General features: G+C 40.7%; 29 protein-coding genes across 38 annotated transcripts; 10 read left to right on the top strand and 19 right to left on the bottom strand.

Moving 5' to 3' along the window:
* Positions 1 to 40932: 40932 nt before the first annotated feature.
* Positions 40933 to 43384, bottom strand: LOC108135194 (prolyl endopeptidase). The gene has a single exon (XM_017255816.2). The coding sequence runs from the start codon at positions 43334 to 43336 to the stop codon at positions 41045 to 41047; it is 2292 nt and encodes a 763-aa protein (XP_017111305.1). The 5' UTR covers positions 43337 to 43384; the 3' UTR covers positions 40933 to 41044.
* A 22234-nt stretch (positions 43385 to 65618) lies between these two features.
* On the top strand, positions 65619 to 67926 carry LOC108135191 (P protein). The gene has a single exon (XM_017255812.2). It carries the CDS (start codon positions 65633 to 65635, stop codon positions 67757 to 67759), a length of 2127 nt encoding a protein of 708 aa, XP_017111301.1. The 5' UTR covers positions 65619 to 65632; the 3' UTR covers positions 67760 to 67926.
* Positions 67927 to 70438: 2512 nt separating this feature from the next.
* LOC108135285 (protein tiptop) lies at positions 70439 to 77833 on the top strand. The gene is given in 5 exon segments (XM_017255966.2): positions 70439 to 71270; positions 72418 to 72620; positions 72623 to 72839; positions 72841 to 74921; positions 75455 to 77833. Coding segments are annotated over 5 exon segments (3114 nt in total). The 5' UTR covers positions 70439 to 71214; the 3' UTR covers positions 76012 to 77833.
* An 11211-nt stretch (positions 77834 to 89044) lies between these two features.
* LOC108135199 (RNA polymerase-associated protein RTF1 homolog) lies at positions 89045 to 91126 on the bottom strand. Of its 2 annotated transcripts, XM_041708872.1 has the most exons (4): positions 91081 to 91107; positions 90174 to 91023; positions 89251 to 89836; positions 89045 to 89199 (listed from the first exon to the last, which is right to left on the bottom strand). In XM_041708872.1, the coding sequence occupies exons 2-4, from the start codon at positions 90999 to 91001 to the stop codon at positions 89144 to 89146; spliced, it is 1470 nt and encodes a 489-aa protein (XP_041564806.1). In that variant the 5' UTR covers positions 91002 to 91023; positions 91081 to 91107; the 3' UTR covers positions 89045 to 89143. The 2 variants fall into 2 exon arrangements, with proteins under 2 accessions (XP_041564806.1, XP_017111310.1); XM_017255821.2 differs by having other exon boundaries at positions 90174 to 91126.
* A 1068-nt stretch (positions 91127 to 92194) lies between these two features.
* LOC121467403 lies at positions 92195 to 92919 on the bottom strand. 2 transcript variants are annotated; one of them, XM_041708829.1, is made up of 2 exons: positions 92660 to 92919; positions 92195 to 92580 (listed from the first exon to the last, which is right to left on the bottom strand). In XM_041708829.1, the coding sequence occupies exons 1-2, from the start codon at positions 92893 to 92895 to the stop codon at positions 92508 to 92510; spliced, it is 309 nt and encodes a 102-aa protein (XP_041564763.1). In that variant the 5' UTR covers positions 92896 to 92919; the 3' UTR covers positions 92195 to 92507. The 2 variants fall into 2 exon arrangements, with proteins under 2 accessions (XP_041564763.1, XP_041564764.1); XM_041708830.1 differs by having other exon boundaries at positions 92664 to 92919.
* A 2747-nt stretch (positions 92920 to 95666) lies between these two features.
* LOC108135209 lies at positions 95667 to 97266 on the top strand. The gene is made up of 3 exons (XM_017255833.2): positions 95667 to 96638; positions 96697 to 96858; positions 96910 to 97266. The coding sequence occupies exons 1-3, from the start codon at positions 95694 to 95696 to the stop codon at positions 97015 to 97017; spliced, it is 1215 nt and encodes a 404-aa protein (XP_017111322.1). The 5' UTR covers positions 95667 to 95693; the 3' UTR covers positions 97018 to 97266.
* Positions 97267 to 97698: 432 nt separating this feature from the next.
* Positions 97699 to 101925, bottom strand: LOC108135185 (zinc finger CCCH domain-containing protein 18). Of its 3 annotated transcripts, none has more exons than XR_005977484.1 (8): positions 101827 to 101925; positions 101575 to 101736; positions 101405 to 101506; positions 101285 to 101330; positions 101135 to 101226; positions 100012 to 101082; positions 98253 to 98415; positions 97699 to 98167 (listed from the first exon to the last, which is right to left on the bottom strand). XR_005977484.1 is itself a non-coding variant. In XM_017255806.2 (7 exons), the coding sequence occupies exons 2-7, from the start codon at positions 101726 to 101728 to the stop codon at positions 98679 to 98681; spliced, it is 2505 nt and encodes an 834-aa protein (XP_017111295.2). In that variant the 5' UTR covers positions 101729 to 101736; positions 101827 to 101925; the 3' UTR covers positions 98605 to 98678. The 3 variants fall into 3 exon arrangements, 1 of the variants encoding a protein (XP_017111295.2); XR_005977485.1 differs by having other exon boundaries at positions 97699 to 98163; XM_017255806.2 differs by lacking the exons at positions 97699 to 98167; positions 98253 to 98415 and adding an exon at positions 98605 to 99718.
* Positions 101926 to 106661: 4736 nt separating this feature from the next.
* LOC108135218 lies at positions 106662 to 107095 on the bottom strand. The gene is made up of 2 exons (XM_017255841.2): positions 106976 to 107095; positions 106662 to 106925 (listed from the first exon to the last, which is right to left on the bottom strand). Exon 2 carries the CDS (start codon positions 106915 to 106917, stop codon positions 106780 to 106782), a length of 138 nt encoding a protein of 45 aa, XP_017111330.1. The 5' UTR covers positions 106918 to 106925; positions 106976 to 107095; the 3' UTR covers positions 106662 to 106779.
* Positions 107096 to 116791: 9696 nt separating this feature from the next.
* Positions 116792 to 117571, bottom strand: LOC108135212. The gene is made up of 2 exons (XM_017255837.2): positions 117463 to 117571; positions 116792 to 117411 (listed from the first exon to the last, which is right to left on the bottom strand). Exon 2 carries the CDS (start codon positions 117407 to 117409, stop codon positions 116927 to 116929), a length of 483 nt encoding a protein of 160 aa, XP_017111326.1. The 5' UTR covers positions 117410 to 117411; positions 117463 to 117571; the 3' UTR covers positions 116792 to 116926.
* An 11677-nt stretch (positions 117572 to 129248) lies between these two features.
* On the top strand, positions 129249 to 130549 carry LOC108135202 (mitochondrial import inner membrane translocase subunit TIM50-A). Its single transcript, XM_017255826.1, has one exon. It carries the CDS (start codon positions 129292 to 129294, stop codon positions 130318 to 130320), a length of 1029 nt encoding a protein of 342 aa, XP_017111315.1. The 5' UTR covers positions 129249 to 129291; the 3' UTR covers positions 130321 to 130549.
* Positions 130550 to 146270: 15721 nt separating this feature from the next.
* Positions 146271 to 146982, bottom strand: LOC108135214. The gene is made up of 3 exons (XM_017255839.2): positions 146810 to 146982; positions 146499 to 146753; positions 146271 to 146439 (listed from the first exon to the last, which is right to left on the bottom strand). The coding sequence occupies exons 1-2, from the start codon at positions 146885 to 146887 to the stop codon at positions 146502 to 146504; spliced, it is 330 nt and encodes a 109-aa protein (XP_017111328.1). The 5' UTR covers positions 146888 to 146982; the 3' UTR covers positions 146271 to 146439; positions 146499 to 146501.
* Positions 146983 to 147602: 620 nt separating this feature from the next.
* Positions 147603 to 148296, bottom strand: LOC108135210. The gene is made up of 3 exons (XM_017255835.2): positions 148117 to 148296; positions 147877 to 148058; positions 147603 to 147812 (listed from the first exon to the last, which is right to left on the bottom strand). Exons 1-3 carry the CDS (start codon positions 148165 to 148167, stop codon positions 147692 to 147694), a joined length of 354 nt encoding a protein of 117 aa, XP_017111324.1. The 5' UTR covers positions 148168 to 148296; the 3' UTR covers positions 147603 to 147691.
* A 1051-nt stretch (positions 148297 to 149347) lies between these two features.
* Positions 149348 to 149793, bottom strand: LOC108135213 (dynein light chain roadblock-type 2). The gene has a single exon (XM_017255838.2). It carries the CDS (start codon positions 149716 to 149718, stop codon positions 149425 to 149427), a length of 294 nt encoding a protein of 97 aa, XP_017111327.1. The 5' UTR covers positions 149719 to 149793; the 3' UTR covers positions 149348 to 149424.
* Positions 149794 to 150593: 800 nt separating this feature from the next.
* LOC108135192 (phospholipase A1) lies at positions 150594 to 152358 on the bottom strand. Its single transcript, XM_017255813.2, has 2 exons — positions 151896 to 152358; positions 150594 to 151831 (listed from the first exon to the last, which is right to left on the bottom strand). Exons 1-2 carry the CDS (start codon positions 152074 to 152076, stop codon positions 150693 to 150695), a joined length of 1320 nt encoding a protein of 439 aa, XP_017111302.1. The 5' UTR covers positions 152077 to 152358; the 3' UTR covers positions 150594 to 150692.
* A 2145-nt stretch (positions 152359 to 154503) lies between these two features.
* On the top strand, positions 154504 to 157067 carry LOC108135292 (lysophospholipid acyltransferase 7). The gene is made up of 6 exons (XM_017255977.2): positions 154504 to 154818; positions 154881 to 155001; positions 155069 to 155261; positions 155438 to 155589; positions 155646 to 156022; positions 156306 to 157067. The coding sequence occupies exons 1-6, from the start codon at positions 154607 to 154609 to the stop codon at positions 156718 to 156720; spliced, it is 1470 nt and encodes a 489-aa protein (XP_017111466.1). The 5' UTR covers positions 154504 to 154606; the 3' UTR covers positions 156721 to 157067.
* A 43-nt stretch (positions 157068 to 157110) lies between these two features.
* LOC108135254 (RING finger and CHY zinc finger domain-containing protein 1) lies at positions 157111 to 167162 on the bottom strand. The gene is made up of 6 exons (XM_017255922.2): positions 167024 to 167162; positions 164636 to 165629; positions 160845 to 161006; positions 159475 to 159633; positions 158803 to 159081; positions 157111 to 157783 (listed from the first exon to the last, which is right to left on the bottom strand). The coding sequence occupies exons 2-6, from the start codon at positions 165281 to 165283 to the stop codon at positions 157664 to 157666; spliced, it is 1368 nt and encodes a 455-aa protein (XP_017111411.1). The 5' UTR covers positions 165284 to 165629; positions 167024 to 167162; the 3' UTR covers positions 157111 to 157663.
* A 1410-nt stretch (positions 167163 to 168572) lies between these two features.
* Positions 168573 to 169969, bottom strand: LOC108135255 (MTRF1L release factor glutamine methyltransferase). Its single transcript, XM_017255923.2, has 3 exons — positions 169654 to 169969; positions 169069 to 169589; positions 168573 to 169010 (listed from the first exon to the last, which is right to left on the bottom strand). Exons 1-3 carry the CDS (start codon positions 169864 to 169866, stop codon positions 168770 to 168772), a joined length of 975 nt encoding a protein of 324 aa, XP_017111412.1. The 5' UTR covers positions 169867 to 169969; the 3' UTR covers positions 168573 to 168769.
* A 1731-nt stretch (positions 169970 to 171700) lies between these two features.
* On the bottom strand, positions 171701 to 178407 carry LOC108135262 (UDP-N-acetylhexosamine pyrophosphorylase). 2 transcript variants are annotated; one of them, XM_017255932.2, is made up of 3 exons: positions 178223 to 178407; positions 175207 to 175593; positions 171701 to 173127 (listed from the first exon to the last, which is right to left on the bottom strand). In XM_017255932.2, exons 2-3 carry the CDS (start codon positions 175541 to 175543, stop codon positions 172013 to 172015), a joined length of 1452 nt encoding a protein of 483 aa, XP_017111421.1. In that variant the 5' UTR covers positions 175544 to 175593; positions 178223 to 178407; the 3' UTR covers positions 171701 to 172012. The 2 variants fall into 2 exon arrangements, with proteins under 2 accessions (XP_017111421.1, XP_017111420.1); XM_017255931.2 differs by lacking the exon at positions 178223 to 178407 and adding an exon at positions 175808 to 175932.
* Positions 178408 to 183289: 4882 nt separating this feature from the next.
* On the bottom strand, positions 183290 to 185882 carry LOC108135283 (transmembrane protein 115). 2 transcript variants are annotated; one of them, XR_001773894.2, is made up of 4 exons: positions 185130 to 185882; positions 184369 to 184725; positions 183565 to 184148; positions 183290 to 183507 (listed from the first exon to the last, which is right to left on the bottom strand). XR_001773894.2 is itself a non-coding variant. In XM_017255965.2 (3 exons), the coding sequence occupies exons 1-3, from the start codon at positions 185651 to 185653 to the stop codon at positions 183656 to 183658; spliced, it is 1374 nt and encodes a 457-aa protein (XP_017111454.1). In that variant the 5' UTR covers positions 185654 to 185882; the 3' UTR covers positions 183290 to 183655. The 2 variants fall into 2 exon arrangements, 1 of the variants encoding a protein (XP_017111454.1); XM_017255965.2 differs by having other exon boundaries at positions 183290 to 184148.
* Positions 185883 to 186337: 455 nt separating this feature from the next.
* On the bottom strand, positions 186338 to 189992 carry LOC108135279 (protein transport protein Sec61 subunit alpha). Its single transcript, XM_017255960.2, has 4 exons — positions 189831 to 189992; positions 189539 to 189606; positions 187152 to 188243; positions 186338 to 187070 (listed from the first exon to the last, which is right to left on the bottom strand). Exons 1-4 carry the CDS (start codon positions 189835 to 189837, stop codon positions 186807 to 186809), a joined length of 1431 nt encoding a protein of 476 aa, XP_017111449.1. The 5' UTR covers positions 189838 to 189992; the 3' UTR covers positions 186338 to 186806.
* Positions 189993 to 191566: 1574 nt separating this feature from the next.
* LOC108135278 (daxx-like protein) lies at positions 191567 to 197931 on the top strand. Its single transcript, XM_017255959.2, has 4 exons — positions 191567 to 191813; positions 192876 to 196299; positions 196367 to 196547; positions 196874 to 197931. Exons 1-4 carry the CDS (start codon positions 191763 to 191765, stop codon positions 197469 to 197471), a joined length of 4254 nt encoding a protein of 1417 aa, XP_017111448.2. The 5' UTR covers positions 191567 to 191762; the 3' UTR covers positions 197472 to 197931.
* Positions 197932 to 198096: 165 nt separating this feature from the next.
* Positions 198097 to 199405, bottom strand: LOC108135299 (kynurenine formamidase). 2 transcript variants are annotated; one of them, XM_017255984.2, is made up of 2 exons: positions 199078 to 199405; positions 198097 to 199026 (listed from the first exon to the last, which is right to left on the bottom strand). In XM_017255984.2, the coding sequence occupies exons 1-2, from the start codon at positions 199202 to 199204 to the stop codon at positions 198251 to 198253; spliced, it is 903 nt and encodes a 300-aa protein (XP_017111473.1). In that variant the 5' UTR covers positions 199205 to 199405; the 3' UTR covers positions 198097 to 198250. The 2 variants fall into 2 exon arrangements, with proteins under 2 accessions (XP_017111473.1, XP_041564767.1); XM_041708833.1 differs by having other exon boundaries at positions 199074 to 199185.
* Positions 199406 to 200090: 685 nt separating this feature from the next.
* Positions 200091 to 201185, top strand: LOC108135297 (coatomer subunit epsilon). The gene has a single exon (XM_017255982.1). The coding sequence runs from the start codon at positions 200183 to 200185 to the stop codon at positions 201101 to 201103; it is 921 nt and encodes a 306-aa protein (XP_017111471.1). The 5' UTR covers positions 200091 to 200182; the 3' UTR covers positions 201104 to 201185.
* LOC108135298 (PHD finger-like domain-containing protein 5A) lies at positions 201126 to 201978 on the bottom strand. The gene is made up of 4 exons (XM_017255983.1): positions 201846 to 201978; positions 201566 to 201756; positions 201415 to 201500; positions 201126 to 201211 (listed from the first exon to the last, which is right to left on the bottom strand). Exons 1-4 carry the CDS (start codon positions 201895 to 201897, stop codon positions 201205 to 201207), a joined length of 336 nt encoding a protein of 111 aa, XP_017111472.1. The 5' UTR covers positions 201898 to 201978; the 3' UTR covers positions 201126 to 201204.
* Positions 201979 to 202252: 274 nt separating this feature from the next.
* On the top strand, positions 202253 to 209257 carry LOC108135256 (coiled-coil domain-containing protein 102A). 2 transcript variants are annotated; one of them, XM_017255924.2, is made up of 9 exons: positions 202253 to 202533; positions 202598 to 202668; positions 202731 to 202770; positions 202848 to 203368; positions 203428 to 203631; positions 203688 to 204024; positions 207116 to 207282; positions 207427 to 208051; positions 208273 to 209257. In XM_017255924.2, the coding sequence occupies exons 1-9, from the start codon at positions 202417 to 202419 to the stop codon at positions 208279 to 208281; spliced, it is 2091 nt and encodes a 696-aa protein (XP_017111413.1). In that variant the 5' UTR covers positions 202253 to 202416; the 3' UTR covers positions 208282 to 209257. The 2 variants fall into 2 exon arrangements, with proteins under 2 accessions (XP_017111413.1, XP_017111414.1); XM_017255925.2 differs by lacking the exon at positions 207427 to 208051.
* LOC108135258 (glutaryl-CoA dehydrogenase, mitochondrial) lies at positions 204146 to 205805 on the bottom strand. The gene is made up of 2 exons (XM_017255926.2): positions 205242 to 205805; positions 204146 to 205029 (listed from the first exon to the last, which is right to left on the bottom strand). The coding sequence occupies exons 1-2, from the start codon at positions 205705 to 205707 to the stop codon at positions 204236 to 204238; spliced, it is 1260 nt and encodes a 419-aa protein (XP_017111415.1). The 5' UTR covers positions 205708 to 205805; the 3' UTR covers positions 204146 to 204235.
* Positions 209258 to 209318: 61 nt separating the features above from the next.
* On the top strand, positions 209319 to 211436 carry LOC108135200 (carbohydrate sulfotransferase 1). Its single transcript, XM_017255823.2, has 3 exons — positions 209319 to 210001; positions 210378 to 210554; positions 210948 to 211436. Exons 1-3 carry the CDS (start codon positions 209412 to 209414, stop codon positions 211276 to 211278), a joined length of 1098 nt encoding a protein of 365 aa, XP_017111312.1. The 5' UTR covers positions 209319 to 209411; the 3' UTR covers positions 211279 to 211436.
* An 848-nt stretch (positions 211437 to 212284) lies between these two features.
* Positions 212285 to 247584, top strand: LOC108135248 (carbohydrate sulfotransferase 4). The gene is made up of 4 exons (XM_017255913.2): positions 212285 to 213484; positions 245952 to 246134; positions 246194 to 246395; positions 246463 to 247584. Exons 1-4 carry the CDS (start codon positions 212535 to 212537, stop codon positions 246592 to 246594), a joined length of 1467 nt encoding a protein of 488 aa, XP_017111402.1. The 5' UTR covers positions 212285 to 212534; the 3' UTR covers positions 246595 to 247584.
* Positions 247585 to 249706: 2122 nt separating this feature from the next.
* LOC108135289 (developmental protein eyes absent) lies at positions 249707 to 274636 on the bottom strand. Of its 2 annotated transcripts, none has more exons than XM_017255973.2 (5): positions 274114 to 274636; positions 256889 to 256935; positions 251858 to 253606; positions 250568 to 250812; positions 249707 to 250498 (listed from the first exon to the last, which is right to left on the bottom strand). In XM_017255973.2, exons 1-5 carry the CDS (start codon positions 274165 to 274167, stop codon positions 250317 to 250319), a joined length of 2277 nt encoding a protein of 758 aa, XP_017111462.1. In that variant the 5' UTR covers positions 274168 to 274636; the 3' UTR covers positions 249707 to 250316. The 2 variants fall into 2 exon arrangements, with proteins under 2 accessions (XP_017111462.1, XP_017111461.1); XM_017255972.2 differs by lacking the exon at positions 274114 to 274636 and adding an exon at positions 260271 to 260564.
* Between the last annotated feature and the right edge of the window lie 8341 nt (positions 274637 to 282977).

The following is a 282977-nucleotide window of genomic DNA, read 5'->3' as shown; positions in this document are numbered from 1 at the left end:
ATTATGTGAAATGTGCTGCAGCTGATTTTGTATCTGCATCTGAATCTGGATCTGATGGTGGTGATGATGATTCTGTCGCTGCCAGCCAGCATGAAGAACAACCGCGAAGACGACAACTACACGGAGCAAATTGAATTATTTTATTTTGATTCACTAAAAACGGATATATAATTACCCATTCCCAAAATTCAACATAAAATCGGAAACATAATTTCCAAATTATATACACCAATAATATAACGTAATATTTTTTTAGCACTATCAAACAAAAACACCTTTTGACGATGGTAAACATGGGACGATCGCAGATTATAAAACCAAAACTTTTATTATCAAAGTTTGTAACGAAACATATTTATAATTCCTCCCAAACATATACAAAAAGTCCTTAAATATTTTCATTGTTTTTTTTTTTTTATTTTTAAAGATGTTTACTGATGAAGCGTGTTTCCAGAAAAGACATTCGACATTTATTTCACTACAGAACAAAAATAAATATAAACGTCGATATGTGTTTTGTTTGACAGTTCTTCTAAAATTAAAAAATCTTTTGTTTTCTGTAATTTCTACTTTCATTCAAATTTCTCTTGACACAATCGACTTCAGATAAGTCTTAATATATTGTTTACCGAGTATATATAGATAGTAGCGACCATGGAGGGCTGTGTTAAGCACACACACATTTAAAGTTGATTGATTTATTTTAAAATACATTTCCTAATATTATTTTCCTTGTTTTTTTTCGTAGTGCATAAGGATTAGGGTACGCGAAAGGGACCTTGATGGGGACTTGGCACATGGCTGGTGACAATCTCGCATCGCGGAGGGCGTCTGAAACTGATGAGGTTAACAACGAAGGCGCTGGCTGATGATGAGCCGTATTATGTTACACTGTGCCGGAGCTCCAGAGCTGAGGAGCTTGTCATAAATGTCGCACGCCGCGTTTACTGATAGTTGTGATTATGTGCCACAGGCCCCATCTTCGCCCGCACCCATTTTAAGCCCCCAGAAGTCCCTCAAAATATTATGTTTGTGTAATTCGTTGCGCTCGGCGACTGTGCAAATTTGCATGCTCACGAAGGCGTCATCGAAAATGCATCATTAGCGTCTGGGAATTGGCCAAACAAGTCTATTTGTCGCCTCTCGCAGGGAGACTCGAATCACGTTGCGATATGCAAAAGAGTTTGTCAGCACCCACGACTCCCGACGAGGCCAAATGCTAAATAGTGAAGGAGTTTGGAGCAGGGAGCAGGGAGCAGGGATTTGCCAGCAGGAAACACTTGTTGCCAGCGTGTGGCTCTGATCACTGTGTTCAAAAGGCCCTGAACAACGTTTTGTAAGCAATCCAAATGCAAATTCAAAATCGTGGCACTTTGTTTTAAAAAAAAATAAGGCGTCATGTCGTCTGCCACTAGGTTATGGTGTTAGTAACAGTAAGCTATTCACTTGGTGGCAAAATGTTTAACTATATATATATATAATTGAATAGAAAATAAATATTTACCAGCTTTGTTTCCTACTGCCTTAGTTTGTGAAACAATTAAGCTGCATTTCTTTCCAAGTGAGACAACCTCCAGTGTCTTTTTATTAGCCCGAAGTGCAACATATTTGCGCAAAATGAAAGTCTAAAACGGTTCCGCAAGAAAGACCCCAGACTGCTTCTCTGGAGAATCTTTGTGGCAATTTCAACAGGCCCCAATTTGTCAGCCAGTTGACAAAAGACGCTTTGTGTTGCTGCCTTTTTGGCCGCGAAGTCGAGCGACTTGCCACTTGTCAGCGGCGAGGCTGAGTGAAAAAACATTTCCGGATGAGTAACCCATCAGTCAGCGGAGCGCTGGATGGATGGGGAGCTGTTGACACCACTTTGGGGGCCACGGGGCTCATGATGAGGAGATGCAAAAGTTGCCAAGTGATTTAGCAGTGCAACAAGTGAGCAGTAAATTCAACGGAGGGACAAGGGACAAGTGGCGGAGCTGGACCTGGGGAGGCGTGACAGGATGGGATGGCAATTCGGCGCGTGATTGAAAACTGATGGTGTTCGCCTGGCGTTTACATTCGAAATGCATTGGCATTAAATAAGCAGAAATTGCGCATTTCTCACGCGAGAAGCATCGAGTCTAGCAGGCTTCAACGCTACGGATACAGATACAGATGCAAATTTAAATACAGATACAGACTGCATCTGCCTGTCGTCGGGCATCTCCATCTCCATTCAGAGTGCGAACGCGAATCCCCGCCATCTCGCGTCACCCACTTAATTTGCCTGCAGCTCCTACGGCCGGATGCGCAAATGGCAATGAGATTCAGATGGAACGACAGATACAGATACAGATACAGATACAGATACAGATACAGATACAGATACGGGTACGGGTACGGCGGAGATCTGGGCCGCCTTCTTCCTAGTCGCATTCAGTTGACGCCCTGACAAAATGTATCTGTTTGCAATTAAATGTCAACGGCTGAAAAACGCTGACAATCTGCCAAATTCCATAGCACATTGCAGCGAAATGTTATCTAACAGATCTGACTAGATGCCACTGATATGCATCCAGTGCGTTTCAACACCCTGCGACAGCTGAAAGCCAATGCAATGTCATTTCCACATCTGCGAATATGGGATGTGGCCCGATCTGAAGGAAATTCACTGATTTTTATATCAAGTATGTCTCACTTAATGCTCACCTTCCTCAACAAGTAAAAGCAAAGGGAATCTTTAATAATTTGACATATGTTTCTACATTTCTTAAGTCACAACTAAAGCTGAAGTCATTATTGCCCAGTACTAATACACAACAAATTACTTTCAATTTTTTGTTTAAGCAGATATATTGAAAATCAAGTGAAATGGTAAATATTTAGCCAAACAGTTTATAAATTGAAATTCCAAAAGTACATAAGTAGAGTTTACATATGGTAAGAGAAACAGAGAAACAACAAAAACAAAGGAAAAACTCTGTATTTTCGGGGGCTAGAAATAAGAACATTTTTTTAAATGAGTTTACTTAGTTCTTCTGAGGATAAGTAGTTCAATGAAATAAAACAAAACTTTTTTAAGAAATTTAATATTTTCGACTCATGAAATCTATCTCAGATTCTTATGAAAGGCTTTGTCAGCCAAAAGGTCAACTTTTAATTGAAATAACCAAATAAATTCTCAATTATATTTAACTATAAGCATTAGGAAGCTACTATTAAGGAAGAACAAATTTAAGCACAATTGGTGGATACACTTAATTGCAAACAATATGAGCTTCCAATTCCCTCTCTTTTGGAATCTGGTTTCTCCCAAATGATAACTAAATTTTGCTGATGCTCCCCAGCTTAAGCGTGACTAAGAACTACCTGTAGTTGGTTCAGCTGGACGCATTGATCGGGCTGCTTACTTATTGCAATTCAAACAATTACCATAAATGACGATAAATGGCTGGACTTAAATCAGAGAGCCATGGGAAGCCGAAGGCGAAGGCGAAACTTAAATCGGATTGGCCGGTGGACGAAAACGCGCAGGCGCAACCCCGTTGGTGAAAAAAGCTGACTGCCAGTCGCGGCGGATTTGCGAGACTTTTGTGCGGCGTGTCAAACGTCAAGAGCCGGGACCGGAGATTCGAGTGGGACCGGCGACTTTCCCAGCCAGTCGTGGCAGTGGAACTGGCACCCATTTGCCATGAAATATAACCTCAATCAACATTCGCTCATTACCCGGGGAACGAGGCTTTGCTGCGGCGTCGGTGCAGTCACAGCCAGGATGACATTTTATTTATGAATACCAAATTGTAAATTATTAACATGTTTCACGCAAGTTATGGCCTGAGTCATGAGTGTCCAACAGCGGAGCTCGCAGAAACTCGCGATGGATCGCCGACTAGTCTCCGAGCCCTGGACATTGGACACCTAGACACCTGGCCAGGTGAGGAGGGGGCGTGGCAGGAGGAGGGGACAAGTCTGCGGAGGCAGCCTTTTGCTCAATGCTAACTTTTAACGCTTGCTAAATGAAAAGTTAATGGCGAGCCTGAACATACAAATGAGGTTATTAGCGCTTGATTATGGTCTTCATTTGAAAATGCCTGTGGCACGAAGAGTTTAGCAGGCAACTGTTGGGCACAGGAAATGAAAAATATTAACAAGATATTTATGAAGTTATTTGGCACTTAGGGGTAACAGGGGGAGAGAAGGTAGTTTTGTAGTTTTTAATTTTAATTTTATTTTGTTATATCAAATTATAAACGTATGAGTTTTTAATGTTTGGTTTTAAAAGTGACAAAGTGACTTAAGCAAACATAAGTGTTTTTTTTTTAATTTCTTTCAATTTGTTTAAAGTTAAAGAGCTTAGCTGACTTTTTCCTCGAAACCAATTATTCGTATATTGCTATTTGTATTTTTGAGCTTTTTAAAGTAAACTGAGTTCTCTTTTTAGAATCCCTTTCCACATTTTCAATCAGAATGCAGTTAAGGAACAAAAAAAGTATATTCTTTCGAAAGTAAAACAGAAGACGAGATTATCTTAACCTATTTAATGATTATTTTTAACGACGATCATAATTTAACACTCCAATCAGTTTTGAGCGATCTTTTGATATCTGAAAGTACAAAACCATGCACCTTTAAAAATATTTCGAATGAAATGTTAACAAGATATCTGACCAAAGTCATTTGCCGGAGAAACATTTTAATAATTTACCGAGGAGAAATCCAGGCAGAGGTGACGAATGAAAGCAGTCGATGCCGTGGACAGGAGTAAAAGTTTCCCAGTGAAAATTGGCCAAAAACTGATTGCGAACTTGGCCACCATCCCATCCTCGAGCTCCAGCTGCTGCCTTTCCTGACTGGCGACGTCGTCAATTTATCTTTCTCATATTTTTCAGCAGATAAACACGAAAAGTAGACGGACTGCAAACAAATCATGCGACTGACTGCATAAATCACACAACACATTTGACACTTTTGGGATGCCATTGCCACTGTCTCCCCCTTAGCCCCTCGAGCCCCAATACTTCCCCTCCATCCGACCCATCCCAGTATTACCATGTCAACTGACCAACTGAACAGGCCATCGAGGATCCCGGCGACGGTGGACAAACTTTCTGCAGTTAAACAAACGCAACCATCGCCATTGATGGCTATTGAATTGGACAAAGCGGGGGAACGGCTGGATAAGTCGTGTTGACCGAGGTCAACGCTGATTGTGAGTGAAAATCGGCGGATGTCTTTATGCTCTGCACGGACTGAAGTTGTCCGGTGCTCGTGATGGAGGTTGTCACCGCACGAGTTTGGAATTGGCCACTACTAAGCAGTTGCTCACAAAGATAAGTCTAACATGGGACTTTGCGAACGACAGCTGTCGCAATGGCTCTCTATAATATAAACTTTCAGTAAAGTAATATCTAAGTAATTAGTATTTTTACTAGTGGTAACGCGTAATTTAAAATTAGGATCATTTAGGACACCAAAGACTAGTATGCCAGTTTAACCATATTAAAATACATTATTCTGTTAAAACCCTGGGCTCCTTTAAGGGTGACTCTAAATTCGATCAGTAATGGGCACACCATTAACTGATTGGCTTCTTTTTCTTTTTGAGAAATTTCAACTGCTTAATGAGGGCAAAGAGTTAGGGAGTCTGGCGTGGTGGCGATGGATGGCGATGGCAAAGTTAGTCGCGAATCGCGCGGCTTCACATGCCACCCATAAAGAGACCGGGCTCTCCGCTCACCGCTCACCGATTCCGATTCCACATCCACTTCTTCGCCCGACACCAAGTTGATTACACTGATGGCGTTGCCGTGTAGCTGTCAGCATTGCTGCTGATGATGACGATGATGAGAGCACCAGGATGCCGTAGTTGCTGTTGCTGTTGCCGCTGCTGATGCTGCTGATGTTGCTGATGTTGCTGATGTTGCTGATGTGCCCGGTGTTGCTGCTGCAGATGTTGCTGTTGTTCCTGTTCCTGCTGTTGCTGGCGTATCTGTTTGTTGTCAAAGCACCTTCATTGGCGGCGCTGTTCGGTTCATTTCGGTTCGGCTCAACCTCAACCGTGGCCAGAGGTTGCCCCAACCGCCGACCGACTGTGGCTGTGTAATAAATCTGTCAGTAGGTGATTTTTATGGCCGCGCTCGACACTCGCCGCTGCTCGCTGCTCGCTGCTGTTTATAATCAAATAATAAATGCGCTTCAAGCTAAGCCAGTTCGAGGTCCCCTCCCCGAGTCCCCAAGTCTCTGATCCCCAGACAGGAACAGGGTCTCTGGGCTGAGCAGAGCAGAGTTGAGCTGAACTGAACGGAGCTCAGCTGCGTGGGCGTTGGATTTATTGCGGTTATCCGAGTACGGGCGAATTGTTTATCATAGTGCAGACGCATATTTTAGAGAGTATTTAGGTGAACAATAAACATTCCGATTAGGCAGAAGATGCCGTCAATGATCTAACATAAAACCGAAGCTAAGTAAAAGTAAAAAAACACATGAAAGCTGTTAACTTATTCAATATCTATCTTTGTAACCTTGCAAATTCTATTAGAAGGTAGAAGTCATTGCAACTGATTTTAATCAGTGCTGCTTGATTAAAAAAAAGGGCCAATAATTGCTAATAGTTCTAGGAAAACTTTTAACAAAAAGTTTCGAACAAGAAAATGTATAATAGCTTTTATATTAAAAAAACACCTATTTTGAAAATGAGAATAAAGGTATATTAAGAAAATACAAAGTTCATTTCATAAGATTAAAAAGGAACATGATTTCTTATTTTTAACGTATATATAAACATTTAATAAAAGAATACTTATAGTGCTGTATATTTCGAGCTTCACATAAATCTTGGCATTTCCTATTGCCAGTAATTTCTGTCAGTTTCCAATACCCAATAACCTTTATTTATAAATTTAAATCTAAAATTTCCCTATCGGACTAACCAATTAAATATGTTAAAATTTATCCTTTTTAAACCCTTGCAGAGGGTATAATAACTTCACTCAGAAGTTTCTATGGGTGTAACGAAGTTAGAGTTTATTGAGTAAAGTATTTTATTGTCTAGATTTAAAATAAAACAAGAAAGAAAGCAAACTTCGGCAAGCCGAAGTTCATATACCCTTGCAGCTATTGCAAGAATTTAACATTTTTGAAAACATTAAAATTATGATTTACTGCGTATATGTTTAAAAACATTGAAGCTATGACGATTTGCAGCTTAATTATTTGATTGTTCTTTTATATATTTTTATTATTTCTATGGGAGCTATATGATTTAGACGTCCGATTTTGATAAAATCTAAACCATAATTCTGAAATATTTAACCATTGCTATATGTCGAAGAACTGAACAAAAAATTAAAAAACAAAAAAGTTATAATTTTTTTCATTTATTTTTCCGATTGTTCCTATGGGAGCTATATGCTATAGTCGTCCGATTTTGATATAATTTAAACCGTAAATCGGAAATATTTTACCATTACTAAATGTCGAAGGGCTAAACAAAAAATTAAAAAACAGAAAAGTTATAATTTTTTTCATTTATTTTTCCGATTGTTCCTATGGGAGCTATATGCTATAATCGTCCGATTTTGATGAAATTTAAAACGTAAATCAGAAATATTTAACCATTACTAATCGTCGAAGAACTAAACAAAAAATTAAAAAACAGCAAAGTTATAATTTTTTTCATTTATTTTTCCGATTGTTCCTATGGGAGCTATATGCTATAATCGTCCGATCCGGCTCGTTCCGACTTATATACTACCTGCAATAGAAAGACAACTTTTGGGAAAGTTTCATGCAGATAGCTTTAAAACTGAGAGACTAGTTTGCATATAAACGGACGGACAGACGGACAGACGGACAGACTGACAGACGGACAGACGGACAGACGGACATGGCTAGATCGACTCTACTAGTGATGCTGATCAAGAATATATATACTTTATAGGGTCGGAGACGTCTCCTTCACTGCGTTGCAAACTTCTGACTGAAATTATAATACCCTCTGCAAGGGTATAAAAATACCAGAACTTACTCTGTTAAATCCATTTGTTTTCCCTTCCAAGTTCACTGATAACACCTCAAAGGTCAATTTAACTTTCTCACCCCAGTGTCCAAAACGATTGCAAAAGGCAATACTCAACTAGTTTCCCAAACACCTTTTAAACTATTTCTTCGACATGGTATTCGGAATCAAAAGACACCTTTTACAAAACCCCATCATCCTTATCCTGATTGTCCGATTCAGCAGCATTTCCATAATTAAAGTCCTTGCTGCGGAAGGCAGCTCTGCGCGGCGCATCTATATTCATATATTGATAAAGTTGTAAAAGTTGAAAGTTGCGCAAAACAATAAAAATAAATTCTAATGAAGATGGCCGGCCAGCATGGCGCATCAGAGGACTTTCGACTGCCGACTGAGGCTTTCGGGTTGGGCGCCATTTGTGCCAGCAATTTTCTCTCCTTACATAAGCAGCGCCAGATGGGACAGGATGGGATGTGGCAGTGGCGGTGGCGGTGGCGTTGAGGTGCTGGGAGGCAGATGACTTCTTTTGCTGCACTTCCGTAATTTTGCCGGGCGAAAGCGAGAAAAACAATCGAATAAACTGTCGGAGCATCAAAATTCAAACGTCAAAACGAACGGCAAAAGTAGAGGAACCCCAGAACCCCAGAACCCAAGCCCCAGAAGTCAAACCCCACTGACAGCTATCCAGTGAAGCGTCAAAGTTCCTAATGCACACAACAAATTTCTTATATAAGGCGGAGAGGAGATAGAACTGAAAATGAAGAGGAGACGAAGACGAAGACTGAGATGGAGACGGTACAGCTGGCCACTGACGAGTACGATGGCGACAAGTGCGACGGGGCGAACGGAGCGAACAGGACGAAAAGGACCGACGCGACGCATCAGGCAGAAATGTCGTGGACAAAATGACGTTGTCACGAAAATTGCAGAATATAAAATTCCTAGTTCCGGCGACGCCAACGACGTCCAACAACAACGCTCAAAAGTGAACCCAAACCACATGGAACATCCTGCCTGGCCTCGCTTCGATTTTGTGTCCAAGGACAAGGCAGAGCAAAATACACTATAAAAATATATAAAATATAAGCGAAAATGTACACTAAAGAAAATGCGTATTGAAAACGTTCTCGTACTTAGACCTGTAAGTTTGGAAAAGGTTTAATTACAAAACATACAAATAACTCAAGAAAGTTAGTACTAATTTTATCATTGTTTAAAGGCATTTCCCTTTTTGGTTTTAAGAATATACAATATTATAAAATTGTATTACATAAAAGGGGCACCCTTATCCTCAGTGCACTGCTGGGCTTGGAAGAGGTAGGGAAAAGTAAGAAACTTTTCAAAAATTATTGAAATGTCACGTAGCAACTTCTCAAATTGCAAAAATCCTGACGCTGTCGTTCAATGCGCTCTGCGGATTGATAGAGCGAGTCGTGAACCAAGGAGAACTCGCAGGCAGGACATCTTGGCAGGACGGAGGTGGGAGGTGGGAGGCGTACTGCACTTGTCGCCTGCAGTTGGGGCGGAAGCGAAAGAGAAAGAGTGTGAGAGAGAGAGAGAGAGAGAGAGAACGAGTGTGTGGTGGGGCAGGGGCTGGTGCAGTCACGGCTCGTCCGCTGACACTAAGACGCCAGCCCAGCGCAATCCCCGAGCTAGTCAGCCCCAAGCCAGCAGCAAATCCAATACACAGGACCACTGGCTGCCCCCAGGTCCGATCCACATACCACCCAGAACCACCCAGAACCACCCAGAACCACCCAGAACCACCCAGAACCACCCACAAAACCATGCCCACTCCGACTCCCGACCGCAATTCAACGTGCGAACGACAGTTTGACCCAAGACGGGGTTCTCTGCTTTTCTTTTTACTTTTTGGGTGGCAGAACATTATCGGGATGTCAGGAGCGGAGTGCAGGTTTTGATCCGACTTTGCTTCCGGGCCTAACTTGGAGAACTCCATAATATTAATATATTGATAGGCTAATTTAACTAAGGCATAAGATATATTAATGGAAATGGGCAGAAATCTGTCTGGCCAAATACTTTAAATATTTTTCACGTTTATTTTCCTCTAACGCGGCTTTTAGGTTTTTGAAGTATTTACATTTTTAAAAATTTTTCAATAAATTTTTTTGGGAATCTATTTTAATACCTGAAAAATTTCTTTAAATGTAAGGCATATTTAACTTAAATAAAAATAATTTAAAAAAAATTGAGCTGTTTTTCTATTTCATATTTTTTTATAATTAAATTAATATATAATTTAGTTATTAAATATAAAATTGTGAGTTCAATAGTCAGATATTTATTTTTATGATTCTATTTTTGTATCATTTATTCTGTATACATATATAGAATTATGTCAAATTAAAGCCGAATACTTTTTATTTACTTTACAAGGCATTTTTAAGTTTGAAACACTATGGATTGCAACCCACATAGTGAAAGCATTCAAAGATATGCATCTAATAAATTGTTGAATGCTTTTTTCATTATAAGCTTAAAAACTTGAGGCTATGACGTTTTTAAGGAGTCTATGGTTGTATCGAAATCAGTTACCTTCAAGGTAGAGATATTTTACAATGTTCAGATATCGGGGCCCCTGCTTGGCCGACTTTCTTTCTGGCCTTCAGCTGCGGCTCTGGCAATCCTCTAGTGCTGGCCATTACCACCACGCAGAGTCGAACTTGGCAACAAGAACAACAACACTCCGGGGGGAGGAGAAGGCGGGGTGCCAGGAAGGAGAGGACGGGCCAACGTCTTCGACGTCCTCGTCAATCGTCAAATGTCGCCGACGACGCTGTCAAATGCAAGCGAAATCGAGGGCAATCCGGGGATAGGAATACAGTGTGGTGGATGGAGGGGGTGGAGCGGGGCAGCTGGGGAAATCCTTGCCCTAGCCATGTTGTCGCAGGCACTAGGAAACTAGCCCCTCCCACCCCCCTCGATCATCTTAAGAAATCTGCGAGCAGCACAGAAAGTTTTCATGACTTTTCTTTTATTGCACATTTCAACAAAACGATTGATGGCTTCCATGACACAAATGGGAAGAGTTCGGAGGCTCCTCGTTCTGTACAATATTCACAAGACTTTACTCCGGGCTATATGCTGCTGCGCTTGGGTTCTGGTGGCTTCCAGACGATGCTGTAATATGATGGCTCAAGGATTAGTCTGACGTGGCGCGTTGTCTTCGCCATTTTTCCGCTCTTTCCGTTCGACATTTTGTTTCATGTTGAGCTGTACCATTCACGCTGAGATGAAGTTCGTTCCTGGGACTAAACCTCCTTTCTTTCATTTTTCGAACTTCGTGAACAAATTGCTCATCAAGGCGGCGTTTAGTGGAACAGCGTATGCAGTTCTTCGAAGCAGTTAGAGTTTCCATTGCTCGAGATACTCTTTCCATTAATGAGCCACAAAACAAAGTCCAGCATTTAGATGAAACTTTCTCAACAGGACGTCTTTATCACATAGCTGTCTTAGATTCCACTTTATATTAAATTAAATCGCAGTAAACGATTTAGTCGATAAAATACCAACATTATTTGCAAATAAAAAGGAACAAGCGGGTAAACAAGCATTCTTGCGGGTCTTAAAATACATTTGCTTTAATAAGACGCAGTGAGCGTATCACTTAGTCTGTTTATACCTTAACTTCTGGACCAACCCTTTTGGCAGGGTCATCTTGAGGATTTCCCCTCAGTTGGCAGTCTTCTCCCTTCTGACATTTCTTATTTTGCACTGCCCTTTGCCTGGGCGTGCCACGTCTCCTGATGACAGGCAAAAACAGTTTTGACTGATGCGCTATTTGTTGTGCGTCCGATTTCTCGAGTCGAAGCTATAGACGGGAATGGAGATGGCGGGCGTTATTCACGTCCAACTTTGAAAAGTTTCTGGCGACTAGGTTGAGGTTTGAACTCTGCTTCCGAGGAGCGACAAGACGCCAGCGCATTTCTTTACAGCTGCAGACACTCATCTTTCGAACTATGTATATTTCATTAGATGTCTTTGTATTGATTGATGGAGATATGAAGTGCTGCTGAAGTGCAGGGAACGGCGCTGAACCGCTATTTAGATGGCGAAAAATTGGAAAAATGTTGTTGGGTTGGCCGAAAAATGGCTTCTTCTGGACATTCCTTTCAGCACGAGGCAACGACTTCATCAGTTGGCAAGAAAGTAATCCAAAATTGTACATTAAACAGCAAATAAGCCCGAACACATCCAGTGCAGCTAGAGAGACAAACATTGTCCATTTCAAAGAAAATTTGCTTAGAAGTTGTCAGTGAAACATGCAAAATCCTTTTTGTAGGAAGCCAGCGGAGGCAAAAAACGGAGACGGACTGAAGGCTAAGACGAGATCCAAGGAGTTTTGTCGCCAAAATGCAATAAAGACTCGACTGAGTTCATTGTTGTTGTCGCTTCCCGTCATTGTCAGAGCCAAATCCACCCAGTCACCCAGCCACCCACCTACTCCCCCACTGACTGACTGACAGACTGACTGACGAAATGACCAGCAACTCTCTACCCCAGATGCAGTCTTGCAATGCCAGCAGAACACTCAAAAAAAAAACGAATTTCACTAATAAAATATTTTTAATATTAAAGATATAATATCTTATTATTCTTAGGACCAGCTTAATATTTACGTAAAATTAGAAATATAAAAACTACAAACTTCATTTAAAACAATGCAAATAGGCTTATCCGATTAGAAAACAATGACTTCTTGACATTTAAACCAATTTTGGAAGTTGCTCTCGCAAAGCGTATTTAAGGACTAGCATAAGTACAAGGTGAAAAGCCTTCAGGAGGTAATATTATTATTCCTAAACCCTAGAAAATATATTGTAAGGTTTTCCCCCAGTGTGTGTTATGCAACATAGGGGGACGGGCGAGAGAGAGAGAGACAGGACCAAGACAGGCCAAGAGACAGAGACAGACACACATCTGTCGGCTGACGCTTCCTGCCATATATACTTAAGGATTAGAAATTTACTGAAATGCTTTTCTTTCTGCTTATACGGGACAGAGAAGGAGCGAAAAGTTGGAGCACACACACTCGTAAAATGCAACGACTGCAAAAGAAAAGTCAATGCGCAGTCGAAGAGAAACTTGTCAGTTGCCGTCAATCAGCAGGCGGACAAGCGGACGGACAAGCTGCCACCCGAGTAGAAATAACCTTGGGACAGTGAGGCAACATTAGGTGCCGAGTGGGTGGTGTGGGAGTGGATGGCTGGATGGTTGGAGGGTTGGAAGGTTTGGAGGGTGGTGGCTGCCTCGGCCATTGCAACTTTTGCTCGTCAGCAACAAAAATTGATGTGCTGCAGATGAAACGCCAAAAAAGTTCGCCCTCAGCTAGGGAGCGCAATGGAATGGCAATGGGCGGCTAAGAAAGAATACCAGAAGCCGGAGCCAAAGATTAAAAAAGAAGGAAAACGGAAAATGTGCACGGCAAAAGAAAAACACTGGAGAGCCCAGCTCAGGGGGAGGGGGGTGGGGGGGACTGGGGCCAGGGATCACGGTGCAGACAAAGACGAGCGAAACGAGGTCGTCCCCCGAAGGGTTGGCCAAAATATTTTACTGATTGTGTGCAAACTTCGATACAAAGTTGATGCTGACGACGGCGACGGCGACGACGACGTTGACATTCTCCGACAATATTTGGTGATTGCACAAGATGCAAAGTGTCAACTGATGGCTCCGAAGAGAGCAAAACGGAGCAGGAGCCGGGAAAAGTGTAAAGCAGTTCATAGTTGAGCACTAGTGGAAGGACCGAGGACAAAGTGCAGTGGCCATTGATGGAAAGGGTCACTTCCGGTGTGGTGGAGGCGTGAAAAGGAACACCTAATCAAGTTGTTCTATTAAATCCATTTACCAATGTCCTATGTGGGGTAAAAATCCTGGTTCCCTAATTAACAATAGCTGAGGAAAGTTAAAATTGGTATTTTCTTAATATTATTTACTTGTTTCGATTTGATCACTATCAATAGCCTGCAAGACCACGCATTGGATTAAAATTAAGACCGTAGAGCTGTCGACCATAGGAATGTATCCTACAATTTGGAATGTTAATTCTGGTATGACAGTCAGTTTAGTAGGCAACTTACGATTAAATCAAATAGTTCTTGACATGCTGAATTTATTATCATCCGCCTTTGTAATGCTAATTGAATTGAGTTTTCCCCGGCGGTCTACTCCTATTCATTTCAGAGGGCAACTATCAATTTTTGGGATTGATTGCCATTAATGATTAATCCGTTGGAATATGCATACATCCGAGCCCCTCACACACACCCACAAAAAGCGAGTGTATAATTTCGTGTGTTTTGGCTCATCCAATAAATGTGACATTTGAAAAACCATGAGAGACATGCGACTATGTGGCCGCGGATATGGCACTTTACTACGTGCAACCCGTGGCCTAAAGCCATGGTGGTTGGCGATGGTCGATGGTCGATTGTCGATTGTCAATTGCCGATGACCGTCGCGTCGGGCATGTCAAATAAATTAATTTGTGCAACGAGGAACGTCAAAACTAATTACGACATCGCTGCACGTCAATTGAGCCCGGCCAAAACGTTGAGGTTGTTTTGGCCAGAGTGGGCGTGGTTGGTGGGATGGTTGGCGGTTTGAGGGCAGACAAAATATATTAATGACGTGTCAAAATTAACATTTCATTATGCGAATTTGTCTGCGTTTGTGTAGTGGCACTTTGATGCATTTCAAATGCAGCTCTTGGAATGCCCAGCTTAAACCCTTCATTAGGGGCCATCAATCTTGGGACTAACGGTTGCCAATATGTCGCCCGTCAATCAATCAGCATCCGCATTCGCATCCGCATCCGCGACCGCCCTTTCGCCGACTGACCGCCGTTTCCAATTGATTTCGTCAATTGATTTTAACACCCATCAGACATCAATGTCGGGAAAAAGGAAAAACAAAATGGCGTCCCCATAGATTACGGGCTTTTCCGAGCGCGCGCGTGTGTGTGTGTGTGCGTTGTGTCATCGTCAGCGTCAGTGACACGTCAATATTTTATTAAATGACATTAAACTGTCTCTATCGGCTTAATTAATTTATTGTTGCTGTATTGTCGACGCACACAAGCCCGATCACACACTTACACACACACTCACACACACGGTCACGTATCGCGTGCGTGTGTGTGACATTTTTATTATGCAAAATCAATAAAACAATCTCTCACTCATTCACTTACTCATTCGCCGCCAAATGTTCGGTCATGTCCTTTTTGACACTGACAGGCGATGTCCACTAGCCTAACGGCCAGCTCGCCGAAGGCAACAAAAAATGCCTTTAAATTGTTCAATTAATTTTCCATTTTTTTCCCCTTTTGTCCAGCTGCATTGCATCCAACCAGAGCCGGGGGATAGGTACTGGCCACAGCGGGACCAGCAGAATGCATTCCCTGACAGTTTGTCAATCGCACTTCGAGCGGTGCGACAAACGAGTTGGCCGGACAGTCCGGACTTTGGACATCGGACTCCGGACTCCGCGCTCCAGAGGGTCCGGCTGACGGTCACGGAACCAGTGAGACCCGTGACCCCTGACCCCACAGGACATATACATATGCTTTGCAGTCGACACCGTTCACAGAGTTCATTAAAAGTGCAGTCGAATTTTTACACATTTTTTTTAGGCTCGGGGTTTTGTTTGCTTGCTTCATGGGGCGATCTATTTTGTTTGATGAACGGAAAATGGAAGAAATTTAGCAACCGGATATTGAAACTTTATGTATGTGGGTCAATATCAATATTTCGGTAATACCCATTACTCAAAGAAGAACAGCTATTTATTCCATTTAACAGAGTATGTAAGTTTATGAAAACTAAAATCATTCCCAGAAAAATGGGAGAAAAATGATTCTTCCTTGGATTTTTTTAAAGAACATAACAAGAAAGAAAGCAAACTTCGGCAAGCCGAAGTTTATATACCCTTGCAGCTATTGCAAGAATTAAACATTTTTGAAAACATTAAAATTATAATTTACTTGCGTATAAGTTTAAAAACATTGAAGCTATGATGATTTGCAGCCCAATTATTTGATAGTTATTTTATATATTTTTATTGTTCCTATGGGAGCTATATGATATAGTCGTCCGACTTTGATGAAATTTAAACCGTAAATCGAAAATATTTAACCATTACTAAATGTCGAAGAACTAAACAAAAAATTAAAAAACAGAAAAGTTATAATTTTTTTCATTTATTTTTCCGATTGTTCCTATGGGAGCTATATGCTATAGTCGTCCGATTTTGATGAAATTTTTACCATAATTCTGAAATATTTAACCATTGCTTTATGTCGAAGAACAAAACAAAAAATTAAAAAACAGCAAAGTTATAATTTTTTTCAATTATTTTTCCGATTGTTCCTATGGGAGCTATATGCTATAGTCGTCCGATTTTGATGAAATTTAAACCATAATTCTGAAATATTTAACCATTGCTATATGTCGAAGAACTAAACAAAAAATTAAAAAACAGCAAAGTTATAATTTTTTTTCATTTATTTTTCCGATTGTTCCTATGGGAGCTATATGCTATAGTCGTCCGATCCGGCTCGTTCCGACTTATATACTACCTGCAATAGAAAGACAACTTTTGGGAAAGTTTCATGCAGATAGCTTTAAAACTGAGAGACTAGTTTGCATATAAACGGACGGACAGACGGACAGACGGACAGACGGACAGACGGACATGGCTAGATCGACTCGCCTAGTGATGCTGATCAATAATATATATACTTTATAGGGTCGGAGATGTCTCCTTCACTGCGTTGCAAACTTCTGACTGAAATTATAATACCCTCTGCAAGGGTATAAAAAGCGATTTTGGTTTTACAGGGTGGCCCATGAAAAAGCTGCTTTAAAATAAATGCATAATAACGGTGTGATATTTTGTACAGATATCTTTTTTATTAAATAGCTACAGTGCGGTTTATTTCAAGAAGACCAATTAATTCATGGCTGCCCCGGGAGGACTTTCAGTAGGTCATCCGATCGACCCAATTTTTCAGCACATTTTTATACCCTTGCAGAGGGTATTATAATTTCAGTCAGAAGTTTGCAACGCAGTGAAGGAGACATCTCCGACCCTATAAAGTATATATATTCTTGATCAGCATCACTAGGCGAGTCGATCTAGCCATGTCCGTCTGTCCGTCCGTCTGTCCGTCTGTCCGTCTGTCCGTCTGTCCGTCTGTCCGTCTGTCCGTCCGTTTATATGCAAACTAGTCTCTCAGTTTTAAAGCTATCTGCATGAAACTTTCCCAAAAGTTGTCTTTCTGTTGCAGGTAGTATATAAGTCGGAACGAGCCGGATCGGACGACTAGAGCATATAGCTCCCATAGGAACAATCGGAAAAATAAATGAAAAAAAATTATAACTTTTCTGTTTTTTAATTTTTTTGTTTAGTTCTTCGACATATAATAATGGTTAAATATTTCCGATTTACGGTTTAAATTTCATTAAAATAGGTCGACTATAGCATATAGCTCCCATAGGAACAATCGGAAAAATAATTGAAAAAAATTATAACTTTGCTGTTTTTTAATTTTTTGTTTTGTTCTTCGACATAAAGCAATGGTTAAATATTTCAGAGTTATGGTTAAAATTTCATCAAAATCGGACGACTATAGCATATAGCTCCCATAGGAACAATCGGAAAAATAATTGAAAAAAAATTATAACTTTGCTGCTTTTTAATTTTTTGTTTAGTTCTTCGACATATAGCAATGGTTAAATATTTCAGAATTATGATTAAAATTTCATCAAAATCGGACGACTATAGCATATAGCTCCCATAGGAACAATCGGAAAAATAATTGAAAAAAATTATAACTTTGCTGTTTTTTAATTTGTTTTTTAGTTCTTCGACATATAGCAATGGTTAAATATTTCAGAATTATGGTTTAAATTTCATCAAAATCGGACGACTATATCATATAGCTCCTATACAAATAATGAAAATATATAAAAGAACAATCAAATAATTAAGCTGCAAATCTTCATAGCTTCAATGTTTTTAAACATATACGCAAGTAAATCATAATTTTAATGTTTTCAAAAATATTTAATTCTTGCGATAGCTGCAAGGGTATATGAACTTCGGCTTGCCGAAGTTTGCTTTCTTTCTTGTTTAAAGTACGCTTATCAATGGAACATTGAATCTCGTCTTTTAAGTCGTCAATCGAATCTTGATGGTTGGTATTGCACTTATCCTTGAAGGCACCCCTCAAGGAATGGCTCAAAGGATCTCGATTTTGAAAGTACCGCGCGAGTTCGACTGTAAGGTTGAACCATATGTCGTCAAAGTTTTCATCTTTGGGTGAAGAAAAAAAGGTTTTCGAAGAGTAGCTGGATTATGGTGCCGCCTGACCACATACACATACCCTACCAACCAGTCGTACTCGTACTAGTTATGGATGCATTGGATTTTCCCAGACGTCGTGCGGATTTTGGGTACCACAAATGCGGCAAGTCTGCTTGTCAATCTAACCAACAAAGTGGAAAAAAGCTAGATGTTAAAAGACATTTTTCGATAAAATCATCTTCTACCAAGCATTCTTCGGCCCATTGCGCGAACAGAAAACGCATGAAGTGGTCTTCCAAAAATAAACCGCAATGTTGGTGTAATTCCATTAAATATATATATGTATACACTTTAAAACGCAACATTTACGTGATTTCGTATAAATCAGAGAAGTTCGTCCTTGATTTTAGAAAATCGACTAACATTATTTTCTATATTTTAGAATATAAATATAATATGCTCTGCACGAGTATAATAATATGTAATAACTTTTGTATAATTGGTACTAACAAGCATAACGAATAAAAATAATGGTAATTCATACAGCAGAAAAAAGCGGAAAAAAATACATTTAGCTTACACTTTTTCTGAAAATGTTAAGTCAATTTTTTTATTCTTCCCGTCAAAATATATTTTGTCTTACATATACTGGTACTGTGTATACGCAAGTTTTAGACTCTTTTATAGTATTATAGTGATTATCATTGTTTTTATAAATAGTATCAGTATAGCAACTAAGTTTATCTTTAACGAAACACCAATTTTTTTTTATTTTTTTTACAATTTTTAATTGGATTTTAATTTATAATTTTATCCAATAATATATAAAAATGTTGTATAGTTCTTAATCTTTTATACGACTTAATAAGATTTCAAAGCACGAAACGAACTGTTTGCAACACATTAAGTTTATATCTGTTTCTGAAAGTCTATGGTTCCCAGGTCCAAACCTAGATGCTATCCTGTTTTTAAGCTCTCCACTATTTTTATTTAAGAATCCACTCCAATGCCCCTTCATCACGCATTCTGCCTGTCCATCGATTCCTTATCCAGCTCCTGTCATTGTCATACCCTTCGATTTCAATTGCTTGGCCATTGTTGTTGCTGCTGATGAAATTTCTATTAAGGATTAATATGTCAACGTTTTTGTATTGACGGCAGGTGCAAAAACTTTCTGTGGCACGGCCAGATCCGCAATCGACATGACAAAACTTTTGATGCTTTTGATGTGACGGACGAGTGTGCCCAACCCGGCCCGAAAGGAGGTCGAATCGTATCTCCCATTCCGGGCCCGATCGAAAATGGACATTGGAGTGGACATGACATGTCTTACACTTGAAGCCTCAATGGTCGCTGACAGACAGACCGCAGTGTTGATGAGGGATACGCAGTTGGACTTTGTCAGAGCTCAATCCTCAAGCCAATGTGTGTGCGGAATTTTTATTGTCATCGGAAATGAAATATGAAATGACGCGTTTCATCTGGCCAACATTTGAATAACAATGCGGAGCCATCATATCTATTTACGGCCGGCCCGCAAGATGAGAAAATCATTCATAATTCTCGAGTCATGTAATTAGTATCGTGTGTGTGGCTTGGACTGGTCCGCTCCGTCCCAAATTATTGATTTCTCTGTCAATCACAGCGTCTGCGGCAGAAGAAGGACAAGGGCTTATTGAGGCTGTGGGTACACTGAGGTATATTTAAATTATGTACATATATATGAGTTCAATGACAATTCTAGCTTAAAATATTACATAAAAAAAGGCTGCAATAGAACCATAAATCTTAATTTAAGCGTTAAATACATTACAAAAATGCCATTATGGATAAACTTCATTTTAATTTGTATTGTTTTAAGTTCTTAATCTATGTTACTGGTGAATTACTTTTTAAGTAGACATACTTGTGGCACTAAGATAACAAAAAAGTTAAATTTTAATTTAAATTGATTGGTCTTCACCCGAATTATACATCTTAAGGTTTTTTTATCAAATGTGAATATTATCATAAATAATAGCTTAAATCTCGGTCTTGCTCTTGCTTTCACTTCATCGCCTTTCGTTGCCCTTGGCCATCGCATGAAGAACAAAACGAAATCTTTATCGGCCTTAAAAGCCGGGGGTTTCCCCTAGTAAATAACCACCACACTCACGTGCATTCGAATGTATGGTCGCATAATGCCATAATAAGGCCTGTCAACTGATGACGTTGACATTGTCAACTCACTTGTCAAAGGCGCACATCAAAGGCAGACGACAGATATAGAGAAGTATCCCCCGATGCCCCCTTAGCGTGGGTCCTTTGTGGTTGGGCTCCTGGACGTGTTTTGGAGTCATTGTTGTGGGCAGCAAACGCTGCCACTCCTGTTGATGACGTCGCGATAACAATGTCTAATGTTTGGGCGCTGATTAATTCGGCTCAAGTTTTAGGGGGAAAACAAAAGGATTTTACAGGGCACCGAAAGAGATATTTTTTGCGTAATTAGAGGACTAGGAGAATACCATTTTAAACAGGATACCATTTTAAATCAGGATGTAGGGACAGGTTTAACAAATATTTAAATGATTTAAATGGTTAATTAGAGAAAAGTATGAATTCAAATATATACATTTGGTAAGGAAAGGTTTTACTTTTAAGCTTGATAACCAAAATGACATACAAAGTTTCAAAATGATATACATTTTAGACCCAAGATGTTCAAAAAAACCTTTAAAAGTAATTTATAGCAAAATGTAGTTCCTTGTGACATTTTTAGATTCTAGATTCTTTCCGGTATTATCTAAACTTTGAATGGAAATTGCTCTTTTCGAAACAGACTATTGGTTATTATGCAGAATTTATTTAATTAAACATATAAAATTGAGTAATGTGGAATTTAGTTCCTGAATTATTGTTAAAGTTCCTAAAATATCCCCCACACCGATTAAAAATGTGTTTGTGGCAATGCAACTGATATATGATAAAGACACTTATTAAGTTGATAGTTGGGAGTCTCTTTTGGAGCCCAGCCATTTCCCCATTCTAATCAACAGACAATTGCTTTTCCATTGCCCATGCCCTCTGAGCGTTTTGATTAGCCAATTTCGGTTGGGTAATCCTCGGTGCAACCCCAGTCCAAAACCCCAAGGCGACGACGCATTCTGACAGTAATTGCCCAACGGTTTTCGCTAATGCCCCAAATTGGCTGTTGACGCCGAATCTCACATTCTCAGTTTTCGGCCCAAAAAGGGCCTTGGCCCCCGGCTCCACCCATCCAGAACACCCAGCGCCGTCGTCTCAGCTGCCGCTGCGTGACACATGAACAGCTAATTATGAGTTGGAATGCGCTTTGGCACCGCCCTCCCCCCAACACCACCCCCTACCTCACCCTCTCCCACCTCGTGTGCGTACGATGTGTCCGGTCTTAGCCGGCAATTGATTCATTGTCGGTTTGCATATCAACTTAGCAGAGCCTGAATCGCACGTATCGAGCAACAGATTGAACCGGCGACCTTAAGGTCAGGAATGGGCTGGTTTCGTAAATGGTTTGATGAGCATATTTACTTGTAAAGTGTGCCCTAAATTTAAAACCGACAAAAATTAAAAAAAAAACAGAATAGAAGCTAGTATTGGCAAGCCGAAGTTTTCATACCCTTGCAGTCTAGAAATGGGAAAAAATTACATAAAAACCATATGATATAAAACCATAAAAGACAAAAAATGCCAGATAAAAGCAGAGCTCTTCGAAAACAACCAATTATTATAAGTTTTACCCGATCGTTCCTATGACAGCTATAGGATGTAGTCGTGACATTATTAGTGTAACAAGAGAACAAGCAACCCGAATTTTAAATACCCTTGCAGCTATTGCAATATTGTTTCGATTTTTAAACCTATATGTTTAACAACAGTGAAGCTACGAAGATTTTTCGATGAATTATAAGAACGTTCCTATAACATGGTATTGTTGTTAGATTTTGACACAACCAAGATCGTAAATTTAAAACGATGAACTATTTCTATATATCAAAGTACATTTAAATTAATTAATTAATTAACCAGAATCTGCATGTAAAGTTCCAAAGTTTTTGTTGTTTCCGAGATCTCGAGATCCTGAGATCAAGAATACATATTCTTGACTTCTACCTCTTTCATACTTTTCAAGGAATACAATATATTTCCTTTACACGTAAATTTTTGTTTTTTTTTTTTGTATTTATACGAATGGTTATAGTGGTCAATAATGGTTCACTATTTTTTAATTACGATTTAAATTTTAATAAAGTCGGTTGTTTGGTAGAACATTAAATTTTTGTAATAGCTGCAGGGGTATATACACTTCGACTTGCCGAAGTTTGTTTTTTTTCGTGTCAATAGCACCATATTAGGAACATTTAATTGCAATAGAAAAACATTTAAAATAGAGTATGTTTATGTGATTTGGGATTTGTTGTAAATGACTATACATTAAATGTTATTCAAATGTTTATGCAACAGGTTTGTTTATAAAAAACTGAAAAAACTTCAATTTGCCCCACCTAAGCTGCTGACCGTCACAGGTAAATCTTTAAATTCATGTTAGGTGGACAACGTTGCTTTAAATTTTAACCCAAATTCAAAGCGTCTACGAGCACGACACACATTTCCAGTACCCAATAAGGGAAGGCAAGCTCTGACTGAATGGCTCAGGCGGGGATCACCCATATCGGGGTCTCCAGACGATGCGAAGGGAGAGAGGAGTGCGGTTTGGAAATACGCAAACAAAACAAATTGCGAACAAAGTGCGTCCTTCGCTAACCGCCCCAAAAAAGAAAGAAGGAGCTGTGTACCCAGCAGAAGGGCGGATTTATTACAAGGGGTTTCCAGTCGACTTGGGGCAAGGACAATGAACTTGTCGCTTTCATCGTCGCCGTACTCGTCAGCCTCGAAGTCAAATGTCAGTCAAAGACGATGGCGATGACGATGACTACGACGACGACGACGATGATGATGATGATGATGATGATGATGATGATGATGATGATAATGATGATGATGATGATGAAGACGGAAGAACATTTTGGAAGGCAAGCCCGAGGCAGCCGGCCTGTCAGTCACACAGGAACTGAGGGTCCTGGCTGGCATAAAGGATGATGGATGAATTTGTGATTTGTGCAGGTTAAATAAATATGTCTGGGCAGGGCCAAAGCTCCAGCTCCTGCTCCTGCTCCTGCTACTGCTCTTGCTAATGAAGTGATTAGTGCAACGCCTCTCCATGCAATATTGCTTATTAGGAAGCCGGGGGCGGAGGTCTAATAAATAGCCCCAGACTTCGACTGGAAGCCCTGAGTTATATGCTCTCTTTGGCCCGCGATGGCATAAAACAAAGCATTTTCCATCGATCACAAATATTAAGCACATTTGTTATTAACGCCCTCGCCAAACTATGTATCCGCAAAAGTTTTCGGGGCTATATGGCACATATGCCTTAGATGCAGATAAATTTGCCAGACGTGCATTGGCGAGGGGATGGGAATGGGGACGGATTCTGGTTTCGTGAGCTGTGCGAGTCTAATCAATTCCAATTAGCAGGCCAGTCCTCTGATGTATTCGCCAAAATTATTATTTATCATTTGTTTATTTGTTATTTATTTCCTGAGCATAATTATTATGTGCCGCCGCTTGATTCGATTCACTTTTCTTACCATTTAAATTTATGTTTCACAGTGAGTTTCGACAAGGAAGCTGCTTTTGGCCACCATTTTGGGAAAATTGGTAACTTTGAGAGAAACACAATCACTAGAATGTGAGTTTAAAATAAAACTTCGGTGAAACATTAAAAGAAAAAACGGTGTTTTGTTTTGTTTTTCCAAAGTTGTAATTATAGATACAAATTTACAGTGTTGAATACAATATAGACAATTTCCTTCAATTGGGATCTTTAAATTACAGTCGACCTCCACAGCTCTGAATGAAGTCAACACATATCTACAAGTTCACGAACGCCTTTCGAAGTGAAAGCAATTGACAGGTTGCGAGGCGTGAATGGCATCAGGATACCCTAAGGACTCGTCATTCGTGGATTCATTTGCGGGTGGGCGACTAGGGGAAGGGTAGTGGGTGGTGCCGAAGCACCATCTTATGTTTGTTGGTAAGTTGTTGATGTGGCTATTAATTAATGCGTCATGGAATGACAAGACCGACGCTGGCGAGCAAATTTATGAAGATGTATATGTGAAGATATCGCATAGTTGTGAGCCCGAATATATATGCGATGGGTAAAAGCATATTTATGGATTATGAGGGCATAAATCTCAGTTGGGATTTATCAGGGTCGAGCCAAAGTCCAGGAGAGCTGAATGATGATGGAATATGCGTATTTTTTTAATTAGCAACATTTCCTCAGATTTATGAGTGTCCGGTGTGTGAGTCCTCGTACATATACATTTTCGCACTCTAATGCCCATTGGTTTTTGGAGGTTGGGGACATTTGGGAATTATCTGCAGACGTGCCAGGACCAATGATTTATGCATTCGTTTAATTGAGAAGTTCGAAGAGACTTTGATGGCACAAATCCTCAAAAGCTTTGATTATAATCGCACCTGAGGAAAAAAGTAATTAGAGTGGGCCACATCGAGATGGCTGAGCACCAAAGCAGGATGGGAAAAATGCATGGAAATCGAAAAATAAATAATTGAGATGATAATTCCACATAATTAGCAAAATCTCGAGTGATGATTTCAATTATTATTGGCGTTGGAATTGGATGGGATTGAATAGGATTGAGCTTTGGGCATTGGGCATTGTGGGTGGGGCTTCTGATTCCATTCAGGTTTTTTTTTCGTTGGCAAACTTTGGGGACGTCGGTGGCGCATCTTAATTAATTCCTGTTTGATGAAAAACACTTTTACAAATTGATGTAGCTGGGAAAAAGAGGAAAACTTTTACCTGTCGGACGTCACCATGGAAAGGGGAAAGGGGAAAGGCAGCCCCGGGTGCTGGCTCTTGTCAGCTTCAATGACCTCTCCTCACCTACTTTTTCCCCGCTGGAAATCCATTTTGTCAACTTTTTACAACCAACTTCTGCCTCTCCTTCTGACTCCGCGCGAAGTGAATTCAATTTTTTCCCATAATTTGTATGGTGTGTGGGTGGGCACACGCACACATTGAATTCGTCCTTTCAATCAAGGAGCCAGGACTCCTTGCAACAATCGCACGTCCACATCCGCGTCCAACTGTCAGTCAAGTGGCCGACGCCTTCACCCACACGTCACTCCCACGCCCACGTCCACGCCCACTGCCCCACCCATCTCACACCGCCCCAATCCCAGTGCCTGTCACTTCAGAACTTTACTTGCGGAGCTCTCATCCTCCTGAATCCGGCATTCAGAGTCCTCCAGTCCACGGGTCTCCATTCCCGGTCCCAGTCCAACTTGAAGTGCAAGTCGAAGTCAACTCGCCTGAGAGACATTGATTGACTTTCTTAATAGACTTTACGTCTTGTCAAAATTAAGGAAAAGCTCCGCTTCGAAAGCTCTTCCTTCTCAGCCTTTTCTCAACTTTGTTTTTTTGGCTTCGCCTTCCATTTAAACCCCGTTGACAGATATAAGTAAATAGTCATCAGATTAGTAGGCTTGTCATTTCTTGTCGGAGCAAATGTTTTTTAAAGTTAACTATAGAAGAAATATAATACTTATTAGTTGTCACACCAATTAATATTTTGGCGTATTTATTCCTATCGATAAGTATGCCGATACAATTTAACACATTTAAAATTGCATTAAATTTCTGTCAATAATTATCAAATCAAAAGTTGTAGGTACCCCCCAAACCAGCAATACTTTCCTTGGGAAATTTTTATGCAATTTTGTCCTAAATTTAAGGCCATTTAGTTTTCTTATATAGCTCGTATTAAGTTGTCATAAATGCTTAAATGACCATGAGATCCTCACAAAAGCGTTCCCACGGCCTTTTCCAAAGCCGCCGCCAAAGTCCTTTTGATTTGTTAGGTGCCCAATGTTCGATTTCCCACCATGATAGAGCGACTCTGTTGCCTGCCACATTTGAGCGAAAAAAATATACAAATATTATTTATGCCCCTTGTTGGTAGATTTGCGTTTGCATCGACAAATCAAATTATCCGCAGCGTGAGACATTCGTCATGTCTAGAGTTGGACATGGCCAAGGTCTTCGACTCCGCGTCCGCGACCGCGACCGCGTCTGTCCGTCATTCCGATTCCGATTCCGTGTCGGCCACAGTCACAGTCACAGTCACAGCCATCAGTCATGACCGGTGACGTCGGCGTCTTCGTCGCAGTCATCGTTCAATGCATGAAATCGAGTGCACTGGCACCGGATTTGAACAGTTTGATGGATCAACTTGCGCACGTCCTCGTCATAACTCACAACACTTTTCCCCGACCCAACTGGCCTTCCATCCATCCAGATCCCCATTCCCATCCCCCATCCACATCTACATCTACATCTACATCCATCCGTCTGGGGGCCAAGGCCTCGTCCGTTTGACGTTTGACGTGAGAGCACGTTTGATGGAAGATCTGTCAGGACGGGCATTGAGCCTTGTTCCAATTCGCTTGCAGCTTTAGCCTGTCTGTTTCAATGTTGGCCAATTTGCAAGCTGAATGATTGTCGGTAGCTTTTGTTCTCGGTCGCAGTCTCGTGGGCAACGATTTCTTCATTTTTAGATACCCTATGGCCCCTGATTTATTGGCAATTAATAAAATTGAAGTGTCATAATTCACAAGGCGGTCTCTGTAAGCTGTCTACCCAGTTGTAATTGAGTATTATTGTGTGGTGTTTGGGACTCAAGAATTTAAAGAAGATTTGCTTGGGCTGCTTAAAATAAAATAACACATAACTTACATAAATTACCTTAATGTCTGCCAGACCAACGATCACTATGTTTAAAAAATATATAAATCCATTAATGATTTTTATACCTTACTAAACATTTGAAGGCTTTCATTCCATGCATTACTTTAACTTTAACATTATTTAAGTCTTGTTAGTACGAGCATCGTTTTCCTATTGATATGTCAAAAGTTGAACGGTGCAGTAAAATGTTGTAACTTTTCGGTATTATTAATTAAATTCATTTAACCAATTTATTTTCGTAGAAAAATAGTCTGAAGTGAAAACATTTTCCTAACAAAAAAAAACAGTTTTGTTTTATAATTAAAGGCTACTTAAAGCCAATTAATTTGGGTGAAATGCGTTGCTTTATTGCTCAAGATCAATTGAACAAACCGCAACGCAGAAATCCCACTTTGATGGAATACACAGCAAGACGAGGTTGAAAGGGGCTTTGGGAGGAGGCATGGCACTAGCTGTTACCGACGATGATGATGACGATAAGTGCGTCCGATGTCGGGGCCACAGGGCGTATGAGCGCTCGGGTCGGGATGCGATGGATGTGATGCGTTTTGATTGATTGACGACGTTTCGGGCGTCGTAATTCACGTTGAGAGGCAAACCAATTGAGTTCCCTCCAGCAAGATGGTGAGAAAATGAATCGTTCGGTGCAGAACAGCTTGTTGCTTGGGAACATTTTCGGAAAATGCCTACGAGCACACACACACTGGGAGGGTCCTTCGATTGTGCCAGACAGAAATGGGACTAGGACAAGGCCGCAGAAGAATCAAGGAATTATTTCGCAATAGTCTGCCGTGTGGCAAAGGCCACGAATAGCCGCCCACCTTCCACCGCCCCTTCGGCAGAAGACAAAGCAACAACCAAGGAGGAGCAACAGCAGCAAATGGCAAAAAAAAAAGTTGAGAAAAATTGTTTTTCCCAGCAGTTCGGTTTCGGTTTGGAGTTGAATTTTCCTTGGCGCGGCACAAAAACCTCCGAATAGCGTTTTTTCACGTTTCCCCAGCACACACACACACACACACAGCTGCAGACCTCCTCCTTTCGGCCGAGTGTGCGTGCGTGTGGGCCTTGGCAGCGAGTCGAGCGTCTGCCCGCCGTCTGCCATAGCTTTTCCTTTTGCCCTGGCCCAGAGTTCAAGTTCCCCATCCCCACCCCCCACCTCCATCTCCACCTCCACCTCGCTGGCCCCCCACCCTGCCCATTCATCGAACCCAATGGCAACTTGTTGATTTTTGTATGAAATTCACATGCAAAAACCAAACCAATTTCGCCCTTCATTGGCGCTCGCCGGTCGGCACTCGCTTTCCTTTTTCCTTTTTGTCCTCCCTGTTTCGTTGTGTTTGTTTTGCGTGGCTTTTATTCTCCACACTTTTCCAGCAAACTAGGCTGCTCCGGCAACGGCCAAAAAGAAATCAATAATCGATTTTGCCGTAATGTCTGTTTTCCCCCTTTTATTTCTTTAAAGTTCCGTCACATATTCCCTATTTACTTGTGCTTTATGGGGTTGTTAAAGAGATTTAAGAAGAGTTGGCTTGGATTCCTGTTTCTGCGGTTAAAAATAGCACAAATTATAACAGGACTTTGAACAGTAACTTAAATTTGACATTTAGGGAGCAAATTAAGAATATTATTTTGCCTCAAATTGGCAGAGATGGACTTAAAAGCCTTTTAGATTAAATTTTTCTTATTTAATAGTATTTCTAAAAATTTATTTATTTATATAATGCTAGCTTATAGTTTAAACTATACAAAGTATATTTTTATACTTCTTAATAGATAAAATAAAAATGGAAATTCTCTTATAATCTTTTGAGCTCTGAAAACTAACCTCAACTTCTCGTTAACTTTACAATTTTTTTTTTTTATACATCTCTAAAACGGATGTATGAGCAACAAAAAAAATATGTTTCAATGGTATTTAATTTAATAATTATGGAATTGAAATAATATCTTTCCTTACAATCTTCCAAAGTCAACCGTCTCCTTTTTACTTCCCGTAGACCTTAGCCCAATGTGTCTTCTGCATTTTTGCGGCCGAAATGCTTTAGTTGAAACTCGATCTCGATCCACAGGCCGAGACTCACAACCACATGCCACAATTTACTTCTCGTTCATCAATTGTGACAACGGCTCAAGTAATTCCCTTGGACATTTCACGCCAAACTGAACGCAGACGACACCCAATCAAAGAGTTAAGTCTCCAAGGCAGGAGGCTTAAAAATGCAAAACAAAGGGAAAATAATACCGATTAGCAGAACTCGAAAAAGCAGAGGGTCCAGAGGTAAGTTCCCCTCGAACTGCTGACATTTATTAATTTCCGATTAGCGACAGGGAATTTATGTGCTACCGAAAATTTCGAGACGAGTCGTCGGTAGCTCGACCGATCAGTGTTTAGTGGGTTCAAGTTACCTCTTGATTTTCGACCTCTGCGACTTTCGCATTTCGACTTCTAATGCTGCCTGACACTTGCTGCCAAGTGTAAACGACGCCACTTCACGGCCCGTTGGCAACATCTCCTCCCCATCGCTGATTTATAGCCATTGTATTCATAAATCACGAAAATGGTCCCTCAGTCTGAACTAAATGCGGCTAAACAGCGTCCATCATTGGCAACATAGAGGTGCAGGGACGCAGAGACTGGTAATGTTGATCACTTAATCGAGCTGCGATCGAGGCGACCACAATACACCTAACCCCAGGGGGCTCGCCACGAAAAGGCTCACAGCCCACGCATTTCCCTACTTTACCTTTGTGGCAACCAGATTGCTTAACGTGTAATTGGATTGTCAAAATAGGAAAGAAATCATGACTCTATTAAAGGGGCTACAGTAGCTAGACTAACAAAAAATTCATGAGTGAGTAGGAGGAGAAGGTGGCGGCTTAATAAATAATTGAAAGGCTTTAATTTAATTTTGTTTGTTAAAAGAACGGGTGCATGCAGCAGAACCATAAGCTGCTATAACATAAATTTGTCTGTGACTTTTACTCAGGAGCACCCAATTATTATGGAAAAGTACAATAGGTTCTTGAAAACTTAATATTGTGTCCCTGTGTAATTATTGTGATCTGTACGTTTTAATGAACGTGTATATCGCTTTTAGTATCATTCTCCCCAACGACCCTGCATTGTAAATGTATCTGTTTGGCATTCAATTGTCTGCGGTTATTCTAGGCGGAGTGGGACAAATTACTCGCATTTCGAAAAGACTGTTTCTCCCACAGAGGCAGCCCCGTATGACAGATTGGCTGGCGTGGAGAGGGAGGTGGGATGGGGGTCAGCTGCTCCTCCGTCGGATCCGGACGGGCACAACTCATAATTCATCCGGATAACAGCAGTGGAGGTCCTGTTTTCTGTTTGCAGTTTTACTGCTGAAGGGCTGAACCGCCGTTGGTGACGTTTTGACACCATTTTCGGTGCGGCGATGATATGGCATTCATCTTGACAGCCATAACTGCCTCTGATGCCTGCGTGCGAATGTGTCCTGAGTGGATGTGAATGTCCTCTCGTGCCCCCGATGACGATGACGATGATGACGATGATTTACTCCGTGCGTCCGAGTGTCCACCCACCGTGCGTGAGTGTGAGTGCTGTGTCCGTGATGCATTTACGTCACTTACTTGAATGTTGCAACGCATTTTCGGTCACCCAAAGCACCAGCCCATAAGCAGGACTCATGGCAAACATAGCACCACCCAACGTCGGGCAAGGACATGCAGGCAGGCCAGAAGAAGAAGAAGCAGAGACTGAAACATGTTGCGTCGTTGGCAGCAAAACCAAAAAATGTCCTTGACACTTAATTCACGCTGCATTAATGTGAACTGAAACTGAATAAAGTTGTTTGTTAGGTCCAAACAGGCACAGTGGGTTAAATTCAAATAAATGCCAGGACTTGTATTCAAATTTTAAATGCAACCATTTCTTCGTTTAATATAAATAAATCATTTTTAAAGTAAGTCGGTGGCACAAAAGTTATTTTAGAAACTGCCATACAAATTGTTTTCACAAATCTTACTGATTTTTAATAAATTAAGTCTTAAGTTTTGTAAATGTTATTTACAAGTCCATTATACACAATTTTAATGTGATTATCATAATCAGTAGATAAAAAATCATAAAATATTTTTATAACATTGCCTTAACATACGGATTTACTTATAGTCTAGATTAATTTTACTATTTAAGAAGTGCTTACGCCATACTTACTATTACCAGCCATTACCAGGCCATATCTAATAAGAAAAGGATAAAGTTTTCCCGGTATTCGAAGCTGAAAAAAACTGATTTTATCGAGTTTTTTCTTATTTCTGTGTGAATAGAAATATTTATGTTTTTTACACGGTAGATGCCTGTATTTGAAGAGTATCTAGGATGTCTGTTACACGCTTTTAAAAGAATATCATATTTCTTTTTTAGGGCTATTATAATGGCTTACGCAAATAAACCATTTGTTGCATCAAATTGGAAGCACTGTATGCCATATCCTTTGCAGACAGCCCCCTAAAACAGTGTACTGAAAAGTTTAACCTCAAAGACACTTTCCCGGCAATGATCTCTCCATATCCCATACACTCCCACACATAGAGGGTCCTAGAACTGGACCTCACCCATGTTTATAAAACACTTTCCCGGCGCCCCAACTCCTGGTCATCATCCGACCAATCTGAAATGCAGGCAACACATTGCATTCACAATCCTGGGGACATGCCGAAAAAAGCTCGTAAATTACTGGACAATGTGGAGTGGCGACGGTGATTGGAGATGAAGGAAAGGGGACAGAGATGGGCCATGCCTGGCAAATATAAACATCAACACAACGGAGCGGCAACAACTAGAGCAACAACACTCATCGCTCATGTTGGTGATGATGCATTTTGCGGTCTGTCACACCAAATGCAATTTGACGGAGCTGTGCAAAAACTGTTTTTCGAGCTATCAACCAATTTGGCCACGGCTGCACGCCAGGCCACACAGTGTCCACAGGACTATGGGTCTCCGTCCTGCGTCCTGCGTCCTCGCATCCCCGACTGACCCACGCCAGCATTCATCCTAGTCACCTTCTCCCCTCTTGTCATTTTGACCCCGTCTGACGCAGCCTCCAAATATATGATACTCATAACAGTGGTAGCCTTGTTACGCTCAAAAAAATCGCATATGTTGATTAAAAAAATACAAGTCAAAGTTAATTTGATACCAAGTGAAAAACATGTGGACGGAGAATATTTCATATAGTGCCATTGAACGATTCCCACCACAATGTTGCTTTAAGCATGTAGCAATAGGTATTTTAATAGTAAATAGTAATTATAGTTTGTTTTCTTTATTTATAATAACCTATCTTCCTTGTGATTATATGAATATGTTACTTAAATTAAAACTTTAAAGAAGTCTAAGCATATCAGTTTCAATATGTATTTCTATCTTTAATAATTTGAAATCTTTTAGCGGTAACAAATTAAAAAAAAAAATTTAAGCTGGGGCTTGATTGGATGTAAAAATATATTAATATATTTTTTATTAAACTATCTCGATGCGAAAACTGTTTTAAGACTATTTTGAGATTGCTAAGCTCACTTAAGTAATATTCCAAAAATTCGTTATTAATGTGTCTTTGGTTATGTTTTGGTTTGACAAATAATATTTATTAGAGTAATATGAAAGTCATAAACGCAATACTTAAATCCTTTTTGTGTAACTCCTCTATTGATTTATAAAAATGAGAGTTCTGGACTTTCGATATCGTCTAATAATAAAAACATGTTAACGACCTTAATTTGATACTATAATCTATAAGAAAGTCTTGAATCAGTTTGGTCAGTTGTGTTTTTTTTTTGGTCTTCACGTTCTTCAGTTTTTTTCCCTTCGTGTATGAGTCTCTCTAATATTTTGTGTGTGCGTTTTAGTGCGTTCGTGTGGCCGGGATGATGTCCTGTTTTTGTCCTGGGCTGAGTGTGTTTATGTTGGCGGATTCATGTCGTCACTGCGTGAAATGTGTGCGACAGATGAAGGGAGAGAGTCCCCTCTGCATGTGCCCCTTTTCACATCCAAAGCTCGTTGCTGGCTAGTTTTGAAATTTATGTAGCGTTGGTGAGTCGGTTTTATTTTCCTCGCCTTTTTTGTGGCCGTTGATGTTTGTTATCTGTGTAGCTGGAGCAGCATCATGACCATTAACTGCCATTGTCCAGTGTCCAGAGTCCAATGTCCAGTGTCCAGCTCCACATGTCACAGACAAGTCGAGCACTCCACCGTCGGATGGTCGTAAATGTCAGAAGCGCGTGTAAATGTCTTCAGCTGCAATTATTTAGCCTCCTTTTGTTGCCCCGTCCACTTTTTGGGCCGATTTTCTAGCTGGGAAATTTGTTGAGCATCACATGCTCATAAATCATTAATTGCAATTAAAGGGACCCCAAGTTTATTCACCGTATTGTACAAATTACAATAATGGAGGTCTGCAGTTAGCGGATTTATTTCCCGAGGTGCCCCAGCGCATCAGTCAAGGATTTGCTTTTAGCTGACTCAGTCCACTTTGTGCCATCGATTCTGCTTCAGTCCCGCATAAATTTACTGCCGATCATCATGCGACGCACCAAATGGATAAATATGGTAGAGATACCAGGATATGTGAAAAGGGGTGGGGCTCGCGATGTTTCAAACAAATCATGTAGTGTCAAAATATTGACGTGCACCTGATACACTATAAAAAGCTTTGTAACCTTTTCTTTACTACAAAACAAAGTAAAATGTTTGGAGTCAGCAGACTTACCCTTTCACCTGAAAATCGATTCAATGGATAAAATCTTTAACTTTTGACAATAATAAACCTATGCCAAAACAAATTGTGATATATAAATAAAGGTTAAGTATTTGCAATTTGCAACGAAAAGTTCCATAAATATTTTTCACTGCCTTGAAATATAAAACAAATCTTTCCATAATGTAGTGAGTTTAAACTGAAGAGGATATGATTTCTGGGACTGCGTTACACTGCAAGTCGGTTGGCAAACAGTCGATTCATTTAACCGGAAATCGACAGGTGAGCATTTATTTTCTTTTAATTCAATCAGCCATTAAAATAGCAAAAATTGAAATCTGATTTGTTTAGCAACTTTGCGCAGAACCAATGCAATGTAGCATCTTGGTTCTCTTTATTAAGCTTCCTGTCCGCAGCAGACGTTGGTGGGCTATCATTTGGCAAGGATTACCCGAAATACTCCGGAGTGTTGTCTGATTTGGGTAGCACAACCACTGGACAGATGGACGTGCACAGAGAAGGCCGGCAATGTAGCTTTTGGGCTCGTAATACCAAACGGAAACGTTACTTTTTTCTGGGGGAAATTATCCAATTTTGTTCACTTGATTGACTGCACTTTTGATGCCGCTGCCAAGGCCACAAAACCTCAATGCAGATGCAGCAGCTCCCACCCCACCCCTCCCCTCCCCTTTCCCCCTCCGCAGTCCTTGCCTTTTGGTCTTTGGTATACATGTCCAGCACCTCGTCCAGTTTCCTCGGCCAGAGTCACTTAATGGACTTTCGCAATCAGCTGTCAATGCCTCGCCCAGCATCGCTTCGGTTATTTATTTTTGCCTCAGTGCGAAGTGTCACCGACTTTGCAGCGATTCCATCAATCAATCGCTTCGAATTATAAATAACCAAAACCTCCTCGGGGCCGCCGACCGATTGCCAGATTGTGTGAGTGCACTGAGAGAAATGTCGTTCAAGCTCAATAACGTATAATGGTTATATCATCCTCGAAATGTTGAGAGATTATTAATTAATCAAGAAGGCGTGTTAAAACAAATTAAAATACCTACAATGTAGGTCCTACATAAATAAAAGAGTATAACTTATTGATTATTGTTTAGTAAATCACTAATCATTGATTTTCTGCCAACCATTGACACTTCAAAACCGTCGCATTGAAAAATCATCATCAGACGGACATATGACGAATTGTGATTGTAGTACATTTTTATAATAATTTGCATAACATATTTACTTTTCCTCAGTGTAAGTGAGTGAGTGGCCCAACCGGGGCGTGCCTGTCCGGCTTGTCGAGATGGTGACGATTTTGAAAAATTGCCAATCAAAGGAAAACCGCAAAGAGTTCCAAGTCACGTTGCAGTTGACATCGTAGCGTTTCGACCATGTGCCAAAAACAAAAGAAATGTTTTTCTGATTTGGCCATTTTTGATTTTTCTTGCTGACTATTCCTCACTGATTCTGATGAATTACTCACGGACACTCGAGCGCATCGCAGTTGTACAGCCAATTGTCAAATGATGCAGCCAGAATGGCAAATTGTTTTTGGGGTGTCCTATTAATTGCTTCAATTGTTGACGGACAATTCGATTCTATTGTGCACATCAATCGCCATTAAATGTGCGATTTTTCGGCATTCACAACTATTTGGGTAGCCCAACATTTATCTCTTGTTAGACATGCAGTAGGCATTAGTTTGTATTTTGTTTGGAGTGCTCTAGGTGGAAATTGGGTTAAGTCTTAATGACTTGAGGTCTTTTAAATTAAATATTCTGAAATTATTTGTTTTCAAAATTGCATCTTCCGACCTTAATTAAATACAAAACCATTTCAGTTGCTTCTACCAAAATTAAAGTCCAGTCCAAACGAACAATCCCACTTAATGCTTTCACTTGTGCGATCTTCTTATCTCCGAAGCCAAGTGCATCGAATCCATCAAAATGGAGCCCTACTTTGCCAACAAGCCTGGTAAATGTGCCCAGGGCCCCATCGCCGAGTGTATCGTATGTCTAATGATGAGAAAACATCAACAATACAGCACAAGTATCTTGAAGATGTCATTACGCATTGGCACTTGCGCATTTATCGGTTACATGAAAATTGTGCGGGCTGCAGACAAATTTTTAAGTGTCTCGATAATGTCAATATCATCGTTCAACTTGGGATCGCAAGAGGGCTGGCTGGATTCCATCGAACTCTGCCGGATTTCACCGGATTGACAGCCATCAGGCATCATGGAGAAGTTCGAAATCCAAAATCCGCGCAAACAACAATCGAATGCATTCGCACTCGAGATGGAATTCAAGATTTTGATCGAGTTCAAGACGTAAAGCCTTACCCACACAGAGAAAAATGCTGTGCATTTGCTGTGTGGTTAAACCAAAAATGTACCTAAATTTACGTATACTTTTCTCATATATTTTGGTGTACAGAGTTTAAATATGGTATGATATTGGATTTATCTCTTTGACATTTTTTTCTTAGCAAATAAATTTTAGCTGAGAGTTTTTTCATTACTGTACAAAAATAAAAAAGTAGTTTGGCAACCGAATTTTGTATTTTTAAATATAAGGAACACTTAGCAAAATCCTTTTTGCAAGAGATTTACTAAAAAACTATTAAGAAAAGACTCTCGACCAGAGTGTTAACAATTTGGGTGACAAGAAGAAAACTATACTTTGAAAATAATCTTTATTTTCCCAGTGTAGCCCCATAGTCGCTCAGGACAACTCGATGCCATCAATGTCATTATCAATATCAACAACATGATTGGACACAAAACCGAAAACGAAACGAAAACGCAACCGAGCTCCTCGGGGCAATGAATACGAGTCGAATCGATCTCTCGATCATCGTCATCTACAATGTGTAAACACAGACGCACTAACTGCACTCAATCAAAAATTTGATTATTTTGATATGCACGGTGCTTGAGACCCCGCAGCCTCCCCCATTGATAATTTCAGAGGGAAAAACTCCAACAGCAGTATAAACACACGCACTGGTCCAAGTACCAGGGCCTATAACAACAAACGGGCCTAGAACCGCAGAGCACAGTCTCGGCCAAGATTGCAGCTGCCCTGGAATCGCCTTCACCTCAACCTCAACTCCAACTCCAGCATCGGCATCTGTGTCTCAATCTGCTTGTCAGCATATCCATATCCATGATATTCGTGGAAATTCCACTTGAGCGCCTCAATTGTAAGAGAATACGAATTTAATTGCAGAACACAAACATGGGAGCGCACCACGAGAAGATCAGTAGACCGCAGGATCAGCGGGGTGGGATGCGTAAGTAAAGGGGTAATGAAAATATTGAGAGACCGCATAGGTGTGAAAGACCATCTTCTATTTGGTCCGGTCGTTACGTGATTGCGTTGCAGTGGGAAAACCATCATTGAAATTTTCAATTCTATATTAAAATCAAAAATAAAATAAAAATAAAAATAACTAAGTATTCGAATTTCCTCTGATTTTTTAAACACTGAATATATTTTGTAGTTAGAAGATGTTTATAATAAGACAATAATTAAGATTCTGATGACAAAAAATTAAATTAAACAAAAAATGAAGCAAACTTCAGCAAGCCGATGTCTATATATAAATACAAATATTCTTTATTTCAACTTTATTTAGAGTGTTATACCTAAATAATAATTAATAAAAAAAATCCGTGATTCTGAAATAATAAACGATTACTATATATTGCAGTATGTTCAAATCAATTGAAAAATAGATTGGTAAAATAGGAGCTATATAGCTTAAAAATTTAAGTCTGAATATATATCCCCATTACCATAAATCAAAGAATGAAAAAACATGAAAAAATAACAAGATCTTATTTTCTTTTCGTTTATTATTTTTATTTTATTGATTTAAATTCAAATGACTTTCGAAAAAATAATATAATAAGATATATTGTTTAAAAAGTATAATAAGATTTATAATATAATTTGTATACCATAGTATTAGAAATATATTTTATAACATAAAAAAACATTTTTCTATCAGGAAACTAAAAATTATTTATTTAATTAAAATGATAAAGAACAGGTTAAATTACTCAAAATATACTTATATTATAAATACTTTTGACACACTTGGTTTCTATTGAAATATGTTATCACATTTCGACAATCAAAGAAAATCGAAGAAAAAAGCTCATTAACCTTTATTCGTGTACTTAACTATTCGTGCACTCGAGACACACTATGAACGAAGAAACCAATGAATATAATAAAATATAAATAAAGGAAAAAACGAAACCAAGCCAGCGAAACCTTCTCGAGAGGTGTTTGGCGATGGGATCGACAATGTATCGATCCGTGTGCCGATGATCTGTCATATATGTGCGCCATTGTGCGAGTTGATCTCGATTCCACAGCCACTCAAGACTCGAATCGAGTCGAGTTCGGTTTGACATGTTTGATTTGTGGCCGTGATTGATTGATTGCTGCGACTCGCTTTTACTTGAGCATGTATTTCAAGTAATGATTTTCGATTTTTCGCAGACCACGAGGCACAAGAATTCTCCTCTGGATTGGTTCCCACAAATAATGACATGGCGACTTTGGCGAAACGGACAAGATTGAAGGGGCCACGTCTGCGGATCGGTAACTCTGATTGACAACTTTACTGATCCCAGCTGGGCTATTGGATTGGAAGCGGGTTGCCGTGGAACTGAAGTATGTGCGTGACTCTGTTGCAACAAGGTGAAATGCAACCCAAATATTCCTGCTGCAACATCGCTGAGACTAATCAACAATGCATTGATATGGAAAATGGAAGCTTTCAGCTACGGTTTCAGTTTCGCTCGGATGAGCACTCGGAAAAATGTTGTAGTTAAATCGAAAGACGGTGTGTTGTGATGAAATTTCGCACCAAAGTTACCCTTTTGGACATTAAGTCATCAACACGTTCATGTAATGTGCGAAGTGTCCAAGAAGACAGTGAATTATCAATACCGGCAAAAATGTTGGCAAGAGTATGCCAAAATTGGACTAAGCGGATGGAGCAATTAAGGCGAAGTCGCGGTCCACATTTAAATGAAATTATTTTTAAACATTAAATTATAGTGACCATACTATCAACTTTTGATTAATTTTTCTGAATTTTCTGTGTTTTTTTTTCTTTTTAAAGTAGGAGAGCTCTTAAAAAATCAGCCTTTATTAAAAATTTTTTTAGGGGTGTTTAAATTAAGGTATTGCTTATTAGCTAAATTATTATACTCTCTGTTTTTTGTATATTACCCTTTCTTTATTTGGCAAATGTTAAATTTACAAGTACATTTTTGTTTAGACCATATTATTTCAAACGAGTAAACAAAATTTCATTAAGCATACAATACTGCGTTAGCCGTCTCCAATAAAATGAATCTCTGGCATTTAAATAAAAGCAAGAGCTTTTTCGTACAGTGGCTCTTACTGTGTGACTGTTCCTGTGAACTGCCGTCACCATCGCTTGGCGATATCTGTTTTAAAATAATCCACGCAAAGTGGCTTGGTTATTCGGTCTCTCGTCTTCGTCCTCGTCTGGCGCTATATCTTTAGCATCTGAGGCCATAAATAAGCCGGGACAGTAGAATGTTTCGATACAAGGGCCTCGTCTCGCAGCCTTCTGGCCATCTTGACATACGAGTAAGTGAAGTAGGCAACCAAAGCTAAGGCCCTTGTTCTTTTTCTTTTTAGTTTGGGTCACGTGCACCAATCTGCATCCGAAGTCAAACACATTTAGAAGCAACCAATCGATAGTCAATTGTTGGGACTTGTGTCGCTGATTGCAATTAAAGTAACCGCCACCAAAAACGTTTGCCACTTGGCCTAATGCAAATAACATAGCCAGTTAGATGGCTTGCCAATCGGAATCGGAATGCTTCAGAGCTTATTTCTTCACTCAAGCCTCGGCGAATTTCACCAGATGCCAAGTCGAACTCGTGAATTGTCAGCATCAGCATCAAGCTCCCCGAAATAAGAGGAAAAAGAGGCCGAGAGAGGAAGACAGCCTTGCGTGTATGTCGCGCACTGCCATATCAGTCAAGACGAATCTCCCTTGGCCAACGTGAAACAAGCTGGACAAAATGCAGGCAGAAAGTGAGAAGCGGAGAGATTTTAATTACATTTACCATACACCACACACCACACACCACAGCTTTGGGACCATTCGACTGGGCCTCGTCCGACTGGCTGGCAATTATTTACATTAACACGATCACAACTCAGAGACACTGCACATGCATCATCGTGTTGCGATGTCGATCGAGATCTCCAGACTCCAGACTCCGACTTCAACTCCAACTACAACTTCAACTCAGACCCCGGTGGAAAGGCAGACAACAGTCGATGTCTGTGTGCCTGCCATGTATGCATATTAATTTATTGGAATCATGTTAGTGAGTCGATATTGATACAAATCCATTTTCGATCGCGTTGCCCCGATACCCGGCGGCCGAGACGAGGAAAGGGGATCTGCAGACCCATGCTGGGACCCTGAAGTTGGCAGCAGACATTACACAACTACCAAAACGCTCTCGGCCCAATGTCAGTGGGCAGAAGCTGGCGGCCTGTTCGCCTCTGGCAGCTTCTGTCTGTCCAACCGCCCCTTTAGTCCTATACCCCCTTCATCGCATGCTCAGCGACCGTATTGAGCGTTAATCGTTCGACTATCATGCGATTATGGAGTCGGAAAGTGCTCAGAATGGAAGCCTCTCCGCCTTGACAGCCTCGATGTTTGGGCGCCTTTTTTCTAATTAAATTCAACTGATTAAACATTTGATTTACGACGTCGAGTGAAGACTCTTCGCGACCTCCAACAAAAACACTTCGTAATCTATATGGGTCTTAAAAGTCAAGGGTTAATTAGAGCATTTCAGTAAATTATTAGGAGTTTTAGTTACCACTGGAACTAATTAATTTACTAAGGATCTATTACTATTGGAAAGCACTCTATATAACTTAATAGTATATTCTTGAGAACTACGCACCATGAAAATAAAAGTATTAAAGTATATTATATATATCTGGAATTTCATATAACAATATGGAAAATTTCCATCTCATATCCGAGTGACTAATTTGATATACATTTTTAAATTATTATAACGTGCTTCGCTTATAGATTGACACAGTCGACCTTGAGCGTCTTCCTGAGAAACGTGATTATGTCAGTGGCCTCGTTAATACGCATCTTAGTTGGCTTTCCGGCTCCGTGACCAGCCTTCGTATAGACCCTCAGTAGAATGGGATTCAGTTGGTACTCCGAATATCGCACGGCTTCCTGGAGAGCGGCAGCAAATTTGAGGGAGTGCAAAGGACTGACACGATCGTCGTGATCGGCTGTCAGGATCAGGGTCGAAGGATACTCCTGAGTTGGGTTCAGCGGAATGTGAACATTGTGCAGGGGCGAGTATTTGAAGAGATTAGCGAAGTGTTCCCTCTCGTTGGGGTTTCCATAGTCCGAGCACCAGGCATGACCGATGGTAAACCGGTTGAATCGCAACATATCCATAACCCCAACTTGGGCGATGGCAGCTCCGAAAAGATCCGGGCGCTGGTTAATGCAGGCACCCACCAAAAGTCCACCGTTCGAGGCGCCCTGTATGGCCAGCCGATCCTTGGTGGTGTAGTTATTCTGGGTCAGGTACTCAGCGGCGGCTTGGAAATCATTGAAACAATTCTGCTTGTTGAACAGCCTGCCTCCATTGTGCCACTCTATACCGTATTCTCCGCCCCCTCTCAGATTGGGATAGGCCAAAACGCCATCGAACGTATCCATAAACATTAGACCAGTTATGCCGAACGATGGCATAAGGCTGTAGTTGAACCCGCCATATCCGTACAGCAGGCAGGGACGGGGCTCCACAGCATCCCTCTTCCTTTGAATGATAAACATAGGTATGTCGGTGTCATCGGCGCTCTTGTAGAACACCTGTTCCACACTGTAGTTGTCCCGGTTGAAGCCTTCCAAATTGAGGCTTATTTCTCGCAGTACTTTTGGCTTCTCAACGGGCTTTGTAAAGTCGTAGTGGAAAATAATGCCCGGCGTTAGAAACGACGAGAAGCTATAGAAGATCTCTGAGTACTTCTTTTTCCCTGAAATCCCATTAATTGCGCCAATATCCAGGCCAAATTGTCGAATAAGTTTTCCGGTATGCATATCTAAGGCCTGAAGGATGTGCTTTACATCGCGGCTATAGCATACCACAAGCTTGTCGTCATTGACGCACTTGGCCCACTCTAGAACATCCTTCTTATGTTCGGGTGTCAGGGTGGTCCAGTTTTCCTCGGCGGGGCTGTTAAAGTCAATCACTACCACCCGGTAGTTGGGAGCATCTTTGTTGGTGTGGAAGTACATTCGAGATCCCTCGTTGGTTATGTAGTCATAGTCAGCCTCAAATTTATCAACAATGGGCTTCATCTCTAGTTTCGAAGTGATTCCCTCCTCCGGCTTCAAGTCAGCATAGTACAGCATATTATCCCGGACCGTATGACTTATGTATAATATCAGAAATTTTCCACAGTCGGAGACATCGGTTTGGAACCGCCATTTCGGTTGCTCGGGGAATTCTGCCACCAAAGTGTCTTGATCTTGACTTTCTCCTACTCGGTGGTAATAGAGTTTTTGGTTTTCATTCTGCTTTGTCTCCGATCCATCTGTCTTGCCATCTTGATCGGAGTACCGACCATAAAAGAAGCCCTTGCTATCCTTCGTCCAGGAGAGATTTGAAAATTTCACCTTCTCCAGGGTCTCAGGAAAGTCGGTGCGCTCTTTGGCTCTACGTATGCGTATTTTATTCCAATCCGAACCACTTTCACTTAGTCCATAAGCCATGTACGCGCCATCTTCGGAGAATGTTTTCTGGCTCAGCGCAGTGGTTCCATCGGTGGATAAAGTATTAGCGTCAAGGAATACAACCTCTGGGCTGTCCAAAGTCGCCTGCTGCATCAAAACACTCTGATTCTGCAGACCCGTGTTCTTGAAATAATAATAGAAGCTTCCGTGACGCATGGGGCATCCATACTTCGGGAAATTCCACAGCTTCGTCAGTTTACTATTTATACTCTCCCATTCCTCGCATCTTTCGAGAAACGGTTGGCTTATATTGTTTTGCGCATTCACAAATCTTTGCGTTTCTGTGGAATCAGGGTCTTCGAGCCAACGATAAACGTCTCGAATCCTATAATCATGTATAATTTCCTCGGCCTTACTATCCTTCCGTGCTTCTGGATACACAATCCTGGCATTCGCTTCCTCGACTGAAGGGCGACTCAGGTCCGTGGGTAGATTAACCGAAGCTTTGGGTCGTGACATGGTTAAGTGATTGAAAGATTGCGAAAGTAGAGTCTTTTCTATGTTTTGAAAGCTGCGCTTATTTGCACATAATTTGAACAATAATTTTAGCATTTGTTTTCGAAAAAATTTTAAATTTAAATGCTACTAGAATGACAGTATATCAAAAGCCAAATTTTTTTCCAGATTTAATAATTGATCTTTAATAATGATGCAAAAAAATGACAGTATTCCAAAAACCATATTTTTTTTCAGATTCTATGTGAATGGAACTATTAAATCTATGTTATTCTTTTTCAGTTGACTTTAAACGACGATTTATTTAAGCACGTCGCTTTTTTCACTTGTGTTATAAATGTTGTAGAATTTCCTGGGTTTTCGAACATTCATCATCTGACAGGCAGTTAGGACCAACTTTCATTTTGGAGGTCTCTTTTCTTTTAATCAGCGCCATGTCGCACTAATTGCAGCAATTAATTGTCAAAAAAAAATGTTCGTGGCATGGCACGTGATGAGCAAAACTTTCGGCTCTGAACTGATGCAGGCCTGCGGATTTGTGGGAGGTAACTCAGTGGCTAGGGTAAGTCTAGTGGACTGAAGGTCCACATTAAAATATTGAAATTCCATGGATATATGTCGTGGTCGCGTCGTATCTGGCCAAAAGGGAGGACCAGACCCCTTCCACGACTTATTGACATCTCTGGGACGCTTTTCTGACTGTTGCCGTTGCTCTTATTGGTGGACTGGCTGTAAGCCTAAGCATGCTGAGCATGTCAACAAGCCGGGGCTACACACAAGCGGAGAATAAGAAAGCCAGAAGGGCGAGCGGAGGTCTGGGGGCAACAAGTCAAGAGCGCTGACAGCCAACATGAGCGCAACAGCAGCAGTAACAAGAAGTGCACTGAGAAAAACTTCGAAAAATATCGACAATTGCTACTTGTGCTTTGTGCCCTTTTGCAAAAATAATCACTGAGATAAGAAAGAAATGTAGTTTATGGTTTTTTTAAGTTATTATATTTATTTCCAGTGTGCACTGGTAGCCAGTGATCGTTCCATGTTGTTGCACCGATTGGATGCTGGGCTCGATGATCGTCATTGGGGATTTGTGGCTCGATCGAGATCGAGATTCTCAACTTTGGCTCATCTTCATCTCTGCAGTGATCACACGCACGCACAGCACAGCACACAACACAACCTGTATCTGTATCTGCATCTGTATCCGAGTTTATGGAGATGAAACCGCGTGTGTTTTTGTCGCAAATCGCCAAGATTGCGATCTCATTAAAGCGAATTATTTGTGTTGCTGACTATGTTCTGGCCCGTTGCATCTCTCACTGCGTTCTCCGGTCGCTCCCTCTCCGATTCTCTGGAGAATCGGGATCGATGGGACTGCTCCTGCTGCTCCTGCATTCACGATTGTTATCGCTGGAACAAAGTTGTTGCTCTTCTGCGACTCCGCAGTCGCTGTTGCTCCCAGTCAGCGATTTGCCAAACGTTTAAGCTACCCGAGTTGCAATCCAATTCCTGCGAGTTAAATGTGCGATTAACGCTCTGCTGAGGCCATAATTTATGCCCTGGCCCTTGTCAATAAGTTTTAGACTTCGGTCGCATGATCGCTGGCCAAACCGCAATTTATGTTTCTCAACTGAGCAGTATGTAACCCCAACACAAATTTGGTATATAGGTTTGGATTTAGTTATATTTAAGTTCCATAGTTGAAAATATATGTGCAATACTACTAGCAAAAAGTTAAAAAATAAGAATTTTATGTACTCTCAAATGTTAATATTTACATGTATCTCTCTTACGTTCTTATTTAGATTCTACTTTTTTTTAAGTTTGTATTTAATTAATGTGCTTCTTAATTTTGATAGATCGAATATGTTAATTTACATCTAAATACGGGGAGAATGTCTGTCGCAACGCCCCCCAAAACATTACACGATTTGCCACCATTTATATTCCCCTATTTCCATTCAAGTAAAATCACTGTGGACATATGCCCAGCCATATATTTATCACTTTCGCTTCTCAGGTTGTGCTATTTAGAGGAAGCCGCAGAGCTCATCAATCTGGGCCCGCCGACCCCTTCCACACACAAGTGTGTCTCTCAGTCAGCCACAACTGATGAGAATGGTTTTGCACTGGGCGGATGTCCCACGAGTCTAATCAGGCTGTAATTTGAAGGACAAGGCAGCGGGCAGCCGTCAAACTGCTTGAGTTTTGCCTCTGACTTATTGCAGGTGACTCTTTTTTACGACTTTCCCACTCCAGGTCACCCCTTTCCGGAGTTTTTGATCCATTTGGGGTCCGTTCTCCAGCCGGACATTTGGCAAATGAATGGCCAGTGATTTGGTGCTGGGCAAATGAATGAATTAGTTCCTTGGAGACGACCTCGTGGGCCTCGGATTCGCAGCGGCTGGGGCTCCGTTGATTGATGCTAGCGGGCAAAGTCCAGTGCTAAAAATATTCATTATTGATAATAGATTGAATTTTTTAAAGCACCCCTTTTAATATTTACTTTAATTCGAAACTGAAATATCGCATTGCGTTGGCCGATGAAAGATTTATGCGTTTGCCTCAAACTGTGAGATAAATGAGCGAAAACCCAATGAGAACGCATAATGAGAAGGCGCTGGCATCTAAAAATGCTTAAACAAAACAGACTCGAAGGAAGTAGGGGGCATCAAAATTGATACCCTCGTTGCGTACTTCGGTCTGGTTGCTCGAACTCCAAACTCCTAATGAGGCTGAGGATTTGGCAATTTGGTATTCCAATTCGGAGTGACCAAATCGGACCTGGCACACACGTGGTCGAATGCCAACTCATGCGTGGGGATCGATGAACGGATCGGCTAGCCGAGCTAGCCAAGCTTTTGGCTAGTTTTCTATTAATTACACTGATTTATGTGCTCATTGTTCATTGTGTTGTGTGGCTTGGCACCCGGCACTGAACTCTCCTTGCCGCTGACTTTATGATGGTTAACTCTTTTAATGGCACTCGAGGGAGGGAGTGCAGGTCGCCAGCTGAACCAAGGGGAAAGCATTTTCCATTGTTATAGTTTCGGCAAAAGAAAGTTGATTACGATTCTCGATTTTTGGCGGCCGTAGATGCCAACAGATAAATATGGAAGTTAGCCGGCATCTATTGTTAGCCAATTTGAGAACGCATTAGCTCGATCCGCTGGATGAACATTCTTTTCCTCGGAAAAACTCAATTCGAAGCCAAGAAACTCCCGATATGCCAGCGGATTTGAAACGGATACGGGTGCTGGTACATGTACATGTACACAAACGCAATATTCACCGTGTTGTCCGTCTCTGTCAAAATAAATTTGAGGCATGTAACGAGCACGAAGCCGGGGAGCTGTGGAATAAATCAGTTTGTAAACATAAATAAAACAACAGAATTTATTTTTTTCGCACATTTCGCGCATGGAAAGTCTCAGCTAAACCGCCATCGTCATCGCCTCTGACAATAGGCCAAGCAAATATCCTACCTCGTGGGCGGCAGGGATGTGGAGGGAGAGGCAACGCCAATTAATGGATCCAGATACCGCACAATTTGGCATTATAAATAATAATTTTTACGATGCACAATTTATTGGCCAAACGCAGGAGGTCAACGCTAACGAATAAATGGATAGAAGCACATTTTTACAAGATGGAAGATTTCAACTGACTACAGATAAGGAAAAAGTTTGCATAATAAGTATAAATGTTCACAAAAAAATGTTAAACAAGATTATATATGTGTATAGACACTAAGTTGGAAGCGCAGTCTAATAGCAGATTTTGTCTGATTTGGCCTTATTATTATTTAACCTTATATGCAAATGAATCTTACTGAATTAGAAACTCTGCACTAAAGTGTAATAATTTTTCGTTATAAGACAGACTTTAAGTTTTGTTGGCCAAAAAATGTACGTTAAGACTTCCTACCTTATAAGAGGAGTTCTTGTGTAAGTTCAATTTTACATACTATATATAGTAAAGCTGCCTACGTATTTATATATGTATGTTTTTTACTGTATATTATATGATTTTAAATAAAGGTTTCCGATGGTGACACAGCCATAGAGGGCAACTCTCGCTATCACCACCAATTTTACGCTTGAACCAAACAAACAAACATCGGATGCGATCCCACCTGATGGCCTGCCCCTCCACGGATATCCAACACACTCTGCAGTTTTGTGTATCTTTGGGATGCGAACGAGCCGCGATTTGTGGTGTTTTGATTCCGCTGCTGCGAGTGTTTGTCGATATTTGAATTATTTCCATCGCCACTTGCCCGCTGAGTGGTGGGATGGATGATGGCAAGGGGGTGGTGATTTTGTTGCGGGCCACTTTTTGGCCACAATTGTGTGGCCAGTGCTCCGTGCTTGGCTTTGCAGGCCCATCCCAAAGCGCTTTCCGATCCGAGGCTACCCCTTTGTTGTAAATCAATTGGACGCTGAGTGCCCTAATGTGCTGTCGATGGGCTTACATTCCGTCAAAACAGTTGCCATGGACACATGGTTCTGCGTTTTTGCCACCAGCAACCCACCAGCGATACATGCCCCAAATAAACATTCAATCTGGATTTTAAATATATGTTTCTGAAAATAATATTTCAACAACTAAAATATTTTTGCTGGTCGCCAATTAAGTTACAAGGCAAATAAAGTTAGGCAGAACCCTTTAAATTTATTTTGAGAAACATACATACTCGAAGTATATTTTGTTATTGGAAAAATAAGTTCAGTTTCTATAGGAATATACTCACAGGTCAATTTTAAGCAACAGATTTATTTTTCACATCGTATTACGTAAGAAAGAAATAAAAGTTTTGAGCCGAATCCTAAGTAAATTCTAGTTGAGTAAAACCATAATAAGCTGCTGTCTATGTTGTTTCGTAAAACGAAAAATAATATTAATGGAATAGGCGTAAACTTATAAAGCAGTTATAGTTAAGACTTATGAAAATGCGCGGTTTCGTAAATTTCTGCTTATGGTTTGCCTATCTTTAAAGAGTATACAGTGCACTTAAAACACATTAAATTTCTATTTGATTGTAAAATCCATGTGAATCTTGACTTTATTTTTATTCTTAAGATATTTTATGATCTGATAATTTTTTTCAAATTTATTCATCCTAACTACGGGTAATAATCTTCCAATGCAATATGATTGGAAACTCTGAAAATTTGAAAAAAGTGCCGGAGATCTCAGACTCGAGGGTTTCTTGTTAACCCCTACTGAGATAATACAATCAAGACATAAATACACACTCAAATAGTGGTTCAACCTCCCAGCGGTTTCTAACCATAGTATAACCATCACATCGATCACCGCATCGCTTTTTGCAGCCAATGGGCAGCAGAACAGAAGCCAACCACTCCAACTGGTAAACCTGTTGGGTTGCTTTTGGGAAACCAAACAAAAAAACGAACTAATATTGTAACAATGGCAGCAGAGCGATCAAAAGTTACAGCCCGGCAATGTATCAATGTCAGAGCTTGGGACTGGAGGTTGGCGATCGGGATCGGGATCGGGATCCACCTCCTTCGAGGGAAAGAAGCACTTCGCCCATTGGCGGAGGAATCCGATCCCATTGTCTCGTTGGGATTCGGGGCCAGCCCAGATGTCAACTTTTTGAGATGTTCCCTCTGGGCCTGGCTCGTCTTATTGGTGGATCCACCGGGCCAAGTTGGCCATTGTTCATTCGGCAGGCAGCCTTCTCCGCTGCCCGCGATCTCTATATGGACTTGCCTCGTTGTCGCTGTCGTCGCCGTGTCAAAAAAGAGGGAAAAACGGCGAACGAGAAACGTAATTCCATGCCAAACAAAAACACTCCATAAGAAACAATAAACAAATCATTTCGCCAACACCAGCGTAGACAGTCGACCAGGGAATTCTTTCCGTTGGGGCCACCCGCATTCGAGGCGATATTGATTCGATCGCAAGGCTGTCAAGCCTGTTGCGAGGTGGGTCCACCCCAACCACCTCAACCTCCCCCTCATGCCCTCATCAGCCCGTTTTTCCCCTTCCAGTCCAATTTCCAACTGCGAGCCGTCGAGGCACTTGATTTGAGTTTTCATAATTGCATGTCTACGGTGGAGATTTGTGTGGGGCAGGCAACTGGGAGCCAGATGTGGGTGGGAACGAGATGAGAACATCCCCCTCCATTCACATGTGTTTACTTGTGTGTAATCTGCAACTGCTCTCAACCCCTACAGTGATGGGCATAACGTTAGGTTATAAGAAAAAATTCATAGATTGGACTTAAAATGACTCTAACCTTGAGTTTACATTTTTTTTAAGTCCAGGAATTTTGGTTTTCCTAATGTAATAGTAAGAGGACTATAAACTTACAATTTAGTCCTTAAGTACATACTAGCTAAAAAGTTAAATATAAAAATACAAATATCGGGAGTAAAAAGGAAAATAGCCATAAGGATGCACTAGGAATTAACTAAGAATTATAAACAATCTTTGTTTTTTTTATTTTCAACTTGTCTATTATATTGTTGAAATTTCGACGATTTTTCTATATTTTTTAAATCTTCCGTCCATTTTTTGATCCGAGAAACACTCTACTCCGCCAATACCAACAGCCAAAATTAAATTTTATTATTTTTTTCGCTAGGGCTAGGCGAAGGTTTACCCTTAGTTCATTTCAGACGACCGGCAACGCTACGCAATTTTGTGGTATTCAGATTTAGTTATTAATTTTACATTTATTTGAATATATTTGTGTATATTTTAGAATTCGAAGTCATTTTCGGGGCACTAGCGTCTTGTTCGGCGCTGTTTGAAAATAGATCGCGAACATCTATCAGGAATGCCTGCCAAGAATGCCAACTGCTGCGTAGCACACAGCAGCATCCGTGGATCGATGGATCTTGGAGGAAGTGGGGCCAATCCGGGAAAGAATTGTGGGCAGATCCGAGGGACTTAGGCGAGCCTGTTGATTGCCCGAATGGAATTGAGTATCGCAGCTGTTGCCGCTGGATGCGCGATCTTCTGCTTATTTTAGTTGGGCAAACTGTCAAAGATATCCCAGCTTGCGGCGAAGACTCCGACTCCCTCTACTTGGGCTGCTCGCCGATCGCCTGATTGATGATTTGTTTGTTTTGATATACGCCAAAAGGGGCTGCGGAGGGGGCAGAAATCGCTTCGCACCCCGAGGGAAATAAATTTTGCCAATATTTGTGTGCGTCTGTCGGTTGGGGCGAATGTATATTTGGAGCAACGCCACCCCAGAGCGAAAGTGCGAACGCTATTGTTTTTTAATTATGAATTATAATTTATTCGCCCAATTGGCAACCACATTTCAGCCACTCTAAAATTTTCGCCACTGTTTTGATATACAATAGCAATTAACATGGATCATTCTCAAGGAATCCGCCCACAAATAATACGAAACGAAATACTTTTTCCAATTTTCGGCCTCTCGAGTATATCAATCATTAAGTGCTGCTATTGAAAATGCTGATAGACATTCATTGATTTGCTTATAAAAATTAAAATCCATTTTTAAGTTTAAGGGAATATTTTGTTCTAGAAGCCTGAATTTGATGAATTCTTTTTAAATAAGATAAAAAGGAATGATATTTGTTTTTTTTTTATATTTTGAGAATACACCAAAAAAATAAGAACCCCAATAGTCGCCCAGATACTGGCCGGTGGAGTGGGGTCTTCATAAAAAAACGATATGTCCTGGTCGACATGATTTAAGCCCTTGAAGATATCGAAAAAAAAATTCAAACAAATTCTTTATTAGTAAAAATGACATTATCGGGTTGATCATTAAAAAAAAATAAACAATTTTGTCGACCTTTTCAAATATTTTAAAAATACTTATAATCAAAATTTGTTTAAGTCCGAGGCAGATGAGATAGAGAGTAGTATAAACAAGATATATACCAAATTTCAAAGGAATCGGTTCAGTAGAACTTGAAATATCATGAAAACCACGTCAAAAACTCCACGTCACAGAATTGGCTGTTTCCCCAAAAATAATTCGAATTTTGAGAAAACAAATAAATTTCAAATTTCTAAACCAGAACACCCCCTTTCGCTTAGGTATATCATTTCAATAACTCTTTTTTTATGTATCTCGTCTACACATTAATGCAATAAATAAAATATTCAACTTGGGGCAAAGAACTTTTCAATCAAATGAATACCTCTCCAGATAGCTTTCAATTCAAAATACGAAATTCTGGTGTTTGTAAGCCCCTATGAAAAATCCAAGTAGAATCAGCAGCACCCGCGACACTAATTGCTTGGGACACATTTCTTATGCCTGCCGCTGACACTGACGCCTTCTGCTGCTCCTTGGTCCTTGGTCCTTGGACGCTGTCGCCGTTAGCCGTTATCAGTGGAACTTTAAAGCGCATCTTCACAAAAAAGAATGGAGAAGGGGCGCGGGGAAAACAGGAATGTGAGCCGACTTTGGACATGGACAATTCATACCGCTCCTTCTGCGGCTGCCCGCTAATTCGCTGGCATTTTCTTTATTTTAGCCAAATGCCTTGTGTCGCCCCCAACTCTTCCAGTGATGACCGTTGTCGTCTTTTGGCCATCCTCTTAGTCGAGCCCTTCACGGCTTCAATTGCCGCCTCCGCGGCTGCCAAGAAATGAAATTCTTGATATCTTTTGTTTGTCCTCACGCTGCGGCTGTCCTAACGCATCTTTGTCCTTTCGCTTCCCTAATTAAAAAAAAGTACAGTCCAACTAACTTAGACAATCCGAAGCATACATACCCTCTAAAGTTATACGAAAGTTGTTAAATATATATGTAGTATGTAGTATATATTGAAGTGGTGTAAGATAAGATACGAACTTAATATTTAATTCATAAGTTTAATAACACATTTGTTGTGTTTCTTTTTCTCTTGGGTACTCACCACTGCTAAATGCAAAAAATTTATTTTTATAGAAACAAATGTTTACCAAAACAAGGATACCTTCTTTGAGGGTATTCAAGGAAAAATAAGAGAAAACCCAAACCAAAACGAGCCGAGCCGAGCCGAGTGACCGCACTAATTAGCCTCAAAGCCACATTTGGTATGCTTTTGATTTGTAAAAGATTTGCGCGGGATTCCTTTAAAAAGTTCGGATTCACCGAGTGAAAATGAGGGGGGGAGGACTGCATTGCTCGCAATAATTACAGCGTGCTGCGACTCCTTCCTCCATTGGCCGTTGTCAGCAATGAAACAATTCGGTAAACATGTCACATGCAACCGAATCAATTTTCGCATCAATTCGTGGGTATTGTGTGAAATGAAATGCCATGTCCAGGTCCAAAGCCACGGGCAAGTACAATTCCATTTGCCCTCTCCTCGCTGTTTTCTCTTTCTCGGAAGCAAGTTTTGGGGGAATTCCTTAAACGAGTGAAGCATTTGAAAGTAACCAGTAGAGATTTTTTCTTTGGTTTCCCATCAAAAGTCAACGAAAGACAAAGATTGCTCTGGAATTGAAATTACAAATACATATATTTTTAGTTGCTCTTGTCGAAATGTGTGGTGGCGATTATAAAGGGCACTTTGAATAGTATTGGCCAAATAAAACATTTTAAAATATTCGTTGTGTTGCTATAGTTACAGGGTTAAGCCATAGTTCTTCTTTAACCCTTTCTAGCCACAGTGACTTTCCAATTCTTGCCTAGTCATTGGAAATACTTTACCCAAGCAATAACATCTAAAATGTTCTAATATCCCAATATTTGTCTTTCCCAATGTTTCGATATAATTCCTAAATTCAAAACCCCATTCAACTTGCCTTAATCCGGCTCTCCCCGCCTCTGCCTTGCTTAGAACAACGCTGATTTTTGTAGCTGTCTTTCCAGTTGGTGGACAGTGCTTCTGCTTCAGCTTCAGCTTCTGCCACTTCTGCTGATGATGCAACGGATGACGCTGATGGCTTGGTCCTGGACTCTGGAGTCGACTGGGCCAGTGCGATGCGAGTTGTTGTCGACTGTAATTAAAAGCAGTGCACAGCGAACATGCTGGTCAAGAAAAGGGGGGAAACATCATCTCGGGGTCTTGCACTTGTTTGCACACATCGAAAATTGCTCAGACACTTGATGACAATTTCAGTTAAAAGAAAATCTTGTGGCAACACATTCCTCCATCTGCAGCCAAATGGATGGGGAGGTTGATGGACTTAGGGGGTCTGGGATTCTCGAGAACATTTTAATCAATGAGCAACCCCAAAGACTAATAACTTTTGACCGGTATCGGTTTGCTGTGTCTGCGTCTTTTCGAAATTAGCAATAGACTGAAATCAAAGGACAACGAAGAAAAAAGCTGGCACAATCGCAGATAGACAAGGACAAATAATGACAAGCCAGAGGTCCTGCCAACGTTAGCTTTTTCCCTGGCAATGACGGCGGGAACGTGTGAATCGAGAAACGCCAACGAATCGAAATCAATTAGCCAATTGCACTTGAAGATGTCCAACGGCAAATCGCCCCCGAGCCGCGAACTTCTAACCCCAAGGCCCAAACTCAACCAGAGTTCAAGTCCAATTGTTTTGTGACCTGTCTGGACTTTGAACTGGTAGGTTGTATTGGTTTAACCCAAAACATATTATTTGAATAAAGTGTATAAGGTCCTGCAAAGTACTAGCATGCCTAATGTTAATATTTTACAACTTCGAATTCTATTTCACTAAGACCCGGTTTTCTTATATAAATTTGGCCATATTAGTCATTTAGGGAAATCAATATTATACCTTTTCAAAGGTAATAACCTAAATTTACATTCAGAAGTTTGCCACGCAGTAAAAGATACATTTCCGACCCTACAAAGCATATACATATATTCTTGTCTATCTAGCCATGTCTGTCTGTCCGTCTGTCTGTTTCTACGCCAGCTCGCCTCTCAAATAAATGAAAAAATTATAACTTTGCTGCTGTTAAAATTGAATTCTTTTCTTACTATTTTATAATTACTGCTTAAATTTGCTTTAAATCGGTCGAGTCGGTGTATTAAAAAAAAACGAAAAACAATTATTACTGTGCTGTTGTTTATATTTTTTTTTTAAGTTTTTCGATTAATAAAATTTTAATCGCCTGTCTATCGACTTTTTCATTCAGTCGAATCAATGCTGAAAATTGACATCTTTTCACTTGAGGTGGCAACCAATTTACAACTCATTTGCTAAACCAAATCACTGAAATTTTAAAATCCAAAAGTTGTTGAACCCTACCAATCTATCCACGAGCTCCACCTTCAAGCCACAGTTCGATGCAGTTTCTGTGCACAGCCAAGAACAACAACAATTACAAACAACGGGTGCAAAAGTGTGCTTAAATTATTGATGAATACGTCCCAGATGGATCGGCGCCAGCTGAAATCACTCATAGCCCAAAAACACAGGACAAAGAAAAACAAGAGCGAGCCAAACCGTAAAACCGAAAACCGAAAACCTCCTTTGAGGTCCGATTGAATGGATAATGTATTGCACATCATCGTGAACAATGATTTCATGATTTGCTCGGCCCACCACTCCATTCAAGGGTTGATTCTTTCGGGGATTCGCCCACTAATGGGTCAAGCGTCACCCGGACGGACGTCAAAGTGTCTGTAAATCACCCACAGCCCAACAAAAACAAAACAAATCCGGTTCTGAGGTAGGGTTGGACGCAGAGGTAATGGACATCGACATGGACATTTGAGGTGAGGTTGGCCGCCCGGCAAATACATCATGAAATGGTGAACAAAGTCTGAACTAAAGGGGTTTGCCACCATCCCCACTCCGGACAAGCCAGGTTCATTTTTTCAGCTCTGTTCTATTTTTTCGGGCCATCTCCTGCCCGTTGTACATATAATAAAGAAGGAAAGCAACGTAAATTACTCTCAGAGGTATAATTTAGTTGCTTACTTCACATTCCCATTGTTGCTGCGCCGTTTGCATCAAAGTCAGGGACATGCACGCCAGCCGAAAGCATTATTCCTAAAAAGTTTCCATTCCGTCTGCAATTTGAACCTTTAGTTTGAACTCCGTCACCGGCTACCTATACACACATTTCACTGTTGGCTCTCAAGTTGAGAGATTGGTCGTCAAGGCTGGTAAACTTATTTCGAGGTAGTTTTTCTAGTGTCCAAATTAACTTGGAATGAAGAAAGCCTAAGCAATACGAAATATATATACCCTTGGAGCTAGAATTCTATATATAAACTTTATATATACACCTTTATGATATCGTTGTCTGATTTTAAAATTCTTAAAAAAATAAATATATCTTTCATTTATTTTCCGGCTGTTCCTACTGGAGCTATATAATATAGTCGTCCTATCCAATAGAAAATATCCATTGGAAGAGGTTTATTCAATAGTATTAGTTGTAATAATAATAATAAGAAAAGGAAGAGACTAGTTTGCTTAGAGACGGACGTCGGACAGACTGACAGACATGGCGTAATCGACTAGCCTGGTGCCACTAATCACGACTTTCGACTGAAATTATAAGGGCAAACTTGACTTATTAACACAAAATTAAAAGCAACCAGTTTCAAATAAAAATGTGAAATGGTAAAATGTATACAAATTTGTATACTTATTCGTTCATTTAAATAAAAGAACAAATTAATCGATTGTTAAAAATATTTTTTTTCAAAAAGGAGACAACCCAATCAAGTTACACACATTTTTTTAGCTGTCGATTTGCACACAGTTTATTTTAATGGTTTGTTAATTAAATGGATAATTAAATGCAATGAGAACCTCTCATTTGCATAAATTTCTATCCCAAAAATGAAATGACAAGCTAGCTAAGTCGCACCCAAATTCCTAGTTAATATTCTCGTGAGGACTTAATGGCTCCACGCTCTGAGCATTGTAGCTTAGTTTTGAGAGCCTAAGATATCAAAGGTTTATGCAATACCCAAGCATTGGCATCGGCTTACTGCCCGATCTCACCTCATTTGGGGACCTTTTAGCATTGCCAACAAATATGTAAAGCCGAAAGCAATATTCATTAAAAATGACCATAAAAAAGAGCCCAACTTGATGAGAAGTTCTTCTCCGCTTTTTGTTTCTTTTCAGTTCCTCTGACAGAGCCACGAATTAAATTCATTGTTCGTCAAAGGGGTTTGAGGCAGGAGAAAAGGGGTGGTGGGATGGAAAGGGAGTGCGAGTGGGTGTGGGAGTGGGAGTAAGGTTGGGCCTCGTAATGTTGTCGTTAGCAGAGCTATCGCGTTGAGCCCTCCAAACGTGGACTTGCCTGCACTGTGTGAGCATTTCATTTTAATGCCACGACTAGCCATGTGAGCGCTCGACCCATTGCCCACTTCGCTTCTTCATATTTCGTACTTGAAACGTAATTACTTTAGAAAATAATCGTTAAAAGTAATGGTCTGTATCAAATATATTAAAATATAACGCAACGACGGCGACGACTACGACGACGACCAGAAACAAGGACGAGAACCAGCGTCAGCAGCCCAGGGAAAGCCAGAGAAAGCGGGGGCATTCCGGGCTTTGGGGCTCGGCTGATGGCCAAGGAGGTGTCTGGCTCTGGGCATTCACACTCGTCATGTCAGGAGTCGTCAAAGTGCTCGCCAGCATTCGTACGTCAAGCGAAAGGAGTCCACGCTCCATCGGTGGACTCCGCACAGTGGTTCACCAGCAAATGGAAACTAATTACTGCATTAAAACATCTAGTTCACGCAGCTTCTTTTCGCTATATTTGCTGTACAATAATTTATATAATACTCTTTTTTCGGCACGGAATAAGAAAATGTACCTCTTTCAGCTTTCTGATTAAGAAAATGATGCAAAACGTATTTATTCATAAGTATATCTAATGGTGCAATCGTATTGTTTTTGTTTAATTTAATTTTAGGTCTCATTTAATTTGCTTTCGTTTTTCCCTAATTTTGAAAAAGTCATAAATTGAAATTAAGAACAAACATTGCAATTTGTAATATTTGGGTTGGATTATTGAATTCAAACTTTTTCTTCATATTCTCTTCTCCTTGTTATTTGGCTAGAAAAATCCAAGCATTTCTCCAAACCCAAAAATCGTATACTTGTCGATCTTATATTATTTAACTCTACTACCATATGTAACCAAAAAATATTAGTTATAACATTTTGACAGACTTTTTAAACGTATTTTTTAATATTAACAGTTTTTAGTTTTATGTAGCGCGTTGCATCACTGACTTTTCTATCTGTTTTATATATATATATAAATATTTTTCTACACGTCCCACGATGCAGGCGCCTAAACATAAATTGCCGAAGCACAGCTGAAATAAATCTGAAAAATTATAAAACTTTTGTTTTAATTTTTACCAACAAAAACTTGAGCTGGAGCTTGATCGATTCGCCTTAAAAACTGTGAAAGAAATTGCAAACATTTTAGGACAAGCTGTATTGGACCCACTGTGTCTGGTTAAAAAAAAATGTTGCAGCTGGGAGAGGGCACTCGGCCTGGGACCTGGGCCATCAGTTGAAATGAGTTTTTATCAACGTCTGTCTGCCGGCAATCGCCAGTGGCATCTGGTTGGGTCAGAGGAGAGTCCTGGGCACATTAGTGAGCAAAATTTTATTGCACCTCTGGATCTGTTTCTGTTTGCCCCGCTTCTATTTCATTCATAATATAATTCTCAATGTCTCCCTGCACTCGGGTTGACATTAAAAAAGCAATTCGCGTTCGGCACTTCATCTGCGGAAATAGTTTCCCCCCACCCATATTGCCTCCCAAGATATCCGATTCATAATGCATAAGGCGCCAGCCTGTGGCACTACCAGTTCCCATTTCCATTTCCATTCCCGTTCCCGTTCCCATTGCCATTTTCATCTCAAGGCATCCCATTCCCGTTCGAGAAGTTCCTTTGTATGTTAAATTTAATTTCTTTTGTTTCGTTACTCGCACGTCATTTGCAAAATGAAATTATTACAAAATGTTTTCCTCTTGCCTGTCTCATTTGCCATTGGTTTTGGGCCCTATCCGCTCTGGCTTTCCATTTGCCATTTGCCTTTTGCATTTTTCCAGCTTCTGAGGCTCCTTTCTTGGCCTGAGCAGCAAAAATTCCCGCGGGCATATCATCTGCTCCATCACCGACTTGGACTCTCGGTTTTGGCCTTAGTTCTGGGTCCTGTCCTGGCGCTAACTTCCCATTTCATTTGGTTTTCGCCTCACTTTTTTGTGCCCACTTCCCCTTTGTGGCGGCATCTTCCTGGCTTTCGTTCTGTTCTTTCTTTTGCGCATTTCTTAATCATTTTTGAGTGTCTTAATTTAAGTTGTATGCTCTGGTTTTAATTTGGAGTGTATTGTGAGTGGTTGGACCCTTAACTGGCCCTGATAGTATCATTAGCATTTCCACAGCTCGTTCCCCCTCACCACAAAATTTGGAATCATTATATATTCCAGCAATTCACAGGGAGGAGACATTTGCATCTATTTTTAAGTGAGTAAAATGGGATTGAAGGTATGGAAGGTGTGTACTTTGTAATGCCAATAAAATGAGAGAAAAAGTTTAATTTAAAAAAGCCCTTGAGTGGATCCTATCCTCCTGTTAAAATCATCAAGCACAAAGATCCTTCTTCATTTGTGGTCATGACTCCTGGTTTATCATCCGCTGGCATCGCGATGGCCTCATCATATAATATTTTCCTTTAGCTTATTTTCCCTGCAACATTTTTCAACACCACAATGCAAAGATCGTTTCTGTTTATCAAGCAGCCATGAAGCCAGAAACGAGTTTGGCCCAAAGGATCAATGCTGTGCAGGGGAAAAAGAGATGGCCGAGAGGTGCGAATAAATTACGCACATCTGTCAACTTTTGAATTAGCCATTAAGGTCCAAAATGCGCCGCATTAATAACTGCCACCGGAGGCTTGATTTGATTCGTGCCAGAGTGGGCTGTGGCGGACTGAACAGGACACACTGTACCGCTCATGTCCACGTGCTATGTCAATGTCAGCGGCGGACAAAAGTGGACAGTAGGCAGCCCAGGAAGAAGCCATGCAGTTGCGCCTGCGCAGCGGCCTAATTGAAAGAAATTACTTTGAGTCGACCATGTCATTTGTCACCTTTTTGTGTTGCCTTGGCTTGGCCCCAAGTGGTTTTCTTTTGCCCTTTTCCTTCACTTTGGCGGTGATCTTGTGATTGAAATGAATACCACAGAAGCTGGTTTCGGTTGGCTACAAACATTTTCGTACAAATTGCACGTGACCAAGAACGCACAAGATGCATTGTTGTGATGCATAAACGGTAAAAGCTTTCAAATAAAATTCAATTGCTTAAAAAAACCAAGGAGGGGAATATTTTTTATAAGCAACAAATCTAAGGAAAAAAACGCAGTTAACCAGTTATATAAATATGTTTATTTATTATTGAACCTGTTAAGAACGGACTTCACATTGTGCGTTAAATGTGAACACATGTTTCCAAACGCACTTGCTTTGTTGTCAAGAAGCAGTAGCGTCTAGTAGCAGCTCCAAGAGATTTCCTTGCAATCATATAATCATCTTACCACCCTGTCTTGGGATATGATTCCAAAGGCTCGTTTAAAATAGCTTAGCTCAAAACACTCAAAAGGACTGACTTAAGGACTTGTCTAAAATATATCTTATCGAGCTAACACTAAGCTTCTTAAACAATACAAATATTTATAACACATTTTTCGGATTAGGAAAATTTTAGAGAAATAGCGGTGAATCAAGAATACTTTCATTACTTGTGGTCGCGGTCATTAGCAATTTAATAAAAATAAAAAGACAATTACTAAACTGATGAATTTGGGATACATTCATAAATTATTATAAAGAAACGTTTGCCGTCGAGGTTTATCATAGAAATTAAAACAGAAATTTAAGTTAATCCCAAATCCCTTGCAACATACAACTTCTTTTATAACATAATTTAAATGTTTAATTTTTTAATTTACAATGAAATTGGACTTGTTGCCAACGATTTCATGTTTTAAATCTATACAAAAATACTCCAGGACTAGCAAGTATTTAATTAAGTCTAAATCAAACATATTTATTTGTGAGTAAGACTAATATTGCAAGTTACTAGAAGTAAGCCCACCTTCAAAGATATTTAATCTCTTTTCGAGTGTTAAGGCCAATCTAAACATGCATATATTGTATTTAATGTTTGCTGAAAATGTCAAACAATCGTTCACGATTGACAAATCAAACGCCATCCGCAAAAACCCTAACCGGCAATGGATGTTGATTTGGAGTGGTGATGACACAAGCATCAGCGGCAACAATCAGACGCTTATTGTGGTCGCCCAACACGGCCAGAATCGGATGCCACCATGCAAATGGCTTAGATTTGCCTTCGGACCACAAATCGGGGGACAGGACACCTGACCAGACGGCCAGATGGGTGTTGAAGGATTCACGATGTGACAATGTACCACCGCCTGACATGCGGCCATAATGCGGCTCCCCAGCTAAACGGCAAACAAACATAACGAAAAAAAGAAGAAAAAACTAAAACTGTTGCTGACGGCAACAAGGATAGAAACGACAGCAACATGCAGCAATAAACTTGAAGTTGACAATTGTAAAAAGTCAGGGTACATGTGAGAGACGGCCTCGAAGTGATACCTACCAGCAGTGATGGGAAGTATTTATTTTCATGAGTACTTCTTTATTCGAATCTTTGCTTTGACCAAAATAAAATAAGCTTAAAAATAAATTGCACTTTATGTACCTCCTTAAGGAAGGTTAAGCCTAAATTAGCATTGAATTCGGAGCTTACTTTCTTTAGCCAATATCATAATGGAATAAGTATTTGATAAGGGGTACACATAAAATGCAAAGTATCTAAACAACTTGTACCTTCAAACCAGCCCCAACCTAACATCACTGGCAAAAACTGCAAGCGCCAAAAAACAAGCAACAACCAACGGCAATCATAAAATCAACAACTATGAAATTCATCACCGCTCGGTGGAAAGCTTGCCTCGTTGACACTTCCGCCTCGCTTTGGAGTTTGGACGAGTGTATAAAGTCTGGACTGGATTTGGATCGGACGGCAGCAGCAGTAGCAGCAGCAGCAGCAGCAACAAGCACGGCAGCAACACTCAACGCAAGACAGACGACACAGCAGCAGCATCATCATCACTCACGGACGGACCGGCAGCATAACGGTGACGGGTAAGTGAAATTAATTGCATTGTTTTTGGCCAATGAATTCCTAGTTGCCAGTTTTTGTTTTCGGCTTAAACGCCTTGACGCCTTTTTGCCAAAACACCAGCAGTAACATCAACATCAGCCACCGAGCAACAAGGCCAACAGCATCGGGGGCAGAGGACATCATCACACAGCGGCCACAGCGCGCTCCTCCGTTCCTCCGTTCCTCCGTTCTGAAATCCATCTCCCCGTCCTCGGTCCAATCCCCACTCCACTCCCTGGCCCTGTGACACTTTGCAGTTCATCACATGTGATTGCCGCAGTATGTTGCACAAAACATTCAATGGGCACAGTGCTCTGGAGGCGGCAAAAGCCCCACCAAAGAATAAAAGCCTTCAATTTGTGTATTCTGCATTGGTTAGATGTATCTGAAATATAATAGAATAGTCTCTAAGCCAATTTCAAAAAATATGCCTCCGGTAGATGGCGCCATCAACTTTAATCGCGCAAGTAAGCAAGTTGAAAGCGCCCTCTGTTGTAGAAAACATGGATTTAATTTCTTGATTTTCTGAGTTACGTATTCGATTTGGAACATATTTGGAGTGTCTAAATAGTTTCGTGTGTTTGTATATATTTTTTTGTCAGCAAAATGGATAGGGTATTCTCTATTTTTCTTAAAAGAAGGTTATCAAACACTTTTAAATTTGAAATGCTTTGCAAGACTTCTGGTTGCAGTGTGCGGCAGTTAGGATGTTTTTAGAGCACTCGCTCCTGTTCCCTGCCGCTAGTGGCTGTTGTCCTCATCGCTTTATCGCGCCTAGACGCAACTCCGGCCTGGAGCGCCAGTTTCAGTGCCACAACCATGCCCATTCCCACTCCCGTTCCCACTGCCAATCCGAATACGAATGCGAATCCGAGCTCCGGCTCTATCTACCATGTCCTCCCGACTCCCTCTCCTGGCCAGAAGTCTCATGGTGGCTCTTGCTCCAGTTAGTTACCATCATCAACATGTTGACATGTCTATGACTATGACTGCATGCATATGTGTGTGTGCCGCTGACACACTGTGTGTGACAGTGTGTGTGTGTGGGTGTGGGGGTGTGGGGTGTGTGTTTGTGCGTTGCAATGCGCTAACCAAGCTCAACAGCGTTTATCACTCATGCTTATGGTCTTGTTTTTGCGGTGATATATCACACTTGACACTCATTCATTCAGTTTCGGAGTTTAGTGTTTTGGGCTCGTTATGTGCCACTCCCACTCCCACTCCCACCTAATTCCCACCGCCCTCCTCCTTGCCGCCATTTGAATTTCATCACATTCTGCGGCAGCAATGCGAACATAAACTTTCTCCACCTCCCCTCCCACCCACTCATCATTGTTTTTTTGGCAATGGCAATTGCGTAGTTAACGGTCACACAACTAACCTTAGAATTGCACTTAAAGAAATCAGGGGTGCCAGTAAGTAATAGCTATAGTTTAAGCATAGAAAAGCAAAATTTTTATGATTTAAATATTGCCTTTAATTCCAACAGAAGATCACATATAAATACATTAGTCATTAACATTATCTCACTACTTAATGTTAAAAAAAGGGCTTATAAAATTATTTCAATAAGAGGTATTTGTCCATCAATTTAAATCAAGTCATTGGCTTTACTGTCTTGACTGAATGAGTGACCCAATCGTTTTTCTTTACTCCTTTGCCGTTGATTCCTTGTGCCAGTGTTAATTTCAACGGCTATAGACGGCATCCAAAAGTGGGATTTCGGAAAATTCAAATGGAGAAGTGTGAGGAAAAGTGGCAATTCATCTATCTGCATCACTCACATGCATTTTGGAACCCTGCTCGTGGTTTTTGTGTGTTATTTGTCTTATTGTTGTTGCTCGGGTGGGTTCTGTTTGTTTTTCAATTGCTCCACAAATGTTTATGCAGATGAATTGTATTTTGAGTTGTGTTTTTGTCTGGCTTGATGCTGCTAGACAGTTGGAGCGGGAGAGACGAATTGGAAGAAAGAGATGGCTCATCCGAAAAGGACTCGGAGTCCTTCATCGTTTGATGAATGGTGGCACATGTTTGCTGAGCTTACCATAATGTTGCTGTAAGTTGTAAATTGCAACCCAAGGCAAAAAGTAATATGTTTATGTTTCTTATGTTTTATTGTTAGTTAAACTACTGAAGAAAATCAATTAATAAAAATATAAATTATATATATTTTTTTTAAATACATTATGTAAAAATAAACATGTTAATATTTTATAACTTAAAAAAAATATGGTTTATGTTATTTATGTTTTATGCCAAAGTCTAAACAGTCTTTACAAAAATAAAATCACTAAAAAAGGTTAAAGGTTAAGATATTCTTAGTCTTCGTTGTATACTTATTCTAAGATACGAAATCGCTTTTAATGTCTCCTCTAGCCAGATTAAATATATACTTTTGTTGTCCTGTTAAAAGATTTTAAAACCCTATTTTTAAAGCCCTAGTGACTAATATGTAAATTTTCTTGAAACTAAAAATTAACCCCTGCAAAGTGAAAAACAATTGAAGAGTGACAAGTTCTGTCCTTGAAGCTTTTAAATAACTGCACTTCCTTCTCCATGGTAAGCTCCTTGTGCAAGGCAAAATAAATTAAATCTCTAGAAAAATGTGGAAAAAATCACCCGCGGCTGTGCAAAAATATTCCGAAAATTTGCCAAAAATTCTGACAGGTACTTTGAACCCACAACTCGTAAACATTTGCCAGAACCATAATTTGTTGTGTGCGCAAATTGTTAGATAGATTCCATTTAACTTTTGACTCCACCTCGATTTGGGGGGACAGAGTTCCCAGGTAGCTGCCATTCAAGCCAATTGAGCTTTTGACTTTACATTTTGCTGCCATTGTATCTGGGTGCTCAACAAAACGTATCTGTAATTGTGTCTAAATTTAAAGAGAGTGCAATTTTCCATGGGCTTGAGAGGGGGGACGTCCATATGGGACGGGAGGGGGAAGAAACTGGCGCCTGCATTTTTATGGCATTCTGGCTACGTCGCCGTCGCTGCTGTGGTTGTCGTCTGGACGCGTCCGTCACCGCGGAAAAAGGTGTCGCGTTTTTTTTTTTTTTTTGGCATTCTGCATTTTTTGACAGATGGACAGGAGATGTGTGGGGTCTGAAAATAATTCCGCAGAGTCGCGCGGAAGTTGCAAGTTGTGATAAAAATCGTGTGTCAATTCGATTTGTGACGTTAACCGCTGCCTAAACAACAACAACAAAGCCAGCCGTTTTTGCAGGCCTGAAAAATGTTTCTGTTGCAATAGAAAAACGGACGCGTTACATGACATTTGTGGCAGCGAATTGGCAGCTTCCACAGGCTGCCTGCTGAATGCAATTGCAGAAACCTGACTGACAGACAGCCATTTGTTGAGGAATGGGGTAAGCGCTCCGAGGTGATTGTGAGTGCCTTGTACAGTGGTAAATTCAGAGGAAAACCTTAAGGTTTAACAAAAGGGAGAATTCGAAAAAGAATCACTTTAAAAACAGAGAACAGCCTAAAGAAGTAACGGAGGATACAAAAAAATATCAGAACATTTTGGGGCTGTCCATATATTACGCCATCACAATTTTCCCGATTTTCAAAGTCGAGCTATTATTTGAAGTGCTCTGCCGCCCCTTTGCCGCTGCTCGTCCGCTGCTCTGCCGGTAATTACTGCAGTAGAGAGACAGAACGAAAGGACTGTTAGCTGTATTTGATTTTTTTTTTAGGGGAATACTTAAATTTAAATTTGTTGACTAAGTAAAGCGTATCTAATAATCGGGAAACTCGACTATAACGTTCTTTCTTGTTTGGTTTAATTTTTATAAAAATATTTAGTTTTTTAATAATAAAGTTAAGGGTTAACAGTAGGGCATTAATAAACTATATAATTAAATAAATAAATTTTTAAAGAACTAATATTCACAATAATCGTGGCGTACTTGATGTCACTTTTCGTTACCTTAATACAACACTTAACAACATTGTTTTAAAAAAAAAACTATACCATTGTTTTGTAACAATTCACAAAATTTCACTGACAAATGTGAAGAAAAGTTTCATCCAAATAGCTTTATGATCAGAAAAGTCTGCTGTACTGCGTTTCAAACTTTTCCCTTAAGCTATAATACTCTCAGCAAGGGTATAAAATTGGCAAAACGGCGTCTCTTAGCCAAAGGGGTTTTATTGGAACTGGCATTCAATAATGTTCGTAAATCGGTTAAAGTATTTGTCTTAAAATCACGTGATTGACTGCAAAACTCAGTCGTGTTTGACTTACACATCCATATGTACAATGTACACCTATCAAATGAAAATTCTAAGTAATCCCTTTTTGGCTTTCAACGCAAGACGTCTGGGCGAACGTGGTTCGCAGGCATGGCCGACCTTGCGCCGAACCAGGTCATACACGGCCCAGATTTCTGGGGTAGCAAGTCTGCAGGAGGATGATGATGGGCAGCAGAGGCCGTCTGCCCGCCACAGGTTAATCATCCACCTCGTCAAGATGTGCATTCTGCTGCTCCTCTGGTTCGTCTGCACATTCATCGTGTTCTCATATGCCGTCGATAAGAATCCGCGGTCCACGATGGTCACCGTGATGCCCAACGAAACTGCTCTGAGGACGGTGAAGCTGCCCGGCAATGGAGTCCGAGTCACTCTGCAAGGTCCCGTGGATGGCCATCTCATGAGGTTTCCGGACGAGCACAGTGGAGGGTATGGCGCTGGTTTGCGGGTGGAGTGGCGCAATCCCGATTTGAATGTGACACATCGCCGGACGGACATGTGGAATATTGTCATAGACAGCGATGCCACAAAGTACGAGGAAGTGTCGAAGAAGTTTGTTCTTCCACGAACGGGCGGCGAAGATGCGCAGGCGGTGATCTCCCTGGAGAACTGGCTTGATTCCCCAGTGTCGCTGCACATGACACTGGACACCGGTCCGCCGATCACGGACATGGGCGTCCTCTATGCCGGCCTCCTGATCGTTGGGCTCTACATGCTGATCATCTTCGATGTGATAGATCACACCTTTGCCGCTCTGATTATAGCCACCACGGGCATTGCAACTCTCACCATCCTGGACCATCGGCCCAACGTGCATTCGATCATATCCTTTGTCAACTTTGAGCCCCTGATGCTGCTCTTCGGCCTGATGACCATTGTGGACATCATGGCGACCACTGGCGTCTTCGATTACCTGGTTGTTGGCACATACCGACTGGCCAGGGGTCGACCTTGGCCCCTGATATTTCTCCTTAGCATGCTGACCGCCTTGCTGTCCGCCCTTCTGAACAGCGACATCATGGCTTTGGCTCTGACCCCAATGACCATTCGCCTGTGTGAGGAGATGTCCTTGCGGACCACTTACGTCCTGGTCGTAGTGGCCATATTCGCGGACATGGGTGGCGCCCTGACGCCCATGGGGAATCCGCCCAACGCCATTGTGACCACCAATCCGGCGGTGATGGCAGAAGGCGTGGACTTCGTCACCTTTGTGGCCCACATGCTGCCCGGAGTGCTGGCGGCCATGCTCGTGGTCTGTGCCATCGTGTACGTCACCCACAGGACGAGCATCTTTGAGGTGGACCAACACCAGCGGGATCTGGTGGAGAAGAGGACCGGGCCAAAGAAGCAGCCCTCCCAGGCCACCCTGGAGCGCATAGCTAAGCTCAGGGAAGTGGTGCCAAGCAGGTATTGGCTGAAGCCCGCGGAAAACTATGCCGAAACCTTGGCCGCACTGGAGGCGAGCAGCCGGATCCGGAACAAGCCGCTGCTGATCAAGGGCTGCCTCGCACTGACCTTCGCCCTCATCTGCATGGTCCTGCACTCGATACCTCATGTGGCGGCCGGCGCCACCTTGGGATGGGTGACCCTGCTGGCCGCCTTCCTGCTGATCATCCTGGACGACAAGAACGATCTGAACGCCACTCTGGGCATAATCCAGTGGAACATCCTGCTGTTCATCGCCGCACTCTTCGTGCTGTCGGAGGCCGTGGACCAGTTGGGCTTCTTCCAGTGGCTCGGCGATCACACAGCGGTGCTCCTGAGGAGCCTGAAGCCGGAGTACCAGACGGCGGTGACCATTGTGGGCCTGCTCTGGACGACCGCCCTACTCACGATCCTCATCGACAACGCCGCCGTTACAATCTTCATGCTCAAGTTCAGCTTCCAGATGGCCAGCAATGATGACGTTCCCCTGCCGCCCATGATCTGGGCCCTCACGTTCGGGGCCTGTTTTGGGGGAAACGGTTCCCTATTTGGGGCCGTGTCCAATGAGATCATCGTCCAGATCGCCCTCCAGCATGGCTACAGGATATCCTTTTGCCACTTCTTCATTATTGGGTTTCCGCTGATGCTGGCCACCATGGTTATCGGCTCGGCTTATCTCCTAATTGCACACACAGCCCTAAGTTGGAACTAACACTTGCTTAAAGACCCAAACCTAGAGAACCTTTTTGTATGCTAAAGTCTTAAGCACTACGAAAATTATTCATTCCCCGCATCGTTTTAAAAATGTATAATCCCAAGTAGCGCTTTGCAAATATGTATTCATATTGCATATCTTATTAAATTGATATTGCGATTAAAGTAGCAATTTTTAGCTGATTTCACTTTTGTGGAATTTGGGCCTGCCAAAATGATTTAATGTCACTTTATTGGACAGCAATTGGTGCTGCACTTAAGCTGCAAATGTCAGGCGACGCGATATATTCAGTCATTGATTTGACAAAAACAGGTAAATAAAAAGGACGCTTAATAATTCCACCGAAATGCATATAAATTCAAGGATTTGCATATAGTACAGTGGTAAAATATGGTATCATACGAAAAATTTTTATTTTTCTTATTGAAATTCGTTGAGTTTAACCAGGGACCAGAAACATCTGTTATATGAAAAAACTTAAATTGAAAACGATAATCATTAAAAAAAATCCGATTGCACGCAGAAAAACTAATTACTTATCGTGGGCATATAATTAGCACACAAGGTGTTGTGGCTCTATTTGATACCATTATAAAGCCAACCAGCAATCTAATGCATGAATTTTGCCTTCATTAAAATCGAAAAACATTTATTATCATAAATACAACTCTTTTCAAAATTCTTAATCGTTGTTCCGAAAAAAATTCTGTTCCCAATAGAAACACGACCTTTCATAAAATTAGCAGTTTTGATTAAATTTTAAATTTTTGATTAAACGACTTCTTGCGGAAAATAGGTATATAATACCGTTGGATTCACATTTGTCCTTTCAGATTTGGTGAACAAGAATGTCAGCCCTTAGAAAATATTAATACTATTTGATATGTTTTATTCAATGATTGCTTATCTTTGTTGTCTTTAAATAGAACTTCAAAATGTTGAAATGTTCGAAGACTATAATTATGGATTGTGGTTTATTTACAATGTAAACTGTAATTTAGTTTGAAATGTGATTGTATCGGGGTTGCCTTACTGTTTGTATTGCCTGAATGCCTTTGGCCTTATTGTATTATAAAAAACCACAAAAATAAGACGCACATAAGAGGGTGGCAACAGGAAATATATTAAATAAAATAAGACTTTTGATTAGAAACAATGAGAAACAACAGATACTTGCACAATTTTCTGTGTCAGACTTTCCCACCTTTCCATTGACAATGCGCCGTGAGTTTCCATAGCGGGATGAAATTGGATTAGGAACTAAAGCAGTCAAAAAATTCAGAAACCTAAAATCGGGTCCTAAAATTCCCCATTCATGCTTAAATCACTTTTAAAGCTTTAAAACTCTAGAGTTCGTTCAAATCGAAAAATCAATATATATTGAAAAGTCAATATACATATATTTCTTTAGATTTTTAAATTTTAAAAATAGTTAACTGGTAAAAATATTGTATTTTTCATTTGTGTTGGTCAACAACTTGAGAATTGGTGGTAATTAATGCATCGAATAGAGTAAATGGTAGTAAATACATTTTAATAAGTATTAATAAAAATAACGTTTTTTCATCGTGTTTTTCCGAGTTAAAAAAACTATGGTACAAAAATGCTTCATTAGTTTTATAAAAAACCCTTTGGTTCCGGCAAGTATACTTTTGTATACTTTGTATACTTTTGTCGCATTCTGTATTTTTTCTTTGACAAGTTTGAAACGCTGAAGACGAAACACAAAACTAATAAAGATGCGTAATGGCTATCTGCGCACAAATATTGGAAAATAATTACGACGGGGAAAGCGATAAGTGTCTGAAAACGAAGGGCTGAAAAGATCGAAAAGAAATCAAACCCTTAAACTAATTTAATGTGATTTTTAAATCGCCCATCCTTTTCTTGCATTTTCCCAAGTCTGCGCTCCCCTTCCCTCCTCGCAGTCGGTGAATTTCCCTTTATCCTTTTGCGGTGCATGCAACAATTGTTCCCTGGTCACGCATGCCAGAAAGGGATGGCCTTATGGGGGGTCGTGGAGAGGCAACAATAACTTTTTAGGAAAAAAGCAGCGCAGAAATTAATGCTCTTGAAGTGCTTTAACAGTCCTCTCTCCCTCTCCCGCTCTCTTTCTCTCTCTCCCACCTCCTGTACATTGCTTCATTTTCAATTTCAATAAATAACCTTGATTTAAGCCGCAGCGTCGTCGACGCCGGCAGCGCAGTCGCCATTTGACCAGCTGCAATACAAACACAAGTACCACCCCCAGCCCCCAATCACACACACACACGGGGCAGACCGGCCACCCGCCCCCATATAAACACCTGTCACACACGGCTCTCTCTCGCTCTCTCTGGCTCTCTCTCTCTCATTCGTCTCTTGCTTGCCAATCTGCAGTCCTTGCTCTCAGTGCAATAAAAATGAGAAAAAGTTGCACAGTGGGAGAGCGCAGGCGTCGCTGAGAGAGCAAGAAGGTCTCTCTCGCAGCTCTCTTTCAGGCAATATATCAATTTAATGGGGAAACGTCGGCAGTCGCTCTCCCGCTCTCGAACAACTCATTTTGATTGCTCTCTGCTCTGCCCTGCTGCTTTTCTGCTGCTTTCTCTTTGCTTTCTCTCTGCTTTCTCTCTGCCGCTGCTCGCTGTCAGCTCTGAACGATTCAATTGTCAAAAGATGTTTTAGTCGAACGAAACGGCTGAGCTGAACGCAATCATGTCGCATTTTTTCCTGAGATTTTCGCCAGACTTTTGAACGGTGGGTGGTGCAGTATCGGTACATCGCTCGACCTCCGCAGTATTTGCAAGTCCAGAAAGTGGTTTGCCAAAAACGAAAGTCCGAAAGTTCTACGCGTCGAAATAAATAAACACAAGTCTTGTGGCAAGTCGTCAATAAATCATCAACTTAATAGCCCCGCCAACACACACACGCACACACTACGGAGAAGAGGAAGCAGCAGGAAGTGAAATTGGCGGCAGTTTGACCGCAACAACAATAACAAATAACAAATAACAAATACGCCTGCAACACACAACCGCACGCACACACTCACACTCTCGCACACGCGTTCGTCATCAGCCGTGGTCCTCCGTTTCTGCCTCCGCCTCCGCCTCCCCCAACGCCGCCCCCTCCCCCACAACCATTGTGACATTTGATTTATTTGACGTGTGTGTTTTTGATAGAAGCTCAACACGAAACTGACACACACATACTGAACCAGAAGAACCAAAAGAATTTATTTAGTGAACGAAAATAAAATCACAGTTTTTTCGCGCATGTTCGAATCGAAGTGAAGTGCGACAACAGAAGGGAGCCAACAAAATATACAAAAAAAAAAAAACAAAAAGCAACAAAACAAAAGCCAAAAACCAAAACACAAATCCATCGCTATCAATGAGCAGACGGAATTAATTGCCAAACAGCCAAAAGTAATCTAACCTTCGGAGATTTCGGGCCCACAATAATCTCTAAAAATGATGCTTCACGAGGCTGTCATGCTGGAAATCTATCGCCAGGCGTTGAGTGCAAGGTGAGCGGTTCGACTTCCCCGACTTTCCCCCTTTCCCATATTTTTGTTATTTTGTTGCGTTCTATTTGGGCCTCCAAAGGGAGTTTCCCAAGTGGAAAAGTGTCGCGTGAACAGTGGATGCAACTATAATTAAATACGTAATGATACTCTGTTTGGAAGTCAAATGTATCTACTTTGGACAATGTCAAATTCTGAATATCTATAATCAGAATAAAAATATTTGAAGTGTCTAAATTTATGTTTTTTAGCTTGTGCACCGAACAAAAATTAACAACAATGTAAAAAGTTTGTCACTTGTGATCCCAAGGGTTCCAAACAATATATATTAAATGCTTGCTAACTGAATGCTTATTTAAAAAAAAAATTGCTTATAAGTTTGACACTAGCTATATTTGATTTTAATTACAAATGCAAGGTGAAGTGATATAGCTAAGCAGTCATAAGAATAAATAGCCCGATTTTTTACAAGCTGGAATAAAATACAAATATAGAAATACATAGGTTACGACTGTGATTTATAGTGCTTCAGTGCTTTTGGTTTTGTTTATGTTTTAGCTACTTAAAATGTTTATTTTGGTATACTTTATCATGTGGGACAAACTTTCAGGCGCTTAATGGAACTTTATTAATTACAAAATATATAAAGCAGATTTGGAATCTTTATTTAAAAAAGACACATCAATTCAATTGTCAAGTATTTGAGCGAGGCAAGATTACTCCTGAAAGATTAATTGATTTCTGGTTGGTATAAAAAAAAACATTGGATGGATGTTCTAAAATTGAAGCGAGGCAATGAAGCCATTTCATAAGCTCTTGTCTTTTATATACGTCTTAAAGGAAGAGTATTTAAAGTACATGTGCTCTTTTTTTTTGTGTAAGAACTTTCCTTTGACTGTTGACCTATTGAAGGCTTTGTTTATCTTTTAACTGATAAATGGTCATTCTACTGTTTACAATCTCGACCGCATCAAGTTCGTCAGAAAATTTAACTGACTTTGGACATTTGTCCTTCTGCAAGTTGTAAAACAACAAAATGTTTGGCTCCTGCTGATTACAAATACGCACATTAAGAACTTTTTGCATTAATTCACTATTTATGGTACAGTCGCCTTTTCCTAATCCAAGCCCTTCCCTCTTCCCATTCCAGCGAGTTGGCCAGTCCGCGCTGCCAGTCCCGGGAGTCCAACACCTCGGCTGGAGCGGTAACAGGATCCGGCGACGTGCGATGTCCATCGAATGAGTCGCACTGCTCGGCCAACGATCGCCTGACTCCGGCTGCCACGCCCACGCCCACGGTCACGCCCCTCTCGCCGCACTCGGTGGGTCTGCCGCTGGCGGCGACACTTCCCCCGCTGCAGCGGCTGCCCTGCTGCCGCCCCAATCCGCCGCCATGGCCGCTTACCTGGCCGCCGCCCAGCAGAATCACTTGCTGCTCACGAATCCCCTGGCGGCAGCGGCCTCCCTGGTCCAGCAGGTGGTGGAGGAGGGCCAGGGGGAGGGGGAGGGTGAGCCACCCGCCCTGGACTTCAGCAGGAAGCGTCCCACGAGCGACGCGGAGGAGGACGAGGAGGGGGGAGGGGGAGGGGGAGGAGGAACCGGAAGAGGAGTGCGAACAGGATGTCCAGGGCGACACTGGACCTCTGGATCTCTCTGTCAGCACGAGAAAGCGGCAGGGGCACGACTCGCCGCCAGCCAGGAAGATACCGCGAAGTATATGCGCGGATTACAAGTCACCACTGCCACCTGGCAGTTGGATGCCCCCCATCAATCCCTACTTGGCGGCCGTGGCAGCCAAAACCGGAGGACTGGGTAGCTCCAAGATGGCTCCCAGCGAGGCCAGCAAGGCGCTGGAGAAGATGAGTGAGATGAGTCGCCGTGAGACGCCGCCGCCCGTGGCAAGGAACTCCTCTGGCGGGCCAGTCTCGCTGGGATCCGCGGTGTCGGGGGGCGCAGGAGCTGCCACCGGTGGTCGCCACAGTGCCTGGCAATCGCACTGGCTGAACAAGGGCGCCGATGCGGCCAAGGACGTGTTTAAGTGCGTGTGGTGCAAGCAGAGCTTCTCCACGCTGGCCAGCCTCACCACACACATGAAGGAGACGCAGCATTGCGGCGTCCAGATACCCTCGCCCTCGTCCGCCGGCGCAGGAGCAGGAGCAGGCACTCCCTCTGCCCCGCCTCCCTCCAGGCTGACCACCTCCGCCTCCGCCTCGAACTCCGCCTGCTCCAGCAGCAGCAGCTCCACGTCCAGCTCGTCGAACTCCTCGAAATCGGAGTTGAACATGCTGATCAAGGAGACCATGCCGCTGCCCAGGAAACTGGTGCGCGGCCAGGACGTCTGGCTGGGCAAGGGCGCAGAGCAGACGCGCCAGATACTCAAGTGCATGTGGTGCGGCCAGAGCTTCCGCTCGCTGGCCGAGATGACCAGCCACATGCAGGAGACGCAGCACTACACGAACATCATCTCGCAGGAACAGATCATATCCTGGAAGTCGGGCGACGAGCGGGACCGGCCCTCGAACGGCGGTGCCCCGCCCCCCGCCGCCACCTCCACTGCAGCCCCTTCTGCTCCCACTGGGGGCACGGCTCCCTCCGTTAGCGCCGTGCTCACCTGCAAGGTTTGCGATCAGGCCTTCGGCACCCTCAAGGAGCTGAGCAGCCACATGGCCCAGCAGTCGCACTACAAGGAGTCGCCGACCGCCTCCGCCTCCGCCTCGCCACCAGCTCCCGGTGGCGGTGGCAATTCGAAGAGGGGCAGGCAGAACCGCAACGAGAAGCGCAAGAAGTCGCTGCCGGTGAGAAAGCTGCTGGAGCTGGAGCGCTCCGGCTCGGGTTCGGGTTCCAGTTTGGACTCGGCACTGAAGCCGCTGAGGGACTTTGCCGCCGCCACCAAGATCACCTGCGAGAAGTGCGGCAGCAAGATAGAGACCGCCCTCTTTGTGGAGCACATCCGGAAGTGTCTGGGCGAGAGCATACCGATCCCGCCCAGGCGGTCCGCCCAGGGCACGGAGCGGCTGCCCAGTCCCGGCGAGAAGCCGCCGTCGGTGCTCAATGCCCTGGAGCAGCTGATCGAGAAGAGCTTCGAGTCGCGGGCGGGCAGGGCCATGACCCCGGGCGGCTACTCCGAGGCCGGCACTCCGCTGGGCGCCAGCATCCTCAAGCGGCTGGGCATCGACGACAGCAGCGACTACACGAAGCCGCTGATGGACGCCCAGGCCATGCACCTGCTGCGCTCCTCCTACGCCTCCCGGGATCGCAGCGCCAGTGAGTCGAGCTCGGCCAGCCGGGTGGAGTCCTCCTACACGCCGGACAGACAACAGGTCACGCCACGTCGCACGCCGGACACTCCTGCCCCTGGCCCTGCCCCTGGGCCGCCCCTTCCGCCGCCGCCGCCCACCATCAAGGCGGAGCCGCCGGAGGCGGAAGCCTCGTCGGGTGGCGATCGCGAGGGCTGCAGTCCGCGACAGCAGCAGATCCACGTGAAGAAGGAGTTCAGCATGGAGGCGAGTCGGCAGAGTCCCCGCTCGGCCAGCGAATCTCCGGCGCCGCCGACCGCAGGATCTGCTCCAGATAGTGGCAGCTTGCTGGCCCTCAACTCCATGTTCGATCAGCTGAGTGGCGTGGAGCACAACAACAACAACAACAACAACTCGGGTAGGTGCAAATTATGTGAGGAAATGCTGATGTTGGTGGGGAATGAAATGCACTAGGTACAGTGAAACTAAATGTTATGTTCCGACAAAAACAATATTTATATTTAAAACACAACTGATATAAAATTGAGCCACAAATTCATAAAGAAATAATAATTTTGCGAAGAACCAAATAAGATATTAATAATTAAATCTACTTTATTGATGTCATATTTTGACTGTTGTAGCCAACAACTTGAAAAAGAAACTTGATTTAACTGGACTTTGAGTTATTAAGTTGACGTTAGCCTAGTTTTTGGTCTCTATGGCCTTTAAAAACTGTTTAGTTTATAATGTTTGAGCTATTAAAAACCAAAACGACAATATGCTAAATCAGTTTTTTATGTTTGAAAAATGCAAAAATAAAATTTATTGTTATTTTGTGTACTGGTTTCCTCCGAGTACTGGTAAAAGTTAGACGCCGCAAATCTTCACTGACCATTCTCCGATTGCCTTATGCATAGTTCTAATCCTATCTTTTGATCCTTGTTCCAGGACACTGCTACAACAGCAACACGGGGAGCAACATCTCCGGCAAGAAGCCCAAGGCTCATCCCCTGGCTGCGCTGCAGAAGCTGTGCGAGACCACGGATCCACCTGCCCCGCAACCGCGGAGCGGTACCGCCTCCGGACCCCCGCCCGCGTCCACCGGCCACGGGAGCGACCTGGTGGCCTTCAGCTGGGCCTGCAACGAGGCGGTACTGAGTGCCAGCAGCGGCGGCTCCGGCGGCGACGCGGCCATCATCAAGTGCTCCTTCTGTGATACGCCGTTCGGGTCGAAGGGCGCCTACCGCCACCACCTGTCCAAGGTGCACTTCGTGAAGGACGCCGGCGAGGAGTCGCCGCGGCTCAAGTCGCCGGCCGCCCAGAGCCCCAAGTCCATGCCCATGGCCTCGCCCAAGCGGTCGGCCTCCCGGAGTCCGGCGACGGGACCTCAGCAGCCGCCGCCGCCGACCCCGTCGCCCACCATCAATCCCTACGACGAGAGTCCGCAGTCCAAGTTCCTCAAGTACACGGAGCTGGCCAAGCAGTTGTCCTCGAAGAACGCCTAAGGATGCGTCAGGTTCGCTAGTGGAAGGCTAAGGAGTTGGAGCACTCACAAGATGCCGGAATGTTGGGTGCTTATGCAAATAATAGTGCCTATTAGCGAACAGATTGTAGACAATGGGAAACGAAGACAGCTACGTAATATGATCTCATTTCAAAACTAACACAATGTACCCTTAACTCTTGCTAAAAAGTAAGATAACAGTTTTGTTCAAAAATTAAAAATTATAAACTTACACTCCCTTAAAATCTTGCAAATGCAAAAGAACTGTCTGAATTACATTTTAAAATATCCGAAAAGAGATCTGTTCGCTAAAAGAGGTATACACTTGCAAACATAAAACTTGATTTCGAAAACCGAAGATTTAAAATCTCGAAATTCCAAACTCAAAACCGAGATTCCAAAAGCTCTCTTCTCTGCATTGATTTCTGATCTGTGCTCTTGCAGACGCTCTCTCTCTCTCTCTCTCTCTCTCTATCTCTCTTTCTGTTTCTCTCTCTCGAGCGCTGCACACCCACACACTCTCACACTCACAGGGATTTCCCCTACATTTGCTGAATTCGCATTTCCCCAGTCTCACAGCTCTCCTCTTGGGGTTTCCCCTCGTCAGTGACGTCACAGCAAATGCTGGTCCGCTTTTTATTGTTTCCCAATCGGACAGTCGCAGTTGGACGTGCGAGCGAGAGGGGGCTAGCCAGCTGGAAATTCAATTACCACCACTTTGACGAACTGCTGTCCATCAAGGCGCGTCGGACAGAGATGGCCATAGTGACGGAATGACGAAAGGCGACGACACGAGTTCGTCAAACTACGTTCGGATGGGGGCGAGAGGGACAGCAACAGCCCCGGTGGGTGGGGAGAGAGCGAGAGAGTGGGTGAGTGGCTCGATTGAGTGGCAAGTGTGATTTTGAGTGCAAATCGGATTAGAGTGCACTCAGAGCAAACGAGTCAAACGTTATTTATTTAAAATGCCGCAGTTCCTGGCCAAAAAAAAAAGATTAAAAGCGTGCCAAAAAAATTCCAATTACTTAATTCTAATAAGCTAAACTAAAACAATTAAATCAGTACACCTAAGCAGTTACAAACAAACGCAACGCAGTATACGTAAAATCTTAACACTTAAAAAGTTAACCTCATTTTATGGTTGAAGGAAACTTTTAATGATGCATATATATGTAGCCTCATACCAAATAATGCATTGAATTAATGTAAATATCTAGCCAATAGCACTTTCCTTCCATATGTCTAAAGATTATCAATATTTACATACATAAAGGTATAGAAAGTCGAAATCAAAATGTAGCCACAGCAACGCATGTATACGGAAACAATTTTAAAAATTATATATACACCACGAACTATATGTACACGAACTATATGTATACCATATACCAACCACTCCAATCTCAACAATAACTAAGAACCTTGAATATCTAACCTAAGAGTTAAGCCTAAGAGGAGGAGGACTTTGCAGAATGTAAAACATTTCATTATTATCAACAACAATCATTATGGACGTCATCTCTCGTCGGCAATAATTTAAATTTATATCTATGATATATGGCAACTATGTATACGACTTGTATTTGGGTTTTTGTGATATTATTTTTAAAACGAATCCGTTCGCTTCCTTTTCGCTACGCCCCCACCCCCACCCACAACCACACCCACATCCTATATCCTGCAACACCTCCCAAACGCCCCTAGATCGTAAGTTAAGTTATATTACCGCAATAAAGGCGCAGCATTCAAAATACAAATTACTTGATTTTCTCTCTACGAACAAGCAAAACAAAATCGAATCTGGACTTGATCTAATTGAAATCTTTGATCCCAAATTAGTGCGCAATTTGCAATCCAAAAGAAATTATCAAGTTTTGGAGGCGGATGAAGAGTTCAATAAAAAGTTGTATGTTTACGATTAAAAGAGGCTTTTGATTACCTTCATTTATTTTTGGGGTATTTGTGGATAACATTTTTTGAACTTCGTTGGGTCTCATCTGTCCGGACTGATTTATTGATTTCGGTACATAGCAATAACAAAATCATTTAATTTTTTTTCAATTGAAAGAAATTCTAAAAAATAAATGTGAAGCAGAATGGTGATTGCTTAAATCAAAATTACCTCAATACACATTTAAATTGACAAATGGTGTCAATTCAACCCCCATCCTGGAGAGTATTATTAGTTAAACGACAGACAGAATTAAAGTATAGGTATTTATTCAATACCTAATAAGGTTTTATAAATTCTTAAGCATTATTTCCAAGTTTTAAAAATCCTTAATTTATTTCTGATACACCCCAAACCATTTTTTGAGATATTGCAGCTAAGAATTTACTGTGTTATTCAATTAAAAAAATTTTATTTATTTTAAAAATATTTTTGAATTTTTTGGTTTATATTACTTCTGTAGGACGTAACAGGTAAATATACTTTTATTTAAAGAGCATTAGTTAGCTGAGTTTGGTTAGGGAACCAAAAATCCATTTTAGTTATATGAAAAAGTTAAATTGACAAATTTCTCCAGAGATCAAAAGTTGGTTTTTATTTTATGGTAACATCACTTTTAGATCAACTCAAGTTTTGGCCCTGATCAAGCTTTCTTTAAAACTAGGCGTATAACAGATTATTGCAAGCAGAAGCTAAGTATAAAGTTCTAGTCCTGTAGGCATTTAAATTAAACTTGATGTTAACAAATTTTAATGACCTTTAAACAATTATATAATTGTTAATATATATATTTTTTTAAGCTTAAATCCTTCATTTTTCTTAATATACACATGTAGGCACAGTTTTGATATGCCATCTCCCAGTAGTCGCTCAATTAGCTAATCATGTTTGTATTTTAGCCAGCCTTGGGCAGTGGCCTAATCTGCAATTAGCCGGGCCTTTCAATTGCTCCCCAATTGGCCGAATTTCGGGGCTGGCCAAAAGCCCAGTTAATTGTGAAACGATGGTGCCCGAAACATGGCATATCAAATTGTAAACTAATATTTGCTAATAAACACGCAGAGTTAATTAAACCTGAATTATGGGCACATGGTTGTGTTAACTCCGTGGGGTGGTATTTTGGATGGGAAAGGGGTGGGAAAGGACGATGCAGGAACAGGAACATGCGCGAATTCGCTGATTTATGGGCAACAAAGGATTAAGACAACGACATCCAGATACCGATGGCAACTTCATACGCATATCGCTCTATCCCTGTCTCTTTCTGCACGCCTATCGCCCTCTCTTTCGGGCGACGTTGATGACGATCCGACGCCAACAAAAATCTCCTCGAAAACTTCAATTGCCAAAGGATTCATTTTCACTTAAAATTTATGATGTGTGTGCGTTGGGGGCTGGCTCTTAAGTGCACAGAAAAAAAATCTTTATGTATTATTTAGTTGGTAAATGGAAAGTTTTGTGTTGCCTTTTTCTTATTAAGAAAACAAAAATAAACAACATTGTTTTTTTTTCTTGTGCTAACAAAGATTTCCCTCCAATGCGATAGTTACTTTCTGTTGAATTTGAGCTGTAACAATAAAGCTAAATTATTTTATTTTTTGTCTGTGTACATTTTGTACATATATGATGTGCCCCGGGGGAGTGGGAGTGGGAGTGGCAGTGTGGGGGGACATGTGCTGGGTGTCACATTTGTGTTAAGAGATAATTTTTGGAAAATGTTCGAAACAACTTTTCTGGCCCGCCTCAGTTTTCAGTTCGGCTTCATTGATGGCTTGGTTTTTGGGGGCGGTGGCGCGGTTTTCTTGCCTCCGAAAGTTGCACACGGGACACCTTTGGGTTGACCTCCCACCCCCAAAAAACCCCGCCCCTGCCCCGCCCCTTGCCGCTGCTCCGCTTAATGAGATACAAACACATAAATTCTGAAAAGTGTCATGCATCGCACATAACGCTTTACTTTTTTGCTCTTTGATAAGCCAACAAAACTGCCGACACTGACACTGTCTCTCTATGTCTATGCGGGGGCGGGGGAGGGGATGGGAGAAAGTGGGTGAAAGTGGGAGGAGAGTGGTAGAGCCCGAATGTGTGGGCAAAGTTAACTCGTGAGTCCTGAGGCAAAAACAAAGAAATCATATTTATATGGGCATAATGTCAAGATCGCAAGAGGAAGGCAAACATGACAAGAAATAAAAATTACGGATAGTTGGGAAGTAAAACAAGGATTAAGGATATGCTATCGAGATATATAGATTTTCATTTGATTCGATTCGTTTTCTGTAGTACCTAATTAGATTTACAGCCAAATATATCTTTAAAAAGAACAATAGAGTTATAATAGTAAAAAAAATATATTTATTAAATTGCTTTAGAAGATGAAATATTAGCGAATAACGTTAAAGTTATTTAATTGAATAAAAAATGGCAAGAGCAAGCTATTTTGGTAAGGAAAATCTTCATAAATTGTATTTGTTACTGTTCACAAAGTTAAAGTGAAATAATAAAAAAAAATTAATGATTTTATTTCAAATAGGTTTTGTCTTATCTACTTCTTTTAAAAATTAAAATAGAAACCGAGCTTATTAAGCTTAAGCAGCTAAAACTAATTATTACATATTTATTTCTTTATTTAAAAAAAGGTAAATAAATAAATGGTGTCCTTGTGTGCTGTTCATTTTTGCAATGGTGGCTACGATGTCAATCCGTGTGATAATTCCACCCAACGCCCACAATCCGCCCACTAAATGAGCTTGTGAAAATCTCAGTTCTCTGTGCGACACTGTGTGTGTGTGTGTGTGTGTGTGTGTGTGTGTATGTGTGTGTGACTCCTGGGTGTTGGTGTGCTCATCAGTGAGCCATACGCTTGCCATATATCCTGTGGCATGCATAAAGAAAAGTGTAATAAAATTTGATTTATTGTAGACAAGATTCGAGTCGGATATGTTTCCCCCTCCTCGTCCACGTGAGTGTGTATATAAGCCAGGATGTTTGTGTGCATTTCGCATGCTCATTCGCTGCTGCTTCCACGCCTGCGTCTCGCTTACAAGGCGGCGTCTTCCGCCCACCGCCCACCGCCACCTCCTTTTTTCGGGGCACACACATCCTGGCGAATGAGGCGTCGGAACTCACCACCCACCCGACGCCACCCGACGCCACCCGCCCCCAGGGCGACTCATGCATCACTCGTCTAGATATCATTCATCTCGTTTGCTGCCGTTTACCTCGGCACATTACCCACTCCCACCCACCACCCACCGCCCACAGCCCACAGCCCATACAATCGCATTCACATTTTCTGACACTTTTGCTAAACTTTTGCACTGCAGGCGCTCGTCCTGCGTCCTCTGGCAGTCTCATTAGTCCTCGCCGGGCTGTGGCTTCTGTTCCCGGCTCCTTCATCGCCATCACAGTCTGCGTCGCATCTGAATCAGATTCGGGATCTGGTGGTGGGTGGGCGTTCCTTTGGAGCTGTCTGCCTTGGCTTTTTCTGCCAAGAAAAACTGAAAAACCTTCGCATTTGTAGGACAGAGAGGGACTGAGAAAGTCTGTTTCTGTAATTGCCATTTTGTAATTATTTTACTTGAGAATGGGTTGATGATTTCCCGCATTACACCACGATGATCTACGGTGGTCGGGATATTCAATAGTAATATAGAGCCAAATGAATGGTTCGGAGTAAAAATATGTTAACCATGGTTTGCTGCAGCTGAGTTAGTTAAGTATAAAACTGCAAATTTTGAATAAATATATTTATTTTTCAGAAACAAGTGCGCATATGTCATTTGCAGTTGACGTTTCTATCTGATTTTAATATTTTTCACAAAATACCGAAGGTATTATATTCAGAAAGATTTATCTAAGCTCGAATTTATCACAAGAAAAATGAGCATTATCTTTAGTTCGCAGAACAACTCAAGTAATTTTGTTTATTTATAAGCCAACACGCATACACCCAAAAAATATTATTCTTAAATATTGAAAAAATTGTTTTTCCTACATTTAAAACAAAATTTTAAAATATGGAAAATAAATTCTGAGTTTTGGAAAATGTTAAAAAAAAAAAAAAAAATTTAAGAAAATATTTTCTAAGCAACAGGAATTTGTTTTAGCAATTTTCTTAATTTTCTTCTTCTTCTTCTAACGCGTTTATGAATCCAAAGGTCCTTGGTTCAAATCATGGTTGAGAAGAAGTGAGTTTGTTGTTCCCTCTCCTTTCATACACACACTATAATTAATCGTATTTCCTGTCCTTTTGTTCCAATTAAAGAGAGTGAGTTCAATAGGGGTTGGGTACATACTTACAAAAATTAATATAATATTAAATAACAAATATAAAAAAAGACACCAGCCCGTTCCCCTCCCAGGGCTTAAGGAATTTTTTACAAACTCAAAGGTGAATTTTTATGTTTTAGAAAAAAAAATTGGAGTGTAGGTACAATCACACAAAGTTAAACTTATGTGAATTATAATTTAATAGTTATTAGTTATATTTTAATAACTTCATGTTTATTCATCTGTGTATTGAATAGAGCTGAGGCACCAAAGTGACATTGGCATCACGCATACGCACTGTTGGTCAAGCATTTAACATATTGAAATATTTGCAAACATTTTGAGAACGTTTAGGTTATTTTGTTTTATTTTATAGGTGTGTCCTCACGGATGCGTGGTAGTGTGTATTTGAGAACTTTTGCATTATGGTTGGTGGAGACATAAATCAAAATACCATTACGCCCGAAAGGTCCGCCCATATCAGGAGACAACCCATGCCGTGATTTATTAGAAAAACTGCAAGGGAAAACCCCAAAAGAAGGGGGCGAAAGGAAAACAGGAGCAGCATCCAAAGCCGGAGCCGGAGCAAGAGCCACAGCAGCAGCAGCAGTAACGCGTTTCTTTTGATAAAAATTTTGAACTAAATCAAAACTTCATTTCACATCGGTGCCATTTCTTGCGCCAGGGCCTCAGTTGAGTTCAGTTCAGTTTTCAGTTTTCAGTTTTCAGTTGAGTTGAGCGAAAACTCCACCCTCGTGCAACAAAAAGCGAGACGAGAAAAGTGCACAACATCGAAACAAGAAATGGCGGCAAAACTAGAAAATGTAGCCAAGCGATGTCGGGGGGGCGGAAAATGTTACACTGAAAAAAGTTTTGAAGTTTTTGTGGAAGACTTAAAACTATTTATGAAACATTTAATTAGACATGCACAAAATTCAATTTAAAAGAAAATAGTTCAATTAGATATTATATGTGATGTTTGACAGCCCAAAACAATTAAATGAATCCATGTTCAATTGAAGGCCCAAAAGGAATATTGTTCAGTGCAGAGAAATATGCAAGTGATATGGAGTGAGGCTGGTGCAGCAGGATGCTCAAAGGATGCCTCGTCCTTCTCCTCAACGGTGTCGCATTCAGCAAAACGACGATGCCGCATCGTTGTCCTGCGACTTGACTCGACAAAATTCACTGCTGGCTGTCAGTTCAATAAATCATTTGCGTTTTGACACGTCTCCCCCCCACCTCACCCCTCACCCCTCACCCCACACCCACCCTCGAACATCCTCGAGCGAGCTGCTGCGCCAATGAAAATCCATAAATACAAAAACAAAGCAAAAGCCAGGCCAACAAAAAAAAAAAAAGGGAAATAGAAAAACTCAGAGACGCGAGAAGTGAGACCGAGAAACAGCCCCAAAAGCCCGGCTTCCAGGCTCCATGTGGGATGCACATAAATTCCAAGCCGTAGGAGCGCTTTCCTTTCCTCTCCCTTCCCATCCAAGAGGAAAACTCGCCGGAGAGAGGTGTCGGAAAAGCGGAAGCGACCGACAGTCAGCCGGCAAGTCGAACACGAAGGCATTGCCACCGCCACAGTCCATAGATCAGAGCCCACTCCCAGGATGTCTGCGCCCAGATGATGACGATGGCGATGGCGCTGCCGATGATGCTGGGCATGATGAGGATGTCGCCGCAAGGACGTCTCAAGATGCAGCACCACCACCACTCGGAGATGCCCCTGAGATGCAGACCCAGTCCGGGTGGTCGGACAATATATTACACCTGGAATGTTGTGTTAAGCGAAAGGGCTACTTGAAGCGGTCCTGCCACGCCCATGAACAGCAGCTCCCGTCAATGTAAGCTGACCACTTGAACTGTGGATGCAGGACGCACGCACTACTTGCAGTCGGCTTGTAGCTGGAAGCTAAAATTTTATAGCCCATATTTTGCTGACAAACTCACTCAATACTTATCCGTATTATAATATAAAATTCTCCGGCTTGAAGCTTAAACCTCTGATATGACAAAATTTCTTAGCTATACCGCGGAACCCTTAGCTGATGGAACATAAGTTTGAATGGGACTTTTACTCGGAAGCAGGCAATTATGATGGAAAAGAACAAATGGTTCGTGAAACTTTAAACTTAAACATTTAAACATTTTGGTGCGTTGATTGAAAATAAAATAAATAAAAATAATTTGGAATTTTGTTTTTTTAATTTTCTATAGATAGTTGGTATTTAATAATGCGTTTCATTATAAAATACCAACTTTCTAGCTCTTATATTTCCCGAGATTTTAACATTAATTAGGAAGGTGGACAAATGGACAGACATGACTAGATGGACTCGGCTGATGATCCTTATAAAGAATTTATTTATATTTGTACTATTTTATAGGATTGGAAAAGCTTCCTTTTCACGTTTCTTGTGAAATACTTTTAAAGTAAATACAACACTTTACTAGCTATACAGAAATGGTGCAACCTAAATTCGGCTTTTTTAAATGCAAAAAGAGCGTTAGGGATTAATATGAACATTAAAAAATATTCTAAGTTTCGTTTTCATTTCAAACAAATGTATAAAATATCACATGGGCATTACAAAATGTATTTAATAATGTAAAATGGGATCTGGAGTTTATGGCCAATAATGCAATTAAAAATACTATGACTACTTTGAAATTGAATTTGGCATTAAAAACAAGGTACACAAATTTTAAAAAGTAAGATACACTTTAAAAGAAAAACAGAAAAAAGTAAGCTTCTTAAATAAAATGTTGGCTGTTTTGATTTTTGTTTCCGAAAAAAGGCAGTCGGACAGACTAATTTGACTACCCTTGTAATGCTAGTTAAAAAAAAACAAGGGCTTTTTAAAGTCGAGTAAAAATACATTAAAATATCCTCTGCAAGGATATAAATATGTTTCATGCTTCTTTTGCACTCATCATACTCTAACCTTGAGTTGAAAAAAAAGGTGAACCATATTTATATAGCGTCGAACATTTGTTGGAGTTCAGCGCAAAAGTTTGTGCTATAAATCAAACCCTTTGGGACATTTATGATCGTAAAGTTGAAAGTAACGAAATAGCATAATATACCAGGCATGAAGATGAACAAAAGCAGTAAATGCGTCGCCGCTATAAATTAATTCAAGCCGAGAGAAGCCGTTTCCATTCGAGTCCCCTTATCGCATCCTTAACATTACGGGAAGCCAGGAATTGGCATCTGCAGCCCCAATAATCATTCATAAAGGGTTGTTCCATCTTGCATTTTGCTGTCCGTTGTTAAAATAAACGATTTAATGAAAGTATTGAGGTCGCTGAGGAAACACAGAGCAAGTGAATTATAAAAATGATTTAAGGAGTGGTGGGTGGTCGTTGTAAATCATTCGATTTATTACAGTAGCTGTTAAATCGATAGATATTTTTTTCTTCGCCTGTATTGTTGAATAAAATGTAGTCTTTCGGACCCATTTTCTCTTGTTCATTCAAGAACAGAACGAAACCCATATGTGAAATATTAAATTCGTTTTTCAGTTACAACAAAGGAACAATCAACTTGAATAAAATATTTAATGTCTGCCGTATGCGAAAGTGAGGGAATCTTCTAAACCAGCTAGTAAACAAACAAACAAGGAGCGGAACAAGCAAACAGAATGAAATGCGCCAAGCGACAATTTCTAATTACAAATTCGCCACAACATTTAACCCGTTTTTTCGGACACACACATACACATACCACCTACCCAGCCGTACGAGGATAATTTCCATACTAAAACACACCTTTCGGACGAAAGCAAACATAGAGGTTAAGGGGAAAATTGTGGAAAAAAGTGACACGAGCGTTGCTCGACTAGGATATTAGCAGTAAAAAACCAAGTTGTGTTTGGTAAGAAAATACTATTTTCCTACGATCATGGAAGATTCGGAAAGGATGCAGAAATGACACGTCAAAATACAACGACACGCGTATTTGGTTTGTATACAAGATTATTATAATTTATTTCTATACAAGACAAATCTTTTCTAATAAACAATTTACGAAATCATACTTGTAGACTGCATTTGTCAAGATTAGTAATATTTTAACTTGTAAAGACTTTCCCAGTTATTTAAATACAATGGAAAAGCGGAAATAACAATGAAACGCGCTCATGAATTAAGAAAAAATATTATTTATTTTTAAATCCATATCCCTGTATACCATTTACACCCTGCAATTACCCGGGAATTCTAAAAAAAGCTCAGCTTGCAACATTTTATGCTGATCCCTGTCAGGCAACAAAACACACATAATCTGCAAAAAGGAAAACAACCGAGAGGGGCTGAATTGGATGGGAAAAAAGAAAAGTGCCAGAGAACTAGGGAAGGATGAACAAACAAAATATTTATGTCTCCAACCCACCTAACTTGCAACACGCTGCCGGGCGATAAAGGATGCGGGGCTAAGGAGCGGACGGGCGGATGGGCGTGGCAGAGATCCTGGTGTGTTTTTTTTTCGTCGCCGTATGCAAAGTGCAGGCAACAAACATCAACCAATAATGCAGACGCGATTATGTCCAACCAGGAGCAAAAATAGTTACGACCACCAGAAGGACAACTCGGGCTTCGAATGTGAAGTTGACGCCAGAAAAGCAGGACACTCGCACACAGCAAGGGAATCCTTTCCACGGACACACAACTCGTTGAGGGAGCTGCACTCACACAGGGCCAAAAAATTAAAAGCAAACAAAACACAGGAGGACGACAAATGGCAAGTGGGGAAAAAAGAAAGGACCCCAACACAAAAAAAGGGTCCTGAGAGGAAGCTGCAAAAAAACGAAAGTGTTGCACAATGGGCGTTGCTTCAAGTCTCCTGCACACTCGAACAAACACACTCACACTCACACGCAAAAGGGGACATTCACATTCACCAACACTGCTCTTTGATTTATGTCACTGACGAACACTGCGCAGTAGGTCCACTGCGAGAAACACTGTTAAAACGGGCTTTTGTATTCTTCTCATATTACAACACTTTGATGCATCATGATTTCTAGGGTTGTCCCATCGTTTTGAGTTTTTCTAGGGCATAAATATATATATATTATTATTTTTTTGTGAAAAAAATCTAAAAGCAAAGCAGAAGACAAACGAAAAGTTACGATGACGACAGCGCCGACAACATCGAGAGTTCAACTCGCTGTCTGGCGGCCAACGGGAGCGACAGAGAGGCAAGGACGCGCAGGAAGGACCTGCGATGATGCCACTGACGAGCTGGAGGAGTGGACGGAGGAGGCCACCTAAGCGCAGCCACCTCCTCGCAGGAGGAGCATCCTCCGCCACCGAGTGTCCCGTCTGGGTGCATCTGTGTGTGTGCACTTGGATTTCCTTTGTTTCCCGGCTGCCATTTCGTTCACTCGCTCGACAGCCAGTCAGCGGCGTCAGCGCCAAGACTTCGCTGCTCGTGCTCCTTCTCCAGCTCCCTGGTTATTGTTGTTGTTGTTGTTGTTTGGCCTGCGTCGAAGGACATTTCGCAGGCCCTGTGTGCGAGAGGTCCTTCTAACAAAATTTAATACTTATTGTGCTTCGCGCTTGGCGCTCGCTTTGTTGCCTGCCTGCCTGCCTGCCTGCATAAAGAAACGCAAACAGAATTTATGTTGTGACATTTTAAATTGCGCAATTTTTATGAAATCCTTTTGGAGGCGCAGCCTCCCCAGCACATCCCTGCGATGTGTCCAAACAACAACTCCTGACTGCAACAGAAATTCTCCACCAATTCGATGCGAATTTTTGTGTGCAGCACTCAAAGGGCAGGAGGAAAAAAATAGTACGATTCGAGAAGGAGATTCGAGTCCTTTTCCAAGTGCGAGGTCCTGCGCGAAGCCGCTGTCAGCCAAGCGTTTTATTTATTTTTATGTTTAGACTCGACCAGCGTCCGAGAAAACCGAAAATGTCCGAGCCATCGCCCAACGAGACGACCAGAGAAAGCAGAAAGCCCACCATGATTTACGATGATGATGTGTCCTGGAACGCGCGCGCATCTCCACCGAAGGACTCCGCACTACACAACACAACACAAGCTGCAAGATGTCCCGCCCCCCGGGATCCTCCGTTTCGCCAGCCCTGGCCAGGGCAGCTTTACATATTTGGGCACAAGGAATTCCGCCAGCTGAACCTTTGGAATGCATTTGCTCGTTTGGATTTCGAACACGACTCTCCGGAGTTCACTGGAGCTCTTGAAGCACTTGTTTTTTGTTAGTACTTGCAAAAATACTTAACTGAAAAAGAGAATTTTAATAACGTTATAAAATTAAGTGAAACGTTGACTAGAAACTATTATGTGCATAGGATTGTCAGGTAATTCGTCAAACGACTGGTTTTTACACATTTCATTCAGGTTTGTCATTTTTGTTATCAAATCAAAAGAAACAAGTGCAAATGTATCTTCAAAATCAGTTTTGGAATTACTTTAGATGGTGCAGGGTGAGCTTAGTGCTTCATCGTTAAAATAGGAACAATTTTTAAAAACCAGAATATTTAATAAGCGAAATACAGCGAAATATTTTACATTTATATTTTTTGTCACAATATTAAAGATTTTAAAAAGGTGTTTAACTAATGACTTTTTTTAAAATGCAGTAATTTGTATGATATTGTAGAACTTAAAAAGGAAATTTATATATTTTAAAAGGAAACAAGTATTTGCTTACCAATTAAAGTGACCCAAGCTATTTATCAAAATCAAGTTCGAAGACTCGATTGGATGATCTTGCAGAGTCAATTAGAAAAAGTGGCAATTATGGACGAAAATATTAAATAATTAATTTGTTAATGCTCTTTTGGTAGTTAGTTTAACCTGATCTATTAGTTAATTAATTCTAATGATATATAAAGTATAAATAAAATGAATGAATTCAATTGTAATTCAAAATCCGTTTTTTTATGTTTTCCAATCGCTGTTGAACTTGACATTTGGGAAGATTGAGGTGAAGGGAACTATAAAATAGGAATGTTAGTTTAGATGTATATGTACTGAACTGTACTTACTTAATCCTGAGGTATTGATGACAGCTTTAAAGTTGTGCAGTGCATACAAATCCAGTTGCGGCACCTCCGACACCTCGGAACTTTCGCTGGGAGCCAATGGGGTCTCGGGAATCTCGGCAACCTCTTCCAAATCTGCAGTTTCGGCTTGCACTCGACTGCGACTGACCACAGCACTCTTCTTGTATTTGCGTCGCATACACTGCTCCAGTTCGAACTCCTCCGAAGTGGGCTGCCTATCAGCAAGGGATCGCTTGGTCCCGGAAGAGGCGTTCAAATCGGGTCGGCAAATACTGGGCACAAGGGTTTTGGGGACTTGGACGCGGTGGTCGCGAGATGCTTCGACCTGCCGCTCGTCTATCTGCTGGATTTTTCTCTCTAGCCTTTTAACTTTTTCGGGATCTTCCAGTGCCGCGGCCTTTGTAGTTTCCATAAGCAAGTAGATCTTTTGGTGAGCAGCCCTCTGCCTCTGACCACCTGTCCTCTTACTTTGTACCAGCTTGTCTACATCATCCTCGGTGAATGAATATTCGGCGGCCCTTTGGATTTCCAACTGCTTCCTGGCGATCTCGAGAAGAGTTGGCTTGACCTGCAGATAGTAGATTGTTGGGTTGTGGGCACTTAATCAAGTTCGCGAGGACAACACAAATAAATTTATAAAAAAATAACAAACTAACAGGGATAGAGGTTAAAGTACAAACTTGTTTATATAGGTTCTTATAGTTATTACTTAGAACTCGAAAGGGTTCGTGCAAATATGTTAAAATTGAAGTTTTCATAACAGGGATAGAGGTTGAAGTACAAACTTGATTATATACGTTTTTATAGTTATTACTTAGGCCAAAATTTGATGTACATCTTGGATAGTTCAGAGGATGGTAGTTGCGGGTTGGTCTGAAAGGCACACTAAAAGTAAAGCGGCTTACCCATTCTGTGCAGTCGACATCATCTCTGTAGAAGGGTGCATTCCAGCGACAGAACTCCTCGTGGGTAATCGGCTGGTTGGAGACCACGTCCATCCGGGAATAGCGCTTCTGAGCGCCATGCTTCAAGCTCAGGACGAGGTTGGTCCGCTTGCTGCCCAGCAGGTAGTCCTCACTGTCCCGGTACAGGCCCACAACCTGGTACACACAGTTCGCGGATCCGTGGCCCACATTGACCCGCACAAAGCATTCCACCACAGTCTGCTCGAAGACGGGCTTGTCCAGAAAGCTCTCCAGTTGGTGTCGAGCCAGCATCGCCTGGCTCAACTGCTCCCTGGTGGTCACTTGTGGCTGATCCGTGCGTGCCGGCTGCGAAACAGACCGGGAAACGCTCTCTTCCCCACTGCTGCTCGACGAGTCATCGGAGTATATGTCCGCGGCCTTCAGACTCTTGTCCTTGGCCAGCTTCTGGCTCCGCACTGCCTTCAAGCGTCCGAAGGCATAGGTCTTCTTGTCTCCAGCCCGCTGGTCATCCAAGTTCTGCCGCCTGGTCTGCGAACGCTCCTTTTGTCCGGAGTCCTCCTGCTGCTGGGATGACAACCGACTCCTGGCCAGCTGATTTCGGATGTTAAGCTTGCGCTTCATGTCCTCCCGCCTGAAACTTTGCAATCGTGCCCTATCCTCGGCATCGCCCATCAGGTCCTCATCGTAGCCATCATCGAACTGCTCGGCTTCTGGATCCGTTCCAAGGGTCTCAGAAATTTCACCGTCCCTCAAATCATCGGCGAATGCCACAACCCTTTTCCTGAATTGCCTATAGCCATCAGCCATTTTCTAAAACTGGATAAAATGACTACACTACCAAAAATGTATTAAAATCCTTAGTCAAAACAATTTTTGGGAGACTTGCCAGAAGTTGTGTCCTGTAGTGCAGCTGGATTGTGAATAAGCCTATGGTTAATACGTGACAACCAGGTTGGTTAAATTTTATTTTCGGGGCATGTCATTTTTTTCAAGGCACACTCTTTTAAAAATTTTACCATTTCTACTAGTTTTCCCAAAAACTTTAAGAGCAAAAACTTAACAGAAAAACACAATTGATAAATATCTATTGGAATTTTGATACAATGTACATAAAAAACAGAACAAAACCTTGATTCGAGGTGGATTCAAACACATGGCCTTTTAAGCAAATGATTGTTGTTTTACCTTTCTGATTAAATTATTCACATTAAATATCCTCTGGGTAAGTTTAAGCAATTTGCATCTAAAATACATAGCAGTTACAATGTCATAATAATAATTAAGGTTTTATGTTTCATCAGAATGCGTAACACTTCCTTGCGATAAATTTTTTAGTTTATTGTTATGACGGATCCATAAATTCTTAAATCAATATTATTCACAAAAAAAAATGCAAATATAATTATAAATGTGTTTGTTTAAAAAAAAAATCACTTCCTCAGCAAACACAGAATCGCAAATTTTTTTTAACGTTTTTCATAATATTTTGCATGGTAATTGATTCAACTTGCCATCGACAAAATATAACTAAAACTCTCATAATTGTGATTACTTTTTGCTGTGACATTTTTTGGCAATTGCAGCATTGCTCCTGTTGTGGTTTCCCTTGTTTTTGCACTTCCCTGTTAATAAAAATTTACGATTATTGTTTTCACATTTTTCATGTTTGTCAATATTAAAAACATTATTTTTCACACGAATTGGCGTCAATGGATGGATACGCACATATCGCGATCCCCGTTCGACGGACGAAGGATGTGTCTCCGAAATTTTATTGAAATTCGCTGATGGAATCCAGACCAAAAAAGGCGCAAAAGTGCGAGAAAAACACTCGAATTGCAATGGAAAATCGCATTCAATCGGTCGCCAGCAGCAGCACCACTCATAACTCAACCTGGTGCGGCGCCAGGACATAACCGAGCCAGGGACACGGACACGGACACGGACATGGACACAAATCCATTGGACGATGGGCATCGACGCTGGCATTCCCATTGTTGTGGCGCTGGTGGATTCGGGACAATTGTCAGGCAATAAATCGATGTGTGTAGCGCTGTAAATTTTTGGCGGATGGCCGATGAAAAAGTGCATATTATGCAATTCGACAATACGCCAAACATGTCGACCTACGCACAGTCATTCGACCACCCCACACCCATCCACCCATCCAGCCATCCACCCACTCGACCTCGTGGCAGTGCAGCGGAAACGGAAACGCGCACACAAGTTCTTCTCTTCTCTTCTCTCTTCTTCATCTTCGGCCTGCAACAGCGCTTTGCATATCAATGAAAATGCATAAATTTTTATTCGCCCTCAATTTCGCTGCCGTTTTTTCCTTATGTACGTTGCACTCGTTGCATCCTTGCCCATCGCCCATTGCCCAATCCTGTCGTCCATCAAAAGGCATAAATCAGTTTGGAGGTAGCGGCCGAGAGCGGCAAAAAAAAAAAAAAAAAAAGATTTACCAACACGCGTAGCTCCGGAAGCTTCTGAAAAAACTGGATCCCCATCCCAAGCAGATCACTTCTTCGGGGCAGAACAGTGACGAAACGTAATCCTTGTCGAAAAACTGCACCAAAGCAAAAACACTGAAAACCCATAAAAATGCATCATAATTTCCTGGACATTCGTGCAACTGGAACTGGATCACCATCGGCAGCAACATCATTGTGTATAGCATCCAAATGACCAGCAAAGCCATAGTGAACGCCCGAAAAAGGGGGCGTGTCAGCCGAACCAAACCCTGAGTTGTGCCGAATATCCAGTAGGGGTACTCGACCACAAGCTTAGAAATTTTTCACAAATTCGTATGCTAATGTATAGAAAATTGAATTTGAGTTTCAAAGTCATATTAATTGTGATCAATTAAATAACCATTATTTTAGTCTTTAAGTATTGTTAAAATGGATTTCAATTACTGTATTATTATTGATTCATAACAAAAAAATATCCTACTTTTATATATTGAGTAATGTGCGTATAGGACGAAGTCATGCCGACTTTCCCTGTACTTTTCTTTTCATTTTCAGATCTTTCGTTTGGCAGCTAATGATAAAGTCATTCGATTGTAATAAAATTGAGAGTCTATTTCTAAAAGTTTTATATTGTCTGAAAAAATCACGTTTTAATTTTGTTTAAATCAGTTTTCTGTCTGTTTTTTGCGAAAGTTTAATCTTTTAAACTTAGAGACGGACGGACCCGGCTAGGAATATGTCCGTGATCAAGAATTTATCCTTTTGTTTTATTAGGAAAAACTTCTGAATATAATATGGATATCCAATCCACATTGGATATAAATTTTAGTTCCGCAATGATATAATACAGGGTGTATTCTCGAACAAAAAACCTTGAGTGACGCTGCCGGGCATCATTTACAAGCAACAAGCCCCCACGCGCTGCTTTATAAGTCCTGTCGCTGGCTGCACTGAATCCGAAAAGGGCCCATCAAAATCAACGGCGTGACCAATCGGGAAAGGGGATTCGGATGGGGGGTGCAGCCTGCAGGGGAACTGCCCGCACCGTTCACCGCAATGCGTTAATAGATTTACAGGCCTCCGCACCTGGACCTCTCCCCAAATCGCACAAGCCGATTGCATATAATCACAGGATACTCGGTCATTTCGGCGGTGGCCCTGCGTTGTTCTTTTACTTGCACAAAAAGCGGCCGTAAATTTTACTTCATTCATGCAGACACTCCTCCTAACTCCCACAAAGGAAACATGGAACGGACAGCGAGCCTGTGCACAATTCTGAGTGCATTCGATGCGATACGTTGGCGGCCTGTCCACTTGTCATCCTTGCATTTATGTATTGAATTATGACTCTTAAGCCCGCCAAAAAGGTAAAATGCAAGGACTGTAAATGGAAACCGGCGAAAAATGACGGAGAACTTTCTGGTTTTTGAGCAATTCATTTGAAGAAATTGTTATCATAAAACAACGTTAACGTTAACTCATACAAAAATTCTGCGACCACCAAACATTTTACTCATTCGACAAAGTAAATAAGTAAAGTTGAACAAAATATAGGAATAGAAACTTATTTTTTGGTTGGTATATTTTTTTCGTTCAACATCTGTCAATAGTGAATAAGCTTTCCAATCTTTTAAAAAGTATACGGTAAATAGATGTCAGAATTTTATTAAAATATTGTTTCTATGGGAGCTATGCTATGCTATAAGTCGTCCGATCCTGCTAGATTCTTTCTCATAGTGATGCTGATCAAGAATTTATATACTTTATAGGGTCGAAAATGTCTCCTTCACTGCGCTGCAAACTTCTGACTAAAATTATAATACCTTCTGCAAGGGTATAAAAATTAAATATATAAAAAGTTTTATTTAAACCAGTACAACACCGGTTAGCTGTACCGTAAAATTTATATATTTTAAATTATATATATATTTAGGAATCCCCTTCATCTAAAATCAGATCATAACGTTTTCCCCTGCGGATCTCAATTTGGTCCACGTGTTGTTTGTCTTTTGAGTCTTGGAAAATCAACAAGGCGAGCAGATGAAAGAACAGCAGCTGGATTCTTGAGATTTTACACAATTGGCAAATATTTAAGTCTGGCAAACGCAAACAGCGGCGCCGTCTTTTAAATTGTTTCTAATTTCTAGTGTTGACACGGCGGTGTTGGAGGTGGTCCTCAACCAAGACATCTGTCGTAGGAAGTCGTTTCTAGGCTGCCGACATCCAACGCTATCATTTGTTGACACAGACCCACCTATGGAGATTCGTTCCAGTTTACCGAAATCATTTCATATTGTGGACTTTGGGTGCTGAAAACGCTTCATATTTGTGAGCGGAGATCCACATTTTAATTAACCAAGAATATGGGCATAGGAACTGGGAGATTAAAAGACGCCGCCAGTTATAAATATACATTAAAAGGTTTCAACTGACTTCGCTGCGAAGTTTGTTTTAGGAATTTCGGAGTGTGAAGAAAAGTTTGTATTAGGATTTCCCTATAATTAACTGTTGATATTTATAAATGCGGGGTATTGTTCTACTGTTTGTGATCTACTTTGAGCTGACTAAATAGGTTTTCTTGATCTCACACATGCCTTGATTGTTCGTTATAAAAAAATTATATATCTCACAACTATTATATAAAAATAACGTACATATATAGTTATGTTTAGCCTTGAAAAGTTTTTAATGATTGTTTAAAATCTAGAGGGTGTGGCATTATTATTGCATCATATCTAGCATCAGTACATATAACTGGCATCACGTTTAGGTCATTAACTTTAATGTTACAACTTTTTAAGCTGGCTGAAATGCTTACCTTTAAACAAACAATTTCAACCGAAGTGTAATTTATTTTTTTTTTTCAACTTCAAACGGCTCTGCGCTAATTCACACAGTTCGTCACAACTCGATGGCCAGATAAAATGCCAAAATCGATGAGTCGCTGAGCTCTGTTGGCCATGGCCAGAATCATCAGTGTCAGTTCGGTGGTCAAAACGGTAGCTTCACTACAAAGCAAAACAAAATGGGTAACTCCCGCATTTTAAGAACTACAAATGTTGTGCTTTTACTCACGGCTTATCAGATGCACTGGTTCGAGAAGAAGTCGCAAAGGTTCCGATTGTCCCTGCCCGGAGTAGTCTATGTCCTAGTGCTCGGTTGCATCTATGCCGCATGCTTTTCCCGGCACTTTGATCCCGCATCATCTCTACTGAATGTTCTGAACGACGTGTCACCATTTCTTTTTGGACTGGCCAGGATGCAACTATTGCTGGGAGCAAAAGCGTTCGCCTATGCCGTATATTCTAGTGTGAAATCTGTGGGTGCAGTTAACACCCTGGTGGAGTCACTTCCAACCAGAGATCGCGGATTTGGAAAAAACGAGGCCATAGTCTACGTTCTACTTAGTTCAACCTTTGGCATTCTCTTCTGTTTCGGACTCTACATAGCATATGAAATGAAATTCGAGCTACCTCCGTTGCAAGATGCGATGATAGGAATGGCTCTATTTCTTCCTCATCTGATTTTAGCTGGATCGGTCAAATTATATATGGTTTTGGCATTTTTAAGTTGCTGCCAATTGAAGCAGCTTAAGAAGAGTGTGGAGGAGGAGTTTAGAGCAAATTTGTTAGAAGCCGAGCGGGATACCGCTTCCACTTCATTCACTGTTTCCCCGAAAAACTCAAGTTTGGACAACTTGGATGGTCTGAAAAGAAAGTTGGAGGTTCTGGCAACAAGTTTTCGTGACTTTTTTCAGTCACTGGAGCACTCCTTGATACTCCTTTTTGCCATGAACGGAAACTGCCTACTGGTTGGTATATATTCCCTAACCTACTACTGGAATACTTGGCACGTTATCTTCGAGGATCGCAAGCGAAGAATCTTCTACGCGGCAAATGCATCCATATACGCCTGTATTGCTAGTGATTACATCTCCTTGATGTTTGTTCTCTTCCTAATGGCGAATGAGGTAAATATAAAAGTACAATATTTTTTCAATATATTGCCTAAATATACACATTTTTCAGCGTCTAAGCTTTATTGCGTGTCTTGATTTCTTCCTGGCCCAGCGGACTTCTCTATCGAAAAGAATGAGACATGTCGCCAAAGATTTAAAGGGCGTTCTTCGCAGAACTTTCGATGTCAAATTTGACTCACTCATTCGTTTTAATCTTAGTTACGTCACCATGGTAATGTTTTACTCTTGAACAAGTATACATATCTTAAAGTTTATATTACAGATGACACTCGTGCAGTTGCTTATTATAACTTTGATTGTGATGTTCCATTACCTAAATGATGAAATTCTGTTACTGAGAGAAGAACTAAGCAGCAAGGACGATGAGTAACTTAAGATAATATTTACTTAATTCAAAGAAATCATTTTTGGTCTTAATATTTATATTGTCTTGCAATCAATGATGTGCTCTATATATCTACCGCTCTTTCTCATAACCCACTCTGCCACTCCGGTAAGAAGTTCATATTAATTACCATCATATGCAAACTTAATCCATAAATTAATACGTTTGCCAGAGCCAAACAGACAGAGCAACAAATCACGATTAAGATGGTAATAAAATGGTTCCCCAATCAAAGTACAATGTCTGCGTTGTAGTTAGAGATGAACCAGCTCCTGGTAGATCTTGTTTACTAAATAGGTTATGGAGCACTTGTTTTACCATTTCTATGTAATGGGCAGGATTGGGATACTAGTTTTTTGTATCTAGTATTTGCGAAAATAAGTATTTAGATATCTAGTTGAGGTAAAAGGGTAAGAAACACGTTTTGTATCAAGCTTATTTAAAAATAAAAATATTTTTCTACCTTTTAGGTAATTTGCATATTCATAAGATAATTAATGTGAAGTTCAAAAAATTATGTCAATTTATAGTTGGTCGAACATTCAAACCCAAAAACTTAAATACTCATTTCTGCTATGCCATTAATATATATATTTATTTTATAATTCTCGTACTCATCTCCAATATTTTCTAAAAGAGATTGCCCGACTGTGAGACCATTTTGTCGACTGGTTTTTCATAAACTTTTCGCCCAAGCAAAATCTTCCACTGTGGGATAACAACACGCAGAATGGCGGCAAATGAACATAATTCGTGTTAGGAAATCTACATAATATTTACTGAGACGCCAGCACCCGCACTTGCACCCGCAACCACCCATCCAGCACCCACTCACATCCTCTCATCCTCACATCCTGGGCGGTGCACAGGCCATGGCCATGCATGCAAGTCTGTGGAGATGCTGATGAGCAGATAAATTCATTAGGCAAACCCATGTAATTGTTCCACCAGGGCGACGACGATGCCGGGTCAAAAGGAGGCTGGGGGGGTGGCACTGGAAGGTGGCGGACATTTGGCCCAGCTGGCGGAGCAGGCGGCGAAGGCAGGCCAGACGACCGCAGATCTTAAGTTTTCCCCCGAAGGACGGAGGATGGAGTTGGAAGTCACGTAGTCAGAGTTGCCTGGCGAAGCCTTACTAAATACAAATTAAACAAATCCATAAATAATGTTTAATAATATTAACAAGGATATTAGCAGGGACTACACACACACACACTCACCCACTTGGGGAGCTACAGATGCGCTCTTGTTGCATCCAGTCGAAGTTGTTGCTGCTGTTGGATTCCAAACTCCAAGTGCACACCATGGGCCTGGTCGTCGTGGTTTATGGACATGTCGCCTATGCCACCTGGCTGTGTGTCGGCGCTGGAGATAGGTACATGGCTGTTTACACAGCCGGAATTTATCAATCTCATTTGGCTTATGGGCTTTTAGCCTTTCCGGATTTGATTAGGCAAAAGTATGACACTTAACAATAAGATAAGTCAGACATTTTCTATATCTAATTCTTCAATTGTAACCTAAATAGTCAGTTAATGCCTAGTTCACATTAAGAAAAGAACTCTGTTTTTATTAGATAACGAAGGAAAAATATCTTATAGCTAACAATATGACGTATGGTATTGATATTGAAATCAGGATTAAGATTATGATCTCTTTAGAGCTTTCATGCGCTGCTTCTTCTTTTTGGCGATTTGCGCCTCCACGCGTAAAAGTTGCAAGAGTAAGTATTCCTGTCGAGACTGTTTTTTTTTTACACTGTAGGAATTATCCACTGCGCTGTGGTGTTTTTTTGGAGCATTGGGAATCACTTTTAGCGGATTTCTAGCCGGAGTGTTTGTCGAAGATTTCGAATAAGTTTGTGTGTGCGATTTAGATGTTGAAGACCGTGATCGTCGTTGTGGAGTAGATATTTCTTGATTTTTCGACGATGATGTTTGTGCCCGCGAAGAAAGTTTTTCTGAATTCCTTGATGCCTTTTTGGCCGAAGCTCCCAATGCAGTTTGGCTGGTTATTCCCGTTCGCCTAGAGCTTGTGCCTCTGGAATCGGACTCTGAGGAAGACGATACTTCGTCGGAGCTTTCGGTGGTGGACTCATAGCTAGACGACTCGGAGGATTCACTTGAACTTATAGTGCTCTTGCTAGGCCGCTGTCGCTTCGGTTCGGGACGAGCAACGATACTGGAACGCCTTGGTGGGCTGCAAGATGGTGTGCGAGGCCCCCGAATTTTGCAGGCAGAGGACCTAGAAAGGCTCGCAGTTCGATGGCGTTTGAGCGAGTGCCTGCAGGGCAACGAAGGCGTCGTCGTTGTCCGGATAGTGGATCGAATGTGCCTGCCACGACGGCGTGGCGATCCCTCAGGAGAGCTGCTATCCGAGTGCGATTCCCGCCAGGTCATGGAGGGCGAACTGCTGCTCAGTCGACTTTCCCACGCTATCGGTCTTAGCTTGGAGGTCCTCGCTGTGCTGCGAAATGACCGTTTCTGGTAGTTCTTCTGCGACATCAGTAGCTCATCGAATGTCGGCGTGGGCAGCAAAGCAAAACGCTCCGAGGCCTCCGACTGATCTTTTGAATAGTAGGGATCGGTGTCCAAGTCGTTCAACCCGGAGCTCCGAGGTCCCCTATTCAGATTCTTAGCTCCATGGGCGTGGGCGTCAACACTGGTTGTGATTAAAGCAGGCCATGCTATATTTTGTTAAAAGCAAATTAATCGATGAACAGTTTGCTGTTAAAGTTTTGTATTTTAAATATTTCTCTTTTTTTTTGAGTGAAATAATGTCACAAACTATTTTAGTCAAAAAAGGCGACTTGCAATTAGCAAGATAATGAGTTCTTAAAGCTGTTAAATTAATTAAAACTTAAAATTAATTTTTTATGTCTTATTTATAACTAGATTTTGAAATGTAATAAACTCAATAGGCTTTTTTGAACCAAATTGAAATGGCTCTGTTTCAAAACCCGATAATACGCAGACTCACCTGGTAGATTCGAATGGGGGGCCTCTGGCAGAAACTTCTTTTCAAACATCACATAGTTACCCTTGTTGCTCGGCTCCGGATGGCGGAAGCGACATTTATTACCCCAAGAGCAGGCGTTGCGGATGTGAAAACGGCAGATTGGCATACAGCTCTCCTCACTTTGGGGCAGATCTCTTGGTTCATAGTCATCCTCGTCAGATATTTCACCGTCTTCCAAAGTGTTCTCTCCGGACCACTCACCAGACTCCAATAGCTTGCTCTTGATCTCTTTCTTATTCAGAAAATCGGGTAAATCACTTGGGCTATTATCATCGCCAGCTACTTCGCCATCTTCCAGATCTGAGGCTCTGTGTTCGTGTCGAATCTGATCTTGCTGCGCTTCCAGAGAGGCATCTTCGAATATCTCCCCGGATTCCAATGTATCATTATATATATGCTTAAAAACTTGCACATCTGCGACCTTGTCGTCGGATAACTGACTAGACTCCAAAAGTCTGCTTGTCTTGTTTTTCAGCAATGTGTCAATATGTTTCCCTGTATCAACGCCTTTCCCTGATTCTTCCAAATCATTTTGAGAATTTTGGATTGGCGGAACATTGCCCGCTATTTTCAGCGAATCATGTGAGACACAAATACCTTTGCCAATTTTTAAATCTGAGGATTCATTGTGCCTGTCATTGCTTTTTTTAAATTCTTCCTGGTTGTTTATAGCGTTTTTCATACTCTCTTGATAATTAATTTCTTCTTGGGAATCAATTGGTTCTTGGGTATCCTGAATGCTTATTTCAGACTCATCTGCTGCAAACATGGAAACCAATTCCTCTGGGTTTCTCATTGTGGAACAAAACATGTCAATAGGATCGGCTTCTTCACCTAGGGTATCATCCTGTTCATCAATTTGAGAACAGTCGAGTCTTTTGATCGATTTTTTATTATTAAACGATTGAGCTCTAATCGCAGTGATCGTACTGTTCTTTGTTGGAACTTCAACAGCTTCCTTTTGTTTCTCAAAAGACAGAGCAGGATCTGTTGCTTCCGAGCTTTTGTTTCTTTCAGAATCGATTAAATGTTCTTTAAATGATTAATTGTTAGAAATGTTCATACTTTAACAACGCAAACTTACCGAAATCCGTCATGCCATGCAGAGTATAATCGAACGGTTTGTATACAAAACTGGATTGGGCTAAAGATTTTTTTGAGATTTCGTTTGGCATACTAAACAAATATTACAAGTTTAGTGATAGGTTTTTAAAAGATAAAATTAAATACAAACCTTGTTTTGTTTGTGATTTTCGAAAAATCACTACATTTGGCATTATCTGTAATTAAAAATAGTATTTTTAAATTCAATGCAAGCTTGCTTACTTTTCTGAAAATCTTAACTTTTCCGTACCCTGAAAACTTTTGTTTGCTTTTTCCATAGGTGGTGAATATATTTCAATCGTGTTGATTGTAATATTTTTTGAGGGGACATTCGTAGCATCCTTTAACTCGTCTTTGATGGAATAAGCAGTCCATTGATAACTTGTTTACTTGATTCACGTAAGCTAAATTATATCTCACCCAAGCCAAAGTCTTCCGGTTCAATATGATTATAATCGAGAGCTTCTGGTTTAGTTTCTTCAATTTGTGAATTTCCAGTGTGAAGACACAAGGATTCCGATTTCTCGATGGGTGGGAGTGGCACCAAATTATCATTTCCATCCTGCTCTGACATCGTTACCTCTAATATATTCCAACGGCGTGCAAAAAAATTGTATACAATATGCAATTCGTAGACGAGTATGAGAAGCATTCCAAAATAAAATTACTTACATTTCAATTGTTTGGCATTCCCAATATTTATTTGACTGCTCTTGTACCACTTTACATATTTAATCCGTTTCTTACACACTAAATTTTACAAAGAACTTGCAAAGCATAAGACATTTGCAGATAAATGCCGCTTTATGGTTTGCCATCGAAGCTCGATAACACAATTAGAGTTGCCACCCTCTTAAATATTAATTCGCGTGAAATTGGAGGTAGTACGGTCAGTCTAAGAATACATTTTGTTGTTACGAGACAGACAAAAATTCGTTATTATAATATAAACAGATGCAATCTTTAACTCATTTTCGTACATTTACCTATAGATTCAAAATTAAATACGTTACATACCATACAACAATATATATTTAAATGTGATGTGCCTGAGGCACTTCTTTTTAAATGTTAATTAAACTTAATGGGAGTGGCAAAACACTGGAGCGGTTTGCTTTCAATTTGATAACAAACTTTAAAAATGTCAATACCTTTCATTATCCGTCAAGGAAAACTATATAATATAAATGCCAGTGGAATTGGGATATTAGAGGGACCTTAGGACTCTTGCGACAGAGGAGCATCTGCTGCAAGTAGTCAGATAGACGAGCTCCGTTCGTCAGCTACGAGAAAGAGCTAGAGGCAAATAACCGCCTGACACTTTTCTCGATGTCTTGTCTCAAACCGGAACTCAGATCGACGAAAAAATAGCAGAAATAGCAAAATGTTGCCAGATATCTGAAATGAACTCTGGGTGAACGTACGCCAGGCTCAGACGATAGAAATAAACAACTACATCTTTTGAGGTTGAAGTTGGTTCAAGGATCAAAATATGGACGAAAACTTAAAACAAAATTAAGAAAAATTGCCTGCCATTTTGATGCTACTTTTATTAAAAGATCGCTAGGCTATAGCTTTGAACATATATAAAGATTTTAATTCACAGATTAACTTTATTTGTACAAAAATGTACATATATTAAAAGTATCAACAATGCTTAGATAATAGTTGCAAGCTGACGGCATACATTTGAATTGGCTGTTTTGTCAAAAAAGTAAATTTTAGAGTAGACCGAAGCACACGGAATCCGACAATGTCGACGAATTTCGTCGATCTGGCAACGATTACATAACACGACCAGCGTGCACTGCGCGAATATATTGCTTTTAATATGCCAGCTATGATTTAGTCAACTCAAGGGATAATAGCTGAAAACAGAAGGACATACAGTGTATATTCTTTAAAAGCGAACAAATTAACGAAGTTAAGTTCTGGCGGATATAGATATAGTCGTTTTTATGGGTCAGATTTTATTACGTGTAGAAAAAACCTGATCGAAAATTAAAGAAATCAAAAATTGCCTAAAATCAAATGATAAGGAACACCTTTTGCACATTTAAATGCGTATTGAAATGCATGCTGGGCGGGATACAAATTAGACAGAGACAATTCCCTCAGCCCCTGGTCAAACGCTTGGAGCAACAGCATCAATTTCCACAAAATTGCGCCACTAAATTACCATAACGGAGGTAGCCTGCATCCCCCGGCCAAGGAGTACCTCACCCCCTGGAAAACCCCCAAAACTAACGGAAACATATTGGGGCAGCTCGGAAAACCAAACGAAAAGGCGACAAGTGAGAGACGAGGCGCAGACAAAGAAAACAGCGCGAAAATCGCAAGCATCAGCGCAATGCGGCAATGGAGTTACCTGGTGGCTGGTAAATGGAGGGGGCTTAAGTGGGGGACGGGAGACGAGGGACGGAGGATGGGATGTCCCACAGGACTTGTAAATAGCAACATGGCAAACAAGTTAAAAAGTTTTCCTCTTGTTCTTTGGCATTTCTTTATGCCCGGGTCGCGGCCCAAACATAATCGTTTCTCATTTCAATGCTGGAGGAGCTGTCCCCCAGATGACTCTAACGTCCGCCCCAAAATACACTGGGAAAAATGCAAATCAAAGCCAAATGAATTCCAAAGCTGTGCTTATTAGGCCTACAATAATAGGTTCTTTACTTCTTAAATTTGCGTATAATTATATTTATTTATTTACATTTTTATATATTAGCTTTACAGATTCAAGGAATCGTTTATCCAAAAAATCGAAATTAACATTTCTTGTAGTAATGTAATATGGAATATATATTCAGAGATTTTACATTTGCTTTGCTATAACAAAAATATATTTTAAAAGAATTAAAATTCCAATGGGGACTTTTAGTTTGAAGTGCACTCATGCCTCCTGGTGTCCGCCGCTCATCTTTTCTTCGGCCCTCGGTCCGCAATTTAGTTTTGAGCGTAATTTCTTTTAATAGCGCCAGCCGAAGATAAAATTCCGCTGAAGTAGAACCCCGAGCCCCAGGAAGACACTGACACTGTCCCGTCCTGACACTGACATTGTTGTCTTCCCGCGCCCAGCTACACTCCGCCCACTTCCAACTCCATCGCGGGTCAAAGGGGCGGCCTCTTCGCTGGCGGATATCGCAACTAAATCGCTTAATTTTGGCCATGTCTCGAGGTCCGGGGTTAGGCGTCGGCGTCGGCGTCTCTTCGGTTTGTTTTATTGGAGGTGAGGACTCTGTGGTGGGGGAAAGGGCGTTTCAGAGGGCCTCCCCTAAGGCCGCTTAGGTTGACGTTTTCTGGGCCATGACGATTTCATTTGCATTTTATGATAATTGAACTTCATAAATATGTCACGGCAGCATCTTAAAAGTGCCAGAGGTAAGCACACACACACACACACACCGAAACAAACCATCCGGTTCCTTTTCCGGATGGAGGACTCCTCCCATTCTGGGTGCCATGTGCTTCATAATTATTTTGAAGTGTCGCCATTAATTTGAAATACTTATGGTCGTGTGGGGCTGGACCATAAACTGCTGAACAAAAGTGGATAACGACGGTTGCAATTTAAATATGTTAAATACACTTTATATACAGGGTACGACAGGGTCGTTAAGAGGTTATACTTAGAGGTGGTGGTGGTTATGTGGAGGTGGAGGAGGGATTAGAGTATTTCACAATAATTATTCTTGATTTTTCGAGAGCTACCATTTTCGTTTTGACGATCAATAATATATCATGGATCGCCCACTTATCCGTAAGCACCCGCCTAATTTCGTTAAAGGAATCTTAGCCATCCAAAAAGCAACCTTCTCGCTGAGATTCCCTCACAATAACTTACCCAGTCAGGAACATAACTTATTCACCCTTCCGGAGCGGAAAGAAAAAATGAACATTTAACGCCTCATTAGAATCAGGACATCGAGCCATCCAACACGACGGCGTCGACGCATCCATCTCTGAGTCCTGGGCCCTCACAGCTACACAACAGGACGGAGGCAATGAATAAACTCTGGCGTAAACAGGATATATGGCCGCAAAATCCCAGCAGCGCCTTGCAGCAGCGGCAATGAATATTAATGAGATGTCATCAGTCTTTCGTCAAATTAAAACGCACAGCGCCAACGGGCCAGAACGGTGAGCTAGGATTACTTGGTCGTGGATGTAGATGGAGATGGAGATGGAGATGGAGACGGAGACTGAGTCGTGACAGGAGCAGACACATCTCTTCCCGGGTGTTGTGCGCGCACATCCTGCGGTAACTTTTCTAATTGTTGCCAGCACAACGCGCATAAATCAGCAACTACAACTAGCTGAAGGCCTTGAGGAATTTCGGCAATTTGTTTTCCACTAGTTGAGTGAAGTGTTTCGTTGCGAAAAGGGGTGGGTGGCTTCAAGGTGGGACGGCACTTAACCCTTTTGGGCAATGCGTCGTCGACTATCATCAGCTTGTTTACACGCATAATTATGTGAGCCGGATTCCGGGCAACGCTTCAGCCCGCCTCCGCCTCCAGCGGGCCGTCACTCCCACTCCCACTCACACTCCCACTTTCACCCACGTCCTGTTATCCTTGCGGCTTTTGGGGGCCGCCACGGCAGACGATTTAATGCCTCGTGACAGATTTCTCACTTGAACTTAAGATGACGGGCAGCGTCACAACTTGATGCTGATAATATGCTAATGAGGTTTGTTTATTTGATTTATACTCCCCTTGTCATGGCTGCGAAGAGAGGGCGTCGAAGCCGCTGGGCCAACAGTGAGCTGAGGTCCTCGAGGTTCACTCAAATCAAAGTCAAGTGGAAGTTAATCGCCTGCCCGAGAGGTTTTCGCAGCTTGATTGTATAAAATTGGATGTATTAATAGCGGTAAATGATCTCTGTTGAGTTAACTAAAATTGAGTCGGACCATCAAGTTACACTAGCTGTTTGGTTGATTAATGGTATAACATGAAATCATGCTTAAAATAGGACCAGCAGTAGATTTAACATAAAAATAATAAATACCTAAATAAATACCAATATTTTGCATTATAGCTATGTATATACTTACCTGATTATGTTTATTTAAATACTTTATTCATTATTCTTATCCAATCATTCGTAAAAACAACGTAGTAAATCCAAATATTTTGTATTCAATTTAAATATTTTTTCTTTGATTTTCATCCATTGCGGTTTTTAGTTATTTTAAATATGAAAATATTAAAAAAAATTTATTGTCTCATATTTACCTATACAAATTAAAATTAAATCAAATAGGAACTATTATAAATCTAATATTTTTCGCATTAGTCTTAATTTTAAATATTAAACTATTATTATAATTTCATATTTAATTTTATTTAATATACAATTTAAAATCCAATAGTCAGATATTTATTTTTACTATTCCGCTTTTTTTTATCAGTTTACTACTAAAGCGATTTGTAATAAGAAATGTCAATCTGCAAATACTATTATTTGTAAATTTTTGTTTTTATGTATCTATCGCTAAACAACGATACAAATGTTGGTAATTTTATTTATTTTCACTTCGCATAACATGATTAATGATTAGTATTAGGTTATATTATAGCACGTTATGCCTTAAACACCGAGTCCCCAAAGAGCCATCCGAGGGGTACGTTAAGCTATTTTCCTTATGGCCATCGGAATAAATCGGATTAGAGCACAGGTGATGGCAAAAACCACTAGATTGGCACGGACCTCCTCCTTAGAACGCTCCTCTATTTTAGCAGGCTCAATAGGCAGTGTGGGAAACATGACTGCAACTGCACCCAGTCTGTTAGTGGTTATCATTCTTGGCGTAGAGTACTTACACAGCTGAATCAATTTGGAACTGATTTTCCTACTGGCTAAATAACTTGTGCCAACTCGCCTTGATTGATTTGGGAATAGACTCGGGAATAAAATCTAGGAAATGACAAGCCCTCAACAAAACTTTGAAAGGTAAATCCAGGATAGAATGATAGCTCTGGAGAAATATTTAAGTATGGAGTTGCAAAAAATAGGATCATGCATATACTAAATTCAATAAGAAATGAAACTGATTTTTAGTAAAGAACATTACCAAGTTATTAATATGGAACATTCTAGAAATTACATGTTACTAATTTTTAATTAGAATTTTGTATAACTGTTATTGATCTGTTATTGATTACTGATCAGTTGGGGATTATTCCCCAACATGACGGTACTTACATTTACATTAATGGGATGAGAATTAAAATTGTTTTACATTAAGATCAGTTTCTATTCTTCGCTTCACCAATTGATCTGGTTAAGAATTTTTGATATGTTGGGACCCCAATTTAAAAAATGCAAAAGTAGAATTTCATACGGATCCTTTTGGCTATATGGCCAGTGCAGCTAGCATTCTTTTGGGAGCTGGCATTGGAGCGAACCAAGTCGCTGGACTGAGCCTAAGTCAAATACCGTGTTGTGCGGCCATTAGTCCGGGCAGATTCCGGTGCACATTATTTCTGGCCACGGCACGTGTTTGAACCGCAAACAGATGAATTTCTGCAGTGCCGAGCTCGCTCCGATGAGGACAACGAATTATGAGCAGGCGGCAGCCACTCAGGGCAGTTTGCGCATTCCAAGTCTCCGTTCAGACACAGTACCATGAACAGGCCATGAACAGGAACGGGAGCCGGGAGCCGGAGAAGCACTGCAATTCGTCCTCAGGGTCTTTTTTGTGTTAATAATAAATAAACGGACGGGCCTTGCAGGCCCAGTCCGGAGTGGAAGCCCTGCTTGTGTTTTGGACACACCGGAGCGCATTTTAATGGACGAATGCAGCGGCGGAGTGGACCCGAAACCCATAGCCCAAAGACCATAACCCGTAGCCATGGCACACCTTTTGCCGAGTGCATGTGTGACACCGGGCTAGCTCCCCCCGCTCCTGGCTTGAAATACGGCATTTGCTCGTCCATCTTTTGATTTAGCACCGACATAAAAATGATTTATCAGTGACATTAAAATAATGCACACTGTGGCGCATTTTATGTGCGAATGGATTTCGCGCCTTTTTGTTCTCGTTGTGCGAAGGGTGAGGATGAGGTGCTGGGGGTGGGCATCCGATGCAGTGGCATTTACCCTCCTCCAGGCGGCCAGATCCGAACCGAACCGAACCGAGGAACTGCCGTATCCGTATTCGCAGTCGGTTCTCCCAAACAGCTGTCCGTCCGTCCGTCCGTCCGTCCGTGGGTCTGCATCAGACTTTGTGTGCCGCCGTCAGCCGAATGTTTTACTGCCGAGGTGTTTGTGACTGAGTCCCCGCCAGCTGCATCAGTGCCCCATGTACAGGGGGTCTGGAATTGGGTTGGGGTTTGGGCCACGAGGTGGCACCATGCACCTATCCGGACCTAGAATTGCCCCGGGCTGCTGGAGCATCATAAATGTAAACCTTTATGCGATTATCGCGCTCTCTTTCTGGCTGCCACTCGATTTAAGGTCGCTGGGCTATGTGCAAAGTGCACTGCGGAAAAATTTAACTTAACTATGTCATGGAAATGGCATAAAATAAGAATGGCTGTAAACTTTAAGCGATTCAAAAGTTTGCTTTCTAATTATGTACAAAACATATACATATATCGAAATTTGCATTATTTTGTAAATTAAAACAATGTGTCAGTTATCATCAAAAAGTGAATTAAATCGATTTGTATAATAAACCCAGAGATAATTTTAAAATAAAATGGGTTCATCAATTTATTTAGTCGCCAATGAATAAACTCTTATCTGGCTTGTCAGCTAACTTAACTCTAAAACTTAATATTAATTACAAAATATTCCCTAAACAATTTCCTAAGCGCATCTTTCTTGGATCCCCAACCCGATCTCAAAGCTATTAAAATGGGTTTATTCCGTACATAAGATGTTAGGACTAACTTCTTAAAACCTTTTGAAATGGTTATTGAATTGAGTTATTATTAAGTTATTATTGGTTATTATTGAGGTCTATTAAATAAACATATTTTTACCAAGATTTTGAAATTAAAATTAGCTGCATTTCCATCACAACATCTGCAGGCTGTATCCTGTATATGTATTTTATAAAGCTTCCTTCTACAATATACCATTTTACCCCACGAGTATAAAAAACAAAACTATCCGCTTCATGCATTTTTCCAGTGCCGTTTGGTGCTGTTTGAAATGTGCCATAATTTGCACCCAGATGTGTGACACAGCACTGCGAGAGCGTCGACTTCACTGGGTGGGTCCTGGTGCTGGCTACCAGCGACTAGTTACTGGTGGCTAGCTATCAACTGGAACGCGGATAGAATGTGCATGTGCCCTGCCACCGAAATGGACGACAGCATATGCCCCGTGCGGGGAGCTCGGGAACTCATTAGAGTGGGTCTGTGTGTGCGAGTTTAATGAGGACACCACGGTGCGAGGAGCTGGCGCAGGCGCTGCGCAGGGGGTTGGAGTTGAAGCTGGGACAGATAGGAGGGACGTGGATATGGACGTGGATGTGCATGCACATCTGCAGACGTCGCTGATTGCCCGGGTCCAATCTCAGTGGCCGTGCGATTCCCATGCCTGTCCCATTCCGTGGCCAGTTGGCAGCGTCAGCATAATTTCCTGATGCTAAATGCCAAACGCAGGACGAGCAGGACGAACAGGACGAACAGGACGAACCAGAGGGGCCAGCCGAGCACTTAAGCCCATCCGCCATCGACTGACCGACTGGCAGCGCACGAGGCTGCAAACCAGGATTGGGTTTTGGTTGTCGGATTGGCCTCCGAGCAGAAGCAGAAGCAGCCCGAATGGGAACGGCCCAGAAGGATAGCAAAATGGCATGATGGCATGATGGCAGGATGGCTGGGCAGAGTGATATCCTGCTGCAGTTGTAGTGGTGGCTCTGTGTCATTGTCTCGCGTGGAGACTGCAGGCGGGTGGGGTCCACTGAGGAGGAGCATCAGGAGCAGGACTAGCATCAGCATCAGCATCAGGGCAATTTAGAGTAGCACACACACACACTGACACACCTGTTTTTGGGTAATTTATCTCGAAGAATTATTATTTCAAATATTCTGGGGGGTGGGGTGCACTTAAAGAAAATGCAACCATTTGTTTTCTTCGAGCTAGTTAAAAAAAAGGTTACATTTATTTATTTCAAAATAGTAAGAAAATAATAATATACCTCCAATATATATACATATCGTATAAAAAAACAATTTTATAATAAAATATAAAAAGACATTTATTTAAAGGCCAGGGGACCAAAATGCAATATTAATTTTAATTGAAATTTCCAAAAAAATTTGACTAGAATTTTAAGCGATGCATTCAATAATTTTATATAAAACTTGTTATTAGTTTATCTGTATTTTCTTTAGAATAATAAGTCCCCCACCACACTTCTTACACTTCTATAAAAATAAAATTGTATAAATTTGTATTTCTTAAATCTTATTTTTATTTGTAAAAGCCAATAAATGTTTCAAGTGTAAAATAAGCAGAGAGATGGAGCCATGGCACACAGAGACAGGGCGACGCACCGAAATAAAAGGATTTTAAAATGGTCATTTGATATGAATTATGCGCGTTGGTGCAATTACAGAATCCTGCCCCTGAACCCGTGCCCGTGCCCGTGCCCGTGCCCGTGCCCATGCCCGTGTCCATGCCCGTATCCTTACCCGTACCCACACCACGGTCCGGCCGGACTATGATGCCTTTGTCTGAATGTGATGCGGTCGTCTCGGCGCTTAGAAGAGGCAGATCCGGCTGCTGTTCGGCTTGTTTACGGCCCGGTGCTGGTAATGCCCGCCCCCACTTTCGGAGCTGGACCTCGTTTGCCGTCCGCGACTTGGACTTCATCGTTAAATAATTAAATCAGCTGCTAGACTAATATATTTCTCTTAATTGCGAGTAACTCATGGTTAGCGCGTACGCAAAGTGTCCGGGCCATTTGGCCCCCATTTCTGATTTATGCGCCATATAAATAGTCGCGCACCAATAGCTAATATCGCTGATGGGCTGCATATGCAGGGCGTAATGGATTGTCGGGCTAAATAAATGGCCAAATGGGGTTGGGAACTCTCAAAACGAGTTGAAAATCTAGTTGCCTTAATTGAATCGTAAAGAAACAAATCGTTAATGTTAATGGCGAATTGAAGCTTGCTTTTAGTTTATATTGCTGGAGTTGGTTTAAATATTTTTTAAGCTAAATGTTACATTTTCACTTAAAAATGGACAGATGCTAAGCATAATGAATGACTATTTTAAGTCAGTCCGTTTTATTTGGGTGAATTTTTACAATCCTTGGACAGTTTTCATGCTCCATTGAACCTCCTTTCAATTGTCTTCAAATTCAGAGGGCTTGAAGTTTGCATAGTTGGCCGGAAATGTTCTCGACAAAGGAAACACCGAATAATCAATGGAAAATCAACAAAAATGTTAAAAATAATTGCCGCGACACTAGGAACACTTTCCTGCCCTCGCCTCAGAACCCCCCTCCAACCCAAGGGGTGGCTACAAAAAAGGAAAAAATTTAAAAAGAAATGTAAAAATAATCGGCAATAAATTTAGCAAAAGTGTCGAAAACGGCACACACACACACCCGTCGAAAGGGACGAGGGGCAGGAATTCGGCCACGCCAAGAACTCATAGTTCAATGTCCTAGGCAGGCGCTGCCTTCCAGGCGAAAAAGGGTGGCGGGATGGAGGGTGGGCAATGCAAGGTTCGTGGCAACCGCATTTATAATAAATTGAATTGCAATAACTCAACTTCAATCAAAAATCATAATTCATGGAACTCGACAGCCCAGAACCGAGGCGAGTCGAGGCGACTCCAACCCTAAGTTCGAAATGCAGTTTTGGTTTTGGTTTGGTTTGGGCACAGGCACAATCGATCCTCCTTCTGTTCACCCGGATGATGTCAGCGAGTGTTTGTTTCCTTATCATACCCGCTTATAGGGAACTTAAATGGGTATATTATAGTAAGAAGTACATTACCCAATCATTACTATTATAACATTTAAGTTCGTAATGTGCTTTGACCAAACCAAACTTAAATTAAAATTCAACCAGACGTAAATATATTCCTTAACATATCTGAAAAACCCCAAAACAATAATTTTAAAATCTTGAAAAATTCTGAAACTGAATATTAATATTAATGAATTGAATTTAGATAGTGACTAGCTTTTGTGTTTTGGAGCTAGTTAATTATTTATATTGGCTGATTGTGGTTTTCAAAAGTGAGTCTTGTAGGTACTTTAGTATTTTTAATGTGTGGACGATAAAAGGTATAAATAAAAAATAAAAAAAAGAGTCAGAATAAGATTTTCAAAATAATGACATAAGTTATTAGTTTACCAGTAATTGCACACAAATAAGAACCATTTTCGAGAAGCCTACTGCTAGTACTAGGTATATTGAAGTCTCAAATCTGGTGCAGAGGATATCCTTCTCACTTCCTCAGATTTTTTATGTCCTGCCTGCAAGTTGCATTGGCGACGCAGCCGAAAATTATAAATCTACGATTTGACATGAAGACGCGCATGTGTGTGTCGTGGCGATTGTGTGTGTGTTTGAGTGCTCCGAAGACATGGATTTATAGACGAAGACATAAATACAAGTGGCACTGTGGCAGGCGGAGGGCAGTGGCAACGAATCGACTGGCCAAAGACACTGGCAAAAACACCGAAAGTGCACCACCGCCCACGGCAAAGGCGGAACACGCTCAAAGCCCATAAATATCCTGCCAGTTAGCCGAGTGTGTGTGTGTGTGCTTGCGGAGGAAGTGCAACTGGCAACGGGCGGCAGATCCTTGGGGGAACGGGGCAACGCATTTTAGGTGAAAATAATCACCGCTTCACATGAAATCATTCTGGACAAAACCGAATGCCAAAGGAAATGCAAGCGGCGCCAAATGGGATACTTGCAGGGACTCTGCGAATCATCCGAAAAAAAGGAAGTGCCAGGGGAAATAAATTCAAAGTTCGCCCCCACATCAAGGGCAAACAAATCAAAAGTGACAATTTTCCTGGGGTGCGGGAAAATCGTTTAAATGATTTTTAGCCTTGATTTGTGGCAAAGTGGAGAACACAAGAGGAACGATGTTTTAATGGTAGCTTTTCGTGCAGTTTAATGTGTCTAAAGATTGTCCAACAAGAAATTTATGAGATTGAAGAAAGGCTGTAAAAAAAGCGAATTCTGATTTCCATTTTTACGGATAGCATTCATAAGATTTCTATAAACAAACTAAAATGCAAGTGTTCACAAAAGCTTATTCTGCTATTAAAAATATTTTTAAGAATAATGGAAGAGGCGAGGAAGGCGAATTTGCTTAAGCTTCCGTTTCGACATGAATGGAAGAATATAAGTGGTTTTAAGCGAATACTGGATACTTACTCTTGCAGAAATCTGATATTAAAAATAAGAACGAAAGAATCTGACAACAAATATTAAAAGGTTACACTTAGCTGAAGTTATATCTTAGCGCTGGTAACAGCAGATTTTGACTTTAATATTAACATACAATTATAATACGAATGTAAAAATGTTTGTTTAAAAGCCTTTTCTTTTAACCATAGTATTTTAATTGAATCTGTATCTAAGGTAGGGTAAACAAACATAAAAAAAAATGTTTCCTTCTGTAATATACCCTTTATTTCATTATAAGGATTAATTGAACATGTAAAAATTATTTAAAAGATAAACTGGAAACATTATAAAATATACAAAGAATTTTGAAAATAAAGACACTTAAGCAGAAACTCGTAAGTAATTTATTAGGTATCAATTCTTCGACAAACCGAACAAAGTTTCGCATACTTTCGACTTTTTTGAAGCGGCCAAAGTATTTTAATGTTTATTTATATGTAGATTTTTTCTGTTATTGCAAAAAGGACAAGACCCCGAAGGACCTCGCCAAAAAGGTTGCGGATGCGCGTCGCCGGATCTCTGAATATTTTTTCTAGTGTCATAAAAAAAGGCCAGCCAGCGCAGCAAGTACGCAACACCTTTGGCTCTGCACAAACACTCAGTAAAACACCCAGAAAAAAGGACATTCAACAAAGGGGATGCGGAAGTAATTTACAATTTGGTAGAAGAAATGAAAATCAGACATAAAAGCAAACAGAAATTGCAGGATCAGGATGTGTCTGGCCGCGACGTAAATTGACAAGATTTATTTTCAATTAAAACAGGCGCTGCGCATTATCCTTTTTGCAGGATACACGACGTCCCTGTGGCTCCGAACACTTTTATTGGCAGCAGCGTTTTATGTTTCATCTCAATTGACAATAAATCAAAAGCGGTCGACGCATTTCAACATTTTGCACATTTCCCCGATTCGGGTTCTTTTATTTTGGGGAAGGAACCGGCTAGTGCAAGGAGGCGGGCGGCAAGGACGAGGCTACATGTGCCACCCTTAAGCCGCAACCGCATACACCGTTGATGAATGACGAAGGACATGCACATGCAGTGCCAGTGTGTGCGTGTGTGCTCGCCTGTGTGTCTGTGTATATGGCAGCAAGGACACGCACACCGATTGGCTGCACGTCGACGTGCAATAATTTCATGTGTCCTGGCGAGCAACAATAAAAGGAAAAGGACGGTTCGACGTAGTCGACTTTGCTATACGGTTACACATTTATTTAGGGTTATTAGTGTAAAAACAACTTTTTCTCTAAGGTCATGTTCCTGTTAAGAGAGGGACTGCATAATCATTATAAATATCAAAACTATTGGTTTGGCTTTTAGACTATTGTGAAGAGCCTGTTGGAAAAGTTTTGTCATCTTGTTCTTTCCATACACACAGCGAGACTTTAGATACCATGTTAAATATATATTACCATTCTTGTGTTTTTGCTAACACAAGATACCCCTGCTCTCTGCGATTATCGGGTATAAAAAGTGTATAAATAAAAGAAAAAATAAGTGGAGAGGGGGGAGTAAGCCAAGGTGGATGCAGTGCAGCCGCCTCATTGTTGTCCTGGTTATTTATGGCCCATTAAGGCAAGCGGCAATTGCACATGTGTTCTTCACACTGACAATCTTCCAGCTCACACCTAAAAACCCCGTCTCCTGCTCCTTTATGTGTGTCAGAGTCCTTCTTGTTCTTTGATTCGAGCTGCTTTCGCTTTTAATTGTTTCGCCCAGCACAAATGTTAATAATTACACCTTCTAGCGCCCGAGTGCAGCGAATGATTCGACACGTTTGAATGTGTTTGTGCTGGGGTTTAGGGATGTGCCTTTTGTCTAATAACCATAAGACATAATTCATACGGAATCGTGTTTCTTCGATGGAATTTATGACACTTCACCCGCATCCAGCACTCGCCTCGTTTCCACTCACGCACGCAAAAAACAATTATGTGTCCTCCAGCCCCTCCGCCCACTCCGTGGCACATTTAATTGCCTTTGGCCAAAGGATTCGAATGGAGACATTAGAAAAATCTGTCGCCGTCGACAGGACACACGTCGTTCTGCTCAGCTGAAGGTCGTTAAAATGCGAGAATTACATGTTGGCTCTGCAGTCGAAATGGGAGGAGCTGTGCGAATCGGAAGCTTCATTTTCATGGGGCGTGGGGTGTGTCGAAGGATCGTGTTCATACAAATCTTTCAGCCCACATGTGCCGCTGAGGTTTATCGGACCTGACAACTGCTCTATGACTTAAGGGACAGTGGGAGTCCTATTAACTTGGCAACAGCTGTAACCGACTTTCGACTTTCCGAATTACCCCAAGCCGTCTCATTTTTAAACTGGAATGCATATACTAAAATTAAAATAACTGTTTATACTATCTTAAATAATTGTAAGCATGAAGTGTTTAAAAAAACTGCCGTGTTGGCCATTTCACCACCAGAAACCTTCTCCATTTCCCTGGCCAATCAGAGTTCTGTGGGGCACAACAACACGAATGCTCAAATCATTGCAAAGTGACAGAATAAATAACACAGTAAATAAATTTGACCTGGCGCCGTCGAGGGAGATGCGGTGGCTCAGGGACATGGATGGGGACTCGCAGGATGCCAGGACATAAGCCGCAGTAGCGCTCGACTGGTCTTCTTTGCCCCAGTACAATGTGTCCTGGTCTGGGCACAAATTTATGCGACATCCAAGTGCGGTGCAAGCTGCGTTTGACTGCTCTCCTAGCAGCCAGGACAGCCAGCTGTCCAATGCATTATCCTTGTCAAGAGTGCGGGTAACAAGCTCGCCTTTTCAAGGAGCGTATCAAAGTCTCCCTGAGCAGGGTTCAGTTTCACAAAATATGGAAGTGCAACGAGATCAGAAACTAAAATTGACTTTATAGCGAACGGGAGAGGTAGTTGCTCTGCCAAGCCAAAGTTTACACAACAATGTAGTTACACCGAAAGTAAATTTGTGTCTTTGGCTATATCGAAATATAGCTCAAGCTGATTAAACAATCTGTGTAGAACGGGATTGTCAGTGTGCCTGATATATTTCAGCTAGGGGATAGTGTTATCCATATAATTAGTAATTTCAAGATTTTTGCAACAGAAACCTCTCATTAGGCAAAAACTAAAAAAATTATATATTTATACTAAAAGCTAATAAATTCAGTAGCTTATTGTCTTGCATTTCCATAATCCACCTTAAACAAACTCAAACCAATTTCACAACAAAAAATATGAAAATGAAGTTTGACGATCATATTTCTTTTTAATCTTTAATTGCTCATTTACATTTTGAAATACAAATGTCTGCAATGTTTATAAGTTTATAAAAAAAAGATTTAAGTACTTTTACGCCTTTTTTGGAAACAAATAGATCGCGGACAGTCCATTCCCAATCAGGAAACACTGCTTGACTGGGCTGTCTTGAAAGTGATCCACATTTGGCGTCCAATTTGCTGCACCTTGGCCGGTCGATTTGTGATTGCAGCCACTATCACCGCAAAGGTAATGCCGAGCACCAAAGTGCCAATCTCCAGGATCAACATTTTCGAGCAGGCAAGTCCTGTCCATTTGAGACCGTTAATGGTGAGCTCGACGAGAAGTGTTTCCATAGACAGCCATATTCCGACCATCGCAATTTCCCCTATTAGAAAGATGACGATCGTCTCCAGGATAAACTTGCCCCATGGAGGTACATATTTCCAACGCGCGGGTGTAACTTCGCAGTTGCCCAGCAGAACCATCAACGAAAGATAGAATATTTGGCTGCCCACAATGGGGGTGTCTGCAAAATGATCCGGATCCATCTGGATGAAGAGCGTGGTGTTCAGCATCAGGTGCACGAAGCAGGCCAGTAAAATGGGTAGAGGACTAGTCATATCTATTGGGAGGGTACTGTAAAAATGTCCTTTAAAGCGTTAACACAATTTACCTAAAAACTGAAAAAGGAAACAATTTAGTTAAAAATATAAAAATATTATTAAGAAACTACTACAAAGATTTTGCTAGAATTTCAAAAGCTTACTAAAGCTTATCTAAACATACGTTTCATTGCTTTGATTTGCTTCGATTCAAGCAATAGCTAAATAAAATTTTAATTTTTTAGCTTAAGTTAAACCACCTTAAAAACACACAAAAGAGTTCCGCAATTAATGCTTAATAAGAAACTAAACATGCGGAAACATACATTCAGCAATATTTGATATCAACATCCTTTGGGAAGACCGAAATCCTTGCTTTCTTGTTCCTCTTGTCTGTAAAAACCAACCAAATCGAGGTGTACTCGAGCACTCGTCTGGTTTCTGCCTTCTTAGCACTGAATGTTTAATTCTGCTAGCTGAAAAATGCATAAATACCATTTTAATTAGAAAATTAGCTGAAAATATGCAGCTCACGTTAATCGCATGACGTCGTCGTCGTAGTCGTTATTGTCGCCGCATGGAAACGGGGCTGGCTGGCAAATGGAAATTCAGTTGGGGTGGGGGCTCACAAAACTCATGCAATATCCAGGAGATGCGACAACAACTGACTGCATGCCAGTGTCCTCGGCACACTCGTCGTATTCGCAATATCATCCTTGGGCCCCTCCCTGACACTCGAAATCATTGGCGCTCCGGCTTTGGCTTTTTCCACGGATCCTGGTTCGGGCCATGGAGCAGTGGTTCCAGTTGGGCTCTGCTGTTTGTTGCGACAAATGCCGTTATAATTATTTATACCGTAAGCACATTTTATGGTGTCGCAATTTTAAAATGCAATTAGAAGCGCGCTAACTCTCACACCCTCAAATGGAAATGGAAGCCCAGCAGAATACCAAACCAAGCGAAAAAGGAATTGGAAATGGGAATGTAATAAAAGGGGGAAATGTAATGTAATCGTAACGTAATTCTTAATGGAGTTTTGTCATTTCACCAAAATAAAATGGCATCACCTGAAGTTCTTTGCTCATGTTTGGGTGCAGATATCTCCCCTCGCAGCCCAAGTCACCTGTGTGTGGAGCTTATTAGGTTTTCTTTTTCCTTATTGAACAGCCGCCACCGCCGATAACAATATGGAAACTCATCTGTGGCGAATTGGATGAGCCAAGCACAACAGCTGCAGCTTTGGAATATTACAAAATATGAGTCGGTTGAACATCCGGTATTTTTGATACTTACCTGCAATTCCTTCAATTTCTAATAACGTTGCCTTGTTAGGCCTGACAGAACGAGCTTTTCCAGCCGATTTGCATAGTATTTCGAAGAAAATTTGTAAAAGGATTCTTTTTTACCTTTTTCAATATTTTTATTAAAAAATCAAAGTAGTGTATGCCTACAAACTTGGTAAATTACCAGACTAAGCAATCTAGTTCACAATTTAAATAAATCTTATGCGAATTCATCTACATTCTTTTAGTTTGTCTGTTTATTGAAAAGATTGTAAAAATAAGAAAAACCTTTAAAAAGGCTTATGAAATTTGTAAAAGTATTTTTAGGTTTAAATACAGTACAAAGGCTACAATATAACGATCCTTATCTTGTTAACTGATTATCAAGTTCAACATTGATTCATGAATTGGTGTGCCTTTTCCACGCCAATAAGTAAATTAAATTTCTTTGTGCCAAAATGGGTTCAACTGCAGCATTTATCTGCTGCGGTCGTAAACTATTTGCAGCAATTATCTGCCCTAAGTTCGCCTGACGCCTTTGGGGAAATATGCGGAAAATTAATATGGCCCAGGACGGCTGCAGGATTCCTCGAAACCCACTTGCCGGCGTTGAGGGTGGGACAACGACAACGGCAACCCTTACTGGCCCCCGCTGCCAATGAGTTTTTAAGCGCAAGTTTTGCTTAATTTATAACAAGGATTACAATAAACAAACTAATCTTCGGCAATAAACACTAAAAATCCCCAAAAAGTGCCCGAAGGTGCTGTGCTCCGTCGCCGGGGGACACGGAGGAAAAGGGAGACAGGAGATGAGATTTCCGCACTATCACGGGTGGGAAGTTCCCCTTGGGCATTGGGCATTGGGCATTGGACATTGGATTCGCTCGTCGATTTTATAAGTTAAATCGCAGCAATCCTTTGGCCTTTTAAATATGCCATTTCCGTTGTAAGATTATTTTCGATACCGTATGATTCGAGATGTTTACGAGTGACCAGTGGCCATGGGGCTCCAGCGATGACCAGATAGGCATCGTCAACCCTATCGCCACCATCCCGCAGCCCGCAGCCCGCAGCCCAGGAATTGTCAGTAGAGTGCGAGTGGGAAGGGGCTAATGTGCGTGCCTCATCCGCTCGATCCCTTTTTCTATTAACAATAAATTTGTACGATTTTTATTTTGACCGCAACGAGCTTGGTCAAAATGTGTGGACAGAGCGGTTGAACAAAGATGTATGTGGGTAGCAACCTTAAGGAACAGCACCGTGATAAAAGAATTGACGTCCATTTTCCATAATTGTATTATTCGTGTTAAAAATATTATGTATTTAATGAAAAATTGCCTAAATATATATTAATTTGAGAAAGTTCTTTCAAAATTTAAAATTTTGAAATAGGAGAAGAAAAGAAAGAAAATAGGCACTAAAATTAACCCAGACCTTGAGCTGGCCAAAACACACAAGAATGATAATCACATAATAAATTTGCATAGCAATATGTTTCGGATAAAGCTATATGTTTATAATAAAAAGGTAATAATAAGAAATATAATAAATTTAAATATTAAAAATATATATTTTGTTTAATTCATTGATCGGATATCTGAAAACGAAAAAATATTGTTTAAAAATTAGTCATTATTTTTTTAGAGATATTTTTCCGCCTACAAATATAACAACTATATTACATTTTTTATATTTTCAAAATCAAAACTAAAATTATAACTTAAAATGTTTTTTTTATTTATGCATTATTATGATGACGGTTTCTGAATATTTTTGATTGACACTCAAAATATATGTTTTAAGATATTTATCCGTAAAGTATATATTATTTAAGTTCAAAATTGTATACCTCTCGTTCAAACCACTCTAATTACCTTAATGCACTGACCCAAGGAAAGTCAAAGGAAGAGCGGCGGTAAAGCTATCTCTTCATTCCATCATAGATACACCAAGCCCATGACCAATGGACCGTAGAGGGGGGAATGTGGGACAGACAAAACAAATCGGTAAAACGGGATGCGCGTGATGCCCAAAAGGATGCCATTAAGGACAACGGTTACAATCGTTAGTGAAGCCATTAGTTTGCAGCGCCAATATGCGAAAATCACAAACACACACGCCCGCTTTCAACCCCACCGAAAACAATGTTGCAGAGTAAGTGTATAATTGCAAGTGGCACAGCTTTCGGAAAAAGCGAGATATAACATGTAATAACTTTTGCTGGCGACCCACAGCTCCAAAGTGTCCATCTTCCACTAATGTGTCCTGGCTGGGATTGGATGATAGTCTACGACGCAGGGAGAGTAGCGGAGTTGGCAAACGACAGTGGCCCAAGCAGCGAAACAATAACAATAAAACAAAGGCCAAGACCAGGACGGCCAACCAGTGTACGAGCAACTGAAAATAATTTCAGGGATATTATCGCCACCGTCGGCAGATGTCCCAAGTGCGATATGAGCCGAGCCCAACGGACCTGAGCTGACCAGGATCTCAGGCGGACATCAACATAATGTCTACTTTACAATGTGGATAAACTTGCAAAGAAAACGAAATCACATCCATATCGAGAGCCACAGCGGTCCCCACTTGAACTGTTGCTAGAGATGGCAAACAGTAGAATTAAAAATCGCACTTTTTAAGGATATCATTTTAAATAAATTAAACAAACATAAACATAAACAGAAAAAGCAATATAAGTATATTGCTGATATGTTCTTTTAAATCGTACGGGTTACATTATTTTTTATATAAATAATCAAAATATTTTTAACTTTCTTTGAGGAACATATCAATCTGCGGGGAGCTCAATAAAATGACGTCTATAATTTGTTTTAATTTAACCCAAGTTTTGTATATTTCAGTGAGCTTAAAATCTGGCCGCGATAATTTTCCACCACTTCAACGTTTTAAGGAATATAATGTGTCCAATATTAACAAGAGATTACCTCTACCTTAATCGGGAAATAAATTTTCATTATATGGCAAAGATGTAGTCTCACTTTTCTTCTAATAACATCGCTAAATAAAAAATCGTAAAACGTAATTAAAAATATTGATTCCAAAGGCATAGTGTTTTACTTGACCATATTTTTGAAGGAATCTGATTGACTGTTAATGAGGTTCAAAATTAATCAAAATTGATTTTTAACTTTAATGTCCATTTTCTCAAAACGCCTACGAGCAGGACTAAACTCAGGACATCGAAATCTGTTATACCTTTATTAGCTTTCTAATAAAATTTTGGTGTAGCTCAAGTATTATTATAAAGAGGTATTGAAATTAGTTTTTAATTTTTGATTTGTTTGGCCATAAGTTGTAACTCGATAAGATTGCGATATTTTTGTTCCTGTCTTCTCTGCGACATACATCTCTAACTGGAACGATCCAATTGTCCGATGGTTAGATGGGCGGAGGGCAGCCACCCCCTTTGGAGCACTCGCTGGCCACTCGCACGCCACGATGCAATAAGTTACCGCTGCCCCTGCCTCGGCCATTACAACGTCGTGGCAAATGGTGGCCGGCGAAGCGACCTGGCACAGCCGGAGACAAATCCGAAATCCATACTCGTAAACAAATGCAACTAATCGCCGTTCATGTTGAACGTGTTCACGGCTAGGCAAACGTGGAATTGCGGTCGGCCACAGTTTCTACTCCTGTTCCTGTTCCTGTTCCAGCCCGGATTCCGGCTCGACATCCAGTCCGGCATCCATATGCCACCTCCGCCTCGAGTTGCAGCGTTCATTTTGTGCGGGCTTATGGCTCTGATTTTGATGGCAGTTCGGACTGAAGCTGAAACTGAAACTGAAACAAACGAACATATGGATGAGCTTAAGCAGCAAATGAATTATGGCTTGTATGGATCAACTTTGCTACAACTTTAGATATGTCTGTGTTTATTTGGGTTTTGACTTGGATCTTCTCGATTTTTCTGGTCATGTTAATGTATATTTCGAAATACTCGAAAATGATTTTAGTTGTAAATAACATAAGAATTTTCAATGAGCAAAACAGTTTGATCCGATAAATGTACCCATTACATAGCTAATCAATTAAGTCATAAAAAGCTGAATTACTTAACCATCTCTCAGAGAGGCATGAAATCTTTTGAGACAAATTTTGAAACTTAGGTTGCGTAGCCATTTTTTACCAATCATTTAAAAAGTATTTTCTATGTTTTATACCTGCATGTAACTTTAAACATACACACGTTGCCGATTGTTACCATTTTTCAGCCAAGTAAACTCTGATCTGATATTAAGAGAGAAAATGTTTTCAATGCGGCAATTTAATTAAATGTCACAGCTTCAAATCACAATGAGAAATCAAGTCTGGGTCATAAAGATTACAAAAAGCATAACTATTGTTCGGCAATTGAATTCAATATAAAACATAAACGAAAACTTGCAAAAAAAGAACACAAGTTTCTAAAAAAAATATCTATAATATTCGTTTTTAAATATTTAAAAAAAGACTCTTTTTTGGTTTTGATCTAATCAACTGTGTAAATGTCAGTTGTCTTGAACTCCGAAGACTAGCAATGCACTAAGGACAATGATTGGTCAACTGAGTGGTACGAACCTCACTTATGAGCGTCTAAATCATTAATAATACAAATAGAAACTCATTCGTAGTCCGGGCATCAAGTGGAATTGGAATCATCTGTGAGGGGCTGGGTCATAATTGAAGATGAGCCCACAACCGCAAAGGTGACAAAGGGCGCTCGACTGGCAATAAAATAAATGCCATTTACTGATGAGTCATCAACATAATTTTTACGATTCGCCCTATTCGATGAATAAACAAATAAACCAACTGGAACTGGCCAAGAAAACGAATCCTGAATTTCGGAGACTAGTTTGAGCGTGTCACGCAAACATTTCGCATGCATTGACTTTTTATGGCAGCCAACGAGCCAAAGGACGAAAGCGAAGCGTGGAAGCCACAAGGACTGGAATCGACAAATAATGCAAAATCATTTAGTGGAACTTCTAGACCCAACACTTCTAGCAGCCCCTTGCTGTTCCTGTTCCCCCTTCGGAGTCATAAAATCCCGCACCGAATGAAATTCTCATCAACTCGCAAGTTGGCACAATTTCACTTTGCGCTGAGCAACTGGATACGGACCAAAATGAGCCGGAGCCGACAAAGGATCTGCGCCATAGCCAACAGTGCTGCCGCCATTTTTAAAGAAAATAAGTGTAATGTTAGCAAAAATAGAAAAAATTCATTAAAAAAAAAATCTGCCATTAGATGCAGTATGTTTCTTACTCATTTTTTTTTGGTAATCCCGATTTTTAAGCATCTTTTTTTAAGTTTTAGCTCTCACAGTTTTTAAGCTTAATTATTTTATATTTTGTTCGTCCAAAAGATTTGATTAATAGACTTAGCTTTATTCTGCCAAAAATTACTGTTGCTTAAAAGTAGCAATTGATTTCAAACCTACTTTTCAGGACGAGAAAACGAGCCATAAAATCAATAATTAAATCTCGTAGATTACACAGGTTGTTACTGATGTAATCCATATGCATATATAAATAATATATTATTTTCTAGTTGGTGCCTAGTCGGTTTTGTAAAAACATGAGAGCATAATATACCACAAAAACCGGCACAAAAAGCCAAAACTCTGCCTTTCCACTAGCTGACCTGGCAACACTGATGGTCACTGCTACCAAAATAGCCACCCACCTTCAAATCCCACTTCCTCGGCAATCGCGCGTGACTAACGTAATCAGCTCACGTAACGCCCGAACGAGATGAGATGAAATCAGCATACACTCAGGGCTGCGACTGCATAAATGTCGAATTTGTACGAAAATGAGGAGGCTCGAGCCACCGGACCAGCTGTGGGGCATCATTCACGGCCATGTCCTGGCCATCGGAGCTGTTTTGTAGATCTTTGACACGCGATAGAGCCCCCGTTTGCCGGCATCGCAATGTTTTCATCGGTTAATTTGCAAGCAAATGTCGGGCTAAATCTGGTTTCCATAAATCGAACATTGAAGCACATTCAGTTGTACAAAGAACACCAAAATAAAGGTGGTCTCATCAGAGATCGGACAATTTGATCTTTAACAACGATTACTGTTCTTTATAGGATTAATTTAAGTTCCCTTAAAATTTTAAAGTCGATAATAAATAATTTTATTAGAGCACTAGTAAAACTAAAGACTGATTAAGGAATACATTTTGTTTGTAAAATTTATAAATTTGTATGAAGAAGATCCAAAAATTGGCCATACCCAATTCTAAAGGTACAAATGGTTTTTTAAGAGTAACAGCAACAAAGGAATAACCGACTATCATTAAAATTGTCTTGAATAGTAAATATAAATATGCCAACTGCATTAGAGCAGCCATAAAAGTCAACCTGCTTTCGTAAGGCAGTGGATTCCATTTAAATGTAAAACCCGTCATTAGTAATGCGAGCAAGTGACCCCGAGCATAAAAAACGCAGAGAAAGGCTAACAAAAATCCAATGAGACCAGAGACCAGAGACCAAACATCACGCATAAGTTTCATTTTATTTTGATTTTTACGACTTCACCACGGAGTGTGACAGTCTGCAACAGTCCCACCTGGATCACTTGCTAAATAACCAACGGACGGAGCAACAAAAACCCTATGTGGAAATCAGAGACCGGGGAAAGCTGGGGGAAATAGTCGAAAGTAGTTGGGTGGGGGGAGGGAGGGAGGGTCAATGATGTGTCCACGAGAACTAAAGCAGGGAAAATGCCCATTTACGAGCGTGCATGCTGCCGGACACATGGTAATCATATATTTTGGTCATATCTGTGGACCATAAAACCAGTGTCCTTATGCGCCTGTCAATGAGTTGTTTCATGACATTTATTTCGCCTGTTCCATCCCTGTTTCGGGCTTTTCCGAGTCCTGCGTGCAGATGGAAAATATTTTAGTGTCCATTTAATGTCCAATCTAAGATGAGCTCGTAACTTTTGATCGAATAAACGAGCTGGCGCCCATTCCCCGTCCGTTCGGGTCATAGTGGATTCAGGGGGTAGTGGGAAGGAGGAAGGGTTCCGTTTTCGAATTGGGCACGCAACCTGAGTCTGCGAGTCTCTGGGGATATGTCTCTAATTTTCCTACCGCTGCCCGGCCCATCTGACTGATAAGCAGAAGTTATTTGCCAGGTATTTGCTTATTTTATTAGAGGATATCCACTCTCTTCAAAAGGCCCTGATAGCCGAAGTCCTCCCTTCGAGTCATAAATATTTAATTAAAATCAAAATTAGTTTTTCAACAGCCGAGAGCACCTTGAGGCCAAACTCGCGATTCCATCAAGCCAACACGCCGGAAGATGTCAAGACTGAATGTAAAGCGGGCGCAAAGCACTTGGCTTGTTAAAAATTAAAATCGCACATGCTCCCACTCCCCAGTGCGGAAAACCGTGGGCAGCATCCCCAGCTATTTCCGCAGCTTTTGCGGTTTTCCGCGGCGATTTAAGCGTCGGGCACACGCAATCCACACCGCTTGCATAACTTTTCGACCTCCCCAAACACCGAACACCGTAAAGTAGATTTGCATGCGACGCCCAAGAGACCTCGCAGAGAAAGGCGGAGAAAGTGTTTTTCACCATCCGACTGGCAAGTTGGACTTGGACTGTGACCATTTGAATCGAGGAGAAACCACTTGTGAAAAATCCTATGATGTGATGACAGAATCTGCAGCCTGGGGAAAAGCAATAGCAATTCGATGCATTTCAATTATGTTGTATTTTGAGAAACTCAGGTTACAAAGGTCTGTTGTGCTTTCGTTAATATAATATCATCATAAAAGGTTCTTTTCAGCAGAACTACCCAGAAGTGTGGTTTTTGTAAGATTAAGACCACGGACCGTGGCAGATATGATTTTAAAATGAAAATCACGATTTATGAGTTAAATTCTGATTTTTAAAATTAAAGTTGTTGATTGCTCGATTTTCATTTTAGAAATAATATTTATATTTTGTATATAATAATCAGAAATAACTGTTAGCTCTGATTTTTATTTTGACAATGATTTTTATAATAAAAAAATGTAAATCCAAATGAAATAAATTTTTAACCACATAAAATATAAATAAACGGAAAAGGCACTTTTTATCTACAGATCAGTACCTTTCATTTGATTTAAGTTGACCAATATAATCACCCTGAAACCTATAAGCATAGAGGGAGAGAGGGAGATTGTGGTAGTAATTTATTCTTAGCTCGGATCATTTTAGTGAAAAAGATTTTCCACATAGGTTCGAATTCAAAGGGTAGAAAAGAGCCTTGAAATTTCATTTTTTATTTCCAGTGTCACAATGCTTATACAGAAAGACGGACTACGGATGTATCGACTTGACTGTTGAATATGATCTTGAAAATATTTATTTAAAAGGACCGAAACTTTGTATTCTACCTATTCTATACTTTTGGACTACTAAATAATATGTATTGTAAAACATTTAGAAGTCTGTCGCGTTAATTGTGATTTAAACGAGACTCTTATGGTTATTAACTATCCTTATATTGCTTTTCAAACACCCTACCAGTCGTAGTTGTTCAAAGTTTACCGACCGTAACATTCGCTGAGCGTAATCCTTTCTATTAGAGTTTACTGAGTTGGTTTGTCATTTCCACAAAATTGACTTTGTTTCGCTTTCCACTCCATTCGAACTTCGAACTCCATACACATACTCTATCAGAGCGAACCGATTTCAAAAAGTGATTAAATTTAACTGGGCAACGAGTTAAACTCGGAAATCAGGAATTACATGCAGTGCGAAGGACAATTGCCAGTGGAAGACATAAAACAAAACAGTGACAAAGAAGCGGGGAGAAGGCGTTGCCAGCGACAGGATGCGGAAAGAATGGGCATGTGGATGTGGAATTGGAACTGGAATTGGAATTGGAACTGGAGTCCTGCAAGGACATGCGGCTGCCGACTGCGACTACTCAAAATCTGTGCGTCTGCACGCATTACACACGAATTACGAGACTGGTTGGGCAATTGCAGTTCATTGTTATTTAATATGTCGCCCAGTCGATGGAAGGAGCACCAAGAGGCGAAACGACAACGAGAACATGGCTGGGAAATTATACTTTATGCCGCCAGGACACTGGATTGCAGGATTGCAGGATGGCAGGATACGGAGCCGAACAGAAGCAGACGGCATGACACTGATTGCGATATAAACGATTGTCAACGTATCCAAGTGGATTATTACCTCATGCCAATTATCATATCAACGATACACAGGCCCAGGACTCGGCAAATGGCCGGCCACACACACTGAAGCACTCGAAAACGCAGGACAAGCCAGGACATGGCACATTGGCTGACAAGTGGCGGGCGGAAAAGGGCCCAGCCACTGAGCCACTGAGCCACTGCGCCAGCCCAACCACCCACCGCCCACACACTTGACGAGGCGTTGATGGTGTCGGCATCTGGCAGCTCGTCCTTCTGCCACTCCCTCCGCTTCTCCTCCTTCTCCTCCTCCTACTCCGCCCCCTCCTTCCCAACTCGAATCCGGTCAAATTGCATGCACAATTTTAAATGGATTTTGATTGTTTATGACAATTCGACGAGCTGACTGGCCAGTCCGCTGCTGGCCACTGATAATGCGGCATTTAAATAATGATGACCAACTCCCACCTGGCATCCTCTCTCCCCTCCTGTCCTGTGCTGTCCTGTCTAGGACCTTTCAACCTCTCACCGCCCCCAATTTGGCTGGCTGATGGAGCCACGCCAATGCAATTGGTGAAATTAAGCCCAAGTATTTGCACAGAGCGTTTAAGTCATGGTATTTATACAGCCAGGGATGTTTGTAGATGTGTGGTTTCCGTTTTTAATGTTTGTTTCTAAATAAACACAATTTAAAATTGTGAATTTAAAGAGCACATTTGACAATTTTATACTAATTCAGACGGAAGAGATTTCTGTTTCGCCCACGATAAAATAAATGGGTACTCAAAGGATCTCTGATCTCTATTGAGACATTTCCGACCCTATAAAGTATATATATTCTTGATCAGCATTGCTAGCCATGTCCGTCTATCCGTCCGTCCGTCTGTCCGCCCGTCCGTCAGTTTCTACAGAAACTAGTATTTCAGTTGTAAAGCATAAAACTCCCAAATGTTGTCTTCCTATGGCAGGTAGTATATCAGTCGGAACAAGCCCGATCGGACGACTATATCATTATCTCTCAAAGCAACAATCGGGAACATATTTAAAAAAAAAAATGATAACTTTGAAAAACAGCAAAGTTCTTTATAGTATTTTTATATAGTAAAAATTTTAACTTTCTAATTTTTCATTTTTTTTGTAATTCTTTTGGATTAAGGATATAGTTTTTGTCCGATAATTTTCCCGACTTTTTCTCCAACGCTGGATTATTGTATTGAGATCTTATTTGGTTTTAAAAATATGAACCGTAAATACTTAAGACGAATAGTCAAGAAGATGGCCAAAAGAGGTTATCCAATTAAAAGGACAGACGAATAAACAATGGATTCTTTTGTGTTAACTCATTATTGCTGAAAAATATAAAAAGTTGTACAAACCAAGCTAGTTTATAGAAAAACTTTTATCCGGTCCTGGTGTATTTAATCAAAAAAAATAATCGGCCTAGAAATGAATAAAATTGTATGGATAGGAAGCCTCCATAAGTCGCTTGGCTTTGGCGGCAAAAAAGAGGCATCTCTTTTGAGGCCAGGTGACAGGGTCTCGATGAATGCAGCTAGGCACAGGGTGCAGAAGCCTGGCAAGGACTCACCACCCCCACTCCCCAAACTGAGGAGGGGCAAGAAGTTCTACGGATATAGCATTGTGCTGGGCAGCCTCGTCAGCACCGTTCTGTGGGCTGTTTTCGAGCTAGGAAAGCCCGAGGAGGACCATCGAGGTCCCATCGAGGATGAGTTCAGCCAGCTGCCCTGGTTCCGTCAGTACCTGATGAGGATGTGGCACTCGCTGCAGTACTACCAGAAGATGATGGAGGAGCCGCAGATGGTGAAGTTGCTGCCCGACGTTCTGCCCCCTCCCTACATACAACCTCCCTATTCACTGGTCCTGGAGATCAAGGACATTCTGGTGCACCCGGATTGGACGTACCAGACGGGGTGGCGGTTCAAGAAGCGACCCGGCGTGGACTACTTCCTGCAGCAGTGCAGTCGGAACTTCGAGATCGTGATCTACACCTCGGAGCAGGGCATGACCGCCTTTCCGCTCCTCGATGCCCTCGATCCGTACGGCTACATTAGCTATCGGCTGGTGAGGGGAGCCACCGAGTTGGTGGAGGGGCAGCACATCAAGAACCTGGACTACCTCAACCGGGATCTAAGCCGTGTCATTGTGGTGGACTGCGACCCAAACTCCACGCCCCTGCATCCGGAAAACAGTTTAGTGATGACCAAATGGCTGGGCAACGATGACGACGTCCAGCTCTTCGATCTCACTGCCTTCCTGCAGTTGGTCGCCGAGCACCAGGTGACCGATGTGAGGGAGGTACTGCGCTACTACCGCCAGTTCGAGGACCCCATCGAGCAGTTCAAGGACAACCAGCGCCTGCTGCAGGAGCAGAACCAGGAGAACACCCAGGTCTCCGCCACCGGTGAACGTCAGTGGAACCTCACGCTAATGGGGCGCTCCTTGCGGGGCTCATAGCATACAGCCAACAAATGTCTTGAAAGTGCATAGTAAAATAATTTCTAAATTGAAAACCAAATTCAAATTTCAATATGTATTCAAATACTTAATATTGTGTTAATTTCAAGAATTTCTGACAATAATATGGTCAAAGGAAACATTTTCTTTAAGTTGCTGCAAAAGATGGGCACCTAAAAAGTATGCTACATTTGTCTTTCATAAATTATAGTTTTAATGCTAAAGACAATATTTTGTTGTTAAATATTTATTTGGGCTATTGTATAATTAATATTTTAAGTTACGAGTTTTTTGTTGTATAACAACGAACGTTTGAAAGTCGATAAGCTTCTGTTTTATTAATTAAATTCATTGAACATTTTTTCTTTAAGTGACAGAGGAATAAACACATGTAAAGTGCATATAATGAAAGACCACAAAACCCGATAAACTAATTACTATCGAAAGGCGGGGCCGTCATTTACCCAGCGTTTTTATGAAACAGGCCACCGATGGAGGAAACCATATTAGACAACGATGGCACACACGGATGGTCACAAGATCACACGGCAGCTGCCCATACCACCACTTCCGAGGACACTTTGCGATGCAAAAAGGCGAAAATTTATGCGCAGCGAACTTGGTGGATAACGCGAGGATGTGGAGTTGGAGGATAAGGAGCGGAGGTTAGAGGGTTGTAGGAGTCAGATGGACATCCGGCGGGGGTGGAGCACCACTTTCGAGCTTGACCTAACTCACAGCGGCCTGCTTAGCCTCTTGACCACCGCTAACTTGGCCTGGATGTGGCTGTGGGCTGGTATCCGCCGCGGGCAACGTGTGTGGTGGCCAATGGCGGTGCGTTGCTTTTTTCATGGGATCTCCGCCATCGCCATCGCCATCGCATCGCCACTTGCAATGAAAGCATTTCCGCATCCGGCAGCGGGGCTTCCGAGGCCCCAGCGGCAGAGCCAAAGCCAAAGCCAAGGAGCAGCATGGAGTCCACTTTAATTTTTGTTTTGTTTATAATTTACGCGACACAACATCAATTAAGTGCTTGGCCGGAAAAGCGCATACCTGCAGCTGAAAAAAGCAGTCATAAATTCTCGCCCTAAAGTGTTGGCGAGTGTCGGTGCGACCCGCTCCCTTGCAGTACAGTACATCCGCCATTCCCCGTTTCCCACTTCCCGGAGGATCCGCAAAAGGGCACTGAGTAGGGAAGGGGGATAGTAGCCCTCGAGCAGACCAGCTGCAATGTGCTGGGGCATAAATAGCCACGCCATTTCGGTATGCGCACTTTTTTATGCATCGCACAAATCATTTTATTGAATACACACTGTATGCAGAGGTTGCAACTTATTTAAGCCCGCCAAATAGTTCAGAACGAGTAAAGAGGTGAAGGATATTGAATTGCTAACAGGCTTAATCTTGGATGTTGAACTAGGAAAACCTTAGGGATCTTCGAAATAATTTGCCGATTGGATCAGAACGAAAAGAAAGAATGGATGAAGTAGCATATAAATGTTAATAAAACTTGAAAAAACGTAATTTTTTTTTTTTCAACTAATGGTAATACATAAAAAATAAAAAAGGAAAACCCGAACAAAATTTTTAAAAACACCTAAAATACACATTAAGTTTGGTGGTTACTTTAAACTAAAAAGTAATTTCAATCAATTATATCAAGTCAAGTTTTGTTTTTTAGAAAACTCCACAAAAATTCATTTTTCTTGTATTTAAAAAAATTTAATTTTTTTGTTGTATGCATACAGTTACACCTCTAAAAATGAGCTCTGCTTTATTGTGCAAAATAAAACTTTATTGTGGCTAAGACCCAAAGTGGCTTTCTTAACTTTGGCGTAAGAACCTATTTTCAATTTTCAAGCCGTAGAGCGGCAAAAAATGCCCGCAGCACATCCACACAGGCATTCAGACGACAATGCCTAATTGGAATTAACAAAAACAATTTATGGTCGAAGTTGGTGTGATTTGTTGGAGTGACATTACGATGCGGTAAACGAGCAAGGACGAGAATCGGGAAGAGGCTCGAGTTCGGGTCGAGTGGCGAACGGAAAATGCCGTGAGCTGAACGTAGTCAAAGTGGGGACACAATGGAAAGGTTCTCGGACAAATTTCTCGGAGAGAGTGTGTGTTTTATTGGGGTACGGGTGTACGATGGCACTTGCAGACGCAATTTGTTACGACAAAAGAGGTCCAAAGAGTCATTAAACGGCAGTATAAACAAAACTCCAGACGGACCCCAAACGGGTAAAGGAGCTCTAAACATAAGAAAATGTCAACTGTTGGTGAAAATTACAACTCACTTAAAGTCAATTTAGATCTCCCTACAAAATGTTGGTGAATGTAGCTATTGATTATGTCGAAGTACATAATCATGTTTATAGATTCACTATTGGCATTATTAGCTAGAATATTTAAACTTCTTTAAAAGCCTTAAGGCTTTTTAGTCAAAGCCCCTTAACACTTACTAAACTTGTTCAACAAACGTAGAAGATTTGGAGAGTTAAATGTCATTGCAGTATTTAACGCTTCCTTATCAATTCAATTATGCAATAGTGCAGTGTCATAAAATAAATAAAAGTTTCTTCTACTCTGTGCAAAACCTATTTATTAGCCAGGCTGCAAGTGCCCCCGATTTTCCCCTCACCTTTCTGTCGCCCTCGCCGGATGCGACATTCAAATAATGAAACGAATGTTTTGCTGCACTCATCCATTTATTCACGCACCATAAACTAGGGACAAATTTATTTCAAGGGACATTCGAACGTGCAATAATAAAAATAATAAAATTAATGGGGGCACAAAAAGGCAACGGCAGCCAACAAGTGAGATCGACTTTATTCCGATTCGAGGAGAGGTTCCCGTTCAAACAGGTACCAGAACGGTTTGCGAATTAAATATACATTCCATTTCAAATTGGTTCACTTTGGTGGAAGGGGGGTGCAAGGGGGCGGTGGGTGGTGGGTGTACCGCGACCAAAATAATTTCAGCCATTTGCCAGATTTTAAATGCAGCTGGCCCTGCATAGATTTTGGCATTGCCAATGCATTGTAATTTACGCGACAATTGCAATAAACATTAGTTCATTTGTTACGCAATGTACTGCACCCAAGCACCCACCGAATTTCCTCTCTTTGGTCCCACCAAACCAGCCACGTTGTTTGTGGGTTTGCGGCTGGCACATTAAATTAATTACTCATGTTATTATTTTGGCCGAAATGAAGTACGCAACAATTTATAATCGCGACTACACGAGATTAGAAGTACCTGCGGTGTCTGCCCATCTCCTCTCAGTAGCCACGCCACGCCCACATTGGGCTGAAACCATTTTGCTTCATTAGTCAAAATGCTGGCAAAGTGTATTTTCAAATCAAAATTCTACAATTTCGTATGAATGGGTCTGTTTGCAATTAACGCTAATTTATGATCAACTTATTTTCAAAATGTAGCACTAAACATAAATTTTCTGGTACTTTAAGGGATGCTAAAATTGTGACTGTTACTTCAAAAACAGTGTATTAGCTGTTATTAAAACTGTAGTATTAATACTTAAGATCTTAAGATTACTATTTAAGTATTATTTAATCGCTCAAGTCAAATTAATGACTAATTATTTAAATTAACAATAAATATTATGTTATTATATTAAATAAAGCGATATTTTTTCGATCACAATATTTAGCTCAAAGTGGGATATCTATTTTGTGCAGCATTTTTCAAAAAAAAATTGTTATGCTTATAAAGAAAATCAAGAAGAACGTATTGCAAAATAAAAATGTTTTAAAAAAAAATTATTTGTAAATGCATAATTTTAAATTTGATTTTTCGTCTTGATTACATAACCTGAACTCTATATCATATAGCTCCCCATAGGAAAAATCGGAAAAATAAATGGAAAAAATATTATAGCCTCTCTGTTTTTCATTTTATTTGAGTTTTCTTTAAGATAATATTGCAATAGCTTTAAGGGTATAAACATTTCGGCTTGCCAAAGTGCGCTTCCTAACTTGTTTCTTGTTTCTAGTTACTCATTTCTTTATTTCTTCAGTTTGACCAAACAAATGTTGAGTGAAGATAAAATTATAGGAAATTGTAGGAGGATATTTGTGGATAAAATCTTAAAATTTAAGCCGTTTTGGCTTAGCTTGTCCATCTACTTACCACTTGAAATATAAGGATCCTCAAAGTAAACCAGATTAATCTACACATGACCTGAGAAAGCTCACAGCTGCATTACATTTAATCCGGAAGGCAACTAAATTTGGCTTGAAATTTATGGCAATTGCTCAAGCTAAACATTAATTCCATTTAAATGGCCGCCTTATGAATCAACAGGCGGTTGGACATGCAGCACAATCACATCCTAATGCATCCGCCAATGCAGTGCGCCTCCTCCTCCTCCACCGCCCGGCACTGCCCCAAAATGTGGCCACCGAGGAAGGATGGCCGACTAGCCGGATGTGTGGGATGCCCAGGCCTACGCCCAGGCCCCCAACCTGGCCCCTTTTCGGCCTAATGTACGATTATGTTCGAAACACAAAGCATACGCCAAGGCGACAAGGACAACGGTATTTGGAGGTGAAGGTGAAGGGAAGAGGGAGGAGGAGATCTGAGATCCTGGGATTGGCCAACGAGGCGTTGCACCGCCGCCCCATTTATTTGCATCGCAAAATTTGCACATGTTCAAATCGAGATTTACGATGCCGAGTGACATCATTAATCAAGCGCCTGATTGGTGATCCTGTTCCTGTTAATTAATACAATAATGGATTGCGTGCGGAGACTTTGGCCAGTTCCAGTGCCGCTCCCCTTGGAGCCGAAGACGAAGGCCACCGACGATTTACGGCCCGGAAAAGGCCGCAAGGATAATCTAGAAGTTACAGGGAACAGGCAAAAAAGCTGGCCTTTTCCCCTGAATGCAGCATTGATTTTAAATTTACAACTCTCGTGGCAAAGGTTGCTGCAACATAACCATATGTTGCACTGATTTATCATTGGCAGTCGGAGTCGAAAATCTTCTACAGCTGCTACTAGGCCTGGACACGGGCACACTTAGCCCAAGACATCAGCACAACCTTTATGAGCCGAGGGCTGGTCGTTCGCCGCCCACTCTCCCAATGTCCCACAAGTTTCAATTAACAATTTTACCCCTAATTTGGCCAAAAGCAACGCAAAAATCAGGTGAAGTCAGCAGGAAGGCTGGTGGGTTAGGTTAACAAACTAAATTACAATTTGGTTGGACCAACAAACCCCTCCCCATGCCTGAGCATCAATTATGATTATCGTCACGTTTTATGAGACGTTCTCTCGACAACTTTATGACTAGGGCCACGCTTGTCAAGCGCCCGAAAGTATGCACTCGTATAATGAATATTGACAAAGGATACTGCTGCGGGTAGAGGATTTGGCGAAGGTAGAGGTTGATGTGTATGTGTATCTGCGGCTTCCGGTGGCTAGAAGTTGGTTAACCTAGCAGGTAACATTTGTTTGCTGTCCTCATTTATTCATTAGTCGGGCATTGCGGCGGAAGAAGCGATTCAAATTTCAAGAAACCCGTTTTGCTGTTAAAGTTATTTGAAGTTACTAGTCAGTTTAAAATTTCAAATAATTATATTCTTAGTTCCAAGTGCTTCAAAAATTAGTAAAAGCCAATCACGACCAAATGTTATATGTTTATTTAGACATACCAAATTATGCGGAATAAAATTAAAACAATATATTAATAAAAGGTTTGTTTGCCAGAATATATGAAAAATATGTCAAAAATATAATTTAAGTCAAATTATCAACCAATACCAGAACTATATAAATTTTTTTATAACAACATTTTGTACGCAATATGTTCAAATTGTTTTTTTTAAGAGATGCCAATCTAAAGGAAATACTTGATTCGTTTTTGCTTCAATACTTCAATAATACAATTCAATGCAATATACTTCTGCATTTTGGTTTCATCACGCCATTTTTTTTTCATACTAAATAACTGTCTAAATCTTTGGCTTACAAATAGTTTGTAGAGCCAGTTAGGAGAATCTAATCTGTAAATTATGTTGAGTAGGTAAAATTATAAAGAAGTTCATTCTTAATATAATATTTAAAATTAAACCAATTTATTTTTAATCAATATTGATTTTGAATCATATTGCGATACTAGTTGCGTGTCTATCTGATTTAAATTAAAAACACCATTATTGGCTATGGGAAAGTCAAATCTTCACAGCTCTAATCCCCTTCCTGTATTGGCAGCATTGCATTGCAATCCCAGCCAGTTGCTTCTAATTGCCGTGCACCAAAAATATTAATAAGCTAATTAAAAAAAAAGGGTAAAAGAGAAAAGTCTCCTTTTCAGCCATTTCCCAAAACCAAGCAAGGCCAATTAAAACTGTAAACGAAATTTCAATTAGCGGCACTTAGCGTCAGCTGTCATAACGCAACAAAAAAGGAAACCCAAAAAATATCTAATAACAACTAGATGACATTAGAGATGAAATTAGCTGGAGTGAAAGAGTCAAGAAATTGAATGGCAAAAGCCACAGCTGAAGAAGATACTTTTCACTGGTGTTTTTTCGGCACACTAGACAAAAACAATTTCCATTTGCAAATTGCGTGTGTTATTCTATTCGAGCTGCATTTTCTATTAGATTTTACATTTCTGGTTTCGAATCGTTTTTTGACGCCATTTGGCTTTGTGATTTCTTTTGCATTTACTAATTGCTAAGCTTTTCTTTTGGATTAAATGGAAATTGAAAATATGCAATTGAAACTGCAAAAATGGGGGGAAGTCATTTCGGGCTAAACAACTTCGTGGAATTCTCTAGTAATTGCCATTTACATTAATGTTATCTCAGTGTTGTATTAATATAAACAGTCTTGGGATTAGGTGTGCTTAGCATGAAACTATAAAAAACTAAACAGCTCAGGGAGCATGTGCTAAAAATATTCGGAACATAATATAATCAGTTTTAAACACAACATTGGCAAAAATGTATACAGTACAAAAGGGTAACCAACCGGTTTCGTTACCGTTATTCTAAACTTTATTTTTTGTTTTTTGCAGCAAACGAAATATATTTACCAAAGCCGAAACATTTGTACTTGTTCTGAAAAACGTCTTCTTTTAAATTACATAAATCGCAAAACGTTTAATATAAGATTTTTTTTACAATACATATCAATGCAACGGAAAGAAGCATTAAAAAATTTAATGTTTATTTATACAACCGAAAATTTTTACACGTTCGACAAAGTAACAATTTAAGTAAATTATATAAAGTATATGAAGTTGCTAGGCAAACAGAAGTAAATATATACAAGTTGATATAGCTTCTTAAAATTTTACTCATTCTACGTTCAAAAACCGTGTTCACATATAATCAATGTCTTGCATTAATAGAAAGTTATAATTATAAAATGGTACAATTTATTTAATTTTAACCGGTACAATACCGTTAATTTCAACTTTTTTTGGTTGCGGTAACGTAACCGCCAGCGAAACAAAAAAGGGTTGTCTAAATAGTTATATTGGCTGTATCAGTAACCAACACCGAAATTAAATTTGGTTTTACATGCAATACAATATGAAAAAGTCGTTCTTATGATAATAATTAAATGAATTTAACAATCCGTTCAAAATACTGTATCAAGGAATACTTATTTCCTTATTCTCTACAATAGACATTAAACGGGATACACCCATCCCAGGACACTTTTCCAAACAAAGTTTTGGGCAAGCATCAAAACATTCCATGCCATTACACAAATCCAAAGTATCCTTTATGAAAGCTTCCTGTACTGCAGTGGCCATGGGTGCTGGTGCTCATTGGTGCCTTTTCCCGCTCCGCACCGCAATGTTGACCGAGTATTTTGGATGATTGTCGAGCATGTGAAACTTCTTGAAGATAATAATAATTTAGTGCTGTTGAAATGACTTTTGACCATCACACACAATTGATACGATCCAGGCTCCCACACGTGTTCAAACAGCCGCACCTACCGCCCCACTGGAAACCAATCCCAGTGTCCACAGCCCCGCATCCCAGGCGATTTGCTTGGAATGCAACTGCAGAATGGAGTCGAGTAGTTTGCACAATCAAAACTGGAGAACCGAACGGTTTGGGTAGCCCGTTTGTTCGTTGCCGCATCTCAAAGAAATAAACAAAAGGGGCATGCCGCCAAAATGCCGGAAAATCCACACATCCTCCAGGCTGGAGGGGATCGGTATTGGAAATGGGTATGTTCAAGGAGTACACTCAAAGAAAAAATGCAGTATTTCGGTGACAAGTCAAGTAGGAACGGTGTCAAAAGTCGAGTTTTTTTGATTCAAGTACTCAAAAATATTCAAGTATGAAATCTTAAATTTCGAAATTTAGAATTTTAGAATGAACGTTCTGAGTTCAAGTATTCAAAAATACTAGAAGGAAGTACGAAAGATATTGGTTAGAGTACGCAAAATACTTTATGCAAGTATGAAAGTTGTTTAATTTATGTTGTGAAAGTGAACAATTTAAGTACTAAGAAGGAAAAAGGAGAACATTGTTTTTAATCTGGGAAAATTTTTTTGTGTTCATTTACAAAAAAAGTTCTTATTTTGTCTGCTTCTCTTTTCTCTTTGATTCCATATGAAATTAGAATGATAAACCGATAAGTAAAGGGAGCAGAATCGCAAACTTATTTTGTTCACGTATAAGAATTCAAAGTAATATGTTTGCAATCAAATAGCTTTTATTAGCTTTTAAATATAAGCAGAACGTTAGCAAAAAAAAAATTAAAAAATACTACATTTATTAATTTGTCTGGGTTTTTAATCCGGGATCCTAATGACTTACCCAGTGTTTGGTGTTCAAGGACGGTTACCCCCAGAACACTAATTTTTAAAACGGAATGTTCTCGTTTTTAATTAGTAGGTTTTTTTTCTTAAATAAATAGTTTTTTATAGAGTTTACTGTTTTTAATAATTCTGGTATTATGTACACGTTTTTCTGGGTGTAGCAGCCACTTTGCATTCAGTGCGAGTAACTTTCCAAATGCCTTTGTTGCTGTTTGCGGGGCGATTCCGCTGGCGGTCTGGCAAAAGTGGAAAATGAATTTGTAAAAATTCACTCGTAATAATTTCTCGATTTTTGGTAAATTATTTGATTACACACACGTGTGGAACGGAGCTCCACCCAGGCAGCCCACTTATGTGCCCACTTGGCTGATGCAATGTCTGGCTGGCAAAAGGACTCCAGATCCTTCTTGGCTCGGGTGCCAGGGTCATAAAATAAACTTCATCTTCGGTTCGTGCTGCTGCTCCTGCTTTGCACTTGGCGTTTGTCTTCTTCTCCGAAGCTTGGAGTTTGGAGTTTGGGCATCCCCGTGTACTTCTCATCCACCAGAAATGCGCACTCGTTCGCAAAATTCGCAAAACAAATAAAATAGTTTGTGGGTGTGCTGTTTTTCGAACGAGATTTGTGGAGCGAGCAGAGTATAATAGACGGTGAGATTTGGCGAACAATAGGTAAAGATTCTTTCACTGAGAAGGCTTCGATTTGCATTTATCTGACAGAATAAGAGTAAGCACGTCAGCAAGTGATCGGCGAAAAAATAAGTCTTATTAGAAATAGATTTGTTAATCGATTTGATTCAAAGAAAAACCACTTAAAAGTCTTTTTAGACCTCTTGTTTGATTTAACACATTTAGACTTTCAAAACCAAGTCCATTATGGTTAAACAAAAGCTGCTTTTAAAACATTATAAGAAGAATAAACTTTAATTATTATAACTTAAAGATTAATCTAATAATACTTTTGTGAAGAAATTAATATTTTTCATTTGTGTATATTAAACGAAATATTCGATGGCGATTTAGTAAGGTTTATTTATTTATATTATTTTTAGTAAGGTTTATTTATGATCCATTGTGTTTCATAAATTTAACTTCTTGTTATACTTTATTCATACTGAATATTTTATGTTAAACAAAATAATATTGAAGTTAATAATAATAATAATATTCTGTGCACATTTTCTATTACTTCTAACCGGAAGGATTTTTGCAGAAGCAGCTGCTCCGCTTGTAACTTTCTTTGAACCCCCGTTATACCAAAGAACCAAACTAAAAGAACTTTGCACAATATTTACTGCCCAGTCCCTCTAAGCATCTGTTGAAGAAGTAATCATATCAAAGCAAAACTAGCTTCCGCTTCTGCATAATGTTTCGTGGACAATATTAACCGCGCATTTTCATGGGCCATCTTGCGCCAACCCGAAATGAAGTTCCATTGCGGCGCATAAAAACAGCCGCAAGTAGTGCGAAACAAATGTTTAGAATGAATTTACTCCAGAGGCAATTTCTTGTCTCCCTGTAACTAAGTTAAGTTTGCTTGTAAATTCGTGTTTTTAAAGATTGCAGGGATCGGGCCTGGACCGGGCAGGAAATAGATTAAACTGAGCAACACTGGCGCTATTTCGGTTTCCGCTTCCTGCCGCTTGTTAAATATTCACGGAGGGGAGGCAGTTTTTCCTAAGCGAATCACACGCAGGTCGCTGGGGGCACTCCCCTTTCGGCTTCATTTTCCACAGCCTCGTGACAGCCCGCGGCATAAACTTTTCGAATCTTATTTGCAGAAAAGAAAAAACAGCCATAGCCTCGGCGGCAATAACTGCTGCTGTTGTGGTTGGCTTTCCCGGCCCTGGCATCGTGTAACAATTTCCGCCATCAGGCTCATAGGACATCCTTGAAGCGATGGGTTGGCCCCAGTGGCTCTCGTCTCCGACCTTTCGCCTTGAATAACTTCCAATTTGAGCCAAGAACTCGCGGCCGTGCCTATTAACCGTGTGCCAGCGGACACTTCGCCCCCACGTTGGAATGGAAATGGAACTCTGACCTTCGTCGGGGGGTCGGTGCACAAGTCGACAATTTGTTGACTCGGGTTCCGCCGTGTTTATTAGTTCATTTCGGACTCGCAAATGCAAATTACATGCTCCTTGATGAGAAAAGTCCGAGCCACAATGCGGTGATTTCAAACTGATGGAAAATATTTCCTAACCGGAAGTAAAAAATGTAAATAATTTTATTGCAGCTTATACGGTAAACATAGTTGTGACGCCAAACAGCAGTATTATAAAATCTAAGTGAAGGTTGAAAAGTAAGACACTTATAAAATGTATTCGGCTTGTGTATCCAGCTTGTGGTTATTTTTCTAATATTGAAGTTCCAAAGCCTTAAAACCTTGAAACTTAAGATTAATGCATAGGGTTCTACATTTCCATTACATTTCCTACACCTACACCAAATCCCAATGATCGTCTCCTTTACCTTTGTATAAATATTTTCGAATTGAAAGTATAACCTAAGATCTTAAAATCCTGACGTAGAGCTTTTGTTATTAAATCACAATGCATTCATTACAAAAACAGCGTTCTATATTTATACCCTTGCAGAAGGTACTATATTTTCAGTTTATAGTCTGAAACGCAGTAAAGGAGACGCTTTCAACCATACACTTATACAAGTTTTCACCCTAAAACCACAAAAAATCGCTTTTAAATTTTGGATGACTTATCACCTTTATTTGAAGAAAAAATGTTTATTAAATTAAAGGTGATTTCATTCTTAAAAATATAAAAGTTACCACTGAACTAAAAAAATTTTCCTTAAAACAAAGAAAATATTTTTTTAAGCAAGAAAAATATTTCTTAATTCTTTTACTTATTTCTTGATTTGTACAAGAGAAAAAAAAATTTGAGCATCTCCGCCGACTACCGTAGAGTTTTGTATCTTGAGCAGCTAATTCTTAGCAAGTAATAGGACACCCAAAAACCGGACAACGGCTTTGTAAGGATCCTCTAGCCATTGAAAACGTTTCTTGAGCTCTTGGAGTCGGAAGGCAGCGACAATGGCTAGATATCCTGTTTAAGGACGCCCCATTCGCTCATATTTAGCTTGTCGCCTCGTATAGAAAGCGGCGGTGTCATAAATTAAAACTTAAACTTTTGGAAATGTCAAGTATAAAACGGTAAATCTCCGCACACACACACACACACACGCCTGCTGGAAATGAATTGCAGCAGCACAGAGTTGGGCTGAAGAAGGGTTGCCGGGGTGGAAAAGTGGAAAAGTGGGTGGGAAAAGCGGCTTCACCCATTGAATGCGCATGTTTTAGTTGCGGGCTGCGTTTTTCACTTGCTGGCAAAGATAGACGGAGGAGAAAACGAGAGGTGGTCAAGGGAGTGTGGTGGGGTGTGTGGGGGAAGGAAAAGCACCAGAGGGAAAAACTATACAGAGGGAGCAGCTCGCAAGAAAAAGCACAACAACAATATGAGGGAAAACTCCACCCAGTTTCCCATAAATTTGGGATAAAGGCAAACTTACAGATTATCCACATTTAGTTGTAAAGGTTTCCCCCAGAATGTGTTGTATTTCATTTTTGGCTCCGCCAAAGATGAAAGTTTGTCCGGCTCTTCTTTCGGCTGTCGATGATTTACATTTGATTTACTTTCGCTGGACACATTTTTCCCCTCCACTCGCCCATTCCCCTGCAAGTTTATACTCATTTACAATAAATTCTCATCGCCGGCTCTAAATTTCTAATTTCTAATCATCATAAAATCTGATTATCATTTTCATAACTCTCGAAGACAACGTACACAACAAACTTGACACATTAAGCAGCCATAAGAACGCATTTACTAGGGAAGTGAGCGCGCAAGTTTTAAGTTAAATTTATGAAAATTAAAAAAACGAAAAGAACTTTTCTTCGGTCATTTAAAAAATTTAATTGATCGCATAAATTCCTTGTTGGGGGAACAACAAATTGAGCCTCGGGAGGGAGACTTTTAACAATTTATGTCAACTTTTTGGGGAGGGATGCAGGTGGGTGGTGGGTGGTGTATGGTGGTTGGTGGTTGGAAGACATCACGACGAATGAAGTGTAACCGCGAACATAATCAAATTTCGCTTGGCCGACAGGCAAGAAACATAAGTTTAGCCCTCCTTCCGCCAATTTGTTGGTTCTTTTTAGTCGAGGAGTTTCCTTGGACTTGGGAATATTGCCATCTTAATTTAAAAACAATTTCGTAACTTTCGTTGCCTTTTTCGACCATCTTCGGGTCACATTTTTCACGCAATTTTAATTTAACGCATAAACATTCATTTCTCTGGGGGGAAAAAGTTGTTGGAAATAAAATAACACTAAGAATAACGATCTAAGTGACGCTGTTAAAATTGTAATCTCGTAGACTATTTATATTTGTGCAATTAATGAAAATATCTGGATAATCATTGGATTGTTTGTAGTTTTATTTTTATTTTTATTCGCCAAAAAATATGTTACAATTAAAGTTGACGCGTGCAGTAAACTAAAAAGATCTATGGTTTTTCGTGTTCCGAAATTTTAATTTGCTAATGAACTGACATTTTGTAAGACCAAGGAATCCGAATTAAGGCTAAATCCTTGGGCTTGCTCACAGGACCCAGCAGCAAACAACTCCGTCCTGTCCCCACATTCAATGCCAACACAAAGATGATGAATTTGGACATTTTGTGTGCGTAGTAAAGTCACTTGCTTAAAAGTTATTAGGGATTAAAGAGTTGAGGCAAATGCGCCGACGAAATGTGCTTCATTAGAGCAGGACCGCCCACCGCCCACCGCCCACCGCCCACATGGCCAAGGACTCGGACTGCGATTCATGTGTGGTGGGGCGGGCGATGTTTACTTACCTTTGGTGAAAGTTTTTGAAAATCCTAAAAGGAAATCACTTTAGACGCGTCCAAAGAGATGCAGTAAAGTTTGGTTAAACCATCTGGCCCCGAACCCCGAACCCCGAACTCCAGCCACAAAGCCAAAGTTGCCGGCAGAGGAAGTGTGAACGATTATGAGGAGTTGATAGGAGGAATTCGAGAGGCGAGGGTTTGTTTGCCCTTCCCACTTTAGTGTGGCGTCTCTCCTTGGATGATGTTTTAATGTGGCCCGCTGGAACTTTTGAGACATCTTAATTCCTTTCGAGATAAATCAGAAATTTCCAGCCGGACTGGGGGCCAGTTAAAAATTTGTGTTTTTATTTAACATACCTACACAATTTTTGTAACTTATGCATTTTTATGAGCTGCCACCCCTCATCTCACCTTGGGGCTCCCCGGGGTGTGTGTTTGCTGGGTTTATCCTTTCATAAATGGGTCCAACGGCCAACTGATTTATGCCACCGCAAGCTGGAGCTGTTGTTCTTGGTCCTGCAGCTCCTGCAACTGTTCCACACCGGAGCATCCTGATGTCGACGGCGGCGGGCAACAAAATAGCAAAGCAACAAAACCGAAATTCCAGAAAACAACATAAAACCGATTGATTTATTTTGACAATGCTACCATGCAATCCCGACCCCTCTCCGGAACGCCATCCACATCCACGTCCACATCCACATCCACATCCACATCTACACGATCCCCGAGTGGTGCAACTTCTGGTTGAAGCTTCAGTCGGATTGCCATTGTTGGTCGAGGTCGCCTGCCCAGTCCTCCGCTGTCTGTGTTTCAGTGCCGGCCCCACTCCACATCGACATGTTCCGTTCACATTTCGGACCCTCAACCACCCACACCCACGCCCACTTGCCACCTCCAACACCCAAGCTCTGGACAAAAAGTTGTCCTCGTTGTCCGCTTTGTAAAATATTTTATTTGCACATCTTTCTTATTTTAATCCTTCATTGCATTCTGTTTGGTTTGGGCGACTTGAGCCAACCACTTCTGTCCTCCCCCCCCGATTCCTGGGTGGGTCCAAGTCCACTGTGTGATGTGGTGGGTGAATCGGGATGGGCAGACGGTTGCGTGTGGTTCCATACAGTGGCAAATGGCCATAAAACACACGTTAATTACCCTCAAGCAGTGTCAACTGTTTTGCTTCTATGCTTTTTCTAAAGTGTAGCGCAGCTTTTAAATATGAACGGAAAGTATAGATGAATCCAATGTGTTTATTTTTATACCCTTGCAGAGGGTATTATAATTTCAGTCAGAAGTTTGCAACGCAGTGAAGGAGACATCTCCGACCCTATAAAGTATATATATTCTTGATCAGCATCACTAGTAGAGTCGATCTAGCCATGTCCGTCTGTCCGTCCGTCTGTCCGTCTGTCAGTCTGTCCGTCTGTCCGTCTGTCCGTCCGTTTATATGCAAACTAGTCTCTCAGTTTTAAAGCTATCTGCATGAAACTTTCCCAAAAGTTGTCTTTCTATTGCAGGTAGTATATAAGTCGGAACGAGCCGGATCGGACGACTATAGCATATAGCTCCCATAGGAACAATCGGAAAAATAACTGAAAAAAATTATATCTTTGCTGTTTTTTTAATTTTTTGTTTAGTTCTTCGGCATATAGTAATGGTTAAATATTTCCGATTTACGATTTAAATTTCATCAAAATCGGACGACTATAGCATATAGCTCCCATAGGAACAATCGGAAAAATAAATGAAAAAAATTATAACTTTGCTGTTTTTTAATTTTTTGTTTAGGTCTTCGACATTTATTAATGGTTAAATGTTTCCGATTTACGGTATAAATTTCATCAAAATCGGACGACTATAGCATATAGCTCCCATAGGAACAATCGGAAAAATAAATGAAAAAAAATTATAAGTTTTGTTTTTTTAATTTTTTGTTTAGTTCTTCGACATATGGCAATGTTTAATTATTTCAGAATTATGGTTTAAATTTAATCAAAATCGGACGTCTATATCATATAGCTCCCATAGAACTAATAAAAATATATAAAATAACTATCTAATAATTGAGCTGCAAATCATCATAGCTTCACTGTTTTTCAGCATATACTCAAGTAAATCATAATTTAAATGTTTTCAAAAGTATTTAATTCATGCAATAGCTGCAAGGGTATGTGAACTTCGGCTTGCCGAAGTTTGCTTTCTTTCTTGTTTTTTTTAATAAATTTCAATTGCTAAGTTTAAGTAAAAAAAAAAGACAACATGCAAAAAAAAAAACCCCTTTATGGAGGAAATATATTAAACTAACACAAATTTTCACCACAGAAAAATTAGTTTACGTATATGAAAATCTGTTTGTAAATGTGACTCGCCATCATTATTTCAGTTGTAATGTGAATCACCGCCACTGTAATGATGCTTCATTGGGTGATCTGAATTTAAATCCAATAAGATTCGAGTATTTAGACTTAAAGGTATGTGAGAGCCTTACGATCTACAACCCATTGCGGGACATCATTTCCTTGGCTCGTCTTTGTTCCTTCACCATGCCGCGATATGCGGCTGCACTGGTAGATTGATAGCGAACTGGTGAATAGGCGTTGGCCTGGAAGCCATCGGACACCTCCATAGCCCCCTGATGGCTCTGATGGAACCTGTTTCGGATAGGAGCTGAATGGCTGGATCCCTGGTCAATGTCATTGTATTGCTGCTGTTGCTGTTGCTGTTGCTGCATGCCACCTCTCATCTAAGTATTAAAACCAAGCTATAGTACCTGGATCGCGAACACTTTATAGCACTAACCTCCGGATAGTATTCTTCGGGAGTGGGCATATAGGGGAAGCCTAAAACCTGAGCATACGTAGAATAGTCAATGTCCATTTTTGCTAAAGAAAATTTTTACAACAAAAATTTAGCTATAATTTCAAATTTTTTTTCTGTTTGTTTTCGTTAAAAAGACTTAAACCAATAGCTCAAAAACATTTTTGGAATTTGACACCAAAAATGAAAACAACACTAGATTACATAAAGCTTATTTTATTGGAATTTTATAAACTAAAAAGTAACATTCTATTTTTGTACTTAATAAATAAAAAAATGATTATTTATTAGAACGTTATTTGCAAATAGGACTGAAAAATATGCTTTTCATAACATAGCAACGCGCTCCTAACCATGCAAATAAAATGTAACATCCCGCTTAATCTTGCTGAGAAAAATAAATATTCATTCTGTTACTCCCAAGTAAACAATATAACAAAATCACCAATCAGAACAGAGACATTTTAAAATTAATGAAAACAAGATCGGCCATCCGAAGTTTATACACAATTGGAGCTATTGCAAAAATTAATTATATGTGTAAAATACCCTAGCTATGAAGATGATTTTCAGCTCAGTTATTCGTTCATTCGTATGACACTTATATGATATCGCTTTTCTATTTTAATAAAACTAAAAGCTTAATTCTGAACTATTATAATTTAAATTTTATTTCTGCTTAACCAACTTGGTTCTTGAATAGTTTACTAGAAATATAACGTTCCTTAACTGTCCCATATATTTTATAATTGATTCGCTAATATAAATGCTAGAGTTCAGTTTTAATCACGTTAAAATTTATTTTTTAAGCGACACGTTTAACTGTAAGCCATTATTTTTACACGCTGAATGATCACAACATTTTTAGAAGTAAGAATTTCCATTGTTTCGGGACTGGTACAATTGACCTTCAGCGCCGCCTAGGCCGGGCAAAGTGTTATAGTAGTCCCCCTGCCCACTGCCCCGCTGCTGCTCCATGGGCGAACTGAGGAAGAAATGGATAATTGGAGGGGACAAATTCCGAATGAAATGCTATCGGATCTACTTACTAAAGTCCGTTGCGGGAGTTCATCTCACGGAGCATTTTGGTGTACCGCAGGGGACTGCGGTATCCAGGACCTCCAAGGGCAGCGGATCCGCTTTGGAAGCTTCTAGACTCCTGCCCGTAGCCACTCTGCTCCTGGCCATATCCTTGGCCGCGACCCATCTGGTCATAGTTCATTTCATAACCCTGTACATTCAGGAAACATATATTAGGGTGTATAAGAATGAAATCACGTGGCACTTACTTCACCACCCTGACCGTAACCTTCATATTGCATACCGTTCCCGTACTCCATGTCTTCAATTTTTTAAAGGAAAAATTCGACTTGAACAATTTTGGAAATTTGATTATAAAATTTTGTTTCTTTTTTTTTTTTGGTTTTTTAGAGTTCTTTACAGTCCGAAACCTGAAATAGAAATGAAATATATATTCCCAGAATGCTAGAGGCCTCCAAAATCAAATGTCACATTTTTGCATGGATAGGGTGATTATAAAATTTGGGTTCAAAAAAAAATCGTATTTGTAAATTTAGTGACGGCAAAAAACTTACACTCACACATTTGTGATTTTCAATCGCCATATAACCAAAAAATTTAAAATAAAAACACTTTTCTTTAATAAAAAGTCAAACAACAAACAGACAACTTTTTTACAAACTTTTGTAAACTTGAGTTTTTATTTTATAAAATTTGATATTTTGTTTCTGTATTAAACAAGTGGCTAAACTGTTGTTAAAAATCGTCGTAAAAGTGCAATATTAAAGATATGCGTTTTTTCAAACCTAAATAAAGGTCAATTTAAAAATAATATAAAATATATATTAATACAAATGAAATATATAAGCATTTACTATCAAAAAGATTAAGAGATTTACAGGCACATTTAAGACAATTTAATAATAATAATAACAGACCATGTACCTGTTGAAAAAATGATGTCTACCCTTGATCAGCCAATAAAAAAGGCAGAACACCTTCTCCAGAAAAAGAGGATTAAAATCACTTTGGATCCTTTTCCTCTGCTGGACCGCTTTTATAACCGGTTCGGATAGCTTATCTGGCCTCGGCCGACCACGTTGCAGCCAAAGTTTCTGCGGCGGAGGGCGAAAAATCTGTGAAATCGCCATAATGGAAATCAAAGCGATGCAATATTTCCCAACCTCCGCAAAAAGAACCAATGAATATGCAAACGGATGAGAGTCAGAACGTCGCCGAATAATTAAAATCGGGCAGGAGCCGCTTTTTAAGGCGGTGGGAGTGGCTTCTTCGGTGGCCGGATTAGAGATACCGGCAAACACTTTACGGCGGACAATTAAGTGCGGCCCGTAATCTGTCTGTCGTAATTATGGCGACGCGGCGTGTATTTATCTGCAGCAATTAACGCCAAGCCAGCGCCAAGTCGCATATTTCACGCCGCCGAAGATGCGCCATTGGCCCAGACACTTTCCAACTTTAATTAAAACTAGATAAAGCCAATTGCAATCGGGCAACAACACAGGAGAGTGGTTTATTGGATGGAAATGGAACTGCAACTGGAGCTGGAACTGGGTGAATCAAGTGCCCGGGTTCTGCACCACGATGATGATGTAGTTCTCGGAGGGCACCACGATCACCTCGTGCACCTTGGTGCGCAGGCGTATGTTCATCAGCTCGTTGCTCGCGTCCAAGTTGGAGACCATTTTGGCCGCCTTGTACGTCAATGTGCTGATCAGGGCCGCGTAGTGCACGGTCAGAGTGTACTCCATGGTCGTCTTGATGGGGATGGCGAATGGGTCCAAAATAATCACGCCAACCACATTCGGATAGTTCTGGTAACGTTTCAGTAGCTCCTCAATTTCGGCAGACATGATGTGGAACACAATTAGTACTTTTATGGTTGATTTTTATTTCCCTGTTTATTAGATTGTTAGATTGCTGTTATTAGATGTGAAATTTGATCAGACGCACACTTTGGTTCCATTTCTTATATTTACATACAAATGTTAAATTTACAATTTAAATACAAATATAAAATATATAAAATTTACATATCATACCATTTATTTTCTATCGCAATCTTAAAGTTAATAATTACAAAAAATACCAAAACTTAACTGATAAATCAAAGTAAGAGGCCTTTAGTAACTGTTTTAAACTTGAGGGAAATTAGCTTTAAAGAAGAAATTCTTTTAATGGATTTTAAAGTACGTACATATATGTAGATTTTTTCTGATTTTCAACAATTCGAAAGCTAAAAATTTCTCCAAATTGTTTTCGGAACTGATTAAATGATTTTTAAACTTGATTCAACCTTTAATATCTTAGATACCTTAGTATTATTCCTATAAAACAATCGGGGTTAAGGTGGCGCCATCTGTCAAACTGCATAGCCAGCACTAGAAGCTTAGAGCAGCGGCAGAGCGGCAGCAGAGTACTTCATAACCATATAAATTCTACATTTTTGCTCGATTTTAGAAAATTTTGTGTCTACCGATAAATAAATATTCCAAAAACTCAATTCAATTGTAAAATTCAGAGCTTTGATGCCTCTGGTTTTTAACAATTCAAAAGCTTTCAATTTCTAAGGATTGTCAAAAACTCAGCATTATCATTATAAAAGTTTTCGGAACTGATATAAAAAAGGATTTTTAAAATTGATTAAAGTTCGAAAACAGTAATTGAGAATCGTTTTCGATTCTTATTTTAATAAGTTCAAGAAGCATTTTAAGTATGAAGCTCAAGATTTTAAATGTTGTACATGTATTTGGTAAAGTTGATCACATTCACTGGCGCTTACAACTACTTATATTGTGATAGCTTATGTATTTTATCTACCCCAGCTCTACTGCCTGCCGAGGGCGAACGGGTCGCTGGAGGAGGTCTTCACGTAGAACACGCCCTCCTTGTGGACCGACGGCTCGCCCGCCATCTGGATGGACTGCCGCTGGCTCTGGTCGCACTGCCACCGCCCGTTGTCCCGCGTGCACGGAGTGCCCCAGAAGCCCAGCGGCGAGTTGATGGACTCCGCGAACATCTGGTAGGAGCGGATGTGGGAGCAGCCCAGGTAGTAGCAGCTACGCTGGTAGGCTCCGTAGTTCGGGTAGAAGGTGGCACTGCCCGTGGGCCGGCGGAACCCAAAGTTGGCGCTGGTATGGATGGACTCCACGAACTTGGCATCGGTGGGATCGATCCGGAACTCGGTGCTGCGGTGGCGGAATTTGGGACCCGCTGGATCCAGGGCGAAGATGGTGTTCACCTGGTCCGGCTTCAATCGCTTTCCCGCCGAACCAGCTATCTGGGCCCCCAACGAGTGCCCGATGAGGTACATGCTGTCGAAGTCGGCGCCAAACTGCCGGTTGAGGTTCCTGGCGAACTGAGCCAACTGGGCGCCGAAGGTCTCAATTAGCTTCACCACCGAGAAGTAGTTGATGTTGGCCGAGCTGGCACTCCAGTCGGCCACGATCACGTTGTACTCGCCCCTCCTCAAATAGGCGTTTTTCACATCCCGGTTGAAGGAGCCGCGCGACTGACTCATCCAGCCGTGGATCATCAGTCTGGTGGGCAGGGAGGCGTTGAAGCCGGAGTGCCTCCACTGGCGCTCGCTCGAGAAATCCAGTTCCCTGCCGCACTCGGGAAATTCCCGCTTGAAGAGGTAGAACTGCATGCGCAGCTTCTGGCTGGCAAACGGGTTCAGGTTGCTGGCTATCTTCCTGATGAAGGGCAGGTCCAGAAACTTGCCGATGCCCCGCGACTCGCTGAGATCCTTGTCGCACCTGTTCCACTCGTAGTGCTTGGCACCCTCGTATTCGTCGTCCAGGTTGGCCAGAATGTCGTCCGCCTCCGGCTCCGTCGAGATGTCCGATCGCTGGCCTATGCCAGTGGGTGTGTCGTCGAGGTCCGGCAGAGCGCCCATAAAATCGCTCATCTCGGCATCGTAGTCGCCGTCGTCCTCGACTTCATTTGCACTGGGCTTGCCTTGAGCTAATTGCAGGTAATTATGCATACGTTATTATGATTATATTCAAACCAATTTGAGCTAACTCACCTGATGCTGCCACCAACAGCAAAACTGCAAATAGTTGAATCCACATTCTAGGTCTGTTTATTGGATCAGCTGCGGCTAGAGGAGCTATCGATTCCACTGGCTGTTGCACTCTGTTGATCTCCTCGATCGGGCTAGCTGGTTTTATATGCTGCCGCCTAAGCGATCCTATAAATAGTGCCATGCATTCTGGGCTTTGGTAGATCAACACACCAGCACGTCATGACTCGTACCTGGCATTAGCACGCCAATAAGTCGCACTGATCAAGCGATTGCGATTGCGAAGCCCGCTCAAAACAGAGGCGGAGCTCGAAGGGGAAAGCAGTTAAGGGAAATCCACTGAGAATCACATAAATACTTATAGGCAATTAAGGTGAAATATTAACATGGCTAATTCTAAAAACAAACATACATCTTAGCCTCTATCCAAATAAAGTTAACTTTATTTTTAATCGACAGAACATTTCGAAAAGTTACAGTACATCTCAATTTATACATAGACTTCTACAAGTATATCATTACTTTGTTTGTTTCAGAATGTTATAAATAAAGTCTTTAGCATTAGATAAACTTACATCCACTTCTACTATTTTTACATAATTTTATTTGTTTTGTAGAGTTATAAAAAGTATGGTAACAAACTACTGACTACCGGAGGCAAAAACCTTACTTGTATGTATTTAAAAACATATTTCCTAAAGTAATGTTTTCACCGATAAAAAATCTTAGAATTTTCCTTGATTAAAGTTCATAAAGTTGGAGGATTGGAGCCCCCTTATTGCAAGCCCCTGGTCACAATCTGCCCAGTTGATATGAGGCATTGCCCGCTTTTTTCCATGGAGGCACGCGTTTCTTCCCACTGAAGCGAGCCGAGTTCGGATTACCGGTTCTATGGGCACTTGATGACGTAGCACGAGAACAGACAGTGTGGGCATGGGAAATTCTCGCAAAAAGTGGGCAATCGTTTTAGCTAAACTTGATCACAACTATCAGCTGGGCGTTTACAACCGATTATAGAATCTCATTATCAGGCCCATGTCAACGACTCGGCTTAGAGTCAATTGAACGTTTAGCTAATTGATTTTTGAGGCTTGCGTTGGGAAATATCATTTGCAAAGGCTGAATGGTTTGATATTTAATAAATGCCGCAAACTACGAACTTGGAGTTTTTTGAGGAAGTCATTGCTTTAGTTACAAATGTAATGAGCATTGTGTACAGCCACTTATATGAGTTGCATGGAAACAATGAGTATTGTGGGAAACTCTAGGGAATTCTTCTAAGCATTCATCTTGTTCCATACAATTTTGAAATGTGTTACAAAATTGAATATTTTTCCAGACTTTTTAAACGGTTCAACTTTTTTTATAGGTATTTTAATTTGAATACTCAATACGTAAATAAATCACTTGCCAAAATAATTTTGCAAAGCAACACAGAAAGGTATCACCGACCCTAAAAAACTTACATTTTTGATCACCTTCACTTGGCTATAATTTCACAACGAAATTATAATTTATTTAACTTATACTTCGAGATGTAGTAATGGGTTATTTTATTAGTAATTATTAAGAATTTAAACAGAGAGACGGCCGGAAATGGCTTGATCGACTCGCCTGGTGCCAGATGCTTAACAAGAATATATACATACCTTATAGGGTCGAATATTTTTCCTTCACTGAGTTGCAAACTTTTAACTGAACATAAAATATCATCCGTAAGGTTAAGCACAAATTAAAAGAGGATGAGCTGGAAATCGAAAGTCTTTGTCCATATTTCTTTAATTTTGTTTTTTTACTGTATTTAAAAAAAAAAATTGTTCTTACAGTTTGGATAAGCACCAACACTGTCGGAAAACAAAAAGTTTATTTCATGTACAACAAAAATATACAACAAAGAAGTAAACTTATAATTAGTTAAAACGTTTCCTTGTCAAGATAATTGCATGCAATTTGGCCATAGTTTTTTTTATAACATTTTAGAACATTTTGAAAAACAGTTTAAATTTAATGATGAATACAAAGTAGTAACGACAGTCAAAGAATCGTTTATAATTTCACTTCTTAAATTAAAATGCCCATAAATCGAATAGTATTTATGAATTTAAGCAAATTCAACAATTTTCTCGTTTGCACAGAAATTCGAGGCTCAATTCGATTGCAATAAAATGCATTCTCGTCCACATTATTTTTTAGCGGAGGTTCTTCGCGGTTTCATGTCATCCAGCTTTTGTGCAATAGCATGCGAAGTTTCCGGTTGTTAGTGGGATACTCTAATGCTGACTCCGAATTTAGCGGAGACACATTCCATACAGGAAAACAGCTGTGAATCCGAAGCATAAACTAATCGAAAATCTATCGGAAAACAATGCTACAGCCACCATGAAATCGAAAATCTATCGGTGAATTTTTAGCCCGACCAAGATTTAATTGACAAATAAAAAAGATTAAATTAAATCCAATTTATTTACTCGAAATAAATTTTATAATATAATATATTTATATATAATATATATAATATATTTTATAAATGTTGGTGAAATTTTAGTCGGTTGTCTCATTCGATAGTCTTTTGGTTAATCGGTTGAGAAACCGGTCTTCCCACTCGATATGTTATTGTTTTGTTTTGATTGGCATTCGATGTTTCTGCGCCTCCAAAACACACAAAGGCAACCCAAAAATCAATAGCAGAAGGAGCAGCAAAAGCCAAAAGTGGCATGAGTATCGACGACGTGATCTACGTGATCTGCCTCCTGGGTTGCATCGGAGCCGGTAGCTATGTGAGGAAGATCGCGGACGAGGGCCAGCGCAAGCTGGTGTCCACTGCGCTGGGCGTGACTGTGGTTGTGATTGTGTCGGGGCTCCACAGCCTGTTTTGTTTCGCCTCCCTGGCCCTGGGCACTGCCACCGTGCTCCTCGTGCATCCGAGGTGAGTTGGGGGCTCCTGCCGCCTTTGTAACCGGTTAATTATCACCCTGCTCCCTCCTCCAGCAAAGGTCACCTCGTCACCTTCGCAGTGATGTTTGGCTACCTGGTGATCTTCCGCCTGTTCGACTTCCACCTGGGCATTCCCGGCCACACCAACATGATACAAATGATACTGACCCTGAAGGTGTGTTCCAGTTGCATAACCATCAGTCGTTAGTTGTAACTTGATTGCTAATCCTTCCACACGGCAGGTGTCGGGCATTGCCTTCGAGAAGACAGCCGCCTGGAAACGACTGCAGGCACGCGACGAGCAGAAGAAGAACGACCAGCGGGATGTTAACCAGGAGAGTCTTGTCGAGATTACCGACTACGACGAGGATTTGCAGACCCTGACTGCCGTCGAGATTCTGCACTACAGCTTTAACTATATCGGAGTTCTAACAGGTGAAGAGCAGGCTGGGTTCAAGCTAATTAACTATTCACTTGCACGCAGAACGGCTGTCTGTGTTGCGAACATGTATGGTATCAAAGTCCAATCCAAATGCTGATAGTACTTCAACTCATACACGCTCAAAATCGATTTCTATGAGGCGCAACCACTTTTGTTTATCAACTCACAGGTCCCTACTATCGGTATCGCACGTACAGGGACTATTTTGAGATGCCCTTTAAGAGCCACGCACCCTGCGTTGAAGCCACTCTGGAAAAGCTAAAAAATGCAGGATTCTACTGCGCTCTTTATCTGGCCACCAACTATTTGTGGCCCCTAGATGTGAGTAGTGACTTAAACATGCCTCCGAAGAGTACTTACTTTGCTGTTTATTTTAGTATGCTTTGAGTGATGAGTTCTTCAACGACCGCTCCTTTGTCTACCGCTTGATGTACGTGTGGCCCACGTTCTGGACATTCCGTGCTCGCATCTACACCGGGCTAACTCTGAGCGAATGTGTCTGCACAATGGCTGGCTTCGGAGCGTATCCGGATGAGTCGGATCCGAACAATGGAGAGGGACCACGGAAACGCTACCAGCACCTGAAACGCGATGCAGACAAGCACCTGTACAACTTCACAACGATCGTGAACACGAGAGTACTCGAGGTGGAGCGATGCTGGACCTTCCGCGAGGGCATGAAGCACTGGAACGTCTGTGTCCAGTATTGGCTGGCTGTCAACGTTTACAAACTGTTCCCCAGCAAGAGATACAGGTGTGTTTGTTGCTACGGAGACTTTCCAAGTATTTAGCAAGTAACTGTGATGCTATCACGTTCTATTGGTACAAAACTATTAGTTCCCGATTCTTACATTAACTCGTTTCATAGAATTGTAGCTTTTGTCGTATTTTCGCTTGCTTTTCTTACTACTTCCGTTGTTGTTGTTCTTTCCCTTTGCTACTGATCGCAGGGTTGGCAGGTATTCCTAGTAGTTAGTTACATACATTATGAGCTATTGAGTGTTTCCCTTACTAACTTGCCTTTGGCACTTTCTTAGAACTGGCGCTACTTTGCTGTGCTCCGCCTACTGGCACGGATTCCGACCGGGACACTACTTCTGCATCATGGGCGCTCCCTTCTACGTTGCCCTGGAGGACATGTGGGATAAGCTGGTGCGCAAACATGAAACTGGCACCAGGCGCCGGGTGATCGATGTTCTCTTCTGGATCTTCAAGTGGTTCGCCTTCAGTTACTTGGGCGAAGCCTTCCTGCTCTCATCGTTTGGCAAAATTTGGCGGTTCTATAGCTCCGTTTATCACATTGGATACGTAAGCTGGGCGGCGATGATTGCGTTGGGTCTATACCTGACCAGTCAGAAGAAGAAGGCCGAACGTAAAAAGAATCGTGAGGTGGAAAAGGCAGCTGGCGGAGATTTAACCGCTGCCGCAGTACAGAAGGAGAAGACACAGTAGTGTGCCCAATCGGTAGCCATCAATATCCCTAACAGGTAGTTCAATTCATGGACAACTTCCAAAAAGTTTTCCAATTGGTAATTTTAAGTCTGTCGGAGGAAATCGAAAAGTTTTTCAGTTCTAGTTTTATTTTATTGTTAATCGGGATGATCAAACAATGTTTACTCTTTAAAAATCAGCTATATAATTATGTACAAAAGTCCGTTACCATCCACATTCTTCGAGGAAAAGTGATGATACACTATGAATTGTAAATAAGTTTAGACATCTAAAAAGATACTAAGAACGATAATTATATATTTTAACCAAAGCAAATAAAAATGGAATAAAAAGGCTTTAAAAATAAATCCATACTATGTTCGTTTATTTCCTAATGAATAACACAAAGTATTTCTTGTTGTAAGTTATCTATTTTATTCAGAATTAATGCATAACGGAATTTTAAGAATTTACAGAGTTTTTTTTTCTAAAATTACTTTTTGTGGAGAAATTCGAGGCTTACACAAAATGAATTTTGCAAATATAATACTTTAAAATTCGAGTGAAACTTTGTATTGACCAATGTGTAAAGTGTATACTAAATTGGGGGTTTGAAATCACCTAGAGATTTAAAAAAACAATTTGGATAAAGTTTTTGTTATAGGCCTATCACAATATTGAAACTATATATTTCAATTAAACCTAATTAATATTTTTAAATCTCCAGGAGTTTCGAGAGAACACCCGAATGATTTAGGGAGCCTTTTGTTTGTGTTTTTGTGTGGTTTATATTCGATACCAGCTCGAATTTATTCTAAATTCAATGCGTTTCGATTTCAGTTGTGTTGCGTTTAGGTAACAAATTAGTTTCTTCAAATATGGGTAGCATGGCAAGAGGTTAACTGTTGCGAATGCGAATGTGGATGCTGATGCTGAATGCTGATGTGCTGCGAATCGGTGGACATCATGCTGAGGATGGCTCATCATTAACTAGGGACAGGCGGCGTTTCACATCTTGCGTTGTGTTGTAGGCGCCGCAATGCACGCACTTAAGTCCGATGAAATGGAATTTGGTTTTGGAAGTCTGCAATGTAAAAGGGTCAGAAAGGGTCAGTTTTCCTTTCATAACGTTGTTATTATTGTCGGACTTAGATTTAAAAGTAGGCTTTTACACTTCATGCAGGTTAAAGACAACATATTTAGGGGTAACATCATGCATTACTTTAAAGGATAAATATCAAACAATTCCATATATGGAATACGGATATTTAGTAAATAATTATTTTTCATTTGTACAGCCGAATCGATTGTCAGAATTTCATCAAGTAAAAACAATCAGTTAAAGGTTAGCGAAAAAATTCGAGAATAACTATTCTTATACCAGCTTTGGGAAATATTTGTCCAATCGTCGACCTTGATCGGAAAGTTTAATTTTGATAGAAAAACAACAAAAGGACATGTCTATAACGACTCGCCTAGATTTGCTCTTTAAGAAATAAACATGTGACATAAATTATAAATCCATCTTAATTATATTTTATTTTATTTAACAAATGAGTTTGTCAAATATTTTTGTTTTTTTATGAAAACGCTTCATTCTACGTGTTATATACTTTTCAATGAATATAATACGTATACGTATTTACTCTAACAGTAACTGGTATAAAAATACCTCAGTGGGATTATAAAAATCTCATATATGAAACACGATATATGGTATATATATTGTATTTAGAAATATAGTATAAAACTTTTTTTATTTGTTAAGCCAAGCCGTAAAATTAAATTGTTTGCTACATTTTTTCGAGAATTCTATAAAATTTGAGTGAAACATTTGTATTACCCAATCCATATATGATATTTACAAATGATCAACAAAATACAACGAAACTATCATACTTCAAGTTTAAATTTTTCCAATCTGTAGATCTGGATCTTTATGTTTTATATCGAAAGCTTTTGAACTAAGTTTGGCACATGTCTAATTCGACTCGCCTGACCCAAGTTATAGAACTCTCTAAAAACAATTTCGATTCTTTCCGAGAGTGGTGTAACCCATTAAGGTTAAGTGGCTGAATATAACCGCAGAATTGGAAATCTTACCTTGTGACAATCGTTGCAGAATATGTGGACCCGCTGGTTCTCGTACTTCAGGGGCACCGGCATACGCTTGGCCTGGTCGTCGAGGTACTCCCACAGCGCCGTCATGTCGATCAGCGAGGTCTGGCAGGTGGGACAGGTGTAATGGCCGGAGGCGAGGAGCTGGTCGAAGCACATCTTGTGCAGCAGGTGGCCGCAGTCGGGAATGTGGCAGGGAATGCGTGAGGTGTGGATGTCGCCAAGACAAACCGGACAGTGGGACCGCGAGATGTTCTCCACGCACTGTGAGGGAGTAGGAGTAGACCGTCGGTTAGTAAAGTTTGCCTAGTCATGCTGACCGCCATCAGATCTTCGGTGCCTGATACGCATATGCACAGCACTCTCCATACGCTGCCGCTGCCCAATTAATTGGGCAATCCCTCGAACCGTTTTGACATTCATATCCACTCAACTGGATCGCAGATCGCAGATCACCGATCGCAGATCGCTACGAAAAGCAATTAGGCAACCGGTTTCGGCAACGAATTGACACCAAATTAATATGCCAGCCGGCTGGCTATTACTTCGACTTGCTTTCGAATCGCGGAGGTCACACTCCGCACTTACAAGCCAAATGCCTTCCAAGTGGACAATCACGGAACCTAATGGAGTGCAAAATTATGTCAAACAACTCACCCTGTGGCCATCGATCTTCAGCTGGATGGGAAGGCACATGTTGCACACCTCGCAATGGAAGAAGTTTTCTGCCCCGCCAATCCGACAGATTCCACAGCCATGACAATGGTACTGCTGCTTGTCCGCATCGTCAAAGAGGTTGCAGATCAGGCAGGTGTACTGCAACAAATTATATAAGTCAAAATACTTAATCTTTTTTTTTTTTTAGAGAATGTACAGACTTATTCAAAGCACATACCAAACTAATAAACCAATTAATAATACTAAGTAAGATAAGGTTAATGCTTTTAAAATTGCTAAAGAGTGAGTAGTATAAATGATATGATAGAGTTTATTATAGTCATTAAAAAGTACTTTAAAATGAATCCCATTAAAAAAGTTTTTTTGCACAGACTCTATTCAGTCTATATTGACACTATATTGGGGACTCCAAACTTTGACCACCTTTTTATAAATCATGCACTCCCCTGGCTTTATTCACCATGTGAATCAATAATTAATATGATCAGAAAATGTAAGATTTGTGTCCAGAAGGATGCCAGGGCTATCAATTTGTCTAATTCTAGTCTACTCACAAATTATGTAAATAAAGAGTAAACTTGGCATACTGTGAATTTGCCCAATAGAATGTCATTATTTCGCATTTAGCGCTATTTTAGTCCAATAGATTTGCAAAATACCATGTTTGAAAGGCATTAAGATCCGTTTGCGGAAAATATCGATATATTGCAGGCATAACTTAACGTCATCTGCGTACATAAGGATGCGCGACTTTGTCAGGACCAAAGGGAGATAAATAATTCCTTGTGGCACGCCTGCAGTAACTTGGATCTGCTCAGAGACCGAGCTTTTAAAACGGACTCGTTGTGTCCTTCCTCTCAGGTAACTCGAAATTCATGAAAAAAGATCATTTGAAGACCTAAATAGGTCTAACTTCCGAACAAAAAGCAAAGGGTTTACGGACTAAATTACGATGTTGTAATGTTTTCCCAATTAATATTTCAAAACATTTTGTTAATTTACTAAGTTTAATTTCTATTAGGAGTAACACCCTTGATAAAGGGATATTTCAGAGTACTGCACGTACTCAGTGTTGGGGAATAAATAGGTTAAGCAAAAGGTTAAGCAAAAGGTACACCATATATGATCATACCTAAAAATATGTATATAATTTTTAATCATTTTTGGCTTTTTTAAGTTGTAGAATTCTGAAATTTTGTTTACGCAAATAACAAAATATGTAAAACTAATTTCATGAAAATCAATACCTAAGTAACGTAATAAGTACCAAGTTTTGTGAACTAGGTATAGGTGTCTAGGTACAAGTATCTGGGTACACCATACCCACACCCAACACATCGAGTACTCACCTTTCCAAATCGGACTCCGCAGTTTTCGCACTGCTCCCGAACCGTTTGCCGCCTGTTGCATTCAGAGCAGATCAGCTCGGTGAGGGTCTTGCGATCGAAGTGGTGTGTCTCGTTCTCGTCATGGCAAAATCGGCACTTGTAAAACTTGTTGCAGCAGGGAGTCTGAAATATATATGAATGGGAAATAGAAAACACCACCAAAAGAAATTAGTACTGGAAAAACAACGGAGTACGAAAAATTCCACTTTAAATGGGTCTAAGTTTCCACTCCACTTCAGATGGAGCCCTTCCCCAGTCAAGGACTACCGAACGTATTATCGAGCAACATAATTCATTAGCAGCCAACGGTGACGCGGACCCTAATTCCAAAATTGAGTTGCTAATTCACGAAATCTGCCTGGAAGCCGGCAAAAAAAACAAATGGTAGGTGAAATTGACGACTGACGTCCCCCGAAGGCAATTTCATTTGGCGTCAGATCTGCTGGCCGAACTTAGCATTATCATAAAGATTGCACTTTAAATTCGATCGATCGATCGAACTCCTAATCAAATCATGGTGGAAACTTAATTCGCTTGTAAAGATGGCAAGAGCCACTCGTGTCTGTTCATTAGGTTGCTGCTAATTAGTTCTCCAGTCGACAGAGGGAATCATCAACATTTGGTTATGATAAAGACCGACCGCATCGGCATCAGATCGATCCGGTTTCTGGCGTTGATTTTAGAATTCGGAACTTGTTGCTGTGTGCAGAGAGATTTAAAATCGGTGTGGCTTACAAATTTCTGTATCTTGTTTGTTTGTCTTCTGTACCTTATGTAACAAAGTCCAGGCCTCGCTGAAGTGGGTGTATTTATATCACCCAACCTCGCTCCTCCGCTAAACGTCTCTACTATCTTTGAGGATTATTTATAGCTCGACAACACTTTTCGTATATAGTAAGTATTTATTTCAACTCTGCTGCGATGATAACACTTGAAGAACAGAAACAGAGTAGAGTCTTCGAATCCGGTTTCTTTGTGTTTCCCCTCGTTTTATTGCTGCGCTGCACTAATGATCGCATTATAACGCAATTGGCTAACTCCAGACATCAGACATCAAATTTATTTATTCCCCGAAACAAAGAAGCAAGACAAATACAAGGCTCTATGACATATTGATTCAAGATCGGTTGGAACACACGATATTAGGGGGCCATTAATTGCGGGCATTGCTCCACTGGGGACTGCGATTGCACACATCGCTTTTGGCATTGAGCTTAAGTCCACAGGAATGTATAAATTAATTTCACGCATTGTATGTACATCAACGCGAATATAAATATTTGAGAATAAAATACTCCACCTGATTCAACAGCTAATGTGACCCTCGTTAATGCAAATAAGTTGAACCTTTGCTTTTCCCAATTTCTCTCGGTGTGAAACGTGTGTACACAAGCGAAAACATCGAAAGACCCTTCGGATTATAGAAAATGTAGGACAGATTGGGGCGTGTATGGACTTACGTGACATTTTTTGAAAGCTTTGTAAAGTGGTACGACATGATTAATTCATATCGTGAAATGTGAATGTTTCAGTTTTGCAGTTCCTTTAACGGACTTAACATACTTTGCTTTCAGTTTTGGTTTTATATTATTTACTTAATGATTTGGCTACTCGGTTTTATTTATATCCTAAAATAATATTTATGCCAACCCGTGAATGGTACAATACATAAAACAAATTGAGAAACGATTAAGGAAACATTTTTTTTATATACATGCAAGGGTATATAAACTTTAACATGATGATGTTTATATTCTATCGTGTAAGAGATGCTTTCCACAGAGGCATTTAAAATCTAAACGGTTAGTATTTTTATATAACTGAAAAGATGTCATACATGTTATTAGAATTGCTAGAATCTCCCAGTCCCTAAGATTTCCAATCCAAATGACCAAATTTGAGTGATCAAAGTAAGAATATGTTATCCATTATTTTGCCATATTTCAGAAGCATTCGACGTCGCTTTTCGAAATCATACCAACTCAGCCCCATACTTTTCTATTTCTTTCCCCTGCATTGAGTCAGTTTTCTCACCTTAATATTATTCACTGATACTATCATTTCCCGTAGTTATCACCTCTCGATAATTATGTCTGCTGGCCCCTAATTGGTAAAGTAAAGACCTGAATATAGCTGGGGAACGATTGCTCTATATGCACACACAATTTCACGTTTCCTCATAATTTCTTATCCAAGCCCGACCGATGGAGATAAACGCATTGTTTGCCCAGATGAATGGAGAATGGAGGTGTTAAATGGCCACTCGCCTCCGGGGTAGTGAATCGCTGTGAATCGGAACCGGAGCAGACGAGTCGGTTTAATTTGCTTCCAGACCCTTGCCCGCAATCGTACCTCTCCGGATCCCGGACATCATGAACATTCGCCGTGCAAACAGTAATTCCCTCGAATTGAACTCAAATTACAGCGGGCACAAAAGAATCATTGCCAAAGGTGTCTGTTTAGACTTCAGCCACTTTATTTGGGCGGTTTGTTTAGAATCGAATAAATAAAGGTTAAATGGCCATTTCAGAAGGTAGCAGTGGTAGCTACGGCGAAATGTGCAGAAAGCACAGATGCCTTCCGAAGGCGCCATAATTACTTTCTCGAAAAATCCAAAATTCTCAAATATGTGCAAAATTTAATAGCCACAAAAAAATGAAATTTAGACAATTTCTTTAATATAAGTAAGCATTAACATAATCAATAACTTGTTTTTTAGAATACAGTAATGCTACGTTTAAGAAGTTAAAAAATTAATGTAGTTGACAAGTTTTCATTTGTCAATTCATCTACAATTATCCCTAACTAATTTGACCCTCTTCTTTTCAATGTTACTTAATCATACAGTCGTGCGATTTTTAAAAATTAATAAATGTTTTCTCATAATCTTATAAAACAAAAAAAACTGGGGTCTTAAGGAATTGCCTTTTAATTTAAACATAGTATTTCGTTTCCAAAAAAAGTCGGTATGGCAAGTAATAAGTGCTCTACGCTTCTCACACTTCAAATCAGCGGGATTGTCATGAAAATTTTTTAATGGGAATTGATGGATATTCCTCTTTATTAAGCATAAGGGTTCCCACATCAATAAGAAATTAATTCGAAACTCTTGGTAAATTATTATTCTGCTACTCCAGATATTGCTTTCGACCCGCATAATTTTAATTAATGTGTAGGGTAAATATCTTTATTGGTTGGTAAGTAAAATATTAATCGAGAAATTGCCACGATCCGACGCTATTTGACATATTCTTTAAAGTACAATAATTGAAAAGATAAAAACATATACACAGCCCTTTCAAAGGCAATGAGTTTTTTGTAACTGCAGTGGAAAACTTCTATCTTATATTACTCAGATTTTATTCTGTAAATAGTTTTTTAATATTTCTATTAAAATCTTAGCATTGTAGAATTTTAAATAATAATTTTGGACCAAAAAAGGCTCAAAAAACTCAAGATAATTATATAAAATGGGCTTAATTCAAATCTGTAAAAATGTGTAAAAATGTATATGGTTTCTAAAAGGGTTTTTTCTAAATTAAAAAATTAATACTTGGCCCAAATTGCAACTAAAATAATGTAGCGTCTTGTGCGCGAGAACAAGTACTATTTTATATTAATTATCTAATCTACCAACCTCCTTTGACATTGAATTGCACTTTTGCTTTCACTTATTGTGCAGAAAAAGATTCGCTAACTGCCGCAGAACCTATTGCTGATATGAATGCTTATTGACTACTCATTGCACTTACCACAAACATGGCGCGTCGCTTATAGTGGGCGCATCCAAAGCGCAATGCCTCCGGTGTTGTCGACGTCGCATTGCTGTTGCACTTGTTGCTGCCGATGTTGCTGTTGCCATGGCTGTTGCAGCTGCTGTCGCTGCTGGTGATGCGTGAAAATTGTTCATGTTGCTGCATTTGCTTAGCCTCCGAGGCGGGATTTCCACGGGAAAATGGGGAAATGGAGTGACAGCGGGCGTCCTCCTCCATGGGCTGGCTGCCATCGAAGTTGAGACTCGGGGTGGATTTCGATTTTCGCAGCTTGGCGTGCGGCGGACAATATTTGCCTGTCATCACTGTGGGCGGCATAATCAGCTGCTGTTGCTGCTGGAGGCGTAAATGTTGCTGCCGTGCATGTATATGTTGCTGTTGCTGTTGCTGTTGCTGCTGGGCTATCTGAGCGACTGAAAGCGAAGCGGGAAGAGCGGCGTAGATAGCCGAAGCCTCCGCTGAGGTCGTCGTTGCTGTAGTTGTCAGCGGCTTTGACGATGAATTTAAATTGACTTGATTGGGTTCTTTTGTATTGGTAAATATTTGTACATCGATGTTGCTGCTCCCCAAGTATCTGTTGTGGTTTTCATTTAGCGATATTCGGCGCGGCCGCTGACGATTCTTCATTTTGCTGCAGGAGCTAAATGTCTATATATAAGTGATTTCCACTATTCCTCTAAGTTGCAGTCGTCTTTGTTAATTGATGCCTCTTCAATTGCCGCCGCGGAGCATTTAAATTATTTGCCGATGTTGCTGTTGTCACACATGTAGACTTTGTATCCGTCCCGTCGACGTGAGCAGCCTTAAATCTGAGTACCCGGCTTGCCCAGCTCGACTCCTCCCGTTTTTCCCTTTTTCACTTTTCACGCGGTCGGAAGCAACTTTCGTTTATGCAACATTTTTTCAAGTGCTCATAGGCAGTCGTTGTCAAATTTTCGGTTGCCCAAGCTCGCACAGGTGATGTGACACTGGGCTGGAAGCGATTAAAAAGTGTGGGAATGTGGTAAGTACTTGTTACAGGCCGCTGTTCACACACTGATTGATCAGTTTAGACCTAAGCCAGTAGACTGGGTTGTCCCCCGGAACGTATGACACAGCAACACTACCAAGGCAGCAGCGTATTTGCATTTCAATGTTTCCCAGTCCCCCCGACTGTAAAAGGCCATCTAAATAAGATAACAGCTGTGTATCTTGATTTTTAGTCGGGACTCTGATGAGTAAACATTTATTACTGAAATACCATAAGTAAACTATAAGTTAAGCCAAAGCTAATTTGGGATTTCGAACTCGACAGTTTTTGAGTATAGGAAAAGTCAACTGACTTGGCATATGTAGAGCTAATATTTTGGACGCAGTTGTTTTGAGGGGACCTTGTGCTACCGCTTACTTAGCCCCAAAAAGATTCGCAGTGCCTTGGCACACAGTGCGGATGATGAATGAAAAAGTGGGGGCAAACTTGGCAAAACTTTCGCTACGGGGTTGCTGCTGCTGCTGCTGCTGATGGAATTGCTGTTGCTGGAATTGCAGGCTGGTGTTGCTGGTTGCTGCTGGGCAGCAATGTTGATGTTGCAGATGCTGCCGAAAAAGGAACTGCCAGCAATAGCAATACAATGGCTACAGCTGATGAGCTTTCGTTTTCTTGGCTCGGTTTTGTCATTATCGTTTCGTGGCTACTCTTATTTGCATAGAGCGGCGAGCAGAAAAATCGTTGCTGAAGCTTGTTTATTCAGTTTGTTTTTCGCAATTATCAAAAGGGGAGCACAGCGGCACCGACAATAAATATTGAAAGTGTGCTAAAATTACAAACTTAAGGCGATAAAAGCAGCGCTGCGGAAAACCAGTCGCCGAAAGGAACGCAGCCGCGTTAAAACTCGATTCTGAATTCAATTTTAAAACATTGATGTTTACGCACGCACGCACGCACACACTCACACAGATGCGAATTGCAGGCGATCGGGCGGACAAATGCATAAGTGCATTAAATAGTGTCACGATCTGCGTAATCGGTTTCTAAAAGTTTCCAATCCAAATCGGAGCCGCCTTCGACTTGAAGTTTGGCTGCATTTGGCACAGATACACATAATTCGTTCACTCGCACGCACCGACATTCATTCCATATATACTCAAATTTATATAGGTTTTTCAAACCGATTTCTTGTTTAACGTGTTTTTGATTTGTTGTGTTTCGGCACTTTTGAGTTCGTTTTATTTATTGCTCGCTTCGCGAATGACTCTCATCTTCTTGGACTCTATTATCTGCTCATTGCGATTTTCGCTGAAATGTAGCCTTTAATTATAATTTTACCCATTCGTTAATTATAATTTATTAGCAACGAAGCGAATACTTGAAAGTGAAACAACACACACCAGCGGCACGGAGGAGATCGCAGCTCGGAGCTCGAAATCGTCAAGTGGATTAAAGCGCCACGACAACGGCGACCAATCAAGTGTCCGCGTTCAACTCGCCTGCTCGTGCGGCGAGATTGGATTTCCAACTGAGCGGAGTGCGGCTATTCCACTTGCTGATGCCAGCCAGTCTGCCGAAGCTTTCCTCCGCTCTGCAGCTTAAAGCTTACCGGCCAGCGATCCAGCAGTGCTGCTACTCCAAGAACCAAGTACTTAGGGATCCAGTTATATGCTCTGATCCTTATATAGTAAAATAGTGGCTAATATCCATACAGTAATTCCCCTTAAAACGTATATTTGTGCCATGTAGTCACTTTAGCTGGTAATAAACGGCAGCTTTGCTGTACTACATGATTCAGTTCTTAAGGGGGAATTCTGGTCTAGAGGCCTGAATTTGGAGATCTTTTCAAGCAAGATATACATTTTTAATATAAATTTTTGTATATGTTTTTATTGACGTTTTGAGAATAGAAAAAAGAATTACAAAAAAATAAAAATTCGCTGACATAAAGGCGGTGGAGAAAGGTCTTAAAATATAATTTCAACCCTTGTAGAGATCTCAAAATTCAACAAATTCTTCATAAATAAAGATGTCGCTATCGTTTTGAACACTTAAAAAAAAATATAAATAACACAAGGACGCTGACTTGAAAACAAGAAATGCTTTTTACCCAATTTGTTCGACCTTTTCGATTTTTTTAAAAATTATTAAAACCAAATTTTTTAAAATTCAAGGTAAAAAGTTGGATAAACAAGATGAAATTTCAAAGGAATCGTTTCGATACATCTTTAAATATTATGTCAACCACCTCAAAGATGTAGTTTCGAGAAAAACGTGCTTAAAGTTTAGCAAATAATTCTAATGCCTCGAAAGCCACGTCACAAAATTGGATGTGTCTTCGAAAAGTATTCTGAAAAATCATTTATGGATCATATTTTTTGAAAGTTTTAGCTTTCAAATTATGCAAACAAATAATCGATTGATTTCAGGTTTCTAGAACCGAATACCCGCATAACTGGGAACATTTTTTTTAAATATTTTATATGAACTTGCTTCTGTAGTGAAAACAAATGAAGAAAAGGTTCTATGTGAAATCACCACTCAAAAATGTTAGAAAAATCGAATTTTTTTATTACTCTGCATTTGCTGCTCTAGAGTCAGATAATATCGAAAATATTCAAATACTCATTTTGATACACATTCTATAGGCAATAGTATGAAAATTAATTATTTTTGGTTTTTGTTTTCTACTAAAAAAAAGATTGGCAGTATTACATTTCATATCTCAAAAAAAAAGTTATACTCCATTAAACGTTACTTTAAACAGAATATCGAAGCCTTTTTTCGTACTTTCGTAATACACTAGAGCGATATTACTCCTTAAGCATACTTATAGCTATAAGAATGACACTATCTATGCACTTACATGAGACTAAAGGGAACATCAAGGAATGAATCGCTTCAAGACCCCCTTGATCTGTACTAGGTCGAACTAAAGCTGGCAACGAATTTGAGGCGGCAGCGATGTAACAAGATTTTAATACTTATGGATAAATAGCGCTATATATTTAATATATAAACGAGTGAGCCTCTGGGCAGCGTGCAGGTTTTGTGGTCATAAATCAAATCACAGCTAAATGCATGGGCATCGTAATAGCTAATTGCAGTATCTAAGTCATATCAGCGTGTCCATGAGGTAATCCGGCCTAGACCTTCTCTATCTGGACGAATCGCTCGCGCTGGTACTGGTCGCTGTAGCTGGCAATGAACTTCAGCCTGCCCTCGTACTTCATATTCATGATGGTCTTGACCATCGGCGGGTGGTCGTTTCCCAGCTCCAGCCAGAGCTTGCCACCGGGACGAAGGTGCCGGCAGGCCAGGTCAAATACGAGGCGGGCCACCCTCAAGCCATCGGAGCCACCGTCCAGAGCGTTCAGGTTCTCGTAACTGGGGGTACAAGATGGTCAATGAACTAGTTCATCTCTCTCTCATCAACTCCACTCACACAACCACCTCGGGGTGGAGGAACTGGAACTCCTCCGTCTTCACATAGGGCGGATTTGAGATGATCAAGTCGTACTTTCGCTCCTTCAGCTCCTCGGGCAGGTACTTGTCCTCCTCCATGGTGTGGTTGTGCACCCTGAAGCGGTCCGACAGGCCCAGCAGCTGGGCATTCTCCGCCGCCAGCACGGTGGCTGCCTTGCTTCGCTCGATGGCGGTGGCCTCCACCTGCGGCAGGCTGTGCAACATGGACAAGGACATCGCCCCCGAGCCGCAGCCCACCTCCAGCAGGTCAACTCGCTTGGCGTCCTTGTGGTCCTCGATCACCAGGCGCATGAACTCCTCGGTTTCGGGGCGCGGAATAAAGACCGAAGGCGACGTCTTCAGGGTGATGTCCATGAAGTCCCATTCGCCGATTATGTGCTGCAGCGGCATCCGGGCACAGCGCGCCTCCAGGAAGCGCTCGAAGTCCGCCAGCTGGCCGGGATTGAACTGCAGCTGGGCCAAGGAGTCCGGCACGGAGTTCTGCGGGCCAGAAGTGAGGTTAGTCGTGGAGAGCTGGAGACTCCCGCTTCTGACAGATACTTACGAACTTTTGCTTCAGGACGTGCGACACGATGCACTTTAGGTTGAAGTCCGTGTCCTCGACGCCGGCGGCCTTGAGCTTTTCCACCCACCGCCCGTTTTCCAAGGCCTTGGATACGGGAATTGATGACTGGCCAGTTGGGGCATCGCTGGCATAGTTGACCCACATGCGTGGCCGCGAGGTCAGCCGCAGTGACCGTGACAATTGTCTGAGCATAACTTCGCTTATTATCTAATTGCTATTGATAAACAACAAATTTTGACCGCCTGCAGCTCGTTCCAGCGTGACCGTTGCACGACCATTGAAAAATACCAGGGCATTTGAAAAAAATGACCAAGTGTTCATGCTTCAAGTGTTACCGTTTGGCAGAAAAGTGTGACTGCCTTTTTGGGCGCTTTGGCGGAAAGTTAAAGCTTCCAAACTATTATGTTCCATTGGAACTGCGTCGGACAATTGTTCATGCCCTGATTGTTGCCGACCCTTATTGTTAATTGTTCCGGAAAAGGGTTAATTAAATATGAAGTTACAATCTGATTCTGTAGTTTGGTCAACAAAGCGTAGATCACTATAATTATGCATAGAATATGAAATTGGGACAATTATCGTTACGACCTCGGGAACTGGAACTGGCCTAGTGAAATGAAGTTAATACATACATGTAGATAAATGGATTTCTGCGTTATAAAATCTTTCTATCGCTAAGGATATGAAATCATTTTTCAGCTTTCAAAATGAGCAAGGTTTAAGTCTTAACCCTTGCACTGGAAACCAAATCTAAAAGTAACACTTAAAATATCACATATTTGAATACAATCTGTTAAAGTTTGCACTGGTAAAATTTAGTACTTCATAAATATATATATAAAAATCTATGGATACAGTTTTAAGAAGCTTATTTTATCGTCAGAAAGAAACTTGCAAATTAATTAATTAATTTCGGCCTTGTTGGGATTAATTTCAGGATGGTAATAATAGTTTTTCTCAATGGCTAGGTGTCAGTCTATAAAATACAAAAAAAAATTTAAAAATAAAATTTAAAGATGTTTGGATAATTTAAACTGGGCCTATGATAAGGACTTGGCAAAATGAACAATGTTACAAGTTATAAATAACGGGTTGCATAATAAAATTTCTTTTTCAGACATCCAAATTTTTTTAAATTAAAATGTTACTCGTAGAGAAAAATATATATAACAGCTGGAATAAAGCGTTTCCGACCCTATGACGTATATAATATTCTTGATCACGATAGTCGAGTCAATCTAGCCATGACCATCTGTCTATCCACTCGTATAAGCGTCGAGATCTCAGAAACTATAAAAGCTAGAAAGATTTGACATGCAGATTGTATTCATTCTTACACAGCGCAAGTTTATTTCAAAGCGGGGCCACGCCTACTCAAACGCCCAAGAATCGGGAAGGTCTGTCACGTCCTTCTGAGATATGTTAGACCTTAGATATTGTACATACCGTGTCGGTCATATCTATCGGTAGACACAAATTTTTCAAAATCGAGCAATTGTTTCCGAAGTTATTGAGTTATTAAAAACATTGCCGGCATAACACTATCCTATGTATGCTCATTAGATAGTGCCGTGGTGATCGCTGATGTACAGAGACAGATCGAACGAACTTTTAGCGGGGTTTGGGGGTGCGGCACGCTCTTAGCCTCTAGTTTTGGCAATGTAGTCCAACAGAGGGCGCCACCTAGGGAATATTTAGTTTGGAGTTTGTCAGTCGAGTAACGCGTATCTAATAGTCGGGGAACCCGACTTAAGCGATATTTTATCTTAAAATTGTAAGTTGTTTGCCGTGTTAATATAACGATATTTTTATTTGCTTGGTACAGCACAGAAAACTTCTTTTAACGCAGATATTTACCAGCTGTTGTAAGATAGCATTGTCTACCTATTGTTCAAATTTACCTGATATATCTGATATCAGTTTAACAGCCTTGTATGTAAATAGAGAGTGTCGCTTGTACACACATATGGTCGGTCTGGAATTTACTAGCTACGTATGGGACGCCCAAAGTAAACTCGGTTGGCCGTACTTATAATTTTTGTATTTTTCAACATATTAAAATATTCATATCATTACATGTTTTATATATTGTATATATTCACATTACGATTGCACAATTATTTCCAAAACGAAAAAAAACAACGGACACAATAGGTAATAATAACAAATTTTTTACAAGTCTCCTTTAAGTACTGAAATCAATGGAATTTTCGTGTACTAACTATAGTTTGGGAATCATAACGTTTAAAAACGGTAATCAAAAAATGTACAAATAACCGAATCAACTCCCATCCGTCTGTCCATCAGTCTATGCGTCGAACGTCGATGCTGCCCCTGATTAGAGGTGCCCGTACAGAGGATCGCGGGTGTCCCGGAGGTAGACGGGACTGGTGAACGACTTGCCCTCCACCAGCGAGGCGAGATTCTCCCCGGCGTAGGTGACGAACGGCGAGATCTCGCAGACGTCGCCGTGCACGATGCCGCCGGCGCTTTCGATATACTTCTTGTGCAGCCGATGGAGGTCCGATCGGGCAGTGCTGGGGCAATCCTTGCCGGCCGCATCGGAGTTCTTCAGGGCGCTGAACTCCTCATCGCGAGGCACTTCCATGGCCACGAACTTCTGGGCGAACTCGAAAACGTCGAAAACGAACTTCTCAATCTTGATGCCGTTCGGCTTGTCAGGAGTCAGCCGCTTGCCGGCGTTGTCCACAAAGGGAATCTTCTTTTTGGCGACGTGCAGCTTCAGCTCCTGCTCAAACGTGCTGCCGATCTTCTGCAGAAAGTGTGAGCTGAAAAAATGATTGCAGATGTTTCCAGCACTGAAGGTCAGCCTGCCGTCCGAGTTGCGCATTTCAGCGGTTTTGGCCGAGATCTCGCTGTACTCCACCACCTGGTACTTGTCATCGACGATGGCCACCACGCCCACCGCCTCATTGGGCGCCGCCTTCTCCACCACCTTGGCGGCGCATTCGGCCTTCTCCTGGACGCAATAGCCGATAAAGACGGGATCGGCTACCTTGATCAGGATGTTGTCCACGCTGTGGGCGTGCAGATATAGCACACCCCGCTTCTGCATGTCGTCCAGTATCCCTTGCCGCTTCATCGCCCGATAGATGCCACCATTTCCGTCCGGCGCTCGCGCCACCCGGTGCTTCTCGTCCAGAATGATACGTCCGTCGTATTCGAAACACGGCAGCGATCCCTGCTCGAACAGCAGCACGTTCTCCGCCTTCAGGCCGAAGAAGTGGTTGGCCACAAAGTAGTCGTAAGTAGGTTGCACCGTGTGCTCCGACGTCATAATGTACCAGGTGATGTGGCCACGTCTGCCATTTGCCTCCTGGGCGAGCTCCTCCAGCTTCAGAATCCGCTCGGCCTGAATGCGGAACAGAGTCTTCCGGGACTGCAGTCCTACGTCGTACATCCCCTTGGGGTGATCAAATCCTAGTCGTGTGCCTGCAAGAAAGAGGGACATTAAAAGTTGGAATAGGAGAAGAAAAAAATGTCGTATAAAATTAAATTTATTTTTTATGTTCTATTTAGCGCTTTATATCAAAAAAATATTGGAATTAATCAACAATGAAAAATTCGCGTTATAATATACGCAAATCAATTGGATTGAAATGCTATAAATTATTCAAAATAATTACTCTTATTACTCTTAAAGAGTTTAAAAACTTTAATTCCTAGTCACCTTATTTGTTGATTTGCATACTATCTTCAGCTGCGGTCAAAAAGCGCTTAAAAAATATCTTTAAGGCATAGCACAACTTTTTTTTAATGTACTATAATGCTAACTAATCAATAAACTTAATCAGACATAGAAACCCTTTGATATTTTTTTAGTTTTTCAAGAAAATGGAAAACTGTTAGTAATTCCTTAAAATTAACTTTTTGGAATACTGTTGTAAACGATTTTTTAAAAATTAAAGGAAATAACCATAAATGGTCGTTATCTGCACTTAGAATTGGAATGAAAAGTTTTCAATATTTGACCCGTTTTTCAAACGAAAAAAAAACTTTTTATATCAATCCTTTTTAAAAGTTTTTAAAAATATACCTATAATAACGGTAGATTTTAATACTTTCTCCACTTAGTTTATAAACTATTAGCTTCACGAAAATATACAACTAATTTTCAAAAGTTATATATATACATATATAAATAGCTAAAAAACTTATATTATTTTGACCGCAACTGTATATAGGGTGACGTGGGTTCTAATAAATAACACATTTTTGGCTGTTATGCTGAATAAATTATTGTAAAATATATTAACCCTTCCCTGAATCAATTAATTACTCACTAACAACAAGAACTGCAGCTTTTTTGATTTCCCAGCCCGTTGGCCTTAAAAACAAGTTTTTTTTCGATCAGCGTTTCGCTCTTTATATTGTCTTTTGTCTGCATTTTAACATTTATAAGCGACTTGCTTAAGGTCAGTTCCACTACCGGTTTTAAATTATCGGCTATGGCTATATTCAGCATATTGCTTATCTGCTGGGCAAACGAAACTTCCACTCCTGACCGAAAGTTCTCGGAATCACACTGATATCTAGGGTCTACAATTTGTGATCCGCTACAATGCTACTAGTGAGCAACCATTGCCCTGCGCCAACTTCACAAGACTTTGTTTTTGATCGTTCCTCAAAAGGCAATTACGTGATTGGACTGCACTCCATCTTTCGTTCGTGGAACGGGAAATGTCAAATGCCGCCCACATTTTTAAACCTCCGACTCAAAAGAGCACTGGCCCGAGCAATATTGAAAAAAGAAAGGCAAGACTGGCCATAAGAATGGCTTAAATTGTTGCTGGCATGGCGTGTGTTTTTTTTTTTTTTTTTATTTTTTGTCTTGCCAACGGAATTACAATTACAATTACAATGCAGCTGCATGAGTAGGCAGCTGATTGAGGTTGCGTGTATTTGTGAGCTCGACGGAGCACTTTTATATCAAGTTAATTAGCTTTTATAAATACACACATACACACACTCAAACAAAGTGCTGTTGCTGGTCTGCTAATGTTGAAGTTGTTGTTTGATTTCAGTTTTCATTATGTTTACTGTACCCCAACGAAGCGTTTTGATAAAAACATGAAGATATGAAAACAAATGTAAGCAACCCAAAAATACTTGGTACACAGAAGATAAGGTTAAGTTTTTAAAAACTGGTATTCATCACCATAAATATTCAAGTTTCAAAAAAGTAAATATAAAGTAAATAAACACACGCAAAATAAAATAAAAATGAATCAAATTTCCTTGAATCTGATATAGCACTGAATCATAGCTAAAAACTTTTACTATCAATGTTTAAATAGTCAAGCACCTGATTATCTTATTATTATTATAAACCTATTTTAAGATTACCAGCCGCCTCGTAGACCCCTATTATTACATCCAACTTTTAACCAAATAGCCCCAGAAACACCTTAGACTTGTATTTTTAACTAATTAAACACAAGTGTGTTTTAGTCGCTAGCGTTTGACTGATCTATATAATTCCTATTATGATAGAGGGGTACGGTAGCTTACCTTGTCCGCCCGCCATTAGCAGCACAGCGACATGTCCGTTGCTGATCTGCCGGAGACCCTCATCCCGATAGGCGGCCACCTTCTCCACCGGCGCCCTCGAGATGGAGATCAGCTTGCCCTCCGGCAACGGCTGCAGTCGGTCGTCCAGCTTAATGCCATTCTCGTTCATCGACACCGTGGCCCGATCGAAGTACAGCTTGATCTCGTCCAAGTTCAGCTCCTCTATGTCCCGCACCAATTCGATGCGTTCGTCATTCGAGAGCTCCGGCCAGAACTTGAGCAGGTGCTCCTGGCCCACCTGGGCGAGTTTCGAGTGCAGGGACAGGTAGTCCGTCATTGCTGGCGAAGGTTTGGCTGCTTTTGCTGATATTGCTGTGGCACAGCCAGCTGCAAAAGTGCCAAAACATATAACATTGTAAGATATTGAAATATAAACATATTTTCAAATAAGATATGAGTTTATACAAAAATATTATGTTTTTAAAAAAATATATTTCCAAAGCAAGCACAACGAATTTGAAATCCTCGATAGTATTAAAGTTTTTATAACTGCAAGTTGATTAAGCTAATGGAGCAGGCATTTGGAAAGGTGTGTATTTACTTTTCTCTCCCGCTGACTGATTATTTTGCGAGTGCTACAAGATAAAAAGATAGTGTGTCCACGTTGTCCGGGCTTATTGCGAACCGTTATACGTGGTAACCAAAGCGCAACTGAGCGCCAAGCGATCGCCCTCAGTGGTTTTTCTTGCTCGAAGTGGAGCTGTCACTGCCTTCGCCACCGCCTTCGCCACCGCCTCCGCCACCGCCTCCATCTGCCTCTGTCTGTACGACTGTCTTAATATCTGAATGGCAGTTGCTCGTGCGCAGGTTATATTGGTATTTGGGCGCGACTGTGTGCGAGAGTGTGTCTCTTAGCGTATTTGCAGCCACATATTAACGTGGCCATGCCAGTTGCGCGAATATACCCTGTAAAAATTTACTGTGCCGGTGGAGATTTTATTTTAGCATTCATCAATTAACAGTTGAAAGGGCAAATTTATCGAAGATGGTAGATGTAGGCAACATACATGCACGCTAACAGAAGAAGACCAACACTAAGAACCAACAATTAGTATAGTCTTGTTGGCCATGTGTTTCTCCAGCTGACCAAACTTTGGTTCTCAAATAGCTAAGAACTGTCTGTCAATGCTTAAAAGAATAGGCTATTAGTCCTGATCGAGGCTATATATAATTTATAGGTTCGAAATGATTCTTTAATAACTTTAACTTTAAGCTATTTAAGCTATATTTAAAAGATCAAACCAAAACACCTCTAGACGAGGTAAGAAGAAAGTAACGATCGCACCTTTAACTCCAAAAAATGTCTAATGTCTAATGTTAAATTTTCTGACAACTAATATTTATTTTACCAAAAAAATTGTTTTTTTTACACAATTGGATGATTTATGTGTCGTTTAAAGCCAGAATGCAACAAATTTTGCTTAACAACTTTCACCCCCATTTCTCATCCTTAGTATGCAAAATAACCTTAAAAAAGAGACTATTTTTGTCTGTATACATATAGAATTCTCCTTGCTCACTGTCACTACGTGAATGGAGTTGAAAACTAATACATTAAAAACAAAATTTTAAATAAATTTTAAATTATAATAAATTAAATTATATTCTTTAACTGGGTATCATTTAGTCGATCTGGCTAGTGTCTCGCTTGATTACACTGCATTGTTTTGGGCGATTTGGCTACTGCAGCAATCCCAATCGCAATTCTGCTGCGGGGCATATTTGCCAAGCGGCGTGTTGCAAATGCAAAGCGAAAAATCAGAGACCGAAGTCAAAATCGAAACCAAACGGCCCTGAATACAGGCTTTACTTTTAGTGAAAGTAATAGGTGCCCCCGAAGACCAAGAGTCTTAAGGGCGGAACCAACTACATATGTAGTTCAGTTCCTGATTAACTAGTTACTCCGCAAGCTTATAAACTAGTTGAGTGGGTTATCGGGACTTGCTGGTTTGGATATGGCATTAAAGTGAGCCAAGAACTGACGAAAATATGGCAAAACAAAGTCTTGAAAATGTATAACCACCGTGCTCGGCCGGTTTATGTGGTTTTTGTACCCTTTAAATGTGGAGTTGAAGGGTATATTGCCTAATGTGTGGATCGAATCAGGAGGCATTTTTAAGATCAAAATACTCGGACTCATTTTGAACAGTTTTTCCAAATGAAGCTGGCTCATTAATTTCGTTTTGCAAATAAATCATTACATGTATTATTATAAGACTCTGCCCATTTTTGTAATTTTTTTTTATCAAAAATTCATTTTTCACTGAACATTTTTATGTGTCAAAGAAGCCTGCCAAATTTCAGAAAGAACGACTCAAGTAGATTAAAAGTCATCTTAGTCCCCGATACAAGATACAAAATATAATTGTCGGTTTATTTTGTATCGAATTGAAATTTCGATGACGTATTATAAGGCATTATTCTTAAAAAAATCAAAAATACAAATAAGGGTAACTATTAAGACATGTCAATTTGACTTTCCATCGAGGCCTCGGGCACTACAAGACCTAGGAAATTCTAATTTAATTAGAAAATAACGAAATTCAGTGGGACTCGCATTTTTATTGTTTTGTCTGTTTTTTGTGAGCAATAAATCTATTATCATATTGTATTGTTGCCGCTCCTTAGGGTATGCAAAATTCGAACTGGGCAGTGAGCAGTGGGAAGCGGACGGTCGACTATCGATCTTTCGATCTTTCTTGTTGTTATTGCCACGAAGCAACACACACGTATGCATGAAAACAGCAATAGCTGCGGCAACAAAAACAAACACTCGCACACACACAGGCCCCCAAAAAACGGAACGAACGGCGATAGCGCATGAATTGTTTACATGCGCTGCTGTGAGATTGTGTGCTTCTCTCGCCATGCCTTTCCGCTTTATGAAAATACAGCACTTGGCTTTTTTTTTATCATTATCAGTGCTCAGTGCTTAAAGTGGGGTTTTCCTACTAACCATTGCACCTAACATGAGTCGGCTACGTCTGATCCACGTGGCATTCCGTCTGATTCTGTTTTAGAATAAATAAAGTCACACAATATGCCACAGTATGTATATCCACAGCCGCGTTTAGAATGTTTTGCACTATGTCTTAACGCGGTGTTCCGTTCCGTTCCGTGGATGGTGACATAGAGTAGGAAACTATATAGAAGCACCATTTGCTCTGCCCGCAAATTTCTGGACGCTGGCGTGACGCCGGTGTTTGAACAGTGTGGTGAAGATATCAGCTGTTCGAACATGTGCGAGCGACCAGCAACAGGATGCAACTGCCGTAAGAGCTGCATGCGAAAGAAGAGTTCAGCTAGTAAGCGCTAAATTCAAAACATTGAACGAGTTTTTGCGCTATTTTGTAAAAAAAATGACTTCTCTTTTACTTTGTTTGCCTTTACAAGAACTACATACGACTAAACACCGTTGAAATGTCAATAAAAGTCCAAAAAAGCGATTCTTTATGACTTAAAACACATAAATTTCAGGTTTTTAAACAAAACGTCCAGGGGTATTGTCTTTAAGCCGATGGTAATTCGATTTCTTTATTCTTTTATTGATTTCGCTGCAAAATACCAGTTTATTTACTTTTTATCATTTCACCACACTTCGAACATCCAAGCAAATTCCCAGCAAAGTCCAATTGCTTTTGCTGTTTGACGTGACGTCATGTCGAACCTAAAGCATCTTCTCAATGCTCGACGTCCACCAGTACAATCATCTCTCACACCTATTTTTAACTGTGTGAACTCAAAAATATTTCCGATTCCTACTCAGTATCAATAAAATATTCTCTTTTATTCATACAACAGGCTCTTTAAAACTCGTGTTTCGTATGGCTTTGAGCTGTTATGCTGGCTTGAGATATTTTATTGGTTTGATTTGCTTATTTGAGTACGATTTGAAAATTAAACCCGAATTTCGATTTTTAAGACAAGCAAAACTAAATTGCTTAAAAGTAATTAAAAATATTTATTTTGTATAATACTATTTGTATTAAAAATATTAAGTAACAAAAAATTTTAATTTTAAAAAATTAAATATTAATTACTATTGCTTCGTTTTAAGGCTTTTACCCAAAAGATCATTTATTTCGTTATGTAAGTAAGTTTTAAGTAAGTTCCACTGTTAAGATATATAAGTCACAATACATTTTAAATAAATTATGTACATTTTATATTAATTAATAAATAAATAACAATATATCTTTGCAATAGGCCAAACAAACTTAATTCCACCATAATAAATTATAAAACGGATTTTATTTTATACCCTTGCAGAGGGTATTATAATTTCAGTCAGAAGTTTGCAACGCAGTGAAGGAGACATCTCCGACCCTATAAAGTATATATATTCCTGATCAGCATCACTAGGTGAGTTGATCTAGCCATGTCCGTCTGTCCGTCCGTTTCTACGCAAACTAGTCTCTCAGTTTTAAAGCTATCTGCATGAAACTTTCTCAAAAGTTGTCTTTCTATTGCAGGTAGTATATAAGTCGGAACGAGCCGGATCGGACGACTATAGCATATAGCTCCCATAGGAACAATCGGAAAAATAAATCAAAAAAAAATATAACTTTGCTGTTTTTTAATTTTTTTTTTAGTTCTTCTTTGTTTTAAAAAAAAAAATTATAGTTGTCCTGAAGACGGTTGCCGAAGAGCATCCGAAATATATTGACAAATAACCAAAATTAAAATAATTTTGTGTTTTTTTTTTCAACATCCTGACCTCGAGCCGGCTAACACAAAATATGTTTTAAAAAATATTTAATTTTTGCAATACCTGCAAGGGTATATAAACTTCGGCTTGCCGAAATTTGCTTCCTTTCTTGTTTTAATTAGTTTTATTAGAAACATTGAAAGTGCAAATACAAAAGAATAATTATATTACATGACCATCTAGTCCATTATTAGTTATAATTAACATAATTCTTATTATCAAATCACAATACGTTTTGCTAACAAAATATTTAAAATTAACTTATCTTTCTATTAAAAATTAATTAAATTCAGTACAATTTGAATTTAACTCAGACATGATTGGGTCCTATGTGGACATTAAATTCAGTCCCATGTGCACATTGAGTCAAAAAGTGAAAGACTTTGCTTTCTTACTCAATGCCTATGTGGACATTGAATTCAGTCCCATGTGGATGTTGAATTCGGTCCCAGCCGCTTTCTATGGGAAAACAAGAACAACGTTTTTGTCAACAAAACAAAAATCATTTGGTCATTTCACTCGCTCTGCCGCATTTCCCATAAGCTAAAAACAGAACAATAAGAGCGAGCAGGCCAGCTGCAGAAATTCACCATGGGACCAAATTACAAGTTCGAATCGAACCGTGAGAGACTGAAATTTTCCCCTTTTTTAGTCTAGGTGGCATCACTGGAAAAGTCACTCGAGAGAGCGGCAGAGCAAATGGCGACTCTATACATTATTACCCTATGGTTCCGTGGATGGTGAGCGACTGGCACTGCGCCACTTAAAAGTGGATGAATAGCGGCCTTAAGAGAGGAAATAAAATAGAGAGACTTTCTTAAAAGAAAAACACAAATAAAAAAGTTTCGACTATAAGACACCTTCTACTTACTACACATTCGAAAAAATTTCAGTTCACTCATAAAAAAAATGGAATGTTAAATTGTACATCTTACTATTGAACTCAAATTGTTATACTTTATATTTTAATTAATACATCATTAATATTATTACCTTAAGTAATTGTAAATAAGTAAGTAGTAATATGTTGTAAATAAAATTAATAATACAGTACAGTTTATGTTATCTTTAGTAATTGTAAATGTAATGATATTATCTTTAGTAATTTTAAATACAATTACTAGTACACTATGTTATTGTTATTTAAATGAAAACATCATTATTATTGATATTTAGTACTACATAACCATGTCCTTATTCATAAATTTTATGCAAGAATTAAGTCTGCGTCTCCAGACTTGAAATCCATAAATGATCCCTCTTCTTCACTATTAGTTCGTGCAGAAGGAAATCTATGCCTCTCCGGCCTTTTGTGGCGTAGCAAATAGCAATATGTTGCAAAATTAACTTCAACACTGCCAAATTAATAAAAAAACTGCAAAAAGGGTCCGGATTACTTTTTTTTTCAACTAGTCTAGTCAAATAAATTTTCCAACCAAATAATTAAAAATGGACAAGAAATACAACAAATAAAAACATTTAAAGATTACCTTGAAAATAATAATCATCAGTATTCTTGTTTTGTTTTTATAACTATTATATATATATTAAATTAGGTATTATTATATCATTTCATAATAACTAAAATTCTAACTTATATTAATAAGTGTTCTTTCTATTTCATATATATTCTATCAATATTTATAATACTCCAAATAATGTAGTTACTACAATATATTTATTAACAAACAAGATTTACTAATTTTTTTAAGCATAAAACCGTTTATAAACCATAAAATATTAACAATTGCAATTTCGAACAAGATTTTTTTTCGTTTTCTTTCGAAGTTATCATTTTTGTATCGAAATTGCTCTTTTGATACTAAAAAGCCCGTTAATTTAAAAACTTTACTAGTAGGGAAAATTCTCCGGCCAATTCAGTTTAATATCAGGAGTTCTAGTAAGTGGATCTTAATTCATATAAAAACTTTTCTACTGTGCATTGTAATTGACCTGTATGTTAAAAACTTAATAAGCAGGGTTCAATCCGTAGCTGAAACCATTTTCAAGTATGTTGATTTGAATTGATTTGGATAGGCTTATTTAATATTTATCTTTATCTTAAAAGGGCTGCACATACGAAAAGCGAATACATACAAAAAACCATTTAAGAACATCGGTGTTTGATCTTACTTTACTGATTAAAATTGTAAATTATAAATATAAATGAATGTTTCAATTTGTGTTACGGTTGCTTCGGTTAGTACACATATATTTTTGTTCGGCTATGAGTAGACCTCGGATTTGGCATATTTGTGTGTTTTTTAAGTATTGAGATAGGAATATTATGATAACAGTTAATAACAAATAGAGTTAAAAACCTATTGCAAGTTTAAAATAATCTAGAATACAGAATCAGTATATTTCAATACTCAATAAAGTATAATGTTTAATTGACAACTTATGGTGCCAACGCCAATGTTTAGAAGAGATTCGAAAACATTTTTTTTTTGTAAACCAAAAATGGTATTTAACTATATATATATAGTAAATATTTTCGGCAGTTTCTGTATGCAAACGATAGCTGGTGAGTTTGAGAGACGGCAAACGAAACTAAAGTTAGTACAATCATAGTCGGGATTCACTTCCTAGGGAGATAATAAGAAAAAGTTAAAGATGTTGTGCTGTAATTATAACCAACGCTGAAAATTACCTCATGTTTGAACTCCAATTTAATGTGCACACTCAAAAGGTCGCAAAAAACAACCAATAATGTATTTACGTTAAGTCAAGTTTTAGCTATCGTATATTATATTGTTTATTAATTATTTCTAAAAGCTTCATACAAATTTTGAACAGTCCTCCAAAATTGTCTGCATCTTAAGCTTAACGATTTTATAAATTATCTATTATCAAAAAATCAGCATGAATTTTAAGACGTCGGCTTTTAGAAACTAGCTTTTTTGCTTGTGTTCTATATGTTATGTAAAACGGCAGTAAAGAAAATTACTTATCTTTACTTAACTTTTAAAAAAAAAAAATCCCCCGTTCCTTGAACTCTCTGATGGGTTCGACTATTGTCTAAAATGTAAACTTGACTTCTTTGTTTCTTAAAATGAATCAATTTGTGGAAAGATTTTGAAAGATATTTCCAGTTTTATAAAAAATTAGACAGTAACACACATAGCTTTCACTGCGGTAGACTGCAGACTGATTAATATTATAAAACCCTCTGAAAATTAGTTATACAACTAGAAAAGGGGCGTTTCTATTTACATAATATTATCATCTGTATTTATCCAAATTGTATGGCCCTAAACATAAGTTTCGTTAGAAATAAGCAAACTATTTAAGTCAAACAAAAGAAAACAAATGTTTTTGTTTTTTAAATATATTTACAGTTATTAACTAAATAAAGCATCATTTACAATTACATGTAAAGACTACAACAGAAAGTATGCATCTATGTAAAGGCTCTAGTTATTCTCATAACGCCTGGAAGGTATTTGTTATTTGCTTTCTCATTAAACTTCACTGTTCCTAGGAGCACGGCCGGCGGTGTGCGCAGCAAGCAAGCGTTAATCTACAGGATACTACGAAACACGAACGGTAATTACAAAAGGGGAACACGAATGGGGGCGGGTACGTACTTGATGCAGAATCATACAAAACATGGGCGTAAATCATTAGATCATTCGTTTAAATATCAAAAATTCATTTATGTTCGCATACAATCACTGTCTAAGCCGTCGAAGACGTGGATGGTACGTCGTCCAGGTTGATAAGCGTAGCCCCGCCTCCGTTTGAGGCTTCAGTACCCTGGCCCGGAACACTCGCATCCTTGGGCGGTGGCGCCGGCATGGGTATTGCAATCGGACTCATTGTGCTGATCATGCGGGGCTCCGCCCGCGACGTTGTGATGGGCAGCTGGCTCGAGCTGCCGGTGGGCTTAAGGAAGTCGGGCTGCAGCATCTGAGCGGGACCCGGACCGGGACCATGACTGTGCCCATGACCTTGACTATGCCCCGCCCCGTGGCTGTGACTATGACCCGACGATCCATGGCTGTGACTATGCCCGCCGCCGTGACTGTGATGCTTTTGCTGCTGGTGGGGCGCATGCTGGTGATGATGATGCTGCAGCTGCTGCTGCTGCGGGAACGACTTGGGCAGCTGGGAGTGACGAGTGGAGTCCGTGGCCTTTAGGCGCTCGCTCAGGGCCTTCAATGCGATTTGTCTGAAACGGAGTCATGGTGGTCATTAAGATGTTGTCAGACACTAATTCACTGTTCACACACTAATTGCGCACTTATCTAGAGAATACAATTTCAATTGCTGTGATTAAACAACATTTAAAAATCCTGTAGGTAAGCACCCATAATGATATCGAGGCAATCAACTCAAATCAGTAAGGAGCTGATAAAAACATAACATTTAACTAAGGCCACTGGACTTACCGCCTTCGCTCAATATCGTGCGGATCCACGCCCGGCATTTGCACCGATATCGACGTCAGGCTGGCCGTAGATATCGTCCGCAGGGGCGTTGGCGTCTTGACCACGCCCGCCCGCAAACAGCAATTGTAAATGGGATTAACCAACACGCTGATAAACGGCTGCGATACGCTCGGAAAGAAGCTGACGAACGTGAAGCTCTCCGAGCTGTCGCCACGACCATTGGGATGGTGTTGGTAGAAGCGTAGGTAGATCCAGGAGACCAGCGATCCGGAGGCGAACATGGCCGGATAAGTGCCATCCAGCAGCCCAATGGCCCAGACTATAATGGCCATGATGAGCACGGTGAGGGGAACGTTCCTACGTAGAAATTAAGACATTTATTATTAGATGTATTCTTATTTTAAAAATATTATTTTGAGCTATTTAATTTTAAACTTATTCCGGTTATTTGGTTAAAATGGCACACAATGCAATACAAATGGTTAGAAGTTTGAAGCTAGTTTTACTTATGTTTACATCATAAATTTATCCTGATCATTTATGCCTTTTAAATGTCAAGTAATTTGTGCAAAGAAACTGGATAATGAAGGCTATTTTGACCACTTCCATTTGGAAGCCTAGTTATTGTTTGTCCGCATTCATAAAGGTTTCAAGTGTGGTTACTGTGTGCCTAAATGGGGAGTTGTTTCTTATTTCGATGTGGGCACTTGTTCCTTTCCAAACGCAATGGCAATGGCAATCTGAGCCACCAACTGACTCACCTATTGGTCAGACGTCCGTAGCGCGTCTTGAAGATCAGGTGATCGGGCATTATCTGACGCACGGCCACACAAATGCCGGCCACGTAGCCGGCCAGGCCGTGGATGTGGACTTCGAAGAGGATGGTCGGGTTCTTGGTCACCATGTAGTAGAACAGGTAGTAAACGGTGGTGAGCAGCGAGACGCCAAAGTTGCTCAGCGCGAAGAACTTGAACATCTCCAGCTGGCCCCAGAGGGGCTCCAGCATCTTGCCGCAGAGGCCGACGGTGACCACGTCGACCGCCACCTCCCACCAGTGCAGCTCGATGAAGCAGAAGGTGAAGGCGGTCCATATCCAGAACTTGCCGTTGGGCAGAATGTAGCCGGGCGTGACGCTGAGCAGCAGGATGGCGGTCTCCGAGAAGGAGAGCAGGTAGCCGAAGGTGGTCACCACACAGATCAGGGTGATCACCGGCGAGGTGTTGTGCACCAGGGCGTTCAGCTGCTGCCAAATGTAGGGCCAGTTTCTGGCCAGAGGAGCTGACATGGCACCGATCGCTTTTCCAGTAGTTCGCACGGGTTTTCTGCGCTCCTCGGAGCTCCTGGGCGGTGGCCTCGGTCCGGCGGGGCTTAAATGCGCTTCGATGTTTGTGGGCCTCGCAACTCAACACGTTCGAGGAGCCACAAAATTGCTCATTTGCTTATATTTACGATTTTGCTTCAATATTTCTCATTTTGTTGCCCCAGCATGACCAGTCGACGCTCCAGATAAAATACTGTGAGTTAGCTTGACATGGTCACACTGGCAGGTCGATAGGCTGGGTAATCGACGGAAACGCCTTTAAACCTTGAGCGCCATTTTGTAATCAAGGTTCAGACATCCAATTGATTTGCCCCAATTTCTATACGACTTTTAAATAAACTTATTTCTTCTTAAAATTATTGTTGCATTGGGAAGGGTTGCTCCGTTATATTGACAGTTTGAACTTGGATTTTGTCTTTTAAGTTAATAATGTAAATCAATCATGGGGGTGTCACAGTAACTCGCTTGAAAGTTCACATAAAGTACATACATACATACCCTCAAACTATGATTGCATTGTATACATCATCACCATATGTGATGAATTTAGAATTTTCACCGAATTTGGTTGTTAGAAAGTTATTTCTGTGACAGCTGTTAACATTTTGTTCCCTCAACAACACCAAAAAAATGCAATAAAACAATTAATTCATTTAAAAAAGTTATCTAATTTACGTTTTATTATGACAATTTGTATGCATGTGTTCGTTTGATGTACACCATCGTTTTAATAATTTCAATGTCTTCATTCACGTTTGTTTTTTTAAAGTATACTTCAATTGATTTAATATTAAAACAACATTAAATTGCATTGAAATTCAATCAATTCGCAGAAATATTGAACTTAAGCAACGTAGTCTCACATTTGAATACAACTAAAAACTATTCAAAATAAAGGTTCTCTCATGCCCTATGTACGCTTTTGTTGATTGGGAAGATGAATATAGCAGCCAAAGGCATTACAATTTACGCTGGTTGTGGGTGTTTTGGACAGAGGACAAAGAAAACGAAGCACGTAATTAGTTTGTTTTCTAATGGGAGCGAGCGTGTGGGAAGTATGATGAAGTATTAGTTATTGTTGATTGGATCGCGGGTGATCGGTGATCTTCTCGGCTGCTTAGAACAGCAGCGTGCCCATGCCGCCCATCTCCGACTGCTCCTTAACGAAAATCTCAAAGTACTGGTAGATGATGGTCACCGCCAGCAGGATACCCGTTCCGGAGCCGATGGCGCCCAGGAAGTCGGCCATCACTGACAGCGCTCCGATGCAGAGACCGCCGAAAGCAGCCGCCGTCGGGATGTAGCGATTCAGCTCGTGGATCATAGAGTTCTCGCGATGGCCACGCATCACCATGTGCTGTTCCTTCAGCTGCTTGGCAACCTGAAAGGAGACAATAAAAATGGATTGGTAAGTCATTAATCATGAATTGAATGATTCAGACGTATGACTCAATCTACTTACATCCTTGGCTGAGCTGCCGGACACATCGATCCAGGTCTTGGAGAAGAACGCGCAGGAGCCCAACATGAAGACAATGTAGAGCAAGGCGTGGATGGGGTCGGTGAGGATGTGACCCACGCTCTCCGGTGGCGAAAGGTAGTAGCACAGACCGCCGATGGGATAGGAGCGGGCCGGGCCGCCGCCTCCAACATCGGCCCACACACCCAGAAGGTTGATGAAGAAGTTGCCCTGGAACTTGACGGCCAGCATCTGGGAGATGACGTACAAGTTGGACACGAGCGCGGACTGCAGGATGATGGGGATGTTGGAGGTGTAGAACAGCTTGATCGGGTAGCTGCTGTACTGGCCGCGGTAGCGGGCGCTCTTGATGGGTAGATCCACGCGGAAGCCTTGGAAGTATATGACGACAGCGAACACCAGCACGGTGGCCAACAGGTTCATCAGGTTGGGCAAGTTCTGGCGATAGAAGGCCTCGCGCAGGGCGCGCACCTTATCGTTCCTGGTGGCCATCAGATGGAACAGAGCAATCACGGCGCCCTCGAACTCAGTGCCGCGTCCCGTCGTCACAGTGGTGGGGCTGAATGCCTTCCACACAATCGTTTCGCAAATGTTGGTCGCAATAAAGAGGGAAATACCCGATCCCAGACCATAGCCCTTCTGCAGGAGCTCGTCCAGCAGCAGCACAATCAGGCCGGCAGCGAACAGCTGGATGATGATCAGCAGGCAGACACCGGCTCCAATCTCCGACGGATCGCCGTACATGCCGGTCATCACATAGACGATGGCCTGTCCGATGGTGATCACCATGCCAAAGAGCTTCTGGGCGCCGTTGAACAGAGCACGATCCTTGGGCGTGTCACCGACCTCAATGATCTTTGCTCCGGCCAGCAGCTGCATGATCAGGCCCGAGGTCACGATGGGCGAGATGCCCAGCTCCATGAGCGTACCACGATTGGAGGCCAGGATCACACGAATCCAGTAGAAGGGATCCGCTGAATCGGAGCTCATGATGCCGAAGAGCGGGATCTGGCAACAGACCAGGAAAATGAACAGCGTGATTGCAGTCCATAGCACTTTCTCCCTGAATTGGATCTGGAATCAAAAAAGGTATACAATTTAGAATGTGTCATATTTCAGAATAGCTTTCTCTTCGTAGAAATGCCATGGTTTGTTAGCTGTATATATACAGTTTCATTTTAATAAATTAGTTATTAGATAAGGTAAAAGTAAGCAATTTTACAATTTGAATATTATGATTACGTTGTCAGCAGAGTATACAAATAAAAATGTTTAATATTGTGCAATAAAAACAATTATGGTCATTATTCAATAAGGAGAAAATAAGTAACACAGATTAACGATCATAATTATCCTAACCATACATTAAAAATATCTTAAAAATAAATTTTTTGTATCATTTTAATCGATTAGTTTTGAAAAATGCTACATAAAATCTTTAGCTGTCAAAATAAAATTTTAATAAAATAAACCACAGTTATTTAAAATATAGCTGAAATTTACATGATTAAATGTTATTAGAAATTTATAGTTTAGCCTTAAGTTTTTTATTTTGCCGAAAATAAGCTTCGGCAAATAGAACTGCCGCTATGTTGACCTACATGTCCGCTTTTCCATGTGGGTACGTGTGTGTATTGTTTAAACAAAATCAAGTTAACTTATGGGAAGTTTGTCGTCGTCGTCGTCGTCGTCGTCGTCATCGCATGTCATTCGGGAGCAACAAAAACAAACGAGCCGAAGCTGACGTCGACAGCGCTTCGGATTTTGACTTCGGGTGAGCCGAAGTTTGACATTTCCACGTAGCGTTTGTTTGACGCTGTGTGGGTAAATAGGAGTATGGGCAACAAGTAGCCAGGTGATAAGAAAAGTAGTAGATTTAATGAGGTGGAAATTAGGCGATTCATGAATGAAAACGTCCAAGAAACACATTAAAAAACATGAAAAGGTACGGTTCTGGAGTACTCTGGTGTTAAAGAAAATCACAATACTTCAGTCGGGATAAAATTTGTCCTTAAAATATGATACATAAATGGATAAAACGGATTAAACGTTAAAAACTTAGTGCATTCATCACATTCCAGGTTCACCGAATTAAGTTTCGAGAAACTTTGTTGTTGCTTTGCCTCCTACTAAATGAAGAGCAAACTGTTTGCGTGGCGATGATCAGTTTTTGACAAGTGAAAGCAACCACAAAACGCGTGCGCTGGCAACACTGGCAAAAGTGGGGGGAGATTACCTCAGAAAAAAACACACACGTTAAACACGGAGAAAAGCCGCTAATTGTAAGCCAAATTTTAATTACAAGAAACACAGCACTGTTGGGAAACTGCCAAGACCTTTGGCATATTAAATTACAGATTTATACACACCTTGCGCTCTGGTTTTGCGATTTCCGGCAGTATACTGCAGAAGGGTTTGATAACTTCCAGAAACTTGACTGCAAATAGTGAATGAAAAGCATTGAATTAGACGTGTTTTCGCACTTTTCATTTAGTTGCAGTTTTTCAGGCACACTCAGCGGCGCATGCCGAATCTTTTTTGTATACGTAAGCAATGAGCGACGGGGGTGCGAGCGGAATCGGAATCGGCATCGCAGGGCGGCACTTTCACACAAAAACCGCTGCACTCCCGGGATTTTCGACTTGGCTGCGCTTTACTTACTTCCCATTTTGCTGGACTTGTGTTAGCGCTCGAGTAAAGAGCTTGGCAATTGCACTTTCTATACAAAAACTAGAAAGTCTCACTTTCAACAGCAAACGCTTCAAATTTCAAAAACCGAATGAAAGAAACGAGCGACTACGTCGACGTGTCCAAACTCAGTGTGACCGCGGCTGGAATGTCAGAATATTCCATCCTGTCAGCGATAAGTCGGCGGTTAGCGGGGATTTTTGAGGGACACACGATCGGTCACATTCACTTGACGATTTCACTAAGAAAGCTTAGAAAGAGACAAATGTATATGCTTAAGATTTATTTGTTTATCTCGCTGATTCTAACGTTTAAAAGTTTGCAACGGTTACATGCTAATAAATTTTTCGTATACCAGCTTCGCACTGAGCACTGAGCACTATATTAATTTTTTACGTCTCCGGCAATATTTTTTTTTAGAAAGCATTGGCCGTATTCAGTAGAACAACATGATCACTGATGAGTGATGGATCAGCAATCAGTGTACAAGATTGTTCTTAATTTTTGCCTGTTTTTTGATTTGGTTTTGTTTACATTCTGATATTTCAGTTTATTCTTATCGACATTTATAACATCGATATTGGCCAGCAGATATGTATCAAGAAAAGGTAGGGCTTTTGTTTTACGCTCCGTTTTTGCTGATCATGATGGAAGAATTTTTGCATTATGATCAGTGATCATACGCGTTCAGCAGAACTATCGTAAGAAATCCATCACTGATCAGTGATCATGATGATCTGTTGAATACGACCATTGTACTTTCAGCTACAACGAATATATTTTAATTTATTTACAAAACAAGTATTAGTTATTTGTAAAAATATTAATATATTTGTTTTTGTTTGTTCTCTACATTATATTTTTTTTTAAAGTTTTTAAAAAGCAATAAATTATTTTCGTGATTTCATTCCATTTACTCGGCAGTTCCGAATGAGCGAATTTATACTTTCTATATCCTACTCAGATCGACGAACAGTTTCGCCAGCGAAAAAACTTTATTCATTATCGTGAGACCTAAGTTTTCAGAGTTCACCCGAGTTTGTGTGCTTCGGTCACACTGTCAATCAGCTGAGCTTGCTGAAAAACAAATTATCTAAAGAAATCAAACTCGAAGATTATGAATATAAACGCCATAGTTAGATTTGGTATTAGAATGGTGGCAGAAACGCGTATTTCTCTTGTTTTTGTCGTTTTTCCCTAAATTTCGCTTGAAAGTTTAAATCCTACAACACCAAAGATTACATTTTTTATTCTTTTCGCCAGGGCCTGACAAACGTTCATCGAGAGTTCATTCCAGACGTCTGGCAACGCTCTGCACATTTCTAGTATTTTTTTCTTTGATCTGAGTAACGTGCAAAAAGGAACTGCCGAAAAGTTTTCCCAGGTTATTTGCCTCTTCCTCTCTCTCATTCGTCGACCTGAATACTAGGCTTTAATATTTATTTTGTTGACGAAAAAATTTAATTTTGTGTTCTGTTCCTCTTTTTAGGTTTGTTTACTTCGAGTAGGCCGATCAGATGTTTTTGCATCGGCGGGTGACTGTATGAATGGATCGCTTAAACTTTTTCGCTACAACTCTTTTGAACGGCTGTGTGTAGACGCTATTAAAGTGAGCACCCAACATCAAAGTCTTATGTGACTTCCAAAAAAAATACCAAAAACGCCAATATCAGAAATCCCTTAATTTGTATATCGGCTGTTATGACAGCTCTAGAACTCTCCAACTTAACAACAAACAAACACACGCAGTGCAATTAGTGGGCGGGCGTATAAATATAGTACTATTACTCGTGCACATATGCGTGAAAAACTAGCTGGCAACAACAGGAATGCGAAGAAAAGCCAGTATTTCGAGCGCTGCGAGTAAAGTGAATAAATTCGTTGCGGGACATTTTCGGGCGAATAATGTCTACTTCGGTTATTTGTGTAGACCTGAGCTCCGAGTCCGAGGAAGAGGTAATATCCCAATTTCCCAGCGCAACCACCGATGTGTGTGTGAAAAAGTACAGTTGGATTTAAATAGGCTCGCTCGCTGAGTGTGTGTGCGTGCTTAACATAGTGTGGAATTAATTTTTTTCGCGCTGCTTTTATTGAGAGCGAGCAGACACGAACATGAGGGGACACTTACACAGCTGCAAAATTGGCTCGGTGTTGCCAGACAGCGTGAATGGAGACTTGGCGACTTATGCAGTTGCAGTGGCAAATATGGGACTTTAATTGCGTTAGGCATGGAAAAGTGAGAGTGTGTGTGTGAGAGAGTTGCTGTGACGTTCTCCTACTGGAGAGAATGAGTTTAAGACGCAATTCGCCAAGTAAAAAAGCTGGCCAACGTCTACGCTGATATGGTTCGAAATCAAAAAGGCTCTCCAAAGCGCGCGCTCTCAACTCTCCAAAACGCTTGCCGACGACCACACGCACACACACACACAGTGGCGGGTGGTTGCTGTTTTCGTTTGTTGATATTTTTCAATGAAATTTAAAATGCATCAGAACCAACAGGTCGCTCGCAGTTTTGTATTAAAACAAATATCGGGAATTCTAAACCACTAAAAGCCCATAAAGTATTAATACCTTTTTTTGTTACAACTTCATGAAATCATTGAGTTTAATTAAAAGAAATCTTTCAAAACAACCAAAGAATATTTTAATTTTATGCTTAAAATCATGAATTAAGTAAGAATTGGTTTTTAATTAAATTTTGTTTTGAAGGTTTTGTGTGGATTTTTTGTTAAAAATAAGTATTTTTAAATTTTATGTTTTCAACATGATTTTTTTATTAAATATTATTAAAATACACATTAATACTTTCAACTCGTTTACTTTTGAAATTGTTTTTTTTTTTGGTTTAGTTAATGCATTTTAGAAATTAATTCAACGTTTTCTTAAAAAATGTAACTGTGGATAGTAAGAAGGGCCTTTAAACATATATGTTTATGCAAAGGCACTACTTTATACAAGTCACTTAAGTTGTTAATCTCTGATGTGCAAATTTATTAAAGCGTCATCTTATTTTCACAGTCGCCTCCTGGACCAAAGCGCCGACGCCTGGAGGATCCCCTGCGAAACCTGGTGCCATCCGGCCGACAAGGATTGCCAGTTAAACTCGTGAACATACCAAAGGCCTCCCTGGGATCCGTGGTCAGGGTGCCTGGTGTTGGACCAGTGCCAACCAGGGCATCTCCGCTTCCAGCGGATCCCCTACGATCCATGCACATACCCAGCGGCATCACTGTCACCAAGCACCAGAAGAACATCCTGACCACAAACGGAAACCTGACCATTTCCCTGGCCGAGAGCAACAACAACAACCCCAACAGCTTCAATAACAATGTAGGCGCCAAGCAGGTGAAGCTCGGTTCCGCCCACAAAGTGGCCTGGTCGGTGAGCAGCAAGGCGCCCAGTCCGAATGCCTTGATAACCAGCGTACCCAGTCACCAGGTGCGGGTGACGACCGGCAACCAAGTGCGGTTAGCAGCCGGCACCAAAGTCATCCTGCCGACCATGGCAGTATCTCCGAAAACGACGCCTGCAAAGATTCAACCTCTGGTTGGGATAGCTCAGCCCCAGCAACAGCAAAAGCCGCAGCAACAGCAAAAGCCCCAGCAACAGCAACAGTCACAGCAACAGCCTCAGCCCCAGCAGCATAAGGTCATAACGCCAAGTCAAACGAAGCCTAAAACTTCAATGGGCCAAATCCTGCAGCAACAGCAGCAACACAAGGCGCTGACAGGACAACAGAAGATTCTTTTAAAGCAGCAGCAGCAGAGGACTTCTATAGGGCAACTGCAGCAGCAGCAACAAGGATCGCTGGGCGCCCAGCAGCCGCAGCAACCGAAATTAGTTGGCGCCCAGCTGCCACAGCAACAGAAATCGTTGGGCGCCCAAGTGCAACTGCATCAAAATCCGTTGGCAGCAGCGCCCCAACAGCTAGTTCATCAGAAAACGACGGTCGGAGCACAGATTCAGCAACAACAAAAAGTATTTGTGGGACAACAGCAGCAGAAGATTTCCCAGGCACAACTTCAGCAGCAGCAGCAGCAACAGCAGCAGCAACAGCAGCAGCAGCAACAGCAACAGCAGCAGCAACAGCAGCAGCAACAGCAAAGAGCCTCTCTAGGGCAAGTTCAACAGCAACAGCAAAGAGTATCTGTGGGACAGCTACAGCAGCAGCAGCAACAGCAGCAACAGCAGCTGAAAGTCAATACAAGCCAACACCAACAGCAGCAGTTGTCACAGAAGATAATCTTAGGACAAATGCAGCAGCAACAGAAGGCCTTTATGAGTATAACGCAGCTTGCGAAGGCACCAATGGGTCTACTGCGGCAGCAACCATTCCAACAGACTCCTTCGCCGGTGGCCCAGCAGCAGTTGACAAAGACACAGATGGGCCAGCAGTTGCTTAGCTCTGTGATGGCCACCCCGAGTCCAGTTCAGCAGCCGCAGTTCGCTCCGAAACCATCGCTGCCCGCCGTCAACCAAATCACCCACAAATCAATGACCATACAGAAACTACCCATGGTGCCAAAGGTGCCCCCAGTGACGAAGGTTCCGCCAAAGCAGGTATTCCCCTACCAGACCCCACCACCCGCTCATCTAGTGCAAAAGCAGGCACCGCCACATGCGCCAATGCCAACACCTGCCTTCGCCTACCGCCCACCAATAGTCAGACCGACGACGGTGGCCAAGATCACTCCTGTGCCGCCAAACAACAGAACCAGCTTGCCGCTGAAGCCACAGGTGCCTGTCCACCCGGCGGCTGTGCAACCTGCAGGGGCAATCCTTAGTGCGGCACGTACTTTGCCCTTTAGAAGGTCACAAGCCCACAAGCCAGCCACGCCTCCACTGGCTTCAACGAATCTCCAGGGATTCACCACGAGTGCCACGCCACCGCAGCGTTTGCTGGCCACTCCGCCGCATTGTGCGGCCGCCTTGAACGAGCCGCTGCTGCTGAACTTGCCGCCCACCACCAGCATTACGCCGCAACTGACGCCCACGACCACTCCGCCGCCAGCTGGGATTCCGGCTGCAGTGCAGCAACACCAGCTGGCCAAGGCGGCTGCTTTCAAGTTGAACTCCTTGCCCGGGGCGAGCATATCGCCAGTGGCCAGGACTCCAGCCAGCGTCGCCAAGCGCGTTCAGCCCATCACAGTGCTCAAGAAATCCGACGAGGAGTGGCGCAGGCACTTGCTCGAGCACCAGCAGCAGCAGCAGCAGCAGCACCAGCAGCACCAAAAGCAGCGCGAGCAATCGCAGCCCACGTCGACGCCCACGATTGTCCTTGTGGAGTCTCCGCCCACTACGCCGCCCACAGAGAAACCGGAGACGGAACATAGGCCGAAAGCAGCGGAGAAACCAGAACCGATCAATTCTCTTCCGACAGTTAAACAACAACAACAACAACAACAACAACAACAACAACCCAGTAAAGCGAGAACCCCTGTTATGGTGACTCCACCCACGAAAGCAGCTGTCAATGCTGTCACCGAAATTGTGGATCTAGATGAACTGCCCGAGACGCCGCCAGCGAAGCGAAAGCCAGAGATTTCGGTACCGATACAGAAGCCTAAGGAAACATCGCCGCCCGAGAAAGCCCCTTTTATAGCCGAGTACTCGGCACTCCTTAAGCTGTGCCTCGAGACGGACAAATCGGAGGACATGGCGCGCTTGGCCCAAGGAAAACTGACCAGGTACTACTACAGTGTGCATGAGAGCTTTGTGGTTTCGCGTGGTTTCCGCAAGATGGTCGACTTGGCCATAACACGGATCAGGAATGATCCGGAAATGGTGTACGTGCACCTCAAGTGCGTGGTGGATGAACTGAAGGCGCGACGGCTGGCCAAAGTAGTGCTCCCCGCGAAGGCGAAGCGGTCAGCAAGGGAGTCCCCACATCCAAGAGCCTCTACACCCAAGGAGCAGCAGCCCGATGAGAAGGCTAGGGCTCGGATGCAGAGTCCACTGAAGATGAATGAGCAACAGGAGGAGCAACAGGTGGAAGAGGTGGAGGAGGAGGAGGAGGAAGCGGAGATGGAGATGGAGCCGGAGCCCGTTTCACCCACCACCGACAAACGGATGGATGAGCGCATCCGGAAACTGAACCGCACCTTGTACACTTTGACGAAGCGGATTAAGATGTTGGAGGAGGCGGATGTGGACTGGAACGACGACGACTCCAGCTATCTGCAGGTAGAGCGCTTCAAGAAGCGTGCCTGTCAAATATACGAGAAAATCTGTGATCTAACCGGCGAGAGCAAGAGTGCCCGTAGCCAGCTTAAAAAACCGATCCAATTTAAGGATACGGACTATCCGGAGTTCAATAAAACCCTGTCGTCCTTTGTCAACCGGATGCGGGAGTTCCCAGACTACCATGATGTGCTCAGGCTACTGGAGCACTGTAACAAGGAGAAAGCACTCGGACTAGCCAGCTTTGAGATGAAGAGAATTGGTAAGGCATTGCTTTAAAGTTTTAACTATCAGAACGGAAATTAGATCACAAATGTACAATTTTACAGCCTATGATGCCTTTGGCAAAGTCGGAGAACTGCTGCAGTCCCGGCGGAAGACTGATCTCTACGAAACCGTAACGCACTTCACGGCGAATGGAAAGGATCCAGCTTCCAGCGACCCCGAGCTGCTCGCCAAGCTGAAGGAGAACAACAAAAAAAAAACCAAAATAAGTGATGTCTTAGAAAAGTGAGCACAAACCAAGAATTTCAGATCTGTTCTGTTCGATAAGGTTGGACTTCTTCGAAGATCGTTGTTAGAAATTAGTCGTAGAAGTTCCTGTATTATAGAGTTCTTCAAATCTCTCATTGCAACGATTAACTTAGTTCATTTTTCTTAAAGAATTTTTAAATTAATATTGATTGTTTCAACGATTGCAAAGCATTCTTGTTAACTCTTCGAGCAAAGGGTATGATCACAGCTTATTGAAATGTAATCTTTATTTGAGTAACGAGAACAGAAACAGCTCTGAATTCACATTTTATGTGCAAGTCTAATATTTTGAATGCTTTTAGGTACGCCCGCGAGCAGGATCTCAATGCGGAGGAGCGTCAAGAGGCGCGTCTCAAGGAGAAAAGGCTGAAACAGGAACAAGCAGACGATGCCGCCAGATTGGCTGCCCTGGCCGCCGAGGACGACGACAAGCCCTGCACAAGTGCGCAGGCAGCGGCAAAGGCGGCCGCCCTCGCCGCTTTAATAGAGAGTTCATCGGCTCAAAGGAAGTGCGAAAACGGGTCCATCGATGCAAAGGCTGCCAAAGAAGAAGATGGGGACGATGGGGACTCGGAGGAGGAGTCGGAGTCGGAGGACGAGGAGGACGATGTGGACGATTTCGTGGACAACTTCAAGGCCAACGGCGAAATGAGTGACGCCGAGTCCGAGGCAGAATCAGAAGCATCTCCAAGGCAAGTTGCTCTGGCTCCCGCCGAGGAGGTTGTGATAGATATAACAAAAGGCGAGACCGACAGCAAGAATGACGTGGTCCCGCCCAATGGCAAGCTGAAGATTATGTCCGTCTCTAGTCTGAACGCCAACTTCGTCCATGGGCAGGATCCGAAGTGTGCTAAGCCTGTTATTGCCGCCGAGATTATCATTTCGGACGAGGAGTCATAGAACGAGTCGTAGCCGCAGCCGCGTCTGCAACCGTAGTTAAGTTTATTTATTCAATTCTTTCAATTTATACCTGATTAGTTTCAATTATGTATATTTAATCCTTGGTTCTCTTTCAAACGCCAAGTAACCAAAAGTGTAAGATCATCCAGTTAAATGACAAAGATGCTTTGCAGCGAAGAGTAATTTCTGAGCACATTCAACCGATAATTAGACTGGTTGCGGATTTGAGTAGTGTTGAGGAATCTTGTTTAATTAACAGATAACTTTTTTTGCAAGCTACCATTATTTGTTGTCTTGCAGAAAAACTTTGGAAAATCATAATTTAAACGGTTAATTAAAAAACTAACACTATCTGAAGAGTTTGTGAATATCTGACACCAAATTTTGAAAAATAGTATGCAACAATTTTGAGCTCTTAAAATTTCTAAATAATTTGACGATTATTGTTAAATTTTTTAAAAATTTAAAAAAATTGTACAAGTAGAACGAATGCAAGACTAACAAATTTTTTTTTTTGTTTTTTTTACATAAATTCTAAACTCTTTCCTAGATTTAAAATTGGTTTTTATGTTCAAGCATTACCGTTGTCGCTCCTAAAGATCTTTGATGCTTTAATAATCCGTAATAATGTCGCCACGCTAATTTATTAAAATGTCCGTACCCCGAGTACAAGCCACAACAATACGCTAGTGTACATATGGAATACTACTAGGCTAAGTTAGTTGTACTAAATAAACAGAACGGTGAGAATCAAGAACTAAAATGGGGCTCCGCCCAGTTTAGTCCATCCGGATGTTGCGCAGGAACTTGGACACCTCCGACTCGTCATTGGCCGTCTCCTCGATAATGTCGAAGTGGTCGTATTTCGAGAAGACCTTAAAGCTGGCCCGGAATCCATTCTTTTTAAGCAGCTCGGCAAAACGGCGACTTTGCTCGATGAAGGTGGTACTGTCATGCTCCGCGGCCACCACGTACATCTTGGTGGAGCTCCAAATGGCTACGTCCGTGTATTCCCACAGCATGGGCGACAAGGTCCCCGCACTCTGCTGATTGAGGCTCAGAATGTTTTTGGGATTAACCGATTCCAGATTGTACAGCTCCCTCAGATCGTAGATGCCGCACATGAAGACCAAGGCCCACACCTTTTTGCTCCTCTGGGGGCTCATCGCCTCCTGGGAGTGCAGGATCTGGGCGAGCAAATGGGCACCGGCCGAGTGTCCGGCGAAGGTGACCTCGAGCACATTGGTCAGTTCGGCGTAGTCGAAGATCCAGCTGATGAACCCGGAGAACTCCTTCATCAGCTTCTCGAGGGTGACGTCGGGGCACAGGTTGTAGTCCATGACGGCTACGCGATATCCACGACGCACCAGCGGACCCACCAAGGAGCAGGAGGTGCTCTTGTCCAGCATCTGCCAGTAGCCCCCATGAACGAACACGAAGAGTGGCGCGTGTTCGGGAGTACGTTCGTTGTAGAACACATCCACCAACCGACGACCTCCTCCGTAGCGCAAGTGGTCCACACTGATGCCCTGCTGCTCGGTCAAGTCCCTTTCATCTGCAATGTTACGTTTGAGTCTGGCTCTAGTCGGAGGATCCACTTACATACGCTGCTGGGTTAGCCGTATAAAGTGCTCCTGCACGGCTATATTCGGTTCCGGTCGATCCTGAAACCTGGTGGTATGATAGCTGGGAAGATACTCCCGGTCAAGGTCTTTGCTCTTCGGATTGTACATTCCTGATAAGAAATCGAAAAAAACACTGGGAGACTAGAAAGTCAAAGCACACCCAAACTGCAGCGAATGGCGTTTAGTACTACGCTTTGCGGTCAAAAGTAATGCAATATCTTAGCCTTATTGTCAGTACAACAAGTCAAACCGGATTGCCACTGTTAGATCGTTGACTTTTTAACGTATTAATAAGCTTTTAAACTAATATCTGCCTATCTGGGGGCTGGCGTTTTGGAACACTGATTTCAAAGCATAATGGGTGTTCTAAGCATCAAAAAATAAATTGTTTTCAAAAAAGTGCTTTTGATCTTTTGTATGTAAAAAAGAAGTTTGTAAAATAAATAGATAATTAAAGTTATATCGATGAAACAATAGTTTATTTCTGAAAAACAATAACATTTTCGATTTTTATAGTTGTTTTAAAACTAAAGCTTTTTAGGAAAACTTTTTATATACTAAAATTTGTCTTAATAAACCTGAAATGCATCAATAAAAATAAAAAATGTTGATAATAAGAACAAACGTAAAAAGTTGACCATATGTTAAGATGATTTGTCCAGCGTATTTCAAGATTTATGCTCGCAAAACAAAGTCGTTTGCGATTAGCTAACCAAGCACTAATTTATTAGTTGTTTTATATTCAAATTTGAGAAGTCTTTTAATACATAATATGTAGTATATGTATAAATTACATCAACGGCTAAAATCAGCAATCTTCTTTTTAATAAAAAGTACAAGTGATAGATAGACTCGGATGTAAATGGTCGCTTTTAATTTATATTGTTGAGTTTTTGTGATTTCTTCAATGTAGTTTTGATTTGAAAAATAAAATAATATGACCAAACTACACCAAATGGCGATGTCCGATGTAATTTAAATTAGTGTTTTGAACTTGGTGTGGAACGGTCACACTTTGACAACTCGACGGCCAACTCAGCCAAAAATAATTTGTGTTTTCGTTAAAAATTACAAATAATCAGCAAAATGAGCCGTCAGCAGAACGAGGAGGACACCAACTCGGCGCTGTTCGATGCCCGCAACGAGTACTACATCGGCAACTTCATGGGATCGATCAACTTTGTGCTGCCGGAGCAGGGAACCGCAGGATCTGAGCTGCTGTCCTACATGTACCTCTCCTACTTGGCAATCGATTCCGGGCGTATAGTGGCCTCGGATATCAAGGAGGGCAATGCCACGCCCCTGCAGGCTCTGCGGCTTGTACATGAAGCCTTTGAACAACCCTCGCGGACGGAGGAGTTGCTGGAGAAGCTCACGGACAAGGTGGCCGGGGAGGAGGACGAGACCAACATCTGGCACATCGCCACCGCCATAGTCTACTGCCACGATGGCCAGTTCGAGAACGCCCTGAAGATTCTGCACGGCTCCACCAATCTGGAGTCCATGGCTCTGTCCGTGCAGTGCCTGCTGCGGCTGCAGCGCGTCGATTTGGCCAAGCAGCTGGTGGCCAAGATGCAGGAGATCAGCGACGACGCCACGCTGACGCAGCTGGCACAGGCGTGGGTGGCCCTCGCCCAGGGCACGGAGCAGATGCAGGACGCCTTCCACATCTATCAGGAGTTCTGCGAGAAGTTCAAGCCCACTCCAAGTCTGCTCAACGGCCAGGCGGTGGTCCATCTGGGCCTGGAGCGGTACGAGGAGGCCGACTCCGTGCTGCGCGAATCGCTACTGAAGAAGCACAACGACTACGACACCCTAATCAACCTGATGGTGCTGGCCCATCTCACGGCCAAGCCGGCGGAGGCCATTACCCGCAATCTGGAGCAGCTGCGGCAGTTCTATCCCAAGAGCGACTTTGTCACCGATCTGGACAAAAAGTCGGCGGAGTTCGACCGTCTGTGCCTGCAATACGACCTTGATGGCGGGGAGAAACTGCTGGCCGTGTAGACATAAGAGGCAATTCCAAACATTCATTTATCAAAACCTTGTTTATGTATTAAACTACAATAAAAAATTTATTAGAAATGTATGAGGTAGTGGAGAGTGCATCAGTAGCTGCAAAGAGAAACAAGGTTATTATTAGAGGGTTATAACAAAATAATAGCTAGCAATTGCAGTTCGAAATACATTTTTGTAATATTTTTACTGAGACATTTTTAAATAGCTGCGCTAGTTTATGTCAAACTTTGAGGCAATTTGGTGAATTGTGATAGGAGGACAGTAGCGTTTGTCTCTACAATTTTGTTTCGGATACTCACTTCTGTTTGAAGCCATATTTCTTGCGTTCGTAGAACAGGTCAGTCTTGGAGCTGCCCAGATTCACGATCTTGGGGCATCCATCGCGCTAAAAAGAACGAAAATACACATTAACACCATGTATTCCCCTTGTTGAATTAACTCGTAACCCACGTCCTTTTCCTGAATCGTGCACGACTTGCAGTAGTAGGCATCGGAAACCCCGGGACCGCCGCAGATGACGCACCTTCCCTGGTAGGATCCGTAGTTGCACTCGTCGCAGATCCGGACGAGGGTGCAGGGCCGTACGTAGGAGTCGCAGATCACGCACTTTCCATCGTCTTTCTCGCACAGGCGTCCAATGGCTGCCGCATGTGGATGTGAATGGGGTGGAGGAAATGGTAAGCAACACTGAATTACCCGGGAATAGAACGCTTCTTAATTGAAAACTCACCAACTCCTGGTTGCTTGCGACAGAAAATCAAATCCGGATGATGTTTTGCCATGCTTCAAAAGTGTTTTTACAGTCAGTCGGAGAAAAACAATTTTGGGTATAATAGCGGCTTTTTAAGTGTGACCGTTCACGTTATTTCTTCTCAGTTTCAGGGTTGCCAGACTTACAATATTAATATATAGGGTGTTCACTAATATCTCTGTTATTATCAGCAAAATGTTCATATTTTAGATTGGTATAATATAACATAAACACCAGCTTCGACTTTCATTAAGCATGACGTGGCGATAGTCTCTTGATGCTGAAAATTTCGAATTACCAATAATGACTCCAACTATCTGTTTAAAGAATGGCAACCCTGCACAATTGCAATATGGCCGTTCACAGCGACTAGTAAACAACAACAGCTGTTGGCGTGCGCAGGCGAATGTCACTGCAATTTATTTTCTGTATTCAGTTTTAGCTTTGTTCCATAAAAACTGCAAGAAACCCGCCCACAATGCAACAGTTTAGCTAGGCAGTTGTGGGGAAAGTGGACACCAACCAGGACTTGAACAAGGACGCCAGCGTAATGTCACAGGCCGCAACCACGACGCAGAGTGCGGCTGGCAGACGCCCACTGGCCAACGAAGTCATCGGGACCACCATGTCGGCCCGATACGGCGAGACGGAATGGGAGGCGCGGGAGGTGTGTATATATAATGTATATTCCCAATCCAAACTTGTACTATCCGCCTTCTACTCCTAAATAGTCCCAGAGGCAAAGGGAACTGCACGAGGCTCGAGCCAGAGCGGCGCAAATGGAGAAGACGATGAAGTGGTGGTAAGTGAAGAAGCTGCTGCTTAATCCCCAACATCTGCTGATCAAAACACTAACCCTTGCAGGTCCGATTGTACTGCCAACTGGCGGGAGAAATGGAGTAAGGTAAGCACGGTTGCCATGGCTTCCAAGTTGGTTCGATATCGCCGGTATATAATAGCAACCCCACTCACTTTTCACAGGTCCGCAACGAGCGGAATAAAGCCCGAGAGGAGTCCAAGCAGCTCAGCCTCAAACTGGACGGCGCCATGAAGGAGGCCCACTCCCTGAAGCGGGAGAAGAACGATCTCGAGCTGCAAATCACGCAGCTGAAGAAGGAGATGGAGAAGGTGCACTCGCTGATGATGAAGCACGCCGGGCAATTTCATCGCGCCGACACCAGCGAGGATGCGGAGGCCAATGGACGGGACGCGAACTGCTCGCCGGACATCTCATCGGATGGCCTAAAAAATGTGAATAGCGAGGATGGTTTGGTCACCAAATTGCCCAACGATGTCAAGGATCTGGACATCGAGGAGTTCGCCATGAAAGGGGCCATGCCCAAGCATCTGACCGAGTTGGACGAGGCGGCAGCTGCAGAGGAGAAGCGCCTGATTCAGCAATTGTCCAAGGATGACTTTGACGAGGACTACTTGCTGCAGAAAATATCTATGCTGCAGTTGCGCCTGGACGAGGCACAGAAAACTCTTCAAGCGGAAAGGGAGTGAGTTAACCCCATCTCTTTAACGCAAAGGTTTCCTAACTTTGGCGCTTTTTTCGTAGTGAGAAACTGGAACTGCACAAGAGCATTGAAAAGCTGACGCTGGAGATCCAGGACGTGCGCGGACGTCAAGAGGAGATGCGCTCCGCCAAACAGGAGGCAGTGCGCGAGCTTCTTACACTTCAGGAGCAACATCGCGCTGAGATGCGTATCGTTAACAACTCCCTGCAGGAGGAGATTGCCGCTCGTGAGAATCTGGAGCGTCGGTAAGGAGGAATACTCTATTTATTTTGCGCATAGTCTAACTATGGTGCTCCTTTAGCCTCACGGAACTTCGCACTGAGCTGGAGCACCTTCAGGCGGAGAACGCCTCCGAATGGGGCAAGCGCGAGCGCCTGGAGTCCGAGAAATTGGCTATGGAGCGGGATAACAAGAAACTGCGCGCAGAACTCAGGGACTACCAGGAACGGTCCGACCGCAAGTGCCGACCTATGCAGGCAAATGACGTGGAGCTGCGGGCGTTGCAACAGGAACTTTCCGAGCGCAACAAAGAGATCAGCGAGGTGAAGATGTCGCATGCCAAGCTGAAGAAGCTGCTGGCAGAGACAAACACCGAGCTGGGTCACGCCGTACGCCGTGCGGAGCAGTATGAAGCGGAGGTGAGTTAATCCACACCCAAAAAATCTTATCGGTTGATATATAGAGCAGATTACGCGTATCAGCTTATCGACCAAGGAAAACTATAGGAGTTCTTCAAGATATAGCTGACTTTTTCGGCAATTTTGATTTACTTGATATTTATTCACATCGACACGTACACAGCTAACTCATTAGTAAATGCAGTCCACAAAAAACGTTTGGAAAGGTAAATTAGTTGGCAAATGCCGGCAGTCCTGTGATGGCGCGACCTAAGATCAAAGCGTGTATGTCGTGCGTGCCTTCATAGGTATTTACCGACTCCAGGTTCATCACATGCCTGATCACATGGTACTCGTCGCTGATGCCGTTGCCACCAAGCACATCCCTCATTTCGCGGGCAATGTTCAAGGACTTCCCAGTGTTATTCCGCTTCAGGAGCGAGATCATCTCGGGCGTATGCAGCTTCTGATCCTTTAGGCGACCCACATGCAGACAGGCCTGAAGGCCCAAAGCTATCTCCGTGGTGGCATCGGCCAGCTTCTTCTGGATCAACTGATTGGCAGCCAGAGGGCGGCCAAACTGCTTGCGATCGAGGGTATACTGACGTGCAATCTCCACACAGACTTCTGCGGCTCCCAGTGCGCCCCAGGCGATTCCGTAGCGGGCGTTGTTCAGGCAGCTGAAGGGTCCACTAAAGCCCGACACGTTGGGCAGCAGCTGCTCCTCCGGCACCCGGACATCGTCCATCAGGATCATACCCGTGGGCGATGCGCGCAGCGAGAACTTGCCCTCGATCTTGGGAGTGTCCAATCCTTGGCCGGATACCTTCCGGTCCACCAGGAAGCCGCGAACCTTGCCATCTTCGCATTTGGCCCATACCACAATGACGTCGGCAATGGGCGCACTAGTAATCCAGGTCTTTGCTCCATTCAGAACGTACGTCTTGCTTTTACTGTCGTACTTCGCTCGGGTCTCCATGCCGGCGGGATCGCTGCCGTGGTTAGGTTCAGTCAGTCCAAAGGCACCTGGATAAAGAGAAGATGGGGTTTAGGTTGTCTGTCTTTTAATTTTCTTTGAATCTAAAGTCTTAAATATATTTTCTTTATTTTTAAGATGTTTATTTAATCAAGTGCTGTCTGCATTCGAATTGCCTTTACATAATCCCCCGAGAAATGCTTTAAATTTGTATCTATGAAGGCCTAATAGTTGTCCCAAACCGTCCCAAACCAAGACTCACCGATCAGCTTGCCCTCCGCCATACTGGGCAGATAGCGTTGCTTCTGCTCCTCGGAGCCAAAGTCGTAGATGGCGCCCATGGCCAGCGAACTCTGGACGCTTACGGCGGACCGATAGGCGGAGTCCACGCGCTCCACCTCGCGGGTCAGCAGTCCGTAGGCGACGCTGGAGACCCCGGCGCAGCCGTATCCCTTGATGGTGCAACCCAGGACTCCCAAACTGCCGATCTCCTCCATGATCTTCTTGTCGAACGTCTCCAGGCGGTTGGCCATCTTGACGCGCGGCAGCAGTTCCGCCTGGCAGTAGCCGCGGAACGCATCCCGAATGGCCACCTCCTCCTCGGTCAGCTGGCTCTCCAGGTTCAGGGGATCCTGCCAGTTGAACTTGGGAGCTGCGGCCTTGGAACTAGTGCTGGCCAAACGGCGGGCGCAGGGCCGCAGATAGCTGATTACACTTTGCGCAATCATAATTCTTGTTTTGTTCTGTGTGTTTGACTGCGAAATAGTCAGCCGGTTCTTCAAAGAACAGCTGCTCGATTCGACGTTCGGCGAGAGAATGAAGAAAGCTCCAAGCTCCCAAGCTACAGCGAGAGCTTTTCTTCTCGCGGTGTCATCTCTTCTCTCTTCTCTCGTTTCTCTTTGCCTCGCCACGATTTGTTTACCCCGAAATGATATTGTTGTTATGCCCGATTCTAATCTGCGGGCTCTAAATTTTTCGCACTATCGCGTTTATTTTTGACTTGACGATAGAAACCAAAAGTGAAGAGAATGCAAGGAAAATTTTCCAACTTCAAGTGTTATCGCAGCTTGGCGGGGGTCGTCTGCTTATCAGTCGGATTGAGGGCTACAAAACACGCCCCTCGTGTTGTGGAATATGTATCTACAGAATATGTATCTACAGAATACTGATAGAGGTCGAGCACTATTTTTGAAAAATAGTGGTGTTTATTTGCATTAAATTAGTTTATAGAGCTAACAAGTTAAAAGTTGTCTATCAACAAAACATAGATTTTTTGGTGCAGTGGAACTCCTAAATAAGCAACATGACTTAAACATTATTTTTATTTAAACGTTGTTTTTAAAATTCTAAATTACATTTTATTTTTTACTGTTATTTTTTACTGTTTTTAAGGGTTTTTAATTTTTTTCGATTTTTTTTTTTATTTTTTTAAATGAATGCATAATAACTCCAGAATATTATGCTTAATGAGTTTTTTAAAATTTGTAAATATTTTATATTTTATTTAATACAAAAACTAGTTTTTCACGTGTAAGGATTCTTACAAAAATTAAACAAAAAAGTATTTTTTATGGAAAGATTGTATTTAATTTTTTGTTTGGGATGATCCAGTACCGAGCCATGATAGGCACCTCTGTTCAACTTTTTCCGAGACGCTCCAAATCATTGGTGCCATTGTCGTATTAAACAAAATATTTGTTCATTGTCCTTTACTATAATGTACGATTGTTTTTTTTCAGAATATATTTTATCTGTAAAAACTTACATTTTTTAAGAACTATTTTTTTAATTTGATTTGAGGTCAATATGTTCTTTACAGAGTTGCAGTTGAATTATGATAATTTGTAGAAACATGCAAAAAGAAAGTTAAATTAACTTATCTTCAAATTGCATTGAAATGATGTTTTTTCTGGCGGCGAATTGGCGAAAATAATAAAATTGAATTTAGTGGTATCAAGCTAATTTTAAAACTAAAATAAAAAAATATTTCAGTTCCAAAATATTTAAATATTTCAGTACCTAAATATCGCACATTCTTAAATTATTTAAAAGTCTCCTGCTAATTTGCAGTACAGATCATTTCTCTGGATTACAATCTTATTCTTTAATTATTTTGACAACTTTTCGTTCACGCAGGTCAAGCGCCTTCGGCAGCGTGTGGAGGAGCTAAAGCGGGAATTAGCTGGCGCCGAGGATGAGCTGGATTCGGCAGTGAACCAAGTGAGACGGTTGCAGCGCTCTAACGATGAGCTTGTTGGTCAGACCGAGGGTCTCCAGGTGCAAATACAGCACCTTCAGAACAGGTAAGAGCTGCCAAAATATTTACATTTACCTACCGATGAGGCTTTTGACTAACTTTGACTAACTCTTACAACGACTAACGTTTCAATGGTGCTGGCTTGGCTAATAACCTAACTCCTAACCCACTCCTAACCCACTAAATCAAGACGAGCTCCGAGTCCCCAGCTGCGGGGAATGGGCGGGGTCCAGCTGAGGAATAAGATTGCCGTGGAGCTGCCCAACGATTGTCTGCCAAACATCAATGATCTGCGCCAGATTTTTGATGACTCGCAGGCGTGCTTGAGGAGCTCCCACAACGGCAGCGACGCAGCTGCCCATCATGCGGCTTCTGTCAAGCGCTCCAGTCACACGGAGCGGACGCTGCTCCAGCAGCAGCAGAGCAGTGCGGCGGCATCTGCAGCGGCGGCGGCAGCGGCAGCAGCGGCCTTTTACGATGCCAAACCCACGCATCTCGAGGAGAACATATTTGAGTCGAAGTCCCGGAACTTGGAGTTCGAGCGGGCCAAGCAGAAGTTCGATAATCCGCATGGGCAGCACCACCACCATCACCAGAGGCAGCGATCCGGAAATGGGCGATATGGGAGCGCAGGAAGCAATGCCAGTCGGGCGAACCTCGCCTTGCCGTTGAAGGGCATGACGAACTTGGGAAGCAACTCCGCCTCCAGCAAAGATGAGCTCAACCGGCAGCTGTATGAGAAGGAGCAATCCGCAGGTGCAGGCTATGCCAGGAACAGCATTAATCTAGATGGTCTTAAAGTGTCCGACGATGAGGTGAGATTGGTGTTACACAAATCTCGTTTGATTGCTTTTAGACAATCAAAGCAAACTTAATTTAATAATGTATAACAAAAAAACTCTTATAATTTTATTCTGTTTAAGGTGATCCTGAAATTTATTATAATTTTGTAATTCTTCACTAACGAATCTGTTTGACATCAGAATGGTGTATAAAATCTTATTACTAATTAATTTAAATTTATTGTAAATTTCAGACTCCGTAGTTACGGTTCGACAAGCATGCTGCTGGACGATGAGACCGAGGGGAACAGCGATTAAGATATAACCAAGACATTCGAGGGACATTAATGGTATTAAACATTTAGTATTAGTTTTCAAGCATGCGTAAGTACTTTAATGTTGGTAGAGCAACCGCCCCAGATGTTATCCGCATTCCTAGCTTTTGTTTGGGGCTGTTACCAACTGGTTCCTTAGTTAATATAAACTTTCGCAGAATTATAATACGTATTTCGAGATTCTAAAATAATGTATACTTTTTACAAATAATCAAATAAGTATGACATAGTTATATGATAAGTTTAATTGTGCGACTAATTTCCATTATCAAATCATCAGTACATTCAGTTTATTATTATTGAATATTCCACGCATTGTAAGTTTATCTTCTTGACTGCTTTTGCTGGTCATATCTCAATGAGCTTAACTCGCAGATAAATCAGTTGAAAGGATCAGATTTCCTTCAAACACTTTCATCCCCATCATAAACTCTTGCCTTGATTAAGAAATGATCAGACTTTGTAATAGATATACCGACATAAGATACGTATTGAAGAATTATACAAGTTCATCGTTGGCGGAATATACATAAACTTAGTGCCAGAAGCCTAATGAAATTTAACGGATCACGATAAATATGCTGCTAATCATTATTCGGCATTAATTTAAAATTTACAATTTAATCAACTCTCGGTACAATTTTTGAGATTTCTGCGGCTGCCTAGTCCGAAACTCTTTTACTTATTCAAAGTTTTAACGATTTTCAGCAGCATAGTGGATCTTATACAAAATATATATTAACAGATTGAAATTCGGAACATTTACGTAACATAATACAGCAATATTAGTATTCTAGTTATTATTTGATAACAACTATTAAAAGTATATTAAATATTAATTAACTATTAAAAGTATATTAAATATTAATGATATGCCAATAAAGGTAGCATGTTGCAAGATAAACACTCAGTTATACAAATTTATTTGGGAATCGAGTTTGGCTTTTCCTCACCCTTTAAAGTACCAAAGCGTTGCCTGTCACAGGCAATCATACGATCGTTAAGAGTCTTTTAAAAATTGTAAGTAATAGGTAAAGAAAAAAATTCAAATTTCAGTCATGGTGCAAGTTTCGCGTTCTATCAAATTCATCGCCATTTGCGTGGGCGTCTATGCCACCTATGTCCTCTTCGTATTCTTCCTTTTGCCCATTCTGATGCCGGACCCAGTGACCATGCAGAGATCAGTAGTAGCCTACAAGACGCGCCACCTGGGCGACCTAAGCAACTTCACCCTGGAAGCAGGCGGTCAGCCGATCCGCTCCATGCTGGTCACGTTCCGGGGATCGGGTGCCCTGACTCTCCTGGACAATTTGGCCCACCAGCCGGGTTGCTACCAGCACTTTGCTCCGCTGATCGCCTACGAGAGCCGCTCAAATGTGGAGCAGGTGCACGGCCGGGCTTTGGATGAGCTTGTGGCGCTGTACCACTGCAATTACAACCAGTCCACAGAGATGCTCCACTGGGGGATGCGCTCGGCGGTCTTCCGCCGCTTTTACGGCGTTCAGGCGAAAACCTGCCTTACCTACAGCCCGCAGACCTGCTGGGATCCGCAGACGATGGCCGCCATCTGCAAGCTCCATCCGTTCATCAACATGGCCGTGTACAACATGCGGCTACAGACTCTGGCCTCGCTCTTGGATCGCGAAGGGTGAGTGGCGCGATTTTCGGATTTTTTGATAGCGAATCAATGTGATACAATTGTTGGGAATCCAACATTTTAAAACTTATTTTTATGTAAAAACTTATTTTAGTTTTTCTTATAACAATAAGTTTTTTAGAGTATTGTAACACTCTTGTGGGAAAGTACATGTACATTAGCTGTTACTACTTGAAATGTTTGTTGAAAGTTGGTTACATCTGGTTCCTTGTTTTTTCGAAGAATTGTTTTATGTAACTGTCAGGCATGTCAAAAATGTCTTACCAAAGTTCATGACAAAAAGAACGAACTTACCTAATTGGATATTCTTAGCTTTTCTCCAAAATCTGCCTTACTTTTTTGTCTTACGAAAAATCCTCTTTAACAGTCTTAATCTTCGAATCCTGCTGATTGTTCGCGATCCCCGGAGCACTATGTATTCCCGAATTAATAACAATTGGTGTACAACAGCAAAGGATTGCGAAGTGCAAACCCTTTGCGACGATATGATCAGCGATCATCGGTTGGTTGAGACGCTCACAAAAGCTTATCCGCAGCGCTTTAGGTGAGTGTTTTTTTATTGTATTTTATAATTTGGATTCGAAATTGGCAAGTTGTTTATTTTAATTATAATACCCTGCTGCAAGGGTATAAAAACAATAAATACACCCTATCTTTAACTTACTGTTAATTGGGTACTGAACTTTTTTTTAGGAATAAGGAATGTGTTATACATTTAAAAAAAAAAGTTTTTTATGAAAATCCAATCCTACAAAAACTGGATTATTTTTATTAGTAATAGGATTTATGCATTTTTTAAAATCGCTTTTTTTTTAATTTTTCCAGTAACTATGCATTTTTTTTTAATAATGGCTTTTAATCAATATTTAAAAATCATTATTTGTTGTTTTGCCCCTGAATTGAGCTGTCTGTTTACTCATTAACGTACATCCCCCAGCGTTTTACGTTATGAGGATTTGCTCTTGCAGCCCGAAGAAAGTACCAAGCTTGTATTCAATTTCTATGGACTGCCATTCAGGACGCCGAAAATCAGGACTCGGGGAGCTCATCCGCGGAGTGGTCAAATCATGGACCCCTTCGACTGGGACTTTCGTTGGAAGTATACCAATCAGCCCGCCCACGAGTGGATGAGTAAAATGAAGGTGGATGACATAAAGGCGGTTCAGGTGCTATGTAGCGAGGCCATGGACTTATGGGGCTATCACTTGATCCAGGACTTTGAGCACTTTTCACCGGAATCATTCGAACCGATCATGGGCAAGGCTTAAGCTTAAGACTTTGTGGGCAGTTATGATGGAAATAAATACATAAGCAGTGTGATAGGGTGGCTTTCACGAGAGTATTAAGATCAAAATCCTTTCTTTGCCATCAACACTGGTGTGCTAAGACACCATCACCAAAATCTTTATGTTCTGTCCAAAAATAATTCACATGGAGTTTATTTTATTGAATTTCTTTAAAAAATTGCGGTTTATTTGTGAGCATATGAACTACTGGCAGGATCAACCAGAATAATATTTTTATTCATATTAAATATACATTTTAAAATAGAAATTAGCAATAAAAGTTGTATTACAGAGTATTTTTCTTTATATTGAAATATATTATAATTTGTATTTAGGAAGGAGGAAGATGATATGAATACGGCTATTTTGGCTTAGTTTCGTAATCGTTTTAAAGTGCTATATATTTGTTACCCCGCAGCGGTTGCCAGTTACAAGAATTTCATAATATATATTTCTTTAATATAAGTTATGTTTACAAATTTCATTCTAAAACATTTTATTTCGACATTCATATATATTTCACACAATATAGATATTGAGTTAAATCATTTGTTTTTTGATGACAAATTTAAAATGTGTAATTTTTATATAACTCTCTGGTAATATATCATATTTACAATATATTTATATAAATCAAATGTACTGTTTTTTGTGCTATTCGAAAAAAAAATTCTTAAAAAAAAAGAAACACCAAGTAACACTGTTGTGCAAAAACAAAATTGTTTAAGCCTAGAACTTAGATCGACGTTTTTTGATATGTTTTTCTGATTTTCCATTTTTCGCCTTTTGTGAATTAGTCGTTTATTAGTCGAATTACAAAAACTCCGAAAATGTAAAGCAACAGTCTTACATGGTTTGAGTCTGTGCTAGGAGCCTATCATTGCTATCAACCTTGGTTTGTGTCCGCGGTGACATATTTATGGGATATTTAGGAATATTTTAGTCTTTACTTTCCGATTTCCGTTGGTATGTTTCTACTTTCGCGCTACGGTCACTTTGTTGTTGTGAATGGTTTCGTTCGGTTCGCGTCGCGGAAAATCGACATTAAACTACGGGAAAAAAGATAAAGCTACGACGCGACATCCGCAGCGATCTGCAATGCGTATGCGTTCGAGTTGAGGGCGCGGCGACAACTATGTGCGTGTGGGAGCGAGTGCGAGCATAGCCCACCAGTGACCAGTGATTTCGCGGAGCAAGCGACAAGCAGCAATCAGCGCCCAGCAATTAGCCAGCCACCGATGAGCACAGGGGAAACGGAGGAGCACCTGGATCTGGATCTGGAGCTGGACCTAGAGTCGTGCTCACTGCTCAACCAGCAGGACCCGCCGAACGTCGATCCCGGCAGGACACGCGCTAAGCAGCGCCTCAGCTTGAACGGGAAGCGGCGACGCAGCCGGATGTCGCGCAGGGCCAATCTGATAGGCATCTGCGGCGTGAGCAGCCTGTGCATCCTGCTGCTGATCGCCACCACCCAGCACCGTCCGCTGACCACCCCGTTTAACCAGGCGGCTGGCCGGGATCAGGGGGCGGGGGCCGGAGTGGGAGCGTCCGTGGATGGCGGTCCTTCCAACTCGCTGGCGCGCAGCGCCTTCTACGACCGCTTCCAGCAGCAGTTGCAGCAGCAGCAGCAGCAGCAGCCCTCGCAGACTGCCGTCTACAACCTGACAGCTACTCTAGTGGATGTCCTGTCGGCTCAACGGTCGCGCATCCTGGCAGAGATGGAGAACTTTGAGTATCCTCGAGGCGGAGCCGAGCGTCTGGCGGACATGACCCCGGAGACGAACGGCACCCCGGTCCGCAGTGTGGTGGTCACCTCGTGGCGCTCCGGCTCCACCTTCCTGGGCGACATCCTCAACTCGATTCCGGGTAACTTTTACCACTACGAGCCGCTGCTGGACTTTGGCATCAAGCAGATCCGCGACCCCGACGACCAGGAGCTGGCGGTGCAGAATCTGAAGAACCTGCTCAACTGCGACTACGCCGACATGCTGGACTACCTGAACTTCGGCAAGACGCACACCTATCTGTTCGAGCATAACACCCGGCTGTGGGACGTCTGCCGCGAGTTCCCGCGCTTCTGCTGGCGCCCTGCGTTCCTCACGCGCTTCTGCCGCCTCTTCCCCATCCAGAGCATGAAGACCGTCCGCCTGCGACTCGCCCAGGCCGAGAAGCTGTTGGAGGACCAAAGGTGAGTGTTGGAGGACAGGGTTCGGGATTTTCGACAAGGATTACGAAAGCATTTCTAATTTCTTTTTAAATTTTGTTTTCAAAATCCTATAATGCGTCAAATAACTTACACTAAAAAGAGTATAAACAGTTTCTTAATATATTGCTCTCAATTTAAAACGTCAATATATATATAAATATATATATATATATATATGTTTAAATTGTTTATTTCAACTGTTTGCTTGCTGTTTGCAAATAAAGCCCTTATTTCAGCAATTGAAGTTCCCCACTTATTTTCAAATAAGAAAAATATATTGCTCTCTTTACCAATAATGTTATTTGCAATTAAATATAAACTACTTGAAGTTCTCTATAACACCAATTGCTTTTTACAATATTAATTTCCGTTTAACATTGATTTAAGTTATTTCTTTATATTATGTCCTACATGTTTACGAAATTGTTCGATTTCAAGATATTTTGTTTTGATAATAATAAAAGCACTAATTTTATTTCTTAAGTAAAAGGTTTGATTTGTATTTTTAAATTGTTGTTCGTTAAGAAAATTGTTTGGTTCTGAAGCAACTATTCGTTTTACAAATAGCCCAGTAGCTATTTTTAACAAAATTTAATTTTAAAAAATATGGAATCAGGTATCAAATCAAGCTTTTTAACTCTGTTAAAAATCAAAAGTAAGAACATTGTTAAATATCTACAAGTTCTTAAAAGAAAAAAATAATACAACATATTTTCTTGTCGCAAATATTAAAATCGTAATCGTCTCGTTAGAGTTTCTCCACTCAGAGCCAGTCCGCCAGTTGTTCAATTGCCTCAGCAACTTCTCATTGTTACTCTTTATATCCACTTTTTATCTCAGAGCAGGCCAAGGCCCCCTTTTGTGATAGGCTTTGGTGTATAACATGCTCTATTATTTTCTTAGTTTTGCCACATTAACTTCCTCGGCCGGAAAAATATTTGAGCTTATCAAATTACACAGCGCAGCATGGAACCGCAATTTCTGAAAGCACTCACCGAAACTAGATAAATCCCATTTGGGCTTTCCCTCTCTAAGCTCTCCTTTGAATACTATAGCGACTATTTTCAATAAGATTTTTTTTTAACGGAATTATCTCTTGAGTCAATTAAAATTTCACGTAAATGTCGTCAACATTTTTTTAGGTATGTACACAAAAAGTAAAATGTTAAAACAACATATTTTAGAAATCTGTTAGAGTAATATAGCGAAACCAAAAATCGTAAAAACAGTAATTTGATGTTTGCTTTCCTCCAATGATGTAGTAGCAACGAGAACTATGCCAGAGAAATACCAGAATACTTTAGGACTCCGAAATCAAAACTGCGGTTACAGTCCAAAACCCCAAACGTGTTGAACAGTGTTATTTATATATCAAATTGTTGTACATATATTTGAAATAAATGTCTTTTCATACGCTTTTTTAGTAAATGAATATTTTGCCGAAATGATTACTTTCACTAAGTCCCCGCGCATAAAATTTCAAAGGAGTTTTATAGTTGGGTTCAATTTATGAATTCATTTCTAAATAATTTATTTCTAAAATGATATATGCTTAATAGTCCTGTCATTTAACTAATTTACTTACTAGGTACTTAAACATTTTCGTTCTGGTTTATTACCATAATCACTATTTGGGACTTTCAAACTTTTTAAACAAGATAACGATATCAAATTTGTATATACACTTGTATGGCGATAGAGGATTGGGAAGAGTATAATACTTTGGTTAGAGCATTTATGACGGTAATTGTGTTATCAGCGGAACTGCGAAAAAAAAATGTCAGTGTCTGCTGACGGTCAGTCGATTTTGCTTCCATTTACAATTTACTTTTTATTTGTTTTGCTTTTAAACTTACGCCCGCATTCCGATAAGAGATTTAATTTAAGTATTCTCTTAAGGGGAATTCTCATTTCCTGCGAATCGAAAAACGGTTTATTTTAGTTAATTTATATTTGTCTGTCCATGGAGAATCAGTTCGTCTTTTAGGGTAGTTATATAGATACATAAATGGAGTCGCGCCAACAAATCTACCTGCTACTTCTGCGTGCATGTTATGTTATTTTATTGTTTTGGGTTAAACACGTTTTTTTTTTCAAAACCTTATTGTAAAATAAAACTAATCATTTTTAGTCAAAGGCATACAAAAGACGGGACGCACCTTACGATTTCAGCTTTGGGGAGATAATTCAAAGACATTGTCAACGGTTCATGCCGGTACAAATTTTTATATCAAAACCTAGCTAATTCCCAGTGATATGGGCTACATAATTTAAAATATTGCCAAATATCGAATTTTCGTATTCTAAGCTAAGAACAGCGAAACCCTTAGCTAATGGAAAATAAGTTTGTATGGAAAGTTAAGCTCAGGAGCACCCAATTTGTCATGGAAAAGTACAAAGGGCTCTTAGAGTTTTTTGGCTGTGTTGTCAGTTATCAACAATTAGGTATAATTTAGTTTGTTATCTTTTTCATTACAAAGCAAAGTTTTATTTCTTTGTAAATTAAAATTTTTTTGAAAATTTGTTTGATTAGATCTGTAACTCCAAATCGAAGAATTTACGATAGATTCGTTTACAATTTTTCGAGAATGTTTAAAAGTTTAACAGCTAAAACGTTAATCGAGTAAATTGAGTGGGAAACTCCTTCTCATCCGAGCAAATCCTTTAGCAATTCAATCGAAATCTAAGGCATTTCCCAAATGTTGCAAACAAAAGTTTTATTTACATAATTTCCCATTTAAAAGGTAAGCCGACCGAACAACAGCAGAAATCGATAAAATTAGTGTATAGAAATCTCTAGCTAAACAAACGAGCAAAAAGTAAACAGAAAACGAAAATGTATTTGATTGATGTGGAGCTCTGGTTCTTTGGCCCCCTCAACCCTCCCCAACTGGCTTTTGTGGTTTCGATTACATTTGGAACCGCTTCTCCTCCGAACCTCCTCTTTGCAAGGACATTGTGAATATGTATTAGATACGGCTTTTGTGTTGGCTCAGTTGTGTCAATGTTATGCAAAAGATTTCCCAAAAACAACTTCAATCAATGAGAGCGAAACTGACATTTGTGCACAGATTTCGGGTCAATAAATAACAGAATTGATAGAGATAAAATTGCTGAGTGGAAAATATCATTTATATGATTCTCCATGTCACGTATAAATGTCAAAAGAAATATGCAATGTCTCTCAATCGACTGGACGCCATCTTCCCCAAATTTCACTTGAGGTTTCGGTGAAATAGACTGAAATAGACAATTAGCCCACTAAATCATAAATTTAGACTGTCGTATACCGACTCGCGGAAGTTTGTCCAGTAAATTAACTAACTCTTCAAGTATACCTTGCGGATTTTCTCTTTTGGCCTGTTATTTTTATTTTCTCCTCCCTAACTTTTTCTTTAAATGGTGGGGAATATGCTTTTATTTTAACTTTGTTTTGTTGTTAATGTATACATATATATATGTATATAAGTATACAGGAGTAACTAACTCGCTGACTATTCTATCAATGGTTACTGCCAGATTTTTCTTTTTACGATATATTTCAAGCTCCATTTTTTCCATTTAAATCATGAAAATGGTTTGGCAAAGGGCACTCAAGTTTCGTTTTTCCACTTAGTTGTTTGTGTGGTTCTTCGCGGATTCCAGTAAAAATTCTTTCACACTCTATTACCGTTTCGCTAGCCCCAGCGAAATGCATCAAAATTCCGGAAACGTTGACCAGCATTGGGATTTATGCTTTTGCGGGCCAACAACTTCCCAGCTACCGCCTGTCACACACTTAGCCACAATTTGGGTCGGTGCGCTCATTGTGGGGCAAAGAGCCGTGTTTGGTGAGTCACTAAGCGGGCGCTAACTTGGCTTCTAAGTGTCGATTGCCCGGGACTGGCTGGGTGTGCCCAGAATTTTGGGGGAAACTAGCCGAACCTTTACCACGGTTATCGCGTATGCCTCACGGTGGACGGCCTCTTAAATTCAATGCTGAATGACCATTTATTTTATAAATAACACATTATTTGTATGTGATTTTTTATGGTCTCTTTCCCGCCAATAAAGTGCGATAAGGAAGGGAATGTGGTTAACGAAATTAAATGCCAAGTGGGGGATGTGGTTTTTATTGGTAATTCGCCAACAACTCAACGGTCAGAAAATATTAAAAAACTAATAATTTTTCTTTTAATTCAATAAGAAAATTACATCCAAAATATTTTTATTATCATGAACATATATAAAGTTTAATAAAATCTGAACAAAAATTATATAGGTGATGAGATTATTTTACCCTCCTGTTAATTCCCGATAGAAGACATTTTATATTTAGCTATGTCTTTATTTTAAATTTGTTGTTTTACACATAATATGGTTTAGGAAAAATAAAGAAATCAGCAGGAATCAAATTATTATTCTCCAGAAAAGTAAACTTCAGCCAAAATATTTAAAATTTTTTTTTTCCATATTTGTTATAGGAAATCATTAATTGCTTTTGCTAATTTTGGAGAATTTCTTACCAGCTAATCCGTTATTACCCACTGAAGCGTGCGGCAATTTAAAACCAAAATCCAGAAACAATAAACAATTACTATATCTCGAAAAAAAAGAAGTACAAAACAGCAAAGCTATCATTTTTATACCCTTGCAGAGGGTATTATAATTTCAGTCAGAAGTTTGCAACGCAGTGAAGGAGACATCTCCGACCCTATAAAGTATATATATTCTTGATCAGCATCACTAGGCGAGTCGATCTAGCCATGTCCGTCTGTCCGTCCGTCTGTCCGTCTGTCCGTCCGTCTGTCCGTCTGTCCGTCTGTCCGTCCGTTTATATGCAAACTAGTCTCTCAGTTTTAAAGCTATCTGCATGAAACTTTCCCAAAAGTTGTCTTTCTATTGCAGGTAGTATATAAGTCGGAACGAGCCGGATCGGACGACTATAGCATATAGCTCCCATAGGAACAATCGGAAAAATAAATGAAAAAAAATTATAACTTTGCTGTTTTTCAATTTTTTGTTTAGTTCTTCGACATTTAGTAATGGTTACATATTTCCGATTTACGATTTAAATTTCATCAAAATCGGACGACTATAGCATATAGCTCCCATAGGAACAATCGGAAAAATAAATGAAAAAAAATTATAACTTTGCTGTTTTTTAATTTTTTGTTTCGTTCTTCGAGATATAGTAATGGTTAAATATTTCAGAATTATGTTTTAAATTTCATCAAAACCGGACGACTATAGCATATAGCTCCCATAGGAACAATCGGAAAAATAAATGAAAAAAATTATAACTTTGCTGTTTTTCAATTTTTTGTTTAGTTCTTCGACATTTAGTAATGGTTACATATTTCCGATTTACGGTTTAAATTTCATCAAAGTCGGACGACTATATCATATAGCCCCCATAGGAACAATCGGAAAAATAAATGAAAAAAAATTATAACTTTTCTGTTTTTTATTTTTTTTTTAGTTCTTCGAGATATAGTAATGGTTAAATATTTTAGAATTACGTTTTAAATTTCATCAAATCGGACGACTATAGCATATAGCTGCCATAGGAACTATCGAATAATTAAGCTGCAAATCATCATAGCTTCAATGTTTTTAAACATACACGCAAGTAAATCATAATTTAAACGTTTTAAAGAGTATTTAGTTTTTGAAATAGCTACAAGGGTATATAAACTTCGGCTTGCCGAAGTTTGCTTCCTTTCTTGTTTTCATTTATTTTTCCGATTGTTCTTATAGGATTCATATGCTAAAGTCGTCCGAACCGTGTCGTTATACTTTCTGCAATAGAAAGACAGCGTTTGGGAAAGTTTCATGCAGATAGCTTTAAAACTTGGAGACTTATTTGCGACTTACATGGCTAGATCGACTCCCCTAATGATGCTGATCAAGAATATATACTTTATAGGGTCGGAAATATCTCCTTCACTGCGTTGCAAACTTCTGACAGAAATTATAATAACTTCTGCAAGGGTATAAAAATGTTGGTTGAATATAACCAGCGTTTCGATTTAAAAACTTTTTTCAAGTTTGTAGCGTACAACATTTGACATAGCATGTTAAACGGTTTTTTGTTTATTTTGTTATTGAAATTTAGAAAATGTATGGACATTTTAAAATAATTTTTATATTAGTGATGACAGCTGCGCACAACAGCTTGAAAAGCTTCCCCGATATTTTGCGTATTTATCAAACGCAATTCTTTCTGTGTACCCCGATTGCTTAAATTCGTATGCACATCTAATTACACAAAAATTAAAAAAAAATATATAAATATAATGGAAGCAATATGTCGATGCGACAGTGATTAAAATTCAATTACAAAAATTCAACAGCGTAAGAATTGATTTTAAATTTCACTTTTAATTCAAATAAAAATGTTTTATGTCAAAATAATGCATGCAAAGTTATGAATGCGTAGTGTAGAGTTTATTTAACTTCATCAAACTGTTAGTAAGGCCTTTCCAGTTACTTTTTCATTTAATTTTCCGGGCTCGCTTGGGTTTTGTGGCCGCCACTTTGAGAGGCTTTTGGCATCAAGTTGATTAAAATCTGTGAGCATTGAGACGACCCGCAGGCTGCACAGTGTGAAGAAAACGGAATTCCTCCTACAGAGAGAGTAGCATCCAACATCTGCTCGAAGAACCGAAAGAACCACAGAAACCACAAAGACTTTGGGTTCAGCCAGCTTTAGTTTGCTTATAATGAGCAAAGTGGCCATTAACTCGAAAACTTTTGTGAGCTGCGTTTTAAAGCAGGCCAAACAAACAGGCAGCAAACAATGAGAACGGAACGCAAGAAGAAGCCGCTAGACGTCCAAATACCGCAGTTTTGGGCTGCTATTAACTCTGTTCTCAGAAGCTCATTGCGCCATAGACCTAGTTCTGGGCCATTTACCATTTTTCTCGTTTTGAACTATTGACTTGACACTTTTGACAAAATGCCAGTACTTGGATACAGATTAGAAGAGACGTTTGCAGTCGGTGCGAAAGAGAGCGTTCGAGAGTTCACTGAACGTTCAAGTAGAATAATTTTCATGCCCCATGCGGGTGTCTCTTTTTCTTCACTTTCGATGATACTGGAGTTCTTTTCAAAGGTTAATTTACGAGTGGATATATAGTTATAAAAATCGTTGCCTTTTTGCACTGCTAAGAGAAGAAAAAATATATATTTGTGAATGTAGCTGCTGTTTGAAAACGTTTATTACTTATTAAAGTTAAAATGATATCAAATTGTATTTGACCGAAATTTAACTAGTGACTCAGTCACTGAAAGAGCATTGAGTCTGCTAGTCTATATTTTTTTGTTTGGCGCTCAAAACTTTGTATCTTATTGCATTTGCAAAAAGCGAAACGAGTTTCGTTGTTGGCTAAGCTAAACCTTTTTCTTCGTTTTGCTGGTTGCTATTGCTGTTTTGGTATGTGTAGAGATCGGCTTGGCGAAAATGGGTGAAAAGCAGCAATAAAAATTGTCGGCAGCAACATGAAGCTACGAGGGAGAGACCCGGCCAGAAACTTGACTATGACAAACTCTCTTGGCCAGCAGTGAAAGTGATTGATTTTTTTCTCCACTTCTCCGCAACAAACAATTTAAGTTTCGCTTTTTTATTTAATGTTTTTGGTGTTTTGGGTACAATAATTTCTAAAATCGTAGTGCTGACTTTGACTGGTTATTTCGCTCGTTTGTAGCTTATTTACTTTTCCTCACCGGGGAACTTGATGAGGCGTTGGATGATGATAATAATGGCAAATAATGATAACTATAGACATTTTTGACAGAAACCAGTTAAGCCAGTTGAAGCACGTCACATGAAAAGCATTGGAATCATTGTGTTCATAGTACAAGAATAAGTAAGGACCCAGTAGAGTTATTTTGGTTTTTGTACTCTTGGAGAGGGTATAAAAATTTTAGTCAGAAGTTCGCAATGCAGTGAACCCTTTAAAGTATATACACTCTTGATCAGCATCACTAGGAGAGTCGATCTAGCCATGTCCGTCCGGCCGTTCCCACGCAAACTATTCTCTCAGTTTTAAAGCTATTTGCACAAAAGTTTTCCAAAAATTGTCTACGAGCCGGATTTGCTTATTTTTTTTTTTTTTCTTCGATATTTAGTGATATTTTATTATTTTAGAATTACGGTTTAAATCAAAAAATGATCAAAAAAACAAAAACTAAAAAAAAAACGCTTTGGTACAAGATGGTACACAAATCATTTAAAACTTTTCTTATTTTTACTTTTATTTTTAAATTCTTTTGCAAATAGTACTGGTTTTATAATTCAGAATTTATTTACGGTTTTTATTTTATTCAAATCGGAAAACCGCTTCATATAGTCGCCATAGGAACAATCGAATAATTGAGCTGAAAATCATCATAGCTTCATAGCAATGGAATATAAACTTAAGCTTGTCGATGGTTGCTTCCTTTCTTGTTTTGAATTGATTTAAAAATCGTCGTAGCTGTTGATAAACGTAAAGGCATGTTAGTGGGAGTGGGATTATTGTTGTTTCAAATAATATTTAATATTTGGAATAGCTTCAAGAGTATATAAACTTCGACTTGTCGAAGTTTGCTTTCTTTTGTTTTAATTTACTTGCGCTGTATACTACATAGGCACCATTAGAAATAATTTATCACCTAATTCTTACAGCTTTTCTCGACATTTCATAAGCTTTTCTCAGACATAAGTTAATAAGAAAATTTGGAAAACATCCGCTTCATTAATGATTTATTTTACCACTTAGTTAGTGCACATATTATTCCGGTCATTTGTGACGAAATATATTTTCCATAATATTTAATTTAAATTCTAATGTTTAAATGTATTTCGCTGTATACGAACTGCGGTGGTAAACATGTTCTCACATAAAAACTGTTCTTTTTTCCTTCATGGGGCTGCAGCCCAATTCAATGTTCTTGACAGAGCCGGCAAAGCGTGTGAAAATTACAATGATTTAGTAGCTGGAAGCAGCTCATCGATCAGTAGAATCGATCAGTCCGATGCGGCTAACGATGCCGCAAACGAAGACCGCAGCATCTGCTGCCCCGGAACGCACAGAAAATTGATGAACCATGCCAGAGGAAGGTTTCGTCGGTTCACGTTGTTTCCCCGTTTTTGCCCCTCCAACTGGCCCAAACCACAGCCAAAACTAATGTCATAAAGTTGCAGTAGTCTAGTTGAGGACGAGGGCTGAGTGGGGTAAGAGGACCAAATCGCATTAGGAGATGCGAACCTTGTCTATGGCTACTTAAAGATTTACAACGCGACGGTTCAGCCATAAATTCTGCCTGGTAATTGTATGGCGCAGCTAAAAAGCAGAAAACGGAATCTGAAAAACCAGAATCCAAAGAGCTTTCCTCAAGGCTGAGTATTGCTGATTGGAGTTCCTCTTACAGCTGACAAAATGAATAAAGAACACAGACATTCGTACTTTTTGTCCCCTTTTTTTGCAGTTTAGCTAGCTAGTTTGTCTGTCAGCGTTTAAAAATAAACAAATAAGCGCAGATGGTGTTTGGCAATGCCCACAATGTTGGCACATTACCTAATGAGTTTGCTTGCGGTTAAACTAAAAAGAACTAGGTTTTTTTTTACGAATAGTGGCTTTAAAAGGCGTTTAAAATATGTGTTTTAAGTTTTCAAATTTTTAAAAGTATTCATGTAATAAGAAATAAGGTACTAGTCAATTGGTTATAAATAGCTTACACAATTTAAATGTAACTTGTTAAAATAAAGCTACGACCGGTATATAGTTTTGTTAGATGTGTTTAGAAATTGTATAATACATAAGACTTTAATTTGTGGGCCAGTTTGTTCTACAGTTAGAAAATCAAGCAACTTTTATCACAATGAAATTGGATATTCGTTGAATGCTCAAAGGTACTTGGTCTGATATAGGTAAATTAGAATTACACATTGGCCACATTTTGCGGCTCAGTTTAATATATGAATTGTTGGGTATATCTCCTTACTAAAAGTGATAAACATAAATTCAAAAAATGGTAAGACAGCATAGTTCGACCAGTATGTACCGGTCCAATAAATCAGCATATTATTTTGTTGCAATTCCTGATGAAACTGTTTTCGGTTTCCTTAAGGCAGTAATGCCGCTTAAATGCACTGTCCAGTGATGTATCCATGTTTTGTCTACAGGTACGAAATACCGTAGAAACTCTTTCGGCTTGCACTCAAATATGTACAAACGGTTCCGTTTTTTTCCACTGTTAGCAAACACAGCATTATTCTTGCCAATATCATAATATTTGGTGTAGGATAGGAACTATTAGTACGGCATAAAGGGTTTTCTAAACTTATCCTCAGTCAGTAGTAACCACATAAAAAGGGATGTTTTTTTAGTGAACCGATATTTAATGGTGTTCATGATCTTTTATTATCATTGTTGTAAAGATAACATTTTTCGTTAATGGTTCCATCTCTCGGTGAGCACGGACACTAATCATAAAGCCGTCGTATTAGCATTTTAGATATTGAGCTTGCATAGGTATATGGATTGAACTTAAATAGATCTTAAAGGCGTATTTAATTGGGCTTTTATCTTGCTTAAAATAAAACCGGCCGAGAAATATATTGGGGCATTCTTATATAAAAACTAGGGATTAAAACCGAAATATATGTCGGTTCCGGTTACTGTTAATGGTTGCAACCAATATATATATTTCAACGCGGTTCCAGTTTTTGTTCAAATTTTGTATTTCGGTTACGGTTACGGTTCCGCAGTTAAAACAAGTTGCGGTTACCGATATTGAACCGGTTAAAATAAGCAATAAGACCGAATAAAAAAACCCTGACCATTCCTAAGATGGCGCCGAATTTTAATTATTTGCAGCGCCATTGGAATTTTATATGCGCCATATGCTGGCGGTATATGACTAATGGGCATCTATTAGTCGGATCACACGATTGTGGAGTTCCCACTTGTTATACCTTACTTTGATTCTAAAGCGTGAATTTTTATGTAGCATGCACTTGTTTAAGTAGTAAAAGTATTTCTTTTACTCTTAATGACCGGGAAAAGTTGTAGTTTTTGCACTTGCTCTTACCATCCTCGCTTTTAATTGCAACCATAGAATGAATAGTCGTCGTTGTAGAAAGTCTTCAATTTCTTTTCTTTGAAAACTTTTAGCGGGGAAATGCAGTCGTCAATGTCATTGTGTCTAACCTCACCTTACCATTGGTGAACGTGTTTTTCTCTTTGTTTGGCTGTTTTTCCACCTCTTTTTGGTTAATAATTATGTGAATTTCACAGAGTTGTAATGTAAAGTTTTCTTTTGAATGCAACCCAGACGGAACTTTTCTGCGGCTGTTTAAACAATTTTCACTCTCTCAATAGTGGCTTGCATCGTTTATCATTTTTCTCTCTTTGTGCAATTTATTGTTTGTATTCTCTTTTCTGGAGCTCGTTAAATGTGGCCTGTGGGAAAGTTTTCTAATTGCCATCAGTTAGATATAATTTTATGGACCCACAAAAACATTAGAGTTGAGATTATAAAGCAATCGTTTAAGCATTTGTTGTGTGTGTCCGTTTAAAACTAAAACGAATTAGTTGTAAATTAAAGGTAATTCAAAAGTAAAACAACTAGGAAATAGTGGTAAAATGTTTATATACCGTTTAAAGGTGTTTATTCCGAGATTTAAATGCAGACAATTACTGTATTCTAGAGTTTAATTTGTCCAAATTAGTTTTTTCGTCCCTCCCAATGCTGTAAGTAAGTATTTTCTCTAAACTAAAAGTAAACAAATATATGGTTCCGTTTTCAAAGAAAACTTTTTGGTTTAAGTTTTTCCTCTAACGCTTTGCAATCTTTTTTCATATCTCCCCACCACATCTTTTTCATATTTCCGTAACCATTTCGCATGCTCGTTTTTGTTTTAAGCTTTCTATTTCTTTTTTTTTTAAGGAACGTATCAAACGCGAAACAAATTTCCTGTCTTCAGTTTCGTTTTTTGCCGTCTGCAGAGCGGTATGTTCTTGTAACTGAAGTCCGTTGTTTTTGTAGGTGGGTCCCATGTCGGAAATCCGTTGCAGTTGGATTTCCCACCCGCAGTATAACCCTTTCTCCTCAGTTTGGACCGTTTCGAGTCGAGTCTGCGGCCATTTATTTATGCATGTGGAGCAAGTTTTTTCCTCATTTAATTTACTTTTTAAGTTATCCTTGCAGGGAAAAGCGAACAAATTCCAATCGATGTTGTCTGAATGAAAATGTTGGGTGCAGGGGCTTATGGGGCATTGTATTTAGTCCGACTTGAGGGCGTCTTTTCTGGACTGCAGTTTATGTAAGTGAAGCCGTAGACGAACCAAGGAACCATCGAACCAAGTGAAGCGGAGTGAAGTGTTCTGATTGCATAAGAGCATTTATGTTTGCCCCCCGGGAATGTTGTTTCGCCTCCCCGTCATGCCAAAGGACCAAACCTTCAACGTCGAGAAGGTCGAGCAAGTTGCTCAACGATTTATGGCCACTGGCGTCGCTCGACAAAATTCTACTTACCTTGGGCGTAAACGAAACGGAATAATTGAAGAATATGTGTGTGCACTGCAGGGGCTCCGAGGGTCCTAGATTATGGATAAACAAAAAGTGCCAGGGGAGCCAAGAACAAAAGGTGTCGGGCAACTTCCTTACAGGTTTTGTAAAAGTAATAAAATATGTTCGGGGTTTAAAACGCTTCGTGCTCTCAGCTAGTTAATAACTAGATGTTGTAAAGAATTTTGAATGAAACACAGATTTGGCTTTAATTATATCCCTTGGTTGTTGGTATAGTATTCTATAAATATTTTATATCTTAAGTCGGCTTAAGACATTGTGTTTTCCTCAAAATGTTGTTTTCTTCTCCAAAAAATTTAATTTTTATGTTCACAATTATTATCAAAAAATGTTTATTTATCAAAAAATGTTTGTATATGCCCGTATATATCTAGGGCTGTCATGTATAAGGCATTATTTTCGTTTTAATTTTTTGTTTGTTTATTTATTTTTTTTTTCACAAATCTTGGGGTCAGATATCTCTTAATTCTCTCTGAATTTAAATCGGTCATACCACTAACCATACAACATATGTTGTATGGTTAGTGGTCATACTTAGCTGAAACGTTTTATAAAATAATTATAGTTACCAATTTTTAGTGCCAACAAAAATGTATTTTAATTAGCCAACATTTTAAATTTTTTATTGTTACCTTTACGGTTTTTATTGTCTAATGTAAGAGAAAATAATGTTTTCTTAATTAAGGAATAATGTTTTAGTCTTTAATTTTTGTGGGCTCTCTAAAAATTTTGCCTGTATATATAGCGCTGTGTTAATACACTTACCAGTAACCTCGATAACTCTTTATTTTGGAGGAGTTCGTTCGGTTTCGAAGACACATTAAGAGCCCAGCAAAGTGTTCCAGCATCGGACCCTGGAAGGCACGTTTGCATTGAGCCACCAATCTAAATTACCGCAAAACCCAGTCCACCTGGGCCGACAGCTTTGTGGCTATCATTAGCACGAGGTACAGATCCTGACCTCCCTCGCTGTTAAACACAGTAATCTCCGGGCTGCACTATTTTTGCCGCTCTACCTTTTGGGCAGAGATATATTAGCCTAATTTATGCGCGAAAGTTTTCTGTCCACCGGGAGGGCGGGGGATCTAAGCTTGAATGGCTGAGCAATTTGCGTCCATGACTGTTAATGATTGAGTAGAGTTAGGGTCCGGAGTCGGCGAAGGTAGAGAAGTGGCGAGGGGAGGGGACAGAGGCCCAGTTTCGATTCGGAGCCGAGCAACTGCAGGCCGCATTATAAATTGTTTCTAGTCATGGCACGCATTTCAGTTACCCGCTGCCATACCTTCGATGCAGTTCCCTTTGGCCAGTTGAAGGGGAGAGACTTTCTCTTTTGGCCGGGCTCATTAAATTTCCTTCACACCGCTGTTGTGGGCTGTGCGGTGTTTGCCTTTTTTGGACCACTTCTGAGTGCCTTGTCTTTGGCAGTTAATCACAATTTAACTCGCTTTAACTGGGTTATTGTGATGGGAGGTCTTCGCGTCTTAGTCTTTGTTTTAATTTTGCCGGTACAGAGTAGTTGTTGGTGTGTGTGTGTGGTCCGGTTAGTTTCGGCCGCTTTTTCCAATTGTAGTCAAGTTCACTAGCAGACTTTTAACATTGTCATGCCGCGCTCATTTTCCTTTGTTGTTGCTTGGTGTTTTTGCAGCCGTCGCGTATCCGCTTACATCAAATAGCAAGCGATTGCAAAAGCAAAAACTCACCAGATACATTAGAAAACTTCCGTTGTAACGGCTCCAGATACTTTTATGCCCATTCTTCTTTATGTTGCTGCTAATTTTTTTTTCCTCCCGCCTTTTGCATACATATTTATAAATGCATGTACATTGTACAAGCAACGAAAGAAATATAAAATTGTAATAATAAATAATTGTATCTTTGGTCGACACTAAACGAACGATTTTTTTTTACCTAGAATTAAAGTCTAGTTAAATTGATTTTTAAGCAATAATGGACTTTTTACTTTAAAGAAACGTTAATAACTATCGAAAATTTCCTTACAACAATACAAACAAGAAAGAAAGCAAACTTCGGCAAGCCGAAGTTCATATACCCTTGCAGCTATCGCAAGAATTAAATATTTTTGAAAACATTAAAATTATGATTTACTTGCGTATATGTTTAAAAACATTGAAGCTATGACGATTTGCAGCTTAATTATTTGATTGTTCTTTTATATATTTTTAATATTTGTATGGGAGCTATATGATATAGTCGTCCGATTTTGATGAAATTTAAAACGTAATTCTGAAATATTTAACCATTGCTATATGTCGAAGAACTAAACAAAAAATTAAAAAACAGCAAAGTTATAATTTTTTTTAAATTATTTTTCTGATTGTTCCTATGGGAGCTATATGCTATAGTCCTCCGATTTTGATGAAATTTTAACCATAATTCTGAAATATTTAACCATTGCTTTATGTCGAAGAACAAAACAAAAAATTAAAAAACAGCAAAGTTATAATTTGTTTTTAATTATTTTTCCGATTGTTCCTATGGGAGCTATATGCTATAGTCGTCTGATTTTGATGAAATTTAAACCATAATTCTGAAATATTTAACCATTGCTATATGTCGAAGAACTAAACAAAAAATTAAAAAACAGCAAAGTTATAATTTTTTTTCAATTATTTTTCCGATTGTTCCTATGGGAGCTATATGCTATAGTCGTCCGATCCGGCTCGTTCCGACTTATATACTACCTGCAATAGAAAGACAACTTTTGGGAAAGTTTCATGCAGATAGCTTTAAAACTGAGAGACTAGTTTGCATATAAACGGACGGACAGACGGACAGACGGACAGACGGACGGACAGACGGACGGACAGACGGACATGGCTAGATCGACTCTTCTAGTGATGCTGATCAAGAATATATATACTTTATAGGGTCGGAAACGTCTCCTTCACTGCGTTGCAAACTTCTGACTGAAATTATAATACCCTCTGCAAGGGTATAAAAAGCATTTCACAGAGGGGCCATAGAATTCTAATCGGAAGATTTATAATGTGACACTCCTACAAATTGATATTTCTTAATTTTCCTTCAGTGTATTTTATTCGTATTCGCTCTTCTTCTTGTCACTCGCTGCTGACACACACAAAGAGACAAAACTGTGTCGCCCTGTTCATTAAAAAGCAAATGGCCAGCACTTGTTAAATTAATAAACGACAAAAGAAGTGGAGGAAAAAGACCCGATGCTATGGCAACTGAGCTCCAGGAAATGGGCGGGGGTCAGTGGGAATTAGGTGAGGTGAAATAACTTCTGGCACTGAGAATGCTTTTTATGTTCGTTGCACCAAGTTTAAAATTCTTTGGCTCTTCCGGGCCTTAACATTTTGAATGCTTTTTTTGTAATCTCGTTAATAGACATTAATTATACAATGTTAAAAATGTTTAGAAATTTTAAAGCGAATTAGGTTATTTTATTTAAAAGTAAGCTTTCGGACCTATTCGTAAAACGTGTTGTTTTCAATTTCATCTGCCTCATCCTTGAAAAACATTACCTTCTCTAAATTTCGAAATGGGGTTGCACAATCCATGACCTTGAGCAGAAAAAAAACTTTAGCGATAAATTGATTTTTACGTCGCACCTTACAGGCTTTTCCGTTTTGTTGGCGGATTTTTTGAACAGATTGTCAGCATTTAACCTCCGCCCGTGATTTGCTTACCTGCCCTGCTTTTTGCTTTTGCTCCTCCTGCGAGAATCAAAAGCATAACATCCTCGGCTTGACTTTGTTCGGTACTTGATCTGTCAACGCTGTCGACTTGTGATATATTTTTAAAAAGAATCACATGCGCCAGGCTCCAGCTTTTAGTGGCCGTTTTGTGTCTGTGTGTCCACCTTATGGTGGCACGATGTCTTGGCCTTTATTTTCGCCGGGCTCTTTGGCTCTTGGCCAAAAAAAAATGGTTTCTTGCCTTCACCACACGTCCTCGAGGCTTAGCTTTTCCGTTTTTCCGGGTTTCCTTTTATGCCAGCTTGTGACTGCGGCCAACAAGGACTTTCATTTGCTTTACCCGTTATCCACTTGAAATGCCTAAATTCCATGCTCGAAACGTACTCCACCACATACATTTTTTATTTCGTTTGCGTTTCAGTTTACCCATTTTTCCCTTTCTTCTTTTCTGGCGACACGCAAAGCAGGAAGATCCGGGGTTTGGGAGTTGATGCCTACTCCAACAACCAATTCCCACAACCCACAAGTTGGCATATGTGTACATAGCTAAGGTACATCTGTCGATCGCACGTGTGTTCTGACATGACCCCAAGGTCAGAGGTCCTTTCCTCACGAGTAACTGAATTATTAGCCAACCCGTTTGTAAATTAATTCAGTTGAATGAGCATTCACCTGTCCTTTTTGGTAACTAAGAAATACAAACGGTGGAGATACAAACTAAACCCCTATTTTTTATAAAAGATAACCGTTAATGTAGAGTGAATAGCGTAAAATCAATTTACATATTACCACTTAAATCTTAAATCACAATGATTTCTAATTCAAATGTTAATGTGAGCACTAAAATTATTTAAAACGTTTTACAGAACTAAAAGTAATAATTTTTGCTTTATTTATCTTATAAATGTTCACCAAGGGCTTAAATCTGATTAACAAAAATCTCTTACTCTGTTTTGTGTATGTAATTAATTCCATAAACCGTTTAATTAACTTGAAAATAATCATTTAATTACTCTCACCAGTTGCAGTTATCTGACCTTGCACCCCTGAGGTATTTATTTTCTTCTTTATTAGTGTATAGTGGGTTAGTTATTAATAGACCTTTCCCATGAAACTCACTACAATCTATTTTCATTTTCTGTGGTTTGTCTGCAACTGTGGTTATTGGTTGGCTGTTGATCTGGCTACGAGCAGTGAGCGAAGTGCATAAATACTTGTGGAACTTTGCAGTAAATGGGTCAGTAAGAGGTTTCTTTTCGCGGGGCTCATATACATACGTCTTATGTCTCTCACTTATTTCGCTCAGTAATCTTCTGCTGACAAGCTCTGACAAGGAGATTCCCCGACTATTTTTCATATGCGCTGTACCGCACTCATTATATAAGCCTTCCACATGGCATTGCATAATGACGCAGTCCCAGTTTCCCCACTTCCCCACTTCGCCACCCGAAACTCTGGGACCTCTGCCTTTGTTGCTACAAATTAAGTTTTAAGCATCGTCGAGCGGGACGATGACGCTCTCTGCGAGCTGTCAGGCATCGCTCGTTAGTACGTGTCAGTGGCGTAGGGCCCACCTCTGCCCGGCTCCCTACCAGTCACCTCCTTTTCCCCAATTTTGAAAAAGCTGCCCCCGCTGCGGACCCCTGTGTTCTCCCTCCCAGTCACGTCTCTTTGTTGCAGAACAAAATCTTTGCCACTGCAGCAATTGGTGGAAAGCAGCCGGAAAGGTTACTTGTCTTACGCTTTTTAGTTTTCTTTTGTTTCCCGGCTATAATTTTGTTATTTTAGAAAAACACGCTCTTGCGATGGCGAATTATAAAATAATATTTACATTTCAACACTCGAGAAACTTTCGACTTCTATCTTGACCACAAATTTAGTTGTGAACGACAAGAGGAATGTAACGCTATCGAAAAAATCTTAAATAAATTTTAGTTTGTAGTATAGCCGAAAGTATTCAAATGTTTTTCTTGAAATTTGAGTTGCTTTTACCAATATATTTATTATCCGACTTTTCATACCCTTTACATACTCAGAGAACCAGCATACCACCAATAAAATAAATAGACATAAATTTAAGTAATAATGAAATTCTGAGTCTTGTTCTTAAATTAGTTTAGGACAATTTCCCTAAATCTGTTAGGTAGTTTTTCTCAAAATGTAAGTTATTCTTTTGTCTTTTGACTGTTCATTGATTGTAAAAAGTTTATAAAAAGACAGAAAGTTTTTTGAAGAAACTGAGGGCGGGACATTGTAAACTTTTATGTGCTGCGATAAAGGGGTGGCAAATGCGGTAATTTGTTTGCTGTGCAATTTTTTTATGGCAATTTCATTTAGTTTTGCCAACATTTTGCTGCCATTCCTTCCTTGATTGCTGCCAGACGAAACTAACAACTGACACATTGAGCTCGAATTCTGTTAGGAAAAGTCCGTGTTGCAATTTACTCCGACATCTTCCGCTCAAGTGTCCGACTGCCGCTTTTAGTGCACGTGCTGGCCTAAAAGCCAGGGAAGATTGTTAGAAAACAAAAGTCTTCAAATCAAAGAATATAACAGAAGAATACTTGGCGAACCTGTTAAAAGGAAAGTCGAAAGACATAAGTATAATTGCAAATGATGGTATATGCAATTTAATATTTAAGACGAATTTAAATTAACTGACAAGAAAAACTGTACTGAGAAGCACCACTTCAGCATTGAGGATGTGTAAATGTGACTTTCTGTATGTTACTATATAAGCTGTCTAAAAGCGCAATTTAAAATGTTTATAAATAAGAATAAAATTAAAGTTGTATTATATTTTGTTCATTGAAAGTATGTGCAAATTGGGCTTTCAGTTTAATATTATAATTACAGATGAGTGTCTTTCTGTCCAGATGATTTGTAAATTATCAAAAGAAACTTGTGGAATTTCATGGGAATTCAAGCTGAACTGATATCTATGGCACCTCTGTATATCCTCATTGCTCTTATAGTACTGGGTACAACAAGTTTAAGATGGTATTTCACAATTGTTTTTTTTTTAAGAGAACAGCCTTTTTTATAAAAGCTAATCAGAGACGTGTGGCCTCGTTCAATTGTTATAGATCTCTGATCGTAGCTTCACTTTGCCGCAATCCACACTTCGCTTCCCGTATCGAATTTCAGCTTCATCTAGTTTAAATGGATAGCGGAGAACAAGGTTGTCATGTCACTGGGTCCGCTGTTCAACTCCATTGCCGCTCGACGTCATTATTGACTCATTATAATTATCAAGTTGCAATTTCTCACTGCCGCTCTCCAGACAATTCATTCCGCTCTAAATTATTTCTGCAACTCTCCGTCCTCCGCAGTCTGTTTGCTGGCCGCGGCAGCAACATTCGAAAACTGTAAATTGTTGCCACAATAATCGCAATAATTAAAAGCGAGCCCGGCCACAAATCATCGGCAGGCGCAGCGTGAAAAGCGGCAGCGGAAAAAAGAGAGGTAATTGAGGAAAATCTAGAACAATCTTGGGCTGGACGGTGGCAGGAGCTGTCGGATCTCTGGCATCGTGGGGCGTTTTGTAGAAGGGTTGTTAATAGGTAAAGTCAATTAAAATATAAAATGAGCCGGCAGCATGTGGAGAATGATAATTAAATGCCGACGGATATGGCTTAGATATGGGTTTGACTTCTGGTCGCGGAGATTCTAGCGGATGTTACAAACTATTAATTTATTATGTGCATACAAAAATTATTCTCCTAGTTTTATTCGAGGTTTGAAGAGGTTAAGATGGCATAAACGTTTTCCTTTTTTTTTTTTTTTTTCTTACTTTCATCTCTGCAGGATATATGTTATATAAAAAATCTTTGTGAAAATAAAGATACAGTAATATACATGACACTTTATAACTTCCTTTGCCTGTTTTATGTTCACTTAATAACATTTTACACTTTTTGTAAATGTCGCTTCTCCATACGAAATTTGACATTACCTAATCACTGGAGAATAGCTATAAAAATGTACATTTCGAGGTAATTTTTAGTCTCGTTCGTTTCAGAAAAATAAGTCCCATCTTTGCGGTAAACAGATGCCTGGGGTTTTGTTTATGTAAGCATATATATTTATATATATATATATATATATAGTTTTTGTTGCCTCTGCTGCTCTGGGCTTATCGTCTCCGACTTGGACTTGCTTTGTTTGTTGTTGAGGCTTTTTGCCTCTTAACCTTGAGGTTGGCTGGCGCCCAACGTGACTTTAGCTTAACAACCTGAACGGAGACGCTCAGCGAGATGACGATTCTGCCGTCCCCGGTCCTCGCACCGGCGAAAAGCAACAAAGACACATAACAGTGTCAACGCATTCAAACAAAACTCAGCAGGTGGAGGGACCAGGTGTTACTGGCACTGTGGTCGCATAAAAAGTTACTCAGTTCACTTTTCTTTTCCCGTTTTGTGGCTAATCTCTTCGCATATGTTTGCAAGAAGGGGCGAGGTGAGGACTGGGGCGTGTCAGCTGCGGCTCAGTGTGTCACCAAGTGGTTGTTCCGATTGCTCCTTGTTGTTTAATTAAGGCACAAAGTCAAGATTTGCATGCATGAACAACGAGACTGAGAAACCCGAAACGAGAAAGTGAACATTGAAAGCGTTTTTATTGTCGGTTTCTCTTGGCTGATTCGATTCCAGAAAATATTATTAAATATAAGCTGCCATTTTGTATGGCTACTAATTAATAATTGTCCAGCTTTGGAAATAATTTTTTTATGTTGCTACAAGAAGACTGTCAATATCTGCTCACATCAGACAGATGAAATGCATTTAATGAAGAAGCTTCCGGCTTTCTTTTCGCTTCTGTTGAAGTAACGTTTGCTTACTTACTATCAACCTGAGAGTTCAGTTATATCGCCTACGTTCATCAAATGGAATGAAAACAAAGAGACTGTGACTGCAGGGAAGACCAGCTATCAGATACAATCTATCGCGTCGAACACGAGCACAATGCAATTGAAAAGAGCCGACAGACAGGCATCTCCTATATTGATATTTCGAGGCGGAGCCAGAGTACCTTTCATTGTATAATTTTTATTACCTTTTCAGGGGGGTGGAATGAGGGGGTTTTTTCAGGAACGGGTCGGTGCAACCTTGGTCCGCATATCTGCAAGTTGTTTAAATTAGTTCTATTCTTGTGCAATTTTCTACGTGGCACCTTTTGTGTGGCGTCGCCGTGGATGCCGCAGTCGCATTCTTTTCTTGGCCGGCTCCGTTGTATTGTTGGCCACGCTTCCCAGCCGATACCCCTCCGCGCCCCTCCCCTTCCCCCGTACAATTGCATTCGCCAGTGCATTTTGAATCTGTAGCTGCGAAGAGTGTGCGCTCTATTCTATTCTGCGCCATGACTGTGCCTATGACCGTGTATCCATGCAATTTGTGCACATTTCGCGGGCTGTAATAAACGCGAAATTAATTTCAGATCGCACCGCTCTACACCAGTATTTTCCCCCGTTTCAATTCGACAGTAATGTAGTCCAAATTGATTTTATTATGTGAAGATTTGATTCGCTTAGTCCGCCCCACAATATTGCAATTTCTGGAAGATAATTTGGTCTTCTGTAAATTGGTCGCAGCATGTAACTTTGCGTTAGTTCAACACTATTATTATGAATACTAGATTCAATATTGTTGTGGTGTTTTTGTGAATACGTCTCACCTTTAGTGTAATGTTTAAAGCGCTTGTGCACTTATTTTCAATTACTGTTCTCCAGTCAGCCTCTTGTTTGTTTCCTATACCTTTTGGAGGGTATTATAATTTCCGTTAACAGTTTCCAACGCAAGGATACATTTCTAATCTGTGATGTAGATACTCCTACTTTCTTTTTAGAAATTTGTATAGATTCGTATAGTTCTATCAAAAGAATTCATCGGATTTTCGATACAGCTTTTAGAATATTTTATTATAAACTACAAACTTCCATTATTATATAAACTTTGGCTTGCGCATGTTTTTTTTCTTCTTTGTTAAAATCTTTTTTTAAATTTCAATTTAAAATTGTTCGACTCAAATGAATAATTTTCGTTTTTATTGTTATTGCAGTTATTTCTCAAAAGGCAACTGCAGCTGCATTTCTCTCTTGCAGTTCCCTTTCCTTTTGGTTGCCCATTTTTCTGGTTTCTTGTGCATTTTTGCCTTTCACGTGGCCGGTGCTATTTGTCACAGATCTGCTGCAATTTATCGCTCGCGCTTGCTCCGGATAATGGCAACGTCCACACGGGTTACCCTTTCGTGCTCCATAACCAACCGTGGCGTTGCACCTCTCATCCCGCAATCTCAGTTACCTTCCCCTTCTGGAAACTCTGGTTTTGTGCCAGATGCAGATGGGTGTCTCTGTGTGGGCAGCAAAAGCTGGAATCTGGAGCTGGGAGCTGCGAACTGCAAGCTGGCTCCTTGGACCGCAGCAGTTGGCCAAACGTGCTCGGCATTGATTTTGGAAATTTCAGCCAGACCTTGGCTCGTTTATTTATGATTGCCTTAATTCGTTTCCGTGGGCGGTTCATTGTATGCAACTTGTAATTGCCTTTTACTTTAAGTCTCGAAATTGAATCCGACTTTATTAACATTATTTTTCCATTTTTTTTTCTGCTTGCAGGTATGTCAACAAGATGAACATGTAAAAACAAGAAAAGTGGTTAAGCAAGTAGTTAGTTAGTTAACTAACTATAGTTTTCGTAAGTACTAACGAAAGATAAGTAAACGCTGGTTCTGTTTCACAAGATATCTCTTATCTGCAAGATACATTTCCGTTTGTTATGCAGTCTCGAGTTCTTGACAAAAGGAAAACCTCAAGAATACTGCAATTTACACGTTTAGTTCATTTATAAATCACAAGAGACTACAGCTAAATGGGGGCGGGGCAGGTCGAGGCTATCACCCAAACCCCACACACTTACAAGCAAAAGATAGGGTCTCCAGATATGAAGAAATTTTAACTGAAATGAAATTAAGTGTCAAAAAGTTAGAAGCGGTAACGCCCTCAAAAGGCCACGCCCATCTCGAGCACCGCCCTTTCCTGGTCGCAAGTGGAGCAATTTATTTAAGAGTCATGAGAGGAAAAATTGTCAATTTACATGACAATCAAAAGGGGCGGCAATTGCAGTCCAGCGAAAAAAGACCTCACAAAGTTCAGAGCAGGACGATGTAGGTATTGTTTCTGGAATTCCCTTGCGGTAAGTCGGATTATGTGATATTTCCGTATGCAACGAACACTTCATTGTCAGCCAGGTGACCGCTATATGTCCAGTGAATCTGCACAAAGAAACCTCGAGGGATTTAATGGCTCAAGCCACAGAAATAGCTTACATCCTTTTTGTTTAAATTGCTACGAATGGTGGTTTAAAATAAATAAAAAAGGAAATAAGTTAAATGAATGGCTGACAGCTTACTTAAAAGGTCTGCCTCTTGGCAACACAAACATCTTTTAACGACTTAAAAGAAATCAGATAAACTTTCCGAATAAACTGGTTATAACCGAATGACCAATATGACAAATATACGGAAAATTCCAGGACTTCGGAAGCGACATTCTGACAACTTTCACATTCAAAATAAATGTGAGAAAGTGCGTTTTTTTTCTTTTTTAATTTTTGTTTTGGTAGATCCAAGTGATCTCTACCAATCTAAACATGGATACTTGAATTGTTATGTGTCAGCTATAGGATATTGTCATCAGATCCAACATTAAGCTCATGTTATCAAAAAGAGAAAGGGAGTAAGCTTTGTCAAGCTTAAATCAGTATACCCTTTCGTAACACAATGATAGTGTTAGATAAAACAACAATAATTAAAATAAACGTGTAAGGTTAGATTATTAGGTGATTATTTTGATAAGGTAAAGCGTTTACAGCCCATCCTAATCTTAACTCATTTTCTATTGCATACTTTAATTTAAATATAAAAACAATATAAACTTATGCCAATCCATGGTAAATATAAAGGAGAATAAAAACTACATTTCAGATTGTTAGAGGTTTCAAGATTCGATTATTTTTATGTTATAATCCCTTAGGTTTGAGTATTCCGGGACCCAAGCTTAATATCATTCAGGCCGTAGGCAAAGTGAAAGGAAAGCCTTGGCAGCTGAATTTATGTGGGTGACGTACGTATAGTTGTTGAAAACGCTGCCCCAAGTGCCCCCATCCACCGCCCCCATCCACCGCCCACATCGAACTCTTTCTTTCGCCGGAATCATCTGCGAATATGAGTCGGGGGTTCAGTAAGTTGGCACTTGGCCGCACTCTACTGGCATCCCGGTACCGCTCAAGCTTCTTTCACTTTACGCTTTCTTAGCTGCAGCGCAAGAGTCACTTTGAATCGCACAGCCAGCGAGGCATAATGACGGCGATAAGTCATTAAGTAGCTCAGCGCTCAGCGCTCCACGCTCAGCATACAACATTCAACGCGCCACAGCGTTCACTTCAGATGACGTCGTTAGGAGGCAGTGCAAAGTCAATGGATCTTGGGAAGAGGGTGTCTGAGGGGTGGGATTGGGGTCGGCTACGGTCTATTCATATTATTCAAGCGTTCTGTTTTCGCAAGAAACGGGTAGCGCAAGTGCCGCAGGGTGAATGCATTCTTGACTAGGGTAGAGGGGAAGTTGCCAAGGAGACTGAAAGAAATTTTAAGAAATCTATAAAAGCATAGAGCGATTTCTTGTTAATTGAAACTGAAGTTTCAGTTGTATATAGGCGAAATTGTATAAATACATTCTCAAGACACCTTTTGAGCAAGCAATGAAAGTCAAAAACAAAACAATGCAGTTTACAATTTCTTAAATCTCTTTAAGTTTTTGCTAAGATTTCCATTTTCCTATCGGCAAGTCAGTTAAAAACTCTGTCTCGATATAATGACGAGTACAGTTTTGGGAACCTTAAAATTGGGAGTTTCAATAAGAAACCTTGGTTAAATATTATTTCAGGGGAGAAACCAAAGTTCGATTCAAGCAAAATAATTTTACCCGGACCATGGGTTTCCAGACACTAGTCTCTCTGAGTTTGCCATGTATAAATCATTTCACTTCAGTTTGTTTCCCTTAAGTTTCCTTGCCCCCATTTTCATTAAAAGTTTCAAGCGACTCACATAAATTCCAATCAAGATTTAGTGACCCCCATTGATTTAACTTTGTCCAGGAAAAGTTCCCAGGCGTGCGAAATTCAATTAGATAGAAAGTCAATCAACTGCTAAGGGGTGATCAAAATCACATTAAAGGGCGTTTCGTATGCATTTGGAATTTGTAAATAACATAATAGTGATGTAATTGCACAATTAGTTTGATAATCGGCTAAAATACCTGCAGACTGATCAGTTGCAGCTGATTAAAAAGGTTATTAAAGCCGTATATTTCTCATATTTAAGGCTTTCTATTGTCGTAACACAGTTCAAACAAATTGCCTCGCGTTTGTCCTTTCCTCACTCTCGTCCTTTGCCCTTCATCACTGCCGTCATCTTCATCATCATCATCATCGTCATCATAATCATCATCGTTATCAGCACACACGGGTTTGTAGATTTCTGTGGTTGCCTATCAAAAGCATCGCCTAAGGCTTCATGTCAAATGCACGAGCCCAATAAATTTCATACTTTTGGCAGCACAAAAACCAAACCTGACAATGGGAGCTTGAGGTTACGTTAAGGTACAGTGTCTGTAAACTTTTTTAGAAATTGATTAAATTAATGAGTATTTAAGGATTCTTTTTGTTGAGGACTACAAAATGGTGTAGTATAGTATCCATAGTAGAGTGCAATAATATAGACCTTGAAATGTATTAAGGTACTAAAATGGGAAGGTAAATTTAGTCTTTGGCGATATTATTCAGATACGGGATTTAGTTATTCAGTAAAAATTATATTTAATGTTTAATAGTAAGCTTTAAGTAGCAAAACGCATTTACAAAACAATTAAATGAGTATTAGTGATAAACAGTTTTTGTTGTAAGATTTCAGATTGTAATTATTATTTCTTTTTAAGTCGAAAAATTTTTATAAAAGCCTAATTTTTTTTTTTTTTAGTTGTGTTTTTTAATATTGTCAGTCTTCACAGAGCGTATTACAATTTAAGTCAAAAATTTACTTAATTACGATTTTGTAACCTGATATAATTTGTTAATTTGAAACGGTTGCTCTATTCCTTTTTGGTTATTACACTGTGCAAACAAGCCATATTGCCGAGACCCTTTTACTATCTCCTGTCTAATAGGTGGATAGGTTAGGTACTTACGTGCATATATCCATGGCATATCCATTAGAGGCTTTCCTTAGTTTGTTATTAATGAAGTTTCCTAAAGGCTCCTTCAACTTTGTCGGTTGCTGAGGGGAGGGTTTCACAAAAAAATAAAGCAATGAGAACTGCAGATAGTTACTCTTCAAATATGCCCCTGCAACGCCTCCATGGGCAAATCTCCAAAGTGATTCTCTTTTTGCCAACATCCAAACCTTCTAACTGCCAACCCTGTTTGCCGCCATCTGCGACTCTGGGCCTTTCTCTTTTGCCACTCGACTTGGCCGCATCCCAGTTGACTTTGATTGACATTTGCTGTTGTTTGCATTGCCGGAACAATTTCAGCCTTTTTTGCTGCTGCTTTGTTCTGGTACTTCACCATGATTTCAGTTCGCATTTTGGGTGGCCCATTGGCTGGTATTTGCAAATGCTTTTGCCATTGAAAATTGATCCATTCTCCTTTGGAATTGACCCAGTTGTGGATAGTACAGAGCATTATCCTTAGGATTCGCTTGATTCGATTCGTCAGTCACGCAATTTGGCTTTGAACCACTGCACAGTGGATCCGCTTGTATGGAGCCGCGGCCATAAACTTTCAGCAAAAATCTAGAAAAATATTATAACTATATACTACATATTCCATAACATATCCAATAGCTTCCATATAAATTGCCATAACTTTGGTGTTTTTAAGTAAGAAGGATGTGTCCTTTTACGTATAAGAATCTATAATAAGAATAAAATAAATGAAAACTAAAAACTGTAAACAATCACGAAGACAACATTGTCTTTGACAATTACACAACATAAAACACATACGACACACAGGCTGTCCTGGGTAAATTTAATCAATAAAAAAATAAGGCATGTTAGTATATTGTCGATAATAAATAAGTCCGCCACTTTCCGCAGTTAAACTTAACACATTAAGCACAATAAAACTCTAATAAATAAATACCTTTAGCTGCAAAATCCATTAAAAATAATTTTAAGCTATGCGCTTTCGCTTCGCAATAATTCACCAAAGAACAGCTGTGCTACGGAAATTAAAATGTGTTCATACTTTTAAATCTAGTGTTGAATATAACTATTAGATTTCCGGAAAACGCGATTTGAAATCAAAAAATTTGGGCACTGTCAACTTTTTTTAGGTTTCTGAATAGTAGGCTTACGGCTAATTAAGACACAATGCAATTTTTTGCTACTTTCCAAGACAATAAATAGACAGAAATAAAAATATAAAAATCTATGCTCCCTTTTTAAAGTTGCAACTTTTCATTCTTGATAATAGATAGTCTCAAATAAAATATCACTTTCTATCTTAAATTGCTTTCCCAAGTTTCCCTGTTGTCCGAGAGCATTAAAAGCTTATAGTTTGACCAAATTTCATCTGCCCCAAAACCAGTCACCCCCTGACCCGATTTCATCCATGCTAAAGATGTCTAGAAATACATTAAAATATACGAGGTAAAGTAGCCCCAACATGACCAAATTGCCTGTTAGGAGGTTTCAGTCCCTCTGCATGCCACGAGTAATTAAAATTATTACAATCCAAAGAGGGGGTAAAAGGCTACGCACTTATGTACCTTCTAAAATCAGTTCAGTTTGCCTTCTTGTTTTTCCCCCTTCAATGGAATAATTTTAGGAACGCAGTTTCCTAGTTGACTAGTACGGAATCATCGTTTTAAGCACTTTACATGTTTTCTGAGTTTTGTGTTTGTGTTTTGGGTTGCAACACATGAATTGGGCGGTACTGGGGGCATTATTTGTGCATATTTTTGACTGGGCACTGGCTGAAGCTACTAGCTTCTACTGGTTTTGATATATGGGCCAAGTAAAACTGAAAGAGAATGAGTGGAAGTTTTACTAGCCACATTTAAGTGCCTGCATTTTGTTTTTGTTTGGCAATTGTTAAATCGATAAATTTTCTTTTTACTTTAGTTTTGTGTTTGCGTTTTGGCCAAAAACGGCTTACACTGTAGAGCTATTTTTATTTTACTTCTTGTTGCTTCCGCTGTTGTGGCGACTACATTTTCGATGCGTTGGTGGTATTAATGTCGTGCATTGGAGGATTTATGTGGCTCAGTGTGCTGTTGTAGGGAATCTTTTTAGCTGTTTCAAGGATTAAAGTGGAGCTTACATAATTACATTACTGATTTTCATGCTCATGTCTTGGTTCTAAAATGGTTTACAAATTGTCTGTCGAATTGGCTATTTAATATTTGGGCAATTTTTATTTAGCCCTCAGAACTGAATAAAGTTCTCAGCTCTTGCTTTTCTTTGTTTTAATTTTATATATATTTTTTTTTTTCTCATTTTTTCAACTACTACTTTCGTTTCCGTCTCTTTCCGTCGTTTTTTAACTCACACGCAGCAATTATGCACATTTTTATAAATAAACCCGCATACACGAACGTTCACACGCACACGTGCTTTTATTTACAAGCCTTTGGCCATCGTAGCGTATGCGTAATATTTTTTCAGCGCTACCAAAGCGGTCACGGCGTAAAATTCAACCCATCGTGCCGCGATGGCAAACATAAATGTGAACAAGTTTATAAAAACCACTTTTGCATCATACAAAACAGAAGCAAAAGAAAAATTGGAAGGTGCCTAATTGATTGCAAAAAGTTATGAATTTATGGTGTAGAATGGGAGCGTGATAGTACTTAATTAAAAAGTTATATATCTCTTATAGATGTATGTGTGGAAACAAGCCCTAGGGAAAGCTGTTGGCAAGAGAGATCGTTTGGTCTTGATCACCGAAAGAAGTCTTAGTCTATCATAGTGGAAAGCCATTTCCAATTTTCCACTTTCGCAGCATTTGGCTTTCCCAACTGCCATTAATCAACATTATCAGCTTATGTCAGGCCTAAGCTCGCAAACCTCTGAAAATAATTACCCAGTACTTAGTGCGCCTATGATTTTATAAGGCGAGACATCTGCACACGCATGAGAACCCAACCGCTAAGCCACCCGAATGGTACTTGGGCATGCCAGAAGTGGGACAGACACACCGAAATGCCGGGATAAAATTCGAAGAGAGTAGAGTCTCTGCCAGAGCTGTGGGTAAATCGCTTAATGGGTCAGCCACTGGGGAGCGATACGGCCTGGGTATATGAAAATGTATGTCTTTGCTGCCTTTGCTGTCTGACTAATGATGCAAGTCGTTTCGAAAAGTTCACCTGGCCGAAGTTCGGGTTCAAGGCCTCGAGCAACACGTGAGCAACTTTTACTTTTGTTCGCCTCTGTCCGGGAAAAGTTATGTAAATAGTTGTGTATCGGTATCGGGTTGGGGGTCAGTCGAATCGGTTATACTTATAGGCGGTGGGGAGCACAGAGCGACCCATTATATTGATTAATCGTTTGAGGTTCTCCTCTTGTTCCAAATTTGACCCCGAATCGGTCAACAAAAGAGCGTTGTCAGCTCGCCGGACGGCTAACTGTGAACGCATCTATCCATCATGTGTGCCACATACCAGACCATTTCTATTGGTGGCTCCGGGTATTGATTGGGCCTTCTACCAAACAATTTTGCGTATATTTTGTGCAAATTTTCGGCTTTGATCTTTGAAACTGTGTCAGAATGCCGCACAACGCCACCGTAAACACAAAACGCGAATGTATAAATAAAAATAGCCAGCTAGTGAGTCACAAATAGTGAAGATGCTTAGAAGCTTTTTGTTTTTGGGGCCAACGATTTGCCAAAAGCCACTGTCAGTGGGTCAAAGTGGCGGGCAGTGACATGCGAATCGAGGTAGCTTCTGCTGCTCCAACTTAACATGTCCGCAATGCTGTTTTTCCAATTATTTTATATGTTTCAACCATTTTTTTCAGGGCTACGTTTTTTTTTTTTTTAACAAGCACTTAACGCCTGCATTGCCATGTGGCCATTAAAATTAAATTAAATGCCGACTTGAATTATGACCAACAAATGCTGAATATACCCAATAAAATACTGGCAAAGGGTACAGATGTGCCTAGAGTCGACATAGTTAACAACCAATTAACGGCTGCTCAAAGCATATTTGAAAATACTTTTAAACCAAACTATTGTTTTATTAAATTTAAATTTAGCTTGTTTTTAATTCACGCTAGGCAATCTGACTGTTGCTTCCAATGCCAGATTGTGTGCAGTTCCCACTTGAGAATTCTTTGACAGGCCATTTGGTTCAACATTTTTTGTTGCTGCTTATGCAAAAACTCGATGAATATTTTTAGCCAAGTGCCTCTTGTTCGCACAATTACAAAATACAAATGAAAGAAAACATCTTAAATTACTCAGCTAAAACGAAAGTGAAATTCATGTCGGCCTTCAACAGTATTGTGTTGTGTTTTGGGTCCATACACAAGTGCACTTCATCATAAATTATTTAACTTAAAAAGTAATGAAATTGAATAGTTGGTGTTGACTGATTTTTTTCATCCAATTTTAAATATAAACTTGCATAATTGTTATTGATAGGGAAATATCTATTGTACAATAACATACAGTTGAAATAACACAATTTAACAAAACAAATTGGTTTTCTTATTTACAAGGCAATCAAAGAAAAACATTGTATTGAATAATAAAATACAACTAAATACAAGAATAAATTACTAAAAAATAAATATTTGTTTATTTTGCTTTGTTATGATACATTTTGTAATCTAGTACAAGTATTATTACATTGTACACCATTCAAATAAGTATTTCCTATCCCCACACTTGCCCTTCTTGGGTACTTTGCATAGTAATGTTGCGAAATTTTTATTTTCCTCGTGTTTTGGCTTTTGAAATAGTTTTCAGTAAACGTATATTTCCAGTATATATATATACACAGTAAAAACTTGTTTATGAGTGAAGAATATAATTTGTTATAAATTAAATGCTGCCTGCATGCTTTTGCACGCTTTCCAAATATCATCAGCAATGACCGATTAAGTGAATTTGCATGATTTATGGAGAGTTAACCGTTGCTCAGAATATTGTTCTGTTAAATTTTGTTTTCCTCAATATAATTTAAAACTTTATATGGAAAACATTCTTCCACATTCCTTTCAGTCTATCGCATTTAGTGCTGACGAAAACTAAACTTATAAATAAGCTGTATATAATACGTATGTTACGATTTGCATACAGATGCAGCTGCAGATGTTTACATTGTTTCAATTCGCCACAAACTCATTAGCATTGTGGTTAAGTGGGTGTATTTCGCTTTGGTGATGCCAGTGTATGTGGTTATGTCTCTGATGATGCTGACGTATGGCCTGGCAATAGTTGCGAATTACTAAGTGCAAAGAATTATTTGGATGGTTTATTTGGTTCCGATGCCAATTGCGTTGATTCAGAAAATTCAAATCGGAAACAAAGTTTTAAGTTAGAACAATGTGATTAGCGCTTATTTTTTTAATATGGAGCATAAACAAAATGAACTATTAGAGTTGTAATTAAAACTATAAATTCAATTACATTTTCTAGTTGGTTTATCTTCCCTAAAAAAAAAACAATGTTTTACTCTGTCCTGTAACCTCCCCTTTCTATTCCAAACGACCCCATTATCAAGTTAAGTTCACTATTTCCGTTTTTGCCACTATCAACGTTTTGTATATTTTTTCGCTTAGGCAAAACTTTTTCATGAAATATATTTACAAATGAAATGTCTGTAGTGCAAAAGGGCACCGGTGCTGAAACATATATACATATAAGTGTTGTAATTAAAAACAATTTTCAGTTGAACCATGTATTGCCATTAGAGTTCGGCTCGAAACCAACTCGTGCTGAGCTCCATGAAAATGCTAATTACGCTTCATTATAGAAGTTTTAATCCGATTTAATTGAAAGCCAATTCCAGGCGGGCTCCCTCCCCCCATTGTTATGCCAAAGTGAACTTCACGGCTCGGTGCCTAACTATTACGCCAGCAATTATATATCATTCATCGCATACATATGACTATCTATATGAGTATTCTAACAAGTCTCCATCCCCACCCGCAGTCTCTCCAGCGTGCGGATCGTGCTGCTGGTGCGGGATCCACGAGGAACCATGCAATCGCGGCGACATCGAGTGTGGTGCGGAGGTAACGAGGACTGCGAGGATCCTCGCCTGGTGTGCCAGGACCTGCAAGATGACTACAAAACTGCTGAGCTGCTGCTGCAAAAGTATCCATCTCGTTTTAGGTGAGTTTTCTCATTCAAAGTATTCTACTCTTAGACATAACAAACATTTTTTCTCCCAGGACTGTACGCTATGAGGACCTATCTCTGAGCCCCAGTGAGATGACCCAGGACATTTTACAGTTCTATGGCTTGCCGTTTGATCCAGCTGTGGAGGAGTTCCTGGACACGCACACCAAGGTGAACATCGGAGGTGTCAGCTCCACATATCGTGATTCCAGATCAGCACCATTCCATTGGATGCAGGATCTAAAGCCAGAGGAGGTCGGGTCTTAAAAATGCCATGTGTTTGATAGTGAAGTGAGGTAACGTCGGTATTATTCCGTTTCAGATCAAACAAATCCAGGATGTCTGTGTCGATGCTATGGACTTGTGGGGCTACCGTCGCATTGAGAGCTTTAGCAACTTCTCCACCACGCAGCAGACCTTCGATCCCATGGTGATGCCGCCACCGTTCACGTGAAGCGGTCCTAGAGTTAGCTGATTGTTAACGATAACTGATAATGATAACTAATTCTTCTACTTGGTACATTTTGTTGTGATATCGTCGTGTTGAGCGAGCAAAAAGAAATAGGAAAAGAACGGAGGAAGGCAGCGAGAGATGTAGCGATTGGATGGAGAATGGAGAAGGGGGTGCAATGTGAAAACTCATTCATAGCTGGCACATTTTTGCTAAACACGCAAACACACTTAACTGAGCAATAGTTATTAATATATATAAACTGAATATACAATATGAAATGCATAATTTTAGTAATTGGCGAATTTTGTGTAGAGAGTAAAGCGGTACGAAAACCAGTCGAATATCAGAATTACATTTAGGCCTAGAATTTAAGCAAACAATAACTGAAAACTTAGTCTAAATAGGGCTGCGTATAGTGGATTGTTTACTTGGCTTTTTGATGTAAATTATTTAGGCAAACAACTTTTGTAATTCAGCTTAACAAGTGCAATGAAATCCAGTGATTTAGCATCTAACTCAACCAAAACGTATCAGAGAGAAAAAAAGTTTGAAATTAATCGAGATGCAATTATACAACCATATTTGGCAATCCAAAAACCGTGCAATATTATCAATTCGGAAAAGAACTATTAAATCACGCTAGAATCAATTTAGACACGAATTTTCTAATGAAAATTATAGAAATGTATTAAGAAGAGCAATGGGCACTCAATTCCTACTCATAAGTTTCCTTAGGCATAAATTATTTGTATGGTTATTTAGTTGTAATTGTAATTAAATTGTACTATACTTTATGTCCTTATTAATATATAACTGAGTTATATTCGTTAATTTTCCCAAAACGAAGTCCAGTAAATCGATCAAATTAGCAACACAATATGTTAAAAGAGTATTTGGATTATTTAATAAACTGAAAAATCCAGCAATATTTGCATAATTACACTTATTAAGCAAGATACCAACTGAATAAACACTGAATTATGAAAATAACTTTTGGCCACATCCGATGTCTTTTTTTCGTAAAACTAGCGTGAAAAGTAATAATTTAAAATCTTGCTCTAGAGCGCAAAAGAATGGGCATGTTTATGAATTTAGGTACAACATTTTTCGTGTGAGTTAATTTTAAAATGGACTCCGAAGACGCATTTTTTTGTAATAGATCCATGGCCGAAGACGTATTTCTATTATTTCTAAAACCCTTATACCCTTAATACAAAAACATTTTGTTTTGATTTGTTTCAAAATTCGTAATCCTGGTTTTCTAAAGATACACGAATATCTTTATGAAAATCAGTGTAACTTCCTTTTGAGAAGATTTATATCTGGCGTCTCTCTTTTTGTATACGTTATGGGTGTCAGAATGAATAGCCTAGAATAAACCGGGAATCCCACATAATGGTTAATCCTTAACTGAAAACTCAACTGGTGGACGACAAGCCACTGAATAAGCATGATCGTATTCATTCACGATCCTCATTCATTGACGGATTCATTGAAGCGCAGAAGAAGAATATTTATGGATATTGCTGGGGATTTTTATGGTAATCACTTAACTTTGCTTTTAAACTCTAAATTCGACATTTTTGTTTAAATGTCTTTATCCCGCTAATTTTAATGTTAGAATGTTCGCAGTTTTTACATTTAAATGCCTTAAATTATTTCTTATACCTTAACATTTTTCGGCTCGAACTCAGCAGTAGATTATAGATTTATAGATTTATTTTAAAGTTTGGAGATGCCAAAAAAGGTTAAAAAAAGCCAATCTCATCGGTGTAACTAATAAGTAAAATACAGTGTAGACAAGAGGGGCGACCCTCTGTGGCGAAATTTGGAAGCTGTTAGCTAAACTGTGCCTTCAGATGTAAAAGGAAACATGTAGAAAAGGTGTAAGTGTAAGTAAAATAAGAACGTGAGTAATTGTATGGAAAGTGAGAAAATTTATCTAGTTAGGAAAAAATTTACTGAATGACAAAGTTTCAAAGTGACGGCTTTTCCCAAATAAAAATATTGACAGAATAATTTTTTTAATTTCATTTTGATCATCAACAACTTTCTCTTAGGTCTTATCTCGCATCATTTTGACATGGAAGTATAAAATGTTATACTTTTTTATTCCAAAATTTGAAATTCAAATGATCAAAGCGATGCTCTTTTTTTCAAATAGTTACTTGAAATTTAACAAGTCAGGTCTTCTTTAAAGTGATATAAATTATTTTCAAATAAATAATAAATTATTATTGCTTGATGCTGATAAGTTTATAATATTTATAGAAAGCCTCTCTCCTGGCCACTTCTTCCCGAGCAGGTTGAAACGGATATACTCTATGTGTGTAATCACTGCTGGAGATGACTCACTTATGCATAATATAGTTTGTAGTAACGTTAAATAATTTTATTTCAATAGAATAATGTGTAATTTGTGATAGGGGTGCTTCTAGTGGAACTGGACCCTCTCGAAAATATGACTTTTTTATGAAATTGAGTACCAGTCTGAGTACAATTGAAATCGAATCCTTGTTCTTCTCGAGCATGAACTCCTCCTCCATCAACTGCATCTGTTTCTTCTAGGTTAGCCTAAAAAGCTTCGGAGCGTTGGCAGTCAGTGAGCAATTGCATGTGGAGACCTCATTGAATTGAAAATCTGCTGTGATGGTCCGATCGTAACGAGTAACGAAAGGTATTGCTAAAAGAGTATGGTGTGCATACTATGTCTTCAAAACTTAAATGGTTCAGGAAAGAAAGTTCCATTCAATATTTCCATTCAAATCTACATCATTCTTTCCTTGCCGTTTTTGCTTAATTGTCTGAGGGATATCGTCGAAAATAATCCGATAAACAGTTAAACCTTTTTTTTTGGTTTTTGTTTGTTTGATTTTAATTCACATTACTATTTTCATGAAAGAAAGTACCATGACCTTTGGCACAAACATAATGGTAGTTTTACATACTTTAGGTCTGACAAATAAGACATCTAGTTATTTACTCTGTCTCAACTTAAGTTACTATAGTAGTTTAGTTACTGTAGTAATTTTCTAGCCAAAAACTGGTTGCTTTTCCTGCACAGTATTTTTCTTAACAAAAATGATTTTCGATTAAACCCCAAGAGAGTGCGTTGTTGTTGGATTTGCTCTTTTATTACTTGGATTTATATTTTAAATATAGTTTAATATATGCAGCTATATGATAGTTATTTAAAATTTGAATACTACGGCTTTGTCGAACTATTTATAATTATTATAATTAGGCTTCTGCTTTTAAACTAAGAACTTTAAACTAATTTTTGTAGTGTTTGCTCCGATCCATCAGTGACTCCGATTCTTTTGCCAGGATGCGCATCGGTCTGTTGTTGTTGGCTACTCTAGGGTGCTAAATACGTATATTGTTAAATCATTAGTCCATTAATTACACACTTGAAACAACTTCGTGCGAGAATTGTTACGACCGTCGATTAGGTGTTTAAAAACTATATAATACAAAAAGTCTTGGCGTTAAAGTATAAATTGTTTAAACAAAATAATTAAATTATTTTGCGCTGGTTTACAGTTTCCGTTTGCAGGATGTCTCACACACACACACACACACACATACGCACACATATTAAATAAATTAGTTAAACATTTTGCTGTTTGTACTCAAAACTGCTTCGAGCCTGCGACAACGATCCCAAATCCCGATGAGGCCTTAGTATCGCGAGTCGGGCGAACCCCTTACAGTTTGGCCTTTCATAAGAAGCCCATGTCGAGGGCAGTGTAGAGGGCGCGAATGTCGCTGTGGGCGGAGATGCGCCAAAAGGGGAAGTTCATGGCCTTGGCGGCGGTCTCCTCCTCGTTGCCATCCCCAATCACCACGTAGGTGCTCTTGCGCCCGAAGCGCGTCACAATTCGCTCGTAGCAGGTTTCATGGCCTGCAAAAAAAAAGGGGGAAAACTGGTTAGTGCCCGGAACGATACCAATACAGATCGATCTCCACTCACCGATTTTGTGCGCACTGTAGATGTTCTCGATGTTGAAGATGCCGCCCAGCCCGAACAGCAGAACCTTGGCCAGCGCCGGGGCCAGTTGCGTGGAAGTGACCAGGACGTTGACGCAGTTTTCCCGCTGGGAGATCATGCTCAGACACTTGAGCGCCAGCGTGGCCCAGTTGTCGGTGGCCACCTCGATTTCCGAGCGGATCTGCAGCCAGGCCTCGCGTTTTCCGGGTCCCAGCAGGGTGCCCACACTGGAAAATAATGGAGAAGCGTGTTTTTTGTTAGTGGGGTGGACAATACACAAGTACAAGTATTTTCTTTAGCTCGAATCCAGTTGCGAGCTGAATTTGAACCAAGCCACAAAAAAACGTCTGCTATTCTGCCTTTTAACAAGATTGAAAAATTTGATTTACAATACGGCGAACTCTTGTCTTTTGAATATGTTTTTGTAAACAAGGTTAAAAAAAAGGGCTTCCCATTTCCAAAACTTTTGTTTTTACAAAATAGCTTCGTCTGCAATTTTTAACATTTTGTAGAACCACCTTTTTTAAAGCTTTAAAGTTTTACTTGTGCAACCAGACATTTACTTAACTTAAATTTGAAGATCATGCTTAACCCTTTTAAGATAATAAAGAATTAAAAAATTGATAATCTTAATTATTTATCATAAAAACCTTGACTTTGTATATCTATCAAAATATATAATTTTTGACACATTTCGGTGCACAGATTCTGGACACAAGAGTGTTTAACTAAATCAGCGTTTTAAAAAAAATTGACCTGGAAAAGTGGATTTAATCTTTGACCTCAATAACAGACTATCGGATTAACAACATGACCAAATAAAACTGTATGACTTTTAAATATTTCTTTCCAAGCAATAAAAAAATTTTTGTTGATAGCGAAAGATCACGGAACCTCAATGTTGTTAAAAGAAACGTTTGGAAAATTATGTATTCTTACTTTTTCTTACTCTACTCAGAATTTTCGCGCTCTTTTTAAAAGTATATCTGCATTAATGAAAGCTAGTGATAAAGTAAATCTCTATAATAACACTAAGCTACACCAAAAATTTTGTTTTATATATTATACAACTAATAAAAAAATATGTGCACATTCAAGGTGAGGATCAACTGGTAGGCATGCGAACACTTTAATTTTCGCGGCTGGTAATGCAAGCAATGAAAATTGTGACTTTTAGCGAACATCACTGCAGTTTGTAAGTGACCTATGACTTCCCTATAAATTTTCTAAATCTTTCAGATGGAAACTCAAAGCACTAAGCTGTGTACTCACTTTCCCCGGTAGCTGTTGTAGATGTCCTTGATCTTGCGGTAGCGGAAGGCCAGCTTGCGCATCCAGTCGACGCCGCCCCGCACCCCGGTGGGCAGGCAGAGGTTGGGCGGGGCTCCGGGCGGAGTGTTCGTGTGGAAGCCGTCCGTGGCGAAGTTGTAGGCGCTCAGGTCCTGGCCGTTGTCGTCGGAGCTGACGTCGTCGATGTGCACCTGATCGCACTCCTCGATCTCGTTGAAGAAGAAGTGCGTGTCGGCCATGTTGAAGACCATCTCCTCCATGCGGAAGGCGATGGTCATCAGGGAGCTGTGGTCTTTGGTGTATCGGTTGGCGTAGCTGCCCGACAGCAGCGTGTGAAAGATGATGAGCGTCTCGTCCAGGTCCCACACAAAGACCCTCTCGGGCGGCTTGACGGCCTCGCTGTTGCCGGTGTCAGAGGCGGTGCTCCTGGTGGGACTGGGCTGCTGGTGGCGCCGTCCTCGTGCCCGCCCCGTCTTGCCCGTGGGCGTGGTCTTGCTGGCCGCCACGCCCCCCGATCCCACCGTGCCCACGCTGCTTCCTCCGCTGGAGTTGAGAGCTGCGGCGGGTACGGCCAGGGGTCCGATGCCGGCGCTGGGCGAGATCGGCAGCGGGGAGTGCGGCGAGTGGGTGGTCTGGTGCACCGGCGTCGTCGAGTGGGTGTCCGTGGGACTCTCCGAGAGGTTGGAGGAGGCTGCCACGTGGAAGCCGTGCCCGTGGCTCGCACTCGAGCTGGGCGAGCTGACCGCGTAGGGTGAGTAGTTGGCCGGGCTGTAGTAGTTGCCGTACTGCTCGTTGTAGTAACCGCCGTAGTCCTGCTGCCCGAAGTTGTTGTAGCCGGCGTAGGGACTGCTGTACAGCTGCGAGTTGTTGTTGCCTCCGCTGGCATAGCTGGGCGTGAGATAGGCCGCCGCCGCGGCCGCCGCTCCGGGCTCCATTTTGGCCTGACGGGCGGCCGTGGCCGCGGCGTACGGCGTCCCATAGCCGGAGTAGAACGGCGGCGGAGTGTACTGCTGCATGCTGTTGTAGTAGTAGTAGTCGTGCTTCCCATCGTAGACCGCCGCTGCAGCGGCTGCCACTGCCGAGGAGTTGACCACCGCTGCTCCGCCGTCGAGGGGATTGCTGGCCGAGCTGCAGCCGTACAGATTCGCACTGACCACAGAGCCGTTGTCCAGTGCGGCATGCCCCTGTCCCGGACTGCGGGACTCCGACTTGACCGCCGCACTCGAGCCGGAGCCGGAGACGGAACCGGAGCCGTCGTGCGTCCAGTGCGACATGGTAGTGGCCCCGCCCACCACGCCGTCCTCGCCGGGCACACCGGCTCCGGAGGAGGCCGCCGCCTGCTGATATGTGGAGAAGCTGCTGCCCGCCGACTGCGAGAAGCCGGAGGCGGCTGCCAGGCTGCAGCTGCTCGGATTCACGTTCGGATTGCCGTTACCGTTCGAGTAGTGGCCGCTCAGCGAGGCCAGCGACCCAATGGTCGGCTGCAGCGGCTGGCTCTGCGGCGGCAGCCCCAGCGGACTGCACTGACCGACCACGCCCCCGCCCCCGCCCACACCGACACCCATGCCGGAACCGGCACCGGCGCTACTGGGTCCATTGCTGGCCAACACGGTGCTGGGATGCGATTGCTGCTGCTGCTGCTGCTGCTGCTGCTGCTGTTGCTGTTGCTGCTGCTGGTGCGTCTGTTGCTGCTGGGGTTGCTGTTGCTGCTGCTGTGACAGATTGCAGAGGCTGCAAGTAGATAAGACAAGAGGGGTCATAAGTGGGGGCGGTAACTGAAGGGCTGGGGTGAAGTGCGTGGCAATACTAAAAGGTACAACAAGTAAGTAAGATAATCTCGAGTGCTGCTACTAAGAGTTGCTAACTGCCGTGCTACAAAAAAGGCTATTATGCTCAATCATTTATGCTTATACTTATATATTTTCGATTCCCTAATATATCTACACCTCAAAAAAAATTAAAGGTTAGTTTTAATAAATGTGTCTTGAATAAAAACTACATATACTATGAAAGTATGCGTATTAACTCAACGATAAATAATATTACCTCTATACTTTTTAGTTTATCTTTTAAACCGAAGAGTCTAAAACTTTAGCCTCCGGCCTTACTTATAAGCACCATAAATTTTAATTTGATACTTTCGTGGTGTTAATTTAATACTCATCTTGTTGGGAAATTATTCACATCATATAGTTTATAATTCATGTAACAATTGATTGGGTTTCATGACAATTTTTTTGGGTGTAGGTGGACATTTTAATTGCTTCGCAAAACCTTAAACAAAACATACTCTTTTCAAATCAAAGCCAAATTTTTTAATTGAAGATCTTGTAAAATTGAAGATCTGAAAAAGGATTAAAAGAAACTTTGCAGAACGCTCATATCATATAGTTACCAATACCATAGAATATTCATTTCTTCAAAATGATTGAATTCATGCTATTGACTGGTCTTTCAGCTACTTGCAAAATACATACTTAGTAGATTTGGAAACACTTTATCGAACCAATTACATATTTTTTCACAACTTCATATTTTACTGAGCAAGAAACGGGTATAATGACTAATAACTAACTAATTGAGACTGCGTATTAAGAATTCTGTCGCTTAATCTGAGTGTTTACATCGAAACCCGTTTGTTAAATTTCAATAAAAACCCTGTCAAAAAAAGGCTGCGGCTTTATCAAAGTATTTATTTTCGGAATAATTTTTAACGAAGTATATTTATAGCGTAATGGAGTCTAAAGTCGTTTAAATATTGAAAAATCATTTCTAAGTAAAACAAGTTTGTAGTTTTTGGTTTGGTTTGGTTTTCTGTCGAAGTGAGATATAGACTTTTTTTAGCAATGAAAGATATTTTTTAAAAATATATACTAGGCTTATGAAAGACCCAGTATTAATTCAAAAAAATGAAAACTTTATATTAAGTTTAAAACTAAAAAGAAAAGAAACGGAATAAGGATTTCATATATTGAGTGTAATGCCCATCCTATACACATGAGGACTGCCCATTGTGTGGTAGAGAACAGAAACAGAAACAGGGCTCGTTAGGGAACCCATAAAATAATTTCCAATAATCTTTAAACAATCATAAAATTAACGGCACGTTACCGACCCTTGTTCGACGATTTCGTTTTCCCGTTTTTTTCCCCAGAGCCCGAGTCAAGTGCTTCCCAGTCCAGGTCCCGCCTGAAGAGCTCTTCCAAATCTTGTCAAGTGTTATAAATATTTTTCTACGATCCCGCCGTCCCGCTCTTCCTGTCGCTGGCCTTTTTTTTTTGGGTTGTTTACTGGGTTTGAGAATCGCCGAGATGGGAGAGACGAGGAAATCATTTGAAATCTTTTCGGGACTCTTGGGTTCGCATTTTGGTGGCATGTGCGGACTGTCCCGGACAAGTCCGCTGCCTCCTCCGGAGGAGACCTCCTGCCCCCGACCCCTTGCTGGCCATGTGTTCGGCAAATGTTGAATTTCCAGAGAGCGGCGACAAATATTTTTTTATGTTTTACGACTTGTGTTTTGACGATTCTTTCTGTTCTTCTGGTGTTATTACTTTTCAAGTAGGTCCAAATTAAGTGGACAAATTTGAAAATCCTAAAGGGCTCAATAATAATCAAATAATACTGAGCACCAATGGAAATCAAATAAATCACCGCAACGAGAAAATCACAGCAATGAAAAGTGTTTGGGGACGTAGATTATTTCAAGGGAGAAGGGCATCAGAATGGGGGAGTAATTCAATCCTTTTCGAAGCAATTAAGCGGAGTTTCCATAGCTCCCCAAAAAAGGCCGTTGTACAACCAGCTGGCTGCTTAGTATACACACTTACAAACCTTACGTTTGAGTGAGATTTTACAAGTATTTTTAGCTCTCATTATTAAATGTAGTACTCCAAATGTTTTACTTTTAAGTAGTTATAGCTAAGCACATTCTCGGCAGCCAACAAAAGAAGCCTGATTTAAATGTTCCCCTTCATATTCTCAGTCTTTCTTTTCTTTATCCATATTTTCCCCATTTTGAACTCCAACTTCCACAATCCGGATTGGGAAATATTTAACAATTTTTCATAATTTCAATAGGAAGGTAAATTAAGTGCCCAATTTCCAAAGGAATCTGACACCTTGAGTTTATTTTCTCTGCCGGAGAAGGGGGACATTTATCTTGCTGGCAGCCACAACAAGAGGAAAATGGAGAGGGGGAGCAGCTGGCAAAAGGGGGAAAAGCGTTTTCCCGTCGCAGAACGACGCGTGCGCTGACGAAGGGGAAAGCCAACCAAAACTTTGCTTGGGGATCTGCGTGGTGGCCAATGGGAGACTTACGCAAATTATAATGGGAATTATTCAGAAGGCTGACGGCGGAGTGAAATAACCATATGAGACTGAGCCGCCTTTAAGCCCTTTTTAAGTAGTTAGGCCTAAACCTCCTCCCTCGAATCCCTCCGCTCTTTTCCTGCCCCTTCGAAAGTGCTAAGTGCTCTGACACTTTTCGGTTCGTCTTTTCTTTTTCCTTTTCAGTTTTCGGGATCGCTTATGTGTCACAGCTGAGGCGTGCGAAGAATTCTTTGAATTTCTGCCGGGGCATGTGTCAGGTTGTGAGGGCCACATGCAAAACACTTCCAATCCACCAACGACTACGACCCTAGTCTCTTTTCAATTGAAACCAATTGAAGATGGTGCGCCCCTTGTCAAGTGAAAGGACTGTCCTTTCCATTCCGTTACAAATTGTCTACGCTAGCAGATGAAATCCTTTTGAAGATCTTCTAGAGCAGCTTAGGAAGGAAACGTACGAAATAGTCTGTAAAATGTCCTTTCAAATTGGCTATCAATAGCATTTTGGTTTACTGAAAAAAGATGATAGTAAAAAGTAACTTTGCAGAACGCTCATATCATAGCTAGCTGTATTAAGCAATACAATTCAATATTAACTTTGTTCTCAAAATGTTCAACTATTGGACTCTGATTTAGACATCAATTTGGTATAAATATATATATTTGTTACTATTATTTTTGACATACCGGTTGCGTTCATGTGTATCGGTGTGCTCTGTCTTGGGACGTTTAACCTGAAAATATGCCAAGAAAAACACATTAAAATATAAATCGAAATATAAGAATGTTTGTTTTGTTGGCTTAGCACGAATTATGTAAAGTCTGGCAGGCCGATTTTCTGAGTCCCCCGAAGGAATTTGTTTATAAACAATTCCCCTCCCCTCCCCTCCGCACCCGATAACCCGCTCACACCTCAGCGTCTGGAATCGCCCTGCTGAGCTCGGCACTTCCACCGATTGAAACTCTATTTGGGTTATCCAGTGCGAGTGGCGAAAGAAAACAGCCAATTTTACATAATTCTCCACTTGCTGCTGTGCCAAGCAAATTTCGCAGCTCGAGCTTGTGCGTGGGAAAAAGTTTTGCTGGGACGCCGCTGCCCGAAATGTTTCGGATGTTCGGCGCCATTTGAGGGGAAGTCGAATCAAGGGGAAATCGGCCAAGACCCAATCAGCAGGTGGCGGCAGATTTCGATAAGGATGTGACAAGGCTAGGGAGGTTAGTTGAAGAATATACTAAGACCCTGAGATAATAAACGGATATACTAAGAATGCAGTAGAAGGTTCAAAGCCATTTGCTTCGGATGTAGTAAGAATGTTAAACAAAGATCATTTTAAGTTTGTGCGGCCTTGAGTCCATAATTTAGTTGGATAGAACTATAAGCAGACGCTTAAATTAACAACAATCTTGACAGAAAAAAACGAGAATACAAAGTTAAGAAAGTTTAGAGCAAACAGTTGTCAGTAGACTCTGTGATGTACAGTTAACAGCTTCCAGTTAATATGTTTAATACAAATACAGATTAATACATATACTTAATCCGCAGATATGTTTTAAGAGATATTATATTATTATTAAATAATATTAAACAAATTAATATTAATTATTTGAATATTAAACAAATTTTTCCCTTCCTAAAGGTATACAGCTGAATTTCAACCCCCAAACAGCGTACACTAACTGGACATGTTAGTTTGACAAATGCCAAAAAAAAGCTAAAGGAAGCCCGAGAAAGGGCGTTATGCAAATCGAACGGAAGCCAGATAAATCGAAGGCGGGACAGCCGGGAGAGACAAGCCCAGGTGCTGGAATTCGTGACCACCTCCACGCTGAAAATGTGAACAAAAAAGGTTGGGGAGGGACAAAAAGTTGAGCGGCTTCGGTTGACAGCTTCTGCCGTCCGGCGAGATGACCACACGCACGCACTGTCCATCATCCGGCGATCTCGAGGGGCAGGATGCGGAGTGCTCGAATTTGACGACGGACCAGAGGAACACGCGCATGCGCAGCGGACAAGCGGACAAGCGGACAGTGGACAGCGGACAGATTGCCGAACGGTAGCGTTTCGATGCGATGCGCATGGAGTGGACTTCGAGTTCGAGCCGCGAATCTGGCGTTGCGTGCTGCACGAGCAACCGAATTGGAGTCCGGGTGTATGCAAAAATGAGATAGTGAGGGGCCGGGAGATCCAAAAAGATCCAAATGCAACCTTTTACTAAACTAATTTATGGCACAAGCTGACAACGTAAACATTAACACAGACAAGAGTCGAGAAGGGAGGCTGGAGTATTAAGACCTGTTTCTGAGCATCTTTAACGAAATTCCTGTGATCGTAATCTCTTTGTCTCTTCTGCTGCTTTAGAAGAAGATTAAAACACACACACACACACACACACACACACACACACTCTGGGCCACAAAGCAGGCAAACAAAAGACAAGGCAGCAAGACAAGAAGACGGCGACAAATTTTTTATTAACCCGGCCCTAAGACCCTCCAACCATCCAACCATCCAACCCCCAACCCTCGATCCCCGAACCCCGATCTCCGATCCCCGACCCCACGATAAACATCAAATTAAACAAGAGGAAAATTTGTTTCTCCTCGTGGCTGGGATGGGTTTGGATTGGATTGGATTGGATTGGACCTATCCCATGCACCTTTAACACTTTGCAACGTTAATTACGTTTGGGCCGCAATCGTGGTAGTATAATCAACAATCGCCAAGTGTCAATCGCAGTGGCCATAATCAATATTTCGACCCCTCCCCCAACCGCCCATCCCCCCATCACCCCGCCCCCACTACCCCCCCTCGTATGTGAGTTCTCTTTGTCATAAATTACATGCAGCGCGTATTGTCGCAGTTGAATTATGGCGTGTTAATTTTTACGATTACGGCTTAAACTTAATTAAAATGTGATTAATGCCGCTGGCCGGTCGAAGCCCAGCTTTGGCTTTTGTGGGCCAGGCTCTTTAAATTCCCATAAAGCCGGCACGCAGACCTGCTAGAGCTGTAATTTATGCTCTATTAATATTTCGCCTTAGCCATCCAGATCCATCGTACAGCCTTCCTTACGACCTACTCTCCGCTCGACGTTCGTCACGTTTCCAACGCGTCGACTTGCTTCGACTTGCTTCGACTTTGTCTTAGTCCAAATTCAGGGACCCATTAAACTCGGTCGTTGGGCTTTGGTATGCTGTTCCATTAAATCATCGGGAAACAAACTTTGCGCCGATCTGGGCCAAGCTCCACATCGGAATTCAAGTGAATGAAAGGGGTCATTAATTGCTTGGAGAAATGCATACTATCCGCATCGAAAGGTGTGCAGCTCACGACCATCAAAAGTTGGCAACATTTCACAGGGCTATTAGATGTTTTTAAATGCCTTTGCAACTTGACTCGTCTGCTTCATTACCCACAGCCAAGTTAAGCCGATTAATGCGATGAAATAAAATTGTGGTCAGGTGCCCATAATCTTTATCCCCATTAACGATTTGTACAACAAAGAACTATCTTTGGGGTCTTTAAAATCGTATTGTTCAGGCTGGGTCTATAAAAATTGTAATCCTCTGTGAATGAAAGACATTCCATAATTATGTTTAGTACATAGAGACTTTTTAAAATCTTCAGAGTAGTTCATTTTTCCTGAGTGTATTTGCCGGACTTATATTATTTAATTTTATGAAATCGACTGACATCTTAACACGTCTTGGCTGTCAACCTGGACCAGATTTATACATGAAGTGTGCTATGATATCACGCCGCCTAATAGATCACCTAAATCCAACCTAAACTGTTGGCTATACATATATTAGAGTACAAGACCAATAAATAAAGCTAAAGACGAGTATCTGGCTGTAAAGTTTCACTTTTTGGCTAGTTGTCGCAGTTAGGGGAAGCCCCACAATGCAACCACCGACGACATTTACAACCATAATCATAATCATAACACTAGCAATAACAATAACAATAACCATAGCCGACGGCTCAACCACATCACTTTTAAAGCTTCGCCAAGAGCGAAAATCCCACCAATGGACTCGGGCTGGGGCACTACGGCGATTTGATTACCTTTGGCTCGATCATTTTGTCAATTAATCCGCAGCGCGGGGCAGCGTAGTTGTATGGCATGAGGGTGACCATCCTGTGAGATGGAGCTAACTTTCACTAGGAGCACACACGCGAGGAGTGGACGTGGACTGAGTGGACCGATTCGGTGGTTTGATTTGGTTTGATTAGTTTTGTTTCGACGATGTTTTGAAATCGAATGCCGCTTCAGTTGACTGGCGTTCCAGAACGGAGAGCAGTGAGGAGTGAGGAGAGTCGGGCGAATCGACGTCAACCGTTTCCGTAACACTCGCTTTAAGTGACTCGAATCGACTGAACCGCCGAACCACCGAACCACCCGAATGTGGCTCATCTCGACGCCGGCAGAGACGCGGCAGCGCTGCTTGAGTGGAAACCCCTGCATTGGACGACGGCGACGGCACTCAAAACGAGTTCGTGCGAGCGAAACACACTCGCGCTCTCGCTCTCGCTCTCACTCTCTCCCACCTCTGGCCACAAACCACTCCTAGACTCCGCCCATTCCCATTTCCTTGCCATTCCCATACCCACTCCCATACCCACTCCCATACCCATACCCATAACCATTCCCATTCCACTCCACCAGTGGAAGGGCCATGATGATGAACAGGGGTGGGTAGGAAACCACTTTTTTTTTTTTACAGCGCTAGCGCTACATGGCCCAAAGTTTTCGTATCTCTCGGATGCGGGCGAACAATGCCGCTGGCATCACAAACGCCATTCGAATAGTGAGTTTTCTATGCGCATAAATTAATAAACTAATCTCAGTAACTTCGCCACCATTCGAGCACATTACACAAATTAATAAACTAATCAGATGGAGTTTCACAGAGCGTTCAATAGAAACCGCCAGCAATTTTATGGCAGTCGTAAAAACCGAAACGAAAATGAAAATCACGGGTAATTCAAGACGCCTTAAACTTGTGGGGTTTTGGTGTTCAATGTGGATCGTAACGTATTAGAGCAGGAGCTCCCAAAATCGAAATGCTTATGTAAGACGAGCCGAAGTGTGCTGGGCATAGTCTAACCAGCGATACGCGATATGGGATATGGATATCTGATCTCTGGACAGACCAGCGAGTGCCATAAACAAATTGGCATCTAATCAAAATCACTGTGTGCAGATGTGAATAGCTTTCGATGGTAATTGGGTACCATAAACACGATGGTGGGGAGCCACTAATGAGCTCAACTTAGAAATGGAGAGTGCTCAATCAAACTGACTGGGAAATAATTTTCCAAACCGATTTTATGCGCATATTGTGAGCTAAAAGTGTACAAATATTGAAATAATCTCTCATAAAATCCATCAGAATTAAATTTGCATTCATACACATTATGCAAATAATTATAAATTATACTTTTCTGAAACAATTAAATAACTTATCATAAATTGTTTTATATTTAATACTGATGTCAATTGTTTCGCTTTAAAAAAAAAAAAAATTTATGTTTATTTAAATATAATCAATTTTCATCCCATAATATGTAATCTCATTGTTAATGCTTAGGTGCGATCATCGCTAATTTCATCGTCATTAAGAGGTGTTTCTGTGTGATATCAATCAACATCGATTTCGTTTATAAAAACTGTTTATAGCTTGTGCAACCCATAGTGCCTAAGTGAAGGTTTAAGGTTATATACAGTTAGTCGATCGATTTTTTTATTGAATACCGCTCCTGTGCATATTTTGGAAGTTATAACCTTCCTTTAAAAGGCGTTTCAAAATGCGGTAAAATGCATATTCAAAATTAAAACGCGTCTATTTCAAAACGGCTTCAGCGATTCGTCTCAAATTAAATTCTTAAATTTATTCTTAAGTTAATACTTGAAGATTTTTCTCACCGACAAATATTTTTTTATTTACGTCTGAAATTTTGTTTAAAAATTGTATTTTATTTATTTTTCGATGAGGTACTAAATTTAACATTACTTTAAGGAAATCTATTTGTTTTTTTTTTTAATTTCGGAGGATCCAGTTCAAAGACAAAGTGGTCACACCAATACGTGATTTTTGAGAGGAGCTCCCGAAGAGAAGCTCCTTCAAAATAAATATTTTTACTAATAACAAGTTTTAAAATACCGAAAGTCGATTTTTAGGACTTCTAACTGTAATTAACGTCAGGTTAAACCTAAGTCCCTTTAACCAATTCAAAGACCAAGAAGAAATGTTCACCGATTCTTCTTCAAAGCATTTCAGATTCGTAAAATTTGTCAAACAATTAAAATTAACTTTGGTAATAAAAAACAGCCAATTATTCGTTTCAAATCATATTAAACAAATGCAGGTGGACGACAAAAGCCAAGGAAATCGATGTTAACTGAAATGTACAGGTTTGAACAACTTTTTAAAGCTCATTCTTGACCAAAAACTTTTTTATTGCAAGAAAACACAGGGTTGTTTGTCCTCAAAAATGATTTACATTTTCATATTTATTTATAAAGGAAAGCTGTCTCCATCGAGGGCAAACAATGGCTTCAGTAAACAATTTATATTGATTTTACCCATAATTTTTTGCTCGAATGTGTAAACAAAGACTGAGGTAAAAGCCTGTATGGAATTACAAGTAAATAGAAACAAGTGCAGTTAAGTAAATATGCGACTCATATGCAACGGAATTCTGGCAATAAACTTACACGAGCCCACAACGAATCAAGCAACAAGTAAAATCAAAAGTGAAGCCAGTAATTTGATGATGGCATTTCGGGTAGGCTCTTCAGGCTGAAAATTGAAGAAGACCCGACGACCTCTCGAGTGTTTTTAAGGAAATGATTCGCTGAGTCGGGCATTAAATTTGCTTTAATCGCTTTAGCACGATCGTGAGACAACATGTCGTCAATTATATCTACGATGATCAACGCGCCCCTTGGTCGTCGTCCTCCTCGGACTCGAAGACTCTTCTGTAAACAAATCTGCGCGCAATTCGCTGCATTTGCAGATATTTCTGCGGCCTGGCTTGGTGCTGAGACTGGCACATTTGTCGTGGACCGGTTGCCGATCGACCACCATATCCATCCTGGTCGCTCTCCCCCAGGTCCCTCCCATTCCCATTCCCATTTCCATTCCCATTTCCATTGCCATCCGAACGTGCTGATCGTGCGACTGCTGCACTGTTGCACACAATGGTAAGGTTGAGGCAGCCCGAAAGTGTTTAAGATTTACGTTCAGTTTTGATCGGCCCGGACCTCCCCGAGTGTTGTATTAATTTTACACGGCCCCCGGGAAGTGGGGAATCGAGACAGAGGCAGAGGCAGAGGCAGGGGCAGCTAGTAGGGATCAGGCCCTGTTGCTCGGGCGCCATTTTAATGCAAAAGTTTTAACACCTGAGTCGAGCACATTTGTTGCCATGTTCGCATTCTTACAACTTGATCTGGGCCTGCGCCTGGTCGCTGGACATCTAGATAAGGATTGGGTTTTGGCCACGGACGGCGGAACATTGAATCGCCTGTTTGTTGTCATTCTGCTGCATTCCCAGCCCCTGCAGCTCAAGTTCCCCGGTTCAAGAGTCGTCGAGGAATGCGTCACTCGACTGGCCAGCCCGCGAATTGGGTCAGCTTTTCGCTGCAATGCTGATTAGAGGGAAGTTTCGCATTTGTCAGCACATGCCAATAGTCTGAGGCATTCTTCCCTTCGAAAAAAATGTTGCTGACCCATGGAGATCTGACCACATTTATAAAACAGCGAACAAAACGTTGGATAAATAGCGCATTGCAAGGAGCGGAGAAAATATTCATACTTCGACTGCAAGAATTTGTTATGCAGATTTCTGGACTGGGTTGTGTTCGTTTTGCAGTTGGATTCTTGAAGGGCGTGAGGGGAACAAGCGAAAATCTTGAATGAAACGGTTTGGTAATAAAAATGCTTCATAGACAAAAGCAAAATTAACTTTCCTCAGTCCGATTTCCACTCATTTAATTCCGTAGAAACTTGCAAAATAAATGGAAAAATCAACAACAACTTTCAAGGTATTGTATATCCCATGGAAAACATATTTTCCACTTGTGTAAATATTTATAGGGTAACTCCAGACAATCAGCTGTTCCAGGGATCACATATCAATCGCATCGAATCGATCGTAAATCACACTAAAATTGTGTTTTCCATCCAGCTGAGCCCCGATCGCATTAGCCAAATATATATTTTTGAGAGGGCAATTTTATGGTCCGGCGATCATTAAAGTGCGCATAGCCAACTACCGTACTGGTTCCATAAAAAAATATGGACATAAACTTGCGTTTTATGAATCGACAAGGCCAGGGGGAGCATTCATGAGTGCTCGTGTAAAGATCGGAAAACAAAGCCAAACAAAGACTTGGTCAGTGGTCTATGTGGGCGTTTATTCTTGATTTCCCCGACAAAAAAAAAAAACAAAAACAAAAAATAAAGCGAGTCAGAAGTGCACTTGCACCATAATGACGCTGCACTTCATTGCGATTAAGCCGATTATGATGGCCACCAGGGTGGGCGAAAACCGCTTCGTTTATGCTTTCATTCTTGGGAAAAATTATGCGGAACCTGTGTTCGAGTTCCAGGCACGTGCCGATCGGCGACTGATATATACAGCTGGAGGTCGGGTTGGGGGTTGGAGGTTGGGGATTAAGGGTTGAGGAGAATCGCCATGGTGACCTACGCAAAACAAACATTGGTCAGGAATTTCATTAAAAGGTAAGACCCAAAGCCAAGGTACTTTGTGTGTGTTCCTCTGGCAACCAGCAAACAGCAACCACCCACCACCACCCCCAGCCATCAACCTGCTGGCCACCCACCGAGCGAAGTGTGTCGCCTGTCACTGCGAATGAGCATCAAAAATCCGGCAGCAGAACGGATTGGTTCGGGTTGGATTGGATTGGACCGAAGCAAACTGTGGGGAGGGGGCGGGGGCTTACCTGTGGGAACGACTCTCTAATTAATTTAATTACGTGCTCTCGACTAGCGCGTGTCAAAACGCGCAACGACCGAACAACAAAATTAAATACTCACGCCTCGGTGGGCTCTAATCAAACGCGCCCTCAAGTATGCAATGGCAACATATGCTTGTACTCGGTGGTATTTTCTGGTAAGCAGGGTGTTTTCGACTATGCAATTAGCACGGTAATTTTATTCCCCGTATTACTGCATCTAGCCATAACATTATCTGTCAGTAAGCAAAAATAAAGTTGGTTATTGGTTTGCACTTTTTTAGAAGTCTTTAACTAAAGTATTTTACACCAAAAGTAATAACATGCCTAGAAAATATGAAATGCTTTTAGTTTAAGTAACAAAATATTCTACATTTCGATACATATTTTTTTAATCTCAGTTAAAACCTTTTTTTCTTGACACAAAAAAATATTTTACCAAAAATAAGACATTATTTGTATTCAATAAGCATGGATATCTAACAATTTCAAAGCAGCGTTACGATTACAAAACTATTTAAATATAAATAAAGTTATATGGTTTTGGTAAATAATAATATCAAAAGTTTTTTAAGTAGAAGGTGCGATCGTTACGTTAATTTTACCTCGTCAAGTCGTGTTTTTGTTTAATATATGGTTGCTGTTATAAAGAAAAATCTATCGAATAATCTTCAGAGCTTCATGGTTTTAAAACATAGACGCATACGGATCAATATATAGTCGTTCTTTTGAATATTAGATTTTTGAAATAGATTTAAGAGTATATGCATTTTTTTTTATAAGATGGGGATTATTGGCTTTAGCTTTTTTATATATTCCTGTAAATTATGCTTCAGTAGATATGAAAGTATAAGCTTACTGGGTATTCGTTAGTCTATCCCTGCCACGTGTTACGCCAATTCTGTTCCGTTGTTTTTTGGGTTAACCGTTGCCAGGCCTCTGAAATTGTGTTTCCAACCACTCTTCCTGTCAGGACAACAACTTTGAGGCATCGCTGACAAATTGAATTTGTAAATTTGTCCGCCAGCAACAACAAATCATTGGAGACCCCCAGGGATGCTGTTTTGGTGGCTGATGGTGAAGCTGATGCTGATGGTGATGGTGATGCCGTTGCCATATCGGTCCGAAGGAAGGCAACGACCGAGGTGGATGCGAATGCCAATGGGACGCTGGTAATCCTATACTTATACCCTATCCATGTTACGCTCCTCTGGACGGACTTTCTAACTCGGTCTCGGTTCGGCGGCCCTCGCCTCCCTTCCGCCCACTCTGAACGCCCTCCCCCATCAGCAGTTGCGAAAGTGATGTGAAATTGTAGACCCGTTTTCGGGGCGGTGGGGGCGTGTCAACGTAGTCGGGGAAAAAAAAAACACACGCATACGCACAATTATTAACACTTATTAATGTTGAGGTTTCCATATATATGGCACCCCAGGGCTTAAATTAAAGTCATCCCGAATGGCAAACAGCTGCCTCAAGTGCCGCACTTGAGCTGATCTCGGTCCGTCAGAAAGGGGGTTGCAATCAGGTTGGGGTTGGCTTTGTCGCTGTTTAAGTAGTCATTAAGATTGAGTGTGGATAAGATTTTTTCACAGCTGGCAGTCCTGCCGGGGGACATCGGTTTCCCTTCCCTTGCCAAAACCCCGCCTCGCAATTAGCCAACAACCTTTGACTTGGGCCCAGGCCCAACTTCTTTCACGGTTCACTGGGATCCGACCGCGGGGTAAGCTATTGACAGCTATTGTCTTCTAATTAAACAACAATGTTGACCTATTCTCAAGATGTCACGGATCGGGTTCAACGAAAACATTTTTTTGGTAAAAAACCATTGCAAATTATCTGCACAATTTTTATGGAAAATCGGTTTCTTTGTTTGTTAATTAAAAACTTTGATTGCCGGCCGTAACAACCCTCAAAGAATTTCGGTCTTCTAACCCTTTGAGTTTATCTCGGAAAGAAGTAGCTTGTTAACCCTTTATGTTTGGCATCAGTATGTCTTAACCCTAGGCTTCAACCCTTTCTTCGTAATAATAAAGTTTGCAGGAAAGACATGGTTGTAATCTTTAAAAATGGGATGGGAAGTCAACGATTTCGTAAGGAATCTAAATAAACACTTTTCCTTTTTAAAGAAAAAAACTTCGGTCGTAAATTGAAAATCGAAATGCGTAATATTTTATAAAACGATTATACATCGAGTTGTAAGCGCATAAAATGTCCATATAAATAACATTTTCGATCCTTCCTGTAAAAGCTATATATCCCAAGAGTTTTATAAAATATATTTATATTAATATGCGTAACTAAGTATGTTGTATCGATATATTTATTATTCTTGAATTTATTTATTAACTCCAATGTAATAATTTGATTTTAAACATGTAGCAGGTAATATCATTCTTATTCCTCGAAAACCGTTGTTAAATAACAGTTTTCAACCTATATATTGACCTATAACGTACATGTCCCCTGTTAATCATAATCAGTTTTCTGGAAAAATAAATCACGGTGAGTCCACTGAGTCCGCTGAAAAAACTGTGATTCCATCATGGAGAACCACAAACTGTGCCAACCGTGCAACACAACGACTTGGTCAACTGGTAAATGGTAAATGGTAAATGGCAACGGCAACGGCAACCGAATACCCTGCTGGCCTATCGGTTACACTTACACCATATGTGGCAGCCCTAAAGTTGCTGTGGATCGGTTTCATCGCTCAGACCTTGGCCACATTTAACTTTTGCACTGCTGCCGCTCTACAATTGTGGAAAAATAGCAGCGGAAAATGTAACAATAAAGTGGGTATAAAAATGGCAAATAAATGATTATTTCCGTTAAACTTAATTACGGCAAAAAATGAACGGCAAGGCCGAACCGAAAGAGGGAAGTGCGTATAAGGTTACCAGTTCGGATGGGCGAGGAAAAGCTGAATCGAGACCAACTGTTGATGGGACAACTTTCGAGGCCGGGAACAGGTGCGCTCTGGGATCGAACCGGAATCGCCAGCCTTATCGAAATCGGAGGATGGTTTTCGGACCGGGACCGGGACCGGGACCTAAGCCCCTGCACTCAGAACCCCGCTCAGCACTTTCACATCTCTCCTCCCTTCGGGCCAGAGCAGATCCCGCATATCGAATTTCGCTTTACCGCCTCGCCAATCAATGGACGAAATGTGAATGATTTGTTTGTTGGCATTTTGGCTGCCAATTGTCCGGAGGCTGCTGCTGCTGCTGCCACTGCTACTGCTGCTATTGCTGCTACTGCTGCTGCACTTTCCCAAGCCCAGAAGAATGGATGGAAAAATGTGCAGCGCGGAAATCTGATATTTTTTGTGAGACAGCCTGGAAAATTGCTAGGGACGAGACGAGGCCAGGCCAAAAAAAAAAAAAAATTCGTGGTAAAATTATGAAAAAATCTAAGAAAAACTGTCACGACTGCTAACGAGTAATGCTATCCCCGTTCGCCCTGCCGAGTCAAAGGTCGCACAAATTTGTCTCAGAAAAAACCGCTTAATTGGTAGGGGCTGTGGTAGGGGTATTGGATATTGGGTTTTTGGTTGTTAGTTTTGGGTGGGATGGGATGGGAGTTGAGGAACCAAATGGGGTTGCAAGGAGGGCAGCTGCCTGTCTGCGCCTTTGACTGACAACAGCCACACCTAAGTGAGCAGGAGTATGATCATGCTCCAAGCTGCCTGCCACTTGATTGAACCGGAAATGAGGCGCAAGTTTTGTTTTCACAGGCTGCGACCACTTGACCCCGCAGCCCGCTGGCAGTGACACTGTAAGGGAGAATCAAAGTGAACCGAAACGGAATCGCAATCGGAGTAGGAGTAGGATACCCCTTTCCCTCAAGCGAAATGTTTTACATCAATTCTTGGTTAATGTGCCGCTGCCAGATGAGCGTCACACTTACCCCAACTGTCAAATAATTATGACAAGTTCATTTCGTCGCACTTTCGCTCATTTGTTTGGCTCTCGTTCGAGTGTGCGTTGGCATCTATTTTTTCCCCACTTTAACAAGAATTCCTGTAAGTAAAGGCGGGCCCGGGAAAAAACTCAGACCCGGATCCGGCCCGCACCAATTACCGGAGCGTTGTAAGATGCTCAGGGGCTTTTGATGTGACAGATGCGTGTCCGTGTCGCTTTTGAGGTGTATTGCTCCATCAATTTGCGGTTTCTATATATATTGGATCTAGCAGAAAGACCGTTCGATTCGTCTATGTCGTATTTATGGCGCTTCTTAAAAGTATGCTAGGATTTGCGGAAATCATATATAATTATATGTTTTTATACTTTTGCAGAGGGTATTATAATTTAGGTCAAAAGTTTGCAACGCACTGAAGGATACATTTTCGACCCTATAAAATATATATATTCTTGATCAGCATCACTAAGAGAGTTGATCTAGCCGTGTCTGTCTATACTTCGTTCCGTCTGTCTGTTCAAATGCAAACTAGTCTCTCAGTTTTAAAGCATCTGTATAAAAACTTTCCCCAAAGTTAGGAATTACGGCTTACATTTTATAAAAATCAGTCGTTTTTTTCATATGGCTGCCATAAGAACGAACTGAAAATTCAACGGATGTCCATAAAAATCGAAATACAGTTGTTTTAAAGAATTAAAAGAATTTAATTTTCTTGCATTAGCTGCAAGGGTATATAAACTTCGACTTGCCGAAGTTTGCTTCCTTTCTTGTTAAGGTTAAGCACGCTGATCAGGCACAAATCTCTACTTAATCATTGAAAAAGTTATTATTCTTTTATTGGATCATAACATAATTATGGTCACAGCGTTTAGATTTACGAATTGAATTTGTAAGAGATTTTAAAAATCTTTATTATTTGTTTTATCCAAAGACAGTTTTTCACATCCTTTAAAAAATTAATGTATATCAAATTTAGCAAACATTTTCATCGTAACACGATATATATTGAACTACTTATCCATTCCGAATAATTATTCACCGAAAGCAGCCCAGGAAAGAGTTGTGTATTATTTTTAGTTTAGTGGTGGCTATCTATAGACCCCCGGTAGCTCAAAATATGCTGTCGAAAGTGACAATTGATTGCGTGCAGACCTTTTGTATTTGACTGGGTTATTTCGGGATCTGTCACCATTCGAATTTAGACCAGGAGACAACAATGAGTCATGAGGCTGGAGGGCAGACAAAGCAAATCCCACTTTCAATGGCCAAAACAAGGTACAAATATTTGCCATCATTAGAGAGCATTAGAGATCTGAATCCAGCGGAAAGGAAGGGAAACGCATTCATCCATCAGGTTGCTCTAATTTTGCCAGTGCCAGTGCCGCATCTTCATCTGCTGACAGGCGACATAAAACAGGATAAAAAAGGGACTAGGCAGCGTAGCCATTTGAGCGGATTACGAAAGCCTCTAGCAAAAGTGCAACAAAGCAGGTCCGAAGAGGGCCTAAGGGATAAACCTTCTATTCCCTCCTATCCTGGCCCTTTTCCGTCGCTGTAATTCAAGCATGATGCATGCAAATTTATGCCATACATTTTGTGGTTTAGCCTTCGGATATGACGTCACACTCAGGACTCGACAGAATTATGTCAGGCGAAAAGCAAACGATAAGCTTAACAAACATTATGAGCTTTGGAAAGAACGGGTAAGTGTTGGCCGTAAATTTATTTAAGGATATTCGGTCATGTAGCTTTCGTATTTCGAAGAAAAGAACCATCAATGAAATAATACTCAAAAGTGACTTTGAACAAACAACTCGTAAGATAACTCGTAAGATAATTAAAACAAGATAGAGCGACTATTAGATACCCGTTACTCAGCTAATCAACTGAAAATTTAAATCTAAAAATTTCCACAAAAAATGTGCTAAGGTGCCGCCCCCACTCTCTTTCTCTACATCAGCGATCAATAGGCCCTATCTAATGAGCATAGGATAGTGTTTTGCCTGCAGAGCCCGATTCGAAACATTTTGATTTTTTGAATTATTTGTCTAATCCCAAACCTCTATCTTTTATAGTTTTCTGAAGGCATACTAACGGTTATGGCTAGATCGACTCGGGTATTGTTCCTGATCTAGAATATGTATACTTAAACTTAAGCCCTTTCTTTCAACAGTTACATTCTTTTCAACGATTACAATATAGCCTTTTACTTAATAAGTGTCGGTTGTTTTAAACTGAGATTTCTGACTGCAGATTTTTGACGTAAAGGTAAAGGTACCAAATAAGCAAAAAATAAAATTGCTCAGATATTTGTAAGCTACAGAAGGAGACAATTCCGCCGTTACGAAATGGATTTTAATATTAACAAAATAAAAATCATCAATAATCACTATTTTAGAGATTTATTTATTTTTATCAAATTAATGAATTATTTTTATTTTTCTTCTCAAAAATAATCAATATTTTTGAAGAAGATTGTAATAATTAAAAATCTAAAAATCTTTGAGGAAATGGATAGATTGACCAAAGAGAATCAATATTTCGTTTCCCTTTTTTTTATGCCGATTTGAAGTGATTGATTTATGACATATGAATAATGGTTGTTTGCAGACCCTGGCTAAAATGATTGTACAGATATTTTAATTCTGATTTAGTTAAATAACTGCCGCTGGAACGATAATGATTCGTCATTATTGAAAAACGCACTTACTTTTGTTGTGTTTTTTATATAAGGCTAATGATAATACAATTGTATTAGAAAGACAAAGCAAGTAGTGTTAAATAGAAATCGAATGCACAGTTTCCGAAGTGTATGACAAGTTTTTTATTATTAATCAAACTACACAGAAGCGTTTTTCCAAAACGACATCGACAGCAAGTCGAAGTGATCAGCAACGCATTGGAAACTCGTGCCAGTCTTCAGGAAAGGCTTTCAATTCGAGCTGCAAGTTTGTTTATTGACTTTGTCTCGACCATGGCTACTGAAATCGCGCTCAACTCAGCGCTGGCAAAGCGTTCGAGTAAACAAACAAACAAGTTCATTTGCTGGACCCGCAGAATGCCCGACAAATGCCTCAATCGCAGACGGGAACAGGTAGGTGTACATGTATAGCATATCCCCTTCACACAGATGAAGATGCACTTCCTGTGCCACGCCCCAGACAAACATTAGCCGTTTAAGCCGGAGGACAAAGCGGATTAACGCAGGGAGATGGGAGATGGGATGCTTGGGCTCACAGATTATGTTGTAAAAATGTCGCCATGCATTTGAGCCAGAGGAACGAGCTTCAAGTGAATATATGTTATATGTCACCCCCTTGCATTTAATTTTAATTTTCGGGACATTGCCAGGGCGTGGCTGTAATGGAGCAGCCACGAGCAGCCATAAACGGGAAACGAATTAAAATGGTTCGCTGGAAACCCGCAGAGCCAAGAGTCCTGCGGGCAGCGCAAACAAATCGTGGGTAAGGCGCTGAGGGACGACCAGGACCCCCAACTGGAACCCCTCTTGCTCCTGCTCCTGCTTCTGCTCTTGGTCCTGCTTCGGTCCCACTCCTGCCTGCATTGTTTGTTGCTATAATGGCGAACGAAAAGCGCAAGGCATCTGCACGGCGTCGTCCTTTTGTACATTTCGCTGCTGCTCCTTTCTGCCACTACTCAAATTTCAATGAAATTATCCTCACGGCATTTGTCTGGCCTTCTCGCTCACTCTCGCACACTCTCGCACACTCTCGCTCACTCTCTATCCCTCCTGCCTGCTCCTGCTCAACAATGCCGAATAAATGTTTTTCGCCGAAATTATTTGCTAATGGCTCGTCCTTTTTTGCATTTACATTTATGAGATTTTCGTGTTGTCTCCGATGCTGTCAAATAGATACCCGAACGGAAAATGGCGGCAGTTGACGCTTTTGTGCTGGCGTTTTTGGCTTTCTGCCTTCCTTCCCGCCATCCACCCATCGATGGCGGCCATTTTGGATGGCCGATGGCAGGAGAGGTTGTGTTTGTCCTGGCAACGAGACAACAACATCGCAAATTGCTTTGCGAGAACTTTGCTCAAATTACGCAGAACGCAGGACGCAATTGCGGGGGAGCTGTCTAGGCAACGCGGGAACTGAACGGAAACGGGGACTCCTCCGACTTAGAAGCCAAGGAATCCAGAGTACGACTGTCAATCAAAGCTGGATTCGGAGGAAATTCCGATGTGCAGATCACAGAGAGCTCTTTTTGAGTGCCAGCCCTTGACCTAGTGCCTTTTCGAGCCGATCCTTTTTGCGGTTTTATTTCTGGTCAAATGATTTCCTCTCGATCGACAGGATATCGCTCTGAGGCCTTTGTGAGCACTTAAGCTGAAAATTCCCTTTTGACTACTGTCTGCATTGTGTCCTGCGTTTAAAGGATCAACGCTGGCCAAATGCGCAGTAGCATCTTTGATTTCTTACAGCTCACTGTACAGTGAGCTTATCTCTTCACATCAACTGCTACCATTTTACCCACTCGGAGCAAGAGGAACGCATTAGAGGATCGTAATTATGAATACTTGATGCGGAAAAATGATCGGGAGCACTCGAAGTCAGGTCTGAAGGGTCCTAAGAGTTGACTAGGATTTGGATTTACCTTTGAAACAACAAGCTGGTTATGCAATCTGTGTGTGGCCCTTAAAATTATAAATTCGAAATATAAAGTTATGAGGTGAAGTGCGCAGAATTATATAAATTTTGATTTAATTACCGCTACAAATTTTATGCGCTTTGTGATTTTCAGGATCAAAAGGACCAAACAGTTTCAATAGCCACCCAGAAATAGAAAGATCTGGCAAATTAATACATAATTGTTCCAAATACCATTTAAACAGCTAAGTGACATATTTCGATATTAAGGCAATGAGTATCTGCAGAATCGAGAGGGAATCGTTTAACTACAAAATATTCAATCCTCCGAACACTATTTTTTTCATTTTAAAAGTATTTCTAGATATTTTAAAACGCTTGTTTCTACAGCTCTACTCACTTTGTAGTAATCCAGCGTTGAGAAGTTTTGATAGCACGGTACATTATACAACATATTCCAAGTGTTGTGGCTGTTGTTGTCGCTGCTCCTGCGGCTCTCGATGGAACGGGGGATCCTGGCCCAGTGGAAATGTCAGGTTGCCAACGGGAAAGTTTTCAATTCCATGGCAGACGTGTTCGGTGAGTCGTGGGCATGATTAAATGTTTACGTTCGAATTGCACACACAGATCGGTTGGGGAAATGTCGAAATGTTGAAATGCCGGTTGCTGATTTCTGATTAATTAAGCCAATTCAGTTTCATTGCACGAGACGCGCGACACAAACGAATAAGCGATGGATGAACATTCAATTGCGTTAAGTGAGCAGTTCCGTTTCGCAAATTAATTTGTGCCAAATAAATGTTAACGATGTGAATTGTTTTTTAAGAGTTTGGTGTTTTAGCGCTGGGCCGACGGCGAAAAGCTCCGGATTGAGTGCCCTTCGTGGTCAATTGTGGTCCGGTATCGCCACGAATGTCACATAAAGCTGCGTGTCAACTGATTCGACTTCGTCGACTTCGAAAAGCGCTCATTGCCGTTCCCGATCGCAAAGCTGTCGACGTCGTCGCCATGCGGGTTTTGAGTCACTTTTCTCTGCCGGAACGGCCAATCAGAATGCCAGAAATGCTGCTCTCCCGCTCGCACCCTCGACCAGTCGCGGCGGCTTTGAGTGAGTTTTTCACTGTGAGGGCGGTGCGCCAGGATTTGCTTTTCACTCCAACCCATAACGGAACATTTCAGAAGGGATGAGAGCAGCAGAGACTCAGATGTAAGTACATCCATTGTTTTCCGAAAACAGGTTGGCACCTCTGTAATATTTATTTAAAGTTCAATTTAAATATAATTTAAAGTTGGAACCACCTTCAGATAGAGATATGAGGGCACTTAACAGATTCCACAAGAAAATTGGCAGCTCTGTGGCTTAGGATAGTGTTTCTTGTTCAGGGAACCATGTCTCAAGGGGTGTTTATACCCAATACTCAGACTTTAAATATTACTCGACTTCAAATATTAAAAACTTATATAGGCTGAGCGTGTTTCCAAATCCCAAACAACAACGGAAATGTTTTTTTTTTTTGAGATTCATTTAAAAAATATTCAAGAGGGTTTCTTGACAGATCTGTATGAAAAGTGCTATTCGTACGTTTCTAGGAGCCACACAGCAAATAAATTTCTTGACATATCTGTAAGCTTTAAATACTGTAACTGCAACTGTACGATTTTAGGACAAAAACAGAATTATATGAAGGTACAGGTACCTAATATTGTGGTTCCAAAGAAAGTTGGCAGCGCTGCGAGTTTGGTGCTAGGGCTTCCTGGAAGCCTTTTTGGGGACCCTTCCACGAACGGTTCAGGCTCTCGGTCTCCTTTTTTGTGGGCCCCTTAGCTAACCCAATTTGGCAACACTTGATTGGGCGCCAGGCGAAATGTCGACTTGCATTAGTGCCACCAATTTCGGGATACTTCGGACAGCTCCAAGCCGCTGGTCTTTAGCCAAAAATCACGGCGCAGACTAGGAGACATGCGGTCGCTTCGTCTCCTCTCCCGTTTCCCTCCTCCCTCACTGGCAGTGGGTTCTTTTTCGTGCTGGCGTCTGGACGACGACGACAACGATCTTGGAGCAAGTTATCCCTGCACGGCTCAGCGCATCGCGACAGTTGTTAACGTGTTTAATTAGCCCTGCGAATTCAATGAATTGCGACAGTAACAGTTAGGCTTAACAACACAGCACAGCACAGCACAACACAACACAACAGCCGCTGCCTTCCCTCCCCCGGGGCACACCCTTTCCAAATATTTGTGCAGCCATTTTGAATTGTCCTGCTCCTCCGAGGAATCCTCCCCCGTCGGCTGGCGAGGATTTTCGGACGCATGCGCGCCGAAAAGCACTCAAAGTGGTTTTTGGAGGTGTAGCACTGGGCGTTGGGGTTGTGGGGTGCGTTGTGCGTTGTGGGTGCCATAAGGGCGTCAGCAAGGCGTGTTCCTAATTCCAACCGACTTTAAGCTGCAAACTACAGTGTGGCTTTAAATTGGTCCCTGCCGGCGGAGCGAAGCAACTTCCCCTAATGAATTGGATAGGATGGGCTCGGCACGATTTGCAAATTAAAGCGAAGCGAAACCTTTAGTAATATGCGAGTGTATTAATATAAACGTAGGTCCGATGATTAATTACAAAGTTGCCTTAATTGAAATGTAATAAGTGGTCTAAGATGATAATTAAATACATTTTGGCAGCGGATTTGCCTTGTAAGCTTAAATATACTCCCAAAATAGGCAATGCTCCAACTGAAAAGAATGAACTTAATAAAAAGTTAAAAAGCTGTATTATAAAAAAGCTTTTTCTCACCTTTATAGTCAAACTATTTTTTAAAAGATCTCTGTATACAGTTTGTTAAGACTTTTAAACATTTACTTGTTTGGCCTAACGAAGTCATTGAATTTTTAAAGACGAATTCAACTAACCAAAAACCCTTTGTGTAAATAAATTTAGAAACTGGGACTAAGCTGTCAACTACCACACGCAGTCGATTTGTCTATCAACTTGTGAGTTCAGCCCAATATCCACTCCCTCAATTGACTTCAATTGGATTTACTCTTGCTTTTTCAACAGCCATTTGTTTTCCTCTTGTGGTTGGAGGAATGTTTTCATTCATAAAATTCGAGCGACGTCTGCTGGGTAATAGGATTATGCCGGCAGCTCACACGTGCTCAAAGTCGATTCAGAGCCCCAGCTCAGTCTTCATGTCCAGTTCCAGCTCCAGCTCCATCTCCATCTCCATCTCCTTCCGTCTCCGAATCCGAATCCGAAGCTCCAGCTTCAGATGGGTGCGCGGTTGGCCAGTTCGAGCTCGAGTTAAGTGCAGAAATGCATCAGCAAATGTTGAACGTCGGGTCTCAAATGCTCGCTGCCTCTTTATTGCCCTGGCTCTTATTATTAGTGACGGATTTCCGAGTCATTAGACAAAGTTATGTCTTGGACCACCGCGTCTGTTTAAGCTACTTAAGTGCGCCGCCCACAGCTCGCAGATCGAAACTGAACTGGACTGGACTGGACTGGACAGGAGTGGACCCAAGGGGAGTGCGAGAGTCTTGCTCATGTCGTAATTGACAGGCGTCAGCTTTGGGCCTTAAACAGCTCAGCATTTAATAAAGCAAATCAACTGATAAATGCCAACGATTGTCGCCCCAAATGCGACGCATTAATTTCCAGGGGAAAGGCTTTCTCCTCGGACCTCGAACGTTCCTGGGGTTCGCGTTCACCCACGGCACTTAAACACAAATCAATAACTTTATTATACAAAAACAAACACCCGGTAGGAGGAGGTCCGGCCAGTTGGATTCCTCTTGTGGCTTGTTTTACGAGCTGAAAAGCGTCTTGTTTAGCTGGCCGGACAATGAGCGCCCGCTGGGCGCGCTAAGAAAAAATCACTTCGCATCGGGGCTGGCGACAGTGAGGAGGAGACCCAGGGTTCGGACCCGGTCCCCAATTTGGACACAAAAGTGTAGGGTCCGGGTCCTCCCCCTCCCCCTCCAACTTCTCTGACCCGGCTAGTGTGTGTGCGTCGTGTAATTTATGGCCAACGGGTTCGGTCCAAGCGCCAGTTGACAGTAAGTCACCAGCGGGAAGAGCCCACAGCCAGCTGCCCGGATGAGTCAGCGCTGAAAAGTGGTGGGTTTCCATGGCCCATCCATCGGAGGGAGCAAACTAGTTGATACCGAGCAACTTAAAGTGCATTGCTTTGTCTCACGGAAATAGCTGAAAGTGCCCAACTCGTAGTAATGACTAATGCAATTCGACATCAAGGATTCGACAGGATGATATAAAATTGGAAATTTAAGGTATTTTTCTTTTATTAAATAATTTTACACATTATAAAATGAAAATGTTAGCAGTTTGAAATATAACAAGAAAGGAAGCTAACTTAAACCAAGCAGCTATTGCAAAAATTAAATATTCTTTAAAACAACAATATTTTAATTCTTATGAGTGTGTATGATGACTTTTCGCCATAGTTTTGAAATTATCCGATTATTTCTATATGATATATAATATGTATGGTCGTCCGGTTCTTTTCCTCTTATAACCTTTTGAAAAAGATTTATACAGATAGTTTTAAAATTACTAATTTTTCTAACAGATTATCTAAGGAACAAAAATGTATACAGCTATTTTAAATGATTGAACAAGAAGTGACATTGCACCTGTTGACTATTTGATTATATGCACCCACATGGGCAGCTACCTCGAAAGGAAACCCCTTTGTTTATCGCCCCCCGTTGTTGTTATTATTATTGTTCTTGATTTTGCTGCCCTTGTGATTGTTGCTGTCGTCCACATACCTATCACGTTGAAGTTTATTGACTTTTGTATAGACATTCTCGTTTGTGGATTTGGCTGATGTTTCTTTTTTGTTTAGCCGCGGGCAATGTAAACGGCGCCAGATTTCGATTTCGAGACAGTCACCAATATTCACCCCAACGCAAACTCATACTCATAACTGGTTATTTTCCAAAAGGGTCAAGTGTCATCCAGTAGAGCAGCAGGGCCAGAAGAAAATCAGCAAATTACACAATATAAATAAATAAATCATAAACGTCTAGAGAGACGTTTTTAGAAACGGTTCAGTGTTGAATACATTATTTGAAACATTATTGGAGTTTGCATATCCTCAACGAAAAATAAATCTTTTATTGGAAATTTGTTTAAAAAAACTTCGAATTATTTGAAAGGACATTTTATATTATTTAAATACGTCAAACTTTCCAACACTGCTATCACATTTTTAAAACGCAGGAAATTTTTTCGTTTCGGGAATACCTAAAAGCCGATCTAGTGGCTCTAATTGGTTTTAGGTGATCATTTTGTTTCGTTTTAGATTGGCTCTAAAAACATTCCTACGAAATTAACCACAAGTGACCGTTCTTTACCCTTTCCAATAAACCCAATCAAGTATGTAAAATGTTGACAATCCGCCAGTCGACAACGCCACCCCCGAAAACGCATTTCTCGCACATTCCGAGATGGAGCGATAAGGCCAAGTGTTTGATGGCCCTGCCGGGACCCAACACTCGGCCCGTCGTCATCTTGATGGGCCTCATCAGTGTCAGAGAGCCAAGACTGGAGTCGAGGGATCTTGGCACGTGTAAACGACACCCAAATTAGAGGGAGATTATTTAATGTTCGTCTGGGACTCTGGCACTCTGGCACTCGCGTTATCTGTGGCTTTCCGAGAATTCGGTTAGGTCGGACCTGGCTGACTTTGAAGGAAATGCAGCTACCACTGCGGCGTGCCCAGTGGTCATTTGATAAGCTTATCACAGACAAATCGCAGCCTCCTACCAGCTTTGTCATGCAAATGCGGCCAAAATCAATTTCAAACTTGGCGCCAGCCTAATGAGGAAAAGGCAACAAGCACAGCAGGTCCCCGCCCCCCCCCCCTTTCCGAAAAGCTCAGTTAATTAAGTTATAAAAATTATACTTTATGCATACAATTTGCATTTTTATGGGCCTCAAACTCCAATGTAACGTGCACCGATCTGATTTATGGAACAAGTCTCGATGCCCGCCGCCTTGCCCCCGTGGGCGGCTAGAAATCTGACAAATGGCTAGGTGTGACTTATAACATTTTAGGTGACGATCGTTCAGATCGAGATAACCCCCAAGCTTTCCTCTCTCACACATCTACGGTTTCAGAAGGGATTCGGGTGATTTCGAAATGTCAGCATCATGGCAGATTCGCGTGCGGCTCCTCGCCAAAATAAAAGCAAAACCACCATGGAAAATGGCATTAATGCGATATAAAACCATCAAAACCGCAAGATCAGCGGCGTAACAACCTGGAAACAAGACAGTGGAAAAAAAGCAGAATTCATTTTTTGTCCACTAATCGTCTTGTGAGATAAGGGGTACGTTGTGGAAAGAGCTAGCTTCCGGGAATTAAAAACGCCCTAAAATCATTTAAGTTAATGATAACAAGAGAGAAAGCAAATTTCGGCAAGTCGAAGTTTATATGTATACCCTTGAAGCTAGTGCAAAAACTATATATACTTTTCGATTTATATGGGGGCATGTTAAAATACATTGAAGCTGTGTTGAGTGGCATCTGAATTATTTTTTCGTTTCTATGGAAGCTATATGATATAATTTTCTTATTAAAAAAACGTTATTCTGAATTATTAAACCATTTTACCATAAGACATAATTCCTCAATATATAATCGTTTTATTAAACTTTCCCAGGAACAAATAAAATTAAACTATTGGCAAAATTCCACAATCATCACTCCAAGTTTATTATCCAATTACAAGAAAAACTCAAGCAACCTTAGCGTTTTGAAGAGAACAAGTGCTCGACAAGCTGAAGGGCGGGATGACGGACGGACGTAGCTCATTTTTTGTGATTTTTGCTCTCACTATATTTCTTTATAATTTGTCGTTATTTGTTGTATGTTTTACATTTTTATAGCTTCAGCGACGACATTGCGCAATTCTGCTTAGCTGCACATAGAAACCGGGGCGTAAAAAGATACTGCATCTCGTCGATCTGGGGGACGGGGACCTTTCAAAATGGCGTGCTGCCCCGTGAAACTTTGATGGGCATACGTCCAAATTGATGGCCAGCCCTTCGCCACGGCCAGCTGTCTTATCGGGCCAACGAGTTTTGTCCTTAAACGTTTTGCAGCTACCAACTCTCGAGGGGTCCGAGCCTGGGACCAGGGACCTCGGAGCTCTCCGACTGGCATCCTCCTGGCATGAAAGCCTGCTGGAAGGAACACCCATTTAACAAGTCAGCCCGTGCGGGCAGAACCATAAATATTGGCAATTTAACAGAGTCAACAGCATGGCACTCGCACTCGACGGCACAGCTTCGACGGGACGACAGTGGGCCCTCGGCTGCCGATCGGGGGGCCCAAGTGAGAGGAACCCTGGATTGGGTTCGGGGGTCCATAATACACCTTGTCGTACACGATCCTTATCTCTTGGAATTTCTCGTGCGTGTCTGGCGTGCCAAAAAATATAAAAATAAAGCACAAGGAACCCACAGCAGCCAATAAAAGATCCACGAATGCTGGGTGAACTATTTTGGGGTAACACTGTCTGATAAAGGAAAAAACTTTTTTGAAATCTACCAGTACTACAGGTAATTGTTACTTTTCAGTAATTTTAATCAACCTTATTTATTAAGTAAAGCATTATCTATTTTTAATAAATTTAAATATTGTACTACTTAGGCGTAAAAAATTGGTTTGTTTAATTCAACACAAAGTCCAACAAAAAAATAGGTGGTGCCACCATTTTACAGAAAAAGCTGTTGATTCAACCAATATTATTGTTTCTATGATTTTAATAATATTACAAACGTAATTAATTTTCCTTTAACTTAACTTTTTAACAAACTTAAAACGGAAAAATATTTTTTTAAGCTAGTTTATTTAACATATTATAAATTATTAGCTTAGATAAAACGTACTTTTTCCTAACGTTACATAATTGGTTTCTGGCATGCACATAATTAATCCATAAAAATGTGTGATCAAATCATTTAATATTTGTACTTGCGTATCCCTTTGAGAAACTCGATGAATACCATCGAACCAAACTTCATTATTTGGGATATTTCCAAAAGCCGCAGAACAACAGTGATACCCTTGGTGGAACTGGAACTGTGGCCAGTGATAGCCTGGTCAGGAGCTGTCGCTGTCGGTTGCCGACTTTGGCAACGGGAATGGGAATGGGAGTGGGAATGGAGACGGGAGTGCGCGTGAAAAATTAGCCGTGGAAATGCATGTTGTGACTGTTGTTGTTGTTGTTCCTGTTCTGGTTGTCTTTGTTGAAGTTGTTGCGCTGTTTGGTGGTGTTGTGGCCTGTCGCCATTTCTCGTGGGGCGACTAATAAGCACAACAAGCTCATAAAATTTCGAAAGCTGCGCAGTCTGATTTTATTTCATTTTAAATTGTACACGCGCTTCGAGCATTTCCTCTGGCTTGGTGTGAGATATATGAATTTGATTCGGTATTTTCTGGGTTCCGTGGAGAGGTGAGGGTTTAGTGTGTGATTTGTTTAGCATTTACACGCATCATTAGAGCTTGTTGTACAACGGCGACTTAATGATAAATTAATAACAATGCCAGAACATAAAAGACAAGCTTTCTATTCCGCTGATGGCCACGAGGGCCCCGCCATATAGACATTGACATTCGGCCCCACAGCGACAGCACAACAACGCAGCCTGGCCACTAAAATAACCACCACAGGGCAACAAAGACAAAGGGCCAGTCGGACGAAGAAGCGTGCCAAGCCAAGCCCGGGTCAACGCCTTAACCCTGTCGTGGGTGAGGAGGGTCTAGAACGCTGCACATTATTTCTCAGAGAAACGATCTCAGAGGCCGAGGAGATTAAAGTCTGATGAAGTCAAAACTGCAGCTATGGTTTGTAGCACCCCGACTATATAAAAGGAAATAAAGCATTTTATATTTAATAGTAAAACGTTAAGTACAGCTAAGAATTGCCAATTAAAACAAGCAAGAACAATTAAAATTAAGTAAGCTAGACTAAAATTTTCGGTAAGGAATAAATAAATTAGGTCCGTATTAGCTAACTAGTTCCTAAGTACTACCAACAAACCATTTTCTATAGGTCTATTGATGAGTTTAAAAGTTATTAGAAGAACTTCTAATATAAAACAAGAAAGCAAGCAACTTCGGCAAGCTGAAATTATATATATGCAGCTATACCAAAAATGAAATATTCTTTTTAATTAAAACTGTTGTTATTTTTCGCCAAATTATTCGATCTTTCCTATGGAGGCTAATACGACAGCGACTT

This window comes from Drosophila elegans, unplaced genomic scaffold (genome assembly GCF_018152505.1).
Source record: "Drosophila elegans isolate 14027-0461.03 unplaced genomic scaffold, ASM1815250v1 contig_397, whole genome shotgun sequence".
Taxonomy (NCBI): Eukaryota; Metazoa; Arthropoda; class Insecta; order Diptera; family Drosophilidae; genus Drosophila; species Drosophila elegans.
Note: the sequence above shows the minus strand (reverse complement) of the source record. Positions and strands in the feature narration are given on the sequence as shown.

Coding starts and splice junctions, on each gene's coding strand:
- LOC108135289 (XM_017255972.2), bottom strand. CDS start 260,342: ATGGTCACCCTCATGCCATACAACTACGCTGCCCCGCGCTGCGGATTA. Junction 256,936..260,270: donor ACAAAATGATCGAGCCAAAG/GTAATCAAATCG, acceptor GCATATTTTCAG/GTTAAACGTCCCAAGACAGA. Junction 253,607..256,888: donor GATACACATGAACGCAACCG/GTATGTCAAAAA, acceptor ATCTACTTGCAG/CCTCTGCAATCTGTCACAGC.
- LOC108135213 (XM_017255838.2), bottom strand. CDS start 149,718: ATGTCTGCCGAAATTGAGGAGCTACTGAAACGTTACCAGAACTATCCG.
- LOC108135299 (XM_017255984.2), bottom strand. CDS start 199,204: ATGTACAATCCGAAGAGCAAAGACCTTGACCGGGAGTATCTTCCCAGC. Junction 199,027..199,077: donor TATACGGCTAACCCAGCAGC/GTATGTAAGTGG, acceptor GTAACATTGCAG/ATGAAAGGGACTTGACCGAG.
- LOC108135210 (XM_017255835.2), bottom strand. CDS start 148,167: ATGGAGTACGGGAACGGTATGCAATATGAAGGTTACGGTCAGGGTGGT. Junction 148,059..148,116: donor GTTACGGTCAGGGTGGTGAA/GTAAGTGCCACG, acceptor CTGAATGTACAG/GGTTATGAAATGAACTATGA. Junction 147,813..147,876: donor AACTCCCGCAACGGACTTTA/GTAAGTAGATCC, acceptor TTTCTTCCTCAG/TTCGCCCATGGAGCAGCAGC.
- LOC108135191 (XM_017255812.2), top strand. CDS start 65,633: ATGTACACCTATCAAATGAAAATTCTAAGTAATCCCTTTTTGGCTTTC.
- LOC108135254 (XM_017255922.2), bottom strand. CDS start 165,283: ATGAAGAATCGTCAGCGGCCGCGCCGAATATCGCTAAATGAAAACCAC. Junction 159,634..160,844: donor GCGGAGTCCGATTTGGAAAG/GTGAGTACTCGA, acceptor AATTTGTTGCAG/TACACCTGCCTGATCTGCAA. Junction 157,784..158,802: donor TCTGCAACGATTGTCACAAG/GTAAGATTTCCA, acceptor TTTACATTGCAG/ACTTCCAAAACCAAATTCCA.
- LOC108135209 (XM_017255833.2), top strand. CDS start 95,694: ATGGGTAACTCCCGCATTTTAAGAACTACAAATGTTGTGCTTTTACTC. Junction 96,639..96,696: donor TCTTCCTAATGGCGAATGAG/GTAAATATAAAA, acceptor CACATTTTTCAG/CGTCTAAGCTTTATTGCGTG. Junction 96,859..96,909: donor ATCTTAGTTACGTCACCATG/GTAATGTTTTAC, acceptor TTTATATTACAG/ATGACACTCGTGCAGTTGCT.
- LOC108135200 (XM_017255823.2), top strand. CDS start 209,412: ATGGTGCAAGTTTCGCGTTCTATCAAATTCATCGCCATTTGCGTGGGC. Junction 210,002..210,377: donor TCGCTCTTGGATCGCGAAGG/GTGAGTGGCGCG, acceptor CCTCTTTAACAG/TCTTAATCTTCGAATCCTGC. Junction 210,555..210,947: donor GCTTATCCGCAGCGCTTTAG/GTGAGTGTTTTT, acceptor TACATCCCCCAG/CGTTTTACGTTATGAGGATT.
- LOC108135256 (XM_017255924.2), top strand. CDS start 202,417: ATGTCACAGGCCGCAACCACGACGCAGAGTGCGGCTGGCAGACGCCCA. Junction 203,632..203,687: donor CGTGAGAATCTGGAGCGTCG/GTAAGGAGGAAT, acceptor GTGCTCCTTTAG/CCTCACGGAACTTCGCACTG. Junction 204,025..207,115: donor CGGAGCAGTATGAAGCGGAG/GTGAGTTAATCC, acceptor TCGTTCACGCAG/GTCAAGCGCCTTCGGCAGCG.
- LOC121467403 (XM_041708829.1), bottom strand. CDS start 92,895: ATGGCTTTGCTGGTCATTTGGATGCTATACACAATGATGTTGCTGCCG. Junction 92,581..92,659: donor TTCCGGAGCTACGCGTGTTG/GTAAATCTTTTT, acceptor GATGGACGACAG/GATTGGGCAATGGGCGATGG.
- LOC108135202 (XM_017255826.1), top strand. CDS start 129,292: ATGAATAAAATTGTATGGATAGGAAGCCTCCATAAGTCGCTTGGCTTT.
- LOC108135262 (XM_017255932.2), bottom strand. CDS start 175,543: ATGACGGACTACCTGTCCCTGCACTCGAAACTCGCCCAGGTGGGCCAG. Junction 173,128..175,206: donor GCTAATGGCGGGCGGACAAG/GTAAGCTACCGT, acceptor TCTTTCTTGCAG/GCACACGACTAGGATTTGAT.
- LOC108135297 (XM_017255982.1), top strand. CDS start 200,183: ATGAGCCGTCAGCAGAACGAGGAGGACACCAACTCGGCGCTGTTCGAT.
- LOC108135199 (XM_017255821.2), bottom strand. CDS start 91,001: ATGGCTGATGGCTATAGGCAATTCAGGAAAAGGGTTGTGGCATTCGCC. Junction 89,837..90,173: donor ATGTCGACTGCACAGAATGG/GTAAGCCGCTTT, acceptor TACTATCTGCAG/GTCAAGCCAACTCTTCTCGA. Junction 89,200..89,250: donor CATCAATACCTCAGGATTAA/GTAAGTACAGTT, acceptor CCTATTTTATAG/TTCCCTTCACCTCAATCTTC.
- LOC108135283 (XM_017255965.2), bottom strand. CDS start 185,653: ATGTCAGCTCCTCTGGCCAGAAACTGGCCCTACATTTGGCAGCAGCTG. Junction 184,726..185,129: donor TACGGACGTCTGACCAATAG/GTGAGTCAGTTG, acceptor ATTTCTACGTAG/GAACGTTCCCCTCACCGTGC. Junction 184,149..184,368: donor CACGATATTGAGCGAAGGCG/GTAAGTCCAGTG, acceptor ACTCCGTTTCAG/ACAAATCGCATTGAAGGCCC.
- LOC108135192 (XM_017255813.2), bottom strand. CDS start 152,076: ATGGCACTATTTATAGGATCGCTTAGGCGGCAGCATATAAAACCAGCT. Junction 151,832..151,895: donor GCTGTTGGTGGCAGCATCAG/GTGAGTTAGCTC, acceptor ACCTGCAATTAG/CTCAAGGCAAGCCCAGTGCA.
- LOC108135292 (XM_017255977.2), top strand. CDS start 154,607: ATGAGTATCGACGACGTGATCTACGTGATCTGCCTCCTGGGTTGCATC. Junction 155,262..155,437: donor CTATATCGGAGTTCTAACAG/GTGAAGAGCAGG, acceptor ATCAACTCACAG/GTCCCTACTATCGGTATCGC. Junction 155,590..155,645: donor ACTATTTGTGGCCCCTAGAT/GTGAGTAGTGAC, acceptor TGTTTATTTTAG/TATGCTTTGAGTGATGAGTT.
- LOC108135248 (XM_017255913.2), top strand. CDS start 212,535: ATGAGCACAGGGGAAACGGAGGAGCACCTGGATCTGGATCTGGAGCTG. Junction 246,135..246,193: donor AAGTATCCATCTCGTTTTAG/GTGAGTTTTCTC, acceptor TTTTTCTCCCAG/GACTGTACGCTATGAGGACC. Junction 246,396..246,462: donor AGGATCTAAAGCCAGAGGAG/GTCGGGTCTTAA, acceptor ATTCCGTTTCAG/ATCAAACAAATCCAGGATGT.
- LOC108135194 (XM_017255816.2), bottom strand. CDS start 43,336: ATGCTAAAATTATTGTTCAAATTATGTGCAAATAAGCGCAGCTTTCAA.
- LOC108135212 (XM_017255837.2), bottom strand. CDS start 117,409: ATGACTAGTCCTCTACCCATTTTACTGGCCTGCTTCGTGCACCTGATG.
- LOC108135278 (XM_017255959.2), top strand. CDS start 191,763: ATGTCTACTTCGGTTATTTGTGTAGACCTGAGCTCCGAGTCCGAGGAA. Junction 196,300..196,366: donor CTTTGAGATGAAGAGAATTG/GTAAGGCATTGC, acceptor ACAATTTTACAG/CCTATGATGCCTTTGGCAAA. Junction 196,548..196,873: donor ATAAGTGATGTCTTAGAAAA/GTGAGCACAAAC, acceptor GAATGCTTTTAG/GTACGCCCGCGAGCAGGATC.
- LOC108135255 (XM_017255923.2), bottom strand. CDS start 169,866: ATGCTCAGACAATTGTCACGGTCACTGCGGCTGACCTCGCGGCCACGC. Junction 169,590..169,653: donor ACGTCCTGAAGCAAAAGTTC/GTAAGTATCTGT, acceptor TCTGGCCCGCAG/AACTCCGTGCCGGACTCCTT. Junction 169,011..169,068: donor CTCCACCCCGAGGTGGTTGT/GTGAGTGGAGTT, acceptor TTGTACCCCCAG/TTACGAGAACCTGAACGCTC.
- LOC108135214 (XM_017255839.2), bottom strand. CDS start 146,887: ATGGACATTGACTATTCTACGTATGCTCAGGTTTTAGGCTTCCCCTAT. Junction 146,754..146,809: donor CCGAAGAATACTATCCGGAG/GTTAGTGCTATA, acceptor TTTAATACTTAG/ATGAGAGGTGGCATGCAGCA.
- LOC108135298 (XM_017255983.1), bottom strand. CDS start 201,897: ATGGCAAAACATCATCCGGATTTGATTTTCTGTCGCAAGCAACCAGGA. Junction 201,757..201,845: donor TCGCAAGCAACCAGGAGTTG/GTGAGTTTTCAA, acceptor CACATGCGGCAG/CCATTGGACGCCTGTGCGAG. Junction 201,501..201,565: donor GCACGATTCAGGAAAAGGAC/GTGGGTTACGAG, acceptor CGTTCTTTTTAG/CGCGATGGATGCCCCAAGAT.
- LOC108135185 (XM_017255806.2), bottom strand. CDS start 101,728: ATGTCAGAGCAGGATGGAAATGATAATTTGGTGCCACTCCCACCCATC. Junction 101,507..101,574: donor ACCGGAAGACTTTGGCTTGG/GTGAGATATAAT, acceptor ATTCCATCAAAG/ACGAGTTAAAGGATGCTACG. Junction 99,719..100,011: donor CCCCCATTCGAATCTACCAG/GTGAGTCTGCGT, acceptor AACAAAATATAG/CATGGCCTGCTTTAATCACA.
- LOC108135218 (XM_017255841.2), bottom strand. CDS start 106,917: ATGTTTCCCACACTGCCTATTGAGCCTGCTAAAATAGAGGAGCGTTCT.
- LOC108135258 (XM_017255926.2), bottom strand. CDS start 205,707: ATGATTGCGCAAAGTGTAATCAGCTATCTGCGGCCCTGCGCCCGCCGT. Junction 205,030..205,241: donor GGCGGAGGGCAAGCTGATCG/GTGAGTCTTGGT, acceptor CTCTTTATCCAG/GTGCCTTTGGACTGACTGAA.
- LOC108135279 (XM_017255960.2), bottom strand. Junction 188,244..189,538: donor TCGCAAAACCAGAGCGCAAG/GTGTGTATAAAT, acceptor TTTTGATTCCAG/ATCCAATTCAGGGAGAAAGT. Junction 187,071..187,151: donor CCGGCAGCTCAGCCAAGGAT/GTAAGTAGATTG, acceptor GTCTCCTTTCAG/GTTGCCAAGCAGCTGAAGGA.